At 45.6% G+C, this 249,836-nt stretch overlaps 1 protein-coding gene across 1 annotated transcript; it reads right to left on the bottom strand.

Moving 5' to 3' along the window:
• Positions 1-57,853: 57,853 nt before the first annotated feature.
• On the bottom strand, positions 57,854-243,316 carry EXT1 (exostosin glycosyltransferase 1). Its single transcript, XM_074577716.1, has 11 exons — positions 242,216-243,316; positions 84,637-84,730; positions 81,800-81,907; positions 77,514-77,633; positions 72,109-72,241; positions 70,660-70,778; positions 69,857-69,952; positions 67,130-67,219; positions 63,232-63,392; positions 62,087-62,258; positions 57,854-58,938 (listed from the first exon to the last, which is right to left on the bottom strand). The coding sequence occupies exons 1-11, from the start codon at positions 243,175-243,177 to the stop codon at positions 58,753-58,755; spliced, it is 2,241 nt and encodes a 746-aa protein (XP_074433817.1). The 5' UTR covers positions 243,178-243,316; the 3' UTR covers positions 57,854-58,752.
• Positions 243,317-249,836: the final 6,520 nt, after the last annotated feature.

Genomic DNA, 249,836 nt, shown 5'->3' on the forward strand with positions numbered 1-249,836 from the left:
AGAAAAGAGAGTATCTTTTATTGTGGGTATTTTATAATGCTGCAAAGGTAGGAGAATTACATAGCCTACTTGCTCTGCTAACACAATATTTATAAATCCCCATTATGCCAGTTTCCATCATTTTAAACTTTTTTTTTGTATTCCTGAGCAATTTGCAAACAGTGTTCTGCTTCCTGTTAAACACTGAAATACAGATGCCTTGCAATACCCAGTACTTGTGAGTTTACAAATGAGCTGTACAAAACACTTGTAGTTTAAAACTTGTATTTTAAAAACACTCACACAGCTCTGAGACTGCAGAGCTATAAAGTATCACCCTGAATAGGCGTATGATTCATTGCAATGCACTGAACGTCAGGACTTTCATTATTTTAACATGAAACCCGGCCAGTGTGGCTGGCCCCACTCCAATGGGTACCACAGTTCCCAAACTCACCCCCCGCCCCATAATCATGTAGCCTGATCTAGTGGCCACTCGGCCCAGAGAGAGGATTGCAATGCTAGAAAGGGGACTAATGATTTGAAATGTCCGTCCTTACCTTAAAAGAGCTTTATCTCAGAGATAGGGGGGGAAATAGAAGGTCTGTTGGGTATGTATGCAGAAGTGGAGGTGCCTAAGACCATGGTGGGTAATTAAATAGGATTAGTATATCTTGCCATTAAAGTTGAATCTTTCTGGCTAAGATGCCAAGACTTTAAACAAAACCAGCCTTTTCCGTAAGTCCGTGGTGATCGAGGGTTTTAAATGTGTACCCACAAGCCGGTGTGAACCACTCACATTACCATTTGAAGCTGACATCCAAACTTCTCCAGCAGCTGGTCCCTGTATCCAATTAGTTTTCTTGACAGCACTTGAATATTAAGTTGTTGTGGGTTTTAATTAAATATTGAAGAATTATGGTGACATGGTATGACAGCCTACTGCAAAATAATTTACAATATCCTGTTACATTGTTATTTTAAAACAATTTTCCTAGCATGTTTAATCTTCTTAAAACCTGCTGCTAAATGAAATTACTGTATTTTGCTATATATCAAATAATGATAAATGGCATCTTGCATTTACATGTGCCTTCCATATCCAAGGAGCACAGTACTCGCTCCTTACCTGCCTCCCTCCTTTCCTTAAAGAGCAAACCATTGCCTTTCCATCATCGAGAAGCCTGAGTTTTTTAGAACAGAATCTCAAGGGGGTCACTTATATTTTAAAAACTGGGCTCACACTGAACATGTGCTATTACCATCAAAGGCAGAGAGGTCAAAATGTATATCGCAAATCTGTGCAAACCTTCTTTGTCTAGCAGCTCAGGTCAAAAAGTGCCAATTCATGTGTCTGATGTTTGGATGCAGTTTGTGCATTGGCTGATAAATGTATCACAAAATCCACCATTCAACAGCAATTAGGTGTGTAATAAAATCGGCCGGATCCTGTCCTCCCTTTCAGCTGCAAAACCCCCCAGAGCAGGATGAAATTCCTTGGGTAAGTGCAACCCAGAGCGGATTTACCTGGCAAGTGCCAGTAACAGCAGGTATTGTGTCAGCCTAGTCTGGAAATATCCACAGAGCTGGGCCGATGCTTCTTTCCAGGTTTTTATGCAGTGCCCATCCCCTCATTAGCCAAGCAGTGATCCACTGTGCTTACCCTTCCACACACCCTGAGACCGGGTTTTTAAAATAGACCTTCATGAGATCAATATTTGAATATCGCTGGCTCTCTGAACGACGCTAGAATTGAATTTTTTGATCAGCTTGCTTTGAACTAAACCAGAGGAGGAACATAAGATGTCTGAGCGCACAGTATATTTTTCAAAGGTTAGAAAGATCTTTTTTTCCAGCACGAGCAGGAAAAAATGCAGAGTTAATTTTGACAGCACAGACACTGCTGCCATTGTGCAGGCAGAAACTCGAACTTTCCAGCTGTCTTGCTGGCTCAACACTCCATTAGATGTTTGAAGGGGAAGAATACATGCTGGAAATTTTCTTTGGAGGAATAGCTCAAGGGCAGAATGTTAGACTGCTTTCAGCATTCTGGAAGCCACATCATCATCATCATCATCATCATCATTATTATTATTATTATTATTATTATTATTATTGTTGTTATTATTATTGCTATTATTATTATTATTATTATTATTATTATTATTATTATTTCTGTTCTCCCCTGTATAATCTCCAGCTTCCAGGGACATAACGACACACTGCTGTTTCTCAAAACCATAAGCATGGCCAATGAAACTTGGGCCAGCATCCTCAACAGTAGCACCTAAAAGCACACAGCACTGGTGCCATTTTTTAGCTTTATGAGGGCTACGGCATATGGATGGCTTGTCTCGGTCCCTCCTCCCCAGACCACGAAGAGCAGGGACTGCCCTGGCAATGTCAGCCTGCTCCACCGCTGGAGGGAAAGCATTTCAGCAACAGATGAGGGGGAAGGAATTACTTGAGGGCAGCGTGATCTTCTCTTCTCCACCTGCAGAACCCTAATCAATTTCTGCAGTGATATTTGGTACCCACCTTGGTAGCGCTGCCCACAGAGCCAGGGACACACGAGTCCATACCTAGTGCCTGGCTGAGACCCACCTCCCAGCTGGTGCCCTCTCAAACGTGGACTTGAGCAGAGCTCTGGTACTTGTTAAGGAGATCCCCACAGAGTGACATACCTTTGCACAACGCTACCATCACACAGCGTCCGGCCAGGCTGTCCATGGACAAGTCCAAAAGTTTTCTCTGCAGAAGGTATCCCCAGCTCAGTTTTTGGGACCTAGTGGTGACGCGGATAATGTGAGGGCAAGGTATCTGCAGGTTTTAACAGCCTTGCTAAGCACACATGTCATGAGGAGTGGCAGAATTCAGTTTACTGTCTAATTTTGGGTTGACAAGACAGACATTGCTTGCTGCAGCCAAACTGAGCAATGCCACGCTGACCTGCAGCCCAAAAATAAGCAAGGCAGAGGTGCCCATGGGGCACCCTGAATGTCACTGCTCAGCGTCAGTCTTATCAGGTAAGATGTAAGGGATGTCTGTCTTCTAAAGCAAAAATTATCAGCAAATCCAATGTACAGCTGCAAATACAGCAATGAAAAGATGGATCAGGTTGTGGGAAATAACAATAACATGAATTAAAAAAGGGAAAAAAAAGGAAAAAAAAAAAAGGAAATATAACACCTTCCTTTCACATTCCTTCTACTGAGCCCAGTAGACTTCCCCAGGCACACAGTTAATTTTCTTTGGATGTTACTTCAAAGCATCTTCTCAGAGCAGGGCCATTCCTCCATGGCATCCCTGCAGAGAGGCCATCCATGTCAGTGGCAGTCCTGCACACAGCATAGGTGACATCTTCATGCTGGAACAGAGAAAAGGACTTTTACTCTCCCTATGTTCCCCTTAATCTTTCAAACTAAGTGACTAGGATTGCTGCCATGGAAGTGCTTTGGGGAGCCCATGTGACGAAAGCTTTAAAAGCATAAAGGGAACTATTAGTTTTTATGAATCCCCAAAGGCTATTTTGAGACTTGCCCAAAGGGAACACACGAGCAATACTTGAGAAGAAATATGATTTTTCAATAAGGTATAAAATATTTACTATCTGCCAGTGATGGGCACTGAATGATTTGTGGGTATTACTTTGACAGCGCAGTGTTTAAGGATGCATTTCACCCTACATAGGCAATCATCAGAGCAGTATATCAAAACCTAAAAATCTCCTGCCAGTATAGATATTGACTGCATCTGAAAACAAATGCATGTATAACTCACCATCTATGACTTACCTGAAAGCTGTGTGATTTTTAAAAATGTGCATACATGTCGTATGTATTTCCTGTTGGGCAAAACTCACAGCTGATATGTTTTGTTGCTCAAGAAACTCAATCTTTTGTTGCTCAAGAAACTCAGTGTTGCTCAATCAAGGTTCTATTTTACATCACATGCAGGAAATTTATATGACTTTCCCGTTATTCACTTAGGCAGGGTGGTTGTACTCCATCCTGCCAACTAACAAATAAGAGCTTCCTTCATAGTCAGAGCAGAGGAAAAGGTAGCCCTAGGGATAATTCACCTTCTCTATCTTAGTTCTTGTCTTCAGGTGGGAGAAGTTGCTCTCTGGAGGTGCCCACTTCTCGCCACATGTCACTGATGAGTTGCTTAGCCCAGAAACCACAGAAAGGAAGAAAAATTAATGTCTACTGGTAAAACAGACATATCAGTGGCTTTCAATTACTTAAAAAATATTTTCTCGGAGTTCTTGATCAGCATCCTTAGAGCTTGTTGATCTGTGCAAAACTTCCAAGAAGAGTGGAGTCTTTGCTCCACTGGTCTTAATCCGTTTACACTTGAGCCCAGTGAGCTCTGTTTTTAAGTCTGGCTTCCACTGAACTCAAACTGAGCTGAAGAACTGTGAATATCATTGCTCAGTATACAAGAGTATTCAAAGCCCCAAGCTTTTAATGGTTTCAGAGAAAGGAAGATAAATCCCTTCAGTTTCTCACTTCTTTCCGCAAATGTTATGTTTATTTTCAAAATGGTTTGAAACAGCAAATTTAAGCAAAAACCTCACATTTCGTAGAATCATTTAGGTTGGAAAAGACCCTTGGGATCATCGAGTCCAACCATCAGCCCCACTCTACAAAGTTCTCCCCTACACCATATGCCCTAACACCACATCTAAACGAGTCTTAAACACATCCAGGGATGGTGACTCCACCACCTCCCTGGGCAGCCTATCCCAGTGACTGACCAATTTGCAGCAAGGATGTTGTGTAGATGTGCATACAAACTCCAAGCCACTCAAGTGATGTTATTCTTCCGAGAGCATTGCCTGGTAGTAGCGCTGGACCTCTGGAACTCTAATTACACGCCTCTGGATTATTCAGAGGAGTGAAGCCTGGAAGATCAGGCTCTCCTAATGAGAGATCGCTCCACCCAAACCTGACACGTAGCCACCTCTGATCCAGATTGTGGTAGCATTTAACAGTGCACAGCAAGATAACCCAACTAAATTAGGACAAGAAATGGAAAAGGAATAGTGCTGCCAACAGGAACTCCAGGGAGACGGTAAGTAGGCAGATTGCGGCTACCCGAGCTGTCACCAGGCCAAGGAGCCGGGGGAAACTGCTGGCAGGGGCACAATAATGGCTGCACTGTTCCAGCGATCTGAAGGAACGAAAACCTGGTTTATCTCTTATTAAACTGCACAACCCCCTTATAACTGGCTCGGGTGGGAGTAAAGAGCAATACCTTGGGGTCAGCTCTGTAGTTTGCCAAGGGCCCCATGTAGGCTGCGACCTGGGTGCATCCTACGCAGTGGATGACCCAGCTACCCCTGCCTGGCTGCGTGCTCTGAAGGGAGAACTTAAAGCTCCAGGAAGTAATCTACAGCTATTACGGGTGCTATTACTTTTCCAGTGCTTGCTTGCTTGCTTTATGGAGCTGTCTGGGGTCATTAGGAAGTTTCTGGATTGTATGAGACTTTTAAACTCTTGGGGTACCTATGAATAAACTGAGCCACATGAAATCATAGCCTAAAGGAAATTAAGAGTCTGAGTCTAATACTGGATGCATGCCTGAAAAAATCTATGAGTGCACCAGCAAGCTTAGATGCCCTCCCTTCATACCAAATTCCTAGTGAGTCCTTTGTTGCTTTTTATCGTTTTCTGTTGCTCAGCTTCAGCCTGAGAGGATTTAAAACAGCCACAGCAGAGGCACCTCAGTTAGCAGGGCTAGAAAGCATCAGTCTCAACCTCTTAAATATGAAAAGACTTCAAGCCATTCTGTAACAACCCTTTGGTAGCTGCTCAGAGCAGCACAGAGAGCACTAGCAGGAACGTGAGGTTGGCTCTTGAACACCAGGAATGCAATCGTTTAGGCATCCCATGACACACCAGAATACAGATTAATATTAATGAGAAAGCTCCCTCTGCTGAACTTCTCTTCAGCATTAATTTCTCAGCCAATCCACATTCTGTGAGCCTGAAACCACACACGGAGTCCACGTGAAGAGGGATTCTGGCGTGTCACAGGGCTCAGAAGCTTTGAGCCCAAACCCAGTACTTCTGGGGGAGTCCTCTTGGTCTTTGCTTGTGGAGTGCCATTCCCTGTCAATGCTAACTTGTTGCACGAGGGCTTGCACACGGCTTCTGCAGTTGGCTGGGACGTGTTGTCTGCCTCGCAGTGATCCACTTCAATTAGGTACTCCTGGCTTAAGGGGTCCAACTTATACCCCAGAGGTTCACACAGCCCCTCAAATAATAGAGCGGTCCACAAGAAATCAGACTTTTCCTCCAGGTCTGGTGTTGCCTTCCCAAAGACTACCAAGTGGAGTTCACAGTAGGCTGGATCATTCAAATGGTTCATATCTTTGGCCCAAAATATCTTAAAGATTGCTCAAAGCCCTCAATAAAAACTGTACTCAGTAACTTTGCTCTCCTGCTGGAACTGGACCTCTCTAAAACTAGAGCAAATTTTATCTGTGGAGGAGAGAGAACTGGTCCACAGCCTGCGACTGTGGAATGAGCTCCTTCCAGACTAAAGGTCCCTGTTTCTCTGACCTTGCCTTCTCTAAAATAAATACAGAGCAACATGTGCATTTTTCAAAGAAAGCAAAGCCAAACAAAACCAAAACTGATAAAGCTGTACCAAAATAAGACATTCCAGGGCACACATTTCTCTCCAGAGGAGGGAGAAGAGTAAACATCACACAATAGATATTAATCACATCACTTAAGGCATCAGTGCAAGGCATTCAGATACTGTCAAGATGAACTATGCAGGTTAAAAATATGAATACTGAGCTATTTGGCCAATTTGTTGAATGGTCAGCTGTAATACTTTAACTTCTTCCTTAAAAGCACTTTGGAACTGGAAAGCTGCAATGTCCTCCCTTTCTGTAGGGGAGATTGAGGGACCTACTGACATCTAAGACAGACATGGCTACCAGACAAATTAGTAGGAATTGTAGTAAAAATAGAAATAGGTGATGCCTGATTGCATATAATGTATTTTTGGAAGTCAGCACAGCTTTTATAAAGGTAAGTCCTGCCTTAGAATTCTATGACAGGCCTTTGAAGGAGCTGACAAACGTGAGTAAAGGGGATCCGGTCAGCAAGGGCTTCTCCTTTGCCAGAGGGTTTTGTGCATGAAATTTTTGTGCATGGTTTCACTGAACACCCAACAAGTTAATGGGTGAGGAAGTAACAATAATTTCTTGTACTGAAAACCCCTGAGCTGAAAACAGTTGAAAGCTGCTCCCAGTATCATGTATATTTGTCTTGTTCTTATAGTCTTCATTAGTACAAACATCTTCACGCTTCCCTACACACACAAGGATGCCAAACTACATAAGCCTTTGATCTGACCGTTTGCCATTTTATCCAGCTATTGATCATTTCAGCACCTTTCATTAATTGGCAGTAAAGGATCATCATCAGAGCAGGAAACAAAGTTGGGAATGAGTTTGAATCTCTCTTTTGTCAATTTTCTTCCCAATGGACTTTAGTCCCTACTCATTAAATGACAGTTGCTCCACTTCCCTACCTCACTGACCTGATGTGAAAGACTGAGAGGTGCCTTGACTTTGCAGTAACGAGGGACAGCAGACACCCTATTTACAGAGAGGGCAGGAAAAAATGTGTTGTAGGAATACAGACATGGTCTGTCCCTGGTTTTATGAAAGATAACAGAATTCACTTCAGCAGAATGCTTTAACGACTCACAAGTTGAGAGCAGGGTAAAAAAATGCTACCTGGAAGCGTAGCGACGTGACAATGAATCTCTTTTAATACGGTCGTCTGTGGTTCTGCTGACATAGCCCTGTAAGCCATGTTCCTGGGAAGTAATGGAAGAAAACCCTGGGTTACAATTTCCAGGCTTTCAGAGAAACCCAGTCATGACTTGATACGGCTTCTATCATGGCACTGCTAACATTATCAGTCCAGAAAGAAAAAAATAGAGCCCTTCAAAAAGTTATTTAAGAGAGATCTGCAGGGAAACTGAACCCATGTGAGCTCTGATCTAGTTTAAGGACAATCTCTGTTAGCAAGGGTTAAACAATTTTCTTCAGCACTATACGGTAGACAAAACCTGCCCTGATTCATTTAGCTGCAAATAGGCATCTACCATCTTTTGAGATGCTTTTGGGTACACAGGACAGCCATGTGAGGCTGCCAGATGAGGCTTGAGTTTCCAGGGGACCCATAAATTTTGGAGGGTCGGCTACAGAGAAGGAGGTACCGAGGGCATCTGCAGTGGCACGATGGACTGCACTTAGTTTTTTACACCCACAGAGTAATTCAAGTTAGATTGAGCAGCTTTGGTTTTTGACCCCTGAGGACCAGAATGGCGGCAGAGGCCTGCCCCACCGGTCAGCACGGATGGGACCTTTGGCCTTTGCAGTGCCAGAAGAGAGCTCTTCTGGTAGCTGTGAATCACTATCCGCTGACAAGGCCCTTCAGCTTCACGGAGCTGATGATCTTTTCTTTTCAAAACTGCACTGTGAGCTACTTTTCTACACTGTAAAGCAGATGCCTTTTATCTTAAGCCCAGTGTCTCTGTGAAAAAACAACAATATACATGGCTGTACTTTGGGCGACAGCAGCCATGAGACGCAGCCGCATTGCAAGGAGCGGGTTCCAGAAACCGGGGGAGAATCAAGGTCAAGGCGCAAACAGTGCAGGAGCCACTTCTGTTGGACAGCCTTCAGCATCGATTAGGGTTTGGGTTTTTTTCCTATTTTTACCTGACTTATTGCGGTTTTACGTAAAGGGCTCAGAAAATCACTAGTAGATAAGTGCCCTCAAAATACAAATATAAAAATATGTTCCTATTTTTCAAATCACTTCTTACAAGCCAAATCTTGTGGCCACAAGAAAGGTACATTGCATAGGTTACTAAGTGCGTGCAGGGGAAACTGAAGTGAAGCTGGGGTCTGTTGAGAAAAGCCCGTGATAAAAAGAGAAAGGCTAAGAACCTCCCGGAAAGCTGTAAATATAATTAAAACATGGAAAGGAGAATGTCAAATGGATTAAGGTTAATGGTTCACGGACTGCCACAGCTTGCTCATGAAGAGCATTAATGGTTTTATCAGAAAGGAGTGGAAAAGGAGACAGTGCACCAATCTGCCTCACTTCTGAAGCAATCTGCAGAGCGCTGGCTACCGACCTCAAAGACGTCTCTCGACCAGGTCAAGAATGGCCACCTGAAGACTATGGTATATTAAGGTGAGGAGGCAAAAGGCCTTAGAAACACGGGTCTGTAACCTGAAATCTGATTGAACCTCACCTGGTTTACAGCCTGATCCAAAAGAAAATGTTGCAGTAAGTTTGGGCTGACTTGAAATATCTCAGAGCATCTCTTTCAACTCCCTTCTGCATTATTTGGCAGTCTCTTTTGATACCACTGTTCCTCTCCCAGTGATTTCAGACACAGCTGGCTTTCCTCCAGGCAAATGCTGGCTGGGGAGCTGGGGGAGAGGCCGCTGAGGAGGAAAAGCCCTTGTTGTATGTGCTGTGCATGGAGAGGAAATCCTAGTAGTGTTTGCATCATGTGGAGGGAGGTGGGAAAGAGGGGCCGTACACTGAGGAGATGGATAAGAAATGGAAATCCCAAATCTGGCATGGAATGCGAAATAAAACCCCCAAACGGTAATGCTTTGAGAAATGATTCAGAAATGTAAAGGTTCTGGTTTCTTCTGGGAATTAGTAACACAAAAGTCAGTCTGATTTTGCTCTGCAAGAAGAGAAACAATACCTAGCTGACAAGATAGCTCCAAGTACAGGAGATGACTAGTTAGATTACTCTGAACAAAGAAGGCTGCGGTGACAGCAAAGTTTCCTTTCTTGTGTCTCATGCTCTCAACAGATGTTTACTGAGAGCACTTTTTCCACTTAGCCTTTTCAAAAATCTTGTTCAAAGGAGTTAGGAATTCATGACCATCAACATAACAAAAGAAGCAATAAACTTATGCATATCAAGGCTGATGTGTCAAAAGCTCTAAAGACCCAGGCAAGCAATACAGTGATGTGCTATGGTACAAATAAGGTGCTGTGATCCACCTCAATAAATTCTTTTTATTACATAGTCGGAGCGTCCCCAAAATCACACCTTCTGAAGAGATGGCTTCTCTAATAGAAGAAGACTTCCCTTATGAAGAGAGGTATCTGTTTTACAGGTATTCCAAGTGTTATTTGTCAATTGGATATTTTTGCTTTAGCAATACCATTTCTATCATAGTTTTGCTTGCCCTAGTGTCATTTCTATCACAATAAGTAAGCAGATAATTTTTTTTTTTTTTTTGCACACAAATGTTGCACACAAATGTAGCACCCTGTAAAGACAGACAGCCCTTTTTATCTTGGCTTTTCAGTTGTGGAAACAGAGATGCCTTCACCTCCATGGAGGTAAGACCAATATTTTCAAAGTGATCACTACCAGTCCACATCCCTCTCTGAGATGTGTTCATTTATTTTATTTCTCTTTCCAAATTTTGGTCTAATTTCGATGTTTTATCATCACACACTAGCTTCACACCAAAGAAAGAAGGCAGCAAAACATATGCTTCCTGATTTGTTACCCTCCAAAAATGTTTTCTATTTTTAAAGAAGGAGTGGGATCAAGAAAAGACAAGGAGTTAAAGTAAGGGTGAATGTGTTTGTTCATCACTGTACACTTTAAAACCTGAACAGGGATTAGTACAAACAACATCTGTCTGCAATAGCCACAGAGACTAGTGAGGGTCACAGATTTCCTCAGGTTTGTGATGAAACATCAAATGATATTTATAGACTTACTGTTGTGTTGGGAGCTCCTTGTGGCTGCCAATGTGTGAAACAGAAGACCCCATATTTTTTGTTGAGTATTATCAAAAGTGACAACTGTGTTTCAAGAAGAGCAGGCATCTCTCTAGTACTGTCATCCAAGCTTTTGAATTCAATCTACAAGCTCATGGGCAAGCAGTGCAACTTGTGTCCACAGTGCAAGCGTAACAATTGCCTTAGCAAGTGGTGATCTGTACCATGGACTTGCTTCGACTTCTGAAGCTTCTCTGTAATGCCAAGGAACCACCTGAGAGCTACAGTTGTGAGGCACCTAGAAGATCATTAAAGCAAGGTCCACATTCATAAAAAAGAAGATGCTTCTCTTACCATATTTCACGGAAAATCGTATTTGTTGGACTGTAGCCACTTGTGTCCAGTAGGTGCCATCTGCCCCACTGCCCAATGTCAGCTGCTGTTCACACAATCTCACCAAAAAGGGGTCACTCATTGGTTTCTGGCTGCCAATGTACCTCCCTCAATGCTCAGTATGAGACACATAATAATGTCCATTGACATAGCCTCATACTAAGAGGTGAGGATGATTTGACCCAGCCTTCTTACATGGATTTTAGTGTTAAAGCAGAGAAATTAATCTCCAGCAGTGTTCTTCCATCCATCCAGACACTAAGGTACTTAACAGACTCTAGTTGCTGTGATTAGTTTAGCTATGAACACTAAGGCATGCAGACAGAAATATGATACTACCGAGACTTTGGACTTAGGCCAGTCAGTCGTAAAGGCAGGGGAGTTAGAAAGTATTTTCCAAGCGAGGAGGCGCACATACATCTGGGTAAGTTAGTGTGAGCAGGAAAGGATGGGCAGATAGCCACAGCTTCTGAGGCACACATGCATTATTTTAAAGCAGTTTTCCTTCAGTATGTCTGTCACACCCAAGTTTATTATCTTCACATAAAACACATTCCTTTCACAGAACTGGTTTCTAGTTGTCTCTTTCTAAATTATATGGGATTCTCTAGGGCAGTTTTGCTGCTGGGGAAAGGCACTGTAATCATCTGGAGTAACAAGGCCAATTCGCACAGAAATACTTCTCGCAGAAGCTCAGTATTAGGATGGTAATATGCCTTAGGCTCAGTATTCTTATGTCTGGGAGATTCTGAATTTCACTGGAGAGATTCACTCTCAAGAGCTAAATAAATGCCTGTCTGTATGGGAGATTCAATAGCCACATAAACTTGGCAGGTTATTGCCCTTTTGCCCCTGCTCTTGTGCAATGCCCTTATCAGCAAACAGCATTTATCCACCTTTGCACCTGCTTTGATATCTCAGGATACAAATCAGAGATGGAAGAAAACCAAATGGCAATTCACTATCATGGTAAACAGGGCTGCCAAATTGCTCTGGGCAGCGGCCTCTTGCACATTGTCTGGGTATTGTCCATGTCCACTTTGGTCTGAGTCGCTGAAAAATTACGTCAGAAGGAGAAATAAGGGATAAAAGACTAAAGAAAAGCTCTTGAGAGTATGAGCTGCCTTTTAGTATTGCGGCTGTTTAGCTAGTGACCCTCATCAGCTGGCCACCCTCTCCCAAGGTGCCACCAGACATGGCCTGTGGGCCCAGAGTCGTCGTGACTCACAGCCCATCTGAAGAGGCGCAGCCCAGACTCAGGTCCCAGAGATGCTTGTCTTAGAGAAGCAGACAGTTTAATATGGCAAATTGACTCCAGAGATCCCTATTTCCCTCCTCTGCCTGTATGCTTAACTGTTTCCCTCCAGCTCTCTCCAAGGTAATCCAGCCTGGTACTGCCAGCTTGCTTTTGCACTTGCTTTTTGGGTTGTCCTTGACTGAACTAGATACAAATGTAGAAAAATGTCAGTTTTGATATTGTTGAGCACTTCTTAGTGTGATATGGAAACCTGCTGAACCAACTAGAGGCCAAATTGTCCCGTTACATATGGGCCTCTTCTGCTTCAGGCAGGTGAGTAATCGCTTTGGGCATCTTTCTGTCACTTGGAAAGAGCAGCCGGGAGCTGGCTGGGCTTGGCCTCTGCCTCCTGCACCAGCGCTCCCATCCCCACCACGGGCACCTGGAGGAAGGTGTCTCTCCAAGTGCCCCAGCTCTGCCGCAGCCCACGCTTGCAGACGCACGCTCTGCACGAGAAGCCGGGCTGGCCACGGGGCCGTATCGGGCTGCCGTTAGCATGCCGAGCAGACGTCTCCGCTAGCCAGCAAGCCCCCTGGCTCCCCAGCTTCGACACGCTTCGGGGAGTGCAGTTGGGCAGCAACGACAAGCAGAACAACTGCCAACGGTTTTTAGCTTGTCTTGAGCACGCTGTGTTCTCCTCTGGTTTGGAAATCATATTGAATCACACTATCCTTCATGAGGCTCATACGCGTGCCAAAACAGTGTACCTGCATATGCTCTTTGGAGTAAGTAGATCCCCCGTATGGCGTTAGAAATTATGGTGTGAGATAAATGGGAAGGAAAAGCTTCTGCTCTGCACTTTCCTAGCAAGCCCAGATGATAAAGGGATAACTAGCAATACAATCCAAAATGTCCCTCTGGTGGTCTTGACAACAGAGGAAAACACTTCTACTTAAACACTATAGGAGGGCAGAGAGGAGGAGGAGGAGGAAGAGGAGGAAAGCTGTGCCGGAACAGGCACAAAGATCCCTGTAGCCCCGCAGCAGCTCCTTCCCCCACTGCAGGGCTGTGCTGCGCTCACCAGCCCTGCTCAGAGCTTGCACCCCCAGCACAGCTACGCCAATGGGTCGGGCTTTCTGCTTCTCGTCCCTGGGTGGAGAGGCTGAGGAGGCTCGGTCTCCTCACAGGGCAAGCAAAAGAGTTAATCCATCACTGTCACACAGTATCACCGGCTTTCTGATGTTGCCTGGTTTTAAAACAAGTCTTAAAGCATTTCTGACCTGGACCATCAATTATTACCACGCTCAGCTTAGCAGCCTTCCTCAAACGTTTCTGCAGCACCTGCAGATGGTTTCGATATACTGCAGCCACTGTTAAGCCACAGGTTAACTCAGATGCTCTCCTTCCCTCTTCGCAGTCAGTTCACTTGCTCTCTAACTGCTATCACACCAATTACATCTTTTCCCCTTTGACTTATCAGCCCCGGTCCTTTCCCACCTAATAGGTCTGTGTGCCTGTCTGAAGCTTTCAATAATAGGATGTAGGAATCCCAACCGGCCCTAAACATCATCTCAAGACGTACAATTTGTAGAGCTCTCAGTTGCTTCACTGGGAAGCTTTCATGGTCAATTAAAGTGAGGATTGTCAACACATCTACTTTCAAAGTCCAGAAAATTGTTTCGTTTGGCACTTTTTAAGGAATATAGTTTTTAGAAAGACTGTAACCGTTGTTCAACAGAAAAAGTTGACTCTTTTCTTCAGATATTGACTCATGATAGGGAGTTTGGTTTTCTGTCACGTTGTTTCCTGTTCAGACAATTGGCGGATATTTATGAAAACCCCAGAAGATGTGGGAGGGATGGCTATCCATCTGAGGACCCCCGCTAAGTGTATATTTTCTACAGTTATTGTTTGAATAGTCCAAGCTCCCTACAACTCCCAGTGCATCTATATGAACCAGATAGGGGCTGACAGAGGAGACTTCTTCTGAATTATTAGATGGCTATCTTTGCAAATCTAGCAAACTACCTAAACCCAGAGAACTGCAGTGATTTCCCAAGATTATTTATAGGATGTGCTCCCTCTGACACGCAGCCGAGTGCCCTAATTAGAGAAATCAAAGCAAGCATTCCTTGGTTTGGGTGTTTGGGGAGTGTTGATTACTGATGCTCGATGTTCATCTTTTCAGTCATCAGAAATAATACACTGAGATAGAGATGACCATCCATTTTCAAAGCAATAGAAAAGTGTAGATATCATCAATAGACGAGATTAGAGAGATGTGTTCTGTATTGCATTTACAACTGGCCTGCATTACAATGAACATGTGCAGTTTAATGCAGTTAAAGATAATCTGTATCACTTGCTAAACACATTCCATCAGTTTTACATTTATGCAGTTAAAGGCAAATGTTTAAACATTTGGTTAATGCACCATATGTCTAAAATGTTTTAGTTCCATCTGACATTTTTAAAATATTTTTATTTCAGTGGTAGCTCACTGAGTAAATTCATTTCTTCTAGAGCCGAGTATCCCATACTCCCTTTTGCCACAGCATTCCTAGACCTGTCTGCCATGATGTCTTAATTTTTTGGCTCACTAATCTAATTTAATCTAATGTAATTGGTTTGGCAGCTCTATTAACTTTTTTTTTTTTTTTTTTGCATGTAGGTGCTAAATGAGGCAGAATGTGTGCATGGTATGTGAGGCTGCCTTTTTGCACTTGCCCATTTTAAAGCATGATTGCAATTTTCTGGACAGGGGCAAGAAAAGTGGGACAACACAGCCCCTGTGTGCAACCCACCTGGCAGCAAATGAAGCATCCTTCATGGCAGATTAGCAGCGAAGCCTGCTGGCAAGCAATGGCACAGTGCAGATCAGGATCAACTTTGACTAACGTGCGTGAAAACTGTACCTCAATACCTCAAAGGCCTTCCACAATCAAATACAGAGATGAGAGAGACAATACAGGGCAAGAGTCTGTCTTACTTCATCCAGGGGAATTTAGGTTTGATACTTGCTGGGAACCCTCCCTACTGCAGGCTGTGCTTTGGGCTCCTCATAACAATGATGTTAGGCAAAAATATCCAAGCAGGTATTATTACTTCATTTTTTTTTCATTTGATGACTGCTTCTTCACGCCTAACTAGCACCCTGCTTTCCAAAAAGTTGTAGATCTCTGGAACTTCTATACTGAGGGCAACAGTGCAGCAAGTTTTCCAGTGAGACACAAAAGCCATTATAACAAATATCAAGGCAGCAAGTCAGCCTAAATGTTTAATGAAGTGAGATTCAAACATAGCTTAATAGATTTTCTTCAAAACTTCACAGAGACATCCTTCTTGGTTCTGAAAGAAAATCTTCCAGTTTTCTGTCTGGATCAATTTTGTAAATTAAAATTGTAAGGAAACTCAAGCAAGTTTTTATTGCTGAATCTTCACCATGCAACATTGTGAGGAAGATTTATTAGCGTGGTACTAAAATCAGAGCCGATGCTCTGACTGAAGTGATAGCAAAACAAATTCTCTGCCGACGTAACTTAGTTTAGGTCCTGGGTGCCATGCCAAAAGGATACCTCACCTGATGCCACAATCAGGTTGTTCCAAGTGGTAGATTAATTTAGATTCAATGGATTCATGTCAAGAGAGAATTTAGCCTAATATTCCTCACTCTGGCTTCTATCTAGGAAAATATTCTAAGAGGAATTTTAAGTGGGTTTTGACTGATTTTATTTATCGAACTCCAATAGAAGACCTTACTGGAGAAAGGAGAAGGTCAGCTTTTCCTCAGCACAATCCAATTTAGATGACTGTCAGAACAACAGCAGGTGCTTTTGAGAAAACCAATGACAAATATTTTTCAGAACTTAGGGACAATTTCTTTTTCACGGATGGTGAGGCACCACTCGGTCATGACAGGGGTGTAATTTCCAAAAGTACGTCTTTGCCTCTGTGGGTGTCAACATCGGTTTCCCCAGTGTCAGTGGAAAGAGGCGTAAGAGAGAGGTTTGCGTGGCTGCAGATTCAGGCCACAAAGGATGTGCAGGACTTAAAGAACAGTTTGCACAAATTTCTGGCAGGGAAGACAAGCAGTGGGTTTAGTCGGGTCCGCCTTGGTCAGAGAGAGCGGCTGGACAACTTCTTGGTGTGAGCTCCACTGCAGAGCTCTCTGTGCAGCACGGGCTGCTTTGCTGTCGTCTCCTTTCGTACGGATCCTGCCCCCTTGGCAAAGGAGTAAAGTTGTGTACTTCTTCCCTCTGCAAGGCACTGCTTTATACAAATGCCAGCAAATGAATTCTGATAAAGTAATCAATCAGTTTAACAGAATGAAAGCCCTGTGTACAAAATGGTGACGTGAAATTATTGCCTAACCTATTAAAGGAATAAGCCTGCTGTAGCCCAATTACACCTTCACTATATACAATGAAATAGCTCTCAAGCGATTCCTCAACAAAGGAATAAACCTGTCACGAAAGAAAAATTTATTGTTCATCAAGGCTATGTATTCAGGAAGTAATACTTCTCTCAGGGTCATGCTGGTAGTAGCTCAGCATGAGATTAAAGGAAATTAGAGGGAGTCTTCATTGCATTTTACGTTTTCCCTTTGTTGAGCTACTAAATGTCTATCTGAATCCTTAAATTCCAGCAGCAAAGGATTATTCAGTGGAAAACAAAAGTATAAATTGATAAATACAAAGAATAGCAATGTGTACCATTTTTGACTTTGCGAGAACTTTCTTCCTGAAAATAATCTTTTTAAGAGTTTTACCAGCTAAAAACTAACGTAACTATACTATTTTTTTAAAAAAAATAATCTCCTTATTTGCACTAGTGTAGTTGAGAGTGGGTCTGGCCTGTTGTCAATATGAAGTATTCAGACTCCAGATTCCTGTATCCATCTGTAATTCAGTTTGTAGTCTAACAAAGAAATTGTGAGGTGAAATAGTTCTAATGATTTTCAGCATTAAGAAGAATTCCCGTATCAATCTTTGCAAAAAAAGACATACCAAAATAGAAAGGGTCATATCACAGGCTCTTGGTTAGCTGAGCAGCAAGTAAAATTCACGGGGAGAAAAGGTCGTGAAATAGGCTTAAATATTGATTGGATGCCCAGTCTCATTCTGAAAAGTTTAAGCTGTATATTCCCATGAGCTTCAATTGCTAAAACCTTTTCTAACAGCTCTTCCAGGCTGTGCAGGCAACAGTATCTCTCACTAACTACTCATCTAATCAAGCTCTAATTAGCATGGCTTTCTTTAGAGAAAAATAAAAAATGACCCAATGCTATATTATAGAAGATGCACATTTGGTGAAAGTAAGAAGAATACAGGAGATTTAAGAACTGCCATTTACAAAATGAGTGATGCTTTTCCCATCAAGGGTTTTTGTGAAGATCGGTGGAACAATTGCTCCAGATAAATATGATTCCTGAGTCATTTAACAATCATTTAAAGGAGAGCAGGTTCTGCTTCTGAGCAATTAGAGGTATGATCAGAAATCACAGAGCTGCTGAGCAGGGAAAGTGCAGCTAGTTATAATTCTGCTTTTCCACAATGAGGTGAAGAATTGCCATATAATTAAGCTTCCTCAAGCTTTTATGGAAATATTTATGAAATGAGAACTTCTTTTAAATAAATTACTGGTCTATTTATTATTCTAAAAATGTCGCATTGACAAAATATTCACCCCGACCTGATTGTTACACTTGTTCGGGAGTCAGGCTCAGCAACCAGCCAGAAGCTAAAATGCTGAACATTACAACCACGGGACATTTTCAGTCTGTGCCGGCTACATGACCACATCAACTCAGGCAGAAGAGACAAAACATACTGGGATCACAGCAAGTGGAATGGGGAAAACGTGCCTCCCCAGCATTGTCTTCCCTTACCCTGCCTACACAAAGGCTGTCAAATAAACACTGTGTGAATTACGGGGCCCCTTATTTCAGAGAGAATATTGCAGAGCCGCAGGGCTACAGGCAAGCAAGGCAGGTCAATAGACACAATAAAAGTTGGAAACATTCTCCTAGGAAAAGAAATTGCAATGATTGGAGTTATTTACCTGAAAGTCCCAGGTCATGAATAGGAACTGGTTACTTTGGGATGGCTGCCGTAGTTTCTGACCTCCAGATGTTGGCTGTGCCCTCTTGGAGGATCCCATTTGTGCAGGAGTGCTATCAGAGATCCTTGTAGAGCTACCGCTGAGCCCCACGGTGCAGGTTGGTTGGAGGGGGGGACCACTAGGGTGAAATGAAGACCTTAGAGAAGGCAGAAGGGATGTTTGTGCTCTTCCTGTCTCAAGGCACAAGCTGGAGGCAGGAATGGAGGTGGTAGGAAGGGAATAGCAATGAAGTTAAACACCGAACCAACTCAAATACAAGAGCCAATTCCTTCCTGACAAGTGGATCTGTGCGGTGGACCTTGATGCTGCAGGGCACCATTTGAAGGTGAGAAGGTGAAAAAACTGGGTGTGAATACTGCTTTGCTAATGTTGGTGTTAAGTGAATATTACTACAGTTTTGGCTCTTACTAAAAAGAGTAATAATCATTCTTACGCTGACTTTGAAGTCTTACTTCATTGCTGTAGCCAGTCTGTAATGAGTAGCGCAAAGAGGATGCCTAAAGCGTAGCTCGCATCAATGGGGGGCTTCTGGAACCTTGCTTTAAAAGGAGAAGGATGGGACACTTCCAGACGTACTGACAGAGCTGCCCCACTGTCCAGCCTCCCGTGCTCATTGCCAGCCCCGTCGGGCTGCAGCCCCAGCATGGTCCCCAGCGTCCCTCTGCTCAGGGTCACAGCAAAAGCACAAGGCAATGGTCACAGGCTGCAGCAAGGGAAACTCCAACCCGGCACAAGGCAAGATGATTTCCCAGAGGGAGCAGGTGTCCAGGGAGGCAGTGCCACCTCTGTCTTTGGAGGTATTCAAAAACCAGCCTGGACGAGGCTCTGAGCAACCTGCAGTAAGTTAGCCCTGCTTTGAGCAGGAGGCTCGCGTAGCTGGTGTCTCTTGTCACATGTATCTGACGGCCTCATGCACTTCACCAGAGCCAGGTGAAACGTTAATACCTCCGTATTAGTGACCCTTGTCCTGTGAGATGCTGGAAGGAAAGATGGAAAATTGACTCCACCTAGGAATGACAGTGTGGACTAGTCCTGGGCTCTACAAGGCTTTACGTGCAGGGGAAGAGCCAGTGCTGGATGCCACAGGTCTCTATAGACCCTGGAGGAAGGAAAGCATCAGCGTGTGACAGCACTGAGGATGTCTATCTCGATAGCTTGATTCTTGACTTGCTAATGGATCTACTTTAGAGAGAAGGGAGTTAAATAGAGATTAATCTTTGTATTCTTAGGGAAATGAGAAAGAAATGTAGAACGACCTTTTACCAATTCACTGATACGCTTTCCTCACTATGTCTGGTAAAAAGCAATAATAATCGCCCTACAGAGACTCAAGGAAAGTCATCAGCATACATTGTTCCCATTTGATTTTTCATCATTTCTGTCTATCTCCTGCCACAAATCATCTGAAATTGTCTCCATTCATTAGAAAAGAATATAATTAGGAATCATATGAAAACATTTCTTTTTTTAAAGAGCACTAACTCTGCAAGTGTCTGGTAGATCAAGAATATTTTCCAGATACCTAGGCCCCAGTGGAATGAAACTGAAGCTGAATTATTTTTCAGAGAGATCCACAAACCTCCAATATTTTCATTTTATTTCAATATTTTTATTGCTGTCCCTACTGACCTCAGAAACTCGTGCCCCCAAGGCACGGAACAATCAACTTTTCTGTTATTATTCGAAGAGAGATGGTTGTTCCATATTTTTAAATAGCAACGCAATACTAAGGCAGAGGTTTATTTGACTCACAGATATCAGCAACTGCAGTTCCTCTCAGTAGAATAACCACAGCTTCCTAGGCTGCGAGGTTTACATGACATCCTTGCACATCCCATGCACAGATTTATGGCCAAGTCCATCTGCAAGGCCATCTTAGAAAATGGTGTAATTCTAGAAACCAGGGCTGCAAAAAGCAATCTAGCATATATTAGCAAAAAAATATGTGTTTTTTCAAAGAGCATAACTCTTTCGAAAGATGAAAATTCGTTCCATCACAAGGAGGTTGAGTAACAGGGTTTGCAATAGTACTCACGTAGCTTGCGAAGTGCACAAGGCCTTGCAATGGCTTCATGCACTGGTGCTGAACACGGACAGACTCGACTACTGATTATCTCTCCCCTGCTTTATGCCTTTCACTCAAGTCTCTACACATGCAGCACTCATACTTGGATACAGCCTTTCTTTATATGTTTCCAGCCACTTGTCCAGTCTTCTTTTAAAAACACCACGTCCTCCGTAGATGTAGTTCTTTGCTCTGCCCTGTAGTTTCATGATGTACTACCAAAGTGTAAGCCCTTGGCTTTTGAGACTATTAAAACTCCCCTTTATATTCTGTGGCCGTCAAGTGTTCAGTGTGAATGAGATCAGGACACCTACATGTTATGCAAGCACAAATACTAAGTGCAGTACACTGTAGTGTAGCCACTGACTGTTTTTCTCCCTCCATTCCCTTTTTTTTTTTTTTTGTGTAAGCGGCACATGAAGGCACTAATTCTGCATATGCTCCAGTAAAGACATGAGGATGTCTTTTTCTCCATTGACTTCAGCAAAGATGGGATTTCTTCCATGAAATATAACTAATTTTGAAAAAATATTAAAGATAGCTGAACAGATCTGATCAACAGCAAATTTCAGATCAATTGACTTAAAAGTGTCACATTTCTCATTGAGTCTTGTACTCCAGAGCTGCTCAGCCAGAATAGATGTTTACCACTCTTGATCTCAGCAAAACTTGCCATTTTACACCCGTTAAGGATCTGTCTCAAATTACAAAGCAAAACCATATAAAACTAATTTTCATTTTTTCTGTGACCTTCCCTTATAAAATCACAGTCATCCAGTGTGCGTAATTTCCATTGAATACGTTTTCTCCATTAAGATCAATAATGGAAGCAGAGAGCAGATGAGAAGATATTGTAGCTATGTTGGCAAATTTTCCCAACAGATTTGAATGACTGCTTTATTTCTCAAAATACTACATTTTTAAAGCAGTCTTACATGGTTTAACTGCGATGGGTAACATAGCTCGTTAGACCATCACTGCAAAGCAGTGCCTGAAGCTCTAAAACGTTGAAACTAATGATCTAAAATTTCACAGAGAGAACCACAGGCTACATAGTGGGTCTGTGTTTCTGTTACAATAAAATATTTTTATGTAAACCAAAATGACACATATAATTTCATGAATAGAGCATAGACCAAGGGAAAAGAAGTGGTGTAGCCCGTATGTGTATATATATTTATCTCTGTATAAAAGATGACTGGTGGGAGTCTATCTTTCCTTGTCATGTCAGTTTAATGGCATGCATCACATTGGGTGGGCTAAATTCATTTTACTTCTTTTCTCATGCCAAGAAATTCATCCTGATGATGAAAAAATGTCCTTTTAGTTTTCATACCAATTCTCATCTGATAACATTTGATAACTTTTTTGTTTTTTTTTTTTTTTAAATGTCTTCACTAACTTCTGACAGGCTAGAAAGGTCACTAAACAATTTCAAAAGAGTTGTCTGATGATTTTCCTATTGTGTTGGTGAGCAACATCTTTATTTTGAATCCATGAACAGCAAAACACGTTTTATTTTTCTTTCCCCACAGGCAGCCTAAACACCACGAGCACTTGGGATTTCTGCTTCACGTTGGAAACTTAAGTAAGTGAATCATTTCAAGCTCACTATTCCCCCCTTTTTTTTTCTGCTTCAGAAATTAAAACAATATTTACTGAGATGGTAGTCACAATGATCTGTCATATAAAAAGAGTTAAGGGTTATAAGGTAAAGAAGTACAGAATGGAATAGAAGTTATGTTAGATATAATGCAGCAGTGGAGTACAGCTGGTCATCCAAAGCTTTTGGCCAAAGGGCTGCTGAGGCAGCATTTATAGTGGTAGGACAAGGGTAAGTTCTGAATCTTGTAAAACACATGCTAGGTATGTGCAAGGGATGTCTCTGCCCAGGGTAGGCTGGGGGGGGACAGGATAACTCCCTCCCAGAAACCCACCAACAGCCATTTGCATTTCTCGGTGCAAAAGTGGAGACTCCATCCCGGCCTAAACCAGTACACCTGGTTAGAGGCGGGAGATGGGTACTCTCAAAAATCCCACACGAGTATGAGTTTGGAAGTAAAAATGCCCGCAGCTGGGATGAGGAAGAGGAAGTCTGTCCTGCCGACTGCATGCTGCTGGAGAGGCCACCCACCTGGGAGACTGAGCTCATCAGCTGTGTGGCCCACGCACCAGCTGCTCTGCCGGCAGGGATCACCAGCATGTGCTCCCCTTCACCCCCTGGGTGGACATCGATACCTACAAGGTTGTCCTGTCACCTCATACGGCCACCCAAATTCCACTGCAAGCAATGCACAGTGAGGCAGCCAGAGTCACAGCATGGGCAGGCATGAGAAGTGCCAGGCTTGGGCATCTTCTCACAGCTGCCCACTGACTGCTGTAGAGCCACAGACAAAAATCTCCACTGTTCGAGTGTCAGACAATGTCCTTCACTGGAGGCTTTATTCTGTGATCTTCATGGGTGGTAAAAAGCTTATCCCCCGCCAGGAATTATTAATGCCTTCCTTTATGAAATGAGAAAGGCATGTATGAGCAATCCCTAAACACAAGAGAGATGGCTAGATCAGGGGGCCGTCCATCTGGCGAGGTGCCACCTCCTATTTTGCTATGAGGTTTCAAGGGGGACCTCCAGCAGTTCCTTGAATCCTCAAATTTCCTTCCCTAGTTCAGATGGGCCATGTGGGTAAGGGCAGCAACTGCCCTTCTTTCAAGCAATGAGCTCCTTCCAAGCAGTGAAGAAGGAGCTACTGACACTTGGCATGTCCAGAAATCATGTCAAGTAATTGTCTACAGGCCTGTGGAGCTGAGGCTAATGTCGTCAGCCTGCTTTTAGAAAACTGGATGTCTGTAAATGTTATATGTACATATTATACATATTACATGCATGTATCTATTTGCAAAAAGTATAAAGAAGCACAATAGAGTAACAGTTGGGAATACTTGAAGCTGTTGTGCCTTATTTTTTAATCGCTCTTCTTCCCTAGAGAAAAGCAAACTGGAAAAAAAAAAAGGTCCTTGAAAGAGAACAAGAAGGAAACTAGATATTCAAGATCAGGGTGGGCTTCTGATTAAGCTAGCTGAAACGATGCTATCCTTTTCAAAGGGCTTTTGTGCGAGAGAGACATGAGACAGATAGTACCATACCCATGGTAACTGGCACATCATATGCACGTAAAACAGATAGTGGTGCTGCCCAGCGGGGAAGTTGTCAATGCAGCCCACATGGCAGAAGGATTCCTGGGTTGCTCCATTGCTCCTATACTCCCCTAATAGGATTAAGAAGAAAATGGAGTCTTACGTATTTGCAGGTTTCCTAAGACAAGTATCAGACTTGCAGTAGTCAGCATTTTAGAGAACAGCAATATTAGAAAATAACTTAAAAAAGGGGGAAAAAAAAGTGATACCAAAAATCACAAAAAAGGCAAATGTTCTTGTGCTGCTGCTAGATGAAGTGCATAAAATTCAGATTTAACAAAAAGTAATCAAAGATAAGAATATAGGTCATAAAAACCAGCATAGGGTGATGGCTGTAGCAAAAAAAATCCCACACCAAACAAACAGGAAAAGCTAAGGAAAGGGTGAAATGAAGACTGCACAAGGACTTGAGGTAAATAATAGAACATTTTTTCAGATATATAAAGAAGAAGAGGTCAACAAAGGAATCATTAGGGTGTCCCAGAGAAAGAAGAGCAGAGACAAGATGCCAGAAAAGGCAGGCATTACAGAAAAATTAAACGAACTTCTTGCTTCACTGTTCATGAGGGAGAAGAATGAACCATTGCCAAAGAGAGAAATGCACTTTCCTGAGTGAGAAAAATGAAACACAAAAAAGAACTCAAGATCAAAGAATATAAAGTGATAAAGCAATTATATTCTGAGAACATTTCTGAGACTCTGGGGCTGAACAGATCCCATCCCACTCATTGCGAAGAGCACAGCAAGGAGCCCCTTGAACTGAATCAGCTTGGATTTACTGAAGGTAAACCATTTCTGATCAACCGGATTGCTTTCTGTGATAAAATAACTGGATTCGTGGACAAGGGGGGATCAGTGGACATCACATCTCAACTTTAACAAGGCTTTTGACAGTGTCTCCAAGAACATTCTTGTGTCTGAGTTCAGACACTGTGGTCTGGATGGGCGAACAACCAGGTGGGTAAAAACTGGTTGGAGGGCTCAGAGCAGAGTGGTTAATGGGTTGTACTCAGAGTCAGGCTGGGTCTGACTGGCTTTACTGCGAAGGCTCTGGAGAGTCCTGGCAGACAGCACGCTGCCCCTGCATCAGGAGTGTGCCCTGGCAGCGAAGAAGGCTAACAGCCTCCTGACTGTGGTAGAGGGAGCACAGCCAGGAGCTTGAGGGAAGGGATTGTCCTCCCACTCAGCACCTGTTGGACCACATCTAGACACCGTGTCCTTTTGAGCCCCGCAATACAAGACATTGAAAAAATGGAGAAAAAAATGTTAGGAGCTGGCATACTATATTTGTCCAGTCTGGAGAAGAGGTGGCTTCAGGTGGACCTGATAGCAGCTTGCCAGGACCCATGAGGAAGTCATCAAGAAGGTGACCAAGCTTTTCCCAGTGATGCACAGTGGGACGATGAGAGACACCGTGTATAAATTGGAAAAAGAAAGGTTCAAACTGGGTGCCAGGAAAAATTTTTCCCCCATGAGGACAGTCAGGTATTGGAGCACGTTACCCAGAGAACTTTAGTAGTCTCCCTCCTGGGAAGTTTTCAAGACTAAAATGGATAAAGCCCTGAGCAACCTGATCTGATCTCACATTTGGTCTTTGAGGTGAGTTTGGACCAGAGACCTCCTGAGGTCCCTTTCAGCCTGAATTATCCTGCAATCCTATGATCTGTGGGGTTCAAAGAGGAGCCAGCTGAGAAGAGAGCAATGGAAGGCCCTGTTAGACCTTGGAAACTTAGACATGCTAAAGAATAAAACCCTTGAGAGTCTCTGGTAAGAGACATAGCAGCAATGCCAACTAAAGCCAAGATTTGTAACAGAGATTAACCAGCAAGAGAGAAAAAAAAGAGCATATAGGAGCAAGGGCAGAGCCTACGGTTCAAGGCAGAAAAGTTGCTTCCACCAGCACCGTCCTTGGTTTGCTGTGCAGATTTGGAGAAGTCTCAGGGAAAGTTCTCCCCAGTGATTAAAGCCATGCGATCTCCTGCCTGGATGATGTAAAAATGTGGACAACAAACAACCCAGCCACGGGAGTGCCTACCAAAGCAGAGACAGTGTTCCTGGGGCCTGATGATGATGACTGTGCTGAAGATACACAGACATGTTCATAGGCACGTTCTTTCCAGCAGAGACCTGTGGTCCAGGCCTGGACCTGTCTGAGAACAATTTTCCTACCTCTGGAGAAACCACGCAGAGAAAGTCATCATCAGGAGCAGCCACCAGAACAGGAACCACTCAGAAAACTTCCACCATTTCTACCAGAATTTTCTTTATCCTGGCTTAAATGCCTGTTTGCCATGGAGGGCTAGTAAATGCAAACATACTGACTCTGCCTGTGGAAATCCCTGAGAAACCCAAGTTGCTGAAGGCCGGAAAAGTATCCTAAAAGTATTACTGCTTTTCTGTTCCATTCCTATGAGGGACTGAACTAGGTAGACTTTTTCCTGTTATCTTTTGCAATCTTTTTCCCTAAGTGATTTTGATTTCTATCCATAAAATGGGGGAGAAAACCTTTATTCCACAGTGCAAGGACTTTGTCAGACTATATTCACTATAATAAGGGGCTGTTAGATCGTCAGATAAATGCAGATCACGAGAACCCGTCTGTTCTTATGCTTGTAAATAATTACAATTTAAAATGCCATAAAAAGAAGTCAATAAACCCATTCCCAGGAGATCAGCAAATAGCATTGTCCAAAGATTATAATTCAAGATTGGGGTCATTCTCAAGAGATAGCTGTCTCATTTCCCTTTCAAAGAAACAGCCATATATCACACTGCAACTCATCACAAAAGTGTAATAAAAAATACACATTCATTAACCTGCAGAAAGGAAACGGGAAGGGATAAAACATGCTGATGAAACAAAAATAAGTCAGCCTAGCCAAGACAGGAGATTGTAAGGAGCTCCAAATGGTCTAAACCAAACTAGGTAATTGGACAGTAGTATACTAGATGAAACTCAGCCTAGGCATGTGGTTTGCAGGAAACAGTTTAAAATTACTTGTAAACATTTATGGGCTCTGAATTAGTTGCAACCTCCAAGGAAAAAGATAAAGGCGTTATGGTGGGCAGCTCAATGAAGACGTGTATTCAACATGCAGCAGCAATCAAAAAAAAAAAAGAATAAAAAGCTGGAGGATATTGAGCAGGGAACAGACAGAGAAAAATACAGAGAACATTGGAATCAATGAGACATCCTCAGCCTTGCCAAGTCGATAGACATTTATTTTGTATGCCACCTCTCCTGAAATCCACAGCCCGAAGTGCCTCGCAAACCAAAGCGACTTAATTGTGGAATTAAATAATAACAAGGGGAGATAAATTTTACTCTCTGTTCACAAATTGAGTAAAGAGCAAAGGGTTGAAATGAAGTCCGGATGAGGGCTGCAGTCCTTCATGACTGATAGAGAATTTCTGTCTAGAGACGACAAGAGACAGAGGAGAAGTGGAGGAAGAAAGCAAAGAGAAATAAAGGCCTGCTCTGACTGCTGAATGGGAAGCAGTGTGAGTAGATGGCTAGGTTTGTTTGTGGGTAGACATTCCCATATGTAGCAAAAAAATCTATATATAATGGATTATCAGAGGTTAGGCATAGGGGGATCATAGTGACTGGTTCCGTAGTTGCAGGGGTGGACCTCAAGTGGGGCAGCCAGGGTTCAGAGTCAGCTGTTTCAACTTTCTGTGCCCATTTTTCACATCCCCACTTTTCTCTGGGTTTTTTTCCCTTTCGGCTCTATATTTTGTAGGTTACAAACTATTTCTTCATGTTTTCTGTACGTTTGTGCGGAATGGGAAAAACATAGGGTATTAACCATGAAACAAATGCGCAGAACAATGCTGACAGGGTCAGAGCGAGATAAATGAACATCTCATCTGTAAAGGCCGTGTCATATGTGTGCAGTTTCACAGTGATAGTAATAGGGTAGATTTGCAGAACCAAAAGGAGGAAAAGAATGCAAGGGTACTACCGAGGTAACAAACAGTAGAACTAACGGAAAGCCTGAGTTAAGGAGGCTTGAAGAAATTTAGGTAAAAGTAGCTAAATGACAGATGAATGAAGTCACAGGCAAAGTAATGATGCTGAATCCTACTGGAGTGGTTCACATTCACATTTTTAAAGGTGGAAAGGAATTGCTATCCCCATCATACAAATGAAGAAAATAAGAAGAGAGGAGTTAAAGATCATCCAGAAAGTCATAGAGTCAGGCATTAGTACATGGGGGAATCAAAGTCAGCTTTGCAGTGAGCTACCAACAGACTATCCTGCTGAAAAGCCACTGAAATATTCTACTATTAGGAACACCATTAATGTGCTCTGAAAGTTTCCAGTTACAGGTGAGCTACGAAGAATAAGGTGAATAAGGAAAGAAAAAAAATGTCCTGAAAATGGCATTAACTTGGGTCACCTCATTTCAAAAACAGATGTAGCAGAAACAGAACTGATCAAGAAAGAATACGTAGGTTGAATTGGCACCGCTCAGCTTTTGGGTTGTAACCCCAAGAAAGGGTACAGAAGTCAATGCAAGAGGGGAAGCTGAAGGAGAACTGGCACTGTAATATGCCGAGAGCTTAACTTCAGTCTAGGGCAATCTCACTCACCCTTTGCCTGCAGATCCTACCTTCGAGGTCAAATAGTCACTGCCAGTCTCTCAAAGCACACACCTGGGTCCACATATAAGGTTGGCATTAGTATCACAGACATATATTTTATTCTTACATGCAGTGTAAATTTAAATGTGCCAGGAACGCTTTTTTGTTTTAAGTTAGGAATTTCAATTCGAGAAGGTTGCATGGAATTAAATTAAAGATCAGCATGGGCAGACTTTTGAAAGGAAAAATAAATTAGATATTGAAGGTGGATCTATTCTGTACCTTTTAATAACTGAAAAAAACTGGGGGGGGAAATCTCTTTACTGAGTGAAAAAATATTTTTGATTGAGAACTGGATTCAAAAAGACCCCAGTTTTTATTTCTTTATTCAGCAAATTCTCTCTTTTGAAAGAGTTAAATAAAGGCGGGGGCAGGGGGTGAAGAAGTGGGGAAGGGGAGTGAGAATTATTTCTTAAAAGAAGTTCCAGTCTAAATTTGACTTTGTGTAACACAGAGATGACCTTCTCTCTTTTAAAGAGGTGAATAAGAAAAAAAAAATCAAAAGTGGTCCTCTAGTAAACACTCAATGTTGTTTACTTACATTTGCCTTCCTGTAAAAAGGGAGAAAAGGGAGAGGGCAGAAACTGAAATATCATGAGTTTTTTTCCTCTCGCTTAAAAAAAAAAAAAAAGCAACTTTAAAATGTATTTTTTAAAATTAAAAACGGCATAAAATAATTTGAGGAGATCCTATTTCATCATAAAGTGTCAAGTTGGTCACAGCCATGCAGGTCACTGTCTGGGACAAGAATTGAGGTAAAACACACATGACCCTTTTCCTACAGTCAAATTCCCATTTACACAAAAAAGCAGTAAAGCATTATAGGGTAGAAATCCAGAAATTTCAGAAAACTGAACTGGAAACCATGTCCTCCCTACATGGCCCTCCACTTTCACGTTTGAAGTCTATTCCCTGCTTTCCGTGCTGTCACATCTTCCATCTCACTGCTCCATCCTCTTAGCACTTCTCAAAGTAATACAGTTGACTAGATTAATTTAACCTGAAACTGTCATCGAACTGTAAATTCCATATTATTCCCAAGGTGGTAAGTTCTTTTTGTTCACTGTCCTGATGGTACTTTGGGGACCACAGTGAATCTGGACTGTAATAAACATAAAATATTTCTAAACCTTTTTTTCCACATACAGCTATCCTGGGTAGACACCACAGCCAGGTGTCACAGGATAGAGAAGTGTTTGAACGGTCGTGGTCTCTTACAAGTCATTTTGACTTGTTGAGCAACTAAAGGTCCTTTGCTTGTGTTGCTGATGTTGCTTTGCTTGTGTTGCTGATGTCGAATGGCTCTTTTTTGTTTGCTAGAAGATATTAAAGACAAGAAGCTTCCTCTGCGGAACTCCACAATCCTCCTCTGCTGACTGAAGGCACTGCTACTGGTTTTGGGATTTTTTCCACTTTTCTTCCACATCACCGTCCGTGATCTCCCATTATGTGAAATTCTTACGGCAAACATGCTCATTGACTGCTCCTCGAAGGTCTCAATTTTTCATCTGAAAGACCTTTCTTAGATGTCTTTCTCTAAAATATTGGGAGATTGAGGAAATACCTTTCCGCCTCAGTCAAGTAAGTGGAAAACCCATGGCTATGCCAATGAAAGGAAGACCCAGCAGCTCTCCTCAAATTCATATTCACCTCCCATAACAAAGTGATCCTCCAAGAGGCTCCATCCACCTGGGCAGGGCAGTGTGCTCTGAGCCTTCCATGCAGGCAGTCCACAGGTGGGAAATGGGACAGCCAACAGCATCAAAGGTAGGTAGGACATTTGGGACATATTGCACTGCTTTAGTAGCCTCCAACATGGGTGCTGACTCCCCGATCCAGCGGTGCAAAGCCATTGCAGGCCCACAGTTCACTATATTCACCCTCTGGAGCACACCAGCCAGGTCCACCTTCCATACCGGTTGCACACCAACAGGACCCACATCTCCTTCAGGCCCCACAAAATGCTCCCGAGACCCAAAGACATAATTAATATATTTGTTTTTTTCTCAGACACACAGTGGGGCCTGCACTGCAGCCACCAAAGCTCCACTTTACAGTGTGAAAAAGAAGGCATCCGTTGTCTGCCTTGCACCACAGCACAAGAGCACCTGGTATAGCTTGGGGTGAAAACTCCATGATCCAACTTAACGTATGCCACTAACTATTATCATGGCTGACTTGCCATCTTCCACATTCAGAGAACTGAGTCAGCCCAAGGAAGAGCACCCAGGTCCCCCACTTATTTTTCAAAAGAAGTTTCGGGTAACTGAACTCCTTTAGATGCTATGGACTGACAACTTCTATCTTATCTTCATATTGAAAATGTCACATCTGGTCCCAAGCCTTCCCTAAACAGCTGCCTCATATCAGCTGTAACACACTTCTTGTTTAAAAATAAGCTAAGAAATAAATGAATAAATTATTAACCTTGTTAGTCAATCGAGAAAGGGATCTGGAGTCTGTAATGCAGTATTGTCTAAGATTTTTTTCAGAAACTAGAAATACAAAATATAAGCATAAACCCAACTCTTAGAATCAGGTATCCGAAGGTTTCTTGGTGCTGTTTTCTCATAATATCTGTGTATTGTAACCAGGACAAACAATGTGCTATTTCAGTTTTTCCCCCTGTTTTTTCAGTTTTTCTGTCCTGTTGTTTTTCAGTGGAAAATGTCCTGTTCCATATTTGCGCTCCTCCAGCAGTTGCTCGGTTATAACTTGCTGCAGGAAACATCCTGGCAAGAGGACATCAGAAGGGGATGTTACTTCTCTAAAGCATCTAGAAATTAATCTGCTGCTCTGAGTATGCTTGTGTGAGCAGGACAAGCAAGTCCGTCCCTTTTGCTCATGTCTGGGCCTATATTAATGTACTTTATCCCTTGGGGATTCATGTAAAGAATAAGAGCAGTAAATGGCTGACTTATTAAGCAGATTCCAGACCAGATGGAGTTAATGGCTGCATGGCTCTACATGGCTGCACCTGGTCAAGAAGACATCCTCCCAGGGGAGGAACGCACTCTGAGTATGGCAGTTTATTGTTACCGATCCTGGTATTTATATGCTTCTCTCGTACTAGTCCATGATAGCTTCCTTCTTTTACACTCCCATTTCAGAAACAAAGCTCTCCAAAGAATCGATTGCTTAGGACCACTGTAGAAAGAATAAATATTTCTGGAAATCAATTTTCCCAAATATGCAAGATTTTCTTGCAGAATTCTGGGTTTCGTAAAGTTTTGCTGCTTCTCTAATTATGCAGTAAAAGAGTACGAAACACAAGGAGGCCAGAAGATTGCCCAAGGTCACAACGGGAATCAGTATCTCAGGTTGAGTGAAGCGTACAAACATGTGAGCTCTGATTTTCGTCATCTAGCTATTGGACAACACTCTTTATTTCCAGCTACTATTGATTTACACCCTTCTACCCTCGGAATCCAGCTGGCATTTTGTTAATTCAATATCCAATAGCTCATAATGATCCTGCTAAAGATAGACTGCTACGGGGCAGTCAAACTCCATGAAGCGATTGCTTTAAACTGTGATCAGGAAGTCATTTTTCTTACATAGTCTGATATATAATTCCTCAGTCTGAAGAAAGTTTTTGCTCAGCTAACTTTTATGTAGAGCTGGTAAAAAAATTTCCAGTGGAAGAGTTTTCTGGCAGAAATTGCCCAATACATTAAATCAGAATGGTTTTTAGGAATGATTTTTTAGATTTTTTTTCTAAGTTTCAGTGGGATGCTATTGAGAAAGGAAGGAAGGAAGGAAAGAAAGAAGGAAGGAAGGAAAGAAAGAAGGAAGGAAAGAAAGAAGGAGAGAAGGAAAGAAGGAAAGAAAGATGGAAAGAAGGAAAGAAGGAAGGAACGAAGGAAAGAAGGAAGGAAAGAAGGAAAGAAGGAAAGAAGGAAGGAAAGAAGGAAAGAAGGAAAGAAAGAAGGAAAGAAGGAAAGAAAGAAGGAAAGAGAAAGAAAGACAGAAAGAAAGGAAGGAAGGAAGAAAGAAAGAAAGGAAGGAAGGAAGGAAGGAAGGAAGGAAGGAAGGAAGAAAGAAAGAAAGAAAGAAAGAAAGAAAGAAAGAAAGAAAGAAAGAAAGAAAGAAAGAAAGAAAGAAAGAAAGAAAGAAAGAAAGAAAGAAAGAAAGAAAGAAAGAAAGAAAGAAAGAAAGAAAGAAAGAAAGAAAGAAAGAAAGAAAGAAAGAAAGAAAAACTGCTCAGGAGGCGTCAGGAAGGATGAGAAGGAGACTATCAGGAAGATCTCCTTAAAAGAGAGGCTAATAAAAAAAGAAGGAATTTTATCACATTGTTCATTTTCCAGATTCCTTGGATGACACAACATGTCAACCACCATCACTCACATTATTTACCATGACAGATCCTGCTTGACACGGTGAATCACAGTCACCCAGGGCATGTGACTGGGAGCCATTCGTGTAGTGGGGCTGGTAAATCACTGGTTTTCATTTACACCTACCTACTGTCCATATGCAAAAGCTGTGGTTGCATGTGCAGCCAGATTCAGAGAGAGCAATAGCAAGGCACAGAGAGTCCTTTTCAGCACTCCTATTTCTTTCCAATTCTCTGTGCAAAATGTCTATATATTTCCATTAAAACATCAAAATATCTTTCTAGGTGTAAGACCAACTCTGCATAAGATAAAGAAATAAAAACTGTATAAACAATCTTAGTGTTCAAAAGTCTTTCCAAGCCAATTGCAGTATAAGGAATTCAGTGTAAATTTGTGCTGACCTTGGATACAAAACGATCTCTTTCTGCCAACAATTTGTGTAGTGGATATTGCTTTTGAGTCAGGAATACAGTAAATTGCAGTCTGAAGGTTTTAAAGGATGAAAAGAAAGTGGAGACTGAGTCTCAGCTCAGAGAGACCTGCACAAGCCAGGCGGGACACCAACAGAGTCAGCAGAATTTCCTTCCTCGAGTGAGCAGAGAATTGCACTGTTTTTCAGGAGTAAATGCCTCTGTGTTTATTCATGTGTGTTAATCCATCCGCATGGTCTGTCTGGAAGCTCATAAAGTAAATTGTACATAGGGCAGAGAAGACAGAAAATGGCTGTTCAAACTACACCTGCTGCCCTGACAGCCAAATGCCTTCTCATCAACCTGGGCACCCCTTTGTGCTTAGGGCAGGGGTGGTGTGGAGCCAACCATCTCACACCACACCCGTGGGAACCAGCGGCTGGATCCAGAACCAGCCTGCATGAGAGCAGAATGGAAAGGAGAAGAAACACGTTTTCCAGCCTCTGCACCAAAAGGTTTTGCTCAGATTGCTCTCTAAATACTCCACAGACCCTTAACATGCCATTCGGACTTCTGCAATCCACCCAGCTGCAAGGACAGTGCCTCACCGCAGACAGAGCAGAGCTGTTTCCCTCTGCCAGCCGCAGCCTTGGAGGATCTTTATCCTGGAGAAGAGAAGGCTCCGAGGAGACCTTATAGCAGCCTTCCAGTACCCGAAAGTGGCCTACAAGAAAGCTGGGGAGGGACTCCTTATCAGGGCACGTAGTGATAGGACGAGGGGCAATGGCTTTAAACTAGAGCAGGGTTGGTTTAGATCAGACATTAGTATGAAGCTCTTTACAATGAGGGTGGTGAAACACTGGCACAGGTTGCCCAGAGAGGTGGTGGAGACCCCATCCCTGGAGACATTCAAGGCCAGGGTGGATGAGGCTCTGAGCAACCTGATCTAGTTGAAGATGTCCCTGCTGACTGCAGGGGGGTTGGACTAGATGACCTTTAAAGGTCCCTTCCAACCCAACACATTCTATGATTCTATGATCTTCCTTGAGCTATGAGCAAGGTACTAAGTAGTTCTGATCCTCCCTGCTCTTGTCAGTGCTTTCCTTTTTCTTCCTCACCCTCATGTTGCATCAGCTCCTCAGGGCATCTCCAACATCTCCCCTACCCCTTCAAACCCCCATATCAAATGGGTCCATAGTCCTACCTATAGGACACGTCTTGGGTACTTTCAGAATACTGAAAGTTAGTGCAAGGCACCTCACATATGAGCATATGACCTATGAGCAAAGGATTCTCTGAAATGCTGGAAGGACTGAATGCATCTGAAAGTTGCAGTCCTACACCTTCAAAGTATCACTCTTCATCACTATTTGTCACATGCACCACTCACATCTTTAGTGAGTTACTCTCTACTGAAAGACTGTTTATTCTCAGTGTAATATCAAGCCAGCACAGGTATTTCCTTGTACTGGTTGATATTGTAGAGCATACATTGTGTTTGCTATTTCTCTGTCTCTTTTTAACATATACAACTATTTAGTGAGCTATTCACACGACATGATCTTATCTAGTTCAGTCGTAATAAACATCATCTCGTGTTTGTAGAACACCTTTGTCCCACAGGATCTGAAAGTACTTAACAGAACTGTACTGTTTTCCTGGATAGACTCATTTTTATTCAATAAGATCATAATGCACCTTGTACAGTCAGAGATTTTTTAAGTGAATCTTTAGATGTGTCAGCCCTTGCCCAAGAGAATTTCAGTAAATATGCCTAGATCATTGATTCATGCAATTCTGGACCTCTTCCACTTTATTCTGAAAAGTCAATATTTTTGAAGGATTCAGTATAGGAATGTTAGTACAGTACATTGGTAAAGACAGCTCTTCTTCTGAGGGGATATGAATGCTAGCACCAGGTAAACACTGTAAATATTAAGAGAATATTGCTCATGACAGAGGTGTAGACGAATTAAAATGAGGCCCTGACTAGGCACATACGTTATTTATTGGGCGGGCACTTCCAACAGCAAGGAAGGGTTTCCTGACACATGGCATGACACAAGAGATGTCAACGAAGACAGCGTGGTTTACAAACCATGCTTAACTTGCTGCCTGAAGGCGTATTCCACCACCTTCTCCAAATCCTGAGTGGTGAAAGTGTGTGAGCACACGGCACTGTGGAGCACCACAGGGGAAAGGGCTGGATGAGGTTTCAGAGGAGACATGACAATGGAGTCCCACCTCTGTCCATGGCATGTTGCACTGCAGATGTCACAGAGGCCAAGCAGACCACTCGCACTTGATGGTGCTTTTGTCTTCCCACATGCTCAGAAAGGAGACACATTCAGTTATCTAGTCCCTCTGCTGCCCAGGGCTGTCCCTGTCATCCCCATTCTGTTCTGCACAGTGGAGGAAAAAAATTTGCTTACTATGGTGACATGAAGGGCTCTGAGACAACGCAGTGTAAAGCACTGGGTAAATGTAAATGACAGACGGGTCACTAAGAGTAAAGAGCATTTGACCTTTCTTCCTCTGTTTGCACAGGGGATGGAAGGGGAGGGGGTGGCTTCGAAGTAGAGACGAGCTATTTCTGTTGACACTATTGGTGCTGATGATTCTTCCAGGTGAGCTAACAAAGGACTCAAACATACACATCTCTCCAAAATATAGTAATAGGCCACTTAGCAATGTCTTTGTAGCCACAGGACAGTTGCCAAGTGACACCCTGCCTCCTGAGACCCTGCCCTGTGACCAATATTGGCACTGTTGACAGACTCCCGACACTCTGCCTTTGACCAGTATCGACAGTATAGATGCACTGCCACCACCCTGCCCTCTGCTTGACATCAGTAAGGGATGACACATTATTCATGTAAGGGATGCTTCTCCTGTCTCACTACCATTGGTGGAGCCAAGGGATGGCACAACTCCTACCGCTTTCAAAAGGCATTTGCATCCTTGGCTGTTGCAGCCAGATGGTGGGACACCAAGTGTCCCTGGCAGTGCACAGGAGCCATGGCATCGCTTATGATCCTGTGTTTGCTGTCAGTGATTGGTTGAGTCACTATATGGGCATGTTGTTGCTCATCTTTCCTACTGCCTCAATAAAGCTTTGCTTTGTAAAGTGTTGTTAGACTCCCTGACTGTTTGGACCAAATCAAGTTAGTTGGAAACAGTTAGTGATCTTAGAGCAGAGTGAGGGTTTTGAATGAAGACACAAAACCAAGGGTAAGAAGGTTTATGTGGAAGCGGGAGGTGATTTAGTACTTCCAAGCGCCCAATCAATATCGCAAAATTATCTCAGCAACATGTGTTCAGCTCCTGGCAGGGTCAGAATAGTTCAGCTTCCTATCAGAGTATAAAACCAAGCAAACAAACAAAAGCCCCTTTCCATAGTACCCTGCAGCTGTGTTCTTCAAAATATCCCTGGAAAATGAGGGCCCTAGAGCTGTCCCTAGACAGAAGAAATCCTGCAACACATCTCATAACAGGAGACATTTGTTGGGGAGTCCCTTGATCTGACCTTCCTAATCCTGATGCATGTGATCCTCACCATCTGTTGGGCCTGACAAAATGCTCTATGAGTCGGTTGGATTCCCCTAGTTGATCGCAATGGTGTTTGCAGGTCACGTTTGCTGGGAACTTCTTGGAAATCCTTAGAGAACAAAAGGCAGTGAGTCCTTGATGGTAGAGAGGAGGGAAGAGTTTGGGAGGTCCTTGTGAATGCCAAGCTCCAAAAGAAACAAGTTTGAGGTAGGTCATGGGGGAGACCAGACACAGCCATTCAAACCCACATATTGTCTTATGGAAAGCAACATCACTTGTTTCACCTAAGGACAGAAAAAAGGAGAAAAGCAAAGGGGGATGGAGACTCTGATCTGATACAGGATCTCTGAGTTCTTGAGCTGGACCTGTGGTCTCTCTGGCCTCTTTCTTGCATGTTCTTTCTGCCGGTTGTACAAGAGGGATAACTACACATGTTGCAGGATAGGTGCTGAAAGGAGAATTACACAAGTCTTTGTTCTGTGTTTTGGAGCGAAAATTTGTGCTACAAATGGGGGAGATTAATACTATTAATTCCAAGATAAAGTCCTGTATGGAGCTAATGCAACTATTTGTTTTCAGGACAATCTTTCCTCTGACCCCAGGGTTACTGCTGAAAGCTTTGTATTTTCTTCATTTCTTGCTGGTTTACAGCAGCAGAGAGGGGAAATTACTGCTACACACACAGGCAGTCTAAAGTTAGGAGAATGCAGATGTAGATGGTCTAGGACATTAAAAAACATGGTATCATGCAAACAGATGGCCAAATTCGTAAGACAGAGGTAGTCACCATAAGAGTTACACAGTCTCGGTCCAATGTCACTTGGGACATGCCTTCATCAATAGTCTAGAAGGGGCTGCTTGTCCAACACATGCCATCCCGTCTGACGCCACAGACCATTTAACAAACAGAACGTTGCAATGGATGATGTCGAGCAGCAAAAGGAAACAGCTGAAATATGGGATGTGCAAACTAGGTCGGAAATTGCTAAGTATGATGTTATGGGTTCCTGGAGGAAAACCAATAGTTGCCTGCTCTAACCACATGGGTCGGATGAACTGGGACTGCTACCAGAAACCAGATGATCCTCCCACACTGGGCAAGGAGCTGACCCAACCTGACAATTTTTGTGTTGTAACCAGCATGCCAAGCTCCAGAGGGGTGATTTTTCAATCAGCTTCATCTTAGCAGACCTTGCCAAGCTTGATTTTACCATTTTTGCCTAAGGGAGGATAACAAACATGACTGCTGAAATCTCTGCCTTCCGAGGGCTAAAAATATAGGTGAAAGAAAATTTCGTTTCAAACACTTACAGCCACTCCAGTTTTCAGAGCGGAATGCAAGTTTTCATGTTCCTATCATGGCCTGTGTGGAATAAATCAAGCACTCACGCTCAGTTCTTGCTCTCAGTGCTTAAAGGAGAACTTGGGTACTAAACTTCTTACTGAATGGACAGGAGGACAAAAGACAGTGAAACCAGATTTGACAGCATTAAGGCTGAAAGTATTGCTGTTTTCACCTAGCCGTTGCAGCCAAAAATCAGACTTTTCAGGTGAGCATTACTGGACTGCGTTCAGCACTGCCCAGTGATTTGGCACATGGTGTCCATACCACTGGCCAGACCCACCTGCAGCACAAGCAGGACTTACAGTGAGGGTGAAAAAACTCGGGAGCTGCTTGCTTGAAATAGCCTCTGAGATGCTGACGTTGCAGTTAATTAATTGCTAACCTTCAAAGTTAGTATTGATTGCAGACTGACAGTAAGCCTGGCAGCAGCCCAGGAGGGGTCTCCTCTTGTTACCTCCCAGCCAGCTGAGACAACTGAGGTCCCATCACGCTTTTCCACGCAGCAACAGCGCTGGGTGGGTTCCCTCCAGCACCCTCCCCAGTGCCCTGATGCCCCTTATTCTACGTGCTTGCCCCTCCTACGTGCTTGCCTTTGCCAGGTACCAGCTTGCCAGCGGCCGTGTGGTGGGTTGGTGGGGAACACGGCCAACGCCACCCACGAAAAGGGATGTTCTTCGGCTGCACCAGCATTCTGGTCTGCCTTTGTGGCCACACAAATAGCCGAGCCGGCCATGGGCAGCAATGTGACCAGGGCCAGAGATCAGCAAGGCAGCTTGAGGGAGAGTAATGCTGATGAAAAGGGATGTCACACCATGGCCGCTGAGCAATCTTTCTCAGCCTAAGCTTAGTGGGAAGGTTATTGCTTCTGTTTCAGACCAGGCAGAGGGCTCGAATGCCTGAGAACTTGTCTGCTTTCTTCCAGATATAATAATTGGTCTGATAAGAAACCACCTCTCCCTATGACCTTCATCTCATGCAGAACGTAAACAAGCCTTAACTTAAACAGCAAACTCCAACTACATGGTGATTATTTAGTTGGAAGTGAAAATGGAATATGCTGCTTTATGTTAGCTGCACAGGAAGGCAACAGCACAGCCGTTAATGGTCTACACAGACCCAATACAGGAAAAAACTGGCAGACCCAAGAATACGATGGAGCTGGTTTTATGGACATGTGGCTTCAGTTCCCAGTCGTGCACAGGCTTTGCACGTGGGTCAAGCAAATTCCTCACTCCTGGGTGTAAACTAGAGGGAAGATTGCTTCTCACATCCCAGGAGCTTCCTGGGCAACAAGGGACTGATGTTTGCAGAGTCTTTAGCAAACACGGGTGCAGAACTTTTCTGCTATGGTGGGCGACACTGTTTTGCTGCTACTGGCCTGTATTTTTGAAACTAGTGAACAAGGGGCATTTCAGAGAGCCTGGAGTGAGCTGGTGCACACAGAGTCGTTCCCTGTTTGGCTCTCTGGAGACTGGGGCTGCAGACAGTCCATCTCACTGTGCGAGCACCAGCGTGAGCAGGAGCATCCTTTACACCCACCGGTGGGGAAGGCTGCCAGCAGCGATGGGACAAGGCACCAACTTCTGCCATCTGTGGGCATCAGGGCTGAGGCAGGCCTGGAGCAGACCCACAGCTGCTGACCACCCGCGCCACATGCAATAACAGCCTGGAATCGCTGCCAGCACCATCCAAACCCAAAGTCAGCAGAAATCTGTTTATCTCGGTCCTCACACACCCTCTTTATCACAGACTAGCATTAAAGAAACTTTATACCTGAGATAAGGAGGGTATCCGGCACTGGCAGCCAGGAGGTCAGGTTGTGCCAACCAGGAATTCCCCTGCCCTGATGAATTTACAGACCGGGCAGCACTACAGGAGAGCAGGTGGCTACTGACGTCATGGAGAGCATAAAACAAGTATTCCCAACCATAAATAATAACTTTATTCTTGTTCTTTGCACAACATTAATAAAATAGTGTAAACCTACTCTTTGCACAGATCAATAATTGATCGATAACAAAAGCAACTTCTTATCACAAGCAGGTGCTTTCAAGGTCCCAGTTAAAATGCAAGATGAACTAAAGGAGGTCACCCCCCATAATAATTTCAGCATGTTTGTATGGTTAAAAGCTGAGTGGTACTTCTCATTTCTACTCTTGGTCTTCAGAACCACACCGCAAGCACCAGAGTCTAAGGAGCCTCCTGCCATCCTGTGTGCAGAGCCAGGCAGCATGAAAATGTCCACCATGGTGCGAACGCTGCCTTCCCAGGGGTGCTCCCCATCCAACGAGCAAGTGAGGGGTGATCCCAGGTGGTCAGAGCCAGCTGGTGGGATAGACAAGCCCCATGATGAACTTGGCAAAGGAAATCGGGAAACTATTTCAAAGCAGAGGCTTCATGGAGTGAGTGGTAAGGCACGTCTTCTCCTCCTCGGGCCATCATCAGCAGCTGAATTTGGGAGAGCAATGCATCCAGAGCAAGAGCTTTGGCTCAGCACTCCCTCTCCTTCTTGGCTAGGAGAGAGCCCTTTTCCATTGACTGTCGTGGATCTGGGCAGTCTTTACTCAGGTTTCCACAGACAGCAAGAAGTCAAGGGGCCCCAGGCAGGGAAAGCAATTAAGTTTTCCATGCAAGCTGGATCTACCATTTCTGGAGCAGACTGGTGTGCTCAATGCGTATCACAGGCCTGGCCTTTGGAAACATTTCAGGAAGGCGGAGGGACATATTTTATCCATTAGTCTTCTGATTTCTGCATTGGCACAACCAGAGTTGCTGCAGTAGATCTGCAGGGTTTAAGGCCAGTGGGATCGTTATGGTTGTCTCATCTGCCCACCTGCGTAAGGGAGCCCGTCAGTTCTCCCTGGCGACGCCCCCATCCAGCCCAACGCTGTGCAGTTCGGCAAAAGCACGCTCCTTGGAAAGACAGCCAGCCCTGATTTACAGGCTCCAAATGATGGAGAATCCCTCCCATCCCCGGGTAACCTGTTCCGAGAATGACTTATGAGAAGGAAGGGAGCCGTTTAGTCAACGGTATTTGTGTACGATGATTTTACATGTTGCAACGGTGCCCACTGCAGTAAGTAAATTGCCCCCTGGCTTTCATAAACATCATCTGTACACAAACATTATCCAGAGCAACTGTATGGCAGGGAAATTCTCCAGTGTAAGATAATGTCATCTCCACAGCAATAAGAAAGGTAAAAGAGTACTTACCAGCTGGGAAAGAGGGAGAGGCGACAAACAGCAGCCAGCTGTAAAATGACCGTGTCAAGGATACAGCTGCTTGGGTCTGCCTGATTTAAAGCACCAGCCCAACAAAGGCATGCTGAGGAAACTAATTCTGTAAGAGAGTAACTCCATACCCAGGAAAATTATGAGGCACCCAGAGGTCAAGCTGGTTCTGTGGGGTGCCTTTATAATACCGCCACCAGCAGAAATAATGTCGGAAATTAAGTTCCATCTAATCAGATGGAATTGGCAATAAAGCTGGGACTGCTCCATTTATTTATTTATTACATTAGGACCAAGGGAACAAGAGCCCTTTTTCTTTCTAAATTTGGATGTAATTGTAGCCAGCTCTTCATTAGTGCTTTCTAACCTCCATCTTGGAGAGCTTTGCAGAGGAAGCTGATGGCATCGTTCCTGTTTTACTGGCAGAGAAACCGATGCCCAGAAATCGAGAAGTGATTTGGCCAAATTCTTGTAACATCTCAGTAATAGATCAAAGAAGGGAACATGGCCCTGCTGCATCATATGCCTTCCCCGTGCGCTCTCAAGCTGTACCCAGCAGGATAAAAGCCCTGACAGTCCAGGGTAAAATCTACCACTATCAACCAGGTACAGTCAGACTGAATGGTCCATTTTGACCACAGCCAACTGCCTGCCTACATCTCTGAAGGCTGCAACAACCTTCTCCATCATGTGATCAAGGGGATCAATATTTTGCTCGTGTGGTGTAGACTCATCTAATTGTGCTATAGGAAGGTACGCAGAGCTCAACTGTCTCTATATTAGGCTATGTGACCTCTCAGCTGAAAGATGGGACAAAACTACTTTGGCCATTTGGTCATTGCTCCACTCATTGAATTTTACTTTCCAGGACTTGTCATTTTAAAACCACTTCCCTAGTCCTGCTGGCCACACTATTCCTGATACAGGCCAGGATGCTGTTGGCCGTCTTGGCCACCTGGGCACACTGCTGGCTCATATCCAGCCGGCAGTCGACCAACATCCCCAGGTCCTTTTCTGTGGGGCAGGTCTCCAACCACTCTTCCTGTAGCGCTGCATGGGGTTGTTGTGACTTGGCCTTGTTGAACCTCACACCATTGGCCTCAGCCCATCAATCCAGCCTGTCCTGATACCTCTGTAGAGCCTTCCTACCCTCAAGCAGATCAACACTCCCGGCCAACTGGGTGTAATCTGCGAATTTACTGAGGGAGCACTTGATCCCTTTGTCCCAATCGTTGATAAAGATATTAAACAGAACCAGCCCCAGTACTGAGCCCTGGGGAACACCACTTGTGACCAGCCACCAACTGAATTTAACCTCATTCACCACAACTCTTTGGGCCCGGCCCTCCAGCCAGGTGTTTACCCAGCGAAGCGTAAGGTGTGGCTGAGAGCAGGGCAGGCACCAGGGCTGACTGCTTCCAGACCTCAGCATCCTCCCCACCACCCTGCTCCGACCAAGGCAATACTGCTTCCAGCAGCTGTACTTCTCTGTTGAAAAGCAAAAAAAGGAAAAGAAATAAACCCTCAGTGTGCAAGCTGGGTTTTCAGAACCGGTGTTTTAACTATTAGTAGGAAGGGGTTTTAAACCACCGTGTTGCTGAGGATCCGTGGGCCCTTGCCTCCAGGTGCCCAGCTGTGAGCTTGTCCCTGCGTAGCGAGGATGGTTGCCAAAGCAGGTCTCAGGGCAGAGCACACCGTGAGGCTGTGGGAAGGCTGGCCCTTCACTTCCAGAGGTTTTACCGGCTGGCCATCGGCCAGCTGAACCAGAGCATCTGCTCTCAGCAGCCCGGCTCTCAGAACTGCTGCTTTTCTCGCCCTGATAGGAAACTGCCCAGCAAAAAAATTTAAACCTACCTATAGAACATAAATGGGTCTGTCCTAGGTGGACTTCTGACTTCTTCAGATATGTTCAAAAATTAACACTTCTTCCTCCAGCATCCAATGTTAACACAGAGCAAAACAGGAATTTCATTTCTACCTGACGGTGTCAATTGATCAAACAGCCTCTTCGTGCACCAGGACAGAGCAGCAATCTGAAGCCTTCATCTTTCATCTCCAACTTCCGAAGAAAACACTAAGCAAATTGCTATCAATTCCTGCAAAGTGGGGACTAAGGAGTTAATTTTATATAAATCATCAGGACACGTGCCCAACACCAAGCCCCGCGGTACTAGGCAAAGGCATAAAATAAACAACAGTCATTGCTCCCAAGGGCTTACAAATGGCTGGATCTTTCCGAACAGTTCAGCACGGCTTTTTTTTTTTTTTTTTGAAAAATCTATGATTAAGTGTCCCAGGGGAGGCAGCTGTCTGATGAGCACTTCAGGAAATTTGGCCCTTATCTGCAGGTGCTCAAATGGGAGCTGAGCCTTGGGGAAAAATTGTGCCTCTGAATAGCCCGGTAAGTGGCGGAGAGGATGGCAGGGAGCTATTCCCTTGTCAGGAGAGCATGGATGTGATCCAGCCTGGACCGAGGCAGAAGCAGTGAGAGCAGCCTAACCTTGTGGAGCATCCCCCGGCCCAAGAGGCAAGACGATGCAGGCAGCCAACGAAGAGCGTGAGGAGAAGGAAGGGCAAGGACCCAACAGCCACAGTACCCCAGGCAGCACCCCTCCTTCTGGGGGCACAGAGATGTTGCTTGATCTTGGCCAACACCAACACACACACACACACACACACACGCACACACAGAGCAAAAGCAGGATCCACCAAATAAAAAACCTGCACTAAGCTGCCTGTACAACATGTACTCTGCACTGGTGGTTCTTCTGGGTGTTCAAGCACCCCAGGCATCACCAAGCATTGGCTTTGTGTTGTAGATCCCCCTTATTGGTCCATGAACAGCCTGGCGGTATTTCTGTGAGCAAATAAAGCGGGGCCAGAGCTCCCGGCTGCCCATGCTGGTCCCCATCGGCTCACTTCCTGGCATAGTTTTGGCCCGTGCCAACTCCTTGTCTCCCAGGCATCACTCATGCACCATTTTGGGGATGGCACGGGCTGGGGGACTGCCCCTACCAGCATCTAAGCATATTCATATTGGTCTGGAGGGTGGAAAGGGAGGGAAGGGAAAAATTTGAGGTGAATGGATGCAAGCCAGGCTGTGACACAGCCTCAGGGCTGAAGAACAGACGTTGCACTGTTTTACCTGTGTAGTTGGAGCCATTTTCCAGCCTTTCCCCATTTCCAGTCCATGGGCGTCAGCAAGCTCTCCCCTGCTCTCCTCTATACCCTCTGTTCCCTTTCTTTGCACCAAACACCCAAGTCCCAGGTCTGGGTCTACCATGCCTCACTCCATCGGCAGGACTTCAAGCCTTCATCAGCACATTGCATGATATTCATGGTGGAAATCACTTGAGTCATTCAAATTTCTATGCCTCAGAGACAGGTCTCATCTCCTGTTTCTGCTGCCTTTGCTAAACAACCAGTTTCTGATACAGCCCAACCCAGGCTCCCAGCCAGACATTTTTCTCCCACTCTTCAAATCCTAACCTTGTCCCATCTGATTTTTGTCTCCAGGGATTTCTTGCAAAAGAAACCAGGCAAATCACATGTAACCTTCTGCCGCTGCTCACTTCATTCTCACCTCCCTCTCTTCTCCAACCAGGTCACGGATTTATCTCCCTCTAGTCCCCAAAGTCCCACAGGACAGAACACCTTCTGTCCTCTCGTGGCTATATAAACACAATTTTGATGCTTTTGTTCTTTACGAAAAATCTGGCCCAATTTGTCTTCCCCTTCATTCTCAGTCTGGAAACCTTTGCCACTTTCCCTGGTTGCTCTCATATCTTTTTAATGATTCCTCAGGGCTTTTCTTCACCTTCTCTACAACTTTCAGGGAGAAATGATGTGTATCTCTGCTCCCATTTCTCTTCTTTTCCTCTTCCAAAGCTTATTTCCAGCCTGTTCTGCTCATAAACTGATCATTCCTGGACCTTGCTTCTCAGTTCAGATCTGCAGGGACTGAGCACAGAGCGTTCCTCCATATGTTCTACCACGTCTTTCTGCTCACTTGCTCTCTAGTCAAATTAATTGTTAATTAGTCATAAAAAGTGAACATTTCCAAAAGAAACAGAAAAAAAAAAAAAAGGACTGAAGAGGAAGCAGCAGACAAAGCAACAGGCTCTGCAGCACAGCGGGAGGGTGGCCGTGGGAGGCCAGAGCTTGGAAGGAGCTCGGAAGCCTTCTTTCTCTTAGCTCTCACCTCCTGAAGCATCTGAGCTACTTACAGCTTTCCTGGAAGGCGAAGAGCCTTTGTGCCTCCTCTTTTCTCCTCCTCAGTGAAAATGGCTGCATAAAAAGCCCCTCTGAAGCAGATCTGGCTTCCCAAAATGCACAGAGCCTGAGTGCCACTGCCCTGTCATACTCCACTGCCCAGGGGGTGGTCCAGATCGGGCTCTTCTCATGTCCCAGACTCCCTCCCCAGCCAGCTCTGGGGTGTTCCTTGCTCTTCAGCTGGTCCAATGGCAGTTTCATGTTTTTATTTTTACTTTCATCGTGATCAAGTTGTCCCTTTCTTTCCCTTAAGTATTTTTAAGTACACTAGACACCTAGTGAGAAGCAGGCAAATCCCACACCTGCACTCCTGTCACCAGCGAGGCAACAGGTAACAGGATGCCCGTAACGGGATGCCTCCAGGTGCCTTCCTTAATATATGATCACAACATCTATCGATGAAAGACTTGTGCTATACGTCTCCTTGCAAGGGCAAGATGTATACCCCAGATAGAGGACATATACTAAACACTGAGGACCCCATTTTCTGCTGTACTCCAGCTGCTGAGAGCCACTGTGATGCAGCAGAGTAAACATAAACCCAGATAATCTGGGTTTACAGCTGCTTTGTGTTAACAAACTGGCACGAAGCAGCTGGAGTTTACCAGTCGAACTGGCCCCTACAATATTCCCGGGGCCGTGTCAGACCTCACTTCATCAGCACACTTGAGATGGCAAGGGTGGGAGCTGTAGATCATGAATGGAAATACAACGAAACCAGACAATGATGCGCTCTCTGGGTAAAATTACACCGTAGCAAGTATTTTATGTGAAACCCTTCAAAGTCGGCTGCTTTGGAGCACAGAGGAGAGAACTGAGGCTCCCAGGAGCAGCAGCGCCGCAATGATCTTATCCAGCAACATCTTCCTTGCCCCCCAGCCCAACCCACATTTGAACATTGAAAGTAATTATGCTGTGGGGTGAAAAAACCTGGTATGTTACCTACTTCTAAGTATTCATTTACTAACTTTCCGCCACAGTGTCAAAAAGATTCTCTTAGCCTGGAGTTACATGCAGAAAGTTCATTGTTCACACAAGGTTTGCAAAACCCCCAAATATGATGTGATTTAAATTCAAAGTAGTATAAATTTGTAACCACATAAAAATGGATAAAAATGCAAGAAAGTGCAAGATAGAGCAGACTTAAACCAGTGTTTTGGAAATTTAAAGTAAGAAAAGAAAGACTCAGCACTCTTTAGTAAAGAAGGAGGTTGTGTAAGCACTTGAGAGGAAAAAAGGAAGAAAGAAAAAGCTTTTTTCTACCTGGAGAATTAATCTGCACACTGACCTTCAACCCGCTCTGGCACTTACACAGCGGTACAAGGGGAAGCGCGGACACAGAGCAAATGACACAAACAAATTCCTGCGGAGGAAACTCTTCTGATGGAGACATCCATTCTCCAGACTCAAACCCACCGTGCTAATACACTTGCCTCTCGCGCAGCGCACAACTCACGCTTTTCTAATGGAAAACTTCCCGCACAAAGTGTAGCTTACAAGAGCGAAAAAATCAATGCGGGCAGGTTTGAATTTCTCAAGCACCGGAGCTGCCACACTTTGGCCGTGAGAAAAGCCTTTGGCCTCGCAGGTTCTCCTAACCCACGCTGAGCCCGCGCGGGTTTCCAGCCTGGAATAGCTACAGCCCTCTGATCCACTGCATTGCGCAAGGCGGGACTGATGACAGTGGGCTTGGGTTATCAGCTAGACTGAGGTACTCTGTCGGGTAAGAAAACGGATGCTCTTGCCTGCTCGGCAGTAAAAGGGAAGCAGCAATAAGGGATGGAGACAGTTACCATACGTTTGACTAGGGACAGAATTAAATCAATGCAGTAAATGGCACTTAATGCACTTTAGTGACCCAACGCATTTACTTCATCATACCGTGCCATGCGGCTGATTACATTTGATGCATAACACATGAAAAGCACTAGAGGCCATTGCTGGAAAATCTCAGGATGCAAAACAAATTGTCTGGGCACCTCAAGTTTCCAGCATTTCTGCACACACAGGCATGTACACGCTCTTTCCTTCGTGGTACACTGGATTTGACAGCACCTTTCAGAGGTCACCTTGGCACTGGCTTCACTCTCCCACTGAGTTTGTATTGTTAGGATCAGCGGTCAGGGCTCCAGCCCTGCGTAAGTTCTGACGGTTTCCTTGGTTTGGTTTGATTGAAAGAGCACAGCTGCTTTTTTTCAGACCAAAAATCCAAGAAAACTTGGTACAATTTTGGGAAACTAAATAGGCAGTCAAGTTTGCTAGCTTCAGAACACAGCGGGACCTCACTCGTTCACATGGCATCAGTCCACACACACAAACCAGGCAGGCTGTCCTCAGAAAGTTCAACTCTGAGGGCTATGTGAAGGCTCAGATTCCTTCATTTGCATGACATCCTGGGGAATATCCAAGGCCAGAGCAGTGGAGATGTAAGAAGGGCAACGCAGTCCTAGAAAGATGCTAGTTTTTGGGAAAGCTGCGTTCTTCTCCTTGTCCTGGCATTGACTTGCCTTTTCCCTGCCCCCCCCCCCCACCTTGCCACTATCAGGGAAGATGCTGAAGACCCTTTGAGACCCTCTAAAACTCCTTGAGAGACAACATCAGGCACTCCAACAGCTCCCCCTTGCCCAGCTCTGCTAATTCCTGTCCCATGAACCAGGCAACAGGGAGGTTTTTCTGCCACTCTCCACCCAGTCCAAGAGCTGAAGTTGAGATCTTCTCTAACCTGGCTTACTCTGAACGAGCTAGGCTGGGAAGAACCCTCATGGGTGATTTGGTCAGGAGGTCTGCAGGGATCCACAACTCTGTGCATGATGGGCACTTACCATGGACTTGACCACTGCCACTTCTATCCCCATAGTGATTCTCCTTTGAGGCAACATGCTGAGAGCCTGCAAGCTGGTGGAGAAATATCACACTGAACCCAGACATCTCCTAAATTGATGCTGGGGACATGGGTAACCTCCAGAACAGCTGGAGCTGCAGACAGTGTAGATCCATAATTGTAATGAACTGGGACTCACAGGCTGGGGTGGCCATGCCTTACAAGACTGGACCTCAAAGGTCTGCCCCTCTGTTATATTGATTTTGAGAGATTTGATTGAGAGATAATGATTTTGAACCATTTTTGTAAGTGGTTGTGACTGTGATGTTGTTATTGCTCTGTGTCACCATAAATCATTGTGCTTTTCCAAGCCTTCTTTTCAGAGGTTAAATAGAATAAATGAGTGGAGACTGCAACCTGTTACATATGCAAAAAACCAAGAGGTTAGAAGCAGCCACCTCCAGTGCTCCCACCTTCTCATACCAGTTCCAGAGCTTCTTCCACATGATGTAATAAAAAATTACTCTTAAACCAAGTGCTTCATGTGAGGACCAGAAAGCACCAGCACGAACCCCTAAAGCTCACATTCTTCCTTGGAAAATGAGAATATTTATGAATATCTACTTGCTGTTTAGGAACAGCGAGGTGCAGCAAGGTTAAATGGGTTTTTACCTCAGAATAAATCATTAGAGGAGTTGGGAATAGGACCGAGAATCCTATCAACCAGTCCTCGGCCTCATTACATGAAAATCGTCTTCCATGGCGTTTGACTTAATACCGTTATTCCTCCAAATGTATCAGACTTGACTTCTTTTACTAGGGCCGAAAAAAGCAAATCAGGGGAGCTGGGCCCCATCCCCACCCTGTTCATCATGTCCCACTTTTGGACTCGTAGTGCACAGCAGCACAACCTGCACAGCAAAGCCACGGCACCCTCTCAATTGACTCTGAGGGGAAGAGTCAGTCCCAAGGTGACCTCAAGCCATGATGATAAGGAAACTCGCTCATCTGTGGGTCCACGGCTTGGGGCTCAGGGGAAGCATGAGGAAGACCCACGCAATAGTTTTGGATTTGCTCCAGTGTTGCTGAGAGCAGAATTTGGCCCTGCTCTAAGAGAGGGAGAGAAATATATACACTGGATTTATTTGCCTGAGGAGTGAACTAGACAGATTTCAATACTTAAGGGGATTGCATTTAAATCATCTGTGGATTTTGAAAACAACATTATTGCTTGGTATCACAAGCAATTCCCAATTTTTAGATCTTCCCGAGCTAGACTCAGTGTTAGTCCTAATAGCGACGATTCTATTACTGCTGAGAGGGAAATGGAATTGCAATGAACTGGTATGCATTTTCCTTAAAAATTATAAAGTGACAAATGTTTTATTTCACCTTCTCTTGAGGATTTGCTGGATATTGAAAATAATCTTAATGTAGTCACTGGCTGGCATTAACATAGTGCTTTAACTGCCTGTTTCAGGGAAAGCAGAGGATTGTGTGTTTTCTTGGCAGCCTCTCACAAGGTGCTGCTCACATTGTAAATGTGTTCGGTTATCCAGCAGGATCAAGACATCACTGAATAAAAACGTATTGTAACTTCATGCTTTGAAAGTCTAATTCCACCCTTCTTCAGCCTCCAAACAATCCATGGTTTTCAACACAGAGGGATTTACAGCAATCAAAGCAAGAGGAAAACCCATTTCCTCTTGCTGTATCGCCCTTCATTACTGTTGTTTAAATTCTTGGGTTTCGAACCCAATTTCAGATGCTCTTAACTTGTCCGTTTTCATATTGTCTTCCCAGCTCCTTGGTGCTCCATGAGTGGTAGCAATAGTGTGTATACGGCGATCAGGCCACCGGTACATTATCTACTGCACTGTACGTCTCCACAGCAGGTTTGGGTGATGAGACAGTAAAATGGAGGAGATTTTCAGAAAAACCTTAGCACCTACACAGCAAATCGTGGTAGAACTAAAAAGTGAACACATTTTAATATCTGACTAGTCCATTTCAGACTTGTGCTTTTGAAAGAGCAGAGTTGCTGCAAGATTCCTCCATTTCTCCATTTTCAAGTCAAGATGCCATAAAAGGTCCTAAACTCTTCCTAAAAAATTTGGACCTTTTCAGTCTTCTAGAGGGCTACCAAATGAAAACCCCACTGGGGATGTCACAGACCTCAGGATGCTTAATATGGGCAGGAACTGAATGTAGATCCCTTTTAGAAACAAGGAAAACCCCAAATGGACCCCTCGGTTGCCAGCAGCTGGTCTGCCTGGTAGCTGTTTTGTGATCGTGAAGAGGAGCTGCTTCTATGTAGAGCGAAAGGAAGAAATTTGAGGGAAAATATTTTACGGACTCAAAATTCTCATTTCTGCTGCAACTTCAAGCGAATGTCGTGTTGGCTTTTTTGCAGTCACTACCTCAGCGGTTGTTGTTAACATTACATTCTCCTTCTTCAGGAATGGCTTTATCTTAATGTTCTCTGGAAAGAAAAATATCTGTTCCTTAATTCACTTCACCGCCACCAGCGAAACAACAGTTAATTACAGCAAAGGAAGCGGGGTGGAGCCCAAGGCGCACAGAGGAGCCACTGCAGCCTGGAGCCCCCAGCCATCCTTAATGCGCGATAGAAATGCAGGTGACGCGCAAAAAGAGCTCCCCGGCACCAGCAGCAGCAGCAGCGGGAGCAGGCGGCCCCTAAAACGCGCACCCAGCCCTGAACGCCATGTAGAGAAACGCGAGTGTGGAACAAAGCGCCTCGTGCAGCCACTAGAACGTCACCGTCACGCTGCTCAAAATCTTGGGCAAAATCTGTTTTTCTCTGATAACGCTGGAGATACAATTAGCTAATAGCTTTAGAAAGGGAAAGCAGAGGCTTGTTTCTCTTCTCGCTCCTAATCATTTAAAAGAGAAAATAAAATAAGGCGCCAGTGCCAACTCTCTTATCTATCTCCATTCAAATAACAGCACAATGAGCTTCAGCGAGATGATTGTACAGAAAAACCCTCAAAACTGATTATACGTTAAGTATTTTGGGCCAGATCTTCAGTTCACGTAAGCAAGCAAGGTCCTAGGGACTTCACAGACCTGGTTTTGCTTTATTCCAGCTAAGAATCATTTTTTATTCCCAGTGTGGTAGGTTAGTAAGCGAAACTGACACTCGACGTGGGATTCCCCTCACCCAACAAGTGCAACACAGAGATCTCCAATGAAGCTCATTCTTCCTTTACCACTACGCTTTCCTACGCCACAGAGACGAAGCAGGCATAAGTCCCTGAGGGCCCTGATTGTTCCCTCAGAGTTCCTCTGATTGATCTTGGATCTGATCTCCACTGACTGCCAGGCAGTGAGGGGTGCACAGCAACGGCAGTGGTTCGGTTCAGCTCAGCATTGCTCTTCTGAGGTGACTATCCTGATTTTCCCCACTTACCTCATGTTGGTTCACATCACGGGGCAGTGTTGGAGCACACAAACTGGATCCTTTTCAGATGAAACTAAGCTGGAAGGTGCAGACGTGGATCTGACGCACTCCATCTCCACATCTAAATCATCCCCTCCAAGATGTGTATAGTGTGGAGGTTGGGTTTTGGACTACAGCTCTGCACCAGGTAGCCTGTGCTAATTGCTAATGTAGACAACAGCCTTCTGGTAGCTCCTGCAGATGTAGCTATCTGCATTTAATCAAATGAATTCCACCCCAAGTTGTTTTGTACAAATAACGGGGCCACAACCCAAGAATTGAAGTGTTGAAGAAGTAGGAATGCTGTTCTCGGACCGTTTTCAGGGTAACATTTTGTGCTCATTTGCTGGGAGGGAGAAGCCTATAGCCAATATCAAACACCAATAGCCATTGGGATGCTCTGTTTTGAAGGAACCCGTAGTGACTCAGAAGACCAGGAGCAGACTCACCTGCATCTTTAAGCGTCTTCCCAAGACAAATCAGTCTTGTATGGCTGGCAGATCAGATGGGATGACAGTATAAGGACCTCTCCATGCTCTGGTAGTCTGAAGCCCATAAGGGATGAGGCCAGCCTGGGCACCTCTGATGGCAACAAAGCGGTGACTAATCCCTCACATTTACAGGCCATGATCCCCAGCCCATTGGTGCTACCAGAAACTTTCCCAGGGGGAGATTCACCTGACCGGACAATGGTGGCTGTGCCACAGGACCTGCAATCGGTGTGCTTGTGCTGTCAGAGGAGAGAAACCAACACACCTGAGGTGCAACTTATCTCATGCTAAAGCCCATGTGTGGAACAGGTGAGGAGGATAGTCCTGAGCAATGCTTTGTTCTGTCCATTGACTACACAGGGAGACAGTGAGGTCCAGCTCTGACAGAGAAGAGTGCTTTGCAGGCATCGGAGTTAGGTGGGATGAATGCGATCCCTCGTGACTCTGACAGGCTTCTGATAATCCCTTAACAATAAATATGGGTCAATAAATTAATATATTCTCAGCCTGCAGCAATCAGCCTTCAAAGGTCTCCAGGCTGGTGGAGAAATCCTTCTAAAGGTGACTCCTTCTACAAGTTACCTACCAATGACTGTATACATAAATATATATAAATACCAAATTACCTACCAATGGCTGTGTCACAAAGCAGGGATACTGCGCAAGTGACACAGACTGAAAGCTTTTAGAATCACAGAATCATAGAATGGTTCAGATTGGAAGGGACCTTAAAGATCATGTAGTTCCAACCCCCCTGCCATGGGCAGGGACACCTCCCACTAGACCAGGCTGCCCAAAGCCCCATCCAGCCTGGCCTTGGACACCTCCAGGGATGGGGCATCCACAACTTCTCTGGGCAACCTGTGCTGGTGCCTCACCACCCTCATAGTGAACAATTTCTTCCTAATATTTAATCTAAATCTACCCTCGTCCAGTTTGAAGCCATTACCCCCTCGTCCTATCACTACATGCCTTTGTAAAAAATCCCTCTCCATCTTTCTTTTCTACCCTCAGGTAAGACAGTAAACACCTGTCAATGCTGCTGGACTAGTTAGCACCGTGTACAGATGCCGTACCACATGTATCATCTGTGTAACGGCCCCAGGATATACACACAGCCATTGCTCAGTTCAAGCTGAGGAGAAAGCAGGTAAAGAGCCATTCGTTTAACTACCCCCAACTTGAGGCACGTGGCAGCCATGCTCCCAAATTTGCATTCTCAAGAGCACAGGCAAAGTTTGTTATTCTAGCTTCAAAATAAAAACACGCTGCAACAGAAATGTACGTCCTTTATTAACAACTTTTCAAAATAAATCTGAAGAAAAAAAGTCTTTGGTGACACTATCTAGAAAAACAACCTATCTTAGATGGTAAACCTATGATGTTATACAGGTTAATGAAGTAAACCAAATTATATGGCTTTTTAATTGCTCATTCTCTCTTTTTCTCTCACTCATACACTCGCTTTAGGTTTAATTGCACCATGTTGTCAATAGTCAAACAAAGAGGGAAAACACTTTAAAAAAGATGTGGCAGCACTATGAAAACATTGGTAATGCATTAGAAAATTTTTCTCAAAAATGTACATTTTATACAAAATAAGATTGGGGTTTTTGTTTGCTTTTTTGCTTTACATTTCCCACCCAAGAATTCCCATTTCAGGTTTCCATTCTCATCATCCAAACACTATACATATTTTCTCTCAAAATAAATATACAGGCTTATGTACAAGGTCGCAAGGCCCACTGGATCATCACTAATCCACTGTGAAATAGTCACTAAAAACATCATGAGAGGGTGGGGGGGAGCATCCAAAAGCATCCGATGAGTCCCATAACTCCCCCCTAATTTAACTCCAACTTAAAAAACGTTGAGTGAAGACCGTTAAGATAGTGGTATAAAGGCCAGCTTGACTCAGTTTTAAACAAGGGTGAGATGTACCAAATTTGGGGAGCTGCGGTTTCATTTCCAGCAAGAGCAGGTCAGAGCCTGCCGGGGGCAGGTCCCTTCTCGGAAGCTCCCAGGCCCGTCCCCTGAAACCCCGCTGAGCCCAGGGCACCGGCTCTGTCAGGCGGGTCCCTTGGAGGCCACATTTCTGCAACAGAGAGCGGAGCCAGCCTGGGAAAAAAGCGAGCAGAGCACCAACCCACACCATGCTGTAAGAGGACGTTTGACTGCGGGAATTAATAAAATCACCGTCAATCAATACAGATGTTACGACAAACACTGAGGGTTTTTTGGTCGCATCGGACTCTTAGTTACGATATGGGGTGAGAGAGAAAGAGGAGGACGCTGCATTTTACAGGGAGAACGTAAAAATTTTTAAAAAATCCAAGCCTACTTCTAGCTGTTTCTTTCATTGCTGCAGTGTCAAGTGATTACTTCCATTCTCCAAATGACATCTTTTGGTAAATGAGCTATTTTAAAAGGCGCTCATTGGTGAAAGATTAATTTCTTTGTCAAAGTCAGCTCTGAAAAAGAAATTGCAATCTGACATTGATCAAATCCACGATGTTTGCCCATGGAAAAGATCAAAGCGCTCGATAGCCGTGCATTAGCACACCAGTGTGTTCACTATGAAATTGTTACAAAGCTTAAACATTCGCATGTAGAAAAAGTTATGGTAAAAATTAAGAGTTTTTCACAAAATAGAAAGAGGGCAAATAAAAGCGTGTACAGGCCCAAGGGATGGCAAGGAGAGCCAGGCACTTTCTATCTTGGAAGTTTGCCCCTATTTTTGTGTCGCGTTTTTCTCATTACGAAACCCTCCTCCAGCAATAGATCTCATTCAAATTATAACTGGGAAGGGTTTCTTTCTCTCTCTTCTTTTTTTTTTTTCCTTTAATAAATTCAATTAAAAATTCATCAGTTCTCCCAAACTCTAATCCCTACTTTTATTCTGTTTTAATGGCATGGATCTATTCACGTTCATCCATCCATCTCACCCCTGATTAAATTAAGGTCAGTAACCTTTACGAAAGGCCACATGCGTAACACTCAGTCAAGTCATCAGGCATTCAAGTACCTGTGAAGTAAAGGCTAACATAGCCTGCTGTTAAAGAAAAATAATTAAAAAAAACCCACCTACAAAAGGAGCAACAAGGAGTGAACCTTGTTTCAGCACCATCTGAATTGAGGGGTGGGGGGTGGGGGAGAATAAAGAACCATTAACTCGCAGGTAGGACGTGATTAAAGGGTGATTGCATTCCCTAAGGAAACACCACAGCTCTACCCGGCACACGGGAGGCTGGGAAGCGTGACTACTGTCCTCGGGAGCGCGGGCCGATGAGGTCCGCATTGAGCGTGGCACACCAAGTCTCTAAGCTGGATCGGTGTCCAGCTCTTCCCCTGGGTCCCCAGGCCATGGACACGGAGACCGAGGGCCATTCTCGAGACTGGCCACGAGGCACATTCTTTCCTAGAGGGACGGCTATGCCGGGGCAATGTGCTGCAAAGAGAGACTCTCCTACCTATCCGCATCCCGTCTGCAGCTAAGCCTTTCATTGTCGCTTGTTTAATTAGCGATCTGTAAACAGAAAGGGCCTTGAATCTCATTGAGAGTGAGCTTTATAGCACAGCCTCTTTCAGCCACCCCAAAAAGTGACGATGACAGAATGTCAAACAGCTTAAAAGCTTGGCCTGACTTGCTGCACTCCAAAAATTGTTAGCTACTCCCTTTTTTACTAAAAACCCAACCCACGTGCCCCAAAATGGCATTAACTAAAACCCAAGCAGAATTGTAATTCTTGGTTTTGTAGAGTCCCCTCTTTCCCTCCCCCAGGCCCCTCTTGCTGGCTACGGACCACTGACCGCTTCCCAGAGCTGCGGATGCTCCTGTGGACACACCCACAGCGCCGCCTGCAAACCGGGACACTGGCAAAGCGGGAGCCCTGCCAACCTCATCCAGAGTTTGACACATTCTCCAAAATCTGAAGTCTACGGAGAAGGCTTATCCCGGCCCCTGAAAGAGCTGCCCGATCTCCAAGAGGAAAAAGTGGCATGGGAGCCGCTGAGCCATTCATCCTGGAAAATCAAACCCCGGGACTTCACCTTCCCCCACAGATCAGCAAGTGCAGACCGGAGAGCACAGGGAAGTGGGGTTTGGGTTTTTGTGGGATGTGGGGATCTGAGTTAGCAGCTCACCCTACAAAGACAGGAGCACAGCCTGCTCCCCTTCCCTCCCTGGCCCTGCCTACCTCCTCTTGCCTCTTTACACCTGTCTCCACATCCTGATTTAACTCTCTAAAATGGCGTTGAAAATAACCAATAAATCACCAGACAATTTTCTGCGATTTTAGAGTTGAACGGGCTCAGAGAAGCATCTGTTGGGCACCAGAGTGGCAGAAGGCGTGAGGCGAGACTGCGTGGCCGGGGGCTGGGAGAGCAACGGGAGCGGAGGGAAAAGTGGCACCTCTTCCTCAAGTCACTAGCTGCAGTTTCACACATGTTTTGGCAGATTCCGTTAAAGATCTGGTTCAGATTTAACACAAAATGTGAGGAACCTGATGTTCCTGCCCAACCTCGCTGTGCTCTGTTCAAGTATTGCAATACATAGGCAAAGCAAAGCATGCTTTGCAACTCTTTACGTGTCGGGTTGCATTCAAACATTTAGCAATACGTACTTTGCACTTTTACAGCAACTTTCTGTTTAGGGATTCTGATCTTACAAGCAAGAGAAATTATTCAGGCTTCACAGCATCCCCTCTACAACCAGTAACTATTACTTCTAGAAATGAGGAAACTGAGGCATGCCCCGGTTATGGCAGTTGCTTAAAGCTGCAATAATAAAGCAGTGCCTGAGCCTGAATGAAACTGGTGATGATCCTGGTCCACCCTCCCGACCACTCCAGCTACTCCTCACCGCTGCTGCCGGACCGTCTGTTTACACAGGAATGAGGTATAGAAAGGCTTGCTGGTCTTTTGGGCGTCGGAACTAAACACTCCCGCTGCGACGTTAACAGAGCTCTTGGGGGCGGCGATGGTTACAGAGCACCCCAAACGCACCTCATCGAAATGTGAGAGTTCAAAACGTTTTTTTAAAGTGCTTATTTTCTTAGCAAATCGGAATGGCATCTCCCTGACCCAAATCACTGCTTTTGTTTTCATTCTTCAATTGAAAGAAACACATAAATAAGCAAAGCACTACAGAGAAATAAACAACTGGAATATTTCCATTTAAAAATACTTCCATTTGAAATGATAAAACCATTTTGGAGCGTGAGCAATGCCAGTATTTCAGGGGCGGGTTTTTCATCCGAGTTACCCTGCCCCAAGTACACCTGGGAGCACCCACTGCCGCCAGTGCCCAGTGTCTGACCATGCACTTTACTTCAGGGGTCAGACCTCCAGGAGGGAATTTCTCCACCTATTTGCACTTTAAAAAAAGAAAGAAAAAAAAAAAGAAAACATCATGCTTTGATTTCATACAAACCAATTTGTTACAGGCCAAATTCCTGCGTTGCGAGCACTGACGTGCTTTCTTTTTTTTTTTTTTTTGCCAACACCCCTATCGCCCTCAGAACAAAGCTATTTCTAGAAATTTAGCAGCCGCGGCCAAGTGGCACCAGTGCCCCCGGGCAGCAGGGTCTCAGGCAGGACATGTGTCCCACGCTGGCCATGCTGGCGGTCCCTTGGGAGCTCACCCACGGGGATGCGCCTCTCCTGATGGGATACGCAACCGGCACCGCATCCCCATGCTCCAGGGCAGCCCTTTGCTCCTCGGCAGCACTGCTCCTCTCCCACTTCAAGGCAAGGCCGATCGCCTCTAAAAATAGGGTCCCCAACCAGGAGGATCTACGCTCTTGCCTGGCTTGGTGGGGATTCTCCAGTTTTCCATCCATCCAAAGGGGTTTTGCCACAGTGGCTGCTACCGGCTTGGGGAAAACCAAGGAAAAAAATTAAGAAGTCAGCAGTACATGAGAAACGTTAATACTTCGGTTCTGTCCTGCTCGTGCTCAGTTTGGTTCTGAACGTGCTGCATTTTTCTCCCTGTGAGATTCAAGCGTTTAACTTTGCAGGGGAAAATGAATGAAAACTGCAATGACAATCAAATGCATGAAAGAAAAGAAACGGCAGCTTTGAAATATTCACAACCAACACAATTTTGATTAAAGAAAGAACTCTGTTTTTAATAGGTTTTTTTTTTTTTGATCATTAAAAAAGTTTAAACCTGCATAGCAATCATTTCAAAAATAATTATTTAATGTTCCATAATGAAACTGTACACGACCTAGTCTGGAGCAACAGAAGCCTGCCGGGCGGCTCAGCGCAGTCCGGAGCAGCGAGCCCCAGCCCCGGGGTGGCCACCGGCCGGGATCGGGCACTTGCCATCGGTGGCACAGTCTGGCTCCACGCACCGGTGGCCGGGGACGGCTCGGTCCCCTCAGCAGCGCTCCTCAGAGCCGTTCAATGTCTCGGTACTTCTTCCTCAGGATGGAGACCTGGTCTTTAAAGAGGACAGGGTCGAGCCTCATCTGAGAGTGGATCAGCGGCATATAGCCAAACCAGCTGGCGAAAGTGTTCATGCAGCTCTGCCGCTGGGCGAAGTGGTCGGGGTCGGCCCAGCGCGAGGCCCGGGAGGTCTGTGTGGAGAGGAGAGGAGACCAGAAATCAGACGTTATCTGCGACACAACAAAATGGCGGGGAAGAACGGCTGTGGAGCGCCTGGCTCTGCCGTAGCTGTAATCTGCTCGTCAGGGGGGTTCAGACCAGGGGAAGGACACCCTGCCCGCAGCAGGAGCTGGCGATGGCAAGCCAGCCACCCACAGAATCACAGAATCACAGAATGGTAGGGATTGGAAGGGATCATCTATTCCAACCCCCTGCCAGAGCAGGGTCACCCAGCGCAGGTTGCACAGGCACGTGTCCAGGCGGGTCTCGAATATCTCCAGAGAAGGAGACTCCACCACCTCTCTGGGCAGCCTGTTCCAGTGCTCTGACACCCTCAAAGTAGAAGTTTTTCCTCATGTTGAGATGGAATTTCCTGTGTTCCAGCTTGTGCCCATTGCCCCTTGTCATGTCACCGGGCACCACTGAAAAGAGCCTGGCCCCATCCTCCTGACACCCACCCTTTAGATATTTATAAGAGTTGATAAGATCCTCTCTCAGTCCTCTCTTCTCCAGGCTAAACAGACACAGGTCTTTCAGCCTTTCCTCATAATAGAGCTGCTTCATTCCCTTGATCAACTTTCTAGCCCTCCGCTGGGCTCTCCAGCAGTTCCCTGTCTTTCTTGAATTGGGCAGCCCAGAACTGGACACGGTACTCCAGAGGTGGCCTCACCAGGGCAGAGTAGAGGGGGAGGATGACCTCCCTAGACCTGCTGGCTACGCTCTTTTTAATGCACCCCAGGATGCCACTGGCCTTCTTGGTCATAAGGGCACATTGCTGGCTCATGGTCAACTTGTCCACCAGGACTCCCAGGGACCCCGACTTCCAAAGCAGTGCTGAGGGCAGTGCGGCATGGTGACCCGAGTTCGACCATGAGCCAGCCTGACCCAGACCATGACACCTGCAGCAGGCCTCCCAGCGCCTGCCAGCACGCTACTTCACCCCACCCCTCACTCTGTTCCTTTTCAAACCCTCAAGCTATTTCAGAGATAAAACAAGTCCTTAAAAACCACCAGGAAAGACAAGAAGGCCACAAGAAGGCTTTCCACTGGAGGTGCACATCCTCTGGCCAGCTGCTGCCCATTCAGCCGTAGGAGGAAAACACCCTGAAATTATTGCAGTTTCTCAGGTCAAAAACGCACTTTTGCAGTCCAGATCTGCAGAAATTTAGACACACGTAATTTCAACTAGCTTGTAACTGAGCTCAGCAGAAGTCTTTACGTGCTGGCGTTACTCATGCGTGTAGATGTCCTGCAGAGAAAAGCAGGGTGCTCCCAGGAATCCCACCGGCCAAGGCTGGTGCATAAGACAGTACCATCTTATGGACAGAGAAAATTAACCGGCGTTCCAAGCTACATCACGTTAATCTGACGCGAAAATAACACCACAGGTCGCATACATGCAAAACGCTGTGGCCTGATTTTCCAAAGCTAAGGGCAGCTGCAATTCCTATGAAATTCAGCATCCCTAACGGCTCAGAAGCAGTTATTATTCTCTATCTGTACCTAAACTACATGTATAAACGTAATAGAACTATTATTTAAGACAAACTATGAATGCCGAGAACTAAGTTTTGTTTTGTGCCACTGCTCATGCATCTCTCTCTAGCGCTTACGTTTCCACTACACTTTAAAAACAAATATAAATTCATAAAATCCAAGTGTGTTAATTAAAATGCAAAGAAACTGATAAAGTCAGGGACTTGCCAAATGAATGTGGTATCAGACTTGATCTTTGTCCAAGGCCTGTCCAGCTTAGCTCAAGTGGTAGGTTATAATGTGCATTGATTACAGACTCTTGATTATACTGAGGCACTAAAGAGCACGCAAAAGCTTGTTGCTAGAGGATTATAGCAGACATTCTGGCCATTAACAGTGAATTTCCACACAGCTATTAATCTCTGTCACAACATTGAGGTTATGTTAATTTTTTATTTGTCTTTCAAGGAATTATGAACACGGTCCATTACATTTCCCAAAGCTGCAGGAACAACTTGTCTTTAGCAGAGAGTTATAGTTCATGGCTGACTCAAGTCACCCGTGCTATAAAAAGAAAAATGGATGTTCAGAATTTGCCAAACAGCCAAAGCACAGCCCTGTGGAGAGGTGAAGCTCAAACTGGAAGCAATAGGTACATTCTGGATGGCACCTTCTTGTTCACGGAGGTCTCCTGGGTACCCAGATGAGTCAGAATTACCTACTTCGAATGACAGTGCAGTAGCACAGAGATAAGGGAGTCTACAAACTGGCACAGCCACTCCATAGTCAAAGATCCAAGTAAAGCCAATAGGAGAAAATGTGAGGGGACAAGAGAGGGCCCCTTCTTTCTCCTGTCCCCTAGTAATCGCGGTACTGGTTTGTAGTGCAGATCACAGACACCATGGCAGCACAGATGGGAGGTTGTTTAGGACTTGCAGGTCTTGCAGGACTTGCTGCACCCCATCGCTCTCTCACACAGGCCAGGAGGACAAGTGCCGCCAGGTTACCATGTCGCCCGGCTACTAGAAGGTACACCCATTTCTGCAATGACAGAGTGCTTATCCAGGAACTGGAAGAAGATCTAAAGCAAGCATTTCATGGCTGATAGTGAGTGAGGGAAGGTATCATCGTGGGACAAAATGGTCCTTGTGGGAAAAAATGCTTGAATATCGCAAAATACCTCTGTTGTGACAGTCCGATGTCGGTGCTTGAATCACACTATATTTTAAAATAGCACAGGGATGGCCTGGTACATTACATTCATTAATAATAATTAAAAATAGAAAATCTTTATAGAATTTACTTCTGCTCCTAGCATTCCATGACTAGGTCTTAGGTCTGGAATATTTAGAAAACTGGAGTTTCACAGAAATTAGGTTACCAAAATCATCAGTTCCATGAGTTTGGAATCTCCGTGAATAATACTGTGAGGAAACTATGAAGAGAAGCTGTCATCCACAGTAGATGCTTGCCATTTCTCCTTTCCTTCGCCATAATAAGCACATCTAAAGTCTATTTACAGTTCTGCTAAACTAAAAACTGCAAAAAACCTGACAGAATTGTATCACTCTAAGCCTAACCTAGAAGTCAAACTGTTATATTATCAATGCATCCCAACTGCTACAACACGCTGTGGATACATACCTGTCCCATCATGGTCTCCTTATACTGTTTTTTCTGTGTTACTTTGATTGGAGGCAATTTTGTCACGGCTGACACCAAAAAATTCATTAGAATGTCCTCACAATTGGCCAGTTGGTCCACCATATTCTTTAGGCTGGCAGGCAGGTAATGAGTGTACAGGTAGTGATAATATCTGGAAACCAACAGCAGCAATATTAATACAAGACACTGGGCTTTCAGTTGAGACACAAGTTTTCTACTCAACTCTGGATACACTAATTCCTTTTTTCAGTCCCATCCTCCAATAAGAAGGGAGAACAAATCTCTGTCTCATCAGGACAGTAAAAAGTGCTAATGGAGAAACAAAACTTACGCCTTTTTTGTTATTGGGTTGAAAGAAATAATGCGGACCTAAGTATCAAGATAATGGAGAAGTAGGAAAGAGCACCACACTGCTATAATGTGATAGACAACATCGATGAATTCATCCTCCACCTCCTCCTTCAAAACTATTCAGTTGGAGAGAACTCTATTACAACTGGCCTAGTACTGTCCTTATTGTTGGAATTATTCTCCTTTGGGCCCATGTCATCCCCTGTGGCCTGTCTTCTCCTTTGTGGGGACGCGGATTAGGCACACCAGAATTTGCTGACTTTCTCCTAAAATCTAGAGAGGCCATTGGTCTACTGAAGTCCTAACAACAGGGCTTTCTCCAACATGCCGCAATACGCCGATCTGCGATGTGTCCACTGTACTATGTCTCTAGAGCAGCCAGCAGACTTTGCAGTCTGCAGCTGTCAGCCAACACATCCCCAGAACTGGTCTGGAAGTAACCTCCTTTCTGCTGTGCTACAGGCCATTCAGCTGAGCAGCTTAATGAATTCGGGAACTCTTTGAAGTGTGTAATTCCTGACGTTAAAAAGAGCAGTCCGACTGCCTCAAAATACAAGGGACTTCAAAGAGACCCAACAAGCGCAATAATGATTACCAGATCCCCAGAGCTAAACCAAGAACTTAAATTATTACCCCATAAAAAGTAGACCCATTTATTATCTTTCCAGTTTTTCCCCTCCCCGGAAGAATGTTCTTCACCCCCGCCCCCCGCCACCTCCCCTTACTATTTGGTTTCATACAGAAGGAGAACAGCAGATGCTTTGGGTTCTTACTTGTGGTAAATAGCAGCTCCTGTCAATACCATGGAATAGTCATTAGTCCATTTGGAGGTGTACCCCCACCTCTCCTTAGTGTTGTCCCAGAAGTGACTGCGAGCAGGGTACCCTACAATCCTCTCTGGAAAACTCTGCCAAACTGTAAAGGCAAAATCCACCTGTGGACAAAGGTATAGGCCAAATGAACACCGAAACTGTTTCAACAAATGTCAACAAAACAAAATATTACCTTGCCACTAATTCCTAATTCAGAATCTTGGAACTGTTGCAAAACATTAATTCTATGTATTCATCGGTAAATTAAACTGACTGCTTGACATTTTGCCCTATAATTATGCACATTTTAATGGTTCCTGTTAAAGGGAGTCTAGAGCATCACAGCATTACATTAACATTTTCAAGCTTGCCCTTTACGTATCAAACCTTTTCAAGTTACAGAAAGAATGGGTGTAGGTGCGTGTATTTATACTTAGATGCAATACAGAGTGGTAACAGCTATGTGGTAAACTGAACCTTTTGCACATCTTTGTGCATCTCCCCTACCATTTCAGTACTGCCGACACAAAGCTTGGAAAATCAGGAGTCAAACACCTTAAATTACAGGGGTGGCTCTGTGAGATTAAAACAGGCAATCAACGCGGAGTCCTTTTATATTGCCCATCCATTTTGAGCCTTTGAGGTGCACGCAGGTCATACTTTTAAGACTGTCTACATGACCAAGAGGGTTGAACATATAGCTTAATAAAGAGGAAGATAAAATTCCCATGTAGTTAAACGGCTTTAGGAGGCTATACTTTAAGAAAAATGCTTGATACTGTATGAGCCACAAGAAGATGTCAAAAGCTGCCAATATTTTATTTTATTGTCCTGTTGTAACTATTTTAATAACTGAAATCTCTGAGAACTGAAAAGGTGACAGGACAGTGCTCCCCCAGGATCTCACCAAACAAATAGTGGTGGCACTAGGAAAAGGATGATTGGGGTAGTTTGCAGGAGGCTCATCAGCACTAGATTTGAAAGGAGTTTGTAAAAATACATATGGAAAGTTTTTTATCACTATAAAGTTGGTTGGCAGTCCCTTCACTTCAACTTAGGTTGTGGTGCTCAAACTAGACCGAAATTTTAGAAAGAGTTAAAGACAATTCTAATTGTCCCCGTCAAAGCCAAGAAAATGAGGGATTTGTTTCTGCGCTGCACACCAAGTTTTCTCCAGTACCAGAGGGACCTGAAACTTTGATCAAAAATGCTTGAAAAACCTTCCAAGAACCCAGCCAAAGTCAAGGGTGCAGAGGTTAGATAAAGAATAGATGCTCTGAGAACAGTCACATTTTGTGTGATTACTGTCAGACTTCTCTCCTTTACAAATGTTTTTATGAAACAGAAGAGTCACACATGTACTGGAACACAAAGTTAGGGACTGGTTATTTTCTTTCAAGTTGTTTCAAGGAATCTGAGGCCAACTAGAAAGACAATGTGCACAAACCAGTTACCGTTGTGATAGTTCTGATCTCATCCAAATCAATACCACATGAAAGAACTAAAGGGTTTTTTTTCCCCTGTAAAGGCCTTTCCCATAAAACGTGACATCTGTTTTCTTTAGAGAAGTCTGAGAATCTCAAACCTAAATAAATAATAAAGCAGCTGCACTCAGCGCCCTCACTTGTGCTTTCAAGTATCTGTCCTTGTACCACTGAGACACACTAAAGCAACCACTCTAAGAGAAAAAACTCCCTTTATTAAAAAAACCCAGTCCTCATCCTATACAATTTTTAGCAGCATTATCACTCAGCTGATCAGCAGGAAAAGCCAACCAGGCCGCCACTCTCTTGAACCCCCGTATCGCTTCTGACCTGGGCTGGTTTCTAATTACTTCCCACGCAAACATCCCTCTGCGTATGTGACACAGCTCCTCTCACAAGAGCAATTATGGTCTGTTCTGTTGTGAACGGAAAACCTTTACTACGCTAGAGCCTGAGAGAGCAGAGGATGTGCCTGGTGACTGCTCCTCCCAAGGGGAAGGTGATCATGTTTGACCACGTTTCTAAATTGCCTTCACTGGGCCTTGAAGCTTTGCCACAATGACCACCCATGAGCAGCTGGTTTCAAGGGCAGTTTCACACCATGTGTTTCATGGCAGTGTTTCAACAGGCTGTTTCTTTGCCTAAGCCGTACAACGGGGCAACTGAAGTGATAGAAAGGCCCCAGTTCTTCATAGAAAGCCACCAAAGAGAACTGCTGACCCTGGCACAGGCTGAAGCTGCAAGGGGGGTGTTATTGAGAGCTGGGCCGCTGGTTCTCTCATGGCACAGGGGCCATGGGGCGCGTAGAGCCAATAACCACCATGCAAACAGGCAATATCGGCTGCAAGCTGCTCACAGGAGGCAAGAAGCCACGAAGAAATGTGTATGTTGTCTCACACAACAAAAAATATTTGCGTTTCAGAATGTTTAGGGTAAAACATGGCCAAGCGGAATGAGAAACACTATTTATTTCATATGTGTTCCAGAAGCCTGAATGACTCCAAAGTCTGGATGATGACTAAATACCAGTCAAAACAAGACAAAGCCCCAAATCCGCATGGAATCCACAGGCTGGATTGCTGTAAATACCACCACAGTGCAATGAAGTCCCTGACAGGTCTTACCACGGCTCCTAGGACAGCTAAGACAGGACCTTCATCCTGAGCAACAACCTGCTTAGAACTCCCCCCGCCTAGGATAAATGCATTTTACTGGGTTTGGTTTGGGGTTTTTTTTTGGCTATGCGAGGTTTTGAACACAAGTGCTTTGGCAGCAGCCGTATTCTTCCTCATCTAGCAGAAACTACCAAGGTGTAACCTTGGTATCAAATAGGTTCAATGACAACTACTTCTTCCATCTGTGCAGTAGAAGAGGGCTACTGTGGCTCCTTCTAAGGAGGAACCTTAAGACTTCTGAAGTCTAAGCACAGCACAACAAAACCGTAATGGGGAGAAGAGCAATTGTAAACTCATCCATTTAGAAGAACTTCAATGTCATGTTAGGGTATATAGCAGTGATGGGTGACTAATGTTAGGGGTTTCTCCACTGACATATAACTAGTAGTAGCATCAGTGCAAGATCTCCATCACTGACATAAAAGCGTTTTTATAAAGGTGAAGTGGGGAGAAGGGAGAAGGGCCATTAACATGGGGAAAAAAAGGAAAAACAAAAGAAAATCGAGCTTTTCAAGCTATTCCCTGGCCATCATTAATAATGTATTTCCCAAATATTGCACTCTATATAAACTGTCATCAGTTTCCCCTGTGGTTCTCAGGAAGACGTTCCAGAAATCAATACTCATCCCAGTTGTAAAAATTGGTTTTCTACAGTATTTTTCTTTTCTTAGCGCTATCTTGCTCTTAGCGCAAACACTCTAACACCTAAGCTAGCCAAGATCTCCAATTTTATGGGGCGACACAATGGTGAGAGCACTCCTCAGTGAAATCCTGCATTAGGGTGGCAACGCTGTCTTTTGGAGCGACAGCAGTCCCCTGCTGCTGACACCCCTTCCTTCCCCACCTACACCCTACTGATAACGCGGGGGGAGAAAATGCTACCCCCATCAGAATAGTGAGAACATAGTATTAAAGCCGACTGCTCTTGGCTGCCTACACCCGCCTGCAGCTATGTTACTAAAATAATAAAGAACCTAAGAACCATATGCTAATGATGAGCCAATTAACCAGGGCGAAAAGCTCCTCTGATGGCAGGCAGTGGCAGGGTTGCTGAAACAAGTGCAACACGCTCAATCTGAAGAGTGTAGCAGGAAATCGGATAACATTTGCTCACTGGCAAAGCCAAGAAGAGAGCCTATCTGCCGTGCTCAGGATGAGCCGAGGAGCCAAGCAGACTCCCAGGATGATGGAGACCCTTACCTCAGTGGTTGAAAGCACGGTGTCCTCATCCAGGCTTAGCACTGCATCTGTCACTATGTTGTCGTAGGGTAGGAAGCGACTGCTCATAACCTGTGGGTATCCAAGGCAGGAAAGGGAGGGGAAAAAAAAATCACTTGAAGGACTCATTTCCAAGGGAAACACTCAATTTTATTCCTCATTCATAGTTCCTCTTGTCTGAGATACATCGCTTATATCTCTGTCTGATGGAAAGCACCCTTCAGCTCAAGAGTGAAAGACTTTCATTTTCGTCACCCCAGCAGTCAGCCTACACCTTCTGCCTGAGCAGTAATTTCTGAACAGACCTCTCTCTTTGGAGCATGCAGCTTTCCTTTTGCCACAAACTACAATGGTCCATACTGGGAATTAGATGTACCTACAGCTTCTTTAGGGTGGACATTTTCCCTTGTCGCTAGGACTGTCCCTCCGCCCTCCTACGGGGTGCGAGGATCAAAGATAATGAACGCCGAGAAGGACTTGCAGCATTCATAAGGTTACGCTGCTGGGAAGCCAAGCAGTCCAGGCTGTGTGTGAAGGACGTTGTGCTACCAGGATGGTTCCCCTGTAAAGTGGTACAGCTCCATCTCTGTGCATTGCTGTTCTGTCCACAGGGAGCTGCTGACAAGTGGTGCGACATTCTCCATTAGTAAAGGAGAATATGCTAAAGAACACATGTACCAGTTGAGCGTCCCCTGCATCAAGAATTACATTGGTATCGTAGCATTTTAAAAAGTCACGTTCTTAAGAGACATAACTATATATATATAAAATCTATACGCAGAATAAGCTTTTAAAAATTATGGCAGGACTGTTCTCAAAGCAATAGGAAATAGATGGGAAAGTGGGATCAAAAGAGGTAACAGCAAGAAATGAGAATCCATATGGTTTCTTTAGCAGACTAATTAGCACCTTTCGAGAACTGATGAATAGTAACAAGGACACAACACTATTTGTTTCCTTCATTTGCTAGGAAAAATAGCCTGGCTAGTTAATAGACTTTGTTTCCAATTAATTATGCCAAGAAAACACTACAAAAATCAGGCCCAGTACAAGGAAATCACTGTATGGAAACAGGGACACGGAGAAGTTTTACACATCCCTTGTAATGGTCATTTCTGCATCCCCTGCAACCTGTTTGGAAGCAAGTCCCTGAATCTATGCCTCGATTCAGAGAAAGCTCTGTCTCTATATAATCAGGAGGTTCACGGTGTCTGTCTGGAGAGCATCCCTTCATCGCTACGATGGCCCCGGTCTGGGGAGGCGGTGGCTGTGAGGGCGAGTTGATCTGGCTGGGGCTGATGGTTTTGCTTTGCTTACACAAAGGCAAAACAGAGCAAGCAGCTGGCAGGAGACCAGCGTTCTCAGCCCAGCTCTTTTACAGACTGTGTAAAATTGTCAAATAGTAAAACAGTTGGGACTACCCATGTTTGGTTGTTGCTTTTTTGTTTTTGTTTTTTTTTTTTTTTTTTTTGGTAGTTAAAGTTCCCTTTTGTAAAACAGGTGTGATAATGTATCTGGATTTCATGAGGAAGAGTGAAGGGTAGGTAAAGGCAGACCTCTGTGATCACCTGCACAGAGTAACTGTGCCTGCCAGTATGCTTCAGCTAAGACTGAAGAGGAAAAGCAGTTCCTTTGTGCAGCCTTCAAATTGCACTGCTCTGGCTCTGCGAGCTTTGTCCAAACAAACAGCTTTTCCACGCAAGAAGCCATTTGGCATACCTTGGGATATTAGAGGGAAGAGACCGTCCACTATAAACACACCTTTGTGTACTCAGGAGACTCATTTGTAATCTAAACAGTGTCTGGGCCAATTTCTACAAATACTGTAGAGCTGGTCGGAGGTTTTCTCCTCTGTCTCACCTCTGCGAGTTTTCCAAAAAGAAAAAAAACCCCACAACGTTCAAAAGACTCAGGAATCAGTACAGCCTTTCTTGGCCCTGCAGCAACTCTCCGGATACTGTTTACAGGGCTAGCTAAGGCAGGAGCCGTCAGCTGCCAACCTCGCAGGGCTCTCGCTTTTCCCTTGTTAAGGTGACGGGGGAAAAAGACCAAAGACAGGACTATAAATTCAAAATAGGACTGTACAGCCAAAGAAACTAAAAGTTCCCTTTGCAAACACAGAGCTCAAGAGCCAGCTGATAGGGACTGCAGAGAGGACCAGCCCAAATCTGTCTCAGTCACACGCTAGCAGCAAGAAGTCTTGCTTCTCTCAGGCCTGTGTTTGGATCTGCATCAGTCGCAGCAGTACCCTACGAGGCCATGAGAGAAGGTACTTTTCAAAGGCACGTTAACACCATTCTTTTTCATCTTTTCCTCTGCTTTTGAGTCCACAGCTGACCCCCAAGCCTTGCATCTGACTGCTCAGACTCAATTAATCCAGCTGCATCACTACTTTCACGCAACTGCAGAGACAGAAATCTCCAAAGATAGGGGCAGCACTACCTACTCTTGGGACCACATTTCAAAACCGGGTCCCACCTGTGAATCTCAGATTCACAGCATTAATTGCCATGCTGATAATTTCTGAGAGCATGGGGCCTCATGCATGAAACACGAAGCTGTGACCAAGCTGGTACAAAGGGCCATGGAACAGAAAAGAGCTGTCACACCACTGGGAACTACAAAGCTTTCACCAAAGCAGCTGGGAAAATGAATTCTGGTCCCACTGGAGAATACACGCGATCTTTTACAATGTTTCGTTCCACCTACCTTGCTCTCTCCTTCAATGACTATGACAGGCACAGAAGTGGCAGGCCAGCGGTGTTTGGCTGGGAGGGGTTTATCACAATTCCATAAAACAATAATCTGAAAGAGAATATTGGACCATGATCAGAGACCTCACTGGTAACGCAGTCCAAACCCAGAGAGACTCAGATCACCAGACAGAAATGTTAAATTCAGGTTAGGAATTTCAAAATCAACAACGATGATGCAAATCTGTGTAAAAATAACACTTCCTACAGTAATTTCCCCCTTCCTAGACTGTTTACAATATAGGTCCTCTCAGGCAAACATAGGCTGGACAGGAACTCAGAAGTCTCTACCCAGGCGAGGTCATACGGATGTCACTGACTTACTTTGGCTCTCATTAAAGGCTAAGCCACTTGTGACACTCCACTGCAAGAGGGCGCTCCTTCTGAACTCCCCTGGGCTTCTTTTAGAGACGCCAAAATCCTAGCACTGCTGGGAGACGAAGAGCCACAACAGGAGGAAGGAAGATTACACAGGGGTCCTTGAGGCAAGGACATCCTTTTGCAGTTTGCAGCACGTGCAATCCTGATCTTTAAAGTGCAGTCATTATTTGACCAGCCTCGTGAAACAAAGGCTTTAATTCCTGTCTCTGTTCCACTCACGCCACACTCAGAACTTCTGTTTCCCACGCATGCAGGTCACAGACAGTATTGAAACAGGGGTTTGAAACAGGACTGAGATCTGAAGTCAGTAGGCTTTTATTTTATTCTGGATTGTTATTTTGTCTTCAATGTGACTGACAGTCGAACGGCGCTGCTTACCTGTGCACAGTACTGGGACTTGGCTACAGCAACCAGGAGTTTCAGCACAGGCTGAGATTGGGAAACCAGGGGAGTTACTGCGTGGATAACGGCAGTGAATGTGGAAAGAGGCTTCAGACCTGAAGGGAAGAGATATGTGTTCAGTGAAGACCAAACTGCCCTGGTTAGTACAGGTTAAAGGACTCTGGAGATACAAAAAAAATATCTGCACTTAATGCGAACCTTGCCGTGTTTTTTTAGGCCATCTCCTTTCGTCTCGGATACTAGGATACCAGATGCTTCAGAGGAGATCACACTTCCCTTTAACTCCCACACCCTCTGAAATCCCTGACTCCAACACAATTACTGCCTTTCCTCACTATTTCCATAGATGTCCCGCAATCTCTTTCTTTCATCCAGTTTGTCCCACAGATAATATTGACATCTAGTTTGTTCAACCAAATGTCTTTCTTGACACAGGTTCTGTTTTGCTGCCTGGCTCTGGATGCTTGATGTTTTCTACAGATTATGTCCACAACTTCCAGAAGCTTGTTCAGCTTCCTGAGTTCCATTACAGCCTCTGTCAGATTTTTGCTCTTTCTGGGTCGATCCCCATCCACATGCCTCTTCAATTACCTCCTGAGCTGATAATTCTGCTTGCATCCTTGCCTTCCATTCCGATATTTTTGTCTCGCTGTGATTTCCTTTTCTGCCTAAAATAACAGATCCTACTGGCGTCTACCCTTCATTGCTGCTCGCAGTCTTACCTAAATTCGTCTGTGTGGGGTCATAGTCGTTTTTCATCAAAGTTCCCACAGAAACCTTCTTCTCCCTCTTTAACTGTGAATTTTTAGCAGGTGAGCAGTACAGAGCCACACCAGTGGGATGGCGCAGGCTGAGCCAAAAGCAGCAGGAGCCTGGTAAGCAGGATCACCTCAGCCTGCAGGCACATCCCCCTGCAGAACTCAGTGTTTAAGCTCCGCTTCAGAAAAAAAGCCACGAACCTGAGCCCTGTTCATTCCTTCTGGTGGGATCCATATGAAAACGCAGAGTATGGAGAGTAAATCCATACTAACTGTGCACTCCAATAACAAGTGTCATGGGTAAATTACCACTTTTCCAATTTGCTGAGCGCAAGTAAACAAAGAAAGCAAAAAACTATTCCTCTTATGTCCCCCTGGGCCATGAATGGGTCAGCAACTCAGGCATTAATTACTGGCAACTGAAAAGTATGAAGGGACATAGATTTTTTTAAAACAATCTTTGCAAGTAAGAGGCACGTGATGCATGTTGATGAGTCAGAGACATTCTAGTCTCCAGCAGGCAGGGGAGACTGAGACAGGATAAACGAAAGGCATCATTAACTAGAAACGAATGGTAACTCACTTGGCACGTGCTACTCAAAGATTGAATTCCAAATTTCCACTAGAGATTCCAAATACCGCTAGATTATAGCAAGGATTCACTCACCGAGATTAGCATAGTAGTAAGGAAAATCTCCCAGATATGAGGAATATTGTGGCAGTACAAATAACCCTCCAGGATGTTTGTTCCATATTAAGCTGTTACGTGATATGTGCTTAAATATTCTGTCCTGAATAATCTGGAAAACAAGAGAGGCGATGATTTTTAAATAGACTGTAATAGCCACTGGTAGAAGCTCCAGAGACTCCAGCTGACTGGAATCATCACCCATTTTGCAAAAAGCTGAAGCACACAAATTTCTAGACATTCCTGCTTAATCTCGCTGAAAATGACAGAGAACCTGCATGCTTTGACACCGCTTCAGCAGCTCAGGCTTTGTGCAATAGGTTTCAGAGCACCTCATTAGTCTCTCTGGACATGGGGACCTTGCAATTCATTGCGCTTTGTATTTCAAGTCAAATATTTTGTCTATTAGTGTATCTTAGCAGTTGTAAGCCCGATTAGTTCATTGTCAGTTTCGCTACCCAGAACTCACAGAAGATAATTATTTGAGGATGACATTACAAAGCTAGGTATTATTTTGAGATAATGAGAGCATTCAAAATCACAAAGACTTTCAGCAAATCAGGCTGCACTAATTATTCATTTTTGCTTAATTATAAAGGGATATTAGCATTCGGATACATCACTGATTCCACGTCTCAGTTCTACAACAGTTCCTTGTTGGACGAAACAGAAAAAGATCTTTTGGCAATTACTGTCTGTCTCTGCACAGGGCCACAGGCACAGATTCCTAGATTTTTAAGGTCAGAACAGACTGCTAGCTCATCTGCTTTATCATCTGGAATACCACAAGCCACAAAAAAATGATACAGGGCTGTACAATTAATGTATATTTATAAAACTAATTACAGTTACTTCAGCTCAATTGCCAGTATGCAAGAACCACAGCGGTTCTTACGCCGATGGGAGCTTTTTCAAACTTGCTGCAAAGGCATAACAAGATTCTGGGGCGGGAAGGTACAGCTGGACAAATTTAGCCTCCAGATAAGATGCAGCTTTCTAAGGGCCATCTGCTGTTGGGCCACTCGTTCTTACAGGTTTGCATCAGAGCATCGGAGGTTGACAGGTCTGGAGAGGGGACACTGCAAAGGGCTGGGGAACGGCAAAGAAAGAATTTTCCCCTAAGTCGGCTAAGCAGGATTGCTGTGTCTTCTGCAGTTCATCTTCTGGGATCTCCTGTGGAGATTTCACATAATTGGCAGTTTATGCATTGTGCAGGGCTCAAGTGCCAAGAACACGTTGGTTCTTCCAATCTAACATCTCTGGCCTTAACACAGGCACATCCCGGTGAAACTCTATGGCTTTGAAGTTGGACTAAATCTGATCCCTCATCATTCATCCTGGCCTTAAAATCTATGGAACTAAAGAAAGTGTATACCCATGGCACAGGAAAACCAAAAGCAAGCAAAAAGACCCAACACAAGCTGAACAAAAGCAGCTGCTGGAGTCTAAACAAGCTAAAATCTCCGTAAGCAGCTGAGTTCAGGGACGTTTGGTCAATAAAGAAAATGAATAAGTGTTGCCACAAGCAGTGATTTTCCTTGAATTTTTGATTGCCATGACAAAAAAACGCTAAAACACCAGTTACGTTCTGCTACACAATCCACTGCTGGTGGCAATATTCATACTGCTAAATTGGGGCAAATGTTAGGGGTTTGCATGCTTGTCTTACTTTTGTCTACAGCCAATTACCGTAGCTAATATGCAGTAATTCACTCATATGCCTAAGTTAATTTAACTTTTTATTCGGTCTCAGAATAACAGACTTAGGACTGTATTTCCGTCACTGACAAGGCCAGGCTGGACGAGGCTCTGAGCAACTGATCTAGTTAAAGATGTCCCTGCTGACTGCAGGGGGGTTGGACTAGATGACCTTTAAAGGTCCCTTCCAACCCAACACATTCTATGATTCTATGAAAAACGTATCTGAATATTTCTGTTTGGAAAGTTAGGTGTATCAGTTGTCAGATCTCCTGCATGGTAGTGGGGAGAGGAAAAAAAAGATGATGACTGCTGTTTCTCCATCTGCAACTTATGCCACTAAACAAAGACAGAACCTAGAAAGTACATATTTTCGAGTGTTTACCACAAAGCCTAAACATTACAGCTCCTTCCTCCCGCTTTCTCAGAACTGGGGCATAATCAGATAAGGAGAAGTCTGCGAATTTACATGGTCAGGAGGTTTTCACAGACGGTGGAGTTTTCCATCGCGCTGGTAGCCAACAAGGCTGCAGGGGAGACACATGGCTCGCATTCAAGGCTGCCTCAGCGCACCCGGAGTGAGCACAGCCCTAACACGGAGCAGGTCCCCGGTGCCACGCAGCCTTCGGTGCACGGCAGGCACACACATCTCCCCAGCGTGGTCCCACACCAGGCTGGGGAGCTGGCCTCGCTGATTTAGCACAGTGAAAAAAATGGAAGATTAATTTATCACACTCTTCATAAAAAACCTAGCTAGCTGCCTGTCATGGTAGAGGGGAGAAAAGACAACTTGGCAGAAAGAGAAGAGAAAAGTATATAAAAAAAAAAAATGACATGGAGGACCAATCAATTAAAATGCAGAATGTATAGCGTTGCACATGTTGCAGAGACAGACAGCAGCTACATGGGCTCTCCAATGATGAGGCATGACAGCAAGTTTAATAAGAGAAGGAAGGGGTTAGGAGCTCTGGTGAGATCTCCCTTTTCTTTTTGGAATTCATTAATAATCCAATATTTTTGTCTCTCTCATCCTCACACTTCAAAAAGTTCACACATTGCCTGAATCATTGCTGCTCCTCAACATGCCCCGGCCAAGTATCAATCACTTCTTGCCTGTCCTTTGTGCTGTCCCTCTCCCCTCCTCTTCCCAAGCGGAGGACTGAGCACGCCACACAGTGATCTAGGGATGTTCTGGGTTTGTTTTCAGAGAAGACCAAGCTGAAAAAGTGCAGACACACTGGAACTCCAGTGCGTCCAGATGGTGTTCGCAGCAGTCCAATGCTGCGCTGCCAGCGCTCCCGCTCACCAGCCTGCAGCAGACGCTCATGAAAATCCTTTCCTAACCCACACCATGTCCATGGCACGGGGCAGTTCCTCTGTACCTGCAGCGTGGGGTTGCTGGCCACATGATTCAAACCTCTTATTTTGGGCTATGAGCTGTTTGATTCAGGCCACCGAATGCCGCAAGAACATCAAGGACCTTAAAACGTGGCTTAATGTTTTCAGAGGTGTCCAGGATAAAGGGTAGAGGAGAGCTGTGATGTCCTTGCAGATAACAGGCCGCAAGAAGATCAAGGACCTTAAAATGTGGCTTAATGTTTTCAGAGGTGTCCAGGATAAAGGGTAGAGGAGAGCTGTGATGTCCTTGCAGACATCTGAGTTGATGAAGACTTTTTCTGTACTGATACCCTCACACGTGGACATGTACCAGCACTGCAGTCAGCAGGCAAGTGATTATTCTGATGATATCTAGCATCATCAGAGCACTCTGACACAACAGTGTTACAACAGAAGATGGATAACATCCACCAGAAAAAAATAATCCTGCCAGGAATTTACTTCCAGGTATCAGATTTTAAGAAGATAAACCGCTTGGAGGTTTCAGATACCAAAAATCACTCTCAACTGTTTTATTCCTTTCCTAAGGAAAGTTAACTCAGGACTTTACTTAGGCAAGTTGAAATGTGAAATGAGTATCTGTTCATAAGAACAAAATCCCTCTTAGCTGTCTCAAAAATTTCGGAGAGTCCTGAATTAAAAAATAAACAAAAAACCCCTCAAACTAAAACCACCCTCGCAAACAAATGAAAAAACCCAGAACGTTAACTTCAACACCAGGCATACATTACTTGGTTTCATTAAATTAAACCTTCCGGGAAGATTTTTTGGTTTTGCTTTAGTTTTTTCCCCTCTGAGCGGAAACGCCAGCTTGCTGGTTGCCCGGCTACTTCGGCTTTATTATGGGTTTTGCTGTCCCCTGGGCACCCGAGGCCACACGGGCCAACGTGTCCCAGGGCAGCGCTAAAGACACATCTGTGAGTGCTGGAGCTTGACGTGATGGACACCAAGGCCATGGGGGCTGCAGGTTACGTCCCCCCGAGACCAGCCCCAGCAGAGGCAGGAGAGGGCAGCGAGGAGAGGCGTGCACCCCTCGCCTTTTCGCAATCCCTAACGATGACAGGGCGCATGCAGGGAAGGGGCAGACGACACAGGAGGCACCCTGCTTGTCCCTAAGGGTACTGCTGTAAGGGGAAATTAGACTGCGAGCGCTGGCACATGGTCTTCCAGCTTTGTTAGTCCGATCCTGGCGTGGGCTGTGATAATTATCACTACCTCATCAGCGCCTATGGGGAGTTTGAGGATGCAGAGCCGTTCCCAATGGGCAGCACAGACGAAGACATGCTCTTCAGGGGGGAGGAGAGAATTGCGAGGACAGCTATGCCAGGGGCTCCGAAAATGTTCCCTGGCTGGTTTTCCTCACTGGCACAGCAAAACCTAAGGGACTGTCTTGCAGCAGCTGGAAGTAGATCAGCCACGGACAACCTGTAGTGCGGGCAGCAGCACTCATTTGCAGTTTTCAGGGGAAAGCAGGCACAGCGGGAAATGTGGAGCTTTACAACTGTTCACAAAAGACGGATGCAATTGCAGAAGCATTAGCATAAGACGAATGCATTTGCACCTACAAAGCGAGCCACTTTCAGTGGTAAAAGTGTGTCAAAAATTTATGTGCAAAATTGCAAAACAATTAGAAGAGAAACCTGCTTTTGAAATTGTAGCCTGGGCCCTACTTCTAAAGAGCCTTTCATCTCTCCTCCGTCTCTGAATTCAGAAAGCATTCTCTCCACATTTGACATCATCTGTCTCCCTGTTTAATAGTAGTCTAATTACGATTATTTATTAATATCTTATAAGGATGATCAGGCCTTTCCCTTATGCTGTGTGTGAAGATAAGACACAGTGATTTACAAGGCCCCATTTTCCTTCAGCCAGACCAACAGCCCCACCACAAGGCATCAAAATGTTAAGGAATGGTCGAAGAAGAGCTTTACAGTAGTATTTTTTCCAAAATGAATTCCGGAAAGGTTTCTTAAAGAAACACATTCACTCCCAATGACAAGGATAGTGATTCATAAGCCATAAAGCCTTGCAAAGGCAAGATCTCACATGACAACTTTTCCGTGTGTCAGGTAGCTCCCATTTTTCACTGTGTCAGTTTTCTAATGCGGATTCCGATAATGAAGAAAGTATTTCCTTCGGGAAGAAAACTTATCAAGATGCCGAGTTTTTTTCCCAGTGACCAATTGTGTGTCATGAAAACCAAGGTCCGACACGGGCTCAGGACAGGAGCGGCTGGACAGGCACGGGAACCTTGCTGCTCGGCAAGGTCCCAGGCAATTTTTACTCACCTCTAGTGTAGTCAATACAATCTTCTCAACTGAAGAAAAATAAGCCTCCCACAAGAACTGTGTCTGCTGTCTAAGTGCTAGGATTTTATCCTGATGGATAGACCTGATTGTAGAAGGAATCTGTAATACAAGATGTAATATAGTCAGAAGCTTCAGAAAACAACACAATCTTGTCGAATTAATATGCTGCTGACAAGCCCTCTCCTCTATTAGCAAGCTGCAGAGCTCCGGCGCTCCTGTCCGACAGAGACGCGTGTGTCAACAGTTAAAGCCTTGATGTAAAACGAATGAGACACAACCCTTTATAACCTTTGGTACTGAATATATGAATTTTATTTTATCTGCTTTCTTTTAGTTTTTGGTTGGCTTATGGTAACAAAAGCTCCCCCTCCCCGGCACTGTGGCGCGGCACAGCAAGGAGCTTCTCCATATACCCCTCACGCACAAAGCTTTTCAGGGACTAGTATTTTAACAAACTAGTACCTGCAGGTCTTGAGAGTCCAACAATAACCCCCGCTCTCAAAGTATATTAAAGGGATCGGGAATTGCATTTACTGCAGCATGGCAACACTAAATGCCCTAAGGAAAACACAGCAACATCTTAAGTAAGACTCCACTTTTTGGGAGCCCGTGGATCAAATTGCATTTTACTAATTACTGTGGGTAGAAAGAATAATGACTCCCACAACACCCGTTATTCACTGCTTCTTTTTTCCCCTTTCCATTAAATCAACCCATAAACTCTGGTATAAGTTGCCTTACAAATAAATCCCAAATTATCCTGCTGCAACGCTTTGCCATTAAAAAACGTAGCTGCCCACTGGATCGGAAGGGGAGGGCTTCACTTTAACGTCTTTCCCCATCCCCATGTCCCTCTTCCACACCGGAGAGAAACTAATGTACATACGTGTCATTGCTTAACTTCTTAGGACCTCGACCGAGGCCTCCAGGACACCACTCCAGCAACGCAAACTGACATTATCAAGCGAATTTAACTGCAAGTTGCTTCAATTACAAGCACCAGAAAGGTATCTAGGATATTTTGCTGACTTGTGTTCATTTTTTCTAGAAACGAAGAGTTCTGCTTTTGCGCCTACTTATTTGTGATTTCAGATTAGGCCACCTCGTTCTCAGACGCTAATTTCTCATTAATCTTTTACCTAAGTCGCTAGTTGTAAAAGCGCATACCTGGGCTGTGTGGTGCTTTTTGCACATCCCAGCTTATTCTGAAGCTTACCTGTGCCCCTGCACATCTCGCTTTTTCCTGACCACAAAACCCTTTGCTTATTCAAGAGGGACAGGGAACTGCTGGAGAGGGTGCAGCAGAGAGCTACCAAGATGATTAGGGGACTGGAACATCTCTCTTATGAAGAAAGGCTGAGGGATTTGGGTCTCTTCAGTCTGGAAAAACAACGGCTGAGGGGGGACCTTATCAACATTTATAAATACATAAAGGGTGGGTGTCAGGAAGATGGGGCCAGGCTCTTTTCAGTGGTGCCTGGGGACAGGACAAGAGGTAATGGGCACAAACTAAAGCATAGGAAGTTCCACCTAAACATGAGGAAGAACTTCTTTCCTTTGAGGGTTTCAGAGCACTGGAACAGGCTGCCCAGAGAGGTGGTGGAGTCTTTGTCTCTGGAGACGTTCCAAACCCGCCTGGACGCGTTCCTGTGCAACCTGCTTTAGGTGACCCTGCTCTGGCAGGGGGTTGGACTAGATGATCTCCAGAGGTCCCTTCCAACCCTATGGTTCTATGATTCTATGATTCTATTCCTAAAATATTCTGAGAGGTGTCAGGGATCATTATTTGCTTTCACTTGCTCCCGAATCAAATGATTTCCCAGGAAACATTTTCCTGAAGAAAATTTGAGATTTTAAGGATTTATATGTAAAAAATTTCCACAGGAATTGGTAAATTCTTTACAGCATAGGTTGCATCCCGGTCTGGAGACTGCTTCCAAAAGGACCATGGCTCCACAGGGTGCAGAGTCAGATGGGACAGTCTCTGCTCTCTAAGACCTTCGTCTCTTAGACCTTCCTCTTAGAGACATTGCTAACTATAATACAGGATCTGAGCTTATGAGAGAGTTGGCACTACAGCACGGTGGAACTGAAGAAAAAGGCCAGACTGTTGAAGATGCTACCTTATGTTTTTTTCCTATAGGCCCTTTAGATAAAATATTCCCTGCAAAACTAGTATGAAAGAAGCTAAAAACGTGTATTAGTACATGGTCTTCTAATTGACCACGTCATGAATGGTGATGTGATGCAGTAAAGTACTGCATCAAATTTCATCTTTTGTGGTGGATATTCTTTCTTTTTATTACTTTTCCAATAAGTTCCAGTAAATAGAGGGAGAATGAACATTACCTGTACTGTTTGTACGCAGATGTGTCTTAATCACACCTGGGATTGTTATCAACAGCAAACACATGATAAAGATCAATTCACTGTGGTGATACGACATTTTTGCTATAAATGTAAATGTTTCATTGCATTATGTGCATCTTTGCGCGTGTGTGTGTACCTGTGTGAGCAAGAAATAAAATCAATGCCCATTCCCAACTACACCTTTTGAAAGGGAAGGCCACTCTGGCTGTGAAGGTTACTGCAAGAAGTTACGATTTTACAGACCACACCATGCTCGCGGGCGCCTGCAAACAGTGCCAAGGTTAAAAAAAAGCCTCGGTGTCTGCTCCGTTACAACATCTGGAAAGAAAAATCAGAGCTCCCATTTTAACTGCATTTGCCTATCGGTTATTAATCTACTCGTCCAGAAAGACAGGTGGGGAAAACGATGTATTAATACTAATCTGGCAGGATTACACTGGAATTATTAGAACAGGATGACGTCTTAATGAAAGGTCATTTCAGTAATAAGTAGGAGGAAGGGAAAAACCATCCTGCACAAATAAACGCAGAAAGGCTGGATTAAGCTCTCCCCGCGCTACGATGAGGAGAATATGCAAATAAAAACATCCGAGCTGCTCTCAAACAGGAAATGAAAAACTGTAACATAACAAAAACATTTCCCAGAGCAGACATTCAGGCCCCCTGCCAGCTCTTTAAAAACACTGTTAATAACGGTGCAGTGGCTGTTCAATATGGAAGCAGCTGTGAGGAGAACGAATGGCATGTTACCGGAAAGCATGAAGATCAGCAAATTATTATTATTTAAAGAGAGAAATAATTCTGCTCAGAAAAACGTGCTGTCCACAGAAGCAAAAATCCAATGGCCCGTTCACATTTGCAGCTTGTATCACATTAAGGAGAACAGGCAGCACTTCGCAAGGCTTGCTAGGCCCGCTCTTCTCCACTATTTACTTCTTCAGACAAGTAAATAGGCATCTAACAAGATTTCCAAAGGTACTTCATTTTTGGGGTGCCAAGACACCTATACCTTTGAAGGCTTCTCTTCACAGATGACAACAGCTTGCCACTTTGGAAATGAGTTAAATTCAGCCTTGAAAAAAGAAACCCTCTTAGTGGTTACTTAGTGGCTACTCCAGATCTCACGGATCTCAGCTGGGTGATGGCGTTTTATCAAATGCTACTTTGGGGAAACCATTTTTTCAAGAACTTTTTCTAACATCAACTTCTCCACATACTTTACAGAATGTATTTAGACTATAAAAATAATGTAGTGAATTTAAAACCAAAGTAGATGCTGAAGGCAGCAGGGAATTTCTAACTTCTCAGCCCGCTTTGTTCCATGATCTCAAGGTGATTAACAAAAAGTGACATGAACGCTGCTTCAGAATGCAATGTTACGTGGTCCAGACATCAGAAAAGGGACAGATTCTGCTTCCCACAAAACTGTCAGGTGGTAACTCCTGTCTGAGAAAATACCCGCTTTCCTGATGCATCCCTTCAGTACCCGCCAGCCAGACACACGCACTGGTGGTACGCCTGAGGACAAACTATTTTTGTAGGACGAGGGCAGAACTTGCCTTCAAATGTTTTCTCTCTCATCACAGCACCCGGTCCAGGACAGCCCTGCCTCCGAGAGGCATCCAGGTGCTCCACACCAGAAGAGATTTCACGCTCTTCGGAAAAATAAGAGAGTCTCTTGCATTTAAGAGTGTGGCCTGGTGGCTGCAATGACCTTCAGGTCAAAAAATGAATGATGTCATATTAAATGAGTTCATAGCCGGCGTGACACAGACAATCCCTTCATGATAAAAATTCTTTTACAGCCCTGACCTTTTGGATTCATCTTCCCCGTCCATTTAGATGGCGGCAGCAATAATCAACTGATCTGCTGAAGGCCGCGGTCTTTTCCTTACCTGTAATAACAATCTCTCATCGCCTATGACGGCAGCTTGGTTCCAATCAATCACTTCCGAGAACGGCAACTCCCATCCGTTGCTGAGCATAACCGGGACGCAGGCAGCCTGCATGCACACAGAGGCATCGCTGTCGTTAGCGGGGACCCCATGATTAGGGCAAGCTTTGAGGTTTGCACCAACGCCGTGACCGTTGCTTTCTGCACAAGCTCAGAAGGAGAGGCAACGTGGCACAGACCGCCAGAAGCCAGGGGCCGCAGGAGGGCGGCCCAAATGTTTATGGTTCTCCATGTAGCGCTTATTCTTATTCCCTGAAAGGTGGGGTTTGCACGGAGAGTGGCATTCGAAACCTGGTGCTTACGCTGCCAGGCGAGGGCAGAATGGTTAAAATGCAGTAGATGTAACACTAGAGAATTTAATACAAAATGATGGCCTCCCTCGCTGCTTTGCAAACCATTCAGCAGGGCGCTAACTCCCTCAATTTTTATAACATGTTGCACGACAACCCTACCGAAAATGTGTATCACATTTAATTCCAGAGCACTTTTTCCACAAAGGAGGAATGAATTCCCTGCCCTGTTTGCTATCAACTCTCCAAACAGAGGCAACTGCACAAACAGAACTCATCTGTCATCACCCATCTACAAAAATAAGAATTGCTTCCTCTCTTAAAACAAACAGAAAGCATACACATTTAGTATCTATTTTGTACCAGTACGATCTGTCTAAATTATTTAATCTTTCATGAGTTGCGCAAGTTCCTCTACACAGACAGCAGGTTTGTGAATATTCAGTAAATAGGGCAGTATTTCTGTAAATAAATGATCGCCACTAAGTTCTGGTCAGCTGGATCACAGCATAAGATCCAAACCAAAAGCCTCCTGATGTGACGCGAGAACCTGTTACCAGAGGATCTGCATCGAGCCTGTGCTCTGGTTCAGTTTCATTTGGATCAAGACAAACTTAAGTGCTCTGAATTTGGTCCCAACTGGGGTCAGTTCCTCTCGTACCTGCCGAAAGATGGTATAAAGGGCAATCTTTCAGACTGCTGTACCTTCCTTGGTAATGTGTATTAAGCACAGGATCTTAGACTGGTCAAGTCTCTGCATTGCAGCAGTACTTATAACGTATAAAGAACTGTGATCTTCTGTAAGGAAATGACATTAGTCCATGAAAAAAGCCAAGCAGAAAACACTTAGCAATGTATTTTCATGTTTAAAACATGCCACTAATGTGGATTATGTCTTTCAATGTGGCCTGGAGCCAGACAGAAATTGGGAATTCATCATAATCAGTGAATACCGCTGCTAGTCTGCTAGGAAAATCCTCAGTCCCTGCATTTTATCACCATCAACCTGGACCCTTCAAGTCCTGTGCAGTGAGGTACACTCCCTGCTTTCTTCTCCCGAGACAATGCATCTAACAGAAACTGCGTGACTTGTGGCTCAGATGAGAGAAGAGCTGAGCAGTGCTCTTCAGGAGGATCTGAAGTGACTTGTCATCCCACATAAGCCAGTCCCACTTCTTCCTCCGAAGAGGCTGGAGAGGGAACAGCACTTTGCAGGCTACTGATCTTCACCGGAGTAGGACCAAAGAGGTAAGGGACAGTCCAGAACTTGGATCTCAAAAGTGGCAGTAGGTGTAGGGTTAGGTGGTTAAACCTAAGTGTTCGGTGCATTTGGGATGCTCTAGGGTACCCAAGAAACCCATCAAAGGCTGGCAGACACGACACAGGATCTACTGGAGATCTTCTGGAGAAGCAGCAGAATGCCAGAAGGGTACCCCTGGGCTTCTAAATCACATTATACACCTACATTTAGGACTGCTGAATTCTGCTCTGCATTGCGGAAAACAATACTCTTTAATAGCAGCTGGGACATTTTGTGGTTGATGAAGAAAAGTGACGTGATGCTATTCATTAGCAGCTTTACTGTCAATGCTGGGACACTTCCCAAATGGCAAAAGGACACCCAGAGGCAGGAACCCGTAAGATGTTCTTATTTGCCACCTCAATGACACCAAGAAGCGCCTCAGCCTCCCCTTTCTCCATTCCAGCTCCCATGGAAATCCAGATGCCAGTCCCTGCGGCATCTCCCAAGATTCTCTGTATGGCTGACTGGAGATCCAGGACCCCAGGGCTGAGTTGACGCTTGCCAAAAAAAAAAGTCACGGCAGCTACAGCCGGAGTAGGTCAGTGTCGGGCTTGGTCACTGGGCTGCCACGGCTCGCTGCCACAGTGACTCAGGAGCCCTTTGCATTGCCTTCAGCCAAAGAAGGGAGACTGTTAACCAAAAGGTTTTTAAAAGGTGAAGGGGATTTGGGTGCTGTCCCAGACACACTGTGAGCTCCCTGAGATCAGCCTGTATCCACCTTCATGTGAAGCTTCCGTCTGGGGCCTTACAACCTCCAGGGCACCTTCTGCATGTTCAGCAAACACCAACTCAAGAGAGGCGATGAACAAGCAGGTCTGTTTGGACTAAGTGAAAACAAAAAGCTATTTTTACTGCCCCGGGGCTTCCTTGTACAGGCTGGTGTCCCCAACGGGAAGTCTCACAGCTTGACAAAATACAGCTCTAAACCGGCCCAACCTCTCAGCCCCACCGCATCCAGGGAAACCCTTTTCCTGGAGGTAACGCCATTCAACCTTCAGATGAGCTCAGCGCTCAGCCCCTCCTGGGAAGAAGCTGCCAATTGCTCCAGAAGTATGAATAGAGGCTTTCGCAAAGTGGATTACTGTCCACTAGGGAAATGAAACACATTTCCCTCCCCCCCACCTCCTTGCTATTGCACGCTGAATTGCAGCCAGTGTAGCCGATGCTTTAAACTGCAGCTCTTACCTGCAAGGCTTCCAGAAACCTGAAAGAGCCAAGCCTGCGCCCCCGGGGAACCAGACAGAAAGTGGCATTGTGCAGCATTTCACGGTAATCATACCTAACAAGAACAGGGGAGAAAAGAGAAAATTCAATTAGCGGCGAGTCCTAGAGTAACTGGGCGTGAAAATGCAAACAGCTGTTGAGACACATCTGGATAAAATCATCTCCAACCAAGACCGCTCACCACCAGGTTAACCAGCTCCCTCCGTGCACGCGTGTGCCGGCCATCTCCCCGCTCCTTTTTGTTCATCCTAAGGAGCAGCCACCATGGGAGAGAGCTGGGGAGAGCAGTAATGAAACCGAGAATGAAGGAAATCGTTTTGCCTATTGAAATAATCATCCTTTTCTATATAAACAGGCGTGCGTGACTTCTAACAACAAACTTACACTAACTATTTTGATACCCGAAGCATTGTTGCGGTACTTCTGTGACCCGCATTTCTTTTCGGATTTAGTCAAAGCCATGCACAACTGCGGTCCTTTCTGCGCAAGAGGTCTGGACAAAGCAAAAAATACTCAAACTACGCCAAAGAACTCTTCCCTTACCAAGCAGGCACTAAAAAAGGGACGGGGACCGGGAGGGGGGAGTTACAATGACTCACTTGGTGGTTATTGTCAGGTGTGGTGAGAGAGATAAACTGCCAAATTTTGGCAATTAACCATACAGCTGCAACGACTCCTGCTCCTCCAATTTAAATTTTAAGTGCTTATAGACACTCCTGTTTGTTGTTTTTTTTCTGATTCAATCAATCACCTCAAAACCATTTACCAAAACCACACATCAAATCCAAACAGTTTCCAGCCTGTTATTAGCTAATTGTACTTCTGGCAAACCCACGGAACTGCGAACTGCACCAACGTCATCCGAGACAAAAGCATCCAGATTAAACACCCTCCGCTCTCCAGAGTGTCCCGGCCTCCGCAGGCAGATGTTATTTGGACAGTAACTTGCGGCACTGAAATTTTTTAACACTAATAAACTAATTTAACCATAGCCTGCAGGCTAGATAATTTTTTTTGGATGCATGTATATGTGTATGTATATACATATGTATATGATTATGTTTTATATATAAAAAAGTCCGGATCTACGTTTGTATTCTCACACAGGCCAGACAGATGGGAGTAAGCCAATTTTCAATTATAAGCTCCGTCTTTAGGAAAAGACATCTTGCAAAGGCCCATTTGCTTAAACAAGCGTGTATAGCTAATTTGCACAAGAAAAGGTCACTGTGAATGGATTAAGATTATCTCCACTGAGAGTAAAATAAAAACTCTCGTTGCATTAATTAAAACTACAAAACAGACTTCAAAGTACTTTTTTTTTTTCTTTAAATCGTATCTCAACTTTGGTTAAAATACATATATACATATTCCATCCAAGTGACAGCAATTTCTTTTTCTCCATGTGGGAGACTTGACTGGCAGGCACGTCCCAGCTCACTAGCCAGCAGTGACACAGCACACGGGGGAAAATATTAGGAAACCAGAATATCAAAAACAGTAAAAAAAAGTTGCCATTTTTAAGCATTCTTTTTTCACATTCCGAGGTCTGAGGCGCAACACTTTCACTGCATATTGTATGACAGAAAATGTTAATAAATACCAAAAATAGAATGCCCCGTAGGGCTAGAACATGCCAGTCAGAAGTCCCCCATCATTAGCTAGCTAAAAATGGAAAATCCTGTTAATGTCCCCGAATGCGACAATATCCACAAAACGTTGATGGCAGAACCAGAACACAAAGAAAAGCAGGGAACGAGGCCAGCGCAAGCGAGTCCTCCCTACGCCAGTGGTGTCTTATATTGGGCACTCTTTCTTGTATAACTAATTTGCTGATGTTAGGACAGATTTTTGATGGGGAAAAAAAAAAAAAAGGATTTTGTTGACAATTTCCCACCTGAAAACCAGTTAGTGTCTTGCTCCCATTTGTGCGTTTTAAAGCCTAACGTGTGATTTATTGCCGAGCTCTGGAATAGCACGGTTCATGGCCATCAAGCAATTTATCTACATCATAGGCACACAGAGAGCCTCATCCTAACCTTGATCTATGGGCACAAAATTTCCATTCACTTCAGGCAGAACCCACAAACACAACGGGAGCAGACCTGGAGTAAAGCAATATCCATCGAGAGCTGCTGCAGAGAATGAACTGCACCAGAGATCCTTCCCACAAACAAGTCTCGCTGCAATTTCCACCGGAATCTCTTAAGGTGACTCAACACGCTCTTTGAGCCCAGTGCTAGCAGACTGGTTTCCAGTTTAATCCCCCTCAGCGACCACTCCGGGATCAAGCATCTATTTGAAATCCTTAAACACGAGGTGCTAATTTTGCTTCTCCTAGTTCGTGGGTAGGACGCAAAGCAACAGGGGTACCCTGCCTTTGCTGAAAGACGGACGACAGCCCAGTACGTTCAAATACGAATTCGGAAACGCCTTTCACACAACACATGTAGGCAGCCACAAAGACATAAACATCTCCGTCAAGCTGCAAGCATGGCTTTGTAATTCGAAGCATCACTCATGGAGGAAATCGTTTATACGTAACAAACAGTACTTTAGAGTCGAGTTTGCAGCAGAGCCTGTTGTATGTTTTTCTCAGACTGCCAGGCAGCCTTCGGAGGCCTTGGCCACAAAACCATCACCTGGTGAATGAAGCTCCATCCCACAGGCCATGGTGGGGACAGACGGCATCAGGGCAACCATCAGTTCCAGCCCCCTCCCCAGACAGGCCTGTGGGAACCAGGTTTGAGCTTTGCCAGTGTTTTGCCAGGGAGGGAAAACAGCTTATGTACAATTGGCATTTTTTTCCACATAGGAAGCACATACGTCTCACCTGAAAGCATCTCTGCACTTCCCCTAACTCTGACTTAAAATGCTTTCAGTGAAGTCAGTGAGATAATCTCTATGATTAAAGGTAATGAGTTAAATTTACGTTATGAGTTAAATCTTTGCTGGACTTTAAATTTCTCCTTCTCCTGTCCAGGAGAGAAATGGGAACTGGCCCAGACGTCCAGAAACACACTCTCGGCTACAGCAGGACACTTGTACATTAAGTATTGACCTGGCATCTATTGCAAATACCAGTATTGCATCAATGGCAGGCTTGGTTTCCCCACCATCTTCACTGACTAATCCTCACAAGACCTCGGGGAGGCAATGAAGTATTATAACCCTGCTTGCAACTGGCGGAGGGGCCTTAAGTTACAGAGAAAATAGTCAAGTGTTTAGAAGAGGTTCTCCCAGAGCCTCTTCTTCTTCTCCCCTGGCAATGGGGGTTATATCTGTTTTCAGAAACACTTATTTCCATTAGCCGGCAACATCTGAGTACAGCAGGGAGATTTGTTACGGTTCTCCAGCTTGCATCGCTGCGGTTTCTGCAAACCCGGAGCTGCCAGCTTGCGGGGACGGCTCTGCATTGCCTGCCTGTCCAGACGCTCTGGTTTTAGCCGGCTACAGAGGTTTTCCAGGCTCCACTTCAGGCAGCCACAACCGAGCCGTGGTCAGAACATGCTGCTGTGTCCCCGGCACCGTGCGGCACGGCACGGCCGGGCACTTCTTCCTTACTTCTGCTGCTGCGGTGGCACACTCTTTCTGGCACTTTCCTTTCCTTTCCTACTCGTAGTTAATCTTCCCGAGCACTTATTGTAGGAAAGCTTTGAGAGGAGTCCTCTGCTTTGCATGGAGGGTGTTTATTTCCAGAAAGCTCCCAATTTTGGTGTTTGAAGACTGCCGTGGAGGGGGGGGCACACGTTTCTTGCTCATATTCCTGTGTTCCATCATTCTGCACGCTCGCACGGAGGTAACGTTTTACTGCCAATTTTAGGGTCGGCTTGGCCTGGGCCTCAGCTGCATCATTCAAACATGTTAAAATCCAAAATCCATATGCCTTTAAAATGACAGTTGGGGCTTTGAAACTAAAATAGCTACAGATTTAACCCAAAGCTGGCATCCCTCTGTAAGGATCAGCAGTGTGTTTTATTAACTTTCAGGCTTCCTTCCCTAATGATGAAGTGCACCTTGTTCACAGCTAATACCTTTTTAGGCAGCATAAACAAATAGCTCTATTTGTAATCAATTCTAATTTATTCACACTTTAATTGAAATATCCCCTCCCTGCTACCACCCATAGCTGAGAAAACATGTTCGGCCCCATCTATCACGCAGGTGTAAACACTGCAACGCCGTGTGGGCAATTATCCGAAGGAGAAATGCTGCTCAGCCAAATGCTCTCACCATTTTAACTTCTCGATCCAACACATTGCTTCTGTCTTTCCCCATCCCCCCTGTTTTTTTTCCTTTCTGATGTGCCGACCTTGTCCATCAGCACGTGGATTAGAGGGCTGCTTGGGATTCCTGGTTCACCATTATCCCAAGGAGGCCGGGCAGGCTGCAGAGGCTCTGCAGTGACTAATCAGCCATGCCATACATTCCTTCTTACAGCTTAAGCATTTCCCCATGTCACTACACTTAAGAGATTATAAACTAGCCTGGGAAACATTTTCGCTGCCCATTTTAATATAAACTACTTTTTTCCAAAGCCACATCGTCATCACCATTGATTGAGGAGAGGTCTAAAAGGACACCAGCAGTTCAGACCAGCAGATATGTCCAGCTACCCAGATTTAATGACTATTGTACTTTATCCAGCTGTATGTCACCTGCCACAAAGGAATCACAAAGCAGCGTACATATTTTCCTACCTAATCCTCTGACCACTGATAGGGGATACCATCACTTTTCCCATTTCACAGATGGAAAACCTGAGATACAGCTGACCAGTGGCTTCTCCAGCAGCTAGAAAGACCTTGGGAATGCTAACACCAGCGTCCTCACCTGCCTCCCTCCTCTCCGATGATACAGTGCTCACTGAAAACCAGCCATATGTTACGGATATCAAAATTCAGATGGACATACAGGAGCAGAACCCAAACCAAATACAATGGGTTTAACCCAGCAGTACGTACTTTAACAGTGCAACACATAATCCATCTTCTGGAAGGTGCTGGAGCTCGTCTTTGGCAGGGAGCATCGGCACATACCGCCGTAGATGTCAGATGGGACTAGAGCTGTTTTCTTCTTTCCCGAGCCAAAAACTGCTATGGCACTTAACCAACTATGTCCAGGGCTCCCTCCCTCAATCTGCAAGCCCAAAAACGCTTGCTGCATCTTCCAAAAGTCCCTGGATCAGTTCAAGTTCAACAAAGACAGATATTAAACTCCTACAACGCAAGGCTACATGGCGGAGTGTTTCCCAGTCTTCCAGTATATTAAATTTCAGCCATTAATCAATTGGCCAGTTTTCTGTGTGTGAATGCTTAATACAGATGGCTCTGAACTACTGGCTGGAGAGCCTGAAAAGAAACCCTCTCTGTCACACGAAGCGTCTTGTTGCTTGGTTTCCATTAAGGTAGGTTGGCTTTCAAATAAGCTGTCAAGTAAAGCCTGGCATTGAAAACACCGAGTGAGTAACTGTCTTTGTAGAAAAGCTGACAGCTCAGCTGTGCGTCAGATAGATAGCTGCCCAAGACGGAGCTCGAAAGGCTAACGCATCCTACTTGGAAGGGTGCCGTCGCCGCGAACTGCTTGCTTTGGGATTTACGGCTGCGCAATGCTTTGGGGTGATCTTAATGTCGGTGAACAGGCTACTGGCTGGCAGTTCATCTCCCGCTCCGCCAGCACCGGGTCTGGAATTAGAAAGTTTGGAGGTGCAAAAACATAATTGGAAAACTTTTTTTTTCCCCCTGCTTAAAGGGCTAATTGATTTCACAGGTGTTTAATTATCATTTGCTGTGAGATAATACCTTGTAGTGCCATAAAAAATGGATTTAATTTTCAAGTGCTTGCAAAACCATTGCCAAAGCCAAGTTAGAGCTAAAGCTAGATAATTATTCTATAAATCAAACACACTGCCTCCTTTCTTTGAAATTTTTAATACTTGGCTATAATGATATCTGACGACCTTGAAACTAACATAAAAAGGATTTTCTTGCCAAGTGCTGAAAGGCAGCCATTGGAGTATTTCTTTCAGCCGGGTTCATTACTGCCGCCGCCACCATGCTGCCCAGGCTGCAGGACTCCGAGGGATGCTACGGTGCAAGCCCGGCAGCGGCGTGCACAAACAGCGATCTCAGCACCCAGGTAATGGCCGAGTATCTGAGCATAAGCCCCGTTTGAAAATGCAGATAAATCAATGAAAATCCCGCATGATTCTTCTAGGCCTGGCAACGGAAATGAACCTCTGCAAACATTCAGCAACTAGCGTCAAGGTACGTTTTCTCCTCTCCGTGCCAGCGTCTTCTTTTAGTTCAGAAGGTTGGATTAATAAAGAAAAAACAGGGAAGCAGAGTTTTCACTTTAGTGTACTGCTAAAGGAACTTCGTTACGTTTAAGATGGACAGTAACCGTTGAAATTTAAATCATCTTTAAAGTCTTCATTGACATCACAGTTGGATTCAGTTCACTCCCGTATTATGAACAGGGACATTTGGATACACAAGCCATTAAAGTCAATGTATATTCTAACACATAAAAATGCTCTAACGATTTTTGTCTAAATATTTACACAGAAAGCCCCGTAAATCTATACGTTGCATGCAAAGCACGCGCCACATTTGGACTGCCAAATACTACCCAACTGGCTCCCAGTGTGGCGGTTACGCCACCTAGAACGAGCAGACTTACACAGGAGCAAATGCGGGCTCACCAACACCGTTTGATGTTTAAAGATAACTGCTTATTTAACAAGTGTGCCAGAGAGGGGTGGTGGGTAGCGTGTCAGAGGCAAACCTTGGCGAGGCGTCTCTCCAGGCAGCATTACGCCCCAGTTACCAGCAACCTGCTAATAGCATCGTGTCGCGCTGCTTCGAAAACCAAACGCCGGCTCTTCGGCTTTGAAGTCCTCTAACAGCGCCTGTTTCACAGCAGCACCTCGCTGCGCTGGCAGCAAGAAAACTCACAACGTGCCTGAATGAGAGAAGTCCACGAGGAAGCAAATGCACTGCTCGCTTGCATCTTCCGCGGAATGTAAATGCAGCACCACATATTGTGAATTCAACACCCTCCAGGTCGGTGGGAAAGCGTTGAAGACGCTGATGTTGGCGTGTGTGGATGCAGGCAGAGGAACACATGCAGCCACAGGACAAGGTTTTACGTGGAGCCACCTCCCCTGCCACCCCCTCTGAAATGACATACACGTATGTGAACCCTCTTTGCCCGAAAAGTGCCCATCAAGCTGCTGGACCCTTAAAAGGTAAAGATAACACCAACCTGTTAAGATAATCTAGTGGTTCAGGCAGGCTTTTGCTAACAGGATTCTTCTAACAATAAATTATACCAACACTTTGCATCATTATGGTATCTCTACCTTGCCATTTTCTGGAGATCACAAACTCCTTTTTGAATATTTTAATATAAAGAACCTCAGCCTGCCAGCAGGAGAACAAAGCAGCATCTCCATTTCACTGATGGGGAAACTGCCGCACAGCCTGAACTTGGGCTTCATCTACTCAGCCCTGTTCCCCAGCACTCTGCATAGAAAAATGCAGGAGTAAGTTGAAAGTAGTATCTAACTCTTGACAGTGTGCTTCGGCATTTCAACAGAGAACTAATATCCTGGTCTGCATCAAAAGAAGTGTGACCACCAGGAGGTGATGCTTGATGCTCCCTCTTTACTCCGCTCTGGTGAGACCCCACCTGGAGTACTGCGTCCAGCTCTGGGGCCCTCAGCACAGGAAAGATATGGACCCGTTGGAGCAGGTCCAGAGGAGGGCCACAAAGATGATCAGAGGGCTGGAGCATCTCTCCTGTGAAGACAGGCTGAGAGAGCTGGCGTTGTTCAGCCTAGAGAAGAGAAGGCTCTGGGGAGACTTTATTGTGGCCTTTCGATATATAAGGGGGCTTTCTAAGAAAGATGGAAGGTGACTTTTTACCGTGACCTGTAGTGATAGGACAAGGGTAATGCTTTTAGAATAAAAGAGAGTAGATTTAGGTAGGACACGAGGAAGAACGTTTTTACTGTGAGGGTGGTGAGACACTGGAACAGGTTGCCCAGAGAAGCTGTGGCTGCCCCATCCCTGGAAGTGTTCAAGGCCAGGCTGGATGGGGCTTTGAGCAGCCTGGTCTAGTGGGAGGTGTCCCTGGCCGTGGCAGCAGGATTGGAACAAGATGATCTTTGAAGGTCCCTCCCAATACAAACCATCCTGTGATTCTATGATTTTAATTTTTAAAATTGGGGATATTATATTCTGTCCTTCACAGAGTGACTTTATATGGACTTTAGCCTTCTCCTAGCAGTGAAGCAGTGTCAAACACTTGTCCTTAATAGCCCCATCTGGTCATATTAACCGACCTCACATGCTGCGACAGTCCAGCTGTGAAGATATTTTGGGGTAATTTCCCACTGCAAAGCCAGTTTTCTTACTGATTTATTCTCTAACTTAAAAAAAAAAAAAAATGGCAAAAAAGCCCACTACTGGAATTTCAGTTACTAAAGCATCAGTTTGGATTAAAGACCCAAACAAAGAAAAATCCATACTGCATTTTCTGAACAAAGAAACAAATTTTAGCTCATCTGCCACCCACTCTAATTTTGAGATTACAGTACAGGACGTACCTGAAAGCCTCGGAGGGCAGAGAAATAAAAGACTTATTGTGAGATTTCTCACCTGTCAACACCTGCTGGCTCTGAAGCCGATGATGCCCTCCTGCCTGTCAAAAAAAAAAAAAAAAAAAAAAAAGGCCTCCAAATCTTTCTTTCTTAATTATTTTTAAATTGCTCTTTATTGAAAACTTGAGTTTAAAAAATGCTTTAGAGGATCAGTTTTCTGGAGTTTCATGCTTCAGTATCTGGGGCTACTGAACGTTTTAACTAACCCAGAAAGAGAAATGGTTGATTACAAGCCCTGGATGGTAAAATATGAATAAAATCAGTCCTCTGCACCCGTTTATGCCACAGTCCAATAACTGGACCCAGCAGAGACCAGAGAACTCTGGCGTAAAGAACACTGTCCTCTCCGTTAAGCTGCCCGTTGGACTGGGACTTCAGGGGGATAGCAGAGAAAGTCCAGCCCCCTGAAGATTGAATTAGAAGGGGTTATCGTTTCTGCTCTTGCTTTGAATGTCTGGCTGAGCTCTTTACCAAACGATTTAGAATAGTCCTTATGAAGCTTATCATTTTCTATTCAGCTCCACAGATTTTCCCATTATGGCTATCGAGCTCCTAAGTGGCTTGTTGGCATCTTTAAAAGTTATAGTCCTCCAGACGCAACATCTAAAAATGGAAAGCAAAGATGATGTGCAATACTGGCTCTAATTATGCAAGAGTTCATTTCTATGAATGACTGGATGTGTTTCCAAAAAAACAAGAGGGACTTTACGGAGGAACTGCTGGCAGAGCCCCATGTTGTCTAGGCATTCTGACCCAAAATGTGACCATGCTTGGAGGAAAAATTAGTTCAGCAAATCCACGGAACAACTTTGAATGAAATAGAGAAGTGATTTATTTTTACTCATAAGAAGTCAGCTGCAGCTTAGTCCCCAGGAGTGGTAACACCACAACATATCTAGATACTTCAATGTTTTAGTTGCTTATTAGTGCTTATATTTGCCTTCAGCTCAGGATCTCAAAGTATTTTCTTTCTCCTTTCTATAAATGAGACAAAGCTACCTCAAAAATAAGAGCAGGACACAAAGTGGGGGGAAGGAAAGAACCCTAATTGCGTGTATTTTGATTTTGTAGCACTGCAATTTAGGGTGAAATCCCAGCACCGTTATAATCCAGGGTGGGTTTTCACTGACTGACAGTGGGTGCTGATCTTCTGGACTTAATGAGGACTAACTTCTGCAATAAAGCACTGCAGGAGTGTGGAAGGGCAGGATTTTTTTCCCTATTGTAGTCAACAGTGAGTACTAAAATAATTTTCATTTTCTAAGAAAGACAAAATAGTAGATAGCAGGAACAAATATAAAAATGCACTGATAATTGCTTTTCAGTGATGTCTCCTGTTCCCATCCTCAGTTTTGTTAACAGAAAGCTAAATCAGGCCACCCCATATGCAGTTTGAGAAGTAGGACTGTGCTTCACAGGGTGGCCAGGTAAAACGGGATCTGTCACCACGCAGATCTGCTCCGTCTCTGTGCTCGCTCACTTCTGCTGACTACAGTAAAATCAAAGTTTTCTATTATTTGCTCTTCTCAGCAAAAAAGGCAGCTAGAACGAGAGCATGGCTCCTCTGCACCCCTGCATCACCAAGTCCCCGTCGGAGCTGGGCTCCGCTCTCCTCCTGAGCCGGAGGAAAATGTGAGCCATACACCATTAAGTTTAAGTTTAGAATTGCAGCTGGCTTTTGTAAGGCAGTTTGTGCCTTTTATAGGGGTGTTTAGGCAACTCCAGTGGTCTTCAGTTGACGTTACACCAGATCAGGGTGACTATATCTATTCAGTACGGCTGGAGAGAGTCTTACCCACTTTCAACAGAACGGGGGGTAATGATTTCAACCTGAAAGAGGGTACGTTTAGACTAGATATAAGGAAGAATTTTTTACATTGAGGGTGGTAAGACACTGGAACAGGTTGCCCAAAGAAGTTGTGGATGCCCCATCATTGGCGGTGTTCAAGGCCAGGTTGGATGGGGCTTTGAGCAACCTGGTCTGTTGAAAGATGTTCCTGCCCACAGCAGGGGGGTCAGACCAGATGATCTTTGAAGGTCCCTTCCAACCCAAACCCTTCTACGGTTCTATGATTGCCCATGGAGGCATATGGGACTTTTAGGTCCCCACCTGAGCATACAAAATTGCTGTCTAAAACCCCCCCAAACTACTGCACATTTCCATCCATGCATACTTACATACTTTTGCATCCATGCATACTTTACATACAGTTGCCAAGAAAGGCTGGATCAGATGATCCTTGAGGTCGTAGAATACCAACCCGGTATTCTATGATTCTATGATTACATGCACACGCTTACGCACTGTTTACAAAGGACTTTCATCTGGAAACCACTGATGCACACGCATATCCTTCTTCTCTTGCCTGACCCTGCCCTGACATACAAAGAACCTCACATACGATTTTTGCAAAATTACTTATTCAAAAATCAAGGCCCGTTTTGAGAACGCAGTTAGAGGAACAACCAATCAAAGCAAATTGAAAACCTTGTTTTGAAGGAAAGCTCTCCTCAAGCATGCAAAGCGAGTCTTTTGAAAACAAGCCTGCACACGTAAGTGCCAAACACTATCTAAACCAGACCGTATCGCAATTCTCAGCGCCACTTTTCATTTCGCTCCTAAGAGTCCGAGGGAAACCACATACCTGCTGATGGTGAATGCCTGACTGCTCGCATCTGTAGCCCTAATGCATCACCACAGTGTCAGGCATCTGCGCTATGTCGGGTCCAGTCCTAAGAGATGCAGACAGTGTTTTCTCAGTCCCTGCTGATGCCCACTCCCACCCCTGGCGCTCAGCACCACACAGAATCATCTGTTTCGCTTTTTTAGCATTCCTGCCCTGCTGGGCAGTGTCTGCCTCAACGTGCTACGTCTGTTTGCGAGCTAATACATTATTTACACAAACTATTCAGGCATAGCAGCAAGGATATAAAACATTTATCAACAAAGGGACCAGTTTGTCATTTTAAAATAATTATGTTTCTTTAAAGAAAGCAACAAATTCAGTTGTTTCAGAATTATTTATTAGGTTGCACAGGCTTGCAAAGGCTCTCTCTTTTGCAGGGAGAAGTCTCCACTCCAATAAAGCTTTAACCATGAGAAATTTTATACCTCAGCAAGGAGATCTCAAGCTCGCAGGTTTCGTAGCCAGAACCCTAATGAGAAGCACAGGTCAGGTTAGGTGTATGACGGCGCATTCTCCTGTGATCTGCCAGACACTGAAACACCTCGAATGAACCACGGGGTTGCAGGGCAGGGAACTCTCAAGTGTATTTGCAATTCTGCTCCGCTGTCAGTAGCTGGAGCACGCCTACCCCACACTTACCCCTGGGAGCAGCTCTACCAGCCCCAGCCCTGGTGGGATACAGCCAGGCTTCTCCTCCGGCCCCGCTGGGAAGCAAGCATGCAGGGCCAGTCTGGCACGGCCTGGCAAAAAAGCCCATTGCTCTCTACCTGCTCCCTGCCCCGCACTGCCCTTTTATACCTCCTCCAGGAATTCAGGCATGAGGACAAATGGAAAGGGAAAGGCATCGGCATGTGAGTGCTCTGATCGGAGAGAGACCCATGATCTGGTGCGCTCTGCCGATTGCCAAGGAAAACATGACCGCCCGGACAAAAGGGCTTCCAAGGGGATGCCAGGAGTGATCAGATTAGTTGGAAGAACAACAGCTCTTTGGCCAAGTGCTAACAGCCAACAGATGGAGGGGAATGATGTTGACCGTAAGACAGGCCGTGTGATGACGCAGTGCAACATGCAACTGGACTGCTTTTTTATACAGGTGTGTTAATTTTGATATTAGTTTTAAAATATTAAATTTTTTTTTTGAACCTTCCAGTGGTAAGCACAGAGCAGGTAAAACGTCATCCATAAAGGAGGCTTCTGTGTCAGGGCAACTTCAGCTTCCTACCTCTAATAAAGAGTAACCGCAGCACCCTGCGCTGGCGACAGAACAGGCTGCACAGCTCCCAGCTGAGACTGGGTTTTGTGTGCCGTGTCCCCGCGGGGTATAAATGAGACCGCGAGCTCTCTCTGCAAAATTCCGAGCAGCTGTTCTCCCCCAGCTCCCTCTCTCAGACTCCAGATGGGCTGCGATACAGGCATTTTCCTACAGCAGCGCCTGAAATCACGTGTTAGACGTGTCAGCAATTTCTGCCAACATCGGAGGCTAAAAAGGTGCAGACCTGGAGCAGGTTTTTTGGAGCATCCTCACGCAGCGCAGACATCTTGTACATACTGTTTAAGAGACTATAAGACACGGTAAACCAAATTCCTCTGTAATGCTTGGTGTCTGAAACAAGACATTTTACCTTAGAAAGGAGCAATTCTGTAAAGGATTAGAGGGTCACCGTGGATAAGCAGCTCAAGGCTGTTACAGAAGAGCAAATGAATCCTTAAACACATCAACCATGCTGTACACACAGAGAAGAAATTGTCCCTGTGTACCCAGAGTCGGTGAGGCAGAGACTCGAAAACAACCACTGCTAATAGCCCCACATGTTGGAAAGATGCTGAATAAGTGAAGACAGAGAACAAGGACAGAAAAGTTACTTAAGGGACGGTAGTAAATACCCTTCTGAGAGAGACTTACAGACCTCGGCTTGTTCAGCTTATCAGAGAGAAGAGGAAGAAGCGGCTTGATTACAGCACGTAAGTGGCTCTACAGGGAGAAAAAGAAAAGGAACCGAGAGTTCTTCAACCTGCTGAAAAAGGGCACAACAAGAATCAAGAGGTGGAAGTTAGAAGTGAAACAAACATCAATACAAATCTGTGCTAACGCCCCGGCACCAAAAGTATTTTAACCACTGAACCAAACTGCCACGAGAGATGGTGGCTCCTCCATTAAGTGATGTCTTGAAATGGGAAGCGAGTGCTTTGCCGGAGGATGTGCTGTAACTCACGCGGGTCGCTGGATGCAGCCCAGGGGTAAAGCAGGTGACACGGAACGGGCTACAGCACGCGGGAGATCAGACGCAGTAATCTCCTGCTCCATCTGGCCTTCCATTTTCTGTAAAAGCTGCTACTATCTGGTGCTTTCTGATCGTTGTGAGCACAAAAACTCTACCTCCAATGTTCCATCACGCAAACTTCATCCAATTAGATTAGTACTGAAAAGCATGGGGACACGAAAAGGGACAGTATCTTCTGATACCCAACCCACAGCACTACTTAGATCACTTCACTAGAGTTACAATAAATTCTGTAAGACTAAACGATGACAGATTACACTGGATAACAAATAACCTTCAGGATTTTTGCTACTTCAGACCAACACATTCAACTTACTAAATAATTATTTATCTGATGAACAGGACAGTTTGAAAAGGAACTATTGTTGCACAGAGATCAGTATTATATTTCTATAGATCTCAACTGGTTTCATTCCTATAAAACTCTTCTCTTCATAAAACTTTTCCAAAAAAGGATTGATCATCCTGATCAAAGTACCAAGTCAAAAGGTTCGCTCTTTGGTTATCATTTTGGTAAACTTAATAGAGGCATCCATAAATTAGGAAGAAAGGAGGAAAAAAACCCAAACCAACAAATTATTGTGCCTAGGTGGAAATTTTAAAAAGATCTTTTTTAAAGGATTACTGAAACCCTCCCGAGTTCATCTGCAGATGCTGGAAACATGAATGGATAAAACTGGAAGCCTAGGGATTAGCAAAGTCATTACCAGAATCGCATTTGCCTTATGCAGAATACTTTGCTTTCTCCTGCCTCCACCTTTCAAAGGTTTATGATCTCTGCCTAGTAATGTGGCTAGTTCTTCCACAAAACGTACCAACTCCTCTATAATTTCGTTGGCAACATCGGTGTTCACTATCTTTTGCAGTGAGCAGTCCTGTTTAAAACTAGTTTCTCATCACACATTAATATTCTGGCATGGGAGGTTTGCAGAAACGGAGAAAGAATGAGAAATAAATTTGAAGGCAGGTCTTTGCCTGTTTTATCGTCCCCGAGGTTAGTCTGCGTTCAGAGGGGAGGGAGGTCTGAGCGCTGCAGTCACACCTCACAAATACCGTTTTCTCGGTTTATACCTTCCTCTGCTTCGGTTTTTCTCGCTCTGCTGAGTAAATACATCTTCGACAGAAACCCACCCAGGCAAGGAGACGTGTGGTTTGTGCCATCTCGAGCAGGCTGTGGTTTCCACAGGTGTCCCCCAGCTCTGCTCCGCCGGCGCCGAGAGCAGCCTCGGACCTCGCCTCCCTCACCCCCTGCCCCCTTTTCGGCCCGAAAGGTTCGGCGTGGTGCTGCGGCGACCTTTCCCGTGGAATTTTGAAGGATAACGCAATTGCTGCCTCAGCAGATTCCCCCAGAAATTCATGAGAGAGCTTTCAGCTCCGGTTTTGTGAGGAATTTGGAAAAAAATTAAGCCTTTAAAGTGACACACAACCTTACTGTCTGTCCCAGTGCTGCCACAAATGTCAAAAGCCTCAGCAAACACTGCTTGAATGAGAGATTGGACAAAAGCCCCATAGAGGAGTTATGGCAGATGATGTTAACCCGTTACGCTGTGAATTTTACCATAGCTGGTAATTTTTGGGTCTCTCCTCAACCCCCAGACTCCTGACAAATGTGCAAATTCCATTTTGCCCAAGGACACCAGCACGCAGTTACTGAATCACGGTGCGTTTAGACGAATGCCGCAGGGAAATGTCCCTGTACATCCTCTGTAGCTGTTTATATTCATCACGGCTGCAAACCAGCAGTCTCTTAGTCTCTTAACGCACCTACACTCTTACTCATTTGCAGGCACACAACTAATCCAGACGTGCTAAACGTGGAGAGAAGGGCAGCTTCGGCTGGACCGGAGCATACGCTGCTCCGCAATGTCCCAGGCACGGTGGTGCAGAGCTGCTTCCCCAGTAATGCAAACCAGATCCCACTAAAAGCCGGTACCTGTCTCATCCAATTTAATTTCCAACCAGCAGGGAACTCGGTCGCCCCTGCTGCACAGGAGAGGACAGAAGCGCGGAGGTGAGAAGGGAGCGGGCTCGGGAGAGAGCCAGATGCTGCGTGGGAACAGGAGCTCCCTGCCTGCCGCGGGAGAGCCGGGCTCCGGGGTTAACTGGGATTGAAAGGCCAAGCGCCCAGCAGACGTCCCCGCAGGCTGGCTGGCACCCGGCAGTGGCTGTGTCCTCAAAGGACAGGACGGCAGCCCGCAGTCATGGTCCTGCCGCGCAAGGCTCTCATCCACGCGCTGCCCAGCCGTGCCGCCCTCGGGGGCCAGCCCAGACGCACTCAGAAATTAGCGCATCGAGGTCACCACGGCCAGGTTTTTGCACATCCCGGTCTGCAACGGCCCCGCTAAAAGCTGTGCTCTCTTCCCGAAGGCGTGCGGCTGCCGACAGCAGTCCCGGGCCAAGGACAGGGCGCCTGTGCCCAGGCAGCCCCGCGGGATGCTTCCATGGCTCCTGCCCGGGGACACGGTGCCGCAATAGCGGGCGCCCTCTGTCACCTCAGCCCCACGGCTTCAGCTGACAGAGTTTGAAAAATCTGGCCGTAGTTTTCACACATCGGCAGCAACAAGGCTTTTACTTTGCTCTGTCCGCGGCTGAGAAAAACACACCAAGGTCAAAGTCAGAACATGACTTGAAGGCTCTTCCCAGCAGCATCAGGGTCTCGGTGCCCAACAGAGGTTACGCCAGCAGGAAAAACGCTTCTGCCTCTGACGTCTGTATCGTGACCCCGAACAGCCAGTACCGGCTGAGTTTTGTGCTTAGCCCGAGGACTGTTTGTAAAACGATCGATGACGCATGCGAATGGGCTCTTGTTTGTCTTACTGTACACTGCAAACATTGCTTTTAACCATGAGGTTTTTTGCCAAATGGTTCTGAACACACCCAAAGTGGGATCCCGGAGAGAAAACTGCAAAAGCAACGTAATGTGATCAGCATCTGCCTTCCAAGGGGGACTGATCAATGTCTTCTGATTTGGGCTCAGCCTGCAGGACTGTCTCAGCCGAGGTGAGAACCAGACACACGTAATGTCACCTGCCCACCTCCGCACCTCTGAGGATCAGCCCGGATTGCAGGGAGCTGCTGCACGGCTTTTAAGCTGAAAATCCTTTCCCACTCAGCTTCTGAAGCCACTCTGGCCCTTGAAATTTTAATTCCCTCCATTTCCAAACAAGATTTAATCAGAGCTTGTTTCTGAGGGGGTCTAAGTTAAGAACGAATACACAAGTGCAGGTTTTGATAGCAGAATCTCTAATTGCTTTTACCAATCAGTAAAAGTAAATTGGTCGTTACGGTACCAGTGCACCATGTCCCCAAGCCAAGCAAAACTGAATTCACGCCCCTCTGAAAATGAGGTGCGAAAGGCTCGTAAGAGGAGGGTGAGCGAGCAATTCCCCATCCGAGCCCTCTCCTGAGGTCAGGTGGATGATGTTGGCCAGATTCTGCTCTCAGTTACTCTGGTGTGAATCTCAGTGGAGTTGCTCTGGATTTACACCGACGTAGCTGAGAAAAAAACCTGCCCTGTCAGTTTTCCTTCTTCGGTGGCCATTCTTCTAAATCTTGGGCTCCATCTTAGATCTGCTTCTTCTTACAAGTCGCCTGCCTTCGCCATGACGCCAGCTGGCATCTCTCTGCTGATCTGCCACTGTTTAGCTCAGAGGATTTCCAGACGGCTTCACGGATACTTCCTAGTCGTCAGAAAAAAAAGCAGCTCAAGAGGTACCTTGCCTATTCTGAGTGCAGTCATTCGGCTAACGGGTCCAAATGGCTCTGCCTGTGCCCCAGAAAAAAACCCAGCAGCACCACGGAAATTGGAGTTTAACGTTCTGCATTTAAAGCGGAGGGTTTTTTAATCTTTGGCACCCACGAAAGGCTGTTTTTCACAAAACTGAGTGATAAAACCCTACAAGAAACACTCATCCCCAAACTATCTGTGTGGCTTTTGCACACATCTGTTTCTCTCCTGTCCTCAAGAGATGTCTAAAATCTAATTAACCAATTAATTTGCAAATATATTCTAATTTATTCAAGGCAGATTTTCTTAGTGTTAAATTATCTGACAGTGAACCATACGCTGTACACAGGAACAGGACTTCATTAAAATACCAAAGGTTACACAAATGGAATAAAAATTATATTTGTACTACAGTCAGCACATACTTATATCCCCTAATGAGAAAATGTGTTTGTATTTCCCTATTTCTAATTTGTTTTTCCATGTTTGGTGTAAACCTGCGGCTAATACATTCGCAACACCAAACTACTACACCTAGTGTGGAAACAGGAACATTCTGAGAGGTTTCCACGTCCGTTCAACTTGCAACAGAAACTAAATGTACAAATAATCCACCGTCTGCGCTGGTAAAACTCTCCTCTCGGCCCAAGTGATGCCACAGTTCGTTTGTTATTAAGAATTACATCCTCGTCCTCGGCCAGCCCCGCTCCTCCCGCCTCCCTCCGCAGGTAGCACTTTGGCTGGGAAATCTCAAGTTCTAATCGACAGCGCTTGAGCGAAGCGAGTCTGAAGGAAAAAGCCGATGCCGTGTTCTTGATTGCTGCATTGAACTGCTTGCTGTTTTTTCGTTGTTTTTTTTTGTTTTCCTCCCCCCCCCAACTCAATAGCTGTGTGGGTACAAAATATGGCAGCTGGTTTCCATTCTGCCAGCTACTGGAGAGGTCGTATCATTCGCCATCGCGTGGCATCAGTCACGGCTCCACTCGACCTTCTCGAAAGCACAGGAGACGCGCTGCCGGGCTCAGTCAAAACCACCCAACAACAACAACTAACACAAAGAATCCTCTTCCCTAGTTACTAACTCTCCAAGTATTTTTTTTTATTATACAGCACTAGCACACACAAAAAGACTTTGTCTGTATACTCTAGGCATAGAATCGCTTCTTGAAGACATTAATACCAAACAGCTGTTTTCCTCGCTTGTCAAGTAACTCAGTATTTTTATTATAGCTCATTACACTCCAGTTGCACCATGGTCAATTAAGACCAAGTTACAGTCCTTCTAGCTGTATGTATGCGTAAGGGACTGCTGCTATACTGAAAGGCACTTTAATTATATCTAATTATACATATTAAAAGATCAGGGACTTCCCCCACGTCACACACCGGATCAGCGGCTGAGCTAGGAACGGCAGCCGGATCTCAGTGCTGCAAACCCCGGGCTGTCGAGGTGTCCCCAAGCCTGTTTTCGTGCCACCAGGGCTACGTGCCCACAGCAGGCTCCATAAATCCAGCGTTGCTGGAGGCGGCAGGCGCCGGAGCGGCGGGAATCCATCAGTGGCAGCGCCGAGCCCCCGGGACAGGGGCTGGGGACTGCGGGGGGCACAGCACCTCCCGTGGGGTTTGACAGCCGAGGGGGATGGTCCCAGCGGGAATCCAGAGTGCTGGCAGCACTCTTCTTAATTAAAGACAAGGAGTAGGACCAGACAGCTATTCTGGGGCTGGGTGAATTCGGCTGGAAGACCAACAGAACTGGGGGGCACACTATCAATGTTAAAATTACACGTTTTATGTTTTCCTCCACTTATTTTTAGCAGCAATATTTAAGGCAAGTACCTAAGGAGGCAGAAGTGCCCTACCTGCCCCCACCTCCTTATATTTAATTTTTAAAGTGTTTACTTTGAGCACGCACTGACCTGGAAGAGGGGATGGCCTGCGACTACCTGTGCAGCTCGGGGTATGGCAACTGTCAGAAGGGCGAGAAAAATATGAAAGGAGTGGGCTGAAGGAGGAGGAAAGGAGCATCAGAGCTCAGTGGTGGGATGTGAACGGCACTGCTCAGGCAGCCCCGAATGCTCCCACGAGAGAATCTGGTCTGGGTCCAAAGACGGCTAAGGAGGGGGAGCAGAAACAGCTTCCCAAAAAGAAAGCGAGTGTTTAAGTTCAGGGAGGAGACCGGAGACAGTCGGATGGGGAATGCAAAACAACGAGCAAAACAGAGCAGGCAAGACTTGGCGCTCCCGTTTGTTTTCAGTCCTACAGTAAGAACAGCCAATAAAAAGAAGATGGATTTAAAGCGCTACAAGATTTTAATTTTTTTAAGCCACAGTTTATAATTAAGCCGTGAAACTAATTGTCTCTAAATATAATTGAGGCCAGGAACTTCTGGGAGATCAGAGAAAGGACGAGCAATTGATAATGTGACTATCATGGCTATGTTATATTCAGTATAAAACCAGCAAGAGATGCTTAAACTCTGCATTTCCATGGTTTACCTTGGACTGGAGGTGAGGGAGAAGCTAAACGTTGGGAGAGCTGTTTGATAATCACCCTTTAGGGACTGTGACATCTTCCTCACCCATCAGTACCAAGCACGGCCAGCAGCCGGAGGAGACAGCCCACAGATCCACTGGCAAGGGAACAGCCCCTTCAGGACAACAGCCTCGGAAGAAGCAGAGGGACGCTCCCAAGCCCGCAGGAGAAGGAGGGATATGGAGGAGAACAGACAGAAGACAAGTCGTGGAGGACTGAAGAGCAGAGACAGGGTCTGAAACTAGTTTTAATTCCTTTTCTTATTTGTTTCCTTTGCAGCTGTAGGTGAAGTGTGCAGACACAATGCCCAGGTACAGGGCCAGGAGCACGCGGGGCAGCTTTGGCAGTGAGCTGAGCTGTTTGAGTTTCCTATCACGGCCCATTACGTCAGGAATATCTGTCCACATGGCTCAACGTGGCTGATTACTCCTCCAAAAAGCTTTCAAATTCATTTATTTTTGCTCATATCCAAACCAAAGAATCAAGCAGTGCAACTGCTTATTTGCTTGCTGCAGTGGTCACCGACAGAACTACCAACAACCACCGAGGACTGAAAACGAAAGCTCTTGCGACTTCACAAATAAACCACAAAAATCTCCTCATAAATGCTCTCAATTATTTCTAGCCTTTGCCTTGAAACCCTGCCCGTCCGAGCTCCTGCTGACCGCACGATGCAATGCAGACTGTCGCGCGCCAGCGGCTTGAGGAGCCGGGGGGAGCACTGGGTTCACGTTGGTTGCCTTGTGGGTCAATGTGGTTGTCAAGGTACATGGGTGCAATCTTGTTCCCTTATAGAAAACTGATCAAATTAATTAAATGACTTTACTGATTTGATTAAATATCTGATAATCTTTACCACTGGTGCTGCTCCTGACCCTTCTTCCATCCTCAGCCTGTGGTTGAAGACCTTCAAACCCTTGAATAACAAGAGAGGATTGCCTCCTTTCCCCCACTTGGAAGCTTTCTTGTCTTATAAGCTGTACATATTTGCATACTTGGCTATAATGTACCACTTCAACACTGTGCAATCAGACAACACTTCTCTGGTTTAGTTATTAATAAACTACAGATGCATCCACCACTGACCAAAGATGCAAAGGTTGTGAAACATGAAAAAGGCTGATCAAAACCAGCTCCTGTTTTAGCGACAGCTTAAGCTATTAAAATATACTCAGCATCATCTGCCTTAACGTCAGCCACAGTAAATTACTGTCTCGATACAGAGGATTGCAGGAGCAGAGCACAATTCCTTCTACATTTTTCATACAAAGCAGATGACACTTTTTACGTTGCTTGAGCAGGGTCTACCACTGACATTACATTTCATATGCATACTGCTTTTGGCTTGCCTGTGAAATGGCAGTATACGCTCTCAGATCTTCCCGACAAGCTTTAGCTTATTTAAGACTTGCTCAATATTTTCATTTTAGCTGTTGGGAGAGGAAAATAAGGTGGGGAAAATTCTGAAATTGTCACACCACCAAAGGGCATTGCCTATAATCATGCAGCCGTGATTTAAAGCCAAGTGACAGTCTATAATTGAATTGTCTGGGGCTGCCTACGATTTATTTACTGAATTCAGACATACGGTGGGGGGGGTCAAAAGAGCGCGGGTCTTTACTTATTCATAGGGAAAGCAGGAGGGGGGCCCCGGCACTCCAGGTACCTCTGGTTTTGAGGAACCCGCTATGTGTGTCATGGCTTTTACATCAGCTTCAGCAGAGCAGCAGCAAAACATCGCCATGTCAAGCGGAGGGGGAAGATGTGCCCATTGGCATGGAACTTCCCACTTGAGGAGTGGATGCAATTCCTCACAGAAAACTGCTTAAGACCCTCTAGGTGAGGGCTTCACCAGGACGAGAGGGCAGAGACATTGCTTACACCCTCGCCTCCATACCCTCCTTTTCTCCTGGGCCTCTCTTGTGTGGGACTCGAGATGGCCTTTTGGAAGCAGGCACCGCTCTTCTTTAGCATACTTAGAGGTATCGCCAGATTAAAAACAAATAGCCTTGATAATGCATCCAGATGAACCCATCCAGCTATCCCAGCACATGGCTGCACAATTCATGCCAGCCCAGGCTCCCAGCAATACCGTCCTGTTTGCAGCAGCCTCCAAACCCAAGGGGATGAACGAAGGCGTGCGGTGGAGGCGCAGGACTGCTAACGCCTTCGCTGCAGGGAGCTGATGCTCCAGCCCTGACCCCAGCCTCTCTGTCAGGGCCATCAAGAACAATTTGGACATCTGTCCATGGAAAAATAGGAAATAAAGGTCTGAGGCCACTAACGCATTTAACACCGGAGAGCTCGCACAGTCTGTTAATCTACACCACCACAATGGGTTAATCATCAGCCCTGGCCAGCTACAGCCTCTGCTTCTCAGGAGTCACAGAATAAAAGAAACACGGCGGTTACCGCACATTTTTCCCAGCGAGCATGCAGCCTGATACTTTAGATATTTCTACAATACTGCATACAACTGCACACACGCTTCTGCAAATCTACTGGAATGGCTTTGCCACGTGGGCTTTTAAGGACAGCCCATTGTCTGCTGTGTTTGCCCTACCAGTGAGATAACAGCATGCAGGAGTCAGGAGGGCCAAGAAGATCTCCTCTCACACATACCAAGTGGAGCAGCAGGTAGGGAGAACCAACACACATATACACGCACCCACACACAAACAAACACACTCAGGACCAACCTACTCCCTTCGACTCAAACTGGTCTTGGGTCCATTCGTGGCTGCGAAGCCCCATCCCCTCCCGGCACGGCGGATGCACTGCACCGTTTGCTAGGAATGAAGTTGGGAGTGACGCCGTGGTTTAGGAAGAATAGCCTGGATAAGACCCTGCCACTAACAAAAAGTTTTTAAGGGCCTCTGACAACATTATCCACACATTTCTGTGTGCTTTAGCCAACTCTAAAATGGTCTGATCACATACTGGGCACTCCCCTGTGCTGATCTAACGAGTGCTTTGAAATATTGTATTTTAACTACAGCATTTCTCTTGCCATTTTTTTCAGTTAAGCACACTTTACCTTTGCCCAGTATAGATATTTTGACTCAACTGTACTAACCTGGGGCCATCCAGCTGAACCAGCTGACATTGGAAATGAAGGTGAAATGAAGGGTGTAGAATTAATTGGGGCGATCAGCTCTGGGACTTTTGGGACGGCATTCGCTACTTTGATTCTCTGCTCTCTCCGTAAAGGGGAAGGAAAATGCCAGGTTGTAAGTAGATGAAGTCCAAATATTAAGGACTTGCTGTCCTCACTGTGGAAAAACTATGGCTGTGAGTGAGAAAAAATAATTAGGTCCCAAATCTGCATTGAAACATTTTTGCAGGGTTTTTGCTCTTCAAGTGGAAAACTGTTCCCACGCGGTCTATTTTTAGGCATTTTACATTAAAGAGATCAGAAAAAGTCTTCATGTTTCAATTTCTCGCTGGGAAGTTTTTACAGTAAAGATACTTGGAACCAGGAAAACAGTGACAGAAGAGGGGAATGAGTGAAGACCGTCGTCCCTGGAAACACAAACGTAGAGCTGGAGCCAGCGCAGGGGCGGCGAGGGGCACGCTTGGCTCGGTCACTCCGGCAGCCAGGGTGCACCCTCATTAGCCACAGCTCATTTGCGCCTTATGATTACTTGCAGAATAATTTGACGTATTTTGGGATAATAAACTACCCAAAGTACTGCTTATCAGTTTCATTCACTCAAAGTAAGTCCCAGCGCCAACGCTTTTGACCCGGCTTCACTGAGACAAGCATCATCCTTTCAAGCCAAAGTCCAGAGCAGGGTCGGGGACGTCCCCGCTCACAGGAGAAGATGCTCGTGTCCCCCTGGCACTGCAAGGAAGGGAGAGCAGAGGGTGAGCAGGAGAGAAGGACAAGGCTGCAGAGAGTGAGGAGGCTTGAGTGGAGAAAGGGATGAGGAGGGCTTTTTTGCTTTTGAGATGAAAACCAAGGCAGGAGCCGCTCCACCGCTTTGTGAAGCTAGCGGAAGGATTTTCTGCATCAGTCCCTTCGTAGCAGATGCTGGATTTTTATTTTTTTATTTTTAAATCGCTTTTGAACAGACTGCAAGGTCACGTTCCAGCAGAGCCTCGGCACCCTGGATTCAGTTCTCAGGCCAATGCCCAAAACTCTGAGGTTTTGGTTTCTTACAGGCGTGTTTTGTGAATCCCCCTGCGTCCAGCCTTGCCCATCCACCCAACGCATCTCTGGGAGGAAACTGTCTGTCCGCACCAGAAGCAGCTTCTGCATCATCCGCCGCATGTTTCCCCTTTCACACAGAGGGAAAATCTCATCTTAATTCCTTCCAACCCGCCTAAAAACATGTCTTTAACCCTTCAGATTCACATCCTGCACGTTCCCACACACCAACAGGCAGAAAATCCCCCCCTGGAAGCCGTGTTTGTTGGCGCCCAGCCGACTGCGCTTCCCTCGTGACTGGATGGCTCTTTGGAGACACACGTGACATTCCATGCTGTCGGAGAGAAAAAAAAATGCCCAAAAAAGGCTGCTCGAACAACAACTTCTCGCCTTTTTGGCACCAATTAAAAAGAATTAAGAATACCAGGAAGGAAAATTTTAGTGATGGAGAGGCGCTCTGGGGCCTCTCCCTCCTGGCAAGACGCTGCGCAGCAGACGGCAGCGCTGAACCACGCAGCATCCCTTTGTCCAGGTCGGGGGGTGACGAGCTCCCGTGATAATTACTGAGACGTGACGCCTCCCAACGCCTGCAAATCCAGGCGTGGGGGACTCGCTTCCACGCACCCGGCCAGGCAATGCCAGAATTATCATCTGATGTTCGCCTATTTGCTTAACACAATGGGATTTAAAGGCCTAACCTTGAGAACCACTTGCAATACTTACCAAAGCTGGCACTGCCAATTACATTAAAGATTACGGAGAGCGTGGGCAAGGTCGAAAGCTATACATTCGCTTAATTCCCATTAAAATAAAGATGCAAACGGTGCCTATGTGCTCCTGTCTAAGCTGTCCTGAAGCATTTGCTCAGCTCTGGGACATGGCTGCCAAGAGAATTAGAAAGGGGTTGGATCCCTCTAGATCCCCAGGAAGAACGAGGCCATCGTGAGCCTTCGCAGCACGGCGCCGAGCTGCCTGTCGCCCCGCTGCCATTGCTCACCTCAGTGCCACGACTGCCTCAAACCCAGAATTCAGGTATTTTACCACACAAAGAGGTGCGGGAGAGAGGGTGTAAGCGAACACGGTGCTGAGAAATGAACCGAAGCGGCAATTTATTTCACGCTGACATGGTCCACTGCAAGTAATGGGGAAACTTTATATTTATTTGGACTTTGGGCGATAAGTAAATTGGACACCAAGGATGCTCTGGAAAATGGATCACGTGTCCCATTTCAGGAAGGCTCCCCCAAATTAGCTCATCTGATGGCGTCTGATGGCCGTGAGCAGTGCTATGGGGCAGTCCCGCACGAGCAGGAGACTTCTGTGCCCCCAGCCATGGCCATTTCGCATCACTGCAGGGGTAGATGGGATAGGCAGCAGCCAAAATGGTCACCTTGAGCTGGTCCAGGGAGACCTTTTGGAGACATGTCTGCCTGGGTGAGAGGTGGCCCATGGATCTCCTGCAGCCCTTTGGCCCGGGGCAGTGCCAGAGAAGGACACAGCACCATCCTGGCCAGAGCTTCCACACTGCCCTCCCTTCTCAGAAGGAAACACAAAGCCTGAAACCCTTTAAATAAGAATTTAACATCATCCCTTATAATAGATAGAAATAATACATTTCTGACCTCATCTGGTTAGGACATTGCATCTCGTCCAATTTCAGACTGAGTGCTGCTAATAATTTCAGGCTCCAGAGCTTCCAGATGAACATAGGAGGATGCAGTCCCTGCCGCACGCCAGCAGCTCCCTCTGTGAGACCCGTCCCACCACGATGCCAGCAGCCGCCTCGCCAGCACACAGCCAACTGTCTGGCTCCCGGCAATAACCAGCAGCAGACACGAGGCATGTCGCTGCATTCATGCAATGCTGATGGTTATTCTAGGAGTAAATAAGCGTCTCCGTCATGCCACCAAACATTTGAAGCCGCTCCCGATGATTCCAGCGGTTTTTCCTATAAAGATGAGGACATCGTGCAACTCCAGAGCAGAAGTAATGAATGATGGACCAAAGGAAATCCTGGACCAAGCTAGTTTTTAAACAGGCCAATTTTTGAAAGTTTATTTGGCAGGGGTTTGCTGGGTGTTCAGAGACCTGGGCTTTACTCTACCATGCTGATGAACTCCACTTTTGAACTTTCTGTGCTTTAAGCCATTGCCTATTACCATGTATAATGCTACAGATTTTCAAACACTGCCAGAAAATAAACCTGTATTTCAAGCAGGTTGCTGGAAAACAGAAAGCAAGGCGGAAGGAAGGTTTTGTGAATGGAAGCCATGCTCCTCGGCTAAACCCCCCTGTTAGGGGCTGGATGAATACCTACCTGGGTTGGCACCCCGTTAGCCAACGACCCGCTCTGCACGGCAACGTGCCCCTGTGAAACAGCTGAACCAGCAGTGCTCATCCAAAGCATCTGGTCCCTGCAGTGCGGGGAGTGGAGACCGAACACAAGGGAGGTGTAATGACATGTCCCTTTATGGACTACGCATCAACCGGAGACACAAGTCAACCATAACCCCAAGTCCACCAAGAGCTTCTGACCAGCTTTAGGTGGTGGGCTGCAGCCCAAAAACTTTCCCTGGGTTTCACGGGGGCAGGCTTTGGCTCACTGCCTGACCCGCTCTCCTGCCCCTCACTTCTGCGATGGCAGCACCTCCACCACCCAGCTTGGGAGGGCAAAAATGTGCGACAGGGAGCAGAGACTCCAAAGGAGTCATTTTTCTTTCAGAAATATGCTTCCCTCTCGTTTTGTATCAAGCTTGAAAACAGCATCTCAGTCGGCTTCTGCTTACTCGAATAGAGGTTAATAAATTACTCTGCTTGAAAAATGTCCATATGTTTCAGACAGTGAGCTTCTGCTCGGAAGTTTCTTTAAAATCTGTTTTCACACTGACAGAATAAAACCAACTGTTTTTCAACTTTTTTCTTCCCCCATGGCAACACCTCTCTGACACCAAATAAGCACCCAAACCTGACCAGGGGCACGGGTTCACTTTGGGTGAGCCCCTGGGGGCTGCGGGCGCATTTCCACCGCGGCGGCAGCGTGGTGCCCAGCAGAGGGACACCAGAGCCCCCCGAGCGCCGTGTCCCATCCCGGCCGCCTGCTCCTGGCACGGCCACCCGCCATCTCCCACCGTGCTCTGGACGTGGTCACGGAGATGAACATCCCTGGGCTGATGAGAAGAAAATCTGTCTCACATTCACTAAAAACGTGTTCTGCTGTCAAAAGGAAAAGTGCTTTAAATTGAGAAGAATATCTTCATTAAAGATGACTATGAAAAAACCCCAAACTGTTCGCTGATTAATTTCTTTTCAGCAGGCACTGCCCACTCACTGAAAACATTTGATTTAACATTTTCTGATGCAAAATCAAATTGCCATTATATTTGGTTTTAATATATTAAGTGGTGGAAAACGTCTGGATTTCTGTTTAAGAAGGCTTTTGATTTAAAAACGAATTGAAGTTTAAAAGAAAAGCAAGAGCTTAAAATCCAAATGGGGCCAATTCTCCTTCTTTCATTTCCTGTTTTCTTCCATTTGAATTTTATCTCTGCCTCAGAGTCTTCCCATATTTTTCATGATTTCATATTCATATTTTCCTATTAAAAACAAGTTTCTTGTTACTGGAAGAACATCCTCAAAATCACAAGAGAGCAACTTACTGCCAATCAGTACTGGAAAAATAATTATCCTGACTATGCACGGCACTGTCACATGGAGTCAAGGTGAAACTCCTTCCCATGAAAAGGTCCAACACAAGATTTAGGGAATTCACCTAATTAATAAAATAGAAAAAACATTTTTGCTACTTTTCCTCCTAATCCTTCAGCTGCCCTCCGTGCTGGTTATACCACACCTTTGTAAAATGCCACAAGGCTTCAACTGCAGGTCCCTAGAAGTTGTAATTTCTGAAACTGAGGAGCCAGAGTTCTTTAAGAGAACTATATGCTGAATCTAACGCACAAAGCCTGTGACTTATGTGCAAACCATCATGGACCAAACAGAAGATACTGCTGCTAATAATCTGTAAATACAGGGAAAGTGGCTTTTTCGATTTCCCAATTAAACAAGATAATACTTTCATCAATTATATTTTTATGTGACATATTCCCAATATGGATATAACAAATGGTATTATGCCTCTTGGTTAACAGCTCAAAGAAAATCCATTTAATTGTCCCTGCCCTTGCAGAAAGTAACACCCATCATCTGTAAACCGTTCCCTAACTCATACACACAACTGGTGTATTTCTTCAAGCCCAGCTCAGCTTTACATACCATTACTCACTAATTAGTAACTTCTGAATCCCAATCTGATGCCACTCCTTGGCTCAGAGAATATTCTTCCCTCCAAAGCAAAGGCAGGATTATCCCAGCCCCACAGAAATCCCTGGGGAAGGTGGTCCCTTTGCGGTCCCTGTGCCGACAGCCCTGGGATTGCCGACCAACCTGCACCAGGCTCCCGTGAACAGGAGTGGTGGCGTCTTGGCCAGCGTCCTGCTGAGAAAGCTCCAGCGTGGGACACCGACGCAGGCAGGAGGGGGCTGGTGAGGGTCACCCTCTGGGGACAGTTGATGGCCACTTGGTAAAACAGGGCAGAAAACCTGAAGTGCTGCTGCTGAAGGGCTGCAGTGGGATCCGGGCATCTCATGCCTAGTTACTGAATAAATGCAGGTGATGAATGGAAAGGCAAGTAAAAATCCTGCCCCAACTCAACCAAAAACCTGAGCTGCAGAGGAGAAAAACAAAAGTGAAGAAGACCCTACCCTGCCAGCCCCTCTCCAGGGTGGAAGAGGAGAAGGGTCTGTCCACTTGTGGCTACAATCTCAGTCCAGGCCTTCTCATCATCCTCCACTCCGTTTCAGGGCATTATAGCAGAAACACGTTCTTCACGTAATTTTCCCAGAGCCGTGTGTCTCCCGGCCACCCATTCTGCTCTGTGTAAGCAACATGGTTTATGGACTCAGCGCTTAGCAGCTATTTGTAGAACTCCCCGTATGTCATGAAACACTTTATCCCTAAATTTCATCCTGAATATACATCCCTATTTCATTTAGGTTGCTGCTTTGCATCAAAGCATGCAGTGGCAGGCAGCTGCAACCTCATCCATCTCCCTCACCTGGGCTCTGTGCACGCTGGCTGGCTGAACATGCTTGTGGGTTTGATGATTATACCTTTATTTTAGTGCAAGATGAAGTGACTGAGTATCCAAGTTAGACCCCAAACCCTTGAGAAAAATCTCTTAAATTTTTCAGAAGTGTTTTTCAGGGTGTTTATGTACCCTGGCCAGGAGATCTGCTGAGCTTTCGGATGCTCCACCGAATGGCTGCACGCCGAGCCAACAACAGCAAGGCATCTCGGTTTACATCCCACCACAGGCCGAGTGTCCCGAAGGAGCAGGTGATCACTGGCAGCCAGGTCTTAAGCCCTACAAAACCTCCACTGAAAGGCTGTGGATGCTGCTGAGGATCCCCCAGCCTGCTTTCGGACCTCACGGTTATCATCTCGTCAGCTACAAACCCATGAAACACGACGAGACAAAATCTTGGTAGTTTCTCCATTCTTCTCCAACCAAATGCAATGGGAGCTGGGACCGCAGTGGAGACTGCGCTGTTTGACCACAGACACCTCCTCAAGAACACCACCACTGCCTGGTGCTTAAAGCCCAGTGGGTGACTGTTTTCCCCCACGTGGAATATACCGTGCCAGGCTCACGGAAAATAAGCTACCGTGTACCTGTTTCTAGGTTTTCATTTCAATCGGGTGGGCGGTGAGAGAACAGCTCAGAAGCAGAGCCAAGGCACAGAGTCACCAGCAACTTCTAGTCCTCAAAGCTTTGTAAAGTGGTAAAAAAAGAAGAGAAAAATAATCTATTATTTCCAAGGCAGGTTGCTTCCCCTAATTAGTGAGTCAGCTCTGCTAATAAAGATTACAACAGGGCATGAAAGCAGTGCTGAAGATGGGAGTATTTATGCAGGTCAGTGGGGGTTTTCCTAAACATTTTGATTACAACTTTAACTGCACTAAAACACATGCAAAAACCCTATCATTAAATTTAAACAGCCTGATGATATGCGGTACCAGACTATGAGAACTGCAAATAAATTGCTGTAATCTGCCATACTGTCACTTACTCCTGCTCCTCAGCAGCCATAATTGACTAATAGGATAATAAGGTGGCAGCTACGAATCTGAAGGCTCGACTCCGTTGTTTTAAACGCCCTTGAGGAGAAAATACTCCAAGTCAAGAAGACAAAGTGGCCTGATCACAATCATCTCTTTTGATTCAACATATTTAAATGCTCATCTGGACTCCTGGATTACTCCATGTAAAACGTGACGCCAATTCTTTGTCCTGCAGGGTGACGAATTTCCAGCAGTGTCCTTGTTCCAGAGAGCCCCCAGCATCCCACCCGCCCTTTGCTGCACAAGCCTGCGAAGCTGCAGCAAGAAGCACCCTCTTGGGCTGTAGAGCCCAGCGAGAGACCCCGTGCTCGTGCAGCCCAGCTCTGCCACAACCTGGGGAAATGCCCAGAGGCCACCTTCACCTGACTTGGGGACCAGAGCACCAGCAGCTATCCCATCCCATGCAAGGGCTACCCGGGAGCAGCCTCATACCGACTTCAGCAAGTGCATCATCACTGTGTGAAAATGGTCCTGATGAGCTAGGACATGGTGTACCAATGACTGGGGCTGATTAGGAGGATCCGCTCTTCAGTGCTGTTTACAGAACAATATTTGAGGGGCTAAGAGCGAACAAGGCATTTTCCAAGCAGAGCAGAGGCCAATCTGGGTTAGAGAAATTGCCTTTTTGTTATCACAGCACTCCAACCCATCCTGTAGCCATCCTACAGCTGGAGTTAAAGCTCACATGCAGACCTCTGACTATGTGTGTCTACACATGCAGGAGAGCTGGACCACGGGAAACATCCTGATCAGCACTCAAATCCTTAAGAGACAAAACCCTGGGGTAAGATAAGCCGATGTGATATGGCCACAAGGGTACCACAGCAACCCCTCACACCAGCAAAGTCTTTCAGAGAGCTGAACTGCTCCCTGGTGTAAATGGAAAGCCAGCAGTGAGAAATGAATAAGCAAACTGACCTCCAGGGTGGATCAGCATCTGCAGTTCTGCAGTCAGATGTGCTCCTCAACACAGCTCGGTGCCGGAGGGAAGGCTGGAATCGGTGCCAGCCCTCCATCTCCCACGGCTTCCCTCCCCGCTGCTCCAGCCTACATCCCAGACAAGCGCTTTATTGCCTTTTCCCCTGCCCTTTGCCCTTCTCAAACATCAGCAACTCCTTCCTCCTCTTCCTTATCGGGAATAAAAAGGAGCAGCAGGGCCACTCTGCCGCGCTTCCCGCAGCAGGGTCCCCGGCCGCCAGCCAACGCAGCGCTGCGGGGTGGCCGCTGCCACCACTTCATTTCACCCCAACCCACGTTGCTTTGACCATCCTTAGCCCGGGTAAGAAAACCACAATGGAAAACTCTCACAGTGATTTATTTTTAAAATCAGGGGCACTGCTGCCAGTTTTGGGAATCAGCCTCACAGACCCCCACCCCTTGCCCTCAGCAGCCACAGGGCTCCTGCTGTGACCGAGAGCATCACCTCTGCATGGAGAGCATCCAATTTGCTCCAGCTCCTTCCGGCAGAGCATGTTTTCCAGCACTGTCGGAGGAGAGGAGAGCCGTGCTCCATCAGGGCATCCCCATCCCATCAAAGTAAGAATGACGCAGGGTCTGCGCGGGGATGGACATTCAGCAAAAGGACAAAGGCATGGCAAGCCTCAAAGCAGCAATGTGGGTCCGCGGTCAACAGGGAGAGAGAGACAAACTTGGATGACAGAAAAAAACAGGATTCCAGAATCAGAGACAGGATTACTCTGGAAGCACCCAGGGCTAAAAATCGGGATTAGGAATTACTAAAGGGGCTTTTTTCCTTTTTCTTTTAAGGATTTAGTTCCCTTGATTTAAGAATAAGGATTAACTCTTAATTTGAGCCAGCGCCTTTAACCCTACCTAACAACAGAGCTGGAAAGGACTGCTGTTTACCCGTGATTCAGCCTGTTTACAGCACGGCATGTTAAAGCAATTAAGGGTCCTTAAAAGTAAAATACTCCTGAACAGTAAGCCATTAGGTCCATTTGAGCATGCGGTGTCAGCAAGCAAAACAGTATCTTTGACTCAGTGCTCTAAGACAGTTTGAGCCTGGGTAATAACTTTTCTTTAATAATGCAAATTACAGAAAATAATGAGAACATTTGCATGCTTCCTCGACAAAGAGGGGCATTTCAAAGTCTCGGGGAGCAGCCTAGGCAATAAGAAATGTTCTTGTTCTCATGTGTCAAACTGCTTTGCTTTTTCCTCTTTCCTGCTGACCGAAGGGTTTCACGCTGGAAATGCTAATCACGCTTGCGTCTGCCATAGCTCACCCTCTTGTTCTTATTGTCTATAGAGACCTGCAATTCAACCAAATCACCGTCAGCTACGGTATTCACTACAGCACATCTATATGCCCACACATGCTTTACCCAGGAACTCCTCCGCACATCCACATGCATGAATCATCGCAGAATTCAAGGCGACGGCAAAGGCTGAAACCTCCTAAGTGTTAAGCCAAAGAAGATGAATCCTCCCGTTTTTCTCTCTGCTGCCAAGTTCTTAGCTTTATGCTCCCATCCAATCATCAGATTAAAAAGCTTGGTTTCCACAAACTTTGAAATTGAGCTTATTTGAGAGTCAGAAGATCAGAAGCCAAGGGTGCCTTCTGCTGAGGCCCAGGCACTGCCTGGACAAGCTAAACAGTCATTAAGAAAACTTGAAAACAAAGAAGCAAAGTATTTTCCAAGGCCTCAACAGGAATGTAAAACAACTGGAATAATAATATGTAAGACAGAGATTCAGGGGCTTTAAGCCAGTCCAAGAATACTGCTCCGGGCTAGCACAAGCCATTTGAGAGAAAGCCCTTTCAACTGGCATATATGGGAAAATCAAGGTGGAAGATGCAAAGTTGTACTATACAATGAAACCTGGAATAAGGTTTCCTAGTACCGTAAAACACATACCACATCCACGCACCACAAAGGTCTCACCCAGCGCACTTTCAAGTTTTCTCAAAAAACATCTAATAGGCTAACTTTGACTGACGCTGACCCCGGGAGAGCAACTCAGATGCCCAAATGCAGATGTCTGCTAGATTTCAGGTGTCCCAGGGTCTTCTGCCCAGCCTCCAGCTGCCTCTCCAAAGGGGTGCAGATGTCCATCGTGTCCCGAACCACATCTGCCAGGCCTGGGCAGATGCCTTGGATGCATCTCAGCTGCGTGGATCCCTCTCCTGGGGTCCTCACGGTGCTGATGAAGAAGCAGGACTGCGCGGGAGCCTTCAAACCCAGCTGGTGCTGTGCCATGGCTGTCCGGAGGGTAACGGCTCAGCCGTGATTGACACGTGATACCCTCGTTAAAACACCACGGGGCTCTGAGACAGCTTCCCTTTCAATTATATTTGTGGAAACCAGAACGATGTTGGGATGCTGAATGCCTGGAGAAAATACAAATTCGGGATCATTTTCAAGCCACAACACTCCACCACTGTCTCAGGGTTTACAAGCCAGGTAGTTCATTCACGCTTACACTACCTACACACAACAAGATCTCTAAAAAATTACTGTTTGTTTTTAAACAATCTGGCTGTATTTTTCCCTGTGACTCTTCTGATAAGGTAGCAAGTGAAGCTTCTTGAAAGGGCTTTTGAAAAACCTTAAATTTCATTTGTAAACTGAAAAGCAGCAACAGCGAGTAAAAAATAAAGACCGTTTTTTCCACGTCACCTGCGCTATTTATTTACAATAGAAAGCTCTGCATTACCTGCTCACGCTGGCTGTATCGCAGGGCAGAAAAAATGAATGAACAGCACTTTCCAGACCTAAGATAATGGCAGTGATCAGCTCAGAAGACAGTGTGGGAAACGACTTCTAGCGAAAAGAGTCCAGATTCCCTTTGTTACACAGGGAAAAAAACCACCAAAACCCGAAAACTCTATTACGTTTTCCCTAATCTACACAAAACTTTATGATGGATAATAGGGTCTTCAAAGTGATCCTAAACCATCTTTTGAATGCAAGGTCACTTGCCTGTATACAGAGCTAACTGAATGCATTTATGCTGATGTAATATGCACTCTTCCACTACAGAGGGAAGGTTGCATTCAGGGAAAGCACTTATCAAGATTAAATTTACATTTTCTGAGATTGTCAAAAAGTGCTTTTCATGAAGAACAACTGCAGAAGCCGCTGCTCACATTTAGAAACTCTGCAAAAAGCACTTTCCAAAATAGGCTTTACTACTCCTGAACCTGACAGAGCTAGAAAATCCACACAGGGGCTGATTTACTTTTTTAAAGAAATGTGTTGATGGCTTCAAGATTAAAAACAATATCAAAATTAATTCAGAATATAACTTAAATGAGAGAGAGGCTCATAGACTGAACCACACACTTAGCTACATCTCTGATTGAGGACTTTTATATACACATATATATACATCAGCATGCACAAAACATCTTTACTGTATATATGTAGGTCTCAACCCAGTAAAGATACATTTCATATGTGTGAGCTTGCACTTTCACACTAGAAACGCGTGCACGTTACACACTGGGGACACGCATGCAAGAAATTCCTGAGATTGCAAGAAAAAGGGTTCCCAAGTTATACGAACGCCAGTTTTAACACTAAAGACCAAAAAATAAACCAGTCCCAGTAAGGCTCAAGCAGCCATCTCCGCTGTTTCAAGAATCCGCACTTTGAACTAGAAGCAAACCCCACAAAGCCTGATAAACCAACAGCCCTAAACCATCCACTGCCTTAACAGCTCTGCTCCGCTCTCCTTCAGCACAGGCATCGGAGGTGAGGGTTACGTTCTCACTTCGGATAGAGGGGAAATTTATACCTATAGCAGCGCTCATCGGCAAAAAAAATACACTCTCAAGTTTAGCGAGTGAAGCTGGACTTTGCAGACGACATTAGCAAAGTCATTTGCCAAATGGGTTGTTGCAACTGAAAATTCCTGACCACATAAAGAGAGTTATTGGACAAATTAATCCTTCCCGGTCTGTGCTCTGAAACATCAACAATTTGTCTGAGTTACAGTCTGCGCTGAACCTTTTCCGGTGTCTTATGAGAAATGAGTCTGGTATGTTTAGTCCAGTTGCCAGAGAGCTAGTATTTCTGCACCGCAAAAATTATAACTTCGGTTATTGTTCCCCTTGCTGGCAGTTCTCAGCACAGACCTCAAAGACTTAATATGCCTCAAACCAGAACTGACTAAACGCTGGAAGCGGCCTATTTTCAATCGCAGGGAGCATTGCCGTTGCCATCGACAGACCCGAGACTTCGCTTCATCCACGAGGAGGAACCCCACACAAGTTACAAGAAAGACTGAAGGAGTTTGCTGTATTACTGCTCCCTGTTCTCAGAGTACCTCTGCTTCCTAGAAACGTCAATAATTATCTATTATTGAAAAGAAGAAGCTAAAAGATGTGACTTAAAAGCATGCTCATTTTGATTAATTTTTGCCACTTGTAGGCAGTTACTCATTAAACATTTAGACTTGAAATAGGTAATTTGGGGAGATTACTATCACATTTGCAGAGGCCCAGCAAGCAAAGAGCTGCTTTGCTTTAAATTGTTACATTTTTTGGCTAGAAGTTATTTCAAAAAGTGTAAAAATCCATGTGCTAGATCACCAGCGCCTCAGTTCACTGAGACGGTTTTATTCTTTTCCTTTGATTTCTGAATGCGTTGGAGATATTCTCCTGTGTCACTTTAAGAACTACATCACTCCAGTGCCAAAACCAACAGTAATAAACAAAAAGACCAAGCTAGCATAGTTGTTTCTATGCATATGCATGCATATATATATACATATCAAGCCAGAATACAGCACAGCATTCTCACCAGAAAGCTCCCTTTAGCTCTAAAAAAAATTATTCCCCAAACACTCTTTCTTGGCCAAATTTGATTTACCTTGATGAATATTCCATAAAGGTTTTTGTTTTGTTTTGTTTTTTTCCTTTCCTCTCAAGGCAGAAAAGAATCAAAGTAATTAAGGAACACGAGTAGCCTCTTCCTGACTTGCAGTAAAAGCTGATTGCTCCCACAAACTACACTTGCCAAGAGCACGCTGCTCTTCCCAGCCCGCGTGAAACTCTGCCTTCATCTTCAGCAAGAAACCAACACTGCCCTCCAGTAATAGCTGGTGGATTGTAACCCTTGAAGGCAACGGAAAAAGAAAGGAGAGCATTACTAAGGGAGAAGATGGAACCTACTGCGCCTGGTGACGGTGGCCCAGGGCTGGACGCGTGATGCGCTGGAGATCAACTGCTGTGGCTGCTGCCCCAGCCCCGAGACCGTCTCACTGAGCATCCCCTTTTAGATAAGCCGCCTATCGACTTGCAGCAACTATCTCCTGAGCACTTCTACTGCTCAGCCACTAACGGGGGTAGAAGGTGTTTAAGATCACGCGCGTTGTTGTGCTGCTATCAGCTATTTCATACATGGCCTTGCTGAAATCTGGCAGGGGTGACATCTGGATGGTAACAAGATTTAGATTAGATATTAGGAAGGAATTCTTTACTGTGAGGGTGGTGAGGTACTGGAACAGGTTGCCCAGAGAAGCTGTGGATGCCCCATCCCTGGAAGTGTTCAAGGCCAGGCTGGATGGGGCTTTGAGCAGCCTGGTCTAGTGGGAGGTGTCCCTGCCCATGGCAGGGGGGTTGGAACTAGGTGATCTTTAAGTTCCCCTCCAACCCAAGCCATTTTATGATTCTGTGATTCTGTGATCTGGATGGTAACATCTGCTTCTTTCTATGGGGGTCTGACAGCTCAAGATGGTATCTAAAGATGATAAATTTGACCTCCCCTCTCCCCTTCCTTCTCCTTCCTTAAAGAGACAGCATGCCATAGAAATCAAGGCTGACCAGCTCAGGATTATTCTGCTGTTCATCAAATAAAACCTTTATCAGCGGCCAAAGCAAAAGGAAACTCAGGAAGGCCAGCAGTGGTATTTTCATAAAAGTTGCCCATCTGGTGAGCACATACTACAACAAATGAGCAAAAAAATAGCACTTGTGGGACAGTGCTGTATACTTCTTCCAGGCTTACGAATATGCACTGTGGAAGCAATTCAAAATCATACCAAGATGATGTTTGGTGCCAAACACTGACTACCACAGACCCGCTCATCACTCCAAAACTGCTTGCACACATGGCCCTCTTGGAGTATAGTCTGTCCTGCATCAATTATGCTTCTGCATAAATACACAAAATTAAGGTTCCCACCACCCTGTATGAGCCTGAAAACATAGTTAGTCATTCCGGGAAGAATTATTTCCATTAACATTCATAACTATGAAACAGGAGAAATGTAAAGATTGAGCCCAACCAATTTAACTGCTCTACAGTCTGCGACACTGCATGGAGCTGAGAAGTCAGACCTTAAACCTCTGCCATCAATTCAGAACAAAAATTCCTTCCCTGTTATGGAAATAATGTTGGATTTATAGCTGGAGAAAATAAAGTTGGCAGGTTTAGTATCCCCTCCAAGGTCGCAGAGAGTCAGCGGCTGGTCAGGAACTGGCTGGTGGAACCCAAACCTCTGCCTGCTCCGAGTCAACAATGGGTTCACCTACTCTGGTGAGCACACACAGGGCTGGAAAGGTTGGCTTCCAAAGCCAGCTAGTCATACCATTTTCTCCCCGAGAACAGCAAAAAAATACATATTTTGGACAATTTCTGATGAGGACAAACTCTTCCCTGCAAGCTCACTGTGATGACAGCAAAAGACCAAAAGTGGAGGAAAAAAAACCGCTCCTAAACCCCAGTATTAAATACTAAGGTGGGTACACTAAATCCTGGGATGATTTAAAGCATATATGCGTGGACGTATGACGCTTTCCAAAAAAACTTTGGAAAAACTCTTGGCAAAAGGTGCTTCCCTTGTCTCCTTTTTGTGCCAGTCCAAAGGAACGAGACAGACAATAATAGCTGCCTCCCTACAAACAAGTGCTGCTGGGAGTGCTGGAAACAGCCAGCGACCAGAGGTTAATTTTTTATTAATTAGAGCACAAAGCATCCTGGCTTGTCCCTCATTAGGGCATTTCCAGGCAGTTTGGCTTGGCTGAGCGAAGGAGAGCCGAGGGAGGTGGCAGACACCCTGCCACAAGGCTGTTGTGGAGGACGCTGATCGCTCCCGCTCCGGGACACCTTCTTCAACCGGGACACAGCAAGTTGGATCACCAGCCAATTCGCAGGCCAGATAAAGGCGATCCCAGTGCATTGCTGGCTTTGGTTGTCTGACAAGGCTCCTGAAATCCGAGCCTGCAGCAACAAAACCCGTCCGTTTTAGCCAGGCTGTTTTTCTTAAACAGTCAGGGAGGGAGAGAGTGCCAGGGAAGGCAGGCAGGGAAAATCATCAGGAAAGCAAGCAAAGGGAGAAGAAAAGAGAGTGAGAGTGGATATTACAGATTCATGTATTTAAATATAACCCTACGATGTCTCATATACCAGAGCACAGGGTCTCAATTTGGAGATTAAAAATAGCTTAGACTTTGGAAATGAACCCCGTGGGGCAGACACGTCTTGAAACATATAGCACCAGGAGTCACCATACCTTTATTTTTCCCGCCCCCTTATTGCAAAACAGACTCCCAGCATTGAAAACTTAACCCCTCTAGATCATCCCCAAATCCTGGGAAGGCAGCTGAACACCTCCAGATGCGACTGAGAAAAGAAAGTACATACAGTGCCTGCAAAAACATCGCTTACAAGCTCCATGTTCTTTCCCTGTGATACCCTGCAGATAAGGAAGGCTGCTTCGCCCCGGAAAAGCTGAGGGGAGGTGTGTGTCCGTCCTCACGCGCGTGCTCATGTGCCGGAGGTTCCTCTTTTTTCATTTCTTCTTCTCATTTTTCATTTCTTGTTCTCCTGGGAAGACAGCTCAGACAGTGTCTGGCCTTACCCGGAGATAAACCTCCTTGTTCTTGTCAAAAGCGGTGCCGGACGAATGGCAGTGCAGGCAGCGCGGTATTTTAACTCTTCCTCTTAAAAACGGATTAAAGAATGGTAGCAGAGCATTAGCCCTGGCACAGGTTACGCACAACTCACCGACAATACCCACATCTTTCCACATCACCTGGCGTTTCACTGAAGTGTCAGCTGAAACATTCTTATTTGCAATTCCTAACAGCAGAATATCAAAGGATACTTGCAACAGGGTTACACATCCCATCAAATTAAGGAAAGTTTAAAAATTAAAATTAATCACCAATTTTAAATTGACTCCTTGGTAAGCTCAACCTTGCTGTCTACTGCCATCTCCGCCAGGCACAGGCAGCTTCGTTCCTCAGCCGTCCTTTTTAAATACCATGTTTTTGATTCAGCTGTACTGCATCTGCCTGAAGATCAAAACATGCTATTCAAAAAATTACAAAACCCTGAATTAAGTAAATAAATGCACAAGCTGAGGTTGGAAGTGTCTCGGAAATATACCCCAGAGTGAAGTTAACAAGCAGCAGAATTAGAAATAAAGCTGATCGCTAGATTCAGATTTCTTTTAAATTGGAAGTATTTCCAAAGTTGTGAAGAAGCTGAGCCATTGGGATGCAAAACCAAGTATCTATTTCTTTAAATGACTTTAAAAGGTAACTTTATACATCAGAGCCCATGACTGTTCAAGTATTTTCAGAAAATTTGCTGAAAACTCATTAGTATGCCTTTTATATGCTATACTGTAGCCCAATACGAGGCAATAGCCATAGGTACCACATTTGCATTTTTATACAGACATTTACATGAATAAATGGAGTGTTTTGTATGTCTGGATTCCCATTTAGACACAAATCCCTGTTTCCGAGCGCACATTTTCAGGAGCACGCTGAAAACAGAGCCCTTAAACAACGTCTTGCTGCTGCAGCAGCCTTCCCCCAATGTGGCAGTGAGCTTGCAATTTTAAACTCATTTTTCCTCTGTATCTCTGGAGCTGTGCAAGACCCTTTGAGTATTTTAAACCCCCACGAGCACGCCTGTTTACCTGTGGCAATGCTACAGCCTACGGAACATTCATTCCCTTGCAAATGATCCTCTTGGCACCACGTTTTGGAATTTGCTCTGTCATTTCCAGAGAAGGCACAGCGAGACCTACAGAAGGATCTAGGCATGTGCATCCTGTGCCTTTTTAGCTCATTGGAAACCCAAACAATTTACAAAAATGGAAATGAGGGGGGAAAAATGGACCATGGGAAAAAAAAAGCAATCAACCAAAATATTCAGACTCCCTTCCTGCAGGAAAGCTCACTTCAGCCGCAGCTTCTCCCAGATAGACGTTGATGAGGAATTGCCAGGGACTTCATGCCCTAATCAGTCTCTGGGGAAGTCCCTCCAACAGTGAGGGACATGGGCTCTGGTCCTGGGTCTGCTCTGAATTTCCTGTGGGAGCGGGCAAGTTATTTAAAACTTGTAGTGCTTCAGCGTTTCATTAATTCATCAGTGGGTCAAATCACAGCTTAACACCAGTTCCAATTTCTACAAGGAATGTGTTTGGTTCAGAAGTCAGTCGTACACGCTCTACTCACTTTGAGACAAAGGGGAAAAGAAATCCCCCATGCCATTATTTAAAAAAAAAAATATCCAAACCATCCCTTGCTGCAGCACTGCCTTTCGCTAAATTCTGTGAAATGCTACAACGAGCTATTTGTTTCCATCCCCAAAGAATTCCCCTTAAAAACTCTGCAGCTCAGTTGCAAAATCCTTATTTCAAGCCTTCGGAAAGCTGGATTTTCTGAAGGACACGGCAACCTTCGCCGTCCTGGAGCCCTGCAATACACATGCACCTGGGAAGAGCTGGCTGGGGGAGCACGGGGCTGGAGCCCACCAAAGCCAAGGACGGCTTGGAAAAGCCCCAAACTCCACAACTCCCCTAGCGCACATGTGTTTTTCTCTTCAAGTCAAATCAAGTTCTCTTCAAGACGGCCCACTGTCTCTGAGGCTAAAGGTAAAAAAACCTATAAAGTGCCTAAGCTGTTGAGTTTTTTTGTAAAGGCTCAGACATTAAACTGTTTGGTGAACAACTGTTTTTAGGCATGAGAACAGCAGATGAATCATTATTTTTATCAAGTTCTGTATTTAGGGCAAAAATCCCCTATCAGAAAAGAAGACTGCGTAGAGCCTGGCTTTGCAGATACAGCCGCGGAGGGTAATGCTACTACTCTGCCATGCCAAGACACCACAAAATACTTAGACATATACCCTCAAATTCCTCTGTGTAACAGCTTCTCACCTGAAGACGGTGCTCAAGGTGTGCCGGACCACTCTGAATCTAGGATCGAACACCATGCTGCCCAGATATAAACTAAAAACCTGCTGGAGCATCTGCCAGCCCCACCAACCCTTCTTTCTCCTTGCAGCCACCACCACAGAGCAACCACCAAAAGGTCCTGCTCTACCACTGGAGCTTCAAGGCCTGGGTTTTCCCCCTATAAAATAAGCCAAGGGTGAAGTTTCCAAAATTGTTCAATATCTAAAGTCTTGGTTTTTTCCCCAAGGAGACTGGTAGGGTGCTTCACCTCCAGCCTGGCCTGCTGGCAGCTCATCATTAGCTTTTTCTTTTTTTCTTCCTCCCACTGTGCTCCAAGCAGGACAGAGGCTAATTGAAAAAACAGCCCAAATATTGCTTGCACGGTACAACTCTATCATCAAAATGTCACACCTCCTCCGTCAGGTACTGCAGAGCACACCCTCAAGCTCAGTCTCCAATGGCACCATGAAGGACACACTGCCAATGGTCCTCAACAGGCTCCAATGCTACAGCGGCAGCCACAGACGGGAGCATGCCTCAGCAGAGATGAAGGGAGAGTTTTCAATCTCGTTAGTCCAATCATATTAGGCTTAACGAAAATGAAAACCACACCTTTTGTCTGTCACGACAAAGGCATCGGACCAGCCGAGGCTGCTGTCTCAGCTCTTTTAGTATTATTCTTGTTAGCGTGCCTGTGTACAGTAAGTCTGGACTCCTTTCTTTACCCCCGCAGTATCCACACATGGCACCTGAACCACCTCTTTTTTTCCTGTCCGTAAAATGGGCGGAGGAGCCTGCCCGCACCTTATTGGGCCATGATGCAATTCCGCTGCTGTCTGCAACACGCGACGAATTTCTGGAGGAATGCAGCGCTTTCATTAACTGCTCGGTAACCGAAAGCCAAACGACTCGAAAGCTGTGTTTCTACTTGGCTCTTCCGTGAAGTGGAAATTTCTATAACCAAGGTAAAATCATCAACCACACCAGGAGCTACTGTAACGGACAGACTCGTGCTCTGGCTTTTCGAGTCTGTAATTCCAGTGGGCTTTGCGCAGGGTGCCAGGACAAAATCGGCATGGCAGGGAGAGAGACCTAGAAATGCAGAGAGAGAGCAGCCTGCAGCCACTGCCTTCCAGCCTGCTTCATGCCTGGTCTACCTAAAAAGGCTGAGACTCCTATTTTCCTGCGGAGTACCTGGAGGAAACATGAGAGCAGCGTGCAGACCCACCTGGGGCAGCAGGGACGCGGGTTTCCCTGGGGCAGCAGGGACGCGGGTTTCCCAGCCAGAGGAGTCCATGTGAGCAGCTCATGTTTTACCCCAAAGACTGGATGGGGTGTTTCACCTGGATAAAGACTATGGTCGGTTAAAGACTGCACAGCACTACATTGCTAACACAAAAAATTGTGATTCCACTGAGCATGCCAATAGTGCGTTGATGTGCTGGGAAACACCTACGCTGGAGAAATGCTCCGACGGAGAAGGAGGACAGAGTTTGTAGGTCCAGTAACGCCAAGCACTTTTAAGCCTTTACTTAAAAAATACCTCCTCTCACACAGTAAAAAAAAGAAAAAGTGCCTTCAGATATTTGGCATTAGCCACCAGGAGGCAGGCAAATCTAAACAAGTTCACGTAGACACAAAATTAAACCTGACAGCCATACCACTCCTCGGCAAGCAAACAATATGACCAAAGGGAAGCGGTAAAACCATCCCCCATTTGTAAGACCAAGCTTAATTGTAAGCAAAAATCCTTCCTAAAGGAAGGTATTGAGAACCGATGGAAACCGATGACACGGCCTGTCACCGCGGGGGGCATCGCGTGCTTTGCCTGGTGCTCTCCTCCTCGGGCAGTTTGTGGCTGGTGGCCCTTGGATCCTGCGTGAACTTGCCGAGCAAAGCCCCGGCGGCAGAGGACACACCAGCTCCGCCGTCCCAGCCCAGCCTGGGATGCAGGGGCAGAAGGAGCCAACCTGCTCCTTGTCCTCCAGGACCTCCTGCAGAAGGGGGTTAGCACTAAGGGCTGACCTGCGAGCCCGGACACCCAAAAAATCCTGTAAAATGTCTATATGTAATTAGGAAAATGCCGTGAAGTATGGTGCGTAAATCACAGGTATCTCTACAGACTGCAAGAAGGCATTTCAAGGTAGCTGAATTATCTTGACACAAAGGAGTTATTTATACATAAATTACAGTAACTTCGCCCATGCTAACGAGGCTGTCGTCCCCCCCTGTGATTTACTGTGATCTTGTAATGGAAAAGCTTCATTTCCCTGACACCGGAGTGGTAATGGGACTGGTAATTCCCACGCCGCAAGCGCTTCCCCCGCCGGAGGCAAACCCCGGGTGTGTCTGCAGGTCAGGGGGGTCCTGCCGGTCGCCCCAGCACGGGGAGACCCCCCCAGGCACCTGCATCGGCCCCCGACCTGCTGGCCACCGCAGCGGTCCCAGCCTGAGGATGCCTGCCCTCGCCTAGCAACCGGCTGGGAGGAAACGGCATCAATACACCAGTAATTAAAACAAGGGAGACCGCGTTTAAAGCTGAAAGCTGAACAGGAAAATTAAGACTCGGCTGGAGTGAATTCTTTCATAATAGGGACATGAAAAATTAGACTCATTAGGGCATTTGCTTTAATAAACAAGGCACTTTTTTATCTGCCTGCTAGATCGGTTGTGACTCACAGGCTCTCTCCCACCAGGTTTGCCCTGGCCACCCCCGGGCTCCATGGTGGCAGCCCCCAGCTGAGCGAGGCAGGGACGGCAAGGAGAAGTCCTCAGCGCAGGGTGCAGCCCAGCTACGATTGGGAGGTGCAACCACAGCTCCAGGCCCAAGGGGGCCTTTCCAGCAGGCACCCTTCCTTTCATCCCTGCAAAACCACTCCATTTTTCCTCTCCATACTCAGCTCCCGCTTGGATGTGAGTCTGTACGAATGCTGCCGTGGTCCTTCTGCTTTTTTTTCCCTGTTTATGAGGCAGTGAAAAGATATTTATCTCAATTCCAAAGCAGCCGTCATCCTGTGCGAGCCTAGAATTTCCAACGTGGCAGTGTGCTGGCCCTCGGTGGAGGGTACAAACGCAGCCAAAATGACAGGAGTCGGTGTAAAGTCTGCGTTTCTGCTACGCTGGAACTGAAACTTCCTTAATTAAAATACCTGACGGGGAAGTACTGGGACCAAGTAACAACAATTAGTGGAAGTAGTGAGTCTTCTCCAGCTGGACTCCGACACAGAGCAGAACTTGGCCGAAGGATCGCAGTGGCCCAACTGTGCGTGTGCGGTTACAGACCAGCCAGGGCCACCCTTTTGCCAACGCTCTGCCCCTACAGACCCCTCCCGGCACAGAGACACACGGATCGCGGGGAGCCCGGATCCATCCCACAGCATGGGATGGCTCTGATGGTGGCAGCCCTTTTGGGAGAGGAGGCTGTGGCATCCATGGCCACCATGCTGCTCGGCCAGCAGCCCCTGCCCGGGCAAAGGCCGCCCATCCAGCAGCAAAGCAAGGAGGTTTAAACCAAGAGAAGAATTTTCTCCAATACGTGGAAATTAAGCCCACAGTGCCTCCCTAACCATCCATGTAAACTCTTCAGTTCCCAACCTTTACCCATATTTAATACAAAAAATAGTTTGCTGCTACATTGCCAATTAAAAAGGTCCCTTAAATCCCTGCAAGAAAGGAAAACGCTCTCTCATGCTCAGCGGGGCTGTCATGCTGAAGAAGATAATCCGTTTAGGAACGACACTAACCATTCTCGGAGAGAAAACAGAAATCTCCTTGAGAGACTTCCACCTCATTCTCAAAACTCCCAAGTTTTAGCTACAAGGCTGCAACCCCTCTTCTTCGTCGCAGGACCCAGGAGTCTTGCTTTAACACAAAGAAAAAGGAGAAGGAAATGGCAAAATGAAAAGAAAACCTCAATTTGAAGAGAAAAATTAACTTTGATTTTCTGCGAATGTGTGTAAAAGAAATCCAGCAAATTACTTTATACTTTTTTATTTCCTCAAACTGCGACCAAGCAGTGGAAATGCTAAAGCCAGCTACTAGCAACAAACATGGGCAAGGAAAAAGAAGACATTTTCCCCGGGGGGGCTGACTGTTTTTCTGGTGGTACTTAAGAAAGCCTCTCTTGACCAGAAGCTCACCAGGGTATTTCTTGGCTAACAAGGCTGCTGCAAAGTGAACTGGAATAATGCTAAATGAGTGGGAATCCCTTTGGTTGCATTGCTAACAGAAACTAAAAGAGAATTATCTATTTACACCTTCATGCAACATCCTCTCAAATCATCTGAGCACAAAGGTAATCAGCATTTGCCAGCGATTGCTGCGTTGCGTGGCTCATGGCAACCTCACGTTGGCCTCATGGGTTATATCATACGCTTCAGAGAAAAAATAATTATCACCGCAAGCCTAAACAAGTTGAATAAATAGGAGACCTGACCAAGCGGCTGCAGTGCTGTCCGGCAGGTTTATGAAAACAGAGTAATTGTTACCGCCGTAGCTTGAAGGCATAGAAAAAGAGGACAAAAATGCACAGAGGTAATTTGATACACGACATTTCGTATGCAAAGCAGAGTGATGATGAGCGATTCATGAAGCAAACACGTCCAGCCAGTAGACTAACTGCAAACCACACATCTTCTTATTTTGCTGATTTGCTGACTTCTCGAAAGAGCTGGCTCTCCAAAGCAAAAATTGTAATTGACTGATGGGAAGCCAACGTGAATACTGGGACTTAACACTTATCTTTCTGATGCACGTATGGCCACAGAGACGAGAACTCCCATCCCACAGCACTGAAGTGCTTGAAAGACAAGAATTAATGGGGAAATAATGTGAAGAAGTGGGTTAGAGATGAGATAAGCAGAGCACAGCACATATTTCACGTAGGCGGGGAAGACACAGGACAGGGTCCTGCCAGACCCTGCTCCAGAGTGCTCGGCTCCTTTCCAGCTCTGCCCTTCACCTTAGGGGTGGTGAAAAGCCCATCGGTTGTCTTCTCCATGGGCTAGCTTCCACATCCACAAAATGGAAACAGGGGTACCCATCTCCTTTGTAAAACTCTTTGAGCTTTATGACTAAAAAGCATTCTGTAAGGTTTTTACTATGCCATGCATATGTAACACAAGCGTAGTTTACAAAAGACTTTCTGAAATGAACTGTTCCTGTTATTATTAATACACTCCATGCAGGGTGGGGAGTGACTAATTAGATCACAGCCTTTCAGAAAAGGACCTGGTGATTACAGTGAATCATAAACGGAGCGTAAGCCAGGATATATCCTCCTGTTGAAAAAAAGAAAAAAGAAAAACTCCAAACGCTGCCCAGCCTGGAAAGCAGAGACAGGAGCACAGGCTGCAAGACACATGAAGTCATCTTTCCACTGCTGTCAACTGCTCGCGTGGCCTCAGCTGACAGAGCAGAGGTGACGCGCCTCCAGAAGTATGTAGGGCAGTTGAGCTTCTAGAGAAAGCCCAAGTGAGGCCACGTTGTACACAAGGGGAATGGGAAAACTCCTTGAACCAGAGCGCCCTGCTGTTCCACGCTGCCAGGATGGCTGTGGGTCATGCCACTGAGGTGACCAAGGGGATGTGGTTGGGATTAGCCAGCCCAGTACTGCTGCGCAACTGATACGGAGGACTTTTGGCTGCCCTGGCGGTGAACAGCCAGGGAGACACCCGAAGCTACAGGTTTCAGCCCACCCAAGACAGCCCCCATGGCTCTGGAAATTAAGCTGTGTGCTGGGGATGGCACACTCTGGCCAGGCACCGCAGCAGCTGCAACGCCAAGAAGGAACGGTGAAAGGCAAGGCCATGAGCTCTCTCCTGCCCCTCCACATCTCCCACTTGGCATTAGTATAGATCCCATTTCCAGCAAGTTAACAGAGCGCTCTTTAAAGCTCTGCAGGTCAAACACTCCGGGTCAAAAGACCTTCTTCCACTTCTAGGAGACCTGCTGTACAAAGCATGAAGATGCGATTCCCTCTTCTCCTCCCTTCTCCAGCTCGGTCCATGCTTCAGTCTCCTCCCTCCCCTGCTCCCAGCAGTATTTCCTTGGGCTCAGCTGGAAGGGTTGTAAATAGAAGCGGGTCAGGACACGCAAGCTATTCAATATTTGCACCGAAAGAGGTCAGGTGCCCAGGGAACCAAAAAGCCCATTTTCCTCCCGGACAAGAAGCATTAGCACTTTCTTAACAAGACTGCACCCAGTTAAATTTAGCGACTCGGCACACACGTTGCACAAGGTCACGCTGGCTTTTCAGAAGCCTATCCAGCTTTGAGATCGTCGCACCTCATTTCTTTTTCGTCTATTTGCGATAAACCAATTTGTCATTCATGCTTGAACATCTATCCTCTGAGTCATGTCTAGGCACAAGGGTTTTTTAAGACCGGCGTCTGGGGGCATGAACAAAAAGGCCATTAATGGCAGTGGAGGCTAGGGACAGTCAGAGGTTTAACTCACTCAGTTTATGAAAGTAATTTGTTTTCAGGTTATTGGTGATGATGGTGGATATCAGACTCACATTGCAAATATGAAGAAAGAAAAAAAATATCAGAGACTCAAGAAACAGGCTAAAAAACAAAGCTGGAAATGAATAACTGTGGAAAACATTACTGAAAAATATTATATATCCTCTTTCCTAGAACGGATAAACCCGTGAAAAAGAGGCCAGGTCTGGAGCCTAGTTCTCCTACAGCCTCTTTTTCTCATTTCCCCATTGTTTCTTAATACTTCATATTCACCAAGTGCAATATTAGATTATGACTGGCATTTCTCTTATGTGGCTTATATTAGAGAGGGGCCCATGCAAGAGCCAGATGGAAGGAAAAAGGGAAAACATTTCCCAAAATTTTTCATTAAAAAAGTATCTGCTATGAAATCCACATCTGGATTTTGCTGCTGAGACTTATCTCTACCTTACTTATTTCACTCTCTTTATTATTTTTGCAAATCTATTATTGAGTTTTCCTTATGCATACACCATTATGTATACTTGCGTTCCCAGATAATCTCGCAGCCATCTCGTGTGTTAGGCTACATAACCTAACACTTCAGAACGGAAGGTACCATACAAATATTTACTCATACACATGAGAATAATATGTATACATATACACTTATATCAAAACGTATTATTTATGTGAGCGTATATATCTCAAATGAAATCAATGAGTTTCAGAACTATCACTTAAACAATATTACCAGGTATTTGTGCATTTTTTTCCCCTGAATTTTCCACGAGTCTCGCAGTGATTGAAAACAACTGCACTACCAAGGTCTCCTTGTTAATGGATGTGTCAAAATCCCAGAGGTAAAAGTAGTGACTGCGGCTCTGCACATTACACTGCATTTCTCATCCATTTCACAGCACAGAGCTGAAGTTATTTTTTTAAGCCATATGGTTTTGCTATACTTGCAACCTACAGCTAACACTATACTTTTAAGTGCATGAGTAGGCATTTACATACACAGACAGAATACAAAACTCAATCTCCCAGTGCTCATTTACATATATATCTTTGCACACACATGCGAGATTTATGTATAATGGATGCACTTAAGAAGCCCCTTCTGATCCTTGAGATATTGCCACCTCCAGTAATATGCTTCATGTTTGGGTGGAGGCAGGTATCTCTCTGTTCCCTACTCTTTCCACATACTACTGGAAGGCATAAACTGGTCTATATAAGCATTACGTATTTATAATATATGGCACATTTATACCCGGAGAAGTACTCCCCATGCATGCATTTTGAGCAGCCTGTGCATAGATTGCTGCATACATCACTGGTGCGATCTCGTAAATCAGTCACCCCTAAATTGAATCTCCGCTGCCACACGCATATCTTGCGTGAAGATGTTATAACTCAGCAACAGTACAATAACCACCTCTCATGACCTACTAAAAATTGCATGCTCCCATTTGTGACCCCACTGCCTTAAAAGCTGATGGCGCACAAAGTTGCTGTGCTCAGTTGTACGCTTGTGTCTGGAGATGAGCAGCCAAGGTGTAACCGGTCGCTAACCAAACCTAGCACGTGCTCAGACACAACCAGCACCAGCATTTCCCCGGGTCATCTTCCATTACGCGAGGAACAAAACCCCTGGACGCCTCCAGCCACCTCAGCCAGGGAGCTGAGCTGGGGGCTGCCCTCGTTACCCACCGATGCGGCTGCTGCCTCCATAGCTCCCGCATGCTGCCCGACGCTTACGCCTGGCACTCGATGAAGAGCAAACAAAACTTTGAAGACACTAAGCATACCGTCAGGAGAAAGCCAAGCCAGTCCCCTCAGCTGGTCCACAACACACACTGCCCAGTGCACTTTTATTTGTTCTAGAAGAGCCAGGGACAAACATAAAGATAAATAAATAATGAAAGCTGGTGAGATGCTACCTTTTATTCAGACTGTTTATTCACGAGGATAAAGCATCGTTGCCTCTACGGACAGGCTCAGCTCTCCTGAATTATAGCAATACAACCAACAAGAAAAATTATGAGGGGACCCTTCCCAAGACTAAGTGCTACGCAGACAGGGCACGGACGACAGGTTTGAGTTTGGGTGGGCATTTGTCTTCAGCAGGCCAGGGAGCAGGGTCACACCGCACTGATGTACGCAGAGAATATATGCTGGGGAGGAGAATTACAAGGCTGTAAAATGCATCGTGGGGTCCGGCTGGCATCACATAAACCAGAAGAACAGAGCTCAAAGGGTTTGCGATGCCAAAGGAAAGCTCTGAAGTGTTTACCGCCGGGTTCAATGTCACTGTCATTTCTCTTTTGTACAGTCCCGTTATTCAGATGCTGCAACGTGGACCATTTTTACATTTCATGGCTTTTGTGAAAGGGTTATTCCTATTTTGCCACCTTTTCCCTGAACTACATCAACACAAATTACAGCATTAATTCCCACCCATTACCTGATCTGCAGATGGTTATGCACATAAATATTTGTGTGTACCAATCATGTTGATTCAAGGGAATTATTCAAATATATAAAGATGAGCAGAAAGGTAACAGCAAACAGGAAAACAGCAAATAACAAAAGATGTATCCTGTTTTATATTCTTTAAAAAATAAATACATGTTAAAAGATACAGTGTCAGAAACATGCTTGAGATTATTAATGAAGTATGATGCTGCATGATGCTTTATTTCTTACTGTTACTTACCTGACTTAATAAAGGGAATAAGTTAATTAAGTAAATGAGTGGCACATACAAAAAAATCTAAAAAACCCTATGTACTGGTGTTCATATTTTGCCTCAATGTCATCCGCAAAGCTACGGCCATGCGAGTCCTCCTCGAACACCTTGAGACTAATTTGCCTATAAAACCAAGGAGTCTTATTTTCCCCATGAGAAAGAGTAATTTCATTCTGGAAGCAATGTGCTACACAAGCAAACCCAGGACCCGGTGATGGAGAGGCTGCGTGCGTGTATGCGCGGTAAGAGCACGGATGCTGCAGAGGTCGAGGAGATGGGGCGGCCACCGCTGCTCCCCTCCGAACGCCTGATCCCCAGCACGGAACAACTGCAGACCCGTGTCGGCACACAGCCCGCTTCCCACTGACAGCATTTCAAACAATTACTCCCCAGTGCCTAGAGTCCAGCAACAGAATCTGGGCCAGAAAACAGACTTATTGTGTTTTCAAAACATGCACGGATGCGAGGAGACACTGCGAAGAGAGACAGGGGAGAGGTTTTCCTTCTTCCACCCATCTCTCCCAAAATACCGTGAAGAGCTGAAGAACCGCAGGAACGAGGAGGGAGGAAGCGGTGCTGCCGGCAAGCCCAGCTGGCACGGCACAGGCAGGCAGCATGCAGGCAGGCAGCGGGCAGGCAGCGGGCAGGCAGCGTGCAGGCAGCGTACAGGCAGCGTGCAGGCAGCGCACAGGCAGCCGTCTGCCTCAGCTGAGCACAGCCCTGCGGGGCAAAAGGCTCTGAGCAGCCTGGGATATACCCACCCGGGGTGGGCGAGTGGGTAAATCCTGTTTAGGGATGCATCCTTTTCCATGCCTAGCATGGGGCTCACAAATTAGGCCCTTTCTTTTTTTCTTTTTTTTTTTTTGGAAGGAGTAATTCTAGCTGGCTCCATGGGAGTAATTCCTGTTACAAATGAAAGGCTGAGGAAGGAGGGAAAAGGCTTAACATGTATATTAAATTTAAGTACAGACATTTGACATTTGGAAAAAATTAATCTGCAGTATTTAACCGCAGAGCTGTACAAATTGGTGCTTTCTGTTTACATAGGAGGCTTATGCAGTCAATTCTCATAGTTCAGTGGATATTGTATTTTAGCTTTTAACTCTATTAAGCTTATTTTTCTGTGACGGTGCGGAGGGGTCCAGGGAGCACGGTGTAGATTACACTTGGAGCAGATATCCTACCAACACGTCTGGAATGGTTTAACAAACGCTTAAATTGACAGCCAGGACGCGATAGCTTTCACTGAGAAAGGGCTGGAAGGGGGGAAAAAAAAAAAGGAAACAAAAAAGGTCATTTTAAGAACGTTTTTGCGCCTCCCAGATGGCGAGCTGTTGGCTAAAGCGGGGTTGCTTCACAGGCGCAGGACTGCGGGAGCCGCAGGCCCTCTCGTCCCACCAGCCCCTCGCCGGGAACTCCCGAGTCCCCTCCGCGCCACCCAGCCCTCGGCGCGGGCAGGGACCCACCGCCCTGTGACGGCCCTGCCGGAGCCCAGCCCAGCCCCGCCAGCCGGAGAGAGCGGCTTCCGTCTGCTGCTTCGGATGGAAAAAAAAAAAAAGGAAAGAAAGAAAGAAAAGTGGTATCTCTCAACAAACAAGAAGCAAAACCCAATTTCACTTTCCTCACTCCGTAACCGAAGGCGGATTATCTATAGGCTGGCGGAAACAGAAAGGCAGCTGCACGGCCCGCATCTCCCAAACAACGGCACGGGTGTCATTTATCGCTGGTCCTGCACGACGCTCAATCAAGCCTTGTTTTGGCTGCTCATAAATTTACCTCTGTAGATAACGTACTGTGTAAGAGCGAGAGAGGAAGGGAGGGAAGGAGAGGGAGAGAAAGCAAGACAACAGCAGCGCCACTTATCCCCAAGGCAATCTTAACAGCTTGTGGCAATCTGATACAAATTGGATTTTAAAACCACAATGAGCACCTAAGAAAATTTGAGATGCCAACATACAAGGGTATTAATGTGCCAAAGAATCATGTCCCTTCCCCTTTTCTTTACTTAAATAAAAGTTGGAAATCTAACATCTAAAAACCCCAAACTTGTCCCTTGAAATACCCGTTTCTAGGAGGTGCTCTGTAACACCCTGCAAACAACCGGGCTTGCACAGTGCTGATGTCAAGTTGTCAGATGCACAAATCTCCACCATCAGTCAGGCTGATTAATATTTGAATAAAGCCTCTATCTCTACGTACACAGGAAAATATGTGCAAATGAGATACAGCAATGTAAGGGAGATTAAGAATCCAGTACAACATGAGATTAAAGATATTGCTTCTGCCTGGGGTCTGAGGTCAACATCGCTCGCTCTTCCTGAGACACAAAAGCGTCTCTCTCGACTGTACACTAAGGATCTTCCAAGGCTTTCTGGCTGACTTCAGTTGTGGGAGACAACACAGGTCCCTTGATCTGGTGGCGCGTGCATTTGGATATTTTTTGGCTTGGATTCAACGCAAGCCAAATATCAGATGGAGAGTAGAAGCTCAAGCGTCCTCCTGCTCGGAAATGCAAGGTCTGGAGGAAGATGCCGAGGAACCTGGGGCAGGGCTGCGTGTCCCAGTGCCCGTGTGGGAAGACTGCACCAGTCAGCGGTGCTTGAGGGGCTGTGGGACACGCTCTTCAGACCCGGTAGCTCCACAATGTGGCTTCATGGTCTCAACGTAGATGGAGGTCTCATCTCTTAAGAGCACACATGGTGCTGGCTTATGGATGCGTGCAGAACGCTGAGAGGCTGCCAACGCATGTGCCATCCCCGCTGTAGGTGGCGACAGAGAGAGACACCCCAAAATGGCCTGGAGCCATCCAGTAGCCAACAGCTGGCACCAGTTCACCCCTCCCACGTCTGCCAGGAAAGTGCTTCTATTGATTGACCTGTCTAATCCTGTTGCATCTCACACACAGCACAGCGGATTGAGCCAAAGTGCTAAAGTTAGGCTTGGGAGTCCCCGTTCCTCAAAAGCCTTATCCCTCTGACACAGCTCATCATCTAAAAAAGAGATTTTCTCAGTCAACTGGATCTGCTTTGAGTGCCAAGAGCGGGGATTCAGGGGAGACGAAGCCAAATACCCTGCCCTTCATGCCAAAAGCCATCAGCTACTGGTATTAGCCACCGTTGCCAGCCGTTCACAGGACAAGAGCTGAGGCTCATCAGCCTGGATGAGCGGATCTGGACATGCAATCACAGCGGTTTAGGAGCAGTTTGGTGGCACAAAACCAGGCAGTAGCAGCCACAGCAAACCCCGAGGTGGGCAGCACGGCTGAAGCTGGGGCATCACGTGCGGGTCCTGCCGGGGGACAGCAGCAGTAGACCAGTGCTGCCCCTTCCCTTTCCCTCCCTGCTTGTTCAGGCAAAGCGGGGCCATGCCTGTTTCTAACAGAAAGGGTTTTAAAACAACAAAAAAAACCCCAGACAGCTCTGCTTTTCTGCCGCTTTGTTAATGACACGCTGGCCTCCAGTCAATACAATAAGATCCAAAGGAGGATACAAAGGTCACGTTACGAGAACACAACTCCTCTGACTTCAAAGAGAAATGCAAAAACACTGGCAGATTATGGCTTAAGACTGCCTGTAGGTTTCCTGGTGACACATACCACTCACGTCCCTGCATGGACCTGGCCCCTGCACAGGAGTCACATTGCAGCTCTGCTCTGCTGCTCCCTCGTGTCACTCTTCCAATGCTCCGTGAAGCTGTATTTTTTTTTCCTTCTTTTTTTTTTTTAATTTAATTGCTTTCATTTACCAGCATATGCTGGACATCTGACATACAAGAACCTTTCTAAACCAAGAAGGAACCATCACGCCTGCTTCCTGACATGAACAAGCTCATTTAAAACTAAATATGCACTTGAGGCAGGGCATCCTGTGCTGAAAGGCTGAGGCATAGCAATCACTTCCTCCCTGAAAAAAAGAAGTGAAGATTAAAACCACTCTGACACCGAACTGTCTGACAAGGACCCTGTTTGTTCCAACACACCAACAATCAGACACACGTGCGTTCGTGCCTACCGCAGCTGCAAACCATGTTACAGCCACGCATGGAGAATAGAGAGCAATCAAAACCAGGTCATTATCAGCATGGATAATGGCCGCATATAGCTAATCATACAGAAAAAGTCAATTTTCAATTATTTCGCATGCAAATTATTTATCACACTCCATTCCAGTGCCTTTTCTTCCATGCAACTTTGCTGAATAATGGGTGCAAAGCAAAATTTCAAAAGCACAGAAATATCTGGCAAGCCACCTCAATCCCACTGACTTCAGTAAGGCCTAAGTCAATTCCCTCACATCTAAATACACCTAGCATACCTTTTATATAGTCCTAAAACTGTACGGAGAGTGGAAGCACAGTCCCACGGTCTGAACACGACTGTCAGTCCTGAACTGGCCCTGATGGCAACTCTGCGGAAGGGCTTTAGCAATTCACTTCACCTCTCTGCCTGTGATTTTTGCCTGTGTGCAGAGGATAATAATAGCGGGGTTTTATCAAGTATAAAGGGGTTCTGTTGGGATTAACATTTAAGAAGCACAACGCGATCTAAGTGTTATGTTTGATTAGGAGCAAGGCTCAAACTCTGACACAGAGAATATCTAAGAAAATGAGGATGTATAAAAATCACCGTATGAAAAGCAGCTCTGTAACGGAGGAGCCGTTCCGCCCGGCCCTGCGGGACCATCCCAACTGGAAACCTTCAAGCTACGATTTGGCATTTCTACATAAGATTTTCTCCTCCTCTCTATCTCTCTCTCTTTTTTTTTTTTTTTCCATGTGATTAACAGCTTTATTAATTTAACAGCTCCTTACTTAAGAGGATTCCACCAGCTTACTTGTAGGATTCTGGATAGACAGCGCAGACTGTACCGTATACAGGAAGGCAATATAAGCTCATCCCAACGTAAAAACTTCACACAGCACTTAATATAACCAAAGGCACACAATAAAAGTATTCCTCCTAAACTAATCAAACCATTAAAACGTCAGTCTCAGCCTAGATGCGTGATGTATTGTGTTCAACTGGCAGGGAGTCACTTCGAATGGCATCTCCCTGAACCTCCCTTGATTTATTGAGTCTGACTGCCGTGCCTTCCCCCCCCGCCGGCCCCGGACCCCTCCTGGCTTTTCAGCGCTGCCCGCCGTGTGAAGCCCGAGCGAGCGGACACCCTGGCCCACCGCCAGGCACCGGAGCACGGAGCAGAGGCTTCTCAGACCCTTCCCCTGTGAGGCACTCGCGAACGCTAATGACAACAGTTGCCAAAAAAAAAAAAAAAAAAAAAAGATAAATTAATAAAACAATCCACCTTGGGATGCAACACGCTTCAGTGTGCTTTGCAGCGTTTGCTCAGAGCCAACCGCTCAACAAAACGCACCCATAAATAAATACAACAAAAAAACTTAAAGACGAAAAAGAAAAAAAGCCCTGTATAACAGGCGGCAAAGCAGAACGAGGGGATGTGCTGGCAAAGCAGCGCATACCACAAGTCGGATACAGACTGATTACTCAGCAAGCAGGAAGCCGGTGTCATGATCTGACTCACATTTCTGAAGTCACTCTGTGATGACTACAGTATCCACAGCCAGAGATGGCTCAGATTGCTCCTAAAGAGGTAATGCCAAAACTATGAGCAGCTAGTTTACAAGTTCATGGGAATTGTGTGACTTTTTTTTACTTGAAAAACATTCAGTCTTAACTCCGACAGCAACCTTCCTACCCCCTCTGAAGAACGCTCGTCTCTCCCAGAGCCAGCTCCAAGGACACTGCACCCAACGCAAGGCAGAGGCTGGTTGCTGCAGGCCCTGTGAGCGCTTTTCTTGGTAACTGCGTTCACAGAATACAAAGATTTTACATTTTCTTTGAACCAAAGATTTGATAAAACTTATACCTTTTTTTTTTTTAGGTATTATGATATTTTTAATATCTGTTCCTCTTCCCTCCATTACCTAACTTCTTCAAAGCTGTATTATTAGCTTCTAGCACAAGCAGTGAACCTGGCACAAGACAAGGTACTCCATAGCCCAGCTCCTGCCCCATCCCCATCCCCTACGTCCCTCCAGCTCCCTCTCACCCCTCGGGAGGCGACGTGTAGGTCTCAATGGGCTGGTCTCACCCACTGCCTACGACAGCCCATTTTATCTATCCTCCCCTAACACACAATTAATTCACAGCTCTCCTCCAGCCTGATTTCAACAGTACAGATACAGGGAGTACAGCCATTGTGCCTGCCAGAGCCTTCTCCCCACTTTTTAGCATCAAAAAGGAGCAAAGCTGAAGGGTAGGCTTGCCCCGTGACTCGGCTTCCCGCCCCTCATGCCGAAGGAATGAGCTGTGCTCTCCCTCGGGCTGCAGCCCCATGTGCAATATTGCATCTGGCTGGGAGCGCAGAGCCGCTCACACGGTCCAGGGACGTCCCTTCTGGACCGCAAAGGATGTCAGCCATCATGCCAAGAAGAAAACTCCCAAACTTCCCTTTCCCTGGAGAAGCGCTGGGGAGGAAACAGCATGTGCTTCTTTCACCATCAAACACGGAGGAAGAGAGCAAACAGGGCAGAGTGCCATCTTCTCACTGCATACCAGAGAGGGCAGCTCACACCAGCAGTCTCCCATGGTCTGTGCACCTCTGTTTCACCCCTTTTAGGGGGTCTGGTCCATCAGGCGTCACCTTCCCCAAAAGTTCTTCTCTGTACTTCGAGTCAGAGTCTCAGCATCACAGTACTCCCTTCTCTCCAGGATGCACATCCCCACACAAGCCCTCTTAGCCCTGCAGACACGCTAGCTGGTGCGGTATCCTGGGCTGGTTCATCGTCCCCCTGCAGAAACTTTGTATTTCTCCTGTTCCAAAACATGTCCATGGCAATGCTCTTGCAACCACAGCTTCCAGCCTCAGGGCAACACACATTTCTTCTCCTGACAGTGACCTTTCCTGCACCTACTGGGTACCCCTGAATGCTTCAGCCCTCTGCAGGAAACCCTCAAATAGGCTCTCCCACTCAGAAGTCACGTCTGACTCTCCTCTAGATTCTACTGTTTCCTTCTTGGGATAGCATTGGCCCTTAATGATCTTTTCTTTGTCTTCCCACTCTTCTAGCATTACTCACACGCAAGCTGAAGGACATCTACAACCTCTACCACGCGAGCATCCTGCAGTCCTTGTAAGAGTTTCCTCCGATCAATTTTAACCACAATGATTTCTTACTCATGAGGAAGTGTGAATTTATAAAGAACATACCAGAATGTCTCTCTGGGGTATAATTTTGCTTAATAATTAGCTTAGGATTAGAAATAGCACCAACGAGGTTCAACTGAAACATCCCCCCATCCCGTAACGGGAAATCCTCCCCTGGCTGATGGCCGAAGCTATTGCTGAAGTCAGATAGGATGGTATCACTCTCTTCTGCTCCTCTCGGTAGGAACTGATGTAGAGATGTGAGCCAAGGGAGCCTTTTCCCATGCGCAACAGCACAAATACGCTACATAACTCTGAAGACACTCAATGAAGGTGCTTATGGACTAAGCTATTTATCTACTTGCAAGCAGAAAGGACTCGGGGGATGTTCCCATTCCCCCCCTCCGTAACCCCAGGGAAAACCTTCCCTTTCCACCCTCTTCCTTATTTGAAAAGGTACACAGAGTGGAAGCTGCCAGACGGGAAAACTACAAGGGAAACACAAGGCATAAAATAGGATAGCACATAAGACTAACAAATGGGAGAAAGAAAACACACTTTTTTGCCATGGTGTGGTGTGATCTTGGCCAAATAAGCATAGCAGGATTTGTGCAGGTTCATAACCTGCTTCAGTAAACAACAGACTTCACTCCAGAAGAGAAAATGTCCCTAATAATTAACTTTCAAGTTGCTCTGTGGGATTTTCTGATGATCCCTTGCTGCCATTTGGCATCTCTGCATGGGACTTTTCTGGGCCTGACTCACATCTCATTATACACTGTTTCCTTACGCCACTATAATGTAATCAACTGCAATAAACTTACTCATGATTTACATCACCCCCAGCAAGAAAAGAGTTGAGCCCTCCATCAGTTCCTCATTCTTAAGCAAAGCTGAATTTTTAATTTGGCTAAATTGTGTTCGGCACAGTTTCACTGATAGAAACCTAGACATAAGGAAAGCTAATGCAAAGATTCTTTTTTTTATTATAGGGAAAGAAAAAGGTTGATTAAAGACATTTATAGGATGTTCTCTGCAATATGAACAATACCAACACTGCACAAGAAAGACATGCAAAAATCCATGTGAGAAATTATCTACATACATGCACAAAACCCTGCATTTCCACACCTACAGAACCAGGGCAATTTGAAACTCTTCTGTGCTTTTTATGGTACAATGTGACCTTAAATATCCCATTCCCCTTTATTTTTAACCCAGGGTTCACATACATTTGCTTTTCTCCTTCTTGCATTTAATGCTCTTAAAAAAACCAAGCAAACCCACTAAAAAAAAAGAGAATTTAAAAGAAAGCATTGACCTTTCTGCAGCGTAAGGGGGAACAGCAGGAATGCCACAACAGCACTAGCAGGCAGCAATGCTCTGCTCGCTCCACCGACATCTCTGCACAGCCCCCACGGCAACGTCCCCCCCAGCCAGGCAAGACCCTTCCCTCAGTGCCATTCCCCATCCCAGACTTGTCCGGGAAGGGGCTGCCGAGTGCACACCGGTCCGGGGGCTCGCCAGCGGCAGGCTCTGCAAGACCCAGCAGCGTGACCTGCGCCCGGAGCTGCACAGCAGGGACTCGGTGCCTCCTGTCCCTCCGCAGCACAGCTCTTCCTACCCGGGGAAGATTAAAATACTAAAGACTGCTAAGTATTCAGGAAAACGTGCATTCAGTCCCTGGAAAACCAGGTGCTCATTTCTCCTACGAATTTGAGCTGATCTCTGAGAAGACAGCTACTGAGCAGTGCTGCCACGTGGCCCCCAACGCCAGCTTCACGCGAGGGGCAGGCGCCCTCCACGAATTACGATTTAAACTTGCTCGGTTTTGCTGCAGTCAGACTTGAACTTAGACCAAGAGACCGGGAACAAGCTCCCTGATTTTCTCCCCATCTCAGTTGTTTATGCATTTTCTGCCTCGTGTCTCCAAAAACAGTAACCAACTTCAAGTGCACTTGCACGGGCACTATGAATAGGAATAACGCCTTAAGCAGCTGCTAGTCATTCAGTTCTTCGAGGATTATGAGACTCACTTCAGTGATCTCTGCTTTAACCTACCCGTATAAACCAGCTGTGCCTTAGCCCTCCCCATTTATGGTCACTGACACTTCTAGGGTAGTGTTTAGATCTAAACCCAGGTTGTATAAACAGCACAAGGCAGGCTGCATTGTGATTTCTTTCATACACACAAGCCGCGGCTTCTTTCTTTTTTTAATTTAAAAAAAAAAGGCCTTCCATTATTTGGTCCTTATTTGCCTTTCAAATAAGAAGGCAAGGCCCTTTAAATAAGGCGATCTGCACTGGAAAAGATTAAGAGGGATAATTTCAAAAGCACAAAGGCCACTTATGCACCCGAGACCCACGGTAAGGGGACAACAGTGGGGAGAGGACGAAACCAGGAAAATTCAGGAGCCTTAGAGCTGCTGCTGCTGGTGCTGCCTCCCTCCAGCTCGGCTGCTGTTCCCCTCCATTGCATCTGCTGAAACAGCACTCGAGAGCTGTCTGATGTGAGTATTGCAGCCTGCATTCAAACCGATGGCTAATGCCTACGTGCGCCATTGTCCTCCAGCGGCAGAGCCCGATCTGCTGCTGGGGACCTCCCAGAGATTCCTCTTTAGCTCGAGAAATAGAAACCAGTAGTTTATAGCTAAAAACACTGGATTCTCTAGATATTTTGGTAATGATGTTCCCAAGAGCTTATGCCCTAGTCTATTTTGAAGCTTGACAATGTCCTCCAGAAGTCTCAGTTAAACAAATGTTTAAGGGCATGAAGTGCTTCCATACTGGGATGGTGAACGCTGCCATTTATTTCTCGGTCCTTGGTTTTAGCCTAAAATTCCCTTCTTCTGTCCTATCAGTTTATGGTGTTCCAGCCCAGAGGCATCTACTTCTCAGGAAGGTTGGATGTGAAGTGCTCTTAAGTCTTCTCTATTATAGTCTGACATGCAAGTATTAAACAAAGACAAAAAAGGTAAAAAAAAAAACAAAAAACACAAACAGAACCAAACTCTGGAACACCCAAAAAGCTCTGTTAATAAAACACCCCAAAGCAATCTGAAAAATGGTGTCAGGTGCATGCTTCTGAAAGCCACGTGGGGCTGAAGGGGCATGAAACCGCAAGCCTTATAAAGCGACTCCCAGGCTCCCACAGCTAACTACAGGAAGGAATTCACGTCCTGCTCTGCTTGGACAGAGCGAGCCAGCAATAATTTTATACCAAAGAATGCAGCCTCATCTTACACTCCTCAGGAAAAAAAAATAAAAAAAACAACAAAAAACCAAAACAAAACAAAACAGAACATGCCTAAAATGCTTCTGCTCCTGTCTAGACTTGGGCAGCCGAAGGGATTAATCAGCTCCTTTTGCCCAAGCTGTGAACCATCCCGGCCAGCCAAGCGATGCTGGAGGTAGAGGGGGATGCAGAGCCCACAGCTGTACGCTCCCCGCAGGGGCAAGAGCCTTGTTTAAAACAGCGAGAGGTTCTGTGCGGCTCCATGTCTGCTCTGAAGACACCCAGCAGGCCTGCCTTCCCCACCGCTTCCCTGCTTCCTCGGGATGAAACTACAGGAGTGCTGCTTCAGTACAGAAAAAGTCAAAACCAGCCTTAAGAGAGGCAAGCCGGCCATCCCTCGTGGCAGGGTCTGTCTATCTCACTTGATTAGGGCAAATGCAAATGTAATCTTCCGAGCTGTCGGCTTTCTCTCCAGGTTAAGCGGCAGGATGCTCCGGGAGCGGGGCGAGGGGCAGGGACGCGCTGGCCATTTCCACGCTGACCCCAAGAGGATTCCAACCCAGGGACTAAAGCATCCGAGCGGTTTAACACGCTTAACCGCGTTTCCATTGAAACGTGTTTCGTTATAATTGCAAACCGGTCTCAGTAAGATAGGGCTATTGGGATTAGATACCAAAGTGATCTTATCCATTTAACCAGCTATTAGCAATAGCTTTTCTAACCGGGCGGCCAGCAAAGCATCCAGGCCAGCCCAGGGCAGAGCAGCCTCTTCATCCGACCTCACCATCCACAGCACCAGCCCCAAAATGTCTGTATCCCGCAGATGCTTCTCCCTTTCCAGCACGGCAGACTGAGCGGTGAGAGTTCATCGGGGCAGAAAGAGGCACACACGTAAAGAAAAGCCCTTACTACAAATTCTTACCAGTAACTTTCTCAATAGGTATCAAGAGCTCTCCAGCTTGTTTTAAGATCTGGGAAGCTGTGGGTGAGGAGGAGGGTTGGGGAAGCTCGGCAGAATATTAGAAAGCGGCTGTATTAAAGTCTCTTAGAGGGGTGGCTGAGGATTTTTTATGATTTTACAAGAATTCCTCGTAAACAGAAAAAACTCAGAATGATTCAGAGATCTCTGACTTATGAAATTGTGTTAACTTCAGCCCATAATGGAAATTTCTGTTCAGAAAAACATCTGTGTTGATTTAGGTATCAGTGAAACTGAACATGTTCCGTAAGCAGAGGCACTCCAGTAACAAAAACCACAAAAAAGGGCAAAAAAAGCTCCCGTCACCTTGTATCGGATCCGGATCTCAGTTGCACAGATGCAAATGTAGGGGAAACACCGCTGCCTGCAAAGGGAACACCACGCCAGATTTACATTGGGCTCAGAGATCAGCACCTGCCCTTTTATCTCCAGCCCAGTACGTGAGAGAAACACGCAAAAAGAAGCTGGGAAGCTCCAGCCCCAGCAAGGTGACTACAGGCGGACAGGACACCGAGCAGCACGGCCCGCACAGGGTCAAGCACAATGTTGAAATGGCCAAGTTTGGGGTCCCCACCACTGCCTTTTCTCCTGACGCCTGCCCTGCGCTGTACCCGAATTATCAGCTCCTGTATGTGATAGATTCTAAGCATGGCACACCGAACATTTCGGATCCAGTCCAATCCTCCTCCCCGTCGGTAAATGTCCAACATGAAACTACACCATTCAATTAATTAAATAACCTGAAGGAAGTTTCTAAGAGACTGTCAGGCATACTCAGTCAGAGCAGCAGAGGAGCTTGAAAGGCTGATATTCCTGATTGTCTGGTGCTTAGGTTAACGTTTCCGAACTTTTTGCTCATTAAAAATTGGCTGTTCCCAACAAAAAGACCTTTTATAGATAGGTACAATTCAAACACCACAAATACCAGGCAGTAAAGAGTACATTAGAGGACTCAAAGCTAATTTTTAATATTGAGCATATCAAAAGGATAAAACCCGCTCCTTATGCAGCGCTAGTGGGGAGGGAAACAAAGAGGGACCTCCACAGAGGGGACGGGGCTCCCCACTGGGCTCAGCAGAAGCCATCTCCAAGTTCACATGCTGAGAAGCCAATCTCAGCATGGCTAAACCTGTGACTTGAGTCTGAAAGGGAAAAAAATTAATTAAAATGATCTCTCTCAGCTGACAGCTGTAGACAGCCACCTTCCTGATGTGACAACCTCTGTAACAGCAACCGTCCAGAAGCCACGAGCAAGACAGAGGAGAGCAGTATATAAAAGTAATAGTAATTATATAATGCTCTGGGTGTAAAAAAGAAGCTTTTTGTGATCAATAATTAATCCTGGAAGAGAGGGGAGGGTTGTTTTATCCGTGTGCTAAACAAAGAGGTCAGATAGAGATCCGACTCTGATCTCAGCTCCACTGAGGTAAACCAAGATCGCTTTTGGAGATTTCGGACAAGCCAGGCCCAGTCCACAGCAGAGATGTGATAACATAGCTGGAGGTCTGCGCCAGGATGCACAGGGATCCTGAACCGGGAGTTTCTGGGACTAATACCTAGCACATGAGATCACACTGTGCCCCTGCTTCACGGAGCAGCACAGAGTTGTTTTCTGCCTCAGATGGCACATCACCTGTTGGGGACCGGGAGGTTAACCACCATGGGGATGGAAATATTTCTGACCGCCCCCCACGAAGGACGCCGGTGTCCTCACCGGTGAACCATGCCTGGACTCCGGCTGCACACGATGCCTCCCCGGGGGGGGGACCAGCGGCGGCGCGGCGGCACAGCAAACTGCTACCGACCACGCGGAGCAGCAGACTCCCCCAAGGGCCCAGACAATCAAATACAGAGGACATCTGCTGTGTCGTAAGACCTCCGAGTTGTGAACAAGTTCGATCCTCTGCCCTCTTCCCCTTCTCCTCCTCCTCATTTAGCAGTTACCAAGCATTTTCTACATGCTGCTTTCATCACTCAAGCTACTGTAGGGGAGCTTTTTCCATGCGTTGCAGTTTACAACAGCAGCCAAAGTGACTTTGGACTATTTGCATACTAATTTATAATTAAAAACGGAAAAATATTCCCGACAGGGTAATTTTAAATTCCGGCAATCTTTTCCGCCCCCCCCCCCCCGTAAATTTATCAGGTAATGCTATAAATCCTCACTTCCTTTTACACTGATGAACAACGACAGAGCCTCTCTCTGTGGAAAAGGAGTGTCTGGAAATCAATTCGTTTTCTGTCCACATCCCCCCAAAACAAGCATTGGGGCTGGCAGCAGGGGTGCAATGCCTCTCTTCTGCATCAGCAACCCAGCAAAAAGCTTCCCTGAGTCCGACAGCCACCGGCACACCATGGAGAACCCGAGGAGCCATGCATCATGGCTGGCTGGTTGTGGCTCTCCGGCCAGGCTGACACTTTTACAGCCAGGTCAGCCCAGGAGGCAAAAGGGCAGGGGAAGATGGGGCAGCATTCAAAGCGAGCCCCCAGTGAGCCTCAGACTCCTTCCTCCAGATGCAAAGTTGCCTCCGAGATGTAAACAGAAGGAATTGCTATCATGTCTGGCCTGGCTGGTGATTTAGATGCCTTATTTGACTTCAGAGCATTGCAACTGCATTGTCTGGCAACAGGTAAATCTTACCCACCATGGGAAAGTCCGAAAAACTGAAAAGGGGCTGGGGGGGGAAGGGAACGTCTGCTGGGGCTGTTAATAAGACAAGGGTGCTTTAAAATTCCTGACTTAACTACTCTCTTCTTGTGTTTGCATCAGAACCTCTGCAAAGACAGACACTAATTAGCTTTGACTAATTCATGAAGAAAAAAGCTAATTAGCAACCCTCCAAACTCTGGATGACCTGTCTTCCCAGATGCTTGCTGTTGCAGCCCATGAGCACCCATAAATTCTTTCCCTGGTGCAAAGAGAATGGATGAAGAGTAACAAAAGGGTGAATAGCAGTGGCAGCTAAGGGTCAAAACGCAAGCTTTGTTTGGTAGCCCTTCACCACCGGTATAAAAAAGGAAAGATGAGCTGAAGATATAGAACTAAGGTACTAGATACCCAACAGCTGGCTCCTGCCCCATCCCCTCCACCAGGTCAGCAAACCTTTCGCGCCATACACTACCTCCGTCAAAGGCTCCGCCAAGCCCAGGGAGGATTCCACCACCCGCCAGCGGTTGTGTGTGGCTGTGTATCCCCTTGCATCTTCCTGATCCTTGGGCTTAGCCCACTGCCTCAGGCGGGTACAGAATACAGAGTAAAGACTAGATACGCAGAAGCCCAAACTCAAGAAGACCTACTGCTCTCCTCCTGCTGGGGCCCGGGAGGCGTCGGGTGCCATTCTGCTCTGTAAAGCAGGATGCTTTCTGGTGGGACCTCAGAAAGACGAACACTCCCAAAACGCAAACTCTCCACCTCACCTGATGGCCTTAAGAGGTTCGTATTTTGAGAGGAGAGTTCAGAGCTTTGCGAGCAGCATCTACGAGCAGCACCAACCCTTCCATTACAAATTTAGGATAGAAGTGAAACATTTACCTTGGCACGAAAGCCTGAGCTATTCTTTCCTAAAATTTTCCCAGTAAAAGGAATTTATTTGCATTACAAGACATTTGAAGAGTTTATACTGGCCAGTAACACTGACACTCTGGTATCAGACGGTTCAAACGGAGGGCTCACCGTCCATTTGCTGAATTTCAAAATATTTGGACCGGAATCAGCTCAGCTCATCCCACCCCAATTTTTCCCTTCCCAATAAAATGGTATTAGCAACCCACTTAAACTCCCCATTTCCTGGCTGAATTAAAGACCAAAATTACTGAGAAATGCATATGTTTAGAAGGCTTCAGCTTCATGATTCCCAGTGAAAATAAATTTGAAGACGTGATTAACACTGAATGCATTGATCTATCTATTTATCCAGTAAGATGATGTTTTAATATACCCAGGACAAATGTTAATTCATGTGCAAACATATTTGAATTGAAAAATGAAAGTCAACCATGAATTACTCCACTATCCATCATATTTACAAAAGCTGCTATGGCCATTTCTAGCTGGCTAAATCATAACATCATCCCTAGAAATACTAAGCAATATATCTAATAGTTCCTTCCATCTTGTTGGCTCAGTTTTTACGTGTTATTTAGAATGTGCTCTCTCAATTTTCTTTAAAATTGTACGTTTCATCTCTGTTTCCCCTGTTATTTTTAAGAATGCAGTTAAAATTACCATTGCTAAAATGAAAAATAACTTCCTCTTTTTTCACCCTGTTTATTTTGTATATTCTCAGCTTCTCGGTTTCTTCTGAATATCTGGCAGTTTCTTTGTTTTCTGTGTGTTGTCTTTCACATAGCAACAGAAGAAAGAGCAAGGATAAAGGGGAAAAAAAACCCTTCACACGGGAAAATATGAGCTACTCTTGAATCCAAAGAACTCAGTACACTCAGAAGAGCTAATTAACAAACTAAATAATACACTTTGCAAGCAAACGCTGACGCACAAATGCAAAATGAGGAATAAGAATCTGAGGGTCACGGCGAATCACAACATAAACATGAGTCAACAAAGTAATGCTGTTACAAAAACCCCAAAATTTTGATTTCTAGGAAGAGGAGTGGCATACATAAGAAATGGGAGATAATTGCTCTGTTTATTCAGCCCTCGTGAGACCTCAGCCACATTCCTGTGTCCAGGCTCAGACAATGCATTTGAAGACAGATATACAGCAGCAAACAAATTTAGAACAGCCCAGACCCTGAACAGAGGAACAAAAGGCAGAAGAGATTTAAGAAATTTAACCAATGACCAAAGGATAATAGAATTAGATGTACGAAGTCTAAAATAGAAGAGGATTACAAAGTAAAGGCATAAATAGTAAAGCTGAATAAAAATTAAAAATTTAATTTAAAATAGAAAAAATACAGTGGAAGATGACTATGTCCAATGGCGGATGGACAAAAAAGTGTCAAATTGCAACAAAATGCATTTTAGTTGGGTACCAAGGGAACAATAATTCAATATTAAGGGTAGCGAAACTCTGGAACAGGAGCTTCCTAAACCTGCTGTGGTATTAACTTCATGGAACTTTTCAACAGCGGCTTAGACAAATGAGAGCAGGGCAAGACTTTTTCTTGTCTGAGTGCCAGAAACGAGATCATTTCTTGCAAATGTGTGTCGTTGCTTCAGGATTCTTATGGAGTCCTGCTCCATGCCCAAGCCCGAGGATGGAACTATAATACAAGGAGCAACAACTTAGGGCAGAACAAACAAACAAACAAACAAACAAAGAGAAATGCATCACACCCATCCAGCACCTCTTAGATCATGGGGAGGATAATAGTTTGACAAGAGACATTCATCGCATCTGCATTTCACTGATGTTATCCCGTGCCAAGATCCTTGATGTTCATCTTCACACTGCAGAACTGTATTCCTATATTTAGCTAAACATCCAACCCTGACAAATAAACGTTTCATCAGCAATCTTGATTAGCAAGGATGGAAGAGTACAGATCTCCGCTGCAGTTACGTTTCTGTTCCCAAAAATATTCCCCAACCAGGCTGCAGGGAAGCGGTGCGATGGGCCCCTGCTTGCTCTGTGGACCAGAAGCAATTGCAAAGAAGTCACAGGTTTGCATCCCTTGGCTGCACCGCGCTGCCCTGCGCCCACCGGCACGGGCTCCGAGCCCTGCTTCAGCCGTGCCTAATATCACTTCTGCCACACCTGATTCCCCCATGGAGCCCATATAAAATACCCAATTCATTATGTCCACTCCATTCCCAGAGGTGATTGAAATAAAAAGCTGTTCTGGCAGAAAAGCTTAGGAAATGAAACACGAGAGAGACGGGGAAAGAGAAGGAGAAAAATAGAAATCAAGAATAGAAAAAAGCACTCAACCAGGTGGATGGAATGAGTCCAGAATTACTTACAGCTCCAGAGCTGAAAGAAAAAGAAGAAAATGAACACCTGGGCATATTGTGAGATTAAAGGTGTATTTAGTATGTGTGTCCCAAAAAGGGCAAGTCATAGATCTGAACCACGGGCTGAAAAAAGAGACGCTTTTTTCCCACAAAGATGGAATCTCAGTATTTAAGTTCAGGAAAGAAGTATTTATTCATAAAGATAGCTTTCTCGTTCCCTGCCAGAAGTAATGAAGATCATACTCAAAATCTACCACCTGCACATGATTACCAGTTATTTAACCACAATCAAAATATTTTAAAAAATGTAAATGAAGTACACTGACGGACAGAAACGCCAGTTCCAGCCAAACCTCCCCGTGAAATTCCTTCCGTAAAGCTGGGATTGCCACAGGCTATAATTAAAAAAATTGTCAATGTCTGAGGTCCCAAGTATTTTCCCACAGAAAATCTCAGCGAGATCCAAGATTTGTATGCTCTGTGGCAAACATTAACACAGGCACCAGCACTGAGAAGGTACAGCCTGAGAAGAGCAAAATGGAGGCTGGTTCCCCAGCACTTCTGTAGTGTTTCAGCACCTCTCGTTCTTATTCGGTTTCTCCTTTTCCCTCTGCTTTTCATGAAGGATGAGCATTCAGGAACACAGATCCTCCATGGTCAACTTGAATAGTTAATTAGGAAACTACATCTAAACTAAATCTACGAAATTGAATCAAGTCTCTTCAGTTCCCTGTCAACTGGGAGACCTTCTGGTGCAACTCATGTTGACTTACTGAAATGCTTTGCCCTTACAAAATAAAATGCCTTCCAGTTTTCAAAGGGGGAAAAAAAATGCACAAACACAAGGCGTTCATTCTGGTGCTCCAGACGGGCAGGTAGAAAAGTCTAGCAACACCAAAACATGAGGGCATGGCCTCCCATGATCTCCAACCCGAAAGCTTTTTCTCGTGGCTGAGGTTCAGCTCTGCAGCAAGCACCCAACAGGCAGGTTTGCGGGTCCTCCCCGGCTGCGAGCATCGGCTGGCGTGCAACCTGACACGGAGACCACCGAACCGTCCCAAGGAGCATGATGGATGCTCTTCTGCACAACCTTTCACTGAGGAGGGATTCTGTGCCAGTTTTTGGTGTTTATGTTGTAAAAGGAGTTTGGAGTGATTTGGTTTAGACAGTTAGATATGGGTGGCTGCGGAGGTAATGGGCCACTCCCTCATCTAAGCCAGGAATTGAAAACACCTCTTAAAAAGAGTATAATCTGTTATTAATAAATCTTCAAAGGCCGGCTGACATGCCCAAACACACACACAGAGAAAATGAGGTTTTGCAAATGACACAGCATTCATGGCTAGTGCCTGCTTACCATCCAGTCAAGAACCAGTACGGAGAGCAACAGAGGACGGCTTTTACACAGAGACAGGCGAAACCTTAAAATCTGACTAGTGTCCCCTGCCCACTGGCTATCCTGCCTATTTTTTTGCTGTTTCAACATCACATTTTCCTATTTTTACGAACCTGCTTCCTGTAGCTATAGGAAAGAGCCATGCAAACAACAAGGGGAAGCTGACGACACAGGGGAAAGAGTGAAGTTGGTGAACAACCGTGAAATAAATCATTTGAAAAACAATGATCTCTTTCCTCTAAATTAATGAAGTTACAACAAATTCCTGTAAAAGGAACAGAGAAAAACAGATCTCACGCAAAATAACACAAGGACTCTTTTTTTTTTTTTTTTTTGCTGTTCTTAGGTTGGCAGTGCTCCTTGAGAAATGTATCCCCTCCTTGATGGGGGCCTTAATCTTAGCCTTCAGAAAGGGCGCTGGTGAAGTTAAAACATGTTTAATTCAAAACCCAAAACAAACTTCTCTTTCTGGCTTGCAAATATTACATCACTGAGGTAAGGGATTGGCAATACTATTAATTAACTAGTGCATTTAAGGTTCTTGAATCCTGGAGGCTACTAGCGTGTAAGCTTGGCGATGGTCCGCACAGGACAACTCATCGTGGTAGCTTATTCCAAGCAGATCCTACTCCTTGGCATATCCTTTACGTCGACTGTTACAAAACAAACTTGTACCAGAATCCAGGACTAGTACCAGCTGGTGAGGATGTGTCATACTGGAGAGAGATGGCTTAGATTTCACGTGCTTTGGCATTGGGACTGCTCTTTTGGGGAGGTGGTCCTCTACTAGGACAAGGTACATCTCTGCAGGATGAAGCAACTAACGCAGTTACTGTTTGATAGGAATCAGCCGTTCTGCTGGGCCTCCTGCCTGCAAAGCCTGCTATCATCATAAAAATGATGAAAAATCAAGTTGGTCTCATTCACCGTGGGTGGTCCAGGGCAGGAGCTGGGTTATGGGGAAGGGAATCTATAGGTGCAACTCCACTGTTGGTAGACACCTTTAGGCACAATGATGCTGTTTAACACGTCTCCTTTTTTCTCCCAGATCTCTCAGCGGAGTTCATGGAAAGATTATTTATAAAGCCCTCCTTGGTGCACTGTGATTTAATCAGATATAGTCTGAATATCCCAAGATGTATTAATTACCACTGCCGCACAAGTGCAACTGAAGAAGCAAAATGTTTTTCATTTGCACGGGCTGAGTATTTGTTGAAAACGTTCTTGGTATCATTAGGATCTAATCAAAACAGAGTGCATGATAGTTACGCAGGAAATACAAAAAAAAAAATTACCTGCTGCTTAAGTATCCAGTTTTCTAATAATATTGCAACAACGTCTTGACAAATAATTGGCTTCCCAGTTATAATGGAATTCCTTATCTAAGTTGGTAAAATTACCTGTTGGTATTTTCAAAAGGCAAGGGAAGGTTGGGAAGGAAATGATAATTCTCTCCAGTATGGAGAGATTTAATCAGGAAGGTAAGTAAAGATATATCACCTGACTTCTTTTGAGAAATAAAAATAAAAATGATTGAAGCAAGTTTTACAAAGGCTCCAACCCTTTTGGAAAATTATGCAAGTGCAATTTTAAATTAAAATTTAGAATAAATTGATTCATAACTGCTGGGTTGTTTTTAATGACCTGTTTGAAGGTCCCTGCAGGTAGAATACCTGATTTGAATTTTACGAATAGAGGTAAGAAAAGTACAAAATATTTAAATAGTTTTACTTCAAACTGTTACCAATTGTGACCTCTACTTTCCTGTCTACCATAAAGAATGGCTAAAGGGCTACATTTTCACATACTTCATGACTGCTTTTTTTTTAATTTTTGGTTGTCTCAATCCCAGGAAACTATAAAGGGACTCAGTTTCCCAAATCCTGCGCATATAACTTTGAAAAAGTGAAATCTGTTAAAACTTCACCAAGTAGTCTTCAAGAATCCTAACACTGCTTTTGAATTTAAGCAAAAGGGTTTTAGGAACCATCAAATGTTTTTACGCTGTGAACAACACAAAAATCTGAAAGCGTTCCTTCACCCAGCCTGCGCTGCTGTGGACATCCTCCTGTGCAAAGCCGCTTTGCCAGTCGCTGCAGCTTCAGTCCCGCAGCTACTTCTGCAGCCTTTGGTCTCGGCTGGTCAGTTCACACGCAGAAATGCGCGGTCCAAGTCACGAGCTGGGCTGCAAGTTATTTTCAAGAAGGTCTTAGTCTTCAAAGCGTCCTTTGAATTACAACTGCCTAGGAATATAGCTAAAAGATGTTGCCCCTAACTAACTGAAGTGGGCACCTGAGCTAGATTTAAAATTTCCCCAGGCTTTTTAAAAAAAGTTTTTTCAAACCTCTGTTTTTTTAATAAATCAGTACATCACATTTTTGGTTTAGGCAAAGCACTTCTTTAAATGATAGCTCTTTTAATACTACGGTATTAATACTTTAATACCAAAGCTAAGCCATGACTTTAACACCTATGATTAAAAGCGCATCAAAGTTTCCCTACCTTTTTGCCATAAGAGTTCGGGCTTTCCTCTCTAATCTTTTATTGAATGTTCTGCATTTTACCTCTTCTGGGACATAACATTTCAGAAGCATGATTATCTCTTGACGAAATGTCTTTCTGAGGAGGCAACCCTCAAGGAAGGTCTTAAATTTTCCTAACAATTAGCAAAGTGTGACCAAGTATATAGCAGACACTTTAACGTGACCATAAGAGGGTCTGGAGCTGTGGGGTGGGGAGAAGACAAAAGTACGGTGTTAGCACTTCTAGGTAATTATCTCTTCACTACGAAAACCAGAATAGTCAGCTAAAACCACTACCTATTAGCACAGTACAGATGGTATCGATAGAAAGTATATAGTTTACTAGTCGTGAGAGTTGTACCCTTTTGAGGAAATGAAACTAAGAGAGACACGCAGCGATGGTAATTTCTAAGTAGTGGAATTTGTTTAATGCTCGTTATCATGCTTTGATAGTTATCATGCTTTGATAGAAACACGGTCTAGCCACAAAATCTCACATCCTACCGGGGTTCTGGTGTCACGCTCCAAAGCGAGGTTTTACTCACTGTGCAGCTGACAGCTACCTCCAAAATTCTACTGTAGATCTAAGTTTGGATAGAGAAACCAGCTGCCCTTTGTCCCTCAGGTATTCAGAGGGTTTGAATCCAAATGTCTTGTTCGGGTCTATCCTCCTCACAAGAAGGATAAGCCAGGTAAGTCTCAACAGAGTACGTATTTGCAAGTGGCCAAAGAAAAAAAAAACTTAGATATTGAGTGCTGTACAAACATATACAACTCAGCATTTGTTCTTCTGGAGGACTTCCTATCTGATGATTTCTGTGTACTTTATTAACGCTCGAGTTTCAGAACACGTATGAGGCATTATCTTCATTTTACAGATAGGAAACAGAGATATTTATTCAGATAAGGCACAGAAAGGTGAAGTGACTTGCCTGAGGTCACATCAAGGTTTCTGGCAGAGGCACGATATTTCCAAATCTTCTGAACTCTAGGCCTCTGCTTTAAATTACAAGACTTCATCAGGTTTATAGCATCTTGCCCTCCCCTCCTACCAATCATTTGCAGTGCTGAATTTGCTCCGAGCAAAATGCATTCATTGATGAACTCTATTACTTGTTCCTAAACATTACTTACGGACTGCAACTTCAAATGAAATTCTCTGCACTGCAGTCATATTTTACCTACATGGTTATTCTAATTGAGTATTGAGCAAAGCGGCTAATTAGGAGTCTTCAAGGGACTGTTTGTTTAATTTTGTTTTGGAATGTGTGCTTGCATAAATGCCATACAAGAAAAAGTCTGGAGGCCACAATCATCTGCAATGTAAAAATATTTCGGTTTCTGTGAAGTTTTCCCTCCCCCGAGGGTTCTAATTCATCTCTACTAGTTGATAAATCAAGTCAGAAACGCCCTCCCCCCCCGCTTTGGTGTCTAGGAGAAATATGACCCTTTTCTTGTCCAGGCATGCAGACAAGTGATGAATCAGACTTTCCCCAAGAAAATGCTGCAGCTCTTTTCCTAAGGCACATTGCTGCCTGAATAACTCAGGTTTTCCTACAGTGGGCCTGTTTTAACAGCCTTTATTTACATGAAGAGAACAGATGAGGTATGGTCTGGGTCGGATCTGGAGAAGGTTATCAAGTGCCATCCAGACAGAAAACGCAGGGGTCTTTCAGAGCACGCTGCTTCAGCCCCTGCCCCGCTCCCGGGTGACTGCTGAGACAGTGCCAGAGGTTTCAGCTGCTTGCAGCAATCCCAGCCTGTTCTCTACATTTAGGCACTCTGGGCACACCAAAAATATCTGTGAAGGCTGCCAAACATGACTTACCGCTACCTGCAACACATACCAATATCCCTACCGCCTTAAAGCATTAAAAGAAGTTTTAACTTGAAACATCAGCATTATTCATTGTGATCTAAATCACAAGTATTTCAAAATATGTTCAACGCATTAGAGCCTTAGGGCAAGTGGATTTCCCCACAAAACGGTTTCTTCCCCTTCAAAGTGGAGCAGTGCCAATTTCTTTCCTGCCCTATGAAGACAGAAGCCGATCCACAGAACAGAAGAAATGCAGGCTATTTAGAAATGTGAATGCTCTAATTTTAAATATGTAACTGCTCCCCTGACTATCCAGGCCTTCTATGTATCTGCTGGCTTAGCTCATGCTCTTCCTTAGCATCACATTCATCACTGTGGTTGCTCAAACTTTTGCTCACGTTGTTAGGCACCAACATGACTGAACCAAGAAAATACAAGTTTGGTCAACGTTCAGGCAATAACGAATTAATTTGTCCTCACAGGACTCATGCAACATCCACAAACACTGCCGTTTTACAGAAGAAAAGACTTCTGTAGAAAGACAAAGCGTACTGCCTCATTTGCTACAGGTCACCAACAGACCAGGGAAGAAATCTGGGGTCAGTTAATACTTATTTCTCATACTCTGGAGCTTACAACAACCAAGTGCAATGATTCAGGTTTCCCTACCCGTGTTCATTCTCTGTAACCTTTAACTCCAGGTACAAACATGGCTCCACTGAACTCATCAGCAACTTTCACAGTATTATTTAATCAGGCCAGAATCTCACTTTCTCTTACTTGATGAGCCACTGGTCAGAGGGAAAAAGAAGCACTTGCTCACGACAAAACGAACAGCCAGTGTACGGCACGGCAAGGACTCGGTCCGGCTAGGAGGGGGCTGAAACTGAAATGCAGCTGAAGCAGTGTATTCTTCTCACTTGCTCTAAAAGCTGAGGGAAGACAAGAGCCTGACTGGTAGTGATTTTTTATCTTCCAACTACTGTTACTGTTGGGGGGTTCTTTTTTTGGGGTTTGACTAAGAATAAACTAAAAATTGGCAAATGTGCCAACTACTCGGAAGTACAAGAAGAAAACAAAGCACAAAGAATCCGTTCCTCTCCATACTGCCTTGCAGCCCGACAGGCTACTTTGAACTTTGCTTGTAGCATATGGTTTGCTATAGTATACGCTCCATAGCCTACTAAAACCAGAAGGGGAACAAGAAGGTGAGAGTTAAAAAAGCCTTCCTAAGGCAATAAGCTTGTATTTGTTGGACCTTCCTATACAGTGCTTCAAATTGTTCCCAAATCTGTTTTTATTTGATCCTATGTATTTGGCTTTATGTGTTTTTCCAAACTGCTTTAAAATACTGTTCTTTAAGAACAGGATTAAAGAGGAAAAGTGCATTGGAAATAAAAACACAGTGCATCCCATGGCTTTACAGTTGTTAACTGCTAATCAGTTGTGTAGGGGCACCAACATTTAAGAAATTTTGTATCAAATTTGGCAAGCCACTGTAACATGAAACAGACTCCCAGTCTCAAAAATTTTTTCCACAGCCCTGCTCCCATTTTTTCCCTCCGAGTAGATGCTAAACAGACTTTTTTCATCTCCCAAGAGCTGTGTAATAAAAATGGAGTGCTGCAGGATGTATGCATCCAAATGATTGTTTATTTGGATCACCATAATCCAGACTGATTTACACAAGAAGAAGGGTCCCTATTTAAGTGAGCTTGTTCCAGTTCATTCCTACTTCACACTTACACCAGGACTCCCCGAGCCCCATGAGTTAACACAGATGTTTGAGAGATGAATCGGGAACACAGACTTAATATAAAGTTTGCAGACACCAAGCAAAAAGAAGCACAGCTGTAATGCACAGACCCCCGCTGTGCAAATGACTCCAGCTTCCTCTCTAAAATAGCTTCAAGTATTTTATTAATTCAGAGAAGGTCAGACTTACATATCAGCATCCACTGGTTTGAAGACAGTCTGTGCTGCACGTTTTGAGATCTCTGGGTGCAGTAACCAGCTATCCAGGTAGCTGTGTGAGGAACGAATACTCTCCATGTGGCAGAGACCAGAATTCAGTTCCTCAAAAGGTAAACTGAGCCTGCACAGCACAATGAATTGAAAGCTTATGGTAAAGGCAGTGAGCTGATGTTTAGGATGATAACTGGTAGAGATCAGCTTTAAACTGGGAAGTGAACAGGGTGTTACCTCGCCTCGGTAACTCTTCTGTTACCCCTGCTCTCAAACTGCTGCTCCGAATCCTTGGGAACCGCATACTCCACACAATTTCAGGGAGATGACTGAACTCGGGCGCTCACTGTGCTGCTGTGAACATGGCACAGACAGCGTGGCCAAGGCTACACCCCGCAGACTCACCCTCCCGCCAGTATCAGGGCGTAACAACTCTACAACACCCGTGGATTTGGGCATTCACGCCGCTTCTGAGCGCTGCGCCCCACGCCCAATGGGACCGCTCCTCGCAGCTCAGGGATTCAGACCACAGCGCATAGTATGGGGCGACTGCAAATGAGTGGGAAGACCAAGATCCAAGGTGCTTATTAAAGTGGTCTAGTTAATGAAATAACACTGATTGTGCTGAGTTTCACCCTCCCTCTCCTGAGCCGGGCTGACACAGGAGGTCTAGGGGGATCTTAAACTTCCTACCTACTTAATACCAACTAACTTGAAAAATTAATCAAGGAAATTCACATTAATACAACTGACAGGCAAATGTAATTACAGTGTGCATAACATTTAATTCAATATGGTTACTGAGCCTAAAAAGCACATTACTTTCTTTATGAGATTGCTTTGCTATTTATTAGGGAAAAGGTCTTTGTAAAACGACTCTTTATCCAGCTGCTGGGAAGAAAGAGAGATCTGGGAGCTACTCCCATGGCATGGAAATCGCTTTATTCACTTCAGCTAGATTCACTTAAACATGAGACGGAGATCAAGGTCAGAATTTCATCGCTGGTCTTCCACTTCGTTAGAGTAACTTCTGGGTGACCGCTGTGGAAACCCAGCTTGAGCTGCAACTCTCCTATCCCTCTGACCCTTCACACAGCTCCTATCAACATTCCAAATTGCTGTTTATCTTGGTGTTTTAACAAGACTCCTTTTTTTTTTTTTTTTTGGGCTTGCCCAAGAAATTTAATTCCCGTTCAATTCTAGGTTTCAAAGCTATATCAGACGGCAGAGTTTGATCAGTTTAGCTTTCTTGCTTCTTGGGAAAGGAATGAGTAGCAGTGGTGACAGAAGAGTCACCTACTTGTAGACCTCAGCAGAACTCACTAATGCCTTTTAAATTAATTTGAAAGGCTGTCTTGGCACAGAAAGGCCAGACCTTCCTCTTTTTAATTAAAACTTAAAACAAAAAAAAGCAGGGTGAATTTATGCCTTAATCTCCCTCTCTGGTCAAACAACGTAGCTTTACTCACTGCTAGCAAGTACACTTTTTTTTTTTTTCCAAGCCCTGCCCTTCACTCATAAACAAAACCAGCCAGCGCTCCTTCTCATTATAGCCTGCACAGACACATGGTCCTGCTGCGAGGGCAGCCCCATGCAGAGAGGCACACAACAGCAGAAGGAGCAGTTGTCTGCTAGTTTCTTATTATAACAGAGCCGCCGTTCATACAGCGCTGGGGCTGTTTAGAAATTCCATTTTTAAGTCCCGTTCCAAGGGTTTGTAAACCTGGATGGGAAAATTCGTTACGGGTGGAATCACCACACGCTGAGCTGAGCCCTGCTTGTGCAGCAATACGTGGTCCCCTGCCGACGGACGCTTACGGACCCAGGGCAATGGCTCCCCGAGCCTCATTCCCCTCCGACCTCTCGCCTCCGCTCTCACGCAGACTGACTTTTGGTCACCAGCTGCAAGAGCAAACTGTGGCGGTCATATCTGTATGCCACAATAGACACAGCAAGAGGAAACAGTGGAAGTGTAAATTTTCTCATTTGCTCTTCAGTTTTGGATTTGGGCAAAACACGACAAATTTGCAAGCACTGTGAACAGAAACATACATCAGTAAACAAATCCATTCCTTTGCTGAGCCAGAGCAACGCTACCCTTAGCTACACTTTTACAGCTGTCTTGATGAAGTTTACAACTGTCTCAATACAATTAAAAGAAGAAGAAATTTTGAACCCTGCAGTAACAATTATAAAATTAATCTAGACCTGACAGATATGCCAAAACAAGCAGGATTCCTTGATCCATGGATCAAATGTTACAGCAGGCCTGTCAGTCAGCCGCTCATGAGCGCAACAGCCCTGAGGTCTGTATGGCAGTGAAGACAGATTAATAATTGGAATGAAGCATGGACTGCTAATACCTAAGACAAGGGAGGTGCCCAGCACGGCTGCTCATTTTGCTGATGTTGACATTTTGCTGATGTGGGCAGGGATGCGAGCAGGGACGTGGGCAGACTGTCCCCGTGGGTGCAGGCAGCACCCCAGTGCCTCCCAGATGGCAACGCTCATCACAAGGGTTCATCTGCCTGAAAAACGCTCCAAACACCAGCCGGGGACCTCCAGCAAAAGCCACACATGTTTTAAAAGCAATCCTCTGGATTGTCCAGTCTTACCCACCTGATGGCTGGGAGAGAAGCACTGGCTTCCTTCCCTTCCCCTTTCTTTCTGGAGTGAGTCCAGAGAAGGGCAACGGACCTGTTGAGGAGTCTGGAGAACAGGTCTTATGAGGAGCGGCTGAGGGAGACGGGGTTGTTCAGCCTGGAGAAAAGGAGTCTGAGGGGAGACCTTATGGCTCTCTACAACTACCTGAAAGGAGGGTGTAGCGAGGTGGGTGTTGGTCGCTTCTCCCAAGTAATAACTGATAGGACAAGAGGAAATGGCCTCAAGTTGCACCAGGGGAGGTTTAGATTGGATATTAGGAAAAATTTCTACACTGAAGGAGTTATCAAACATTGGAACAGGCTGCCCAGGGGAGCGTTGGAGTCGCCATCCCTGGAGGCAGATGTAGTGCTGAAGGACATGATGTAGTGTTGTGGTGCTGAGGGACATGGTTTAGTGATGGTTTCATCAGTGTTAGGTTGATGGTTGGACTCAATGATCTTAAAGGTCCCTTCCAACCTAGACAATTCTATGATTCTATGATTCGTTAGATGCACAGTCACACACCGACTGGCCTCGCAGCTGCTGCTCCACCATGCTGGCTCCTTGCCAGCTCTGGCCAGGGTCCGCAGGCAGCAGCCAGCTCACCCTTGGCGGGGCCGGCACCTGCCCCGCCAACAGCTCTCTGTGACAGATCGGTGCCGTCAACTATCAACAAGAAGCTGTAAAAAAATAAGAGCCAAGAAAAAGACACCCCTCGGGTCAGGCTCCCCCATTTCCAGGGACGGGAGGGGGGCATCCAGCCTTCCCTCGCCTGGAGGCCATGCCTTCCCTCGCCTGGAGGCCATGCTCCTGCATTCATTTCAGATGGCTCCATTATCACACCAGACACTTCAAATGGCCTTTGTTAGGCCCAGGGAATAATCCAAGCAGGAGAGGCAGTTGCTCGAAAGGCTTCAGCTGGGCACTTCGGGGTTTTGGGAGGGAAGGGCAGAGCCGGGCCGGGGCAGCTCCCAACTGCTGGACGGCCACGCTGTTGGCAGGCCATACTCACAATGTGGTGTCCATACCGAAACACGGGTATTTGGGAGCCTACAGATACAACTGGGAGGGTTTGCGCGTGGAAAATATGAAGTGACCCACCTTTAAAAAAAAAATTTAAAAATCCCTAAAAATCTACTGTAGGTAGAAGCTTTTCAGTTCCACCCTCCAGGCAATTTTTCATCTAGCTGTCACTTTTCACTTCAAAGGTTATTCCTTAAAGCTAAATAAAATATTTATGTTATCCAGTACAAAGCACGAAAAATTTCTGTTTTGCTTATTTCTGCACATGAATTTGAAACCTGCCTGCAATTTCCTTTCTCTTGTTTGCAGGTTTAGCTGTGAATATTAAATGCTCATGATTACTAGAACTGAAAAACCAACAACCAATCCCAAGGTCAAACACGGATATTAAGTGCTGGGTCATTTCCTGCCTCAGTGACAGATCTTCCCCAAAATGCTTGCTATCACATCAAATCAATTAGACTTTTTTTCTCTCTGTATCAGAGGTTATCAAGAGCTTATTTCATCGGTTAGCACGAGGTGGACTCCTGCCCCACAGGGAACCCTGCGCAGGTTATAGACTGTCAGACCCCTATTTACACGCAACGCAGTAAATACCAGTGCTCAGCTTATCAAACCGATTCGGTTTTATTTATTTATATCAATATATCAAACATATCCAATTTTATTTTCTTCAACCAACTCAGTTAACAGCTCACTGCATATACTGTGCAAATAAATCTCATAATATTGCCATTTCATTTTTGTTTGTTTGTTTAAACCCCCAGCTTTAGAGCTAGCAGCTCTCAAATCAGAAATGGAAAAAATGGGTTTAGTCATCCCTGAACAAATTTAACTCCTGCTAAATTCAATTTTATTTTGCTTCTAATTTCATTTAGAGTAAGTCCAAGGCTTTCTACGTCCCAAGTTAAATACAAGAACTATAGTTTTCACCAAACATTGGTAGTGAAAAGCGCCATAAAAATGCTATCATTATCCATCTACTCCCTGTGCATTTGCTAGCAAAAACTAACCTTTGTAAAGGCCAACTTTGCCTATTAGTTTTGCATGAGTAAATTTAATGCTGTTCTACTGACCTCACTCCTATTTTTTATCCTAACTTGGCTTAGGCAGGTTCGAGTGATGTGGACAAGAAGCCGGTATCTTCAGAGACACAGGATTTACTTTTTGCAAACATTGGCCTTATCAGAGTAGGTGCTGGAATCCATCACGTAAGAGGCTTGATTAAAGCATTATAAATATAAAAAAATAAAGATTAAGAAAGCATTTATACACCTTCAGTGCAGAGGGCCACAACACACCTCCAACCTGTATCAGATGCAAGGGAAATTCCTCCCTGTACATGGGAGCTATCACCTCTGCCAAAGCAAGCATGAAACTGAGAGATGCTTAGTGAACCAGGAGAACCATTCTAACCTACAAAGGAAAATGAGACATTCGTTTTGAGGGAGTGTAAGCAAATATACTTCATATGCAACACGCAACATCAGGAAGCCAACCTAAGGATGAAGACTGCATTCCACATGAGCTGCAGCTGCAAGGTGCCCACGTCTTCTCAGATCCTCTGGACATAAAATGAGTTTCACCACAGGCACAGAGGCCCATCCAAATGCATCTGGGGGCATCATCCGGAGCTGACGTACACCGGCATGTTAAAAATGACCCACTCGGTGTAATGATACGTATGTGGGACCATCATTGCTTAACACTTACCCAACAGGTGGGAGAATAGCCCCATCTAAAGAAAACTTTGAAAGAGGGCCTGTTGTCACAAATGATGAAATAAAGTTTTCCTCATCTTGACAGCATACGAAACACAAATGAAGAATAATCCAGTAAGTAAACTGTTACCACTTGGGGGATTCAAGTATTAGAAAGAAGCTACTTAAAGCCAATTGGGAGATCAAATATTAAATAATAATGTATTAGAACTAATAAATTAAAGATGAAATGTGCTTTACAATTTTAGTCAGAAGTACCACTGGCTTTAATCTGAAAAAATGAAACACAACTAAGAACAACCAAGACAACATTAATCTCTGAATTCAGCGCCGTGCCGAGAAAAAATAAAACGGAAGGACTTTAATCCCACATAAGGTTTTATCTTGCACTGTTTTGATCTGGCAAACTTACTTTGAGGTTTGCTTGTTTTCACAGCATTTACTAGAGAATGAAGGGGCCAAGGTCCTCCGTTCAGCCAAAGCTTTCTGGTAGCCACCAGTCCTGCCGCCCTGCTCTGCAGATGACGTGGCACACTGTCCAACCTCTGCTGGCTGCACCTCCATATTAGAAGATAAGCATGCCTGCAATCTGTTCCACTTCATGCTAATTACAGACAAATCCTGTTTAGTCTACTCATGAAAGTAAATTGATTTGCATGGGATTATTTACAAGGGTAAACGGGATCTAGACTGGCCCTAAGGATTTGGGGCTTTTGGGTGAGATATCGATGAAGTCCCCAGTTGGATGAATTCTGAGTGTCTTTTACATTGTGTTAATACAGGTCACCGAATGTGATAGAGAGATATCCTCCCTCCACCAGCCCTACACAATACAACTGGTTTTTAACTTTTTTTTCAAATAACAGAGTTGATTTACTATTGTGAATCTTAAGCTTTGCTTTGAATAGCCAAGAGATCTGGTAATAGTAGATAACTGTAGAATCCTTTATTTATTTTTTTTTAAGGTATTCACAAAGGGACTACCTTCTTTAGACCAGTTAGCATTTTTGAAGGAGACAGATAAAGCAATACTACAACTTGGCCCAAACCTTCCTTTTGCCCCGTTTACTCCGCTCCTCAGGGATCCATGCAGCGTCTTTAAACAAAGCATAGCTTATATGCCTCATACATTATTAGTGCAGCATTTTCTCCCCAGGCTTTCCAAGCTCTCAGCTCCCTGCAGAGCCGCTGTTGACACTTCACATGCACCTACTTTGTAGCCCCTTTGTCTTATGACAAGATAATCAGTGCGAGGCAGATAACTTCCTTCCACGAAGCAGCTAAGGTGGCTCTAGCGCGGGGTAGTCTACCTTCAACAGCAGTAAGACCAAAGATGACATGAGGAGAGACAGCTGTAGAACTCCAATCTCTGAATTTCAACTTTCTGGAAATCCCTCGTTACATGACAGCATCGGTGCCGGCAGAGAGGGAAAGGGGGATTCAGCGTCTCTCCTGTCATGCTGTGAAGCTCAAAACTTCACATCTACAGCAGCTTCATCTATCAGCAACTGCTGCACGTTGGCTCGGGGGGAACCACAGCTTGTCGGATCCTTGCTTTTCTCTTACATAAACATATGTGCACTTGCCGTCTTAGTGGGAAAGTCTTTTATCCCTGAACAGGTCTCCCAGTGCCCAGGTTCTCACTGGTCCAGCCCAGCTCTCGGGCTCTTCTACCACAAAACAGATGTCATGCCTTAAATTGTTCCCTCAAAGACCACTGTGTTTCTGCACTAACTGTAGTAGATTCTTGAATATTAACATCGATATTTCTCTCTTGCATATTCAAACTCAGGAGAGATTAGCCCAGTCTTGCTGTGACCCATCCTCTCCATCAGGCCAGTCCAGGAGTACAGTATTTGTGGCCTTATTCATTCTCAGACACCATTGACCGACATTCTCAGACCGACTTATTGCGTCCAACAGAATGGGTGGGATTTTTTAAAACCATTTCCATGTTGGCAACATTTTTAAATATCCTAAATGTTGCACCAGCTCAAAAAAAATTCCCTTTGCTCCAGCTCTCATAGCTGGGTAGCTCTGTGAGTAGTTTGTTTTTTTTTTTCCAGAGGCAGATAACCTTCCCTTTAAAGCTCAGCAAATGTCAGGTATTTACAGTGTCATGCTCTTCTCAGGTTTCTAAGGCCTCTCTGATACAGATACTCAACCATAACCAGGGCTCGTACACAAGAAGCAGGGGTTTTTTTATGTGTTTTTTTTTTTTTAAGTTTGCCTGCCCTAACAGCACTTGAAAGCTTTTTAAGCAGTAAATTCCAAGTGAGCTGCAGGACAAGAGACAGAATTGCCCTAACCCATCTCCTCTGCTCTCCCTGTGATCCTTGCTTACTCTTCCCGTCAGTAACCTCATGTTAACACGGCAATTTTCCCATTTTACTTCTTGTATCTACCACAGCCACTCATCTGTGGCTTAGGACAGGCAGCAACTCCTTGGTAAGCACTTGCAGGGACGCAGAAGGGCGAATGCCAACTCCCTGCACGACCCCAGATTTGCTAATGCCCAACGGCTGCAGGACAACATGCCATGGTCCAGATAGTTCCCATTCCTGGGAATCAAAGAGCACTGTAAAGAATTATATATGACCCTAAAATCCAGCCCAATAGGCACCCCAGCCTTCAGCAGCTTAGAGGCAGGAGGCAGTCAGTCACGGATCTTCTGCCTGCCAGTACCTGTGGGCAGTTTATCTGCAAACCAGCAACCTTCAGGTGATGAGCCAGACCTTTTGCCAAAGTCACAGGATGTTTTCCTGACTCCACAGTGTCTCAGTTCATGACAGCTCAGGATTTGGCCCAGGAAATAGGCTCGTTCAGTCATTCCCCCACTTCCAGACAGGCTTATCTTCACCAGTTCAGTCTGGCTAAGAAACGCTGCAAGGCATTTGGCTTTGCTTATCGGTGGGAGTATCTAGAACCGATATCGCAGACAGCAGTGACAATAGAAGCCTGCAATTCCCAAACTTAACTAATTAGAAGAATAAGATGAATTCAGGCTGGATCAGGAGATCTCCTCTGCTAACTCAGTTTATTGTCTGTATTGACCGGCACAATCTGGCCAAATCCCCAGTGCAAACAAGCAGTTTTAGCCAATATCGTCACAGAGCCAACAAGTCTTAATTTGCTACAGGAAATGCTCATTTTACTGTATCTTGTACATCTGGCAACGGCTAAAATGCATCTAACTTAGTCAACAGTCAGATGTGATGAAACACAGCCAGCATTTTTCCACTGGCGTAACGCAGAGCTCAGCAGACGAGCGGAATCCAAAATTTGAACACCACTGAACATCAGATGTTTCTACATTCATTTTCAATTAAATGTTTTTGTGCAGGGCTCAGAGAGAGAACGAGGCTGTCTAGAAGTATGCTACACGACAGAAGATACATAAAGGAAAAAATAAATAGAAGCACCTACACGAAGCTCAAGGCTGTTCCAGTAGCACTGCAGTGAAGATCTCTTCGTCTTGCAAATCAGATTTCGCCCCCCCATCCACTGAAATACTCAGAAAGCTGGTTTATTTGTTGAAAGTTCATTGAGGGTTAGGGTACTTTTTTGACAGCTGCCCAATACAAATAATTAAGTTTAACAATTTGTTCCCATCAGAAACATATTCAAGCCTTCTCACCCACATTAGATCAAATCCCCAATTTTATTTTGCACTTGGATATTTTGTAAACATGCAGTTTCCCTCTAGCCCTTTAGTCAGAAGGAAGCAATCGTCCTCCTAGGTGCCAAAGCTGCCTACAAAATGATAGAGCAGCCAATTCTCCTGGCCACCTTACCCCCCTCCTCCCTCCACACACACACACATTCTCCACGCCAATTTCAAGTTTTCCAGGATGGAAAACTGCTCCACACAGTTGCACATAAGAGTCACAAGGAGCATACAGGGAAAATTTTCCTCCGCTGCTGGAAAACATGACTAACCAGCATGTGAGATGGCTCCAAAACTGACTTGGGTCTCCCAGCAGAACAGAGGAATTGGTTGCTAATGTGGAAAGCCCAAACTCGCTGCAATCACACTGAATTTCTGACTCATTCCTGTTGGCATCATTCATTTCTCGCTCTCCCCTTTGATTTCATCTCCCCCCGACCCCCAAATACAAAACCTTGGGAAAAAGTAACACAGTAGCAATTACATTATATTTTATATTCACTTTGAGAAATCATCTCCATTTTCCTTGTTGATCAAAGGGGAAGAGGAGGTGACGATCTACACGCCTGAAAGTAACAGTTTCAGGATAATTTACTGATTACACCAATTCAGAAATACTCAGACTTGGATACCAGTTGGCTGGCTGGACTTAGTTTATACGAAGTAGTATCTCCCTTCTCTTCGACCTGTCTCTCCTAGAATAGCAGACAGAACAACAACATAAACATCGCCCACTTAATTCTTTCTTATTTGTAGTTTTCCATGGTGCTAAAACCAGTGTTTAATACCAAAGCATCGGAGTTTATATTAAGAAATATATTTTTGCAAATTAGAAAAAATACAGGCAAAAAATTAAGTTACTTGATCAAAGGCGTAGAAAATTCATGGTCAGAGCAGGGGCAAGAAACTGGGTCTCCAGTGAAAGCTGACATCTATTTCCCTCCAAGCAGAGCTTCATATGGAAGCCGGGGGTTTTCTTGCTTCCTCCCTTCTTCGCGCTATCACTTGCTTTGGGAGTCTTTATTTTGGTCTGACACTTTTAACAGGGTTGGAATCAGCTCTGAGATTTGCCAGTTTTCTCGTGGGAGGGATCTGTTTGGTTTGAGAGAGAGTGGGAGAGAAGTGTTTGATTTTGCAAACACAACCTGCACACAAAGATATTTTTGTTCCCTTGCCTTGCTATCAAAAGGTCTAGGCTCAAACCCACTGAGCAAAAGGTGGATTTAAAATACCGAGATTAAAGTGAAGGCTGCGGGTGGAAGGACCTTCGGTTTTCACTGGGGGTTTAATCCCACCACCCCCGTTGCTTTGCTGCAGGCTGGGGGATGAGACAGAACGCCCTGGACGTAGCGTTCTTTCTCCTGCTACTCTGCTGCTGGCACCCTAGGAGCTTTGTCTGATTTTTTCGGTCATTTTTACCTGGTGTGAGGCAGCAGCTGGCAATAGAGGCAAGCAGTGAGTGTGGGGTCTCCCTTCCTGGGGCTGCCAGAGGGCAGAGCGGCTCCCCACGTCCCAGCCGCTCGTCCCTCTGGGAGCCAGGCAGCTGAACAGGGATTGCCATCAGCTGGGACCGAGGGAGTTGGTAAGCAGGGCTCTGCCCCAAATCTTGTCCTGCATTTGTCCAGCAGCACACAGCACAAAATAACCTTTCCAAATCACATTTTTTCATCGCAAAAGGAACAGCTTGTCTAATGCTGAAAGCACCCCGACCTGCTCTTCCCCCTCCCTTAGGGGAGGGAGCCATAAGGCTTTTGCACTGGGTGGTTGGAACAGCATGGCCTCCTCCAAAAACCTCCGGGGAGCGACAAAGCAATCAAACCGGTGCTGTGCTTTATCCCGGGACTTAACAAAAGGAGGTTCCCTGTCAGCCTGCTCTAATGAGATGCATTGCATGGGCATTTCACATTAAATCAGAGCAAGTCTCCACTGCGTACTTCCCACCCCCTCCTCAGCAGGACTCTCTAGCCCTGGGAAGCTCCCGCACCTCTCCCAGGCTCCCCGGATGGAGCCGCACACAGGGCAGGAGCACCCCAAAGCAGCTGTGCAAACCAGCTTCAGCTGCATCTGAGCTCTCCAAAACACAGGGCCACCTTTCTTTGGGCTCCACATGTGCCTCACAGGAGAACAGGGCTATTTGCTAAAACTATGCAAATAAGCCAAAAAACTCTAAAACCAGCGCTAAAGGTAAAGTACAAATGGGATTAATTGTCAAACCTGCAAAGCATTCGAGTGCTACTCAAGTCAGCAGCAGCATCTACAAGTATTCAGCACATTTGACGAATCCATCAATAAGCTGATGGATTATTTCTTTTCTGCGTGGAAATGTTACTTTAATGTAATTTCCCTACTGTATTTAAAATGACAGGATGTATATCTGCTTATCCAAAGTAAAAAATATTTTTTTTTACATCTCAAAGCCAGTTACAAGTACCTATGACCTATGAATGCAAAAAAACCCCTAGGAAACAGAAGTAAAATCCCCCTATCTATATACTCATTTTTATCATGCAACAGATCAGGACTCTGGAGCTGGAAGAGGTTTTTGATTGTGGAAAAAATTGTGACAATTCTTCAACAAATACAGGAGAATCCAAAAAATTAAGCTTTTATTTGTCTTCTGCTTCTAGCGCTTCGCGCATGGCGCTCTGCCTTCCAAGCAGTCTTGGGAGTGAGCTGTGAAGGAGAATCTGTTCCACGGTACAATAAAACTTTAAGTCACTTAAGTAATTCTCCCCCACCAAGAGAAAAAACCAAAGATGGAGGGGGGAGGGGACAGATCCACATTCACATCTGAAGGGAAGAAAGCCAAAAGCATTCCTCATTAAATTCCAGTCAAATATTCCCTGTGTAAAATGGCTACATGCTGCATGAAAGCAGCAAGCTAAACTTCATTTCCAGGGAAAAGAAATACCTGGTTAGAAAAAGTAGCTTAAATGAACCTGGTGTAGATCATGTGAACGTAATCCTCGAAGCTATTTCCAGCTAGGCAACAGTAATGAGAAAAACTCTTCAACTGAAGAAGTGGGTTACTTTCAAGCTGCATTGCTTTCCCTCTGGATTTAGCCCCTTCTCTTCCCCCAAATACACGATACTTATGGAGCAAAACTAGAAGCTGGGGTTTTTGTTTCATTCTGTGTTTGGTTTTTGTTTCGGAGCAACCATTTCATAACCATAATATTCACAGACACTGTTTGCTTTTCAGACAGATGTTGCATTGTAATTCTGTCCAAATGAGTTTGGGGTTTTTTTTGTTTGATTAGGGAACAAAGCCGATAAGAGGCCACACAAAATCTGTAGAAGTTTCGATGAACTAACTTGCAAAATTGCCTGAAAGCAACAAGACTGACCACTTGCACTTCCAAGATAAATTCATCAACAGCTGCTTTCTACTTCCCTCCCTAGTATGTGTCTCAAAAGAAGCCTCAGGCAGACCTCCCTCTCTTCATCCGCCAGAGGGTTGAGGTCTAACGAGCTCCTGGGGAGGGAGGTGAGAAAAGAGGGGCAGGACAGCGGGGACCCGCACACGCAGGTGCTGCATGAGCCCCTCTCCCCGTGAGCCCACGCTCACCCAGACTGTGCAAAACCACATCGAGGTGGCAGAATGTTGCAAAGGGACATAAAAGCATGGTCTGAAATGGAGCTTGTTAGAGAAGAGATAAGGGAAAAAAAACCACCCACACATGCCAGCGGAAAATGATGGCCCCAGAAGGTCAAATACTGCACAAAGGAAAAAAATGTTGGCTATTACGCAATATGAGATAAATTAATCGAGGCCAGAGAAACAGCAGCTGCTATGCAGATGGCACTTTCCACATCTTGATTGCCAAACCGGACAACTCAGGACTCTCTTATTTCCGTTAATCTTCTTGGGCAATGATGGGCCACAGCAACAATTTAAGCAGTCACGTCCAAGCATCCTAGGAGTCTATGGAGTGCCTATGGAAAACGATGGTTCTGGGGTTAACTAAGCCACGATTCTGATGAAAAGCAGATGCCATTTAATTACTAGGGGGGGCTTCCACTAATTATAACCCATGGAAGTATATTTTATAGTACACCAAAGATCAGAATTAACAAGAGCCCAAGGCTACTAGTACACACAGTTCCTCCCATGCCATTAAAATTGTAGGAGTGGGAAGAGAATCGGGCCACTTCAACAAAAGGAGCCATCATTGCTGTCATTACAGTAAATCCTGCATCTTGATATAAAGAGCAGTACAGCCTTAGTTCAGGCTCCCCTTCTACTTGCCTGTGAGACTTCCTTTACCAAAATTATTTTTTTTTTTCCCCACAAATTAAATCTGTGTTAATCCCAAAGTTTCCTCCCTAGCCTTCACCCTCGTGAATAGAGTACCATTCCTGACTAAACTACAACACAGTCTTTGGCAACTGATGTTTTTTTTATTTTTAAAACTCTGTTTCACATTTTCTGTACATAGGAGCCCCTGAATTACGTAACAGGATCTTGGTTAAAAGCTAAGAATTTTAAACATTTTTTCCCCTGTCTGCATCGTGATTGTAAAGGCATATAAATCACAAGCTTCTTTAAGCTATAAGTTCCCATTCTGCTATGTTTGGAAGAAAATGCTTTCTATGAAGAGTGAGGTAGGAGGCAGTGGCAGATATCCAGATAAATTCCTTGCTTCGGTCCATATGAAATCATTTCTCAGTACAAAGAAATCCAAATGACCTCAATTTTTGTGCCTAAGGTTCACTTTTCACAGTATTTTAAACATACCACCACCCCAAATGCTCTTCAGATCTAATACATGCAACAATCCCAGGAAATTCCTTTTGGTTTACCCTTTACTTACAAAGAAAGCCTCACAGATGAAATTCATTTCTCTTAAATTCTTTAAACAATATGCAAGCAGCAAAGGCATCGAATACAGTGCTAATTATGGGTAGTGGGCCTTTTCCTATTTAAATGGTCAGGTTAAAATTTACGGTGTGGTTTACAGACTATGAAAATTCCTGGTGTAGTAGGTAATGTTTGTGGCCCTTCCTCATGAGGATCCTGTCTACAAGCACGGGAATGCAATGGCGTTAAAATGTACATTAAGACATAAAGAGCAAGGTTTTAAATCACTTGTAGCAAAGGCTAAAGTAATCTCACCTCCGAGTTTAAAAATGCCATGGGCATAATTCTCCCAGTGGTTTCATTTTCACATGGAGGGTTCACCACATGAAAACTATACAAAGGTATGAAGAGGGAGATGGTACAGAAGGCAGAGTTTGCATAGAAAGGTGACTTGCTGGTCTTTGTGGGCAGAAAAGTCAGCCTGACTCCTTCGGTATCAACTCATGGCAGAAACTCACAGCTTCCCGGGTTAGCAGCAGTTTACACATCCCATACAGTACTCAGCGCATCTTTCACGTCAGGGAGAAAAGCCTGGGGAAGGCCTGTGCCAGCACCTTGCCTCAAAGCCCTCTTCCTTTGGGGTCAGGCAAGGAATGACACCGTTTCAGATTTACAGCTGAAACTACACTCCTCCACGCCTCTCCACCTCTAACTTGGCCCAAGATGCTGCTTTTCTGTTATTCAATAAAGACCTCAGGCCTTGCATTTCCCTACATTTCGGCACTGCTGCCCTGGCAGGCGGGAGATGCCAGCAGGCAGCAAGTGCAAGGCTGGAGGGTTCCTCTCCCCCTCTCCGCAAGAGCGAACCGCACGCCGGCTTTGCTGCAAACCCTCACCCCAGCAGCAAGAGGCCTGCAGACAGCCCCGTTCTTTTTAAATCCCCCAGGAAAGGCAAAATCGGATGTGCCAGGTAGCAAAGAAAGCTTTTTTGTACCACAGCTTCCTCACTTCGCATGATTAGGGCTTACTTAAAAGGAGTGGAGGGCTGGTTTGAATTCTTACCCCGCTTCTCCCCCTTCCCGAGGAAGCTCTGGCTTTCTGACCAGATGCTGGGAGCAATTCCAGCTCCATCTGTTTGAGAGTTTTGAGTTGTGCAACATAAATTTTACTTTAATGTGTGGTAATAATGACCTCCAAAACCCCATCTTGCCTCGTTCAAATGTGCTAGCTGAAAGCCAGTTTTCATATACGTTAACACATTAAGTATTGCGGAGTGCATGTTAATGCTGTTTATGAAGATTAAGCCACACAAATTCCCATTAGCGCTAATGGCGGTTTCATGACCTAATCCCCGAGAAACACAAAAAAAAATTGCATCCTTCAGAAGCTTAGATCTCACCCCCGTACTCCCTACCCATGCCTGTCTGGTCACTCCCACGTTCAAACATCCCATTGCATCCATTCTCATTAGGTCTCGCAAGCTCCGCGGGTTCAGGATAGGTCAAGCCTTCAGATTGAAAAGGCTTTTACAAAAGTTAGAAAATGCTACAGGAAATGGCACCGGTGCTTCATTAAAGTGAATTTTCCCTCTTAAGGAAGTATCAAATCAGTGCTAGGGTTTGTCAGAAAGTTTGGAAATTTTAAACTTTGCCGAGAGTTAGTCTTTTGGCATTCTTGCGCAGACATCTGCACGGCCTGTTTTAACAAACCAGAAACAAACGCTGGCTGTGCTCCGTTTCTGCAGTTCTGCTTTTTCACAGCCAACCTATCCCATTTCACCTACTTTTTCAATGGCAAAATGAAGACACAAAAGCTGATGAACCGAATGTTTTCAAATGTAAATCTCAATTCTCCTGTGAAAAGGCAGAAAGCACTGTATTTTCCTCCCACAGGATGCTCGCCCCATCTTTGTTGCTTCACTTTAATTCACGTCCTAGCAGATACAGCGAAGCACTGAAATGTTGTTTGCTGGGTGATGTATTATTATCATAATATATGTTATTTGTGTTCACAAGCACATACCTAAATACAGAGAAAAAACTATCTGTTCTTTCCCAGGTGGCACATGTTATTCAACACTTTTTTCTTCTGCAAGCAAGCAAACATCCAGCTTTGGCAAGAATCAGCATGATGGCTATTTCTTTTCATTCTGCAAAGTTCTTTGCAGAGGTCAAGGGCACGGGAGAAGGAGCTGTGCAAGCGGCAAGTTTCATCAGAAACCAAGGAGGGGGCAGAGACGGGTCTTGAGGCAGGTCCACGCTGAAACAGCCATTTGCACTGAAACAAGACTCCCAAAGGAGCAGGTTTCCTCTTCATGCTCTCTGACTGCCTCTATCCCAAGATCAATACTAAAACCAGACAGCTCCTTCTTTTCCCTGCTTCACCCCTCCTTGCTCTCTGAGTACCCCTAAACCTGGGTCTTCCCCACCTGTTGCTCTGCGCTGCCGCACACGGAGCAGCTCGGGGCTCCAGCTGGCAGGGTGCAGCGCTCGCAGCTAAAGACTGAGATAACACCACGTTTCATGCCATTCATCTCATTTTAGAAACTTGGGTCAAGGCAGCAAGCTACACACCAGACAACGGAGTAAAACAATGATAAGCATCATTTACCAAAATTATTCAGCTTTTTAGAGTGAAATAGTGTCTGTGTATCCAGTTACCAGAGAAAAATGTTGTCCCAAGGCACACAGAATGAAGTCACACACTTGGCCTTTGAGGTGAAGGAATTTTTTCTTGTGAACTGTCACTGGTAATAGATGGATGACAAAGTGGTCATTTACTCTTTGTTGATGATACTACATCACACACTGGGTTGTATGTACTGCACCGAGGCTTGCCTTTTAGTTTAATCTAAATGGCGGTGAAGACTAATAGATATATAGACTTCAGCTGCATGCTCTCCCAAAAAAGAATCAGAGAAACTGATGTTAAAAAAGAGGTCATAATTATGTGCCACACCATACTGTGCATATCAATACTTAAATGAATTTATCAAGTAACTTGTCTTGCATTCAGCAGTCAGGCACAAACCTTTGTCCATGCTGAAGCCGTGCTCAGCAGTGAGGTGACGGACACAAAACCCTACGGCTGTAGTAGACCCAAAAGATTACCTCTGATTTCAGATTGTCTGTATTTATTGTTCCCGGCATCTTACACTAAACACAAAGGGGGAAAAAATCAAATTAAAAAAAAAGGAGATTCTTGCCTAAGTAACCTACAAAGCCAGAAGTTTAAGGGGAACTAAGCAACTAAGGAAACTGAATGAACTTTGATACAGAGCAGCTGATAATATACATTGAAATCAGCCCTAAGCCACGTTTGCAAAGCTCCAGTCGGATGCAGTGAAAGAGCAGAACCAACAGTCAGGACAGATTTGAATGCCTGCGATGAATACAGAACAACAGAGATAAGGCCAAGACATGATGAAAACCCAATTTTTTTTGTTTAGGGCGGGGAGCCCAGGCTTTTCCCACTGGCCCTTTTCTAAAATAAATAGGAAAAATTAACTAACAGTCACAAACTACAGAAAGTTCAACACGCAAAAGAATTCAGCCAGGGGTTCTAGACAACAAATTCTAATAGCTGGTGCTGGCACTGACATCCTGTTCTGACTTGCCTTTTACCCATTTTTCAACAGCTCTAGACAGTCAAAGAGAATCATATTTTGGGCTTAAAAGTTTTGGAGCAGGGGAGAATCCAGACCTTCCCACATAATGTAACAGAACAACTTAATCTTGTTTCCTCAGTAGGGCTCACTGCCAAAATATTTAGTCACTTTTAGTCTGTTTGCTTTTGATACAATTATACATTTCTGGTTTGTCATATCCTTATCTGATTCAGTTTGATATTTGTTCAACATGAGTGTTTGGGAGTGGGGTTTGCTGTTTGTGTGCACATTCACATACATTTCCGACCATCATTCTGTGAAACACACGCATGCACCGACTCCCCCACGCTCCCACATACAAATGAGGGCAGATTTAGTTAATTGCCATATGGAAAAAGCAAATATACCAAAGACATCCTGTGAAAGAAGGCAAGGAGATTGGTAAACTCTTGAGCAGTACATCAAGAGAAGTTTCAAGGCTTTTATTTGAGGAAGAGACCAGATCATCTAGTATTCTGTTTTGGCGAATTTATGTCAAATTGACATTGCAATTTCGGCAGCATACATAAAACCACACAATTATTTAGCACTGTACAGATTTTACATAACTCCTGAAGTTACTGACTTGATTCATTTTCCTTCCGACTATAAGACAGATTAATCTGAAATGAATTAAGACAGGCAACCAGAAGTAATGTTACTACAGCCGGTAAACATTCTTTAAACTGCTATATCAGTAAGCCGCTTAAAAGCCTCACTATCATCGTGTGCTACATCTGCTCAATAATTACTACCTCCCAAACCAAGGATTATAACTATATGCTGCGTATTGTAACACAACAGGCAAAGCTGTACAGGTAGTCAGCAATCCCAAAAGCAGAAGTTGGTGAAACAGTTAATTACTCACACACAGAACGTTAAGCCCTGGAAAATCAGGGGGTGGGGGGAGCCATGCCCACTCCCTCCTACGGGCAGATGCTCTGAGCCTTGAAATGAGAATTGCCATCTCATCTTAAAAAAAAAGAAGAAATCAAGCCACACTGTGCTTTGTTACAATACACAGAAATATTTCACATAAAGAAAGAAAAATTGCATTATTAAGAAGAGTATATTGTAATTACAGTTTATTAAGGTTAAAAAAAAAAAAAGTCAGTGCCCAGAGTGGGGTGGAGGAGGAGGGAAAGATTCCTCTCACGAAAAAAAAGGCTTTAAATTTTGAGACTAAAACAAAAAGCACTTTGGGAAAAGATCTGTTAATTCCTGTAGGACTGTGGTTCTGTCGTGGTTTAGCCCTCTACACCTAAAGGAAATGCAAGTGTTTAACAACAACTCCAGATAAGTCCAGGATAAAACATAACCTCCACCCACAAGCACTTTAGTCTACAAAATGTGGCAATTGTGCATTTAAAGAGTTTGGGCCGGTAGAAAGGAAATCATCACCACCAATTGTGAAGCAGCTGCTAACTAAGGCCAGGCTCTGGTTGTATGCAAAACTGTATTACACAGCTGCAGTAGCTGCACTAACTGCAGAAATAAAAATACCCCCAAAACAAAAATCATACCGTTCAAAAGACAGGCGCAGACCACAGCGTGGAAGAAGAATAAAGAGAAATTTGTGTAATAAGAATATTTCAGTTCTAAGCTTAAAATTAATTTCTCTAAACTTGCCAAAGACATACTTATCTCCAAGATCGTAATTCAGTGATGTCTCAGTCTACATAGTGAGAGACAGAAAGAATCAAAGGACGAATTAATTGGCAATGCAACAGTTCCCAGTCCTGATTTGGTTTGTCTACTCCAACAGTATCTTGCACATACATGTTCTAATACCTGACATTGGAGGCCTGTGAATTTTGCTCTCAATACCCAAGAAGAATGCAAGAACACAGGAAAATAGCTGTCTTCCACCTGGGCACTTGTTTATACTCTGCTTATCAGATTGTTTCCCTTTAAAAGTTAAAAAAAAAAAAAAAATAAAAATAATCAGTTCAGTTAGTCACACAGAAATTTTAATTACTGAAGGTAACTCCTAGGCTACTGGAAAGTTTTCAATCTCTGTACGGAATTGATTAAGAACCACACATCAAAATACCCAAAGACAGGTAAATTTAGAGGGAAACAAAGTTCTACTATTAACTTTTTAGTTTCAAGATGTTCGGTAGCACATGGACCCTCTCACCAAAAGACTTTTGAACACAAATGTCACGGAGCTAACATTTCAGGTAGAACCAGAAATACCTTTAAATCGTAGTTCTGGAAGAGCCTCAAAAGAAAAACAGAGAACACAGTCCTACAAGCTGCTTTTTTCAAAGCCAACATGCACAATTTAATATCAAGTAAAATTATGGCTGGCTGGCACGGCTTTCCTGAATGGGTGTGCTTCACAGGACTTCAAATGTGCTATTTAACAAATCAAAAGCAGCGGACCATGCAAATGTTTCAACAAAATAGGATCAATGCTTGATATGAAGTTACTTAGTGCTCAAAGTAAAAGAAAATTACAGTCTACAATGAGAATATTTAAGAAGAGGATAACTTGTATGAAATAAGCTCTCTTTTACTCTTGCCCCTTCTTTCACATCGATAATTAATTTGGGTTAGAGGACAAAACAATGTAAAGACTCCCATGTGGGATACCATTTTGTCATTACCCAGTATAAAGAGCATCTACTAAATACAAGCCTGAAAATAGTTCAGCCCCAAGCTTTAGATCAAGTCTTTTAGCATATTTATACCCTCACTGTTGTTACATGGCTTAAAATAGTCCAGAAAGGACCAGCATGGAAACGGAGGGATCAAGTCAAAGGGGAACTAAGGAAATTACCCAGTTACTATTTCCAGGCTGTTTTCTGTCCCAACTGCCTGCCCCTGCATAGTCAATAGAGAAGGAGCCAAGTCCAGAGGGTCCAATTCTGCAGCATGTACAGACACAGCCCAACAGGATTAAAAACCATTTGGGGGTCACACAACCACCCTGGGGCCAGAGCGGGCCAGTGACCGCTAGCTGGTGCGAGCCGTTCCGGCCAGACGGCTGCCAAGCGCCCAAACTCTGCCAGGGACACAGACAAGGATTTAACCACCTACATGCTTAATTATCAAAACCCCGCAGGGGACCCACGGAGATGTCCGTGGATGTCGCGCACTGGTAGTGCTGCGATAGTGATGCTAGAAACAGGAACACCTGCACAGGCTCCCCAGCTGCAGCTCCCTGCTCCACACCGTACCAAACACACAGGGAACATTTGTGACAGCTCAGAACAGACACCCACTAGCAGCTACAGAGTAGTCACCCGCTCCTCCTTTACCCATAACCTTACCTGACTTTCTCCAGCTGTTTAAAAAAATAAAATTACCTTTACATCCTGAGAACCTGGCTTTGTAGGGCACATATCCTCCAACTCAGTAATCCATTTTACATACGTAAATCTGGTTTGTGTGGACACTCCTGATCATTTGCTATCTACTGGTCCACCAGTTAGGTGACCAGTGCTGGTTTGCTACTCCAGAGAGTGCTGGCTGATTGCTCTACTGCGTGCCAGATTTGGTTTAGGGTGACGTATCTGTCTGTGACAAAAGGGCTGAGGACTTCAAATGACTTGGGTGGGAAGTTTCTCCTTTTCTGTGTTTCATTGGGAAATATTATGGTTCCAAAATCCAATAAGAAAATTTCACTGCATTATCTGAGCAGACAGAAAGTGTGAATCTTTTTTTCAAATACAAAACTGCAAAGCATTAGACAAAAGACAAGTAACTAATCCTTGTTTAAAATAGCTTGCTTTGTTTAAAATACAACATATGCCCCCTGGCATTAACTACTTCAGATCTCAGGGGCTTGAGGTTATTTCAGGATTCGGTAACTAATGCAATAATTATATTACTAGGGGTTTAAGCAACAACGTCTGCATAGTTTAAATATCTTCCTGTAACTGCTTGGTGATAAACTACATTACACATCCTCCAGAAGGCAATATATTCTGAACGCTCAGACAATATTTATGAGTTTGTTTCAAAGGTTTCTGATTTTATTTAGAGTGTTCAAAGTGTGTAGGCATAGTCAAAGCAATACATTTTAAACCCTGCCATAAATCATTCACTGTGCAAAAGCAAACTTTCATTAAAAAGAAAGCCCTTAATTGGTGAGAACTTCCTGAGTGTAAACTGTCACTCTGGATACCACCTCTTGAGCCTTTCTTGTAGCAGATGGTCATTAACTTGCGGCAGGATGGGCACTCCGACTGCCCGAATCATCCGGCTCCGCTGTACCGCCCCAGCCATCCCCCTGATGGGCAGAGACCCCCCAGCCGGCTGGAGCCCCCTGCAGCCGGTTCAGCAGCACAGACCACCTTCACCACCCAGGGGACCCAGCCCATCACCACCCAGCTCCCAGCCTGAAATTCAGCGTTTCAGCCCCTGACCAAGCGGCTCCAAGCTGAACCACTGAATAACCATTAGCACAGAGACCCAAGATCTCTTTTGCTATTATTCACGTTTTTCTTCAGTGCATGTTCTTTAGCTCATACAGAATCTCAGAATCATAGAATGGTTTGGGTTGGAAGGGACCTTAAAGATCACCTAGTTCCAAGCCCCCTGCCATGGGCAGGGACACCTCCCACTAGACCAGGATGCTGAAAGCCTCATCCATACATTTAGCTTGGTGATGTAAAAAAGGTATTTATTAAGCTTATGGATGTTAAGGATTGCCTGTTAAGATTTCAACTGTCTAAGAGAGATTTCTAAAAGTCACAAGCTGACAACACTCCTAAATGTGAAATCAAATTACCAACACTTCCTTCCCTGCCAGCACTTCTGAAGGCCATTTCACACCTGGATGAAACCATTCACATTTTAATGTATGTGCTTTGACTTCACTGAGGGATGCTGATTTGCCTCCACTTTCCTGGCTGCTCCACCTGGAGAAGTCCTAAAACACATTGACACTGCCCAGCAAGGGACCCAGCAAGGATCCTTTCACATGCAAGGATCCCCAGGCCAAATCCAGGGGACACCATCCTGTCAGCCAGGAGGAGTTTGCAAGTGACAACTGAAAAGACAGAGATGTTGAAAGCTACATGGAAGGCAGAATTCAAAAGTTCTTCTGAAGATAAGACAATGTCACTTTAACTGACCTTATCAACACATCCAGGAAAAAAAACCAAACTTAAGATTCTTTCAAGACAGTTGAACAATAAACAGGAGAGAAAAATATTACTTTTTGAACGCAATAGTTGTTCAAAATATGGACACTGAGTTGTGGGCATCACAGCTTTTACATCAGCCCTCTACACCTGCACACAGGTAAATAACTCAGAGATACCAGAAAGTGAGGGAAGGAGAGGAACTATAATTAACAATAAAACTCTGATATTATTTACAAGTATACCCAGAAGGCAGCACCTCACCCCTTCAAGTTTGGCTCCCAACAAAGAACACAACAATCTCACCTGGAAGAGCACAGCACTGCTCTTACCTTTCTTCACATCCTATCTGCTATCACATCCTTTAGCTGGTGATATTGGTGCCGTGGCCCGGGTCAGAGCTGCTCTAGCTATTGGGAAAACAGCGATTCTCCTGTGCAATGTCGATTAATATCATTTAGGAAGCTGACGTTGTAAGCATTAGAAAAATCAAATTAATTTCATCTACATTACAAAAATCTAATTTATTTCTTTCATAAGCACTAACTGGCTTTGCTTATCCAGATTTTCCAGCAATGAACCTTGCTCTGAAAAGCTGGTAACTGATCAACATTTTTCTTGTATTGGCCAGAAATTTCACTTAGTTTTAATCTCACTTTGTATCATGTAATTGAGAAAAAGAATAGTCTGTAACAGGCCGACCCTTCACAATGCTATCATCTTCAGGAAATTTTACGCAGGAGTTTTATCAGCGGCTGTGGTGGCCATGACGGGCAAAGCCACACTCCAGGGCCAGTTTCAACATTACATTAAGAGAACATTCAGGGAAACTTCCAACTTCCCCTGTGGTCACAGCCAATAATGTAATGCTTGCCAGCATAAAACATTTAGGTATTTTAATATACATTGCAATTTGTGTAATACAAGACCAAACTCAGTAAGGAACGGGAGGAGAACAGGGATGGCCGAGTGGAATAACAGCTGTAGATTAAACACCATCCACAGTGCTTTGCTGGAGGGAGGACAATAAATAAACACAGAACTGCTGATCTCAGCTCAGTCCTTGAGGAGCTGTAAGGTCCAGGCCACAGAACAGGTCTGGCATAAAAATGCAAAAGCTACTATACAGACAAATTGGGTAATGTCTGTTCAAGAGAGAAATCTAGGCTTGAGCAGGGAAGGACCACAGATGTGTCACTGCTGAGAAGGAAAACCCAGTCAGGTAAAAAGATTTAGGTCACCTGCATAGCAGGACTAGGAAAATCCATGCTGGCTGGCTGCCCTGCATGTGACCCGCCGGAAAAAAAGGCTCAAATTTACTCTCCAGACAGACAGCTCCTTACAAAGGAAACTGAAGATTAAGACTCCACTGGAAATTACCCCTTTGGAGATTAATATGTGCAGAGGCACACGTGTACACACAGGCAGTAACGCATCGGCAATGCACTGCTGGAAACGCATCTGAAGGCGGTGGAAATGCAGCAGGGAGAGCAGAGTGGGCAGGCTGCTCCAGGCTGGGGGCTTTAACGCTGCCGTAAATATTACCCGGCTCAGCTCTTCCAGCTCGACGCAACCGCCGCTCGTCAATATGACTGTCAGCTCTGCATTAGCGACGAGCCACATGACAGCCACGGGTCACCCGTTGCCCCGGGCCGGAGGGACTGGCCGCAGATGGAGCTCAGCGTGCCCACACAGGAGCAGCCCCAGACACCTTCCTGCCTGGGCAGAAAGAGGAAACGCAAAGGGGAACCCAACACCAGGTGTCATCCAGGAATTTGCTTGATAGCAGCTCTGTGATCAATTGCTTGGGGTAGTGAGCTTTTTAGGAATTATCCAGGAATGCAGAGGCAACCAGAAAGCTCCCTCTGAAGTCTGGCCGCAGTGAGTGACCTGCCTACATGCCAAGGTGACGGATGCCTGCGTCGGGGAGCCCATCCTCTCCTCCTGGCCTTGGAGGGGCTCGTGGGCCGGGAAAAACAGGAAGGCTTTGATGAAGCGCATGGGTATGTATGTCAGTGCTACAGAGCTGTCAGGCCACTTTGTTAATGCAGCCAAGCCTTTAAATAGAAAAATGAGAAATTCTCTTTAACATTACTTTTTCTTTTTTTTTTTAATTTCAAGTTCTTCACAAACCAGTCTTGACACTGAACTCATCTACAGGGAGGGCGCTTTGCTCCTTCCTTTGCTAAAAAGATAGATTTTAAAATGGCATCTGCAGTAAGGTATATGAAAAGCAGGGTTCAGTTCATGTGTTTATAGAAAACCTTTACTACTTGCTTTGCATTCTCTAAAATATTCCCCATCCCTCTTCACTTCTACGTTTTGTCTCCTATAATGTTGTGCTTACAACTGGGTCGGATTTTCAGAAGGAGCCATCTCTGGCATGAATTCATCCCTGCTTAAACCCGCAGTAAAAATGTCAAAGCCCTTGATCAGCAGTCATGTAGACAATAGCAGCGCTGAGGAACTTTCCCTATGAATATTAATTTTCAAAGTTCATTCTGAGTATTCATTTTCAAAGTTGAAATGTTTTGGTGCCCCTTCTCCCCAAAGTGAGCAACTTCACCACAAGACTGATGGGCTTTGGTGGGTCTAGTTTTCAAAGGTGTCAACATCCAGTGTTTTCTGGGGAAGAAGATGCAGAGAAGCAGGCTAAACTTTGCAGAGAGGGAGAAGTAGTGGAGAACCCAGTAGAAGAAATATTTTCTCTCATTCACAAAAGGTTTTAATAGGTCTCACCATCACAACTTTCCTGCAAAGGGACCGGCGTAATTACACACTGGCCTTTGCACAGCCACAGGGGAAAGCCTGGAACACCGCACCGCATCTGATATACTGAGCTGCGATACTTTGAAGAGACAAGAAAATGAGTTTTCTAGTTATTTATGTAAGCAATTCAGAAAGCACATCCACTGGTTTCTCATCTTAGAGAGATTTTATTTTCGTGGGGATTTTTCAAGGACAAAGGTTTCAATTCCAAAACTTTACCCAGGAAAAGAAAGAAACAAAAGAGATGAAAACCCTGTAACACTATTTTAGCGACAAGCAATGCTGCATCAATTGCTACCGTAACTTCTTGGTGTCCCTGGCAGAGACAAGGGCCCAGGTCCAGCATGTAAAGATGGTGGCATTTGCTGCTTGGTCTCTGCCACAGCTCCTGAAGGACACTGCCATGCCTGTGCCGCAGGGCATCCTCCTGCAGGCATCGGGGCCTCCAGAAGGCAAAATGCTGCAACAAGGAGTCAATAATGAGACACAAGAACAGTGGACCCACATTTCCTTCAAGCAAATTAATGGGAGGATTCGAGTTCACAGAAAGGTTTGAAATCATAGAATCATAGAATCACAGGGTTGGAAGGGAGCTCTGGAGGTCATCTAGTCCAACCCCCCTGCCAGAGCAGGGTCACCTAGAGCAGGTTGCCCAGGAACGTGTCCAGGCGGGTTTGGAATGTCTCCAGAGTTGGAGACTCCACCACCTCTCTGGGCAGCCTGTTCCAGTGCTCTGCCACCCTCAAAGGAAAGAAGTTCTTCCTCATGTTTAGGTGGAACTTCCTATGCTCAAGTTTGTGCCCGTTACCTCTTGTCCTGTCCCCGGGCACCACTGAAAAGAGCCTGGCCCCATCCTCCTGACACCCACCCTTTAAGTATTTATAAGCATTGATAAGATCCCCCCTCAGCCATCTTTTTTCCAGACTCAAAAGACCCAAATCCCTCAGCCTTTCTTCATAAGAGAGATGTTCCAGTCCCCTAATCATCTTGGTAGCCCTTTGCTGCACCCTCTCCAGCAGTTCCCTGTCCTTCTTGAACCGGGGAGCCCAGACCTGGACACAGTACTCCAGGTGCGGCCTCAGCAGGGCAGAGTAGAGGGGGAGGATGACCTCCCTCCACCTGCTGGCCACACTCTTCCTGATGCACCCCAGGATGCCATTGGCCTTTTTGGCTACAAGGACACATTGCTGGCTCATGGTCATCCTGTTGTCCACCAGGACTCCCAGGTCTCTTTCAGCTGAGCTGCTCTCCAGCAGGTCCAAATGGAAGGTAGGAGGGAAAACAACTGATAAAATACACCCTCAGAGCCTTACAGGGTGCAGTTTATGTATTCTTACCTCAAACACGAGTCATGTATCAAAGAGGGATCTCTCACTATCTGCTGGCAGGAGCTCTGAGCGATGGCAGCCCTCACAGCCAGGCAGGATGGCCGCCACTCACCCAGCAGTGACACAGCAGATCCCACTGCCTTTAGGGAGCCATCCTGTGCTCTCGGAGGGAGCTTCGCTTGAGGAATAGGCATGGAGGTTTCTCCACCTCAGAGGCAGGAGCACCCCTCGCGCCACCAGCATGAGCTGGGGCCCTCCCCTCGCCATAGACAACAACAGATGCCCACTACACACCGGCATGGCCGCCCACCCCCTCGGTCAGTAGAACCCTGCCATGTGCTCTCTTTCCCCAGAGCGCTGGAGACCCAAAGTGGGGCTGCAAGGCTCCTCTGCATTTTCCCTTCCTTCCCGGTTTCCTGCACTGTAATTATCGTCAGCCATGGCAGACAGATAAGTGGCAGGGGGGACAGAGAGCAGCAGGGAGGTGCTGGCCTCGCTGCCGGTAATGGTGGGGTCCTTCCCCGGTGCCGCACCGCATAGGGCGGAGGTTGGCCATTACGGGCCTCTCCAGTCATGAAGCCAGAAATTACTGATTCACAGACATAAAGGTTTATAAAAGGCACTATAAACAACGACATCTCTCTGGCGACAGGAAGGGCATACTCGACAGGCCTCTGGAGTGTCCACACTAATGTGGGGACAGCAAGGCAACGAGGTGTACATCGACTCAAAATGGAGGCCAAGGACATCTGAAAAGGTTGTGTACAGGGGAAAAAATCACTTTTATCAGCATTTCGCTAGAAAACCCAAGTGAGAAAACACGGAATAGAAAATACCAGTGTCGCATTCTCAGCAGCACAGTGTCTTACTACCAAAACTGTGCCGTTAAATACAACTGGAGTATTCCTGCACTAAGGTATTACTGTGCCAGAGTCAAGAATCGCAGAGTTGTTCGCTAGAGAACAGACAAAGCAAGCATGAATCTGAGAGAGAGCTAACCAAAGCACACTGCGAGGTTTCCAAAGGCTACTAGACCGGGTAAATAAAAGAGAACTGAAAAAAATGGATGGCTGTACAGAAAAACTGGGAGGTAGAGCTGACTTCCCTCTTCTCAATATTTCTAAGGAATACCATTGCAAAGTTTTGACAATTACGAAGCACGTTAGCTAATCATGAAAATTCATCAAGTATGTCATAAGTGACAAGGAAAGAGTATTTGACTGCTAAAATTGGATGAGCCACAAAACCTCCTGACAATCACTTACATAAATCACAGGAACAAATCCATCATTCGACACAGAAGGTGTTTCCAGAGAGTAATATTTTCATGCCAAGAACAAGAAAGTTTGTATACCTCATTTGGAATCACACCATATTTTGATCATTACCATATCAAAGCATTTCAGTGAAAAAAATGGGTTATGCTTTTGTGGTTTAAAACTGAAATATTTGCAACTGAAGTAGAGGACCTTCCTGTCCACACCAAGGCAGTACGAGCAAGGCAGAGCCGCTTGCCAACATCTCAGGACTGCCACTTGCATGTAAGTAATGAGGAATGACAATAAACACACATGTACATTTTACATGGTGACACTTCAATCCAGGAAGTAGCACCAGATTACAAATGTTAATCCTAAATGGTTTACGACATTACTGGAACAAAAGAAACAAGGCAGAAGGTTTATTGCATTTTGTTTCAAGGACTGTACATGTGGCATTATAACATATCAAAAGTTAAGAGCACTTAAGTGAGTGCAGTTGTGATTCCTTTGTTTTCAAATGTTAGGTTCTGGTTTTGCATCTGTAATTAGAAATGTCCCAGTTTATTTTGTTGGTGGTTTTTTAACTTGTTTCTTCCCCAGCCCCCATCCCAAGTATTCCAAATATGATTTTATAATGTCATTAGTAAGAAATTTCATTTCTTCCTACTACAAACACAAACTCAAGGAAACGACTTGCAATCTACCTGAAGATACAATGTTCTTTGTTGTTTGGTTTTTTTTTTTTTTTAAAGGAAGCCCTGCTCACCTCCTGTATGCTCTTCGGAGCTGATCCCAGCCAGCAGCCAGAATTGCTCTGCTCTTTAGACATTTGGTTGCATCCACCCCACACTGGGTACTCTCTGCATGCTTCCCATTAGAGCAACTAACTGCCTTCCTCTTCCATAAATCCCGAGTGTAGAGCAGGAAACAGCACATGGACTAACATGGGTTAGCAGCTTACCAGCTTCAGCAACTGATATTCACACACAAGGCATGGATTTCCCTTCGGGAAGGCTTAACACACAAGATACAGTAGGTAGTTCTGCATACAGGGTAACAGAAGGATGCTAAGAGCAGCAATACAATACACATTTTTTGACACATTATCCCAAGAAGAAATAATCTGCCATTCACAGCTTCTTTCCTTCCTTCTGCAATTTATTTTTCCTATTCTGAGTCTTGATAGTAGCTCTCAATATGCCACATGGAATTTTATATAATATTATGGATTACCAACATCCCGTGGACTTTGAAGATGTCAGTGGTAGCTTAAAAGTAGCACACTTGTTCTGTTCTCTGCCATTCTTGAACCGCTGTCAAGAGATATATCGATAATTAAATCTCTGTGTACATCAAAAGACATCCCACAGCCAGGTAAAATGCATACACTCCAGCAGTACAATTAGTCTGAGATGACATCCTAGATTTTCTATCTAACAAGGTCAAAAGAGAAAAGATGGGAAGTAACACCTATTCAACTGCAATCATTCTGGCATATGTCTGTGAATATGTTTGCTGTATTTCTTTTTTAAATTTAAAACTTGTCTTGGTAGCGAAAGGAGAAAAAGATGGATATAATAGTCCATACACTAAAATACAGCATATTGAAGAACAGATTATAGAACAACATTCCATATGCCCCAGCAAGACCAGTAATTCCATAGCAGTTCTCACCTTCATGTAAAAATTTCTCCACAGTTGCCACCTACTTGACAATGAAACAGAAAGTAGGTTGTCCCAATAAAAGTACGGCATCTCCATATAATATCATGGGCAAATTACCTTGGTTACCAGAATCACAGGCAAGTGGACAATTGAAAAACAACTTATCTTCAATTATTTTACAACAATATTTGCCACCAAATGTGCTCAACTATATTACTGTCAGTATACCTCTGTGTGAACATGCGGAAGCCTGGTAAGCAGTTATAACTCCCTGACAACAGCAGCACTGGTTATGGCCACACAAAGGAAACAAAAAAGTCACTGATATTTATACTTTACTCTGTTTATGTGACATTATTCTGCAAAAGTGGATAAATCTGAAATCCCAGTTCTTTGGATGACCTGCAGGGTACGCAATATAATACAGCTCAGTAATTTTGTTCTTTACCTCTCCACAGAAAGAGAATTACATTTCTCTGCACATGCTGTGATTTATAGCGTTCTGTTTTGTTTGTGCTCATAGATTCCTATTAATACCATTAAATCATATAGCCACTGATGGACCTCAATTAGCACTGAAAACACACAAGCAAAGCTTTGTTAAAAATAAAGTTAGCTTACAAAAGACATCCTAGAATCCGAGTTTTCTCATACAACAAAACAAATAACCTGATGAAACAAAATACAATGGGAAACTACTTGCAACCTTAACTATGGTGAAACACCCCATCAGTTCATAATGAGCACGGGACTGTCATTTATCCTGAAGCTCAGAATAAGGCATTGTGCATCCACTCCACCAGTTCTTTGTTACTATCCCCATGATTGTTTGCAAGCATATTCAATCCAATTAACAGTTTTTAGGAACAAGTATCTGGCCTCTGGTAGGAAACGTAATGAACTCTCCAGAGAGAAATCAGAACCTCTCACTGAATTCCCTTTCATTGCACAAGGAGTCCAGGCTCCTTTCCACCCCCAGCCCCAGAGGATGGATTTTGTCACGGTCACTTCACTCAGGGCTGAACCCACAGAAAGCCAGAAGAGGCTCAAATGGACACCCTAGAAAAATTAGTGCTCTAGACATTCATTTGGAACGAGGATATACGGCATAGTTTGTGTATAAATTCAAATTCATCAGGGGCTAAGGGGTGACAAGAACCTCAGACTTCCATCAACTTTGGCATTTGGCACTACTGTAATCAGAAAACCAAACCAGCTGCAAGGCAAAAAAATCATTATGCATTTCTATTTAACAGCCTATCTGCAATCTACCACCATTACTATAGAATTTGGTGGGTTTTTAAAAAATGCATCAAAATGGTACATTAAAATCCATCTTAAAGGTACTAACAGAAGATAAAGAATTATGGTTAAATTAATAACCATGAAAAGTTAAAAGGCACCAAACAACCCTCACTACTGTCTTTACTTTCTAACTTTCTAGAAGATGTAGAACAAGACAAATTCCTTCCCAGCATCTCCAGACAGATTATCTCATGGGTTAACATCTTCACTGTACAAACTTCTGGCTAGTAATTACAATAGACTGATCTTTTGTAACAAGATGGAACTGGATTTTTTTTCTTAAAAAAACAACTTAAAAATCTGTAGTCAAAGTTATGAGAGGGGGAAAAAAGCAATAAAAAAGAATAGTTCCTTTTTACCCATTTTCTTTCCTACAAACAGCCGAAAATAATTTTTTAAATATTCAATTTAAAAAAGCCTGCATCAGTTGGCTTGGAATAAAAACATGTCATATGTTTTTAATTAGCATAAGAGAAATTCTTCATGTGTTTTTAAGAATAATAGAGGGATTCAATTAGTAAAATATGAAGCGCAATAAACACACAAAAGGAACTTTCAAACCTTTGCACTGACAGCAAAGTATCAATTCTATAAACCCTAACCACTGGGCACAGCACTTTCTCTCTTGTGCAGCCCTGGAGGCAATGGCTACTTAATGTTTTAAGCAATGCATCCCAAATCAGACAATACTGGCCCTTAAGGGATCATGGGGAATTAGTAACACAGCTAAGGACCATGTAACATGAACATCCTTAACAGTGTGAACATCCCTAATAGCAGGCTACTTTCTTAACAGCCGGCAGTGGGAGAAAGGAACCTCCTGGAATGCCTGTCCGCAAGAATGCACCAGTTTTTGGTTTATATGTAGGGGAAAAAAGGACTGAGAGAATGTAGCCAGACCATGGCCCCTAGTCCTCAACTTTAAAAGAGACCTAGCTAATGCCTATAAGTTATCTTTTCCCATGTAATCTGATGAAGCCATTGTCTAAACTGGCTTCAGTTTAGAGAGATTCTTAACTGCAGGTAGAGTCAAACACTGGTGATGCAGGGATTTGTAATTAGTGGTGAGGAGCTATGAAGAAGGCAATACTACAGATATATTTGTGCTGAAGTAGCCGTGGGGAACTTTTACAGAACAGGTTCTGCATTTTCCAATATAAAAGGAAAAGCAAAACAATAAGCATTTTAATTGGAATCGTCTCTTATAAATTAAATATCTAGTCTCTCTCTGACTGAAAGCAAGAAACCGCATTCCATCCGCAAACAGTTGCAAACTTGTGAATATTTTAGTTTCAAGTCTTCTACACCTGACTTCTGGCATTTATCAAAAGTAACACAGGTTTCCACAAAGGGAACCAGCACGCATCACGGTCACTTGGAAAAATACTATCAGGAATCAGCGAAGAACAACACGACTCAGAATTGCCATCTTGTTGCAGGGAGATGGCCATGCCTTCTTTTCTAAGTATGCACTTCAAGAAATCTCTGTATAGTTCAAATAAACTAACTGACCTAATTAGCAGACCACAAACCACAGGACAAACAAGCAAAAAGCTTCCTTGGCAAGTGTGTTTGCCTTTTCATTGGTGTCTAGGATCACAGTAGGTTTATTGCTTTAAAAATATTCTACATAGATCATACTTTGACTCAGTATCTAGAAATATAACTCTTCCCTTTCTGAGTACTTTAACAACATTTTAGAAGTGGTAAGAAAAACAGTTCTAGTGGTAGCTTTTTGAAGAGAAGAGGATCTGGACGAAACACTGTCATTGGCAGGTAGGCTCCTGCGCCTTCCTCCTACTTCTTGCCACCGATTTAGCACATCCACATTAGCAGATGGAAAGACGAGAAAGATTTATTTGCTCATAAACACCTCTCAAGTCAGCAGCAGACAGCTGCCCTCTATCTCAGGGAGAAGACTCTATTCTGACAGGCACGTCGAATGCATTTGTCAGTATATATTTGGGCATATTGATACAGGCTGCCTCCCATCCCCGAGCGGTACCTCTTCCCCACTCCTATGCCATGTGACATGAAATCTGGCTTCTCCTCAGGAGACAATGAAGAACACGCACACTCTCATACATACACACGTCTTTGATCCATATAAGCTCAGGACGCAATAACTTCCCCTCCATTATTCTTACCCTGAAATCTGACAACTGCAGAAGAGAGCCCAGCCACTTCAAAGCAAGATGAATCTCGAACAAGTCAACAACACTGGAGGAAAAAGAAAGACACACTTTCAAATAAGCAAAACACCTTGATCAGACTTGTGCCCAGACTCCTGTAATTTCAGAGGTGCAAGAGATCTGGATTCGAATTTTGCAATTTCGAGCTCACTCCAGGCCACCTCTTCCATCTTCTTCCACCAGCTCAAGCTTTCAATCAAGGCAGAATACAGCTAACGAAGTCATGCAATTTAGCTGACCCAATAAAATCATCCAGGTAGGAAAGATCCTTCCTCAAATGCCTTGTTATCTTAATCAGATAATAGAGTTTTAGAAGTTCTTTTTTGGGCTGCTAGGAGGCAGACACATACATATGACTCATCAAAATGGCTCTCTGGGCAAAGTTCAGCTATGTCCTTGCACCTGCATCTGTTTTAGCATGACTGTTTCTTGTTCCTTCGCTACTTGCCACATCAGCTCCTTGAGAGTATGCAATTTCCCAAAGTGGGGCAAAACTCTGGGGAGAGACTTTTTACCAGGGAGTGTAGTGACAGGACGAGGGCTAACGGTTTTAAACTGAAAAAGGGTAGATTTAGATTAGATATTAGGAAGAAATTCTTTACTGTGAGGGTGGTGAGGTACTGGAACAGGTTGCCCAGAGAAGCTGTGGATGCCCCATCCCTGGAAGTGTTCAAGGCCAGGCTGGATGGGGCTTTGAGCAGCCTGGTCTAGTGGGAGGTGCCCCTGCCCATGGCAGGGGGGTTGGAACTAGGTGATCTTTAAGGTCCCTTCCAACCCAAACCATTCTGATTCTATGACTGATGAAACTGATCTTTGTAAAAGGACTCCTTTGCCTCCTCTGGAGGAAGCCTTTTCTTTCGGCCCCCATGCTATTCACGCCAAATAAAAGAGGCTACACATAGTAACCAAGCCAAGAAAGGAAAAAAGGTCCAGATGGTTTAGTAAAGAGTTTGACATGATTACAAAAACTTTCCAAAATCTAATAACTTTCATGGACTAAACTGTGTCCTACATTAGCAGAATGATTTGTTTTCCATGATCTCCTCTGGTCTTTTGAAACCTCCCAAAAGCAGCACATTTCAGATGGTAATTTGCTTTAGGTCTGTTAATTTTTGCTACATTCTTCACAGAAAATGCTCCTCTTTCCCTTCACAACAGACGTTTCAGGAGTCTCCTTCTGTTCGTTTTCTGAGAAGCTCCACACGTTCTACATGTGCTTCTCTAAGAAAAGCTCCGCTGAACAGGGCAAACGCATGAACACTCAATTAGGCTGGGCAAGAGGAACGGTACTTAAGATTGCCTCAAAATAAAACACAACTACAACCACAAAATCCACAGCTTATATTTGAAAATAATATGATGAGAGACAAAGTTCTTAGTTAAAGTTCAGGAACTTCATTAGGGATCCACTGCTGGAGTGAGACATTCAGGATGGGTCTCCTGGCACCTAACTTCACCCATCTGAAAGACAAGTGCTATAAGTCACGTATACAGGCTCTCTGAGTCAAGAGAAAGGTACGTGTTACCCCAAAACCCGGTTTATTCCATCTGTCCATGGCCACAGCAACATGTGGATACCAGCCTGAGGAGGGCATGACCACCCTCTGGAGATGCTCTCTCTTTTCACTGCCTAGAACAGGAGCTTGGTTGCTCATCCTGGACGAGGTGTTCATGTTTCAGAAGACTAATTCAGAGCATTACAAACTACTCTTTAATAGCAGGTGCTTCATACAGCTCAGACAGAGATGTTATACACTTCCATGTATAGACCTGGGCACATCTTGTATACAGATACTGGAAGAAATTACTGATGGAAGTAGCACCCACCAGGGCACCCTACTTTTGTGACGTACCAATGGCACACAACCACCACTCACCCAGGTCGCTCAGCCAGATGCAGCAGCTTTAAGGCTACTTTGTACACTGGAACAGGCATATTTGAGCACGTCCTGTAATATTCTGTGCAGCTCACAACTGCCCTGTTTGGCACGTCTGAAAACAGAGACTGTATAAGCAAAACAGGAGCTGATCTAGTGATGGAAGTGTAGCAGCAGGAAACAGAAATACTCGAAGCCACTTCTTTATGCACAAGAAGCTACCTCCCAACGGAAATAATTCACTTTCTTCTTCACAGAGCAAAAATGATGTGTCAGTCATGAATGAGTAAAAGGGAGCGGAAATAACACAAAAAGAACTGAACGCAGACCAAAGCCCAGTGTGCAAACCATGGACTTTCAACCTGAGAGCGCAGTCTTGAAGAACTACTGCCACTGGGCTAACTAGGCTGAAATAACCTGCTGTTTCCAGGCCATAAGATAACACCTCACAATAAAATGACTCTAAAGTAAGTTATTATGAAACAAGATTAGCTGCAAACACTATGCATGCAAAATCCAACATGCAACATGAGGTCTGCCCTTCCACAAAGGAACAGCAATAAGATAGAGAGCCTGAATTTACTCAGAACATGATCACTCATTTCATTTATCAGTCTAGGGCATGCAAATCTTAAGGCACTATGTGAACAGCCTATAACAACAATTTATAACCCACAATGATATTTTAATACACGCTCAAAAGCTAGATATCTACGTCCTCCCAAATGGAACTGAAATATATAAGGCCCTTATGCAAACACCGACGCAGTGTTATTAATCTAGAGATCCCAGCACAACTACTGTAGGCACTCAAAAAAAACAACCAACCCCAACCCTGGCATAAAACAGATCAAAACTAAAGTTTTGTAAGATAAAAAATATCTGGATATAACCAAATGGGGAAAATACAGAAGGTTGTTTCAAAGTTAAGGCTGTCTGGATCTAGATAACACTGGGTCCATTCTGTTCTCCAAGATATTGGCATTATTATTTCAGTCTTTGAATTTTTGTTGTACCTACAAATAAGGATCAGGCTCAAGCACATCATCCATCCAGTAACCTGAGCACTTTCTGTCCTCATTGCCTGCCGTACCCCAGCCGTAGATCAGGTTCATACCAGTTCCATGGCTCAGGGAGAGCTCAGTCCATCTGAGCTGCTCAAGAAGGCTGCAGCTTGCTCAGCCACACCTCTGCCAGATCCCATGAAGACCTACAAGGCAGCAGGACGTCTTTTTTTAAGAGCTTCAGAGCTGAGCCAAACTCCACACCTGAACATGTGCACACTCTCAGCAGAAGGGAAGCACGCTGCAGCTTAGCCTCTCCATCCTACTGCCTGGATTTGGGGTAAACCTATTTTTAGCTGCAAGTTACACTAATATTTAGGACAATAACACAGAAGCCCAGCTGACATACAGGTGCACACAAGGGGTTCAACAACTGTACTACAAGCCAGCCTTCCAGTAGAGCTATAAAGAGCTGACAGCAGTAGCATTTTAAAAGCCTGCAGCAAGATGTACCAAGTCTCAGTGGTGCACAAAAGCCCAAAGAGGGAGGAGGAGATAACCACCAGCACACCTTCAGCCAAACAGAACCCCTGGTAAACCAAAAGAGAAGGCAGATTTTGCAGACATCAACCTGCCAGACCACATTAAGGTTTGTGAACACAGGTGCCAACAGCTAGGACCTGAAATTTAGCTCAGTGGCCCGATTTCTGAAGGTCTGTAGATAAGGAACACAGAACTGCCAGAGCAGCATGAGGAGTCTGAGGGAAAGGGTCACTGCTGGCCATGCCAGTGGATCATTGCTGCCTGAATGCAGGACTCAGTGCTATTACCAGAACTGTTTTCAAATTTCCTCTTTGCAGGGGATGGGAAGGAAGGTGAGAGCCACTGCTTTGTTTTGGTTGTCAAAAAAAGCTGTGCACTGGAAAAAGGCTAAGCAACAATAAAGATGCTGATTGTACAATGTTCAAGGATGCCTGTTACTCTGAGCACCCTCACGACAAAGGGAAGCACTCAAGGGAGGGCTGGAAAAGAGACGATGTCCATCGAGGCTGCCCACCTCTGCCAGACCCTTTCTGAATGCCGCCCTTATGATTACTGTGGCTGTTCAGAAGCATATGTGAAAGTGCAGTTATTGTAAAAGAGAGGTCAGGGTGAGAAGGGAAATCTCTCTCACCCACTGCCAGGTGGCTTTGACAGCTTTCATATTCAAATTTCCGCAGGGTAAAAGACTTCAGCTTAAAAGCTTCCCTTCGCATCATCAGGGAGAACGAGCATGTGCTTGCTAACACTGAAGTCAGAACTCAACTACAAAGCATGACTAGAGCAAAACCATGCCCCAGGTACCCAGACGACGTCCTGCGGCTGCAGTCCATTAAACCAACACCTCCCTTCAGTGCCGTCCCCGCCACAGAGGCACCATGTCTTCGTAGGTGTGACCAGCCTTTCACACCATGCTTTGCCTTTGCTCCTCTAAATGGCTTCTCGTCCACATAAGCCAGGCAGCCACCAACTGCTTTGGGACACCCCCAGGTAAAAATGCTGCGTGACTTTATCAGCTGTCTTCTCAGAGAGGCTGGTGGGAAGGGAGGAAGCATTACAGGAAATTTAATAAGAAAACAAACACACAGGGGCAAAGTTAACTGCATCTGAAATCACTGCTTTTGCCTTTCAGGTGTTAAAAAATCCCAATATACTAGAGATATCAAGACAGACAGACACAGGAAAGAGTCAGAGGAAAGAGCAAAACAAACACATAAACACAGCAATTTTGGAAAGGGAATTAGCTCTCATAAAATCTTAAGCATGCTAAACTCTAACGCATTGATTTTCTAATACAAATGTAAATTTTACTTAAAACTTAATTTATGTTCTTTGCATTTTTCCAATACACACATTACAAGCAAGTTGTTGCTGGTGGGCTTACTCAGCTATGAGCACTACACTACTGCTATCAGTAAGATCAATCATGCACTAAATTGCCACTGAAAATATACTCTCTCTTCTGGCTTTTTTCTCCACATGGTTGAGCTGCTATTTTCCACTGTACATTTTTTATGTAGGGAGTGACTGCATTTTAAAGTCGCCTGCAACTTAACCATTGGCTTTTGCACAAGGTCAATATGAAGCATTTTTTTCCCATACTCTGAAAATACCAAAAGCTGTGGCCACAGGTTGTGGTCACGTTTTGTTTGGGACTGTGCTGGTTAACCAAGGAGTTAACAGGCTTTTAAATGGAACTACATCCATTTCCGTCGGTCTTCACCGACAGATGAACCCACAATAGTTTCCCTCAGATTTCAACTACTTCTCTCACTTAGAAACTAATTAAACAATAATCATACTTTTAAAAAAATCCGTCAGCAAAAAATAACTATCAGCAATCTAGCACCACCATTTGAAAATTAAAAGATGCTGAAAAAGAAGCTCACAACGCCTCTGCTTGGCTTTAATTTACCACAGTTAGAACTCCAGGAGGAACCTGGGTACCCTTTAAAGGTTTCCAGCTTGTTAAGCAGATACGCATGAAGTGAAAGGCTGTAGTGTCGGGGATAACCCTGGGGCATGTGCTTCTGCTGCTACAAATACTGGTGGACCCAATGACCACCTTAAAGACATCCAGAAAGGAAGCTTATTTTTCTAGCAACTGTTTGGGTTTGGTTTTTTTTTCCCAATACATTGCCTATAGTTCTCTACTCCTTTAGGAGATTTAAAGTAGTCATTTAAAGTAGGCCTGGAAGACTTTGGGGGTTATGGGAGAAGCACTGAGTTTCTCAGTTAATTTTTACCTTCGCAGTCTAAGATACAAGAGATCTGGTTTTCCCCAGTGGGATACTGAAACATGAGCCTTAAAGACACCTATGTTTTAACTGAAGGCTTTGAGACGTTGCATTTCTTTGGTCTCGCTCCCTGTGAAAATGCATTGGATGCTGAATTTAAATGGAGGCTTTACAAAAGCTTAGATGCTGTCATTCAATTGTTTTTACCCTCCCATGGTTTACAGTCGTGGTAACAAGTCTGGTCCACCAGTCTGTCTGGCCTTTTTCTAACAGATGTTCTCCACTGTATCTCCCAACATTGCCATGGACTTCGAGGACTTGTACCTGTGACACTGTCAGCATGCGGATTTCTGCCATTGCTGTGCCATAACACCACAGATGTTCTGCAGCTTATAGAAAACACTGCATACCAGAAAAAGAGGAAACAAAGACTGCAGCATTATACTAAAAACTGAAAAACAAGAAAGCATTGCTAGTCATCACTCTGGGTTTGGCTCAGCACTGTGTTAGCAAGTCCAGGTTTTGTGACACGAAGCACACAGGATTTCATTTTCTGTGGTCTTGAAGACCCCTGATTCAGAAAGCAAAGCCTCAGTATCTCTTCCAGTTCTCCAGCTCTTTGATAACCCTTATTCTAATGCTGGCCCAGCCCTTAAAGGTTGGGTTTGGTAGTGTGAAATACATTCAACCTCGTCCTCAGACAGAGGAAGGAATACCGAAGAGGGTTTGGGGTTGTATTCGGCTGTGCCCACGGCTGTATAATCCTGAGCATGCCAGTCAACCTCCCCACGCTTCATTCACCACCTGAGAAGCTATGATAATGCTTAGACACTCTAAAAGTCTGCTACAAGGCTTAATTACTTAGCATCTGGGCCTTGTCTCAAAGGTACTGAAGTGACCAACACAGTCAGTTGGTTTCTCTGAAGTCGGGGGTGAGGAGGGGAGACATTTTACACCATACAGGGTGTCTGAGCGCGCAGCCACTGATTGGTAACAACAGTGTCCTTGAGGGAGGGTGAAAAACGATGTGGTACCTCAGTCCGGACGTAAGAGTGAGCAGGACAACCTGTCAGGCACAACTGCAACCCTCAATCCTAAGTACCTGCATAGGGGGGTACTAGCACTGTACCATACTGGGGGGCCAAAAAAGCACCTCATCTTTGGTCTGAACACTTCTCAGAAGCCAAAGTGTATTATCTTCACTTTGCAAACAGAAATTACACGGACACAAACTGACAGGTCCAAGTTGACAGAAATTCTCCAGCAGAGCTGGGATTTGAACCCACTTCCAGTCCAGGGCCTTATCTATTAGGCAAAGCTGCCCAAAAAGATAAGCTCTGTTTCCATGTCCTTGCTAAAAAAGGTTTTCTATGTGGTTTTTTTTCCACAATGACCTAACTCTTTCTCATTACTGTTTCCCTTAGAAACAAAAATGTATTTTGCACAGTTTCCTTGGGTTTGCCTTTTTTTTTGTTTTTTGAGAATAATTGCTCCTAAAATTAAGGATTTTTTTGTTTATTCAGTTCTATATGGCTCCTTCTGATAAACGCAGAATGAAAGGCAAATGCAGTTTAACAGCCACCATGTTACTGAATAACCTTGATTTATGGTTCCCAGCACCACTCTGCACAGACCTGACCCAGGAGGTGAGAAATCTTGGCCTTGTGCTTAAGCAAGGTGGTTGCTGGAGCAGCAGCGTGTCAGGGCGGTTGTCAGGCTTTCCATGCTACATTTTTACCCTCTTTCCTCGTGCTGAGGAAATATTTCCTAAACATTGCAAGCAAAACGGACCGCGTGCTATCTCCTGGACATTAGTCAATAGTCCTATGTCTGTGTCAGTAAAAAGTGCATCTTTGTATTTGTGCTGGTGTTCTTATTTTGGGGAAGAAATGATGATATATTGCATCAACACTTTTTGTAAAAGAAAATATCCAAAATAACTGTTCTGCCAACTGGCTTAAAGTCCCAAAGTCACCTGTTTTGGCAATGTAGAGACCTGGCCATGCTACAAGAGACACCTTACCTGAATGACAGTACCAGATGTAAATTCTCAGGCAGTTACCCACAAGGAAAACATTTTATTAACACGGACACACAGAGTATACATTTTGTTTAGGTGAGAACAGCACACTTACCCACCAGGGAATGTTTTCGGTAGGACAGGAGCTTCACCTCTGCGTAAAGGACATTGTGACCTTATTAGTGCAAGGGTTCTCTGCTGTCGCTTCTCTTACCAGAATTGGCCCCTGCTGCATCTCCACCGTAAGGTCAAAAGTAATCAGAGGTGAACATCAATAAAGAAACAAACTTAAGATATTTTTAAAGAACCAAATGTGCTACTGAAGCATGCACTCAAACCTTGATTACTAAATATAGCTAAAGGGGTAGTGGCAAAAACCAACAATCAACTTTGCAAGATCAGCAGGGGTACAAGGAGAAAATGGAAACCCAGTTGACTGTGAACATACAGCTCCCAAACTATGGCTTTAGGCTGACAGAGCCAACAGATTAGGTGTTATTCAATTCCCACCAAGCTCACTTGCTAAGTCACAGTAGAAAATACTAGTATTCGTGACTGTTCCATCTCTTCATAAACAATTACAATAAGAACGTAATATGGTCACAAGCAGATGAGAAATTAGGAATGGCCTATGATGAAGTTTTGTTCAGACTGCAGCATCTGTGCTAAGTACATCTTGCAGTACTGCTTGTCTTCTGCCAAAAGTCAGAGCAGATCCTGTTACGCCTCACTCAAGCTTATTTCTTTTTGGAACCACTAACAGTTATAAAGCCATTTATAAAATTCAGTGAGAAACAGTCAATTATCTTCCTTTCTTTTTTAAATATATTAAAAATAGAATGCAATAAAACTCTAATTTCACTGTGTCGAGTACTACTCAAAATCAAGTGCTAAATTATTACTCACTTTCAATTCATCACTGCTTTGCAGAATTCACATACATCGAAATCTCAATAAAAACAACTTCACAAGGGTTGTAGACAGGGAGAGGAGGAGACCTGGACAAGACTATATAATAAACATGATCATCCAAGCCGGGATTCTACCTTTTTTCAGGCTGTAAACCTGTGTCCTGGCATCTCAAACCCAAACTGAAAAGTGGAGATGTAAACATAACTAATTTCTTCAGCTGCAATGAACTGCGGGAGCAAATGTTTTCTATTCTGTAAGTTTTATGTTCTTTCGAATTAATTTCTACTCATATGCCCCTAAATAGCTAGGAAACCAACATTTATTTTAGCACACATTCCCCTCCTCTTCTTGGAGGTGAAGAAAAGAAAGAAGGGATTGGCAAGACACATTTAAACTCTGAAATAATCCTTTCAAATGACATTTTGCCAGGAAATTCCCTTCAATGTAACACAAAAGAATTAATGCAAATAGACTATCCTTGCAAAGAGAATTGAAACATTCCCATTTTCTCTCTGGTGCTAAAACCTTTTAGCAGAACCACTGTAAAATAGTTTCATTCAGGAACGTGAGCACAATACACCAGACTCTTTCTTTTCTCGTTTCAGAGATACTGAAGCCCTTATTGCTCTAATCCTCCCACAAGCATCACACCACTTATAGCCCACTCAAACCCAAACTGGGGCTATGCACAGGCTGGCCTGCGTCCCTCTTGCACCCCACACCCCCTGCACAGGGACACCTCTTCTCCCACACCCCAACTTTCCCCCAAATTAAACTCTCACAGCTGGTTTCAAATCAATTCTGTAGACCCCTTTTCAAGTGGATGGGCAACTTGAGACCTTTTCCCAAAACAGAGGCAAGAGGAGACAAATACCTGGGGTTGCTGTGACATGCCTGCACGTCAGCTACGCTGCCACGACCCAGGAGAGCCGCCCTGTCCCCGGCAGAGGTCTGTGAGTACAGCAAGCTGCAGGCTCCAAGACACATTTGCTGAGCAAACCCTGGTTCAATACCTAACTGCTCAAAGCCTGCGTCACCTCGCTGCCCCCCACCTACTTGAGACCATCCTGCCCTGGGAGGTTCAACTCCTACGGCGCGCAGGCTCTGCGTGGGACCAGCCCCCGGGACACTAACTGAAGATGGATATTTTTTTTCCTGATTTACCATTGGAAAAAAAGATGCTATGAAGAGGCAAGTGACTGACTAAGTGAAATGAAGACACTTAACATTTCTGCTCCCTCAGGTTTTCCTTGCAATGTTCCCAGGGAGGAAATCCTCCCCAGTGCAGGTCACCACGAAGCCGACATGCTACTTTGATCCACCTATGAAGTATTTTGGCAGATACACAGGATTTAAGTGACATCTAGGTCTCATACAACATGGGAGAAATACAGCTTCCCACAGATTAAAACCATTATTGGATGTTTCTCTGCACGGCCCAGAAGCATTGCTCTCCAAAATGAAGACTTGCATCTGCCTGACAAAATTCAGCTATTGAACAACACTCCACGGTTTATCCTTAAGGCTCTGTAATATTATCCCCATTAAATAGCACTTTTTTCCAAGCAGCCTATGCAGTCACGAGAAGCTACAATTTTCTCCAGGTCTGTCAGCAAGATCCTTTCTAAAATCTGTAGCCCAGTGCAGAAAAGCTGCACTGGGGACCACTATAAGGTTCCCATATTCATCCTTTTCATCAGGTTTCACAATCCAAAGGAACCTTGCAGAGAAACTGAGAAAAGAGCATCCTCATTGCTGCCTCCTCCCCTGCCCTTTTTAAGATTTCATTTTATTTTGCCGTCCCATTTTTTTTTAATTATTTTTATTTACTTATGTATTTAGATGACACATTCCCCGCTCTGGGTAGCTTGGAGCTGGGCTCCCAGGAAGGCTACCAGCCATGGCCCGGAGCAATCAGCAAAGCCTATGTCCACCACCACCTCGAGAAGAAGAATGAGCCATATAGGATAGAAGCCAACAGTGGAACCCCTACTCTGTAGTAAAATCTTCAAAGACAAGAGTTTCACCCAGTTTGTCTTCTTGTCTTTTTCTGCAAAAAAATAAAACTTGTACGCCAACCAATCAATGACAAAACTTCCCCCTTATTTTAGCTGTTATATCTATTTGTAATATTTGAACTACTAAAGAGGTGAAGTAAAAGGGTAATAGATATTCCACTTTAAAAAAATATCAAAGAAAGAATGGGACAAATTGTGCTTTCAGAGTAAACTGGCATACACAGAGTAATGTGGAATAAAATTCACTTTCGAATTTAGTGCATTCTGGTTTTACTGAAAACACAATCTGTATGTTTACATGGCAGCTATGTGCAATATCTATACTCTCCACATGACTCAGAAGTTGAAGGCCCAATGGACAAGAGAAGTAGATGGTGATTGTTCGACTCAGTGACAGCACTCAACGTCTGTATTTTACTCATTTCTGCCTGAAAGGTGAAAGAAGAGGTCTGATTTTGTATCAGTTTCACCAAAAAAAAAGGGGGGGGTGGAAGATGCTCTATTTCCTTCTTCACTCCTGACGATGCTGGTAGTTTATGGAATGGTGATCTCCTCAGGTAAAACGCAGCTGAAGTTTTCCAGACCAAAACCCTGCAGGCAGCTGCAACAGCCTCTCAACAGCTGGGTCAGTCCCACGAGTCCCTCTCCAAACCGTGTGTCTGAAGGACACGGACACCCGCGGAATACCAAATCAGCCATGTATGCAAAAGCACACAGTCACTGCTTTGCACAGAAAAGGAGTTTTTAATAAGCACTTTCAGTATTAAAGCAGAGCAGTCACTTTATAGTTATCCTAACTAGCTCTGGTGCATGCTCTGGGGTTACCTGAATCCATGTGTGATTGCAGGTGGTGAAATTCTTCCCTCTCCTTGGGAAGATGGAGGAGAGAAGAGGGACCAAAGGCTCCACTCAGCAATCTGGATACAGGGGGCAAAGGTGATTTAAAAGAAGAACTGGCTATCCACAGCATAAATCTTCCACACGCCATTCCAACCTTACTAAAAAAAGGCAGATTTATTTCATAAGCTGTAATTTCATGGGTCCTGTACTGTTTTCCTCACTGCAGACTGCAAGCATCGCTCATGACGGTAAGCAGTACGCAACCACAGTGATCAGCCATTTTTAGAGATCAGCTCTACAAACCGCCGTGCGCACAGAACCTGTGACTTGCAACAGATTGATGGCCCCACTCTTATTCCTACAGACCATTTGGCACAAAACCATTGAGCGGCAAGGGCACCATGACAATTCCGAGGGAGAGGGCGAACGGGGGGTCCTGCATGCCCATGGGTGTGTTTGCCTGCCTGCGAGGGCAGGTCAAAGGCAAAAACACTGGGAGAAATTTCTAATGCCAAAAGAACATAGAATGGTACCTCTGAACTTTGCCCCAGTACAAGATCCAAAACAAGCAACAGGGAAAGCCATTCATTTTCCACACACACTCAGTACGTAGCTTTTCCACAGGTAGTGGAAACAGAAATATTTGTTCTTCCATGAAAGCACCACCGCTGCTTAGACAAGCCCAAACCCATATTCATATAATCCAGGTACAAGTCGTATCCTCATCAAGTAACTACAATATGAGCCAGTCATCTAGTCCCTCTGCAGTGTTCATGGTCAAGCTTTAGGGCCCGAGCCATTTGATCTATTTTTTAATGCCACATTAGAAGAATTGCACCCAGGAGTGCAAATTTCTCTCTGGCAACTATCACACAAATCCAGACAACCCACCTTGCACAAAACACATCTGCATTTAATTTCACGTGTCCAGCTGATTCAGAATGCAGAACTGATATTCAAGCCTGTAGCTCTGACCACACTAAGCCTTAACACTGGTCACGGTAAGTATCTGCCCGGGTCGGGATGCAGCTGGCATCATCCCCTGGTTGGCACCAGTCCCTCAGACTCACCAGTCCTGTGCCTCCCTCCCAGCATCCAGGGAAGGGGCCGGCAGGATGGCTGAGCTCAGATGGGCTGCAGACAGTGTGAATACACCACACTCAACGCACAGCTGTCCCAGGGCTATGTGAAGGCACACACACAGGATGGATTACCAAGAACATTATGCTTTTGCATGTTTTCCCACTGTAAGACACTGAGAAGGGCTTGGGTGGATTCACTCACACACCAGTTACAGCTTCAAGTTCAAGAGAGAGATTTCCCTTTCCTTTCTCTTGAATGTTTCATGTTAGAGCAGACTGAGGGAGTAGGACACCTGGGGATCAGACCTAATGGATTCCAGCACAGAATCAGAGTCTCAAAACCAAATCGCGCTGTCGCTGAAATGTTGTTATTCTTTCCAATATCTGTCTCCTTGTTTTGGTGCTGTCAGAATGATCGCTTTTCCTTAGCACGTGAATGCCCTGGGTGCCACCGTTACCGTACTCCAGGAGCTCATGTGGCATCACAGGGATTACTGCAGCACATGCTCCTGCCTGGGAACTCGCAGGGTGCAAGGACGAAACCGCAAAATACAAAAAAGCAATAGGTAACTTGCTGCAGTAATTCGATTATATATACAGTCATCATGAATATGAAAGTGTTTGGTTGCAGCCTGCATTAATTAAAAGCAGTACAACGAAACAATTGTTTAACAAAGATATTTATTATTTTTAGTACGCACATATGTTTGCTATCGGCAACAGCACAGATATTACCAGTGACTGCACCTCTGGGTCCCAAGGACTTGTTAGCTCTAGCTATTGATCCACGAACTAAATATATTTTTCTGGGAATGTCTGGCCAGGAACGTCCATACCGACCCAAACTACTGCAGGTTTAATAGGTCGCTCGAGGACTGTAACATCGCCCTCCCTGTTCATCAGGTTCTGCCTCTGAACACGTTATCACCAACCAGTCTCCCCCACTAAGCAGCAAACTGCTGGGATTTGATTCTCTCTTTGTTTGAGGGTACTTATTTGGAGGGGGTGATGGGCTACTAACATCAGGGTTTAACTCAAGTACACAAAAGCCAGGAAATTCACAGCTAGGGCTGAAAATGTGTGCTGACACAGCAGCATTATCTCCTGCCATTAAGCCTTTTCTGGATCTTTTGGCACAACTGCCTGGGTTAAAGCCTGAGTGTCAGCAGAGATTTTTCAGGCTTCGCCACAAATTTCTTTGCTTAAGTCAAGCTGCTAGCATCGCTTGGATATATTCCTCTTAATATTATACTAACACCTCATGAAGATGAGGCACACATGTGCACATTCCCGTACACCCCATGAATTTCCATGTGCGGTTTCACCTTCCTTCTCCCCAAGGGCCGTGAGTACGGCATGAACTAACACGCAAAATCCCAGTCAGTCCTTCCAATGTGGACACAAAGGGGGATTAAGCGGTGCTGAATAGAGCTGACAAACAGACCTGGGTAACCGTAGCAATGGGTATTTCAGAGCAGTGTCACATCCCAAGGATCCGGCTTTGGCTCCCCTGGAGCCCGGGAAGGTGTGTGGGAGGAGGACCCTGGGGATTAGCTGTGGCAGAGTTCTCCTGGGGGAGATGCCAAAAATGGAGCCAGGGTAACTGAGTCTTGGCTCTTTCACCCACCCCCACTGAACTCATTTAGTCACTCCTTAAATAGGGGGGTGAGAACAGGAAGCTTTGGGGGAGTTTATTGGGAAGTGACTTCCCAGAAAGGGGAAAATCTCCATCCTGATGGCCGCAGTGGGCCTGGGCTAGCTGCAGGCCCTCCCCTCTCCCCTGCTGTCCCAGCCCCTCCAGGGGCTTCTCTAACCTAAACATACTGCCGGGCAGGCGAAAAAGTACCCAGAGCAATAAGGAGGTGAGGTGTTCACCCATTTCATACCATCATCGAATGCTTAGAGTCGGAAGGGACCTTAAAGATCATGTAGTTCCAACCCTCCTGCCATGGGCAGGGACACCTCCCGCTAGACCAGGCTGCTCAAAGCCCCATCCAGCCTGGCCTTGGACACCTCATGGGATGGGGCATCCACAACTTCCCTGGGCAACCTGTTCCAGTGCCTCACCACCCTCACAGTAAAGAATTCCTTCCTAAAATCTAATCTAAATCTACCCTCTTTCGGTTTAAAACTGTTTAATTTCGGCTTGTGTGACTAGCGGACACACAACGGAGGGGCGGCTTAAATCAGGTTGAATTGTGGAACCACCCCAGTGGGTGAGCCCACTCCTGTGGGATGGCTCACCCGGGACCGGGCTGCTGGGGTGACAGGAGGGAGGGAGTTGGGATGTTCTCCCCCACCCCAGCCCCATCCCTGGCTTCCCTGCGGCTCCCACCGCAGACCCCACATGCCCGGTGCTGGGGATTAACAGCCCCAGTGGGTCCCGGGGGTCCAGCACACACAGAACATCCCACGCACAGGACACTGGAGGAGGCTGCCTGGATTAAACACCGAGCTTGTGGAACCAGAATCTGCTCCTTTCCACACAATTTAAATGTCCCGTGAAGCAATGGCAGCTGCAGCTGCCCCAATGGCTGAGATGGCGGCAGGGGTTCGGTACAGCCCACACCACATTTTCTCCATCCACTTTTAACATCCAGACCAAGGCTGTTTGCAAATTTAAGAAATGATTTAAAGGACAGCAAACAGCCAAGAGATCCTATCTCATCAGGAAGAAAACTAGGTAACCCAACTCTCTAAACAGGCACTTTAGAAATTACAAACTAATCTAATTAGAGACTTTATCTTATCAGTTACAAGCCACTTGTTACAGATTTACCAGTAAATTAAAAAAATGGGAGGTCACTTACGCTGGACCACAATTTACCAGCTTTATACAAAGGACTTGCCAGAAAGCCTCAACATCAAATGAAAGGGCAGGGTTGGATTTTACAGTTCTAAAGACATGTAGTTAATATAATCTATAAATAACTGAAATTGTGTTTCTGAGTGAAAGGGCCATTGTTCATTTTTATCATGGGTATGAAAAGAAGTGCTACGGGGAAGGCAAGGGAGACTTTCCAAAGGAACGTCAGAGATTTTATTTTTATTTTATTAAAAAACCCCAACCCAACAATACAGAAGGAGATGTTTGGGGCAGTAGTTTCAGGTGTGCTTTGGTACAGAGGCAGGAGCTTTGAAAATACAGATGCCAAAGGGATGAACCTAACCAACATACAGCGGGAAGAGAAAGGTGACACTAGTGACAGATAAATTTGCATTTTACTGGGATTCTAAAACCCTACAGAATTCAAGTTACCATTAATGTAATACAGTTACTTACGAGGATTTTTGCAGATGAATGTGAGCCATTTTGTACAATGAAACTTAAGCAGTTTCATAGTCACTCGAAGCCTAAACCTAAGCCAGTCATCAGCCTTAAACCAGATCAGTTCCCAATTCTGGTTCACTGGGCAACCACAGAAACATCTGTCTTATCACAGGGGAGGCAAAGGTACAGTCAGGGGCAGATGTGCTCCTTTTGACGGCAGTGGCATCACTTTGACGGCAAAGCAACAGGAAAAATTTGGCAGGCGATAAATTCCTCTCCGCAAATGCCGCTGCAACAGTAATAGCTGTCAGGAGCAGGCACTGTCTTGGGCTGGAGAGTCTTAACCGAACGAGCCTGCATCTTCGCCCATTAATCCGACTGGAAACCAGCGGGTCCCACCCTGCTTCCCACAGGGTCCGTGCAGAATCCACAGCACTGTCAATTGGCGAGGAGAGCACAGCTCCCCAGATTGACGGGGCCGGCGGGAGAGCAGGCTCCTGCCCAATTAGTCTGCCCCGCAAGGCTGGCCAGATGATGTTAGCCCGGCAGGGACACCAATCCCCGGCTATAACCACGCAAGGGATTAAAAACCTCGGGCCGAGATCACTAGTCTTCCTTGCAATTAACTGAAATAAAAAGATAAACATCAGGGTGGAGAAGGTTGCTTAAAAGAGGTAGCCTTAAAGCCATGCGGTAAACAGGAAAACAGGCAAAAAATAAACCGAGGCCACGCTACATCACCCTCCCCCTGTACATGTTTTATTCCATCGATGATGGAGGACTCAGTCAGTCAAGATCCGCAAATTGGTAGGCAGTACATTCTGTGCTGTCTGTCAGTATTACACATCCTAAAGGGCTGAATAAATAATTGAAGAATAAATAATTGTGCCAGGGCTTTGTCTCATGGGCCATTTTTATAGATTGCTGTCTAATGATAGCACCATCTGCGACACTCTGCATTAATATGGGATAAAATTACATAGCGCTTTGTTTGCTCTGACACTGTGATGTTATGATGTCTCTTAGTATTATCTTGAATAAAAGGCTACAGCAATGACGAAGTGTCCCAATTGCTTGTAAACTCTCATTTAGGGAAAACCAAGTTTAAGCAATCAGAGATGTTTTTCCCCTAGGGACAGGGAAGAGTGGGGAAGCCTTGCTGTTTCCAATGCACGTCATATCAAGGTAATTAAAAACAGAGAAGCTTGTTAGTGCGTTTTTGTTATGCATGTCCAATTCAGAGCCCGCAGGTTAAAAGCCCTATGCCAGCAGGGAGGGCGCCCGGCTCACCTCCAGGAAAACTGCACCCCAGCTCCAGTCCCTTCCTCGGCACAGAGAGGGAGGCAGAGATCAATCACAGGCTCTCACTCCCTACATCCAAGGAAATAAGATGACTTACATCAATTTAATCTGCCACAGAAGCATACCATGGGTGGTGGGGGTACCTGCAAGGAAACAAAGGCTTTTTGCATGGGAAAGCAAGCAAGCTTTAGCTCTACGATACAACCACCACTTGCTTTCCACTACTGCTTTACACTTCTTTACAATTCTCCACCCAAGAAACATTTTCTTCTTTATTCTTACAAAGAAAAACCTGAAGCCATGTGTCGCGTTAAAAGGACTGTAGTTTCAATATTTGTCTGTCAGAGTCCCAGGACTTTCACTGATTTACTATCAGAGTCCCACCAAAGGACTTTCACTGAATCAGATTCACAAATAATCGAAATTAGTTACTTTACTGAGAGCAACAGTCGCAGATTCGGGATTGCCGTTGATAAATTCACTGACTACAATAGCGCTAATTACTTAAGGTTAATATTGCTAGCAAAAATAACGATAGTACAACAACCCGGGGTAACATTCACCAGAGGGTGAAAGGCGCCGCGCTTACCCAGGAAGGCGTCCCTGCCTGGGGTGGAGGAAGAGAACGCAGCCCGTCGACTGGTCCCTCAGGTATCAAGTTTCTTCACTTCCAATTTAACAGTGATTTTCTCCATCCTTTTATTCCCAAAATTACAAGGTTTCCCTCCCCTAGGTGACGTGTAGTATGATTTGGGTGGAGAGACGAGTGCTGTAGTCATGTATGTTTAGCATGATCTCTAAAATCTTCATTAGCATATACAGGGGTGTCAACTTTAATATGCATTTCACAGGTAATGAGGCAAAGGTCAATTACCAGGCATGGGAGACTCTCAAGGAAACAAAGAGCTACACAAAGTCTCCGTTATCTTGATTTTACTGTCTCTGCTGACGAAACGCAGGGCTGTCCTGGCTCCCCAAGACTACCCCGTTATTTATGTATCCTGTGATAGCCAGACAAGCCTTCACTCCCCTGGGTTGCACAGGAGATAGCAAAGCCAGTCTTAATTCCTCTTTGAGCACAGAGACTTCACCTCATTATCCAAATTCCACACCATGGTTAAATATTCACCGACAATACAGCTTTCACTCCTGCAGCCTTCTGTGCACTTCTCCATGCCTGCAGGACACCAGCAGCCTTTCCCTTCCCTCCAGAAAAGGCAGACACCGTCTCTCCCTTCCTCCCTCCCTCCCTCCCCAGCAAAAGGCACAGAGGGGCCGGGCAGAGCGGCACAGCAGCAGCCCCGAACACGCCGGCAGCTGGTGGCCTGGCAGGTCTGCATGGACAGGAGCTAATTTGGATCCCAGGGAGTTAAAACAACTGCATTTGCTGCCTTGTAGCTACTACTTACCCGTGGAGCAAATTGTGAAATTTTAAGTAGGTTTTGCAAAGCCCAGTCTCACCCCTGCCACGATCCAGCGTCACAACGAGGAGCCTGCGATGAGACGAGCTTTGGCCTCTCAAGCCCCAGCCCTCCATCCCTAACCCCAACCACCGCTTGGCACCTGCGTCCAGAACTGAACATTTCAATTTTCACATCCCAGAAAAGCAGCCCGGGAGAGACATTGGGCAGATGGGGCCCCCGCTGTTACGACATCCATAGTGTCATGACTGCCATCGCAGGCTTCAGGAACCAATCTGCAAAGCAAGAGTTTTCAAACTCTCCATGGATCAGGTGGAGTTCAACTTAAAAGGTACAGTGACCAAAGGAAGAGGATTTGCAGGAGGCTTTGGAGAACAAAGCACTGCGGCTGCTCCAGGGATGACAGTAAAGGGAAAAGCCTCTTGCCTCCAAGCCTTCCTCCCACCATCAGAAGAATCTCCTTCGATCACCCAATCCCACCCTATCCCTAGGAGCCAACATACACACCAATCCGGGGTGCGTGGTTAGGCTGACCAGAGACTAAATTATAGGTAGACTAACAATTAAAAAACAAGAACTACCAATACAATCCCCATCAGGAAGATGCCTTCAGCCAGCATGACGCTTCTCTAAATAGACAACGCTTGCAGCATCCTACCTGCACTCTTGCCAGCGTGGACCACAGCTGAGATAACTATGTACTCATCATCTACAGCGTCCTGTTCAGTTTCTCCCAAACCTCAGAAACCCAAACACGTGACACAGGCTCCTAAAGCACACCAACACAGCACGGCAGCCGTGGAAACCTGCTTCTGCAGGAAGGGCTTGCTGGGGGTTTCAGACAGATTTGGCCAATGCATTAACTAGCACCAGCGGGCACACAGAAATCAATTAATCAGCGACCGTGATTCCTGTAAAATGAACTCACGGGCTTCACCTCCACACCTGTACTAAAGGAGATAAACGCACCAAGAGCCAAAACCAATGGTGGCAGTTTTGCCCTTCGTATGTAGCAATTCACAGCTTTGATGTGTTTCCAGGGCTCTCTGTTACAGGCTTCTCAAAGCACTCGAGACAGCACAGCTGCTGAACGATGAGGCCGTTTGGTTTAGGGGAATGTACCTGGGTCTACAAACCAATTAAAACAAGCTCGTGATGGGATACAACTGAGAGGTGTGTTCAGCACAGATGATGTATTGATAAGCTTCCACTTTATTTTTTTTTAGAGGTTCCACCAAAAAAACCCTCATAAAACAATTTTAACTCGGGAGCACACTCTTCCTGTTGGCTGATGGCAACTTAAAACCAGGAAAAACTCCGTGGGTGGTGCTGGGAGCACCTAAAAACCTGAAAGTGGATTTGGAGAAAACTAAAAAGGGGACAAACTGTCAATGACCTCTGCAGTTGAAAAGGAAACATTTGTAACTTGGCTACAAAAGGCATTGACTTTAACTGGACTTAGGTAGATTATGGTGTGGTAGATATGATTTTTCAGGTAGGAGCATCATCAAATAAAACCAAGTAGATCTTCACGGAGGCATACAGATTGCTACTGCACCTGCCTTCTGGAAGAGGACACAGCAGCAGCTTTCTGAAGCACTCTGCACAGATGCATGGAAAACTCTCACCCAAAACCCGCTGATGACTTTTTGGCATGACTGGTGGCCCCACCAGCAGAAATCCCTGATCCGTAGCTCATCATGCCGGTGGCCGTGAGTCTTACTCAGAGCATCATCAACGCCTGGGATGCACCCACCTCGGACGGCCGACAAGGAGCCCCGCATCCTGCCCTCAGCTCCAACACGGAGATGCTGCGTGGCTCCAACAAATCCCGTCATCCATCCCGCAACTCCATCTGGCCAGCAGGGAACGTAAATCCCTGCCCTACAGCAATGGCTGGGCTGTTCTGCATCAGTGATTAGGAAATGTTCAAAGGTACCCAAGAAGACATCGCATGCCATTCAGCAAAACTTACTGTAACGTCAAAACACCCTTGCCATGTGCAACTGGGTACCCTGGGCATGCCTTCCTCTTCCTCCTGGAAGAAGAGCCTTCCTTGAAAGCAAAAGGCGGAGCACAGACGGTGGATGAGCATAAGAAGTGGGGGACAGGAGACAACACAGACATCAAAAGATGACAAGGGAAAAAATATTCATCAAATAAATTACCAACAAAGAGGACTTGGGCTACAAATGAGAACAACGCATTTTCTTCAGCAGAGAATTAAAACACTCAGGGGATGCCCCAGACACGGAAGATCCACGTGTGCCCTTCAGAAGCGGATCTGCCTTGCAGGCACTCCTCCATTTCTGCCGCAGATAAAGAGGGGCCAGGGACCCACGAAGCACGGGGAATTCATCCCCCGGCACCCAGGCAAGGCGTGGGACAGCTGTTGTGCTCCAGTGAAGTTCAACCACAAATCCCGTCAGAAACAGCACCGCTCCCCGGAGGCTGCGGAGGAGGGCCAGGGGGAGAAGCAGGAGGAGGAGGAGATGTTTAGGCTCTTGCTGAACTGCAGGTAAAAAGGCGGGGGGAGGGCAGGAAATGCAAAATTATTAAAAAAATTTTAAAAAATCAAGGCCACTATGGCATTAGGATAAACCTTCTCAGAGCTACAGCTGAAAGGGAAAGGTGAAAGCGGGGTATACGAGGCGCACCGGACACTGCCTGGTCTGAGGGTGAATATCCACTTTTGTCGAAGCAGAGTGACCAAAAAAAGAATAATAATAATAAAAAAAAGTACGGCTCTTGGCATTAAATATTCATGGCAACAGTTATGGCGTGGCTAATGGAAAGTGTCTGTAAAACCTTTAAGAAGTTTGTTAATGCACGGAGACCGGCAGAGGTCATGGCACGCTTGGAGCAAATCAGGAGCAACTGAACAAAAATAGTTTGTCCATTTTCAAACCGGCACTAAAAAGGTGCCCATTTACTGCACCAAAACCACTGAAGGCACCAGGAAGGGTCATGAACACTCATTAACACCACTCCTGGTAGCTGGCTGCTCAGCTGCGCAGCCATTAAAACCTCCCCCTATGATCCTGACACCAGACTTTGGTTGTCGGCAGAAAGGAGGCAGCCAGACCCAAGGGCAGTGGTGGCACACTCAGCGACACCTTGCCCTGTCCCACGCTAAGAGGTAAGGGCCAAAATCCAGACACTCCAGTAATCTCCACCCTTGCAGTGAGGCTCAGATGTGGTTAGGGAACAAAACACGTCTACAGAAATGCCTTGCAGGCCACTTGTCTTCGCTATCTCAATTTTGTAACGAAGTCACATACAGACCTTGATACCCCTGTGCTTTTAGGGAAGACAGCAAAACATCTCATGCTCCAAGGCCAGATCAGCACAATTGCAATTTGCCGAAGGGCCCGGTTCTGTTCCTTGCCCTCATCCTCAAAATAAATCAGTTACGCCAAGTCGATAGTCTCAAACTCTGATTTTTGCAGTTTCCATCACTATTTTATTCTGAACAGCAAAGAAGTTCAAACTCCCATCCCACCCCACCCCAGGCCATGCAGAGGAACATCTGGGTTTCTGTAGCGGAGTAGGAGCTGCAGCAGTGCCCAGCCAAGCTCCAGCTTCTCCCATCACACTCCAGTCTCTCCACCAGCAGCGCAGACGGAGGGAGCGGGTATTTCCAGATGACTGATCTTGGTCTCATGCTTCGCTCCCTGTTGGCAACGCAGGAGAACACCATTTAAAACCACCTCCGGCTATTTTAACAGAGAACACTGCCTGCAGTCCTGCAGGATCACATCAGCCAGAATAAAAAGCACCAGTTTTGAACACCGCATGTTGACTCTTGCCTCTCTCTTTCCCAAGCAGACCCGAGGATGCAGCCGACAGCAGCTTTCTGTTAGGAGCCCCATCTCATACCATCTATACATCCACGAGCCCCAGCACAACAGCGTTCCGGTCTGACGCCAGTCTTCCAGCACTAATGCCATGCAAATAATAAGGATGATAAATCACAGAGCCCTGCCACCAATCCAGACACAAATGCAATTAAAAACCTGTAACATCTACGTGACGAATACTAACCAGGCTGGCAACTTAGAGGCTGCCAGCAGAAGGTCACCAGGCCCATAACCGCTCGCAGCCCAAAGATCGCACAGACAAGCATGCCCAGCTGCTTTCAATGTATATAGGAAGACTTTAAGGTATAAAAAAAAGCCCAGATCACTCTTTCTCCCTGTTGGACAATATTTTTAATCTGTATGCAGCTCCTGCTGTGTGAGCACTGCACCTCTAATACTACTTCTAATGGCACAGATCAAGACACCAGTTGCTTTGTTTTACTCTGGATTTCGGAAAGCAATAGTGCCCAGGTAAAATCATTTGCAATGCAAGAGTAGATCACATTAAGAAACCAACGTATTAGCCATATTAATAAATATTTGTCAAGGATTTGAAGGCACAGGAATCTGTCACTTCCATTGCTTGGTTCAATTAATCTGCACCAGTTTATTTATCTCCTATGGCTTGCTCAGCTTTCCAACCACTTGTATAAAAAGGTTTCCTCTCTTTTACTTTTTAATTAAAAACAGAGTGGAAAAAAAAATTAATTACGATTCACTCCCAGGACACAGAAAAATCCATTTGTGATGGAAAAGAAACCACCAACACATGCAAACGTTTCCTAGAAAGCCAACAACTGTTTGTGGGCCTTTTTAGGTTAACACCCGTGGCATTCCTCAGCTTTATTTTACACAGAAAATGTCGCCATCACGTTTTCCCCCTGAACATTATTAACCCTCCATATTCTGCAGGTCCAAACACCAGGCGCTCATCGTGGCAGAGCCTTCCAAGTTGTCACAGTCTTTTGTCCACCCTGAACTCTCCCATGAGCACGAGCACTAGTTAAACCCTGCGCAGCACAGAAAGGGAAGAGGGACTCTTGGCTGGGTTGGGTTGTGCCGCTCCTCTCACTGCTATGGCTAGGTCTGACAAATGGGATTATGAAATGGTTGTAAATAAGACCCACAAAACCCACCACGTTTCACGTGCTGAACTTGCTGTTTGTGGCACCTCTTCCATCCGTGTGTGGCTGGTTGGTTTTCACAGCTAACATATAGGGCATGTGTTATTTCAGAGAGTTCGCAGTGGCCTAATTGTAAAGGTGATCAAACGCAAAGGACGGAGAGTGAGTTGATGGGATGGCAACCAGCAAAACAGAGAAAGTCACAGTGTGTTGAATTTCACTAAAAATGCGTGCGTGTTGACGTAAATGAAAAACACGGTCTGCACAGAGACACACAAATCATCCCCATAAAAGAGAAAAATTCAGATGCCACGTACCATACTCCACCGACTCAGACTATCCCCATTCCCACAGAGGACACAGCTTTGCAAATTCAACTTTGGTGCAAGAAATTTCAGATTGGGGGAAAGTTTTTATTTTTAAGAGCGTTTATTTTTAAGATCATGCAAGCAATGCCAAACACAAGCAGAGCAAGGCATACCAGAAGACCACGTTGCTTGATGCCCATGTTACGCCAATACGTATCCCTCACCCATCCCATGTGTGCTCCAGTCATTGTTCGGCCACTGATTTCCCTTCTGGTTTCTTCATTTTTAGAACAACAAAAATCTCAAACTACTAATGGACTTGTACACGCTTCCCTTACACAAACAGTGTACGGATAGCAAACAGCAGAACCTTTCACATGGTAAGCATTGAGCCTGGTGCTAAGCCAGGGAAAAAAGACAGCCTGGGTCAACTATTCAAAGCCACAAACACAGCACAGGAGAATTCACATTCAAGACCTTCCCGGATTTGAGTCCAGCATATTAGATCACTCTTTCCTGCAATAGTGTTTTTCTTTCTCTAGACTTTGCCACAACAACAAATCAAACCCATCTGAAGCCAAAAAGCACCACAGATACCATTATCCTCAACAGACTGACATCAGGGATGAACGCGACTTACACTACCCAGAGAAAAGAAAGTAAAGTGCCAAAAATAAGATATTAAGAGCCAAATTAATTGGTGACATAAGCAGGTACAAGTACATTGAGTGAAATGGAGTAGCTTATGCCTGCAATGAATATAACCGTAAACATTTAGCAGGTTCTTCCTCGAGTCTTTGTTTAAACAAATCTGAATTTATTAGTCTACTGCTGAATAAATATGATAAATTCTTATTGAAATTATCCTCTGGTGAGCAGCAATAAATACTAGGCAATATTCTTTCAAGTGATCCATTATTTTAATATGGCTAAGAGCAATTCCAGGTTTTCTGCATGCACAGACAAAAGTTATCTTCAATACAATAAGTGAGTGTAAAATAGTGTGATGCTGCGAGTTTTAGGAGGAACAGGGAGACATTCCCAAGCTCGGTACCAAATCGAGCAACTCAAGACACCCCATTTCTGTGGAGTTCATACAGTAACAATACAGAACATTTCCATACATAATTTACACGCTACTATGAAATGCTGGAGGTCAAAACTTCCAGGGCATAATTTAACGGTGGAAACGTGCACTGCATGTCGGATCAGCCTTTGTGATATTACACAAAAAAAAAAAAAAAAAAAAAGAATAAAGTATGGAGTAAAAACGCAGACAGTATTTGTGATTAGGAACAAAAAAGTCACTGTTTGTCAGACACAGCGTCCAAACGTGCTTCAGAGTTTATTTCAGTGACAAGTACTTAGAAACACACACACATACTGGCCCCATAAAGGAAAGGAGGAAAAAAAAAATCATTTAAAAAGCGCCCTATTTGTGCTCCGTCACCCAAACACACACGCAGAGTCACCTCAGCACTCCCCAGTGTCCTCCAGCTGTGGCGTTTAACAAACCTTGGTGTTGTGAGACGCTTTCAAGCACTGCATTTTAATACCATAGGAGATGACATCCTTTGGATGCTTCAGCCTCCGGAAGCTGGGGCTGCTGCCTGACTCGATGCCTTGCACAGGGACCAGAAGCAGGCAATGCTGCATCTTTTACACCTTCCCTCCAAGACATCTTCAGTCACCATTAAACGCTTGGTGAAGCCGCGTTGAGCGGTGCACTGAGGACCTCCTCCAGACAGGCTACAGAAGCCCCCCGAGGCAGCGCTGCCCATCCTGGGGCAGCTGCCTGCCTGCTTCGCCCATCCCACATAGCAGCAAAGTGTCCCAAGTAATACCGTGACTGCTTCCCAGCTGTCCCGGTTTCAGTTGGGATGGAGTTAACTCTTTTATTAGCAGCTGGTATGTTTCGGATCTGGGATGAGAAACGCTTTTGATCGCACACTGGGGGTTTTAGTTGTTGCTAGGCCCAGAAGAGGCTGCCCAGGGAAGTGGTGGAATTGCCATCCCTGGAGGTATTTAAAAGACAGGTAGACATGGTGCTGAGGGACATCGTTTAGTGGTGGACTTGGCAGTGTTAGGTTAATGACTGGACTCAATGATCTTAAAGGTCCCTTCCAATCTAGAAAATTCTATGATCCTAATCTCTCAAGGCCTCTTCTGCTCCTCACATTGCCCTGACAGTGGAGGCTGGGAGGACACAAGAAGGTGGGAGGGGACACAGCTGGGACAGCGATCCCAACCAAAGGGATATTCCATACCACGTGGAATCACACTCAGTATATACAGTTGGGGGAAGAAGAAGGAAGAGGGGAGACGTTCAGAGTTATGGCATTTGTCTTCCCAAGTAACTGTTAGGTGTGATGGAGCCCTGCTTTCCTGGAGACAGCTGAACACCTGCCTGCCGACGGGAAGTGGTGAATGAATTTCTCTCTCTTTTTTTTTTTTTTTTTTTGGCTTTGCTTCGTGCTTGGCTTTTGCTCTACCTATTAAACTGTCCTTATGTCAACCCACAAGTTTTTGCTCACTTTTACTCTTCTGGTGCTTTCCCCAAGCCGAACCGGGGGGGGCAGTGAGTGAGCAGCTGCGTGATTCTAGCTGTCGGCTGGGCTTAAACCATGATACCAATGCAACTGCATCTGATTCTTTGTACAAAAGATTCCTAAAACACATAAGCATGTAATATAAAATTTGCATAATGTGAGGGAGACAGAAAATAAGACAGTTTAACTTAAGTGGTTACATAAACTGTCTACCAAAGGGACATGAGACAAACATTCTATTTAAAAACACATCTCGCACACCACTTTTACCATCTTTAAAAGAAAACGACCCTCTTTTAACCAGGCTCATTTGCTAAAGTTCAGGGCCCTGTCAGCCCTGGGCTTTCCCCACGGCCCAGCTGCAACACCCAGGGAGCCTGCGGTGGGGATGGCACCTCCCCAACAGCTGTGTCCCCTCCGCCCCCATCCTGGTTTCACACCAGGTTTAGAAAGTGAAACGGCACCTGATGTGAGTTAGGATACTCAGTGGATAGCTGGCTCAGCACAAACCCTACCTCAAAAATCTAAAACCTACCTCAAAATCATCACACTTTCGTGTTTTGTTTTGGTTTCGAAGGAAATTTGGACCAGTGGAGTGAGTTCACACCAGCTTTCTGCTTTGAAATCACGTGCTTGTGGTGCACCAGCCGGCACTGGCAGCTCTCACATTTGGTTTGGTTTTGAATCGAGGTGCCAGACACAAAATGCCCTCAACACCAGAAGCTCTCCAGGTCAGCGTGGATGTGTTTCAAGCCACAGTGAGCATCTCTGCTGCAGGTGTGTTTGTTTCAACTACGCGGTTGCCCATGTGGTTTACGGTTTATATCTCATATTAAAAACTGAGAGTAACCTTCTCACCTCCTCGCTACCCAAACCAAAACAGTGTAACCCTACTTCAAGCGAATACACACGGGAAGAAACAGAGATGGGAGAGAAGAAAGAGCTGTTGCCCTGAAAGATACTAGTGATGTCTTGCAAATTCTTAGTTCTCCCCATCCTCCCATCCTTGGGCTTTCACACACAACCTTTATCTCCCTGATATCTTCTTGAAGCTTACCCTGCTTCTCTCGATGGCCAGCAGACGTCCTACCCTAGAGCTGAGCCACCCCAGCAGGGCAGAGGCCACCCCACACACCCCGGCATGGCTCAACAAGACACCATTTTTTTTGGTACAGTAGAAAGTGTAGACCTTCACGCCTTGGTCATGAAATATACCCCCTACTCCAGGGGTGCATTTTACTGTATAAAACAAGATGTGCATTTTTTTTTTCTAAGCCACTCCTTCTACTACTTTCTAGTGGCAGGTTGCTTTAGGGTCGGTCTTTATTATCTTTCCCTAAACTCCAAAAACTACAAGGTCCAGCAACAGACAGATTCTTAACAAAGACGCTCATAATCATAAACAGAAATGGGTCAGACAATAGTTTTGTCTGTACTTCAGGAAATATTGCAGTGCCTGCAGCCTTCAGCTCTTCACTTTGGTTTTCCTTTGAAACCCTAAAGATGGCACCTTTGTCTATGCATTTTTCTATCTCAAATACGAATGCAGTTTACTGCTATTTGCCTGTGAAAACACCAATAACCGAGAATATCCTCTGCCAAATGACACCCGCTGCCTTTATACAGTCCCTTTGCACAGAAGCCTCCACTTGACATAAGTAGCTCCATCCTTTCCTCCACTTCTTTCCAACCCACCAAACAAGCAGATGCACAGAAACAGCATCTACATGCAGATGTTTTGTCAGGAGTACACTGCTCTGACAGCGAACTGCCAGGTTTCCATAAAACCTGTCTGGGAAACAGTTGCATTTCAGATGACTCAGGGAACAAAGGCTTAAAGAAAATCACTGCATCTGCACCAGATCTTCGGAGTCTCCTTTCCTCCTCCCTTCTTCCCACTGGTCTTGTTTCCCCTGAGTATCTTCACCCAGCAGTTGTAAGGGAAAGCAGATACAAGAATACACCATTGTCATTAATGAATTGGCTCAGTCATGCCGTTAACAGCCCCACTTAATTGTACAGTAGTATTCACTTGGCAGCTTCTCCCACCATAATGTAATAACAACCCACTGCACTGTCCCAAGTGAACTACCAGGGCTCAGTTTACCCTGTCGCTTTATTCTCCACACCAACTACCCGAAATGCTATCCGCTTGACTCTTACTGCCCTGTAATTAAGCACATAGTCAAGATTAGAGTAGTCAATATCCATCTCGGCTTTCATGACCAACCCATGGACATGAGGTCAAATGAAGAAATATCACTGCACAGGGATACTTACCAGCAGCATCCTCATTAGAGGCAAATCTCTCATTAATCATGAGGTCCAAGATGGTGGCTTTCGCTTTTTGTAGTAGAGAAATAAATCAAGATTATATATACTGCTGGCCTATCAATAATAGGACTTACCAAGCACTCCCTTCCTGCCTCACCAACCCCGTCTTACTGTTACCTAAGTCCCTTAACTTGAAATAAGCAGTCTGCCTGGAAGCATAAAAAAAATCTAGACTTTCACCATTTCTTAAGTAACCACGAAGGCTACTTGCGAATGGCTCTGGACACTGCCTTAGAAAGAAAAAACTTCATCTGAAAAAAGAAGTGGGAAATATCCCATGCTATTTTTGCCGCATGCACGAGCAGAGCTTTATATACACTAAATATTACCAAAAGCTAAGCCGAACCGCCCCCCCCCCCACCCCATTTAGGAACAGAAGTAGCTTTATGTGATACCTTTAATCTGAGGATCATGAAGCACTTCTAAAAATTCAGTAATCCCATCTTGCAGACAAAGAAGCTAATGTACAGCAAAATTGCTCAACTGAAACAGAGCTGGAGAAAACAAAACCCTCGCCTCTGCTTACTACCCTGCATGGCGTAGCAGACTGGTTTTTCTTTTTTTACTTTGGTGCTATGTCTAAGACAGTAAAAACTATTTTCACCTTTTTACGAGGTAGGTACTATTTTAAAAGAGTGCATCTTTGAAAGCATATATTCTATTTCTTCAGGCTCCAAAGACTTATTATTCTGCTAATTGACCCTGCCAGCTTCACCACAATCAGTCAAGCTGCACGGCGAGCTGAGGAGCCACCCACTGCCTCTGCCAGTAAGTCCTCCTTGCAGACTCTCGTCCTGGTCCTATGGGGAACTCAAAGTAGCAGCTGCTCCTGGTGGCTTCAGTAGGAAATGGAGAACCTCCTCCAAGCAGAGGAAAGAAATCCTATAGAAAAGGAGACCATCAACAGAAACTCAGATGTCACTGCTTCTATGCTCCTGTAGACAAGAAATACTTGTAATTTCCAGCTATTTAAATGTGGTGAGGTCAGAGTCAATGAGAAAGGTCTGGTACAATTGATCCTGGAATGAGGCAACAATAATACTTAGGAACCAATATGGATATTTTTTTTTAACAACAGTGTAACATGGCATCTTACAAAAATAGCAAAACCTGATAAATATAGGAGACCTGACTTCCACCTAAGAGATGAGTGCTGGAGTCTCTATTTACATATACATTACTAGCAACACCAGGCACCGTATCCAATTACAGTATGATTTTCAGTTTAGTGCATGCGATTCCTGCCCGCTGCCCCCACAAGCCCCACAAGGAATCACACTGTTCTGCACAGCAGAAGAAAAACCCCAAACCAACCCCTGGCTAGAAACACAGTTGTCTTGGCATGCGACAGGAAGCTTTCGTTTACTGCCCAAAGCGTTCAAACACAGAAATCTGTTTTCTTCCTCTCCGCACTTTAAATATTTGTCTAGGGCATTCGCAACTTTTCCCTTTCAGCATTCCCTAAGAAACTGCTACACCCACTGTCCTGTTATTGCTAGACACCCAGGCTCAACTGTCGATAAAGACCAGAGGGGAGACACGAGGATGGGGAAGGAGATCTGGCAATGGGACCCTGAGAAACCTGGGCTTCGCTTTCTGTTCTGCACCAGCTTCCTGGGCAGCCTGGGTGAGCTGCCTAGAGCCATGGTCTCCCAACACCCAGCGCTTGGGGTGACAGTGGCGTACGGTGCCCCCAGCCCTCCCATCACCAGCTTGGCCTCTTCATTTGGGCCAGCCCAACTATGTGCAGGAAGATGCTGTCGTGGCCACGGGTATTTGGGCTGACATTGCAAAAGCAATGAGGGCCCAAGGGCATCACCTCCCAGCAAATGTAAACCACCAAGACCCAACGTTATATCCCCCCAAACCACAGTCCCAGTCTTCTGCCAGCAGCCCTCTGAACACCCCATCCTTTTACAGTTGGATGGGAAACACATCACGCAGTGAAAAGCACCAGGCCAGGGCAAGGGGGCCAAAGCGAGATTTGTGCGTGCTGCGTGTTGGGGGGGTGGGGGTTTGTTTTGTTGTATTTTCATACAAAAGCCATAGGCTAATTAAAGATAATTAATTGGGTGGTGAGGCACTGGAACAGGTTGCCCACAGAAGCTGTGGATGCCCCATCCCTGGAAGTGTTCAAGGCCAGGCTGGATGGGGCTTTGAGCAGCCCGGTCTAGTGGGAGGTGTCCCTGCCCATGGCAGGGGATTGGAACTAGATGATCTTTAAGTTCCCTTCCAACTCTAAGCATTCGATGATTCTATAATGAAGGACTTGATGTTATATGTTACACAAATATCAGTCACAGTCCATGTAGATCACACAACCAAGATGGGGTGTTTCGAGACAGCAAGGAATGTCTGGTCATATGTTGAGCTCTGACATTAAAGGAGGACTTCAGTAAAAAGCAGAAGCGTCTCCATTGAAAAGCTGTAACAAAACAAACCAAAAAGTTTCTCTTTCCTTTGCAATGGGTTTGGCCCAAACCTTTAAAGTAAAAAGCTGTAAAGTGAAGCTCAAGGACTGCAATTAATTGATCATAAGGTACGTGGGCAATTGGTCCTAGCTGCACCTGCTCATCTACACCAAGGATTTACCCTAAAACTTTACTGCTGGAGACCAGGGTCCAGCTCCACTACACCTGGATGATAGACCCACAATAGCCTTAACTGGTCTCTGTTGGGGATACCCAAGTAATGCCACCTGTCCTCCACAACTGCCCCTTCTTCCTTGCACTCACTGGTGTTCATCCGGACACACCACCCCAGGCCAGGGAGCCCACTGAGCTCATGGAGCTGGCACAAGATCCCAGCAGGGGGATCAGAGCAGCATCAAGCGTCAATGCAAGGGGAGCAGTAACCGCCCACTCCACACCACGGGCCAGGGACATGAGGCTTACCCCATCCCTCAAGGGATGGTAACCAAGACCCACTGCTGTCAAATCACAGCTCGACAGGGTTATGCACAAAAGTATGAGTTTTCTTATCAAACCACAGGCCCACTACACTGACCTACACCACCGACGTGCTCCTTAACACCAATGTGCATGCTGACAATCATCTGGCAGCCCAAATTTGATTAGTATTAAGCAGAAGGACACAAACCATATTTCTGCCAAACCAGCCACAGCATGTGGTGCAGCATTTACATGGCACTGCCTCCTGCGCGGAGGATGCTGGCTTGATCTAATGAAGCCAGAACTGGTCTAGTAGATGACACCCAGCTTGCCACAAATCTGGGTCCACATCGCTCCCTGCACAGCATATCTGAGTGGCTTTGGCTTCAGAGACCACTTCCCAAACAGAGATCACACCACTGTGGTAGTGATGCCTGCTCCATCTGATCTGTCGATGTGTCATGTCACACCTAACCCCACAGACACGCTTTTATTCAAAGAATCTCCTCTGACTAATCTTTACTTCCTCTGTGGGGGGGTTGAAAGCAAACTGACAGAGCAGTGGTGGCTTCCTCTTCAAGTCTTTTGAGATTCCCATTCAGCCTTTCTTTTCTGGAATCACAGCTGAATTCAAAAGCTTTCTGAACACACATACCTCCCAGGGGTGCAGCTGCAGATGTTTTGGAGCACTCATCCTCCTGAGCCTGGAGTGAAGAACCACACAAGAAGTCCACCGCTTGGCACCGGATTGTAGAAGCCCTGAAACCTCACTTTCCTGGCAGCTGTACCGTCAGCTTGAGCAGAGCCAGGAGATCCCTTACCTGCCCAAGCTCAAAGGAAAAACATGGAATAGCTTGAAGTAGAGTTCTTCAATGGGAGCAGAGATCTTCAGTGGATTGTACTACCTACAAAGAGTCTCACAAGTGACTCAAGCTGCCCAACGTGAGTTCAAGCCAGTTCTTTCTTCCCTCCCTTTTTCACCCTACTTCTCTTCACAGGACCACACTCAATGATGGAAGAGTTTGTGTTAAAGTGTCATCTACATAAAGGTTGCCAAGAAACTTTGAAGACAAGTGCCACAGAATGTGTGCAAATAACAGGATTTCACTTTATGTCACATTTAAAAGAAAATGCACCCAGTGCTACCACTCTGCAGACAATGGAAAAGAACAAATAGCAAGTCCACATCACACCAATAGCACGACTGAAGCTAATGGCGTGAGGGGGGTTGTTTTCCCCCCTACATTTACACTGGCAAAGTGAAATCCATTTATTCTGGAGAAATGAGGAGTCTGAATCAGAAGCTACTCAAACTTTTAAATACAATTCTGTCGTCATGAATGCAAAGCAGCTCTGGTCTCAGAACGTTTTGTAGACGTTACTTAATTAAGGACCAGTAGACCTTCCAGGGAGGTATCTCCCAATTCAACACATCAGCGAAGTGATACCCCACAACAAAAACCACACAACCAACCAACAAATAAAGATGCATTCCAGACCTTGCATAAAAAAACCTAAGGAACATTATATAGTGTGGGGGGTGTCGAACATCTCGGACCATGTGACCTGTAGCTGGACTCTGCAGCCTCTGACACACATGGCACATTTAGCTCACGTGTGACACAAGACTTTGCTGAAAAAGGACACATTTACACACCAGCCTGCAATCTGACACACATCCTCTGCTTCTCCGCAGGCTTCTATGTGAATAGATCAAAGGCTTCTGGCCATGGAAAATAATGAAAGCTCCCATAAGGCAGCGGGTGGCTCCTAACACTCTACCTGCTGCCGCCGGCCATCTCCTGCCTGAAGACCCAGAGCAGCCACAACAGTGCTCTGAAACAACTAAAGCCAGCAACCTGCGTATTACACTAGTATCCCCAGGTAAGATGACAAGCAAAGCATATTTCAAGGAAAACGTATTTCAAGGAAAACGTATTTTGAGGAAATGACTCCAACACAGGGCAGCAGCAGCTCGGCACGGGGCCATGCCTGGGCGCTGCTGCTGGCCAGGGCTCGCTGAGGGAGCATCTCCTAGCCTCAGCAGCTCAGTGTTGCACCATCGCAGCCGCTTTGCAGAACGAAAGATGCAGGGAGTGAGGCGCTTCAAGACAGGGAGATTTTTCTCTCTGCCAGGGTATCGTTTAGCAATTTGTTACGTGCTCCCAAGCCCATTGTTTCCGAGACTCGCGGAAGAACAAAAGCAGCTGCTAATCAAGATTCAAAATTACAAGGCTCGCCTTGCAGAGAGAAAGCAATACCTAAGTCATATCTGCTTTTGAGAAGACTACAATTCACATAAAAGCTGAGTGAAGCTGTATTTCCTCTTCTGTCACTTTAATTAATTGTGGAAAGAAGAATAGGGTCAAAGCAAACATATTCCGAAGTACGCTGGAGTTGAAGGTGCCTTGCAGCCCCACAGCTTTTTGTTTTCATCACAAAAAAGTGGATTTTTGCTTATTACTACTTTAAAGAAAAATAAACAAACAATATGCTTAGACTGTGAGTTTTCTAAGAGTATTTGGTTTTCACACTTTACCTTTAGAACAGCCATAAGCCACTCGCATGTCTCTCTTTAATATCTAATTGGTTTAAATGATCGAGTTCCACTTTTTCCCAGAAAAAAAACTACTAGCACATGGTGCTGGGAAGGGCTTTTGCAGGGTTAGAGCAGGATGAAGGGAAGAAAAAAAGCGTACCACCCAACAAATAGCAATCCTAAGGTGAAATGAGTGTAACTAGCTGTTCAAAACTACTGAATCCATCACGAGGAGCCACGATGACCGGACCGGAGGTGGACCAAGCCAACAATGCCTCAGAGATGAAGATAAGGCAGCAGTCAAGGTCAGTCAGAACAGCAACAAGGGCCAAACCAAATAGTCCTCGCATACATCCAAGCACAAAGGTGGATGCGTGTCATCATCCTTATGCTGACCAGGATAAAATGCAGTTTAGGGCCCACAGCCCAGAAACGCTGACCTCGTTCGTGTGGCCCGCAGATTTTTCTCCCTCTTACTTTACCAAAGCTTTCAAATAAAACCCATTGTTTGGAAGGGGAAATTTTCCAAAAAGAACACAAAGAGGCTCTTCCCCAGCGTTAGAGATCCACCGGTGCTGTCCCCTGCATGCACTCACACTACCTTACACACCGGGGTTGGAAACACTGTAATAACAGATTCTCTACTAATTTGGAGACGGGCTAAAACCATACAAAGGCATCCTTTATCTTACAAATAGACCAAAACAAAGCAGAAAGGAGCTCATTCTTAGGCTTATAAAACAAGCCTTTACAGATAATTATGTTTTATTACTCTTCATTTTATGAGGATTGTGTTATACAAAACAAATACCAGATGCCTATTTGTTGCGCTTGTGGGGTGGGGGGGAGGAGAAGGAATCTCTGTGAGCACTGCTGTAAGCAGCCCTGCTTTTAATTAAACGCAATAAATGCATAAAAATTAATACTGTTTGAAACCAGCAGGTAGGAAGCAAATGCATGAAGTATAGCTGCTGAAAGACCTTCTCCCCTATTGCTTGGGGCTGGTGCTCTCTGAGCAAGGCTCCCTGAAAAATTAATACCAAACTTTGCAGATAACCAAAAGCTTAAAAAAAACAGGGGTAGACGGCAGGATTTAATGCTACTTCTGTGAGAGAGACACAAGGACTCAGGAAAACCTGTAGCTAAGAGTCAAGTAGCTTAAAGATTGGGGGAGGAAGGGAGAGAAGGCAAGGAGGTGTGAAGGGATTTCTGGCAACCCTAAAATAAAGCGAGCATCCAAAATGGGCGGGATCCTTCAACTGTTGACTTGCCAGACTCATACAACACGCTCCAGAATGGCCTGACAGAGCGTGGAGGACCGGACCCCATGCCTGAGCTGAGGAACACGCATCTGAAACGCGGGGACACAACCGGAGGGAGGCACGCACAGCATGCCTGGCACAACTGCGAAAATGGGACACAGTTCCTCAAGGACAGGAAAACACAGCCAACTTCCCAGCAACAGCCAGATGTCAGCCAGCCACCCCCCAGGAGGCACCACTAGGAAATCTATTTCCCATTTTCAATGGTGGTTTCCTTTTTCATTTTTAATTGCATCAAGATCCAATCACGGGGTGACAATAGACACTTCTTACTTAAGGCCGATACCAGCCCTACATTGTAAATCCGGTTTTCAACATCATGCCTGATAATGCTTTAATGTTCTGCAAAAGAGACTGAAATTGTGTACGCAGGATTTCATTGCAGTGGGGAGCCTTTTTCTAGAAAGATTTTTGAAAAAGAGCGATTCTAAAGACATGGTGCAGCAGTAAGGCAAGGTAAGTAGCAGTGGGATGGTTTCTGCGCGTTGCTGCTCATTTCCAGGTTTCCATCTGTTGTAATTATCGAAATTGAGGACGGGTCTCCTCTATTATCCTCCACCAGTGCATATTCTCAATCTACTTCCTAATGAAGTCTGTTTACAAATATTCATTAGATTCCATGCTTTATTAGCCCAGTCAGTTAATTATAAGACCACGGTACCACAAAATGCAATTATAGTAATCAGTGCATTGATTATTGTGAAACACAGTTACCCTGAGACTGAAGTTAAAGTAAATGAGAACTATAACCAGCAACCAAACCAACAGGGCAACCTGGGATCATACCAATACCTCTAAATCTTCAGATCTCCAGTTTTATGCTCAACCACCACAGACAATCTCACCATTAATTATTTTACTACGACCTGCGTTGGAAAGATTTTTCATTAAAAATGAAAGAAAAGTAAAAAACCTTTTTGCTAGAAAGGACTGTTATTACAGGTCGCCAGAAATAGCTAACAGAACAAAAGCTGAAAACCTGTTTTCACTGCAGTTCACTGATGTTTTGATGCCCAAAGCCAAGAGACACATGTCCTAATGGCTCTACCGGTTATTTTGGTTCTTGGCAGCAGTAACCAAAACGGACACCAGTGGGCTGGGGGCAGTGAAGAAGAGCCCTACGAAAGACAGCAGGTGCAAAGTGCAGTGATTTTTTGATACCTTCAAACATTTATGACAAGGATCAGGCTCACTCGGCACAAACATAGAGCAAGAGTGCACCCAGACCGTGGGGTGCTTGACCTTCAAGCTCCACAGCAAAGACAAAGCAGGGCTTGGGGAAGCAGCAGGTGAGAAAATAGCCAGCTCCATGGTTAGCTCCACATCAAGAGACACGAGCAAAGAGTTTAGAGATGAGTGAGGATTTGGGGCTTCCCTGAGGCGGGATTGATGGTCTGAGGCCGATCATATGAGTTTCAACAAGGCCAAGTGCCGGGTCCTGCACTTGGGTCACAACCACCCCATGTGGCATTACAAGCTTGGGGAAGAGTGGCTGGAGAGCTGCCTGGCAGAAAAGGACCTGGGGGTGTTGGCTGACTGCCGGCTGAATATGAGCCAGCAGTGTGCTGAAGAAGGAAAATTAGGAAAAATAAGGAAATTAGGAAAAATTTCTTCACCGAAAGGGTTATCAAACACTGTAATAGGCTGCACAGAGAAGTGTTTGAGTCACCATCCCTGAAGGTATTTAAAAGACATGTGATGTAGTGCTAAGGGACACGGTTTAGTGGTGGACTTGGTAGTGCTAGGTTAACGGTTGGACTCGATGATTTTAAAGGTCTCTTCCAACCAGAACGATTTGATGAGCTGAGGGCATCTGAAGCCCTTGCGCTGGATGAGGAGCAGCACCTGCACGTGGCCAGGCGACGGGTGGCTGCTTGCCCAAGCCACGGGTGCTCTGGCCAGGGCAGGACACACTGGGTCTCTGTCCATGCAAGGCCCAGCTGGGGGCAACCAGGCACTGCTCAGATCTTCCATTTCTCCTCGCCCAACCTACAGCAACCCAGAAACAGCATTTACAGGCAGACGGGATAATAAGGTGATGGGTTGTTCTTACCTGAAGGTGAATGACCGCCTCCTGCCATCAATAACTCAGGTACTTATTTCCTAACACGCCACGTCTACAGAAGCCATCTTCCAAGGAACAAAGCTAAGACTTTAGTACTGTTCTCCGCAATTAAATTTTGGGAAGGGCGTAGAAAAGCAATCACATTTGTGTATGTGTGAGCTCACAAATTAACCCCCGGAACTCTGTTTACAGCAGAGGGGTCATTTATGAGGCGAGGCGAGAGCAGCAAGCGCCCGTACCCACTGGCTTTGATATGTCACCCACCGCCTTCACAGAGCTCCAGCCGCTTGCATGCTTTGATTATCCGAGCTTTCCCCGCCACTGCTTCCCTCCGTCGCTTTAATCTCGCCACAACAGCACCATGAAAAGAAAGGGGGAGAGGGAAGAGGGCGAGAAAGAGAAATAAGAAGAGAGAGAGAAAAGAGATTTGCGGCTGAAAAGTCAACTTGATGGAGGAATCTGGAAAGATCTGACGTGTCGTCAGCGAGATGAAAGCGCTAGAAACAAGGGATGTGTCGCGTGTGTATTAAAATGGTGGCATGATTCTCATAAGGAAAGCACATCTTTGACACCTCCTCGAAATCACTTATGTAAAAGAGCCACCCAGCAATCTAGGACTGCTAAATTTGGCACCGGTTTTATCTTTTGTCGAATATGCATAAAAACTCCTCGAGACATGTGTCCAATGCAAAACTAAAACAAAACTTATTTTAAAATCTTGCTTCATCTTATCCACATGCCAGACCAACCATCAAACCAGAGACGACACCAAGCAGTGAAGGGAAACCTAACACCAGCTTGAATTAAAACTTGCAGAACCGTAATTAAGAAAATAGGCAGGGAAGAGGGGGAAGAACAGATATGGAAATGCACGATCGCCTGAAATATTTCCCCACCTTCAAAAAACGTCGCCTTGAAGTTCCTACCTGCTTCATTCACCTTGCTGCTATCAGATTTTTTTATTACCCTCACTTTTGACAATTTCTCTGGCACTTAGTATGCAGGAGCAGTGCGCAGGAATAGATCCCGCTGCCATAGATAATGCGGTTCTAAGGGAAACCCATCAATTGTTAATGGCCATGCAAATTGTTGAAACTAGAGAGTTATTCACAGTTATCTCGCTGTGATTTGGTAAGTGTCCATGCCTGATGTGATCACTCACTTGATATATTATTCCATTACAATTCAAGTAGTAGCCTTACCTTTCGGGTTTAGGGGAAAAAAGCGTGAGAGGGAGTGGGAGGGTGAAGGGATGCTATTTGTTTTAAATTATTTTAAACAGTCATACACATACCTTCTCGTGCAAAGGTTTTACAGTACAATAAATCCCTCACCGAGACTACAGTCATGCCTCACTGAAACGTTTAAATCCCTCCGATCAGAAACTAAAGGAGTTTAGCATGCCATTTCAGAGCTTGATCTTGCAAAGCACTTTCTTACGTTTCAACCGTACACATGGTTCCCACATCCTTTGTGGCACTGGATCTTCCAACTGCAGGGTGCACCCTTTTATATTTTCTGATCAGGGTTTTCTACTGCTTCTGCTAAAATCTGCTGACATTTAATAAGCTATAGGCATCTCCGCAAATCCATAATGCATTCACTCTCTTGCAGCACCAACTTACTGATCATTAATTTTCAGCTTTATTGCGGCTCCAACATATCAGATGCTTTTTTTTTTTGCTTCTTGTCTGAGATTTATTACTTTTAGCAAAGTGTACTTTGTTCTTTTATTTTGTTTGTTCATTTTTAAACAGCCCTTAAGGGGGAAACGTTACTCTTCTTTTATAAAGTAATTCTGAAATCACAGTATTAAAAAATAAATCCTATAATTATGTTTCCCATTAGGATTAGATAAATTATAATTAATTAAAAGAAAAATCTGCTAGCACCCAGCACAATGGTTGGTGGCAAATCAAGGAGATGAAACATTTATGTGTTTATCTTCCTGAAGCAGCTGAGTCTATAAGCAGACACACCCAAACAAGCCTTCAGAGATATAAATTCAGACATTATAAACAAAGACTTGTCTTCCCTTTAGACAAAGGTTCTGATTTTTAGAAGCAGCCTCTGATTTCATTCTTGCAGACTACAACAACTACAATTTTGATGGGCTTTCTAGAAGTTACACCCTGAACTACCTGAATTCCACCAGGAATTCCAGCATTGAGATAAAACGTCCGCAGTTATTCACGGGGCACAAAACACAACATCAGAAGAAGTTGAGATCTCCTAGAGAATGAAGAAAATCAGGATTCCTAACCAAACTCTGCCACGCTCCCCCCTCTCCGGCACCGCTGTTGGGCAGGCGACGTTCTCCATCAGCCTGAGGGCTGTAGGGGTCATAGCGCACACTGCAGTTGTAGGAAATGATTTATACTATCCTCCTTTTTACATCCTTGGAGAACTAATTATTAATTGGACAGGGCCCCCCACATACACTTTGCAAATGTTATGTATGCATTTTCCATTTAGGAATCACTGCCAGTATTGCTTTGTGCAGCCCGTCAGCATCACGCTCTCAATTTTGTTTAGGAGCTGAAGAATGATTGATCTTATTGATTTGTGTCAACGGTCTGACATGGCCACATCGACTAGCGGTAATTTTGTGGGAGGAGCTCGGAGGGGAACTGGAGATAGCATTTTCTATAACACGACATCCTGCTCAAAGAGAAAATGTCATCAGAGATGCCTGTACTGCCATCGACGGGACCGCACTGGGGCTCAAACTGACACAAGTGAGCAACGAGACATTTCCCATGACCGTGTTTACAGCAAATCCACTGCTAAACACTCGACTGTATAATTATAATCTATTACAATTATGCAAAGAACTAACATTTCAGAAAGGCCTTCTCATTTCCCATTCTTAGCACTGAATACTTTTGTTTTGCAGCCAATCAACTAAATTAGCCCTAATTCTGTTTCATTCACAAACACAAAGAGTATATTAGAGGGAAAAAAGTGAACCAACGGGAAATTCACTTAGGAACCCGGGAATTATTTCGTTTTCATGTATTTCTGGACGAGAAACCATCACAGGGAAAAAAAGTCAACTTAAGGCAGAAGAGCTTTACTGAATTTGCTAACGGTACCATGGGAGGCCTCAGAGCAGCAATCAGAAACGGCAGTGCTTCAGAGCCTGGAAAAGCAGTGGCCTTTGGGAGCACCTGCGTGAAGCAAGGGAAGTTAAAACGCTCGTGATAAAAAGCATGACCATGTATCCTGACCTAGGAAGAATGTCAAACACCCAAACAGTTTTTGTAGGGATTTCCCCCCATACACACAAACAGCTGCTTTATGCTGCTTCTGACAACTACCACCTTTTATCGGAAAGTCACAATTTAGACCTTCACTTACTGATGCTTCCCGAGAAGGGGATACAGAAAACACTGACGAATAACGTATCAGTTTCACACAGCACTTTCTCTAAAAAACGTTATAAAGCAATAAGGTAGACCGCAAAAACACTTAGGGAAAGCAAAGCATTCTTCCCCATTTTAAAGGCATACGGAAATGTAACCACAGTGGCCAGTGGCAATCCTCGCCATCTTACTGCAGCCCCAAGACCACGAGTGCCACAGGAAGGAGAAGGCAGGAGGTCCTGCCACAGCCCTGCCAGCACCACACTTCACCCAGGGACTGCAGGAGTGCGGAGAAGTCTGTCTTACTGGAATATGAAATGGGAGCCTGACTTAGCCAGCATAAACCACCCAACTCTAGAACCTTTCAGGGAACACTGGCTTAGTGCCCCACCTGCATCCTTGCCGAGGAGACAGCACTACACCACCCAAAAAACTGAGGTTAAATCCAGGGAAAACATAATACATTTAAAGAAAAAAGCATCTTCTCTCTCTTGTTACGAGGAGGCCTAACACCCTTGACTGGCTTAAAGTTATGTTTTCTTACTCCAAGAAAAGGTAACATTTTAGGAAGTCAGATCACATTTGGAAAGCCATCAGACCGGTGGCACCCACACCGGTTCCTTCTCTGCAAAGCAACTGGGTACAACATTTTGCTGAGACAGGGCCTTTATTTCTCAAAGCATTACTTCCCTTTTCTCATGTGAAACAAATCTCCTCTCTTTTGTTCTCATTTGGAATTCACTCCTTAAACCAGTTTCTCCAGCAGCGTGCTGGTCTCTCTGCCTCTGAACTGGCCCCATGGCGCCCGTGCTGGTACACCAGGACAGAGACTGCTCTAAGCATGCCCCTCCGTTTCTTCCAGTGCATGGGTGTCAACTGTTATAAAGGATAATTTGCTCCGCAAGTGAAAGAAATAATGACTCCCGCCGTGCTCTGGCCTGGATCCTTACTCCCCCCCAAACACCCAGTGCCACGGCCCCCTCCTGCCCCAGCTCCCTCCCTGCCTGCTTCAGAGACGTGGATAGGGATGAGTTATCATCAGCACCGCATAGCATCGATGCTCCCTCCAGTTGACTGAGGAGGCTCTTCAATTCAGGGCGAGACAGTGATGATGTACGTCCTGTTTCCTCCTGAAATTTGGATTAAGAAAGAGCAACACAAAGCTTTACGTAAAAGCACAGCATAGCTGGATGAACACAAGGAGGAGGAAGAAATCTACTGCTCAGTGTAAACCACAAGAAAGTTTTGAAACCTGTATGTCCCAAAATACTTGGCAAAGCTGCAGAACCTTAAATATAACCTGAAGTTATACTCACACATTCCCACGTGCTGAACTAATCTCCATACAACATGGGAGAGGAGTATATATCTTGCATCATCCTCTCGATATAGCCAAGTCCTTGAGAAGTCAGTCACCCTAGCAGTACGGAGCACGGCATTTAACTCCCTTCACAGGCCAAACAGTTATCTACGTACCTACTGATTATTTTTCCCTGGTTAGCAAAACGGTTTGTTTACCTAAGACCACAAAACTCTGTGGATTTTCTGAAAGAAACCCTGCAGAGAGAAAGGGAAAACAATCACAGATAATACTCCAGAAATCATCAGATTACAGCACGTTCTCTTGACTCACATCTGTTGAGTAAATAAGTGCTTTGTGCCGACCAGTTTCATTTACCTCCCTCTCCCGCAAGCAGATGCCGGTTTACTCTCCAGTGCGCTGTTCCAGGGCTGTATGTGGGGCAAAAGGATTATTTCCAGCAGAGTCAAACCAGTAGCCTTTTTCGCTCGGGTCTGCCTCGAGCTGAAACTCCTCTCGTGCAATCCCATCCTCTCAGGGAGATACACCACTGCCCAGATGCAAAGGGGTCCATGGCTGGGAACACTCCCAATGCAACAGGGAGCAGCAGGCAGCAGCACGCAAGGAAAACCACAAATTTGGCCATTCCTCTCCTTTAGGAGCAGTTTCAATGAAGCTCACCTTAGCCTGGTACAAAAAGTCCTGCACAAGTCGGGGTTTGCCCTGTGAAACTCCCCGCCAGGGAGGGTGAGAAGGTGGGGGCACCGCAGGACACTCTGCAGCACCTTCTCGCTGAGGGCACCTCGCTGAGGACACCTCGCTGAGGACACGGCAGGGCTTCATCTTGCCCAAACGGGCAGCTGGAAACATTACTTTTAGCTCAGTTCTGATCTGGCTTCAAGAAACCCTTCACACCACCCATTTCATGATTAATTGTGCTTAAAATTAAAATGATGACTCGGATCATTTTTTGGTTTGAGTTCTGTTCTATTGCCAAGCACCTCTTTATTTGTCAATAAATTATCCTAGAACAATTTTCCTAGGCAGGAAAAATAAAAGCGGAGCCCCTCTGGCTGTGAAAGCAGTGTTCACCTACTTTTCTGCATACAGAAAACGCCTGCTCTGAACCAGATCAGCCATCTACTGCAATGCTTTGTCACCACAGAGCCTCATATGAGATGCTTCACAGAAAGATACAGAAAAGCCTGGGGCAAGCAATTATAATAATAACTCGCCCCACAAGAAAACTTAATTACTTGAGGTTAGGAGGGCGCCTGGTTTAATGCCGGCGGGCAGGGCGGGCTCCTCTGCCGGTGCCTGACCCCACACACCCGGCCACACACGCCGCGGCGCTTGGCACCGCTGGCACAGGGAAACGCACTCGTGCCCAGGTGTCCACCCTCTTCCACCCCTTTTCCGAAAGGGAAGAGCTTGGTGCAAATGGCCAGGCTGAGGATCGCAACCACCAGCCGCTAATGCAGGGATGCTCCTTTTGCTCCCAGCTCCTGCCAGGGCATCAGCCCAGAGCGTCCCAGGTGGGAGCCCCTACCCCCCTCTAGGGCACTACTTGCAATAAATCATCATTTAAAAGGCACATAAGGACACTTTGCAATACACAGAGAGAGCAGGAGGAACACGCTAGAGCAAATCCCTTATTTCTCAGATGTACGTGAAAGCTTTGTTATTTACCTGCTTGCTGCATTTTGGAATAAGCGCATTGTAAACCAGGCAAATTTCCAGTTTCTTGAAAATTGATATTAAAATAAAAAAGCAGTCTGGTGGGGATAGGTCTCTGCAAGAGCCAAGATACTCTGGGAAAATGCCCAAGCTCTCTCAGTAGTTCTTGAGTTTCATCCAAGCTCCCGAAGCAGCCTGGTGATATACAAGATGCACGGGCTGGTTCCCATCTCACTTCAGATGTCCCGGACAACAGCCACCCTGAACTTGGGGCATTTCTCAGCCCTGGCCCAAACAGCTGCAAAAGAGCTGACTTGTGAAGGCTTTAAAATATTTTTCAGAAAATATTCCAGTAGTGATTAAGTGTGGCATTTATATTTGTATTTTAACAGAATACACTGAAGCTCAGTACGTTGAAAATACCGGAATCTCAGCTTTGTTTGAAACATGCACACACATGTGTATGCAGCGTCTAGATTATCACCACATGTTGGACGGGCATGCCTAAGCCTTACTTCACATTTTCATGCTGGTCTCGCGAGCGGCAAAGTCATTGCTAGTGTCTAATTCCACCGCTTCTTTTTTTATATATGTGTATTTTATGACGGGAAGGAGGCGAAACTAAAAGTTGCTTTTGTTCCCATTCTGTGCTTATTGCACGACTGTAACCTTTGCTTAGGACAGCATTTTCACGGGCAGCAGGTTCAGCCGTGATTGGCACATGTTCCACCGGTATGGTGCACACCAGGTAAGCCTACCAAAGATCAATGAAAATGTTCAGCTCGATATTTTCACCTGCTCAATGCTGTCGTGTGCCCTGCAGAGATGTCTCACAGGCGTAAGCACCCGGCGTGCTGCTGCTCTCTCCCTGTCCTGCCAGCGCCCAGCAGCCCCAGGTAGACCCATGCACAGCCTCCTCCCGCAGGCTCCTCCTCAGCCCCACGCTCCAACCTCCTCTCCCAGAACTAGTCCCACCTCATGAGGTCCTCCGTGTTCTGCCTACCTTTCTCGGTACAGTCTCGATCACGCAGGCTTTCTGAGCGCTGACTAGCCGAAAAACTTAAGTCTATAAAGAACACCTCCCTACACTAGTTGTCCTCCACCGAAAGCTCACATTTCTCCAAAAAGCACATTTTCTGCTCACTTCTCCTCCTCCATCCTACTCCTTTCAACCCTGTTCATTTGTTTTACTCCTCTGTTTCATTACTATCATTAACTTCAGCTACCTGGCACAGATACGAGCAAAAAGCCTCCTTGAATGAGTTTTTGACAAGACCTTACATTTCTGGATACCATCACTCTCCCCATCTTCCAAGGGCAGGGCTGTTGCAGATCAGGGGATACACCACACATAACATTATTTACTTTCCTAGAAAGATCCCCATTTTGGTGCAAATCTCTTTTTTTCATCTGGCTCTACTAGAACATTGCATTCCTCCATTTCTTTCGGTATCCGTAGTCATTTACATTACCTTCCAAAAAGTAATTATTTGGAACCAGTTAAGCCTGTACATGAATTCTGCCTTTGTTTAAAACACATTGTACATATGTATATATTTAGACTGTCATTAAATATTTAAGAGGCTGTCTTCAAACTTCAGCAGCAGCACTGTTTATTCACTTAACCCTTTGTGAAACAGAAAGCTTGATGCCGAAATCTTACCGTGAAGAAATTCAGAATGCCCAGCTGACCCAGCACTGGGTGACAAAGGCCAACTTTGACAGCCAAGTGCACCATAAAGAAAGAGTTTTTCTTTGTTTTCCTTTATATGCTGTTTGCTAGTAGTCCAATCATGATAATGCAATTCATTTTAGTCTGCATCAGCTTTATCTGCTGAGATGCATAACTGGGATGCAAATTAATTAGCTGTAACATAGAGATGGATCTTTCAATACAATTCAGGGAGACAGTCAAATACGCACATGCCCTTCCCTCCTTCCTCCAAGTTAAATAAGACACTCTATGCCTTTTCCACAGGTCACGAAGTCACCTTTCTTGGCTTTTTCAGTCTCCGAGAGAGGAAACAACGCATCCTGCGGACAGGCAGACCTGGTTCAAACCCAACACCGAATGTCGCACTGTGGATGAAACCCCATCACAACTAACTTGCAGTGTGCACTGGCACCAAGCGTAACACAACATAACACCACTCTCCTGTTGACATGAGATTACCATGTTTTAAAATCTGGTCACCTAATGTACCCGGCTTGGCAAGGCCTCATCTAGAGCAAATCGCTCATATTTCGCCCTGGCAAGGACCGGTGCCGCGGGGCCAGCTCTCCACAGCCAGGGCACCCACACCCCTGCCTTTCACACCAGGTGAAACAGCATAAGCGGCACAGCAGAGGATGGGAAAACCGGCACAGAAGAGCACAACATGCGACTTTCCCAACTCTATATGGATACACAAATACACAAATCTTGGAGAATGCATTTTTCTCCTTTTTGATTAAAACCTTGAGGACACGTTGTTAAATCCAAGCCCCAAAAGAGCAGCTCTGCGTGCAGTTTTCAAGGCGCAGTTGTATTTAGAGACATTTCTTTCCCAAGCACTACAGACTCATTCATCATCGGATGCTGCTTTGGGTGGGGTGAATAGCGGAGACCCTCCTACAGCTTTCACACCTGGGTTACGCACCGGCAGAGAAGCATTTCAACCGTTGGACTGCAGTTACGGTTCCCTGGGGATGTGACCTTGTCGGATTTTATAAGGGAAGCGGAGCACCAGGCGTGGTCCGTATTTGCCGGGGAGAGGCAGAGAAGGCAGGCCACCGCAGGACGCCGTGCTGGGAGATCAGCAGATGGCATACTTTGCTGCGAATCAGCACCGAAGCGGGCGTGCGGAGGGGCAGCAGCAGGCTCGGGCAGGTGCACTCGCTCTGGTAAGACGCCTGGCTAAAGAGCTTCAGCATTTGCCATTGCTCGCCAGAGCGAGCCTGTTCATCTCAGTGGCCCAACCACAGACTCAGCCTCGATTCTTGGAGTAATCTTATTTTCTTGTAATGATCTTTTCTTTTTCTTTTTTTACTTCCTGTCTTTAACAGTAGTGTGGCAACGAATATTTAAGTCCCCATACCCCACCCCAAACACGGCTGCATCTTAGCAGCAAGTATGTTTTTTGTATACCAGTTGGGTTCACGCTTCCATATCCCCTGAGGGTTGTTATGTACACCCGTCGCTACAAAATAAGTGGCAAAGACACATTAGGAGGGGCAGAACTTATGGGGAGAAGTCTATCTTTTATTAGAACAAATGGGATAGCTGGAAAAAAAGTGAATATGGCCCTACTCACATCAAACCACGGGAGAGTTTGTTTTCATGACAATTCAGCAGCACGCATGCTGTAGAAGGCAGTAAATAACCAGGACTTTACCTATCTATAAATTTGCTCCAATTGCCGAGATCTATGCCAAAAACCAGCACAGCCCGCAAGGCTACAATTGTCAGGTCTCCCTTCTTCCCTTCCCCCAAAAATATTCCCTAAAAAGGAGGTCACAAGCCAAAGGGACCCCCAGGTCACAAATAACATGAGCGTAGTATCTCTACTGATGACTCAGTACCGCCGCCGTATCGCTTCCACATGCACATCACTTCACCACTCGTCCATCAGTTTTCTGAAAGTGAATGGGATTTAGAAGTCCACCAGTATTTGCACTGCTGTTTCCTCCCCCTCTACGGCGGATTTACAGTAACTGGAGGGTGAGCAGAGTTCACCCAGGCGCACACAGGCTTCCCGGCGCTGCGGTGCCAACCTTCCCCGTCTCTCCCAACCCCCTGTGGAGAGTTTCGGTGGAGAAACAGGCAGCCAGCTGGAAATTTCAATCAGCCTTAATGCCACCGTAGTTTCCTCCCGACTGCTCTCCAGGAGTATTCTTCCACCCATATCCCTCCGTGCTTCACAAACCCCTCCAGCCGTTGGCAGCTCTTGGTGCAGCTCCACCGTGCGCTACTCAGCGCTACACGGCTGGTCTGTTTTAATTCAGTGTCTAACTCCTGCTACATGCAAAACATTCTCATGCGAAAAACTTCATATGTATACACCTACTCTGCAGCCAACATAGCGGTGGTCGGCATTTAAATGAACTAATCAGTTGCAAACGGCTTAGTCAGCATCGCCGTCCTGGAGGCAATTCCCAGGAAGCGATTTTCCCGGCAGCTATATATACAAACCTGAAAAGCAGACTGTAAGACAAGGGTAGCACCACAGCGACACAAAACCGGGCTACACAGTGACATTACCAACAGATAAAAATCGGGGAAAGCCAAGAAACCAAGCATTCACAGAAAACACATGCTCTGCCCACACCACCGGTGTATCCCTCTCACATGTAAAAATCAGAAACTCAGAGACAGGACATGAACGCAGCCAGCCTTTCTTTTTCCTCCTTTCTTTACTGATGCTGTGCTGGTTTGAAGAGAGAGGAAAAAGACAGCGGGGCAAGTTACTGCCTCGCCTGTGGAGATACACAGACACCGGCCAGACGCCGGGCAGTGCTTTTTGGAGAGAGCATCCTAGCAATCACCCTCAGCAACCAACCCACCGCAGGAGCTGGGCTCATGCGCGCACCGAAGGGGGCTGAGGACTGGCACAAACTTTTGTCTCGGGGCAGTGAAGGCATGGGGCATCGACCCTACGAGGCACCGGGGGGGACGAAGGGCAGTGCCAGATGTCAGAGCATCCTCTGGCAGCATCTTTGCCGCTGGCTGGTTTGCAGAGCCAAAGGGCTGCAGATACAGGTCATCAGTCCCCAAGGCTGCGGGGACACCTCCCTGCCATCTCCCCCGGCCAAAGCAGCACAGAGCCAGCCGGCAGCCACGACGGGGACAGGAGGAGCGACCGACCCACCCAAAGGAGAGATCGCAATTTCTCTCCGGCCATCGAGCAGCCGTCAGCACCTCAGCACACATCTGCCCAGCAGCCAGGGCATGCCAGTGTGCCCCTGGGGACGCGTGGACAGGAAAAGGACACTGCTCACTTACTTTTCATATTCGGCGTTGTCTCGATCGCAACGCGAATCCTTGTGCTTTTGCCAGTCTTTGCCATGCTTGCAGGTGGTCAGGAGGACAACATCCTCTCCGTTATGGACGTGATATAAGGCATTCCTGGTGTCTGACCCTATCCCCGTCAGGTACCTTTTCCCCTTGAATACCAACATGTACTTCCTGAGAGGAGGGATGGTGTTAAACCTCAAAAATCCCTTCTCCCCTCCTGTCCTAGGATGATCCTTAGAAAAGAGCGGGATAGAAACGTCAAAGTTGGGTCTGAAGTTTTCAGTACTGATGCTGGCTTTGGCCAGCATTGCCTGGCCGATGTCGAACCCCACATCCTCGGTGTAGTCGGGCCAGGTGCCGGAGTATAAATTAAAAATCAGGTGGTTTCTGCCGTTGTTCCACAGGTGGAGGCTCTGCACCTTGGAGCGGAGGTTGTGCACATACTGGGGGGAGAGCTGGTCCCGATCCAGCGTGTCCAGGCTGAGGACGAAGAGGCAGGCCTGCCCGGGGTCGGAGGTGTAGAAGCGGGAGCCCTCGATGGCGGCCAGGACGTTCTGGTAGCTCTCGGCGATCTTCTCCCCCTTCTGCTGCGGGTACACGTACACCTTGAAGCCGTTTTTCCGGCACTGGCCGAAGTCGAAGCAGGACTCCATGCGGCACCGGCGCCCGCGGTAGAGGCCGGCGCTGGCGTCCCGCCGCTGCCGGGGGGAGACGCGCCCCCCGCCGCCGCCGCCGCCCTCGGAGCCCGGCCGCTCGGCGGGGGCGAAGGGCCGCAGGGCGTCGGGGAAGCGGGGCCAGGGCCGCTCGGCGCCGGGGCGCGGGGGGGGGCCATGCCGGCTGCCGGGCGGCGGGTGCCGGGCCGCCCGCAGCCGCACGCCCCCCAGGTAGAGCAGCAGGGCGAGACAGGTGCCGGCGGAGAGCAGCGTCAGGTAGCGTTTTTTGGCCTGCATGTGTCCGGCGGGGGGTCCGGGGGGCTGCGGAGGAAGGCGGGGGCGGCCCGAGCTCGCCGGGCGCCGCTCTCAGCTCCGCTCCGCCATCTTCCCGCCGGCGAGCGCTTCAAACTCTCTTCGCCCACCTCCGCTCGGCGCCGTTCCCCAAGCCGCCGGCCGGGGCCGCGCATGTGGGCGACCGCCGCAACTTTTCTCCCCGCCGGTCTCTCAGGGGCGGCGGGAGGCGGCGGCGGCGGGCCGGCGGCGGCCCGGCGGGGCGCCCCGCATGCACTCAGGGGCCGGCCCCCCGCCGCGGGGCGGGCACCGGGGCAGCCCCGCTCCCGCCTTCCCGCGGCTGCCTGCCCTCTCCTCCGCCACGCTCCCGCCTTCCCGCCCCTCCCCTCCCCGCCAGCCCGGCACGGCACGGCCCGGCACGGCCCAAGCCCAGCCCGGCTCACAGCCCGCCGCCGCGCCGCAGCCTGACGAAGCCCCGCATCGCCCGGCGACCCCCGCCCGCGCCCGGCGCCGCTCGCTCTTCGCCGCGCTCCCGCTGAATGGCCCCCAGCACGGAGCGGCGGCGGCGAGGACCCTCCTCCTCCCTCTCCTCCTCCTCCTCCTCCTCGCCCCTCCTCCCTTCCCCGCCTCCCCCGGGCCGCGGCGGCAGCCGAGCCCCAGCGCGCTGCCCGCCCTGCCCCGCGCGCTGCCCGCCCCGCGCGCTGCCCTGCCCTGCCCTGCCCGCCCGCGGGCCGCGACCCCCCGCGCCTCACCCGGCCCCCCGCGCGCCGCCGCCCCCGCCCCGGCCCCGCCGCGCTGACCTCATCATCCAGCCACGCAGCCCCGCGCCCCCATTGGCGGGGCGTCACGTCCGGGGGGGGCGGGGCTTCCGCTGCACCCATTCATAACCCGGCGGGCGGGGGGCGCTGCTGCCGCCCCCTCCCACCCCTCCTCCGCTCCCCGCTGGACCCGGCGGCGGTGCTGGGGAGTGGGGGGGGGGGGGGGGGGGGGGTGTCTTGCCCAGCGGCACCGGTACCACCGCTCCCCCGGCTGATATCCGGCGAGGCCTGGCCCAGCACAGCACCTGGGGGGCTCCTCCTTCCCCCGCCCGCCCGGTGCAGCCTGCACCCCGCGGCCGGGGGCAGCCCGGTTCGGCCCGGCCCGGCTCGGCTCGGCTCTGTGCCGCCGCCGCTGCCCCCTGCCGAGCGCGGCGCCGCCGCGATGGAGCCACCCCCGGGGCACGGCTGGGCTGGGAGCGTACCGGGGGGAACAGACACAACTACCCAAAAATGGGGGAAAACACAAAAAAAGCAATTAAGAGGCGCCTGGGGACGGCGTGGGCCGGGCCGGGAGTCGCGGCTGCCCTCCCGTCTCGCCGGTGGGGAAGGCAGAAGAGAGGAGAGGACATGGCTCTGGTGCCTGCGCTGGGGCTGCCGTTAAATCCAGGTGCACCCAGCGCTCCCCACCGTCGCCAGCTCCGGCCGGGGTGCCGTGTGGTTGGCATCCCCCGGGCGCAGGCCCTGGGTACTCGGGGCTGGATGGCATGGAAAATGTGGATGAAATGAGTGGGCTGTAGGGAGCTGCCAAGGCACCTCACCATCCCTGCAGCTACCCCTTTGTGCTTCATCTCAGCAGCTCCTGGGCGGTCAGCTCCATGCCCGGGAGCCCGGGCTACTGGGGAGAGCCTGGGTTACTGGGGGGATCCCTGGTCTCTCGTGCAGGCTGGTCTGTGCGGCAAACCCGGGGCAGGGCCTGGCTGGAGGGGTGGCGGGAGCGCAGCCGGAGCCCCGGTGCTGGAAGGGGAGATGGCACCGTGGATGGGTGTACGTGTTCCAAACCTGCTAGCTCAGCAAAAAATTGCAGGGAAATTGAATGGAACGGGCTTCAGGCTGATTGCACAAATCCTGGATGTCAAGAAACTGTCTTGTGCTGACGCCTGTGCCAACGTGCTTTCCCTGCCGCTCGCATCCAGTGTTAAAACTGTAACGGATTCGCCTTCTCTGGGCTGCGATCCCACCTCCCACCCTCCTGCTGCCAGATCCAGAGGTGCCTCGCACCAGCTGAGAGACAGAAACCCCATCTTGGCCAAAAGCATCCCCATCCCCATGCTTTTCCACGCCCATGACAAAAGTGAGCTGTGGCTCCTGTCGTGTCCTTTCCTCTTCTACCTCCGCTTCTGCAGAGTTGAGGAGAAGAAATGTAAGGATAACGTGCATGAAGACAGTGTGCCTTCTCAGCGACAGAGGGGAGAGCCTACCATGGAAGAGCACATTACTGACAGTAAATGAGGTTCGATCTTGTAGCTGGAGCCAAGAGAAGACAATTCCCTTCCAAAATAATTTGATTGTAGGGAGGGCTGTTGAAGAAAGGGGGCCAAGGCTTGAGGCAGAAGAAAGGAGTTGGAAATAATAATACGAAAAAGTCAGATTCTGAGAAGAAAGTCATATTTATGGCCGGCATAGATTTGGGTCCAGGGGGCAGAAATTTTGGCCGATGACCCCAATAGTGGGGAAGCAGGATTAAATATTAATGTGTTAATTAACCCTGTAATCCTTCCCTGAAACATTTGTCACAGCCCACATACCAAAACCGGGATGCTGTTCAAGAAAAAAGAGGTCAGCTTCTTGAAAGGTGAACCAAGGCTGCTCGCAGAGGCACCTTCTGTCAGACGCAGGAAAGTGGAATCCCATTACCGTCTGCAAATTAAGCCTCTGGGGACCGGTTTCAAACAGCAAAGGAAGCCTGTGAGCTTTGCTGCCTGTGCCAAGGATGGTAGCTGTTGTGAGCAGGTTTTGAGGATGGGGTGCTGATGAGCCCGTGGCACGAAAGTGCTGCTCACCGCAATGGAGAAGTGTGGGAGGGAAGTGAAAGCTGTTGGGTTTCCAGCTGAATGGCCCTGCGCTTGAGGTACCCACGTTGCAGCCCACAGCGCAGCAGCAGCAACTACTTAAGCTTTACAGTATTTGGATCTGGTCACAGGCAGTTAGGGGGTCATTTTAGAGCACAGAGAAATAAACCTCTGCAGATGGCCGCTACCAGTATTCCTGAGTTGTGGAATGATTGCTCCAGACGGATCTTGATCCTGTTGTGCCAGGCAAGACTTACTCAGGGAGACGTGTGTGTGCCCCTAACTGGGGGAAGAGGGGCTATGGGTGATGGGTTGCCTTTTTGGAGACCGCCTTTCTAAACCAGCTATCTCGCCTGCTGTTCGTAACTTTCCTCCGTAACAGAATGAAATCAGCCTGAATGACATGTCTCTAGCCCATTTCGTTGCTGCTGCTTGGGCCCTGTGGGCAACACGGCAGCCGGCAGGAATCACACAGCCTGCCATCGGCTCTCCGGCCGGGGAGTGATCTGCAGCCTGGGCAGGGGCTGGAGGCAAAGCATTCCAGAAATGGCAGCCTACCTTTCTCTGCAGTGATAAATCTGCCTGCATCTGCTAGGAGGCAGGTGGATGGTGGAGCACAAACCAGCATATAATAGAAATTCTGCCTGGAGAAAAGGAAGAATCGGCAGTGAAAGGGTATTTCAACATATCCACGTGGCACATACACGAGTCTCAAGCCCCAGGTTTGGTGCCTGCTAAGGGTCTGCAGGCTTGCAGGTGGCTTTTGACCCTGGTCCATTACCCTTTGCACTCTTCCAAATAATTTATATCTTCATATGGCTGGCAGTTGTCTGGGAATCTGTCCAAGGCCTCAAATGAAAGGCCAGGAGAGAGAATCGGTTTTCTATTTCTGGCTTTGCAACTTAACACCTGCCCAATCTGTGGTGAGTCACTGGGGGCCAGATTTTTAAAGAGGTGGATTAGTGTGGACTCCTCATTTTGGGTTTTTCTCTTGGTGTCCAGCTGTAGCTTTAGCATCATAGAGTAGTTTGTGTTGGAATGGACCTTTCAAGGTCATCTAGTCCAACTCCCGTGCAATGAGCAGGGACATCTTCCACTAGATCAGGTTGCTCAGAGCCCCGTCCAACCTGACGTTGAATGTTTCCAGGGATGGGGCATCTACCACCTCTCTGGGCAACCCGTGCCAGTGCCCCACCACCCTCATTGTAAAAAATTTCTTCCTTATATCCAGTCTAAATCTTCCCTCTTTAAAGCCATCGCCCCTTGTCCTATTGCAACAGGCCCTGCTAAAAAGTTTGTCCCCATCTTTCCTGTAGGCCCCCTTTAAGTATTGAAAGGCTGCAATAAGGTCTCCCTGGAGCCTTCTCTTCTCCAGGCTGAACAACCCAAATCTCTTGGCCTGTCCTCATAGCATAGATGCTCCAGCCCTCTGATCATCTTCGTGGCCCTCCGCTGGACCTGCTTCAACAGGTCCATGTCTTTCCTGTGCTGAGGGCTCCAGAGGTGGATGCAGTACTGCAGGTGGGGTCTCACCAGAGATGGGTAGAGGGGCAGAATCACCTCCCTCAGCCTGCTGGCCATGATTCATTTGATGCAGCCCAGGATACAGTTGGCTTTCTGGGCTGCGAGTGCGTATTGTTGGCTCATGTCCAGCTTTTCATCCACCAGTGCCCCCAAGTCCTTCTCAGCAGGGCTGCTTTCAATCCCTTCATCCCCCAGCCTGTATTGATGCCAGGGATTGCCCCGACCCACGTGCAGGACCCTTCATTTGGCCTTGTTGAACCTCATGAGGTTCACACAGGCCCACTTCTTGAGCTTGCCCAGGTCCCTCTGAATGGTGTCCCATCCCTCAGATGTGTCAACCGCACCACTGAGCTCGGTGTCGTCTGCAAACTTGCTGAGGGTGCACTTTAGATGCCTCCAAAGTTTAATTCCTCAGAGTTCCCTGCTCAGCTGCCACCTAACTCTGGAGGAGCATGAAGTCCATGGTACCTTCCACTTTTTTTATGTGAAAAAATTCCTACTGCTTTGCACTCTTGGATGCACCTTAGTTTTGATGATGTTGAATAATGTCCTTGACTGGGCATTCCTCCATCTACTTTGCCTACAGGGGTCAAGCCTGAACCTCAAAATGTGCTTCTTGGATTGAAATCCACACAAAACATAAAATAAAATGCTGTCACACGCTCACCTGTGCCTACCCCCCCCCTTTTTTTTTTTAATCTGGTAACTCTGTGCTTGAAGCGTTTGCCCAAGTAAGAGACTTAGAATCACCCCCATGCCTTCCAGGAGAGCATCATCCCAGAGTGCGTGGAGTGGGACTCCCCTCCTGAGACCAGCTTGGTTTTAGTAACTACCCGGGATAATCACTCTATTAGATTACCTGTGGGCCTCAGGTTTCCACCTAAGTGGGGTTGATAATGCTTTTCTGGCTAATAGGACAGCCCGAGAGCTGGTTTATCAGCGTTGTCAAGTGTGCCATGATCCTAGGGAGAAAAGCAGCATAAAAACACAGTGCAGCTAAGATGTTTGGAAGGGCTTGGCGACAGGCACATGTGTAGTTCAAAAATGTTACCCTGTTGCTGAATTAGCTCAAACCACCATTCTTTGTGCTGGGGACATGCTTTTCTGTGGCTAAGTGCAACAAGGATGTCCAAAGAATCAAGCAAAACCTTGCAGAGCTGACGGCCTGGAGCTCCAGGCTTGGCTCTTTATTTACAAACGTGAACGAAGGCAGCCCGGTTTCCGCAGATGCCAAGTACCCGCAGATCCCACTTTGATTTGGGGTGATTATACGCAGATTGAAGAGAGAAGCGTTTAGCAGAAGTCCTCACCTGAAGGCCGCGGGAGCGGAACCCACTCCTGTGTGATGTTTGCCCGCCTTCTGGTGGGAGCCGAGAAGGTCCCCGGGAGGCAGTCGGTGCTCTCCTTTTATTCAGTAGTTGAAAGTGCTGGATTAAACTTTGGAAAGTGTTTTTTGAAGTCCACTCCCCAATCTGGAAGGATTTCAGGCTGGCTTACAAACTGTCTCTGCCTTCAAATAGCCCTTGCCCAGGCTTGTGTTGCTTTATCAAAAACAAAAGGAAGAGGGGAAAAAAGGAGGGAAAGGCAGAACAGACTTTCAAATAGTTGTTTGTGGAACGGTAACACTCTGTTAAAATTATTCTTCAGGCTGGAGCAAATTAAAGTGATCTTTGCTCCACAAATTAATACTAACACCGTGGTTGTTTATCACGTCTTGGTAATATCACATGGGAATAAAAATATCAACTCTTACCCGTTCAGATAGCTGAGATGTAACTGTTTGAGCTTTGGCATTGCAACAGCTGTTTCTCATGTCCTCGGAAATAATTGGTTGTTACAGAGGCTATTTAAATGTGAGAAAATCACTGCGGTTTTATGATTAGTTTATTTTTAAGGAAAAACATAACTGACCTTTGCTAATAAGGTAAGGGTTTCAGGTGGGATTGGAGGGATAGCAGTGTAGGCACCTGATTTACCGTGACATTAAACAGGTAGTAAAACCAGAGGCTTATAAATATTAAGATCTTAATCTCACAGTAGAGGTCTGCTGGGGGAAAGCCAGAGACAAATAGGGCTTTGCCTGAAACTCGCTGTAGGGTCGGGGCCCCGGCGTGCAGCGTTACAGAGCAGGATGGCTGCGCTGAGAGGGTATAAATACAAGCAGCTGGCTCTGGCAGTAGCATCGTAGGAGATTCATTAGGGGACTTAGGCACTCTGCGGCTATTTTTAGTGGGTAAATTCATAGAAGTCTCTCTTTGGGTGCAGCCTAATTCAGAAACACCTTAAATCCACAAACATCTAATGTGGTGGGATT

This window comes from Larus michahellis, chromosome 2 (genome assembly GCF_964199755.1).
Source record: "Larus michahellis chromosome 2, bLarMic1.1, whole genome shotgun sequence".
NCBI classification, from domain to species: domain Eukaryota; kingdom Metazoa; phylum Chordata; class Aves; order Charadriiformes; family Laridae; genus Larus; species Larus michahellis.

Excerpts from the sequence above, each read along its gene's own strand:
- EXT1 (XM_074577716.1), bottom strand. The coding sequence starts at position 243,177 with ATGCAGGCCAAAAAACGCTACCTGACGCTGCTCTCCGCCGGCACCTGT. Across the intron at positions 81,908-84,636 it reads GGTTTCTGGAAGCCTTGCAG|GCTGCCTGCGTCCCGGTTAT; the intron begins GTAAGAGCTGCA and ends GTGTGCATGCAG. Across the intron at positions 58,939-62,086 it reads AGGAGACCATGATGGGACAG|ACCTCCCGGGCCTCGCGCTG; the intron begins GTATGTATCCAC and ends CTCTCCACACAG.